The sequence below is a fragment of the Carassius carassius genome, chromosome 22 (genome assembly GCF_963082965.1).
Source record: "Carassius carassius chromosome 22, fCarCar2.1, whole genome shotgun sequence".
NCBI classification, from domain to species: Eukaryota; Metazoa; Chordata; class Actinopteri; order Cypriniformes; family Cyprinidae; genus Carassius; species Carassius carassius.
Window position 1 is genome coordinate 24851497 of NC_081776.1, and position 288358 is coordinate 25139854.

The 288358-nt window shown below is 40.4% G+C and overlaps 3 protein-coding genes, 1 non-coding gene and 1 pseudogene across 8 annotated transcripts; 2 read left to right on the forward strand and 3 right to left on the reverse strand.

Moving 5' to 3' along the window:
• Window positions 1–9780: 9780 nt before the first annotated feature.
• Window positions 9781–23997, reverse strand: LOC132099133 (uncharacterized). Its single transcript, XM_059505592.1, has 5 exons — window positions 23918–23997; window positions 23208–23373; window positions 11225–11466; window positions 10653–11146; window positions 9781–10579 (listed from the first exon to the last, which is right to left on the reverse strand). Exons 2-5 carry the CDS (start codon window positions 23371–23373, stop codon window positions 9937–9939), a joined length of 1545 nt encoding a protein of 514 aa, XP_059361575.1. The 5' UTR covers window positions 23918–23997; the 3' UTR covers window positions 9781–9936.
• Window positions 23998–60162: 36165 nt separating this feature from the next.
• LOC132099253 (CD209 antigen-like protein C) lies at window positions 60163–63004 on the forward strand. The gene is made up of 5 exons (XM_059505691.1): window positions 60163–60460; window positions 60978–61205; window positions 62379–62506; window positions 62661–62776; window positions 62875–63004. Exons 1-5 carry the CDS (start codon window positions 60163–60165, stop codon window positions 63002–63004), a joined length of 900 nt encoding a protein of 299 aa, XP_059361674.1.
• A 27250-nt stretch (window positions 63005–90254) lies between these two features.
• Window positions 90255–241871, forward strand: LOC132099127 (NACHT, LRR and PYD domains-containing protein 3-like). Of its 5 annotated transcripts, none has more exons than XM_059505581.1 (9): window positions 90255–90318; window positions 135678–135823; window positions 158214–158330; window positions 189660–191531; window positions 202327–202500; window positions 223643–223816; window positions 224056–224229; window positions 240839–240885; window positions 240978–241871. In XM_059505581.1, the coding sequence occupies exons 2-9, from the start codon at window positions 135699–135701 to the stop codon at window positions 241499–241501; spliced, it is 3207 nt and encodes a 1068-aa protein (XP_059361564.1). In that variant the 5' UTR covers window positions 90255–90318; window positions 135678–135698; the 3' UTR covers window positions 241502–241871. The 5 variants fall into 5 exon arrangements, with proteins under 5 accessions (XP_059361564.1, XP_059361565.1, XP_059361566.1 ...); XM_059505582.1 differs by having other exon boundaries at window positions 158223–158330; XM_059505583.1 differs by lacking the exon at window positions 202327–202500.
• Window positions 171230–171301, reverse strand: trnae-cuc (transfer RNA glutamic acid (anticodon CUC)). Its single transcript has one exon. It is a non-coding gene; the product is annotated as a tRNA-Glu (tRNA).
• Window positions 241872–265827: 23956 nt separating the features above from the next.
• Window positions 265828–286559, reverse strand: LOC132099153 (NLR family CARD domain-containing protein 3-like; annotated as a pseudogene).
• Between the last annotated feature and the right edge of the window lie 1799 nt (window positions 286560–288358).

A 288358-nucleotide genomic window follows, 5' to 3' on the forward strand; every position in this document is an offset into this window, starting at 1 on the left:
ACCCCCACCCGGGAGATAAGACGAAACAGGGCATCCGCAACACTTTTAGCGGAAATGTTGCGGAGGGCCACCGCTTCCGGATATCGTGTTGCATAATCAACTATGACTAATGCAAAGCGATGTCCTCGTGCCGATCCCTCTAATGGCCCAATGAGGTCCATTCCAATTCTTTTGAAGGGGACCAGCATTAAGGGAAGAGGGCACAAAGGCACTTTTGGGGCGGCCGGTGGGTTCACCAACTGACATTCCGGACAAGATGCGCAGCACCTGCGCACGTTGTCATGAATGCCCGGCCAAAAGAAACGGGTCATGAGGCGATTTAATGTTGCGGCCTGTCCCAAATTGCCCGCCATAGGATTAGAATGAGCCGCATGGAAAAGCATTTCCCTGCGGCCCTTTGGAATTAACAACTGGGTTGTATTCACTTTTGTCTGAGCGTCTTGGGTCACTCGATACAACCGGTCTTTTAAAATGGCAAAATACGGATAGGAGAGCGGGAGGGCAGGTTGGAGAGACTGGCCATTGATGGCACGGACCTGTTGAAATGCATGTTTTAGTGTCTCATCCTGAGACTGCTCCAGAGGAAAGTCATCACGCTCCGAGAGAATCAGTCTCTCGGTTTCGTTCGGTTCCCCTGAAGCAGAACACAGCTGTCCTGGCTCAGTTTCCCCCACCTGTACCTGCGCGTTCTCCTTCCGTGCCTTATTTCCCCAATAGGCATCCGCACATAACGACCCCAATAAAACCGTAAACGCGGGCCAATTCGTTCCCAAAATTATCGGATGTCGAAGGTGGGGACTAACCGCCACCTCCACACTATGCTTTTTTCCACGGAATTTAATCATAATTGGGACGACCGGGTACTCCACCACATCCCCGTGCACGCAACGCACCTTAACCATGCGGCTTGTATCCAATGCCTGAATCAGGCTTTGATGGATTGAGGTTTGGTTGCATCCTGAATCCACCAAGGCCGGATATGTACCCCCCTTGATACTCACAGGTATTTGGTACCCGCCAGCCTGACCGGGGGTGACCTGTGGGACGTCCGAGACCCGGATCATCGTCCCCACCTCCATCACTGGACACCTGTCCACGAAATGATCCGGGCCAACAGGCCAGCCCAGACCTACCCGCCGCCCCAGTGGCAGGGAGTGGATTGGAGAATTGGCGTGGTGAAACGGAAGCACTGTCCCCTCCGGCAGGCACAGGCGGGGGCCTGGGACTCACGAAGCCTAAGGAGAGGGACCTAAGGAGAGGGACAAGGTGAGAGAGAGAGGGGGGAGAGAGAGAAGGAGAGAGAGAGTTAGTAGCTGGGGGTGCGCCGACCATGTGGTCTTCCGCCAGATGGATGGCACTGGACCCACTCGGCCGTCTTTTTGGGAAGCCGAGCGAAGAACTGCTTCAGCACCACCAGGTCGACGACATGCTCGACGTAGCTTCCCTCGGGTAGTAGCCACTTGCGGCAGGAGTCCCGGAGCTGTTGGGCCATCGCGAAGGGCCGACCGGCCTCGCCGAAGTCCAGGGACCGGAAGCGCTGGCGATGTTGCTGTGGCGACCGGCCGACCCGCTGGATGATGGCCCTCTTCAGGTCATTGAAGACCAGGAGGTTCGTCACCGGAAGTTGTTGGGCCTCGGCGCGAACCTCCCGATCAATCCAGCTCTAGAACCTCTCGCAGTCCTCCTGCTGGGCCTGAACGATGGCCTGGAATCGTCTCTCCTGATCGGTCCTCAGGTCCAGCAGGGCCTGGTGTTGTTCGCGGTGCAGGACCGCGAGGGAAGCGATGACGTCCGCAAGCGGCGTGGAGGACGGGCTTTGCATGGCGGCGGCGGTCCTTCTTCCTTCCCGGGTTTCGGCACAAGTGTAGTAAGTTCGTGTGGGCAAGGAAGAGGACAAAGGGGTCGGCTGGACTGCTGACGTATTTATTAAACAGAAAATAACTGAAACTTTGTAAACACCAAATGGTGAATTCTACTCTGACACGTTGTCACAGCACTTTCGATTTACTCCTTCCGGTTTCTGTTTCCGGCTCGCGTCAGCAGTCCGTCTCTCTCTCACTTGCTTCCGTCTCCCCTGGCGTTTTATACTCTCTCCACGCCAATTACTGGAACAAGAAACAGGTGATGATAATTTCTGCCCAAACCACTCACTTACCGCTCGTCTCCTGATTCTCTCTCCCGCTGCAGACTTCGCTAAACCACGCCCCCCCCGGCCACACACACACATTTTAATAAATCCAGATCAGTTGTTGTAACAAGTGAATACGTTCGTTGACTTACGACATAACACATATACACTCTTTTTTGCCACCTGCTGGCATATTTTGTGTAGTACGAAGAAATGATCACTGAACGAATCAGTGAACGATTCTGAACAAATCATTTTGGTGAACAAACTGAAAATGACTCTCTTGAAAGAATCATAATTTCCACCTCTAGTTCTGATTGCTTGTGCGCTAGTGATGTGTCGTTCGTGAACGAATCATTCTTTTTGAACAAATCTTTTAGGTGAACGAATCATTCTCGTTCACGTAATCCACTGACTCATATTTCTCGTTCACTGAAATTCCTCCCTCCACAGCAGCGCGGCGCTATAAGCAGCGCATGCGCAGCTTGGTGAACCGGGTATCTGTGAAATGTTTCCACTGTCTATGATCCAATGGGGTCGCGGTGTCCATTTCTTTTACTGTCTATGAATGTTTCATCCTGTCAAAGCATTACTCAACCTCGAGCCAATAGCCTGAAAATGAACGAATCTCTTGAAAGAATCATAATTTCCCCCACTATTATCTTTTGCAGGGGGGCGGGACTAACCTTTCACCTCACTACTCAACTTTAGTGATTTCCTTTTTTATAGATTTATAATATAATGTAAATTAACTTCAATCTGCATTTTCATATAAATACTAAAGATATATTAATAAAAATACAATATTTATTAATTACTACTGATCTTGTTAGTGACCTGGGTTACACTTTCATGATGTTCTTGGAATTAAATTAAACTGCTGTAAAAATGTATCAGATAAATATTTTTTCTATTTTTTTTCCGCATATATCTATTAATCAACCTCAGTCCTGATCAAAACTACCAAATGTTTAAAAAAATACAAGATTTTAACTCTTTAATTACCAAGTTCATAAATAATGTCACTGATTTGAGAAAAAAAACACACAAAATGACTTATTTTCAATATAAAAAGTGATTGTGGCTGGATATTTTTTTTTACCTTTTATCACAGTCTTGGGCATGTCAAAGATTAGTAACAACATTGGCTTTGATGCATGCGTTCGTTTTTCTCCTTCAGTTTTGTTCGTGGCTGTTTTTGCCCCATTGACTTCCATTATAACACCATTTTTTGATTGCAAAGTCATGACACAATATAATCATGCATTCTTGATTGTTTGTGGTTTTCCCTTTTGGGAAGAGGTAAGATTTTTATGGTTGATCACTAGGTGGGACCATTAACCCTTTAAATAGGCCTGTGCAAAAAAAGGCTTAGTTTCTGGCTTGTATATGGAGTTATATGGAGTATAACAGCAAATTATAGTGTTTGTGTGTGTGTGAGATTCTTGATTGTTGGTGGTTTTCCCTGTTGGGAAGAGGTAAAATTTGTTATTTTTTACAGTTGATCACTAGGTGGGACCATTAACCATTTAGATGAAAAAATAATTATATTGTATTGTATATGGCATTGTATATGGAGTTATATGGAGTATAACAGCAAATTATAGTGTGTGTGTGTGTGTGTGTGTGTAAGAGAGAGAGAGAGAGAGAGCGAGTGTGAGAGAGACCGTTGTGCACTTACCTTGATGTATTTGAAAAAATCTAAATAAGCACCTCATCTCTCAGAACTACATGGAGTAAACAATAAAAAGCAAGCAAGACACTTAACCCCTAGTTGCTCCAGAGGTGTGCGACCTCTGACATATGTGACAATTGTAAGTCGCTTTGGATAAAAGCGTCAGCTAAGTGAATAAATGTAATGTAAATGTAAAAAAAGAAGTGCGTTTATGGACATGCTGCCTTTTGAGGGTGAAAAGTACAGACCATAAGAAAAACAAGTGGATTTAAACACTTGCATGCCACCCTGCTGGTCATTTGATTGTGAGAAGAGTAGCAAGCAACATGAGCAAGGGCTTGATTTGTACCAAAGTTTTAGAAATGATAGCATGCGACAGCTGCTCACCATAACATGAAAACGCACCATAAACGTAGTCCATTATTTTGTGCATTTTATTCCAAGTTTTCAGAAGACGTACGATTCCATTATGTGAGAAAAATATTTGTTTTCCGTAATATAATCATTATACATTAAAATTGGCACTTCAACACAACGACAATGGTTTGGGGCAGTGAAGTCAAACCTCGCTCCTTATTGGCTGTCACTTGTGATTTGCGACCACCATAGATTGTTTGCGACATGCCAAATTGTGTTGAGTGAGATGCAGCGCGACACTTTGAAGGATGGAAATGCGGATCAGGAGAATGTTTGCAGCGATTAAACACAAATTTCATTCTGTAACTCACACAACATTTTTTTGCTGTCAGAACACTGGTAATGTAGCACACGCGTCGTTTTATCTGTTCTTTATACTGCTTTTTGTAATGTTTTAAATAAATTATTGTGACTAACGTACATTTATCTGCCTGTTACACTTTGTATATTGTAAAACTGGTTATGTTTAAGATTATAGGGTGGAGTAGGGAGATTAAAATGATCTTAGTAATGATTAACTAAGATAATAGTCACTGTCAATATATCTCTATATTGCGTTTTTATTTTTGTGAAGTGGCTAAAAAGTTGTGTATAAGGAGTGAGTTAGAGGCTCAAAGATATCTATATAATAGTAAAATATATTTGCATAAAACATATTTATAATTTAAATATCATTTGTATAGATTTGTATATCCTGTAACTGAAAGGTATATCAGAACCTTTGCATATGGCAAATACATGGTACATAATTTATAAAGATCTGCAAATGATATGTAACACATTTAGAAGTGATGAATAGTTTACACTTTAGATTATGGGATGCAGAAATCTTTGTAAATGATTTATTCATGCGTTTACACATCATCTGTGTTGAACACTATGTAGTGTTTACTAAGTACTGACTGGTGTGAGTATAGACAGCTGTCTTCTCTGACACACATGGAGTCTTTAACTCTGTGCACCTGATGTGAGCTTCAGTAGAAGGTAAAAGTGGTTGAGAGGTTCACTTCATCACTAGATCCCACACAGAACACAAGTCTGTGCTGATGAGTGAAAGGATTTAACACAAGCCTCTGGAATCACCTGACTAAGGCATTTATACATTTTATCCACTTCAAAACAAATGAGTTACTCTTCTAAAAAATAGTGCTTTAGCATACCTGCATGTTTGTGCTTTTGAACACAGACCAGCTAACAACTTCATCAATAAATCATATACTGATCATTTACTAATGATTTGTCCATCATTTGTTCATGATTAACAATTGTTTATTGAGATAATTATACAAAACGATTTTGACATAAATACTTAAGTTATTTATAAGTGATAAATAATTTTATCAACTAATAACTTATAAACCATCTACCAAAGATCAGTTTGATTTATTTCATGATTTCAACTTTTTTAAAGATAACTTACAACACATTTGTAAATCGTTAGCATATCACTTATTAATCAATAACTTATAAGTGACTTATAACTGATTTAATAAAACATTACTAAAATGTTAACTTATTACTTATTAATCATTTATGAAAGTATAGTCATGTTTTGTAAATGATTCATTCATCATTAACTAATAATTTTTAAATAACTTATAACAGAACGTTATTATAAAGAGTTACCGGCTAGTCTTTTTATTAAATTCGGATAAATCAAATATATTTAAAGGTGCTGGAAATATAATTAGAATATCATCAAGTTGATTTATTTCACTAAATCCATTCAAAAAGTGAAACTTGTTTATTATATTCATTCATTACACAGAGACTGATATATTTCAAATGTTTATTTCTTTTAATGTTGATGATTATAACTGACAACTAAGGAAAATCCCAAATTCAGTATCTCAGAAAATTAGAATATAACTTACGACCAATACAAACAAAGGATTTTTAGAAATCTTGGCCAACTAAAAAGTATGAACATTAAAAGTATTGAGCATGTACAGCACTCAATACTTTGTTGGGGCTCCTTTTGCCTGAATTACTGCAGCAATGCACCGCAAACCATCACTGACTGTGGAAACTTTAAACTGGACCTCAAGCATCGTGGATTGTGTGCCTCTCCTTTTTGAAGGGAGATGCTTCTGAGCTGTCTGTTGTTGAAGAGGGCCTTGAAACAATGAATGCGACAGCTGAAACCCATGTCTTGCATACGTCTGTGTGTAGTGGCATTATAGCTTTATAGCATTATAGCAGTCCACTCTTTGTGGATCTCCCCCACATTTTTGAATGGTTTTTGTTTCACAATCCTCTCCGGGGTGTGGTTATCCCTATTGCTTGTACACTTTTTTCTACCACATCTTTTCCTTCCCTTCCTCTCTCTATTAATGTGCTTGGACACAGAACTCTGTGAACAGCCAGCCTCTTTTGCAATGACCTTTTGTGTCTTACCCTCCTTGTGCAAGGTGTCAATGGTCTTCTTTTGGGCAACTGTCAAGTCAGCAGTCTTCCCCATGATTGTGTAGCCTACAGAAGTTGACTGAGAGACCATTTAAAGGCTTTGCAGGTGCTTTGAGTTAATTAGCTGATTAGAGTGTGGCACCACGTGTCTTCAATATTGAACCTTTTCACAATATTCTAATTTTCTGAGATACTGAATTTGGGATTTTCCTTAGTTGTCAGTTATAATCAAAATTAAAAGAAATAAACATTTGAAATATATCAGTCTGTGTGTAATGAATGAATATAATATGCAAAAGTTTCACTTTTTGAATGGCATTAGTGAAATCAACTTTTTGATGATATTCTAATTATATGATCAGCACGTGTATTATTGGATCAAAAACCTCTACACATTCTAGTTCTCAATGGATACAGTCACAGTTATGAACTTGTGTGTTGTATTGACACCTTTTGATTACCACTTTTGTGTTTACATTCATAGAAGTAAAACAGATTGAGATTTTTGTTTTTTATGTTAATCCCCTCTTGAAATTAATTGTGTCCTTTTAAATATACATATTGTTCCTTAAATCACTACTGTTGTGGTCTTGTGATGTGCTGGGGTGGAGAGAGAAGGGGCTAATCTCTTAGACTAACAGTGTCACTTCCACTTCATGTTGCCCCTGCCCAACCCTAGACTCAGAAAGACAAAACATTGACACTTTTTAAATTAGCTTATAGCTCCTCACTACTAATGCAACTTTTGATAATATTTTGAATACTAAAATCCAAATTAGATAATTTTTATGCCTCTCTTAAATAGTCTTCCTTGCACTTGTGAGGGACTCTGACTCCATCCTCTAATTTTCGGTTGGGTTGTTGAAAGTAACATGAATCATGATACAAGTAATTTCTTCTATAGGCCTACTTATTAACCATTAGCTGTGCAAGAATGTCCACATAAAGGGAAGACTCCACAATGTCAGATGTGCACTGTGGGGTTGTTTGCTTTATAACTAACAAGCATGATATACTATGTTTCTAATACTTGAAAGAGTAACACACAATGCATGAAATGGTGACCATGTTCATTTAATGTCAACTACTTTAATATAGGGAACAGAAAACTATAAAAACTGATATAAAAAAAAAACATGTAATGTTTGAGAAATTACAAATTATTTACATGTATAGTAAAACAATATTAACACATATTACCCAGAAATATTAAGTAAACAAACTCCCCTAAAACAAAACAAACAAAAAAATGACTGAGAATTATTATAATTACTTATGTACATTATTAGAACTGACATTGGATAGCTTTTTTTCAGTAATCTTTTAGAGTGTGGTACTGTTCGAAACATGGAGTAACACACAACGGAGCGTTGCATGGCACACACATGTACTTTGTGAGACGCCTCTCCTTTGTCTTCCGGGAGCTGGAGAGGCAGACCCTGCAGTGGCGCCTTGTCCTGCTGCCCTGGGCAGTTGTCTGTGGAACTTTAGCAGGGAAATGCCTCGCTGTTAACCGCAGAGAATTGTCCAAAGCAGGACGGCCCCCTTTTGGTAGACACCGAGTTGTACCATACTGCCCTCTCATCAGGTTTCTTCTGAACTCAAGGGAAGTGATGACCTGTCCTGTTGATAGTAAATTACATTTGTGGGGAGTTACAAAGAACGTAGAGTCTAAGGGTATTTTCAGACCTGGTTAGGAACAACATTTTGTGAGAACAATCAATTGGAAATCAAATGCCGTGTTTCCACCGAAATTATCCGTAACATTTGTACCAGGAACTTTTTTTCCCAGGAACTTTTTTCCCCCCAGACCTGTTACCTTCTGCGTTTCCACCGCGGTGTAAAGTACCGGGAAGATTAGGCAAATAGACTGGTGACATAGCTCTGCGCGCGTTTCTCAATACGAAGTATGCTGATTTTGGATGTGCATCTTCCTCGGTAGTTCAGACTTTGTGCATTCGACTCGGGAGTGTGATGTACGCGACGAGCAAGTCCGGTAAATCTGTAAACAGCAGCGTACTTGATAAGATCAGTCAGCTCGCCTTGGCTACTGCAATTTTCCTCTCTGCATATTTACAATAAAAAGAAATAGGATATCAAATACCACTGCCTCCTTTCGTTTTCATTTAAGCATAATAACAGCTGCAGAAATGTACTTAGTTCAGGGATATGTGTATATATACAGCCATTACAATGAAACAAAATATTATATAGATTCGCCTTTTTTATTTTCATTTTAACATATAGATAAATTGAATACAGACCAAAGATAACCTGTTAGATTTACCCAAAACTAATTATATTTTGTTTAACCACTAAAGAGACATCAGAGCCAGCGGCACACATCAGAAGGTCTAGCCGAGGTGAGGCTGTTCTCGGCAGATAGATGATCACTGAGCTCCCGCTGATCGCGTCGAGCTCACCGTCTCTGACATCGGCGAAACACATTTTTAAATAGGCGCCATCTTTATAAATAAACTATAGATTTGAGTTTTAAACAACTACATTCTGGCCTGAAATACTTTTAAAATTACATTTCATGACACAATAACAGTAATATTTTGAAAATGTTGATCCGAATAAATGGTGGTTGAACTCAACCAATGCTGCGTGAACTCAACCAATCAGGATGTTTAGCGCCCAAGTCCCGCCCCCAAAAGTTCCGGAACTTTGAAAAAGTACCACCTCGCCAGCAGGGACTTTCTGAGGGGAATTTTTTTACCCGGAACTTTATTTAGTTCCTGGTTCCTGCGGTGGAAACACACCGAGTACCAGGCCAAAGTCCCTAGTTCCTGGGTAAAGTTCCTGCGGTGGAAACGGGGCAAAAATGATCAATACTCAGAGCTGAATTCTTAAATCACACCAAAAATGTATGTAAAAAAAACTAATGTTACAGGCTGACTAACTAATCCAACTTGCATGAAATTCATCGTCAATTGTCTAGCACGTGAAGAACATTTAGTTACCTATTAAATATCATTATATTGATTGAGATCTATTACTTTGTGTATATTATTTTTCAAAGAGCATATTATATGTTTGTTTATGGTTAAATAAAATGAATAAAATGTTTCTTCAAAGATGTGTTTTTTGTGTGTGTGTGGGATATGATTTGATTGATATGATTTATCAGATTTAATTTACCTGATCAAAAGACACTTCAAATGTAAAATGTTTTATTAAAATGAATACCACATATTGAAATAAGTACACACACATGTACATTGTATATATGTGTAGAGAGAGAGAGGACAATAGGAAAGAGTGGGTCCATGTTATATATACAAAATGCATACAAGAAAGATATTATTTATTGAGGAAGTGGAGTTTGGCATTTATTTTGCCTGCGCTGTTCTGCCAACCAGTCATCTAAAGATTTGCCATTTGAGGCATGCAAGCAAAATGTGGCGTTACCATATCGGCTGTGGCCAAACTCTTTAGTTTTGGGCTGCCCACATTTGCTGCACATGTTAAAAGTAACCCCTCGCACATACTTCCTCTTATAGACTCCACTTTCCCTCTCCAGGGCCCGCCGGCGCCTGTTCCTCTGTGTGTAACGGGACACAGGAGCAGCAGATGCTGGAGCAGGCGGAACTGGGCCTGCATTGAATCTTGAAGCACCAAAAGATGGAATAACCATTGATACAGTCATGTCTGGGTTAAGGACTAGTGTGCCTAACAATGACCCAGGTGCTGAAATGGGCTGCAAAACTCCTGATGCTGTTAGGGCAGGTGCGATAGCAGTGGGCTGTCGACCTGGTCGCAGAAGAGGAGCCTGCCATTCTCGATTTGTCGGAAGGATAAATTGATGTTTTGGGCCTGATGTCGATGAAGTTTCATCAATTTTTTCCCTTGACGGAGGAAGCTGCATATCAGCCACATCAATTAGTTCAGGTAGATTAAGTACCTGAGTGAGGACACTCATTTCCTGATTCTTCTGCCGCTGTTGAAACCTGAAAATAAATTACTTGTATATAAATTTGGAATTATTCAGTTAAATTGAAGCAAATAATTTGCCTAGCTTACCACTGAATGAGTGTCCTCTGATTTAGCTCAAACAGCTGGAGCGTTGTTTCATCCATCAACCTGCGACTGTTAAGCACCAGCTCTCGGTTGTGGAGGTAATCCGAGAGGATTTTAGACCACCTGGGGGTGCAAACTCCAGCCTTCTTGGTCGGCGACTTGTGTAAAGCACACAGCTTCATACAAATGGCCTCAACCAAGCGGATGGTGCTTTGCAACAGTGCTGGACTCCCAGGATGTCCAATCAGACACCGTTTCACACTCTCTACACCCGGTGTGACTCCGGACGGCTTGGGTGCCTTTAAGTTCCCATGTGTCAGCCGAGGCTGATAGTTTACCTGCTCTTTATCAATATGAGGGAGAGCGGTCCAGAGCTGGATGGCCTCTGTCACCTGCAGGTCAGTGAGGTAGGGAGCCTCACGAAGACCCACCAGGTAACCAGCCAGATCCTGGACCATGTCCCACCAAGCAATGTTATCAGGTCCAATGACTGCTCCCTAGTAAATGCAGATGAATGTTAATACATGTGGAATAAAACAAGATTTAAATATAAATAAGTCCTTTAAGAGTCTTACCTGAGCCTCATTGGAGAGACTGCTTCCAGTGTCAAATGGCTGTGACAGCACTGAAGGGGCAGGTGCAAGATGCTGTCCTTGTCCACCACCTTGTCCTTGACACCCTTCCTTAAACCCCTCATCTTGCAGGTCCTGGTCATCAACTTCCTCCACCAGCCTGTCTTCCTCCTCTGGTTTCTGAGGTACTGGAGTCAGATTTTTGCCAATCTGGCTGTAAAGGTACTCTATTCCCAGCAATTCACCTACAAGAATAAAGTGGAGAAAGAAAGTAGATTTTTAAAATATTTTGTCTAATACATTAAAAGCTACAGATAACTTAGATAACTCTGAGTGAACATTAACAAAAACAATATAATGATGGCTGTTGCATTTTACATGAATTTTAAGTATTAATAAGTACTATGATTAAATTTGGGGAGGGTGGATGAGGGTTTCTCCGATGATATCACTAGTATCATTTGTATGTTTAGACATAGGACCCAGAAACCATGACTATGCACACAATACACACATCATTGTTGACAGCAATATAGCTTATTATTATAAATTAGCGGATAACCAATGATTTTAACTAATCTGATCAGTAGTGACATGTTTTTTCTGCATTTACCATGGGAAAAGTTACAGGTTCACAGGTACTTAACAAAACATGTTATACAGGTGCTGGTCATATAATTAGAATATCATCAAAAAGTTGATTTCACTAATTTCATTAAAGGCCAAAATCTCAGAAAATTTGAATATTACTTAAGACCAATACTGCTCAGGTGTTATGAGAGCCCAGGTTGCTCTGATAGTGGCCTTCAGCTCTTCTGCATTGTTGGGTCTGGCATATATCGCATCTTCCTCTTCACAATACCCCATAGATTTTCTATGGGGTTAAGGTCAGGCGAGTTTGCTGCCCAATTAAGAACAGGGATACCATGGTCCTTGAACCAGGTACTGGTAGCTTTGGCACTCTGTGCAGGTGCCAAGTCCTGTTGGAAAATGAAATCTGCATCTCCATAAAGTTGGTCAGCAGCAGGAAGCATGAAGTGCTCTAAAACTTCCTGGTATACGGCTGTGTTGACCTTTGACCTCAGAAAACACAGTGTACCAACACCAGCAGATGACATGGCACCCCAAACCATCACGGACTGTGGAAACTTTACACTGGACCTCAAGAAACGTGGAAACCTCTCCTCTCTTTCTCCAGACCCTGGGACCCTGATTTCCAAAGGAAATGCAAAATTTACTTTCATCAGAGAACATAACTGTGGAATACTCGGCAGCAGTCCAGTCCTTTTTGTCTTTAGCCCAGACGAGAGGCTTCTGACGCTGTCTGTTGTTCAAGAGTGGCTTTACACAAGGAATGCGACAGCTGAACCCCATGTCTTGCATACGTCTATGCGTAGTGATTCTTGAAGCACTGACTCCAGCTGCAGTCCACTCTTTGTGGATCTCCCCCACATTTTTGAATGTTTTTTGTTTCACAGTCCTCTCCAGGGTGCAGTTATCCCTATTGCTTGTACACTTTTTTTCTACCACATCGTTTTCTTTTCTTCACCTCTCTATTAATGTGCTTGGACACAGAGCTCTGTGAACAGCCAGCCTCTTTTGCAATGATTTTTGTGTCTTACCCTCCTTGTGAAAGGTGTCAACGGTTGTCTTTTGGACAACTGTCAAGTCAGCAGTCTTCCCCATTATTGTGTAGCATACAGAACTAGACTGAGAGACCGTTTAAAAGGCCTTTGCAGGTGTTTTGAGTAAATTAGCTGATTAGAGTGTGGCACCAGGAGTCTTCAATATTGAACCTTTTCACAATATTCTAATTTTCTGATACTGAATTTAGGATTTTGGGACAGTTAAAAGAAATAAACATTTGAAATATATCAGTCTGTGTGTTATGAAACAATATAATATGCAAGTTTCACTTTTTGAATGTAATTAAACTTTTTGGTGATATTCTAATTATATGACCAGCACCTTTAAATGCTAGCTAGCTATATTGGCATGTTTTATTTTCCAAAAATACACAATGTATATGAACAAATAATAACCTATATTCAATAATGAAGTAAACCATAGCCTTACCTATTGCAAAGATGACAATAATAGCAGCCGGTGATTGATCAAAAGTAAGCCACAGAAGAAAAATGTGATTGGTCAAAAGTAAGCCACAGGAGAGAAATGGGATTGGTCAAAAGTAAGCCACAGGAGAGAAATGTGATTGGCTCATGTGGGCTTACTCTGGCTCAGTCGGTGGGAAGCAGTAGATGCAGTTGCCCTTCTACATGCCTGTCCAGCTCTCCTCGTATAATGGCCTGTTTCCAGGTATCTCCTCCAAGCTCTTGAAACTTTGCTGGAGACACACCTAACTTCCTTTTGATGCAACCTGACTGGGTTGCAGGTACTGCCTCATGCTACAGACATTGACAATGACCCTAACAAAACTAAAGACAAATCAGTCAGGGAAAATAAGGAGAGGACAATTATCTATGGCCACCACCCGAAAAATCATTCCCTTTTTGGGGGTTCTCTTGCTGTTGCCTCTTCAGTGCACCTTTTGTCACTTTCATTTGCACCACAACAGGTGAAACTGATTCTTATGCTTCCTAATTGGACAGATTGATATCTCTTAAGTTTAACTGACTTGGTGTTATACTGTGATTAGGGATGTCGATATTCAATCATTTCCATGATCGATCGTTGTTAAAATTAACAATCGATTAATCGTTAACCTTAATGCTGCTAAATACGTATATTGCAGCAGCACACAGTCACTGGTATGACAGGATGTGCAAAACCCACTCAAAAAAAAGAGAGATGCTTTCTCACCCAAATTAAATGGGGTTTGGTTTGAATAAAATGCTAGTAGCAGGATTATAAAATGAATAGATATCCATTTGAGAACATTTTCTTTGCTGACTGTGTTCCAGCATAGAGACTGGTCTTTAAATGGTTTTGTGGTGCTCGATGTCGTATTTTAATAAAACAATAGCAATGTTTTCAACTGACATTATGGCATTTTAAATAAAATTATCTCAAACGTAAGTGGCGTGTGTGGCTGTGCTGCGCAGTCAGAGAACCACTTCCACCAACACTGTTACGTTTAGATAGATAAAACACACTGTTGCTCACATCAAACATTTTTATGTGAGTATTATAAGCAGTACTTAGTTTGATCCTGCTGGATCCTTTTCCAAGAAAATATCAGATTTGTAATTTTTACGTCGCATGTAGGCCTATTTGTTTTTAAAAATCTGGCATACAGTGCATTATATCCTGACAGTGCATGTGTGCATGCATACGATACGGAGCCAGCGTGGGTTTGGCAGGATTTATTTGGAGGTTATTACTCACATCTCACATGGCACAAATCAAAATGTTTCCATATTTGCAATGTATTTGAATGTTAAACTTATTAATAATGTAAACTACTAGGCTTGACTTTACAATCTTTCGCAAACAGATGGAAAAGATCATCCTTTTCACATGATCAAAAACATCCTTGGCATAACAGCAGAGTGGATGTTCTAAAGTTCTATTTAAACTGACCAGTGTAACCTTTTATAAATCCATGGAGAAAATAGATCATAGCAATACAAAGATCAAACTACTTTCCATTAATTACTTAAAAACACTTACAGCAAGTTAAAAGTAGGGCTGGGTATCGATTCAGATGTTCCAGATCGATTCGATTTCGATTCACAAGCTCTCAAATCGATTCGATTTCGATTCTTGATTTGATTTTCTATACTCGATTCTCGATTCAACTCAATCAATATAGATTTATATTGCAATATAGATTTATATAATGCAAGATGAAAAATGTATGCTGGAAAAAGTCAGAACAGTCGCATTCCTTGATCAAACAGGATCAAGTTATTTCATTTTTAACATAAAATAATCATACAATTGTACAAAATTTGCTGTAACATTGATGCTACAAGCCTATGAACAATGTAGGACAAATAATACTGGCTTATTGGTGATAGTTCACCCAAAAATAAAAAAAATGTCATCATTTATATATGTATTATTCATTATGTATAATAATTTCTTCTGCTTAAAAAAAAAAAAAAAAAAAAAAAGATGTAAAATGAATTCACCTCTGCATTACAAATCACCCAAACAGCTTTGTTCTTTTCCACAACACTATCGTCGTCGTCTTTCGAAATCTAAAATGCTTCCATACCTCTGACTTTTTATGTGAAGGCGGCATCAACATCGACAAAGCACCCGAAACCGCCATTTTAAGCTCTGAATGAATGAATGACAAGTTCGCCTCTCACTCCTTGGTAACATCGTGTAAGGAAAATAAGAGGGTGACATCTAGTGTTGAAGACTAGTAATTAGATTAATGTTAATCTTGCGTTTAATGTTTGCGGAAATAAATATGAAAAAAAAATCGATTAGTGGCCTTTGAGAATCGATTTTGAATCGGCCACATTTTAAAAAACAATTAATCGAAAAATCTATTTTTTTTTTTTACCCAGCCCTAGTGTATCTCTCTATATATATATGCATCTATCTAAACGTACTATATAGCCTTTAATTGGTTAACTTAATTTAGTATCTCAATATTGTTTCTTAATCACCACATTTAAGAGGCACTATTAAGAGCATAAAACACATCAAAACTCTACAAAGCACAAGTGTATTAATTAGATGCATATGTGTTTTCTCTTTAAAAAAATTTTTTATCTAAACATTTGACTGCACATCACATTTTGACATTATCGGTACTGCTTGCAATCATACTGCAATAGACAAGTCTCTACAGAAGTGCTCACTCAAAAGAAAGCAAGAGCACCCTCAGCTGAAGCTGTAATAATAGCATATTGGTGAAACAGATTTGGTAAACGATCCAATGCATATTTGTGTTTGCGCTCTGGAGAGCGTCAAAGGTTTCTATTTTCAACATGTTTCTATAGCGTTGAGCATTGTAGGCAGACTGTTAATTTCTCTTATCTGAACTCCTTCCCAAATTTTTAACATAGAAATAAAAACAGTATGTATGAATACACAGGCATTCACGAGAGTATCACAATGCATGTGTATCTTCAGAAATCTGAAAGTGCACCGTGTATAAACGTATTGTCTTGTGGTGTCAATGAAATGAGTTATTGTTAAAATGAATTCCAAGCCATTTCATGTTGACATCAACATGAAACATTAGCAGTTTGCCCGCCCACTTGTCGGTCTTTTCGCATTGGTCCGAATGAAAATGAGACCAATCACCACAGATTAGCGTCATGCAAAGGAGGGGTTTGGAAAAATTTTTTGTTAAGTGAATCGTTTGGGGAGACTACATATCTGTATGCTGGAAGGTTAAGTCAGCTGGTATAGTTAGGGCTGGGAATCGATTCCAAAAAGAATCGATTCCGAGGCGTTGGGAATCGAGAGTTGATTCCAAAGATTGGAATCGATTCCATCAAGGTGAATCGACTCCTCATTCAGAGTATTTTTCAGTTCAACAAAGCTTATCTATGGGAGTTCTCTAACAGAAGGCTTCATCCGACAAAGGCTGCACACATTTAAATTCACGAAAATAAACAGAAAGAAAACGAGCCGGCACTTATCATTTGAATTTTAGGATGTAGCCTTTCGTTTCAGAAGCACAATTCACCTAAGACATAATTACAACAGTTGTGAGATAATTATTTTCTATTTTTTTTAAATATATATATATATATAAACGATTCAGAGGTTATTTTATGGTGAAACTGGCTTGTCCACAAATTTGAGCGCTGCATGAACGAATAGATCTTGACGTCACTGAGTGTCTTGATCTTATTACCATCTAAAATATTTTTTTTTTTAACATTTCTATCAGACAATGATAATTATAAATAATACGTCACGAGCATAGATCAGTGGACGAGAGCCATCTGATTGACAGAGCTCTATCAGTCATTAATGTTCTGGTTATTTTGTTTCAGTGCACGGTTTGTTAATGTGCAAAGTATACAAAGTAAACTTCATCATTCAGCTGAACTGTGCACAGTTATTTTAGACACTTCATGTCTTATTAATTCATGCGATAAACGCATGTCCCTGCTGAGCTGGGCTATGACTAATTTCACGGGTAAAGCTGAAAAAACTAAAATTTTCATATCGTCAATTTATTTTTATTCAGCTTCATATCCCGCTTAAATGATAAAAGTACTTGTGCTGTAAAAACTATTAAGACTGTGTCTGTTCCCCGAATAGTGAGGTCAAAATATAATGTAGGATCTAGAAAAAATCTTATCGTAATTAAACCAGAAAAATGTAAAGTAAATGAACAAAAACAATTTTTAAAGTTTGGGCTCATAAATATTAGATCACTCACACCCAAAGCAGTTATTGTAAATGAAATGATCACAGAAAATAGTTTTGATGTACTCTGCTTGACTGAAACCTGGCTAAAACCAAATGGTTATTTTGGTCTAAATGAGTCTACTCCACCAAACTACTGTTATAAGCATGAGCCCCGTCAGACTGGTCGTGGCGGAGGTGTTGCAACAATATATAGTGATATTCTCAATGTTACCCAGAAAACAGGATACAGGTTTAACTCTTTTGAAATACTTCTGCTAAATGTTACACTGTCAGACATGCAAAAGAAGTCTAATGTATCTCTTGCTCTGGCTACTGTGTATAGACCACCAGGGCCGTATACAGAATTCCTAAAAGAATTTGCAGATTTCCTCTCAGACCTTCTAGTTACAGTTGATAAGGCGCTAATCATGGGAGATTTTAATATTCACGTTGATAATGCAAATGATACATTAGGACTTGCGTTTACTGACCTAATAAACTCCTTTGGAGTCAAGCAAAATGTCACCGGGCCCACTCATCGTTTTAATCATACACTAGATTTAATTATATCGCATGGAATCGATCTTACTGCTATAGATATTGTACCCCAATGTGATGATATTACAGACCATTTCCTTGTATCGTGCATGCTGCGTATAACTGATATTAACTATATGTCTCAGCGATACCGTCTGGGCAGAACTATTGTTCCAGCCACCAAAGACAGATTCGCAAATAACCTGCCTGATCTATCTCAACTGCTATTTGTACCCAAAAATATACACATGAATTAGACGAAATTACTGACAACATGGGCACTATTTTCTCTACATGAGAAGCTGTTGCCCCCATCAAATTGAAAAAGGTTAGAGAAAAACTTACTGTGCCATGGTATAACAGTAATACTCACTCTCTCAAGAAAGTAACTCGTAGTCTTGAACGCAAATGGAGAAAAACTAACTTGGAAGTTTTTAGAATTGCATGGAAAAACAGTATGTCCAGCTATAGACAGGCTCTAAAAACTGCTAGGGCAGAGCATATCCACAAACTCATTGAAAATAACCAAAACAATCCAAGGTTTTTATTTAGCACAGTGGCTAAATTAACAAATTTTAGCAGACGCCACCTGATTCAAATATTCCACCAACGTTAAATAGTAATGACTTTATGAATTTCTTCACTGATAAAATAGATAACATTAGAAATACAATAGCGAATGTAGATTCTACAGCGTCTAACACTTCAGTTTCATCCATCGCACCCAAAGATAAACTGCAGTGCTTTACAAATATAGGACAGGAAGAGCTAAATAAACTTATCACTGTATCTAAACCAACAACATGTTTATTAGATCCTGTACCCACTAAATTACTAAAAGAGCTGTTACCTGTAGCCGAAGAACCGCTTCTCAATATCATTAACTCGTCGTTATCTTTAGGTCACGTCCCAAAACCATTCAAGCTGGCGGTTATCAAGCCTCTTATTAAGAAACCAAAACTAGATCCTAGTGTACTGGCAAATTATAGGCCTATTTCAAATCTTCCATTTATGTCTAAAATTTTAGAAAAAGTTGTGTCTGCTCAATTGAGCACCTTCCTTCATAAAAATGATCTGTATGAAGAATTTCAGTCAGGTTTTAGGCCCCACCATAGCACAGAAACTGCACTTGTTAAAATTACAAATGACCTGCTTCTTGCGTCAGATCAAGGCTGCATCTCATTTCTAGTCTTACTTGATCTTAGTGCTGCGTTCGACACCATAGATCATGACATATTCATAGATCGATTACAAAACTATACAGGTATTCAAGGGCAGGCTCTAAGATGGTTTAGATCCTACCTGTCCGATCGCTACCATTTTGTTTACTTAAATGGGGTGTCATCTCATTTATCATCAGTAAAATATGGAGTGCCACAAGGATCCGTCCTAGGTCCCCTTCTATTTTCAATATACATGTTGCCCCTTGGTAATATTATTAGAAAATACGGAATTAGCTTCCACTGTTATGCTGATGATACTCAGCTATATATTTCAACGAGACCAGATGAAACTTCCCAATTATCTAAGCTAACAGAGTGTGTTAAAAATGTAAAAGATTGGATGACAAATAATTTTCTCCAATTAAATTCGGATAAGACAGAGATATTAATTATTGGACCAAAAAAGACCACACAGAATCTTGTAGATTACAATCTGCAACTAGACGGATGTACTGTTACTTCCTCTACAGTCAGAAATCTGGGTGTTATATTGGACAGCAATTTGTCTTTTGAAAATCATATTTCCAATGTTACAAAAACCGCATTCTTCCATCTTAGAAACATTGCCAAGCTACGAAACATGTTATCTGTTTCTGATGCAGAAAAGCTAGTTCATGCTTTCATGACCTCTAGACTGGACTATTGTAATGGACTTCTAGGTGGTTGTCCTGCTTCGTCAATAAACAAGCTACAGGTAGTCCAAAATGCAGCAGCTAGAGTCCTTACCAGGTCAAGAAAATATGATCATATTACCCCAATTTTACAGTCTCTGCACTGGCTACCTATTAAGTTCCGTATCAGTTACAAATTATCATTACTTACCTATAAGGCCCTAAATGGTTTAGCTCCTGCGTACCTAACTAGCCTTCTACCACGCTACAACCCATCACGCACTCTAAGGTCACAAAACGCTGGACTTTTGGTAGTTCCTAGGATAGCAAAGTCCACTAAAGGAGGTAGAGCTTTTTCACATTTGGCTCTCAAACTCTGGAATAGCCTTCCTGATAATGTTCGGGGTTCAGACACACTCTCTCTGTTTAAATCTAGATTAAAAACGCATCTCTTTCGCCAAGCATTCGAATAATGTATCTCTTAAATTGTGAGTGTAGTTGCATCTGCATTTTTATTCTTTAGCTTGGGTTAAACTAATTTTACTTTGTTGGATCAGCAGCTATGCTAATGATGTCTCTATTTTGTTTCTATGTTTTGCCACGGGATTTACATCCCGTGGTAACTAGGATTTACACAAGCTCCAGTCTGGATCCAGAACACCTGAGAAGAGATGATGCTGACCCTCAGAGGACCCCAGATGATGCTAACCTTGAATCAACAAACAGAACTAACAAATATTGCTACATGTGTGACTGCATCATATAATTACTATTAATTAATAATATTGATAGTTCATCATCTAGCTGACTACGTCTTGTATTATTATTATTATTTTTCTAAAATCCTGTGAAACGTGCACAAACTACTAGCTACTACTAAATATTGTAGAAACATAATTTTCAGTAAAGTTGCTTTGTAACAATTTGTATTGTAAAAAGCGCTATACAAATAAACTTGAATTGAATTGAATATTATAGGAAGGAAACATTATACGACCTATCCTGCAGTCATCATGGTGAGATTAGGTTCCTTTTAATCTATAAAAAAAAAAAGAAAGAAAAAAAAAAAAAGAATCGAAAACAATAGTGAGGAATCGATTCTTGGAATCGATTCCAGGACCAGAAATTGGAATCAATTCCAAAAATTGTGGAATCGAACAGACCTAGGTATAGTGGTCTGCTGATATCTCCATGTGGTCCCAGTTTGGTATTACAGCTTGACTTGACATAAATTGTGAATTATGAAAATGGAAAACATCATCATTCCCCTTCTCAAATGTCTGGAAGTTGGATGGTGATGATATGTTTTAGGGATGTAACGAGTCACTCAACTCATGATTCAATCCGATTCACAATTTTGATTTCACGATTCGATTCACAATTTTAACAAACTAAGATTTAAGACAAATTATAAATAAAATGTCCTTTAATGCTGCACGTTTCTTTGTGAAATTGAAATATAACACTAATAATAATGACAAAATGTTCATTTTGGGATGGAGTAACCTTTTAACAACTGTCTTTGGTAACAACAGTATGTGAGGGTGTACTCACACTAGCCAGTTTGAACCGTGCCCGAGTGCGTTTGACCACCAAAGCGCGGTTCGTTTGACTAGTGTGAGTGCTCCGTACCGTGCCCGGGCGCGGCTCGATTGGCCGGCCCTGGCCCGCTTGGAAGAGGTGGGCCAGAGCACGGTTCAGTTGAACTCGGGCGCGGTTCGCATGCAGTGTGAGCGCTAACCGTGCTGGAGCACGGAACAGGACGCGTGGCGTCACGGTTTTGCGACGCTCCAAAAGTGCAGCTGCAAAGTCCTTGCTGCACTTCAGCTGGTACCTTGCAAACCTTCTCATACGAGCAGCACGATTAAGGTACGTGAAAATTTTCGCGCCACTAAGGCGACACATCTGTTTAACAACAGGCTGTGAGAGGGCTGTGGACCAAACGACACAAAATTATCCACAAAGAAAACAGAGCGATGGACTCCATTGTGTTCAGAGAGCGCTGCTCTTCCTGTTTATCCCGAAACCGTCGCGCACCATAATGACGTAAGCGTGCTCCGGCACGAATGCTGAAACCCTATGTGAGTGCAGGCCAGAGGGGGAGTGGGGACAATCATACTCGGGCCCGGTTCATGGCAACCGTGCCTAGTGTGAGTACACCCTGAGAAAGTTTTTTGTTAAATTGTGTAAGTTTCGTGATTTTAATTTAATAGGAAAACTTTCTGATTAATAAAACTACATTTTACAATTAAAACCGTGTCTGGAAAAATTAAAACCAGAAAGAAATTAATTTGGGAAAAAATTAAACTGATTTCACAGGGCCCTAGATATAATCATATGAGTTGATTAAATACATGATCAAGTGGCTGAGATCGAGCTATATTGTTTATTATTTTATCTGGCAGATATATCAGTGCCACTTGATTATTAAAAACTGCAAAAGAAAAGTCACTTTGGTCCCTTACTGTTGTTTCCAAGCAAAAGGAAAAATATATCAATGTCTGCTTCAGCCAAAATAGAAGTTAAATATTAAAGTTTAAAAATACTTGCATATTGGATATTGTCAAAATCCAATATTGTGCATCCCTACAATATTTGCCTTGCATGTGGATTTAAGATGTGCTTCTACATTTTTTGCTTGTTCTCCTAAAATTTTCAGTAAGGGAGTAAAGTGCTCCTTGTAAAAAAAGGTAGTCTGGAGCCCTGATGTTAGTATGACAATATTTTGCTCGTAAGTGTTTTTGAGGCTTTGGACATATTGCTAGCTTCTATGCATCGCACAAAACATTGAAGAACATAAAACAGCATTAACTGACACACTGAAGCATTTATAGACATGTTTTCAGTCTGTCTGGAAACTAAAGTTGTGTTTACAAGACCGGTTTGGTACAAAGCATTTCTGAGAAAGAAAAACATCTTGTAGATGAGAATGTAAAGTTGATAAGTCACGTATAAAGATTAGCTTTTTATTATTTTATATATTATATATATATTTATATTTTATATATTATATATATTAGTTGCACATTTAAGTGAAATGAATGAATTTAAGCATGTTCAGTTTAGAAGCAGATTTTGGGTTTAATGTTCCACAAAATACATATTTTTAGCTTAGTCTACTTTTGTATTATTTTTTTCTAATTTTGTGTGTCTTAACAGTCGGATCTTCTCATGTGATCTCAACCAGCTCCACGTCTAATAAAACAGCTTTAAATCACAACAATCTTATATGACGTACATACTTCAAAAATTTCATTCATTTCTGTAGAGCTGGACATTTTAATAAGAATCAAATGAGTGGGTTTAGCTTTGAGAATAAAAACCAACCTGTTTGTTCCTCAGTATCTTCATGTTTGAATGTTTCTTCAATCTTAATTTCTTCACTCTCTTCTTTAATAAACACCATTTCTATTTGTTCTTCAGTATCTTCTTGTTTTACTTTGAAAGTGTCTTCGATCTGCATTTCTTCACTCTCCTCTTTAATGAACGCCATCTTTAAAATAGTAAGTTTAAGATGAGAATAATTAACAGAAAACAAAATAAATTCAAACTAAATCCCTAGCTCAGTCAAGTGGACTTAAATCACCAGATTAAAGAAAAACAATAAACACCAGCAGTATCAATGAATAAAATAACACAAGTTATACATAAACGCCATTTAGGCGTTTAAATTATTAATATACTTGGTAAATTCAATGATTTGTAGATTAAACCGTTTTGATCGGCATGTGACGTCAGAGCGCGGCGAATCAAGCGCTTCGAATCACTGAATCATTTTCCGAAAAATTTGATTCAATACGGATTTTCGACTCTAAACTCCGTTTCTCTCACCACTGCTCTACAGTGGCCGAACTCATGTTTATGATACACTGAATCACGATACAGGGAGCGAAGTGAGACGCACCTTTTATAATTAATGTTAGATAAAGGTTTACAATGTTGAATTTCATTATACATAGTTTGTAAAAACTACAAACTTGCCCGAACGGGTTGTATGGAATTAAACATTTTAGTTGCCTAAAACACAAAACACAAACCTTTTCTTCAGCCGAATCTCAGACGCAGGAGCGCGGCGCAGCCTTATGACGTCACATCGCGAAACCAAAATAAAAGTCCCGTTCACACACTTGTGTCTGAAATGACAAAAGTGCAAAAATAAAATTAAATCGATTAAGAATTACTAGTGGAAGAGTATTAGACTAAAAACAAAAGGAAACCGGCTAAATGGTAATGTTTGGGTGAAGAGACCATTTAATACCAGATATAGATTAAAATGGAAATTGCAACACAAATGTGTCAAAAAGAGTGCATAAACTCATATAAAGCAGATGTGAGTTATTGTGTTTATATTAAGTGGACATAATAAAATCATACAACAAATACCGTTAGGTACAGTGCACAGCATAAAAGAGCAGATGGATGATCACTAATACAATTTCTGAAACGTTTTTTTTCTTTAATACAGAGTATTAAAGGTGCTCTTAGTGATGTCACACATTTTTAGTGCACGGATGAGGAGGAGGGAGGGTCTAGCTAGCCTCCGTTTTGTTCGACAACAATTCGAACGTCAACAAGAGATTACGACTCCCGGCATCGCTTAGAGCACCTTTAATACGGAGTGTTGCTCAACTTGTCTCTACAGAGTCCCCCACAGGTGCTCAAGTTTGAGTGAAATGCATATCCACTGAAGGTTTTTTACATTGGGAGAAAGAAATATGATATCATTTTCATACTGAAAACATGCCCAACTATGCGAGAAAGAAGGAGAGGTTTTTATTTCACATCACACAGTGCTGTGTGTATTCATAACACAAATTTACTGGATACATTAGTACAAAGCACCTTGTGAAATTGTAAGATTTTTGTTGTAGCCAATTTTGATGTTATGTTTTTTGTTGGTGGTAAGTTGCATTGGGGTGACGTTCTTCCACCTGCACACTAGGGGGCATAGGCATGGCATTATGCTAGTTGTGGTGGCTATAAGAGTAAGACACAGGTGAACCAGCCAGGAGGGGGAATTACGATCAGGAGAAGCCACATAGTTTTTCAACCGTGCATGCGTGCAGGTGTGGTTTGGTCATGTTCAGCTATTAGCACCATGTTTAATGTTGCATACGTATGAGCTCAATTGACATCAGTAATGCAAGCAGCAGTTTTTGTAAGTAATTATAATTCTTCATAAAATAAAGTGTTAATCGAGTGCCATGGGAGACCTGATTTCTTGCACCATTACGCGTTGGAGACGACTTCAAATTCCCTCAAGTTTTTTTGTTGTGGTACGATCGCCACTACATTAAGTTGAAATACTGCGCTTCAATGGACGGATCGCGCGGATGTTGGAGGGCAGAAGCACAGCGCTCCAGCTGATTCTAATGATTGAACGCCGACAGGTGAAATTGGACGCTGAGAAATGAAAGTGGGCTAAAGCAACGCTGGAGAATAACGGTAGGATTGTTTTGGAATTGTTAAAAGTTGTGTGGAAGAGATTGGACTTCTCACAATCAGGATATAGGTCAATTCTGTCTCAATTCTAAAATAAAGCCTTTGGCAGCTTGTCTAATCATCACAATGAGTAACGTGGACTTGAATGCACCTGTCAATCAAGGTGAAACGGAGAATGAACTTGGTAAAAGGCCAGTTAAACTCACGGTTAAAGCTTTGGAAGAAAAAATAATATCACATCAAAAGGAAAGGAACCATAAGATAAAAAAACTGTATAAACTAAGAAAGGAAGTTGAGCAATGGATGCTTTCAAAAACCAATGTGTCCGAGGTGCAGATGACATATGATACCTTTTTAAAATTGAGTGTGGAAACAACAGAGTTGCATGAATCATTGAAACCTTTGTTACCAAATGAGGAAATGTCAAAACAAAATAAATGGTTTGAAATCGAAATGAACAGTAATACAGAAATGATAAAAAGAATAAAAGAGTGGTTGTTTGACATTAAGGAGCAATGCAAGGGTGATGAAAATGATGGTGGTGATGATGTTGTTGATAGTGAGGTTGATAACGCTGTGCAACATACAACTGTGATCACTGATGAGATCGGTCCAAATGACAGTATTTCTAATGTTAATGAAAAAAGGTGTACATCAGCTTCTTGCTCCAGCCATAGGTCTTTAAGGTTATCAACCTCCTCTGCATACCTTAAAGCAGAGGCTGAAAGAGCTGCTCTTATTGCTAGGCCAGCTACCCTAAAAGAAAAGCATGAACTGGAGGTACAGGAGGAACAAATTAGACAAAAGAAGGAGGTGCTTGAATTGCAAAGTCAAATTGCTGCTCACACAGCGAAGGTTACGGTGCTTAAGTACAGAGGTTCTGATGTGCAAAGCTCCAGTGCACATTCTGATGGAATTAATTCATATCTGAAAAGGTCAGAGTACAAGTCCTCTCTTAGATCCTCTGCTATGGAATTTGTTCCACAAAGTTTAAGCCATCATTTCAATCATCCATCCAAAGGAGGCAGTAAAGCCTCAGTGTCAATGGAAACATGTCTCAAGGATTCAAGCCATCAGTTCAATCATCCACCAAAAGGAGGCAGTAAAGCCACAGTGTCAATGGAAACATGTCTCAAGGATTCAAGCCATCAGTTCAATCATCCACCAAAAGGAGGCAGTAAAGCCACAGTGTCAATGGAAACATGTCTCAAGGATTCAAGCCATCAGTTCAATCATCCACCGAAAGGAGGCAGTAAAGCCACAGTGTCAATGGAAACATGTCTCAAGGATTCAAGCCATCAGTTCAATCATCCACCAAAAGGAGGCAGTAAAGCTACAGTGTCAACTGAGGCACGACCTAAAGAAAACAGTTTTCAACAAGGCGGAACACAGGTTCATGCTCCGCTTCATAAACCTCAACAAACCAATCACACCACATATCATACACCGGAAACGGCTATGCTTTCCACGCAGGAGTCCATACAGCATGATGGTTTAGTGCAAACCAACGTGGAACAACAAAATTTTCTCACCATTATGCAAAGGCAAAACGACATAACTGCTTTGCTAGTACAGCAGCAGTCTTCACTATCATTACCCCCAAGGGATATACCAACCTTTGATGGAGACCCTCTCGAGTACAGAACATTCATTAGAGCATTTGAAAATGGAGTAGAAGGAAAGGCTGCTAGCAATCAAGATTGCTTGTACTTTTTAGAGCAGTACACCAAAGGACAACCTAAGGAGCTGGTCAAGGGCTGTCAACACATGCCACCTGAAAGGGGGTATCAAAGAGCTAAGACACTTCTTCAGAAATGCTTTGGAAATGAACAAAGAATTGCCACAGCTTACATGGAGAAAGCTCTGGGATGGTCACCAGTGAAAGCAGAAGATGTCAAGGGCTTGCAAGCCTTTGTTTTGTTTTTACGAGTTTGTTGTAATGCAATGGAGGACATTAGCTACATGACAGAGATGAATATGCCATCCAATATGCGTGCTATAATTTTGAAGCTACCATATAAACTGAGGGAAAGGTGGAGAAACACTGCTTATGATTTGCAGGAGAGGCACTGTCGTCAAGCAGGTTTCAGTGACATTGTCAGTTTTCTTGAGAGGCAAGTATCCATTGCCTCTGATCCACTCTTTGGAAATATTCAGGATGCATCCATCTTACCATCAAAATATCATGTTGGCCATAAAGTCTCACAGGTTCGCTTCAAGGGAAGGGGAAGCAGTTTTGCTACTTCTGTGGAAGCTGTTACTACTGGAAACACACATCAAGTGCTAAAAGAGAAAAATGTAACCGATAAATCAACAAAGGTGACGTGTCTGCTGTGTGAGGAGGGTCACAGATTGGAGTGCTGCCCCAGACTAGAGAAGAAGCTGCACAGAGAGAAAATCGATTTTCTAAAGGTGAAAGGTGTTTGTTTTGGGTGTTTGACTGTTGGACACATGAGCAAAGACTGTCATAGACGTCTATCTTGCAAGTTGTGTAACCTGAAACATCCTACCTGCCTCCATATTCATTCAAAGGAAAAGGAAATCAAATTAGAGGACACACACCAAGAAACGAGTCATGTAGTTTCTCCTAAGACTTGTGGCCATATAGGGGCCGGTGTGCAAGACTGTGTTTTGCCAATTGTGCCTGTACAAATCAAGGCTGTAAAAGGTAGTAAGGTGCTGAAAACCTATGCGTTTTTAGATCCCGGCAACACAGCCACCTTCTGCTCGGAGCGACTCATGAGGGAACTAAAGGTGAGAGGAAAAAATGCCAAGATCCTGTTGAGAACCATGAGTCAAGAAAAGTTTGTAGACAGTCATGTCATCTCAGGACTGGAAGTATCTGCACTCAATAGTAATACTTTCTTTGAATTGCCGGATGTATTTACACAATATGTGATGCCTGTGACTCGTGATAACATTCCACGACAAGAAGAGCTAAGTGCCTGGCCACATCTACACTCTGTGGAAATTCCTGTCATCAATGCTGATGTGGAGCTATTGATTGGAACCAACGTTTCAAAAGTAATGGAACCATGGCAAGTGGTAAACAGCAAGGATGGAGGACCTTATTAGAGATGTTCCGATACCATTTTTTTCCCTCCCGATACCGATTCCGATACTCGTGCTAAGGGTATCTGCCGATACCGAGTACCGATACCATTGTGTTAAAAAAAAAAAGAAAAAGATCATACTACCTGCATGACTTTGATATGATTATCATTCTGGTAAGGCCTGGCTCAGGTTAAACCCTTTGTAAAACATGAATGAATACAGCAAATGGAAGCCATTTATTTTTAAATAGAACAGTATAAAACAGTAGTGTAACAGCAACTTAAATAAATATAGGAATAATTATTTAAAAAAAGAAATAAAGTGCACCCACAATATTGTAAAATAAAGGCATTTAAATTTTTAAATACAACAGTATAAAACAGTAGTGCAACAACAACTTAACTAAATATAGGAATAATTTTATAAATAAAAACAAATTTTAAAGTGCAGCCACAATATTTTAAAATAAAAGGCATTTAAATTTTTAAATAGAACAGTATAAAACAGTATTGCAACAGTAACTTTAAAGATTCCTTTAAAAAACAAAACAACTTAAAGTGCAGCCATTATGTACTAAAATAAAAAGGCATTTAAATCTTTAAAAAATGCAGTATTTCACAATTAGTGCAACACCAACCTATAAAGTAAACATAAAAAAAATACAAATCAAAAGAGCAGCAGCTACACAGTAAACAAAAAAATACTTTAAAACAAGTAGGCTACACATTGCAGTATTTTAGCAATTTAGTATTGCTCATAATTTCAAGAGCAAAGGCAGATTCTTCTTCAAGAAGATAAGCATTTCTGCCCTCTCTCCTCCTAGCCTGTTCCTTCTTGCATCAACAATGTTGGATGCTGTACTGAACAGTCTCTCGCTGTCAACACTGGTACAAGGAGCACAGAGAAACTTTGCAGCTGTGGAAGCCAGGGTGGGAAACCGAATTTGGTTGACTCCCCAGTACTGGAATGGGCTGTCTGAGCGTGGGACTGTTTGCTCTGTCAAATATGTCTGTATTTGATTTTGAACTTGTGTGCTTGTGCTACTTGCCCCACGTTCCTCATCATGCTCCTGCAGGATTTCCTCAAACAGGCCTTTCAAGCTGCTCTTTCTGCTGCTGCTGCTGTCTGGCTGTGCTTCCATACGTGGAGCTTTATGGGGGTTTTCTGGCACTGTCTCTGCTCCCTCAGGTGTGGTCCTGCTCAGTAACGCCTCCATCTTCTCCACCTCTTGGGTCAGAGCATCCTTGGCTTGCTTGATGCTGTCTGCTCCTGTGAAGTATCTAAAAAAAATGAAAAAATAAAAAATAAATAAATGTCTTTATGTGTAAAATAAACAAATAAACAACCTCCTCCATAGTAGCTTTTAGTGGTAACATTATTAATGCAATAGTAAATCAATAATAATGCAATATCTAGTTATCCAAAACACCATTTAAAAATTTTGTTTATAATATAGATACTTAATAAAAATATTAGACATACCTGTCTTTGAATCGTGGGTCTAAAAGAGTGGCAACTGCATACAAGGGCTCATTCTCAGTGGTTCTGAATCTTTTCTGGACAGCCTCAAGAAGGGTTGTTTTCATGGTTTTTATACCCGTGTCCCCCTCGTTCTCCCGAGCAAGCAGGCGTTTCAGCACTGTAACTGAGGGGATGACTTCAGCTGCAGAAGAGGTAGAGGAGCTAATCTGTCTGGTCAGTTCTTTAAATGGTGCCAGAACAATGATTATTTTCTCCAGTAAAGCCCACTGGTTAGCTGTAAGGGTCACTGGCAGGTCGTGGTCAGCTCCATATGCTGAAATTGACCGCTTCTGCTCCAGTAAACTCTCAACCATATAGTAGGTACTGTTCCACCTCGTTGCTATGTCTTGGTGCAGACGTTTGGTGGGCATTTGGAGATCTTTTTGAATATCTTCCAGGCGTGTAGTAGCCAGTGGCGAGTGTTTGAAATGCCCTACTAACTTCCTACCATTCGCCAGTGCATCACTCACACTTCTCTGTGACAGTAACCCTTCATGCACCACTAGCTGGAGAGTGTGGGCGAAGCATCCCAAACTCGGTACATCCATCTCGTCCATGGCTTTCTTCATGTTGCTAGCGTTGTCGCGCAAAAAACATGAACTTTGGACTTGGGAATTTTCCACTTTACTAGCATCCCCTCAATTGCTTCGGCAATTAATGTGCCAGTATGTGACCCTCGGAACTCGTTGGCGTGCAGCACCGCACTTCGAGGGGTAAATGTTGACTCTCTGTCCACCCAGTGTGATGTTAAACTAATCAAAGACATGGGGCACACGTCGGAGCTCCAAATGTCCGTGGTAAAGCTGATTGCATGCACGTCTTTCAGCATACACGAAATGTGTTCCCTAACTGTCTCATATAATTTGGGTAGCGCAGTTTCTGAGATATATTTACGACCAGGCAAACAGTACCTTGGCTCCAAATGCTCCATTAAGCGGCGAAATCCCACTTTTTCGACGACAGACAGGGGTTGGTCATCCAGGACAATAAACTCCAAAATTTTGTCTGTTATCTTTGTTGCTTTTTGGCTGTCTTTGGGGAATTTATCTCGTCGCTGGAAGGCAGCTTCCAGAGTTTGCTTCTGCAGTTCGTCCTTCTTTTTCCCCTTAGCTTTAAATTCGTCGTGCTCTTTAGCGTGACGCGTCTTCAAATGTTTAATTAAGTTGCTGGTGTTGAAATTTGCAACATTTGTGCCACCCCTCGAAATTGATTCCTTGCATATGTTGCATGTCGCCGTCTTACTGTTGGGAGCATCCACTGTAAAATACTGCCAAACCGCCGACATGATGCGCTAATGTTAGCTTCTTTTAAGGAGGTGTCATGTGATCAATTCTTCTTCGCCCCTCTAAAACAGCAGCTGCCGGTGGCTGCACGGCGCAACTGTTTTAAGAGCGGCGAAGAAGAACTGCGTTAGAGCTAACGGAGCTAACCAGTAAATAGATTCCTATTTCTAATAAATTGCGTGGTATCGGATCGGTGCCTGGACTCCAGTACTCGCCGATACCGATGCCAGCATTTTCGGCAGTATCGGACGCATTTCCGATACTGGTATCGGAATCGGAACAACTCTAGACCTTATGCTGTCAGAACCCTATTGGGATGGGTTATTAATGGCCCACTAAGAGGAGGTAATGAGACTGGAAGCAGCTACCCTATTAGTACAGTCAACCGAATATCTATTGCTAACATAGAAGAACTGTTGGTGAAGCAATATAACCATGACTTTAATGAGAAATTAACAGAGGAAAAGCCAGAAATGTCTAGAGAAAATCTCAAGTTTATGGAGATCATGAACAGTTCAGTTGAACTCTGCAATGGTCATTACTGCATGAGATTACCTTTCAGGGAGGAAAACGTTATCATGCCCAACAACCGTGATGTTGCTGAACAAAGGGCCCTCTGTTTGAAAAGGAAATTAATGAAAAATGCTACCTTTAAAGAAGAATATACTCACTTTCTCAGTGATGTCACAAATAAAGGATATGCAGAAAAGGTGCCAGAAAATCAAAGGAAAGGAAAAGAAGGAAAAGTCTGGTACATCCCACATCATGGCGTGTACCATGCAAAAAAGGGAACCTTGCGGGTAGTATTTGACTGTGGTGCAAGCTTTAAGGGGATGTCGCTCAACAGTCAGCTACTTCAGGGACCTGATTTGACAAATTCATTGCTTGGAGTTCTGATAAGGTTTCGTCAAGAAGTTGTAGCAGTGATGGCTGATATTCAGACGATGTATCATCAAGTTAAAGTGACAAAACAGGATGTTGATTTTCTTCGCTTCCTGTGGTGGCCAACTGGCGAATTAACACAACATCTTACTGAATATAGAATGATTGTTCATCTGTTCGGTGCAATATCATCACCCAGCTGTGCCAGTTTTGCCCTAAGAAAAACTGCTGAGGACAATAGGGCAAACTTTCCAGTACACGTGACGGACACGATCAAGTACAATTTCTATGTGGATGACTGCTTGAAGTCCCTGCCTTCAGAAGCAGAGGCCATAGCCCTGGTGAGAGATCTGACAACTGTATGCCAGATGGGGGGGTTTCGTCTGGTGAAATGGATTAGCAACAGCAGGTCAGTGTTGGAATCTATTGATGTGGAAAAAAGAGCTAAAGAAGTGAAACAATTGAATCTCGACAGAGATAATCTCCCTGTCGAGAGAACACTTGGACTGCAATGGTGTGCAGAAACTGACACCTTTAGGTTCAAAATGGCAGTTCAGGAAAGACCACTGACAAGACGAGGTATCTTGTCTGTAATAAGCTCAGTGTATGATCCCATTGGATTTTTAGCACCCTTTGCTTTACCTGCCAAGTTGATGCTGCAAAATCTCTGTAGGTTGAACTGTGGTTGGGATGATCACATTTCCCCAAACTACCAACTACAGTGGGTGAGGTGGCTAGAAGATTTAAGAAAGCTCAGCACATTTAGCATACCAAGATGCATCAAGCCCAAAGATTTTGGACAGCTTACCAGTGCCCAATTACATCACTTCTCTGATGCCAGCGAGGACGGATATGGTACAGTATCGTACCTGAGGATGCAGAATGACAAGAAGAAAATTCATCTTGCCTTTATTCTAGGAAAAGCAAGAGTTGCTCCATTAAAGAAAGTGACAACCCCAAGGATGGAACTAACTGCTGCTGTGCTTGCAGTTCGAATTGATAGGATGTTGAAAACAGAATTGCAGCTGGAGTTGGAGAATTCTACCTTTTGGAGTGACAGCACAACTGTGCTAAAGTACATTAGGAATGAAACAAAGCATTTTCATACCTTTGTGGCCAATAGGATCTCAACAATAAGAGAAACCACTGCTGTCTCACAGTGGAGGTATGTTGATACAAAGCAGAATCCTGCTGATGAGGCTTCACGTGGGGTGAAAATTGAGTACCTGCTCACAGGAAGCAGATGGATCCATGGCCCAGATTTTCTTCTAAAGAATGAAAGGGAATGGCCTGTTAACATTGTGGATTCTGTCTCTATCAGCAGTGATGACCCAGAGGTCAAAAGAGAGGCTACAGTAAATGCTGTAGTCATTAAAGATGTCGTAAATGTAACAAACATTGTCAACATAGATGCACAGAATTCAACAAATCAGTTGATAAATTACTTCTCTTCATGGAAAAGGCTAAAGATTTCAGTTGCTTGTTTTCTACAGGTGAGAAAGATGTTGCTGCTGTTAAGTCAGAAGAGAAGAGAAATACAAGCTTCTGTGTCCAGCAGTGGACTTGATATAATTCAACAAAAGAACAACGTGGAAAAGGAGATGCAAAGATTCAGAACCACACTGACTGGTCAAATCATTTCCCCTGAAGATCTTGAAACCTCTGAAAATGCCATCATTCGATACTGTCAATTAGACCGGTTTAATGAGGAAATAACTGTTTTGAAAGAGGGAACATCTGGAGTCAAGAAAAGCAGTCATATTTACAAACTTGATCCAGTGTTAGAAAAGGGCCTCTTGAGAGTGGGTGGAAGGCTCAGTAGAGCGGCAATGCCTGAGGGCATGAAACATCCAGTCATTTTAGCTAAAGACCAACATATCTCCACTCTCATTCTTCGCGACATTCATGAGCAGTTAGGACATTGTGGAAGAAATCACCTGCTTTCTCGACTTCGTCAGCGCTATTGGATTACCAGCGCAAATGCTGCTGCTAGAAAGATTCTTTCATCTTGCGTCATTTGTAGACATTTTAGAGGGAGGCTGGGTGAACAAAAGATGGCAGATTTGCCAAAAGACAGACTTCAACCTGACCTCCCACCATTCACAAGTGCGGGTGTTGACTACTTGGGCCTTTTGAAGTGAAGAGAGGCCGCAGCTTTATAAAGCGCTATGGTGTTATCTTTACCTGCATGGCCAGTAGGGCAGTGCATTTGGAAATGGCATATTCATTGGATACCAGTTCTTGCATCAATGCACTGCGCAGATTCATATCTAGAAGAGGCCAGGTATCGCACATCAGATAACGGAACTAATTTTGTTGGAACAGAACGTGAGCTGAGAGAGGCTCTGTCTGCTCTGAATCACCAAAAAATTCAAAAGGCATTACTTCAGTCAGGAGTGAAATGGAGCTTCAACACTCCTACTACATCACATCATGGTGGAACATGGGAACGAATCATTCGTATGGTCAGACAGGTGCTGAACTCAGTCCTTCATCAGCAAAGTATGGATGATGAGGGATTACAGACTTTTTTATGTGAGGTCGAAGCCATATTGAATGACCGTCCAATCACTAAATTGTCGAATGATCCTAATGATCTGGAACCCTTGACCCCAAATCACATCCTCTTGTTGAAAGGCAAACCTGCACTCCCACCTGGGCTTTTTGAGAAGAGTGATTTATACACAAAACGACGTTGGAGGCAAGTTCAGTTCTTATCGGATCTTTTTTGGCACAGATGGATCCGGGAGTACTTACCTTTGTTACAGGAACGACAACGGTGGTCTAAGGACAAGAGAAGCTTCAGCATTGGAGACATAGTCATTGTGGCCGACTCTACTGCTCCTCGTGGATCCTGGATGTTAGGGAAAGTACTGCAGACCTTTCCTGACCCACAAGGACTTGTGCGGTCTGTTAAAGTCCAGACCAAATGCAACATTCTGGAGAGACCAGTCACAAAGATTTGTCTTCTGCAAGAAGCTGGATAAAGACTGATGTATACATGGACATTGTGAACTAAAAGCCCATATGTGCATGATGGATATTTTATTGGCTCCATTGTTTGTATGGTGTTTAATTGTTACATTATTATAGAGTAACAATCAGGGGCCGGTGTGTTGTAGCCAATTTTGATGTTATGTTTTTTGTTGGTGGTAAGTTGCATGGGGGTGACGTTCTTCCACCTGCACACTAGGGGGCATAGGCATGGCATTATGCTAGTTGTGGTGGCTATAAGAGTAAGACACAGGTGAACCAGCCAGGAGGGGGAATTACGATCAGGAGAAGCCACATAGTTTTTCAACCGTGCATGGGTGCAGGTGTGGTTTGGTCATGTTCAGCTATTAGCACCATGTTTAATGTTGCATACGTATGAGCTCAATTGACATCAGTAATGCAAGCAGCAGTTTTTGTAAGTAATTATAATTCTTCATAAAATAAAGTGTTAATCGAGTGCCATGGGAGACCTGATTTCTTGCACCATTACGCGTTGGAGACGACTTCAAATTCCCTCAAGTGTTTTTTGTTGTGGTACGATCGCCACTACAATTTTAATGAGAAAACATCACCACACATCTTAATCTTAAGTCTAAATCTTAAGTCTAAATCTTAAGTATCACTGAACATTCTTACAATGCAAACACCCTAGGCATGTAAATGGTCATTTTTTTCCACTACTTATTAAACAGCTACGTTCATTAAAATAGCAAACATCATAAACATGATCAACATCAGACGGACACGACCTCAATATATATTTATATATACAGGAGCATCTCAATAAATTAGAATGTCATGGAAAAGTTCATTTATTTCAGTAATTCAACTCAAATTGTGTAACTTGTGTAACAGTCCAGTTCTTCTTCTCCTTAGCCCAGGTAAGAAGCCTCTAAAGCCTGGTTCACACGGCAGGATAATTAGGCCGATTTTAGCCCCGATTGACACCTTCCGACAATCTTAAGGATGCTCCGATTATCGTAAAATAATCTGATCAGATATTCCTGCCGTGTGTTGTGTGTTAAGACTGTGCTCCTCTGCTCAGAAGGACGTCGGGACCGCTCCGATCACAAATCGGGGATATCCAACATGTTGGATTTATTTGGCCCGATTTCTTCTCGTGTGTGGTGTCCTCCGAGGACAAACGATCACGCAGCCTGTGGACTGTGGCGTGTAGCCAATCAGAAAGCGAGGTGACGAGGCGGCGAGGAAGTACCGGGAAACAAAATCAAAACAGCCGGCGGCTTTGCGCACCAGAAAAGTCCGGTGGACGTCGGAGATGGAGGACTTTGTCTCCACTTCTTTGACCATCGCCTTTTCTTGTTTTTCTTATGTTTTTTTTTTCGGTTACAAACAAAGCACAAACTATGGCCACTGCATCCTCTTCGTCCGCCATGATTGTTTACTCTGAAGTCACGTTTGATCTCGAGGGATTTTGCGAGATTTCCCGTCTGACCTGGGAATGCTCAGGAGTCAAATCGGTTCGTGTGTGATGTGTTGATTTTGCCGTGTGGCTGCACACTACACACTGTATGACCAAAACTGTTAGACCCGTGATTTTTTATCGCCGTGTGTGGGGTCTCTCAGGTTTGGAAAATCGGCCGACAATTTTAAAATCGTCCCGTGTGAACCAGGCTTTACGTTGTCTGTGGTTCAGCACTCTGTGAACAGCCAGCTTCTTTGGCAATGAATGTTTGTGGATTACCCTCCTTGTGAAGGGTGTCAATGATTGTCTTCTGGACAACTGTCAGATCAGCAGTCTTCCCCATGATTGTGTAGCCTATTGCACCAAACTGAGAGTTTTTGTTAAATGTGAGCCAAAATCATCACAAACAGAACCAAAGACTAAAACTACTTCAGTATGTGCGCATTTAATTTATTTAATACACAAGTTTCACAATTTGAGTTGAATTACTGAAATAAATGAACTATTCCACGACATTTTAATTTATTGAGAAGCACCTGTACAGTAGAAAATGCAGGCATGTGATCAGCTAGAGACAAAAAGAAGGAAAAAGTTTGGAAACATTACATGTACTAATGATGAATTTATTTGAACAAAATAAAATAAAATAAAAACTGAGTGTGAAATATTATTACTAATACAAAGCAGATTTTTCTTCATCATTACTCCAGTTTTCAGTGTCACATACATGATAATGGACTTTATTTTTCAGGATTTTCTGATAAATATAAAGTTCAATAAACAACATTTATTTGAATTTATCAAATATATTAATGAAATTTGTTAATGCGACTGTCGTGAAATGCAGTTATTGCAGTGGGTTTGCTGCTGTCTGGTTGATCACACCCCCTAGGTAATTAGTTGTTGTGGCATCCTAGTTAGTAGAGTGTATATAAAGGCACCCATACTCAGAATTTGTGCTCTGCATTTAACCCATCTAGAGTGCACACACACAGCAGTGAACACACACACAAACTGTGAACACACACCCGGAGCAGTGGGCAGCCATTTATGCTGCGGGGAGCAGTTGGGGGTTCCTCAGTCGTGGTATTGCCAGCCCGAGACTCGAACCCACAACCCTAGGGTTAGGAGTCAAACTCTCTAACCACTAGGTCACGACTTCCCAAACGTTGTTGGTGTTGTAGACTTTAATAGTGATTATAACTGTTTATTGTTTGTTGTTACTAGTAATCCTTGTGAAGCTGGTGCTTGTTCGGGCACAAGTTGCACCAATATTTGGGTGAATGCCGGTCCTTCGCTGTAGTGTTTCTCTGCATTTGAATGATTACTGCTGACTGTATGCGATCTATTAAATGATTGGTCCAAATTATCTGGTATGTATATGTACAGCTACTCTTGTCTCTCTAGCCTGCATAAAGGCATATTAGGGTGGGTCATAACTTTTTCTGTGTCCTAGGTAGAGGTTCGACCGATAGTGGATTTTGCCAATACCAATAGCTAGGTTGGACTACACTGGACGATATTGAATCATTTAACCGATAGTTTTTAAAAATGGATACTGAACAAAAAACTAAAATAGTTCTTTATTTAAAAAAGAAAAAAAGAACAAAAACAGTATTGATTCATACTACTAGTAGTAATAATAGTAAAAGTAATAATAGTAAATGATAAAATTACCACACTGAAATAGGGCCAATATGAAATCCATTTTATTTTTTTCTAAATTCTGTTATTTCTGTTAAAATTTTTCTGGATTCTGTTTTTTTCTGTTCAAATTAATCTCCACTCCTTTTTAATAGTTAAATTAAAGTTTATTAAGTCTAATTAATTTAAAACATGAAACATACACTTTTATATCAATTTAATAAAAGTTTAGCAAAGATTAAGTTTCAGGCCCTATGAAATGTTTTATTTTTTCTCACCATATTTGTTACCAAATTCTGTGTTTTATCATGTCTAATTATTTAACTGCATAAAACAACTTTCTTTTCTCTAACAACGTTTTTTTTTTTTTTTTTAAAGTGACTAGCGACAAATGTAGAGAGTTCTTGGACCAACCTTAGCGAGTCTCTGTGACTCACTGTTACTGCCGCATGAGCGAAAGCTTTCCCAATAGAAACAGTCAAATATATTATTTAAAAAACAGCTTTATTGAGAATTTAGATAAATGAAAATACAGTTTGTGACCACAGAGAGACAAAAAAGTAAAAGCCAATACGACGCGATGACATACCAAATATGCTAATTAGCGTATGACGTCATCTAGCGACATTTTTGGCGACTTTTCAAACTGGTTTTAGCAACTTTCCATTGAAAGAAGTTAGTAACACTGAAAAATAGACTTCAAATCAAAACAGACTTTTATTTTGATGGTTTGCCGTAAATACCTTTACAGTTCTGTGTATGTGATATGATGCTAGTTTTACTCAAATCAAACGATCAAATGCTCATTAAGTGATCTTAGAGCAGTTCTGAAGATGATGTCCTCCATTTAGTAAGACGGCTGATGCTGAAATCACAACAAGCATCACACACTTCAGTAACATTATGGCCCGGTTTCACAAACAGGGCTTAGACTAAGCCAGGATTAAGCCATATTTCAATAAGGACATTAAAGTAATTTTCATTAATATGCCTTAGAAAAAAACAGTACTTGTGTGCATCTTAAGACAAAACAAAGGCACTGATATATTTCAAGATCAGTCAGTGCAGGATTCTTTCAGTAAAACAGCTCAGATTTACACTTTAGTCTGGGACTAGGCTTAAGCCTCGTCTGTGAAACTGGGGGCATGTGTATAAAAATTAAGCCTCGAGTCTGCACCATTCATTAACGTAGAACATGCAGGATTCATATTTAAATCAACTTTTGTGGCTTAATAGTTACAGATTCTAGTCCATATCGTGATTTGATTAAAATGTAATGACCTACTTTTAATAAAAAATTTGATATTTTAACAATATTCCATGACATTCCACTTTAACTGGTTCTGTTCATGAACACTTAATGATTATATAATCAAAATAAAAGAGCAGCGCTGAGTCTAGGAGAACTGGGACAACCGGTATCACACACACTCCGGACACATTGTGTTCAACTCGAGCAGTAATCTAAAACTGTTTATTTAATTACCAAACAGACCAAAGTTTACTTCAAGATTGAACAATAACGCATAGAAAGTTTGAAGTTCAGTATTTAAAAAAAACAGTGTAAACGGAAAGAGCGATCTATATTATAGCTTTTCCGTTTGCACCATTTTTTTAAACACTGAACTTCAAACTTTATATGCCTTATTGTTCAGACTTTAATATTTTTTTTTCCCAGCGAACACGTTAGGTAAAAAATGTTAGCCTGAATGCACTGTAAGTAGCTGTATACTATACACACCAAACGTGAATAGAGCGTCAAATTCACGTCTACCGTGTCTACTTTGCCGCTTGAACATTTTGAATGCATTCGCGCGTCTAGAGCGAAATCCACTTCTTGTGGGAGGGGCAAGTGCTAGGCTGTTGTCTGTTTGCAAGATGGCTGATGTTGATCGAGCACTCAGGTCTTTTCTACTTTTTCCTGCACATGTCCTCTGAATAAACTCATTATCTTGTTAGCGAAAAGTAGCTGTAGGCTATATTAGGGGGAAAATAGTTGTAAAAAACAGCGGGAAGGCAGCGGGTCGATAAACGTGTACGTGACTTAAAAGTGTATTTACAACACACTCTTCTAAGCAAGGTCCATTTCATTCCTGAAATATGAACTTGTGTGTGATACTTGTGTCATTAAGCTCCGGTTGACTGCTCACTGACAACATCAGTCGTTCCTCCATGTTGAATGAGTGACTCCTGAGCAGGCTCCTGATTGGTTAAAGTGGCGTGAATTGATGCCAAAGTTAAACATTTTCAACTCGGGCGGCAGACGCGAATTCGCGTCAAACACATAAATGCACAAAAGCACCATTTGCGCATATCGCGCCAGATGCTCAATTTGCGCGAACTAGACGAATTGCGTCTTCCGTGTCGCGCTAAAGGCCTCATTCGCGCCGCGAGACCTCCAGACGCGCGTAAACGCACCTTTGCATTGACTACATTGACGCGTTTGGTGTGAATACAGTATTAGATAAAAGCGTCTGCAAAGTGTCTTAATTTAATTTATTAGAGCAACAGAAAGACAAACATTTTGATGAAAATGCTCGATATACAATTCATTATGTACAATAACGATGATTCGGGGTGAATATGATGTAATTTTAATGGAAAACTATGTGAATGGCGCTCTGTGGGGCGGCAGGATTTTCTGTCAGCTGCATTGAAATCCAGGTCTGAAGTTTCTCGCTGTGTTTTGTGCGCAGCATCACGTGTCTAAACAAACAGCTCATGTTGTCAGTGATTTCAGTGACTAGAGACTGCTCTCGCACTATATAATGAAAACAAACCCTTTTCAGTTGTTCCAGCAACAGACGCAACCCAGAAAACTAGCGGCATGGATTTTTGCAAATAACCGATTGTTCCAGCAATCAACTATCAATGCCGATTAATTGGCAAAACCGATACATCGGTCGACTTTTAGTCCTAGGTGTTTAAATCATTCTGTAAGTGTGCTGCTTTTGTGCTCCCGGCTCTGCATGTCTTATAGCAGGGACTACAGCATGGCTTGCAATTTCAGCTGCTGTTTTGCTTTTACATGTGTAATTCATTTTTGCTTTAATGTTGTATCTAATATATCTTGCATAGAGTTTTTTTTAGTTACATTTGTTGAATTATTTGTGCTTGTTTTGCTGTTAAAAAATCTGTTTGTATTTTTTTTTTTTTGTGGCAAGAAGTTTGCTGGTGTTATTTGTGGTTTGATTGTCCATTTTATTTCTTTATGTTTGTCTTTTGTGGGATCTGGGGCCTGGAGAAAGCAGACTGGCTGTTCCTGTGCAGAAATGTCTCTTTTCACCAAAGTGGTGTGGGTTCGCAGTGAATTTCATGGGTTGTGTAAGTGTGGTTTTGTACACGTGCAGGGGCGGATCTACCGGGATGGCAAAAGAAAGCCTTGCCACCCCAGTTGGCAGCAACGAATTAAAAGTTTTGGCCAATTTGAAAATGTATGAGCACGAATGACCTATGTCAGTGAATGCAGCCAGCACGAAAGGATACCCAAGCGGCAAGAGACTGAGTGCTCGCAAAGCGAGGGAACCATGAGACACAGGAGGAAAGAGGTAAAAATGGATTATCTATCTATCATGAAATGAAGCTATAATGTAAGCACAGAATTTGACATGATAAATAACTAACGTTACAGTGGTCTAGTCTACTATGTGATACGTTACCCACTTTTAAAAAGCGTGAGGATACGTAACAACTTCATTCATAAATTCACCTGTCTGTGTTTGCAAAGCAACAGGGATTGAATTGCGGAATTCATTCACAAATGGAATTTGCTGTATAAAGCAGAACGTCACGGAATTCGCCCATTTTTTAATGAATAAATCAAAAGTAGGGCTGTACATTTAATCAAATCTCGATATGGACTAGTGAATATTAAAAGTCTTGTTCTACACATCTCTGGGAATGAGCGCTCAATGTACTCTACTACACACACACACACACACACACACACTGAAGCACGTGTGCCCCGTGGTGTTTTCAGCTCTTCACTATATTGACATATGATGTAGGCTAAACATGAGAGTATTTTACTATGAGAGTATTTTACCATTTCATTCGATAGAATTATAGTCATTCATTCGTATCGTATACACAGTCAGAAACTGCAATGTCTTTACGACCTGTCAAAATAACATTTCCGTATAACTTGAAGAAATTCAAACAGAAATGTAGTACTATTGCACTGTAGAGTATGCTATACTTCAAGTAGGCCTAATAGCTAATAATCAGGGTGCGATTTGTGAGAAAAACAGAGGGGGGGATGTTTTGAAACATTTTAAATCATAAAAATAAATAATGAGAACATGAACTAGATGACGTCATGCGCTAATTAGCATATGTATGACGTAAGTGCGTCGTATTGTATTGCCTCCCTATGCTCACATACTGCAATTTAATTTAGCCATTTAATTTAATTCTCAATAATCCTGTTTTTATTACTATATTTTAATGTTTCTGTCGTCAGACAACGTGAATATTATAATGACTGAAACGCAGTCCACTAAGCTCTCAAACATTAATCTGCACAAATGAAATCAATCATACGATAAAGTCAGTGGTTGTGCTGTGACTGATGTCGGCTGTATTTGCTTGTGAAATAGAGTTAGAAGCAACAGAATATCTTTTTTTTTTTAACTGAAAGTGCTGTTCCTCTCTGCGCTCGCTGAACACAGCAGATGCAGAGAGAGGCTTGCGCTGGGAAAGAGAGACCTCGCGCTCGTGCGGCAGCACCAGAGAGTCTCAGAGACTAAATAATGATTGCCCAAAAAGTCGCTAGATTTGTCACATTTTTGGAAAAAAGTTGCTAAATCTAGCGACAAAGACTCCAAGTTAGCAACTCTGCCCAGCGGACCGGAATTGTACTACCCACTGTTTTAATGGAAGGTAGGAAAATCTGATGGCATAGGACAGAACACTGGCTTCAACCATCTCGCAAATGTTGATAGGCTATTACTTGTGAGGTGTAACCAATCAGATAGCGCCGTGGGCGGGACATTGAGCAAGTCTGAATACAGAGAGGCTGCGTGGAAGCTATATCTGAGCCATCCAAAGTAGCGCATTTTAAAATAAAATTTACTTTAATCAAACCATGTAAATCGTGATAAGTTTTGTGAGCCGTCTCACCACTAGTGTAGTAGCACTGATCACTTTGAGGGGGGGATACATTTAAATAATTAAGCAGAGGCAGGGATACATTAATCAGAAAGGGGGAAATCCCACGCACCCCCCCCCCCCCCGCAAATCGCACCCTGCTAATAATAATAATATATTAAAAAACACAGAAACTCTGTCTACAACCCACCAAAATAAAAGTTTGGTCTAACTCAAAGAAATTGCACGGTAAAACATATTTCGAGAACGAGTCAATCTTTCGTTCGTTATCTGGCTCGGCTCGGTGTTCATCTTCAGTTCTCTCTTCACATCAGTTCAGTCAGTGTACTGTTTGAGTAAATGAATTACTCCGGGATATTGGTTTGTTTGAACTCAGAAGGAGTGTCAGCCACATTCAAAAAGTTAACCGCTTAAGTCATTTGTGGATTAATGCGTATTGGAGAAGTGAACCGTTTAAAACGATTCAGTTTGATTTGGTGAACTGGTTCAAAAAGATGCGGTTACATCTAATGATTCGTTCGCGAACCGGATATCACAAACTGCTTTGTTTTGAACTCTCTCACAACAGACACGGATGAGAAGACAATGCTGAAGACAATGGAGGGACTCAATGGAGAGCCTCGGACTAAATCTAAAATATCTTAAACTGTGTTCCGAAGATAAACGGAGGTCTTACGGATTTGGAACGACATGTGAGTTATTTATTAACTCACTTACTTCTATCACACTTCTGTCTCTTATTAAGTGAGATCACATTGTATGGTCACTTATTCCTTATTTGAACTGTTTCAAATTCAAGACATTGATTGCATGAGATTCAGTTTGTTAATGGCAACCTGTGCCCTTTTGTAGTGTGTACATGTACTATTTATCATCAAACTGTGATGACTGACTAAATTCAGTATATATACGCAGGGCTTAATTTGTGCTGGAACAAGCCGGATCCACAAGGGGGATCCGCCCAAAATGAGGTGCCGGATCCGATTTCGGAGGTGCTGGATCCGGCATCTCATTTTGGGCGGATACCCCTCCTCCAGGGGTGGCGTTTCCGTATGGCAGACAGATACGTATGTACCAAGAAAAATTAACCAAATTTATTTTATCTATTATAATTCGTTATTATTATTTTAAATCAGATGGTTTTACAAATATTTAACCAATGATAAGTATTTAAAAGAGCTTGTCAGTAAAACTTCATTACGCCATTGGATCCTAAAGCTCTGAAAGCTCGTCACTTCCCCCGCCTTCACTCAGATTGACGCGCGCACAGCCTGGAGGAGATAGATCTATGCTTATTCGCAAAGCAAGGGCAAACAAATAACTGTTTGAATAGCAGCTACAGCATTTTCTTTACTCAAACACTATGTCAGTAAAGGCTAATGTCTTTGTGTGATTGAAGACTGTAGAAGTAAGTTTTTTGCCATCCAATATACGTTTGTGCGTTTTGAATATCATGTGCATAAGCGCTTTTCATTTATATCATAAGACATTGGCCAAGTTTACTAAACAACAAGAAAAACTAAGCGCCCATATAGCAACAATAAACGTTATATAGCCTGTAAAAGGCGATGATAGTATAAAATGCGCTGCACTTGCCTCAGATGCGGACAAAACACAGATCTCCTCATTCGCCGGCCAATTACCTTGTTAACTCCATTTGAGCTTGTTTTTCATATAGCCTGATGTTAATTGCACGTGTCTGATACAACACCAACACTGACGACGCAGTGTTGTTTAATTATAGATTTTAGTAGAGTGTGCCATGAAACGGTTTTATTTGTCAACAACCATCAGACATATTGTGTGTATTTGGTAGCTTAAACTCAACAAACTACGAAAATAACTCTTATATAATACTCGCAAGCCTTGGATGTGACTGCAAGGGCACATAGCCTAATACAGCATGTGGAGCGCCCGAGTACCAAATGGCTTAAAATACTTAAAAGGTGTGCAAATTATACATTTTTGTGACAATGCAACAATTTACCCGATTAGTCAAGTCAAGTGACAGTTCTGTCAGCTGTCCCGATCGAAATTCGAGTGCGTCTTGTATCGCATCTTGCAGCAAGTTGCTGAAGTGCAGACAAGATGCGCTGATGTGAAGCGCGCTCCGAGAGAGTTTATGGTTTCAAATGACTGATTGAATCTTTTTTTTGTGTTTGTGTGGATTTATTTTATTATTCAAACCTACAAGCTATGTTGAATAAATGCAGGGATTTACCTCATAATAAACTTGAAAGCTGCGAGAATTATTTAAACTACAGTGTAGGACCTGATTAAATATAACTATTACACACAGATTTGAAAAATAAAATTCCACAACTTTTTCAAAACGTTTTTAGGCCTGGAAATTGTTGTTTTAAAATCGCATGGCATTTCCATGACCTTACAGACCCTAAATGCAACTGATGCACGCCTCCCTATTGCAAAGTCCCTGATATTTTGTTGTGGTGTTTTGTATTTATTTCATGGCAGCTTGTTGCAGTTGATGTGCATAAGCATCTTTTCATTTCAGAAAGATTCCTTTTAATTGAGAAATTGTTTAATAAAGATTTGTTACTTTTTTATATAAGGCATTCACATCTCTGGGTCATTTTGTGGGAAGGCAAACCTGTGGATCTTTCCCAGACGTTAATCCCCGGGTGGTGTAGTCATGATTGTATGAACTAGTAGAATACTTTTCAACTTGTGTAAATTCTTTAACCCTTTATAATATTGCCACTTGTCACACATTTATTAAATAGAAATCATTTTAAATGTCTTCACTCACTTTTGTCACTTCATGCATGATGAAGAAAATTAAATTTCTCTCTCTTTTAAAAAAATAATCTTATACCAATGTTTGAGTGGTATCATTGTTTCCAAAAAAATATTAAGCAGCAAAACTATTTCTAACATTTACAGTTCAGCTCATAGGACTTGATGTTAATATCCCTAGTAATCAGCACTTCCTAATTTTAAGTGGGGAGAGGGGTAAGAACATCATCAGGGTCTTCAGGTGGGCACCCTCCTTCACCGGTGTTTCGTTGATAGGCCCACGACACCTCCAGAGGGCTCAACGGCAACACCTGGTGTCCCAGGTGAGCCCCCTTCTGCTTTTACCCCTCCTTATTGTTTTTTCAGCCCAGTTGGGGTCCTTCCTCTTTATCCAGATACACCTGCTGCTTCGCTCTGCTGCCTTCGACAGTGATCTAATGGCTTTCCTGAAGGCCTGTCCCCGAACTTCCACCCCATTCAGGAGCCTGACTATGAATGTGGCCACGAATCTTCTGCAGCCAACCTCTACCGGAAGTACCTGTGTACGCCAACCTAGTTGTTTTGCCTCAAAAGCTATATCAGTGTACTTCAGCTTTTTCCATTCATACGCTTCTCCCACTGCAGCCTCCCATGGTACAGTTAGTTCCACGATGAACAGGGACTTCTGTGAAGTTGACCACAGAACAATATCCAGCCTGAGATTGGTGTTTAAAATCTCAGGTGGAAACTTGAGTTGCTGATCTAGGTCCACTTGCATTTTCCAGTCCTGTGCGGCGTCCAAGAGGGTGCTATCCACTTTTGCGGCTGGTTTTGCTGGGCACTGCCCTGCTCTCACGAAGGGGATAGTGGGTGAGTGTCCGGATGTTGGGTGAGGGAGGGCATTGATGAAGGATTGCCTTCCTTCCAGAATGACTGCCAATTGGCATAGGACTTGGTTATGCCTCCAGGTGTAACGGCCTTGGGACAGACTACAGTATAATAATGAGAAATGTTTTCTTGAGCAGCAAATCAGCATTAGATTTATTTCTGAAGTATTCTGTGACACTGAAACATCTTTGTAAATAACAACAGATTCTGTTTCTAATGATGTTGTAGTGTGTCACACTACAGCCTATAATATAATTACAGCACAACCGTTGTGAATTTTAGGTTGGTAGGTTGGTTACTGCATGATGATTGAAATCACGCACAGAAAAATCACATCCATGATACTGTTTACTAACCAAAAGACAAAAACTATAATGAATACACTTGAAATGGACATTCAAGCCAGGACAGTAATTACCGCTCTCTCAATCAGACAGTCACACAACAAATATTCTATAAATCTAATGGTACCATCAGGACCATGCCCTATTTTTCATTTAATTCTGCCAAGCTACAGATGATACTGTTATGCTCATAAGTTTACATACCCCTAGCACAGAGATGATCAAACTCAGTCCTGGAGGGCCACTGTCTTGCAGAGTTCTGCTCCAACCCCGATCAAACTCACCTGACTGTTGCCTTATAGTAATCCTGAAGACCTTGATTAGCTTCAGGTCTATTTAATTAGGGTTGGAGCGAAACTCTGCAGGACAGTAGCCCTCCAGGACTGAGTTTTCCCCTCTGTACCCTAGCAGGATATACAATCATATTAACAAAATTATAATAATGTATAGTATTTTTATATAGTACTGTCATGAATAAGCAATTTTACATAATATTTACATTTACTGATTTTATAAAAATAAAAATGTATAATTTATTTTGTAACAGTGGTGGTGGCTGCCCTAAACTTAAATTATTATTTTTTTAACGACAAATTCGGGCGCCAGACAGTTTTCTAAAACTGACAAAAATCAAACAACCCAGGATAGCAAAAGAAAACCACTGATTACATACAAAAACAAGTATTTCAAAACAAGTTGGAATTTATTGCATAATGTCCATAAACATTATAAAAAAAAATATACTTATTTCGAAAAAAACAACCAAACAAACAGTAAATAAAGAAATAGATAGATATAGTTCTTAACGTAACAGTTAAATTTCTCAGTTCCAAATCAGTGTTCACACAATCACAAACGCTATAAAGGAAATCCCAGGTCATACTGGTCACACTCTAGCTGGGCGTCAACACTGGCAGATTCGTGTGTCCATATTCACGCCAAACTTTACATATAACCAAAAGAGAAAGAGGAAAAAACATTTTGAATTCACATTTCGTGGTTGAATACTCAAACAAAATGCAAAACTTTAAAGATCAACGATAAGGCATTCAACTTAATCAAAAAGCACGAATAAGCAATAAAACAAATGTGCGGATCTGAATGGAATGTGTGTGTGTCTGATAGCGTGTGAATGAGTGTAGTGTGAGATTGCGCGTCGGGCACACTGACCAATTTTGGCGGACAGAATCGCAAACTGGAGAGTGTAGTTGGACCTCGTCTGGCTCCAGGAAGGAAGTTTAACGCCTTGGACTCGTTTGAGAGTGAACCGCTCACCAACAACAGCCGATCTTTAAGGTGCGTCGCTATGGAATCGCCAGACTCCACGTCGCATCAGACAGCGTGCGCGGGAAGCCTCAGTTCAAACAAACGCCGCCTTCCACTCCACATGGTAACCATTTACTTCACTCTCCTTCTCACGAATCGAAACATACCCCGATGACGTGTCCTCCTTCCACCTGACTAAATAGGCCTCACCTCCATTTCCCTTTCCGCCATTAATTACTCACTCCACCCTTTCCGTTAAAAGTGAAAGTGAAAGTAAACGTAAACATGGCTGTATAGTTTACTGCACTGTCACAATTTTAAAAAAGTTTAAATACACTGGATGATCCACAGCTGTTTTTGTTTTGGGATAGTTTTTCATGAGTCCAGAGCAGTTTAACTGCCTGCTGTTCTTCAGAAAAATCCTCCAAGTCCCGCAAATTTCTTGGTTTTCCAGCATCTTCTGCATATTTGGCCCCTGTCCAACAATGACTAATAATTTTGAGATCCATCTCTTCACTCTGAGGGAAAATGAAGGACTCACACAATACACAACCATTATAAAAGGTGAAAACATTGTTCACTGATGCTCCAGAAAGAAACACAATGCATTAAGAGCTGGGGGTGTACATTTTGAACGATGAGAACATTTTTCATTTTGTTTAAGTAGGTTCTCTTATGAGAGTTCTGCGTCTTTTAACTAAGACGCTACGGGAAAAGTCTATTTTCACGAAATACTGAAGCAAAAAATTATCCTTAATTTTGAATGATTGTAAAGCGCATTTGCAGCAGCACACAGCCATAGGCGAGATGGCTCGCTCGCTCATTGGCTGCTCTGCGGCAACTGCACAGCCTATCGAGTGCCGGTTGATGCAACATCAGACCAATAAGGGCTTCGCGCCCTTCATGCCACTTCCCGCCGAAACGGGTGTGGCCCAACCCTATAAAAGGAGGTCGAAAAGGCTGACTCACCAGATTTTTCATCTCTTCAGCGAAGCTCATGCATCGTTGGATCACGAAGAAGCAAGCGCCGTCAGATAGCATCTCAGCGGGACGAGCTATTCCTGAAGCCGCTGGCCAACGCCGCCTTCCACTGCCGTTCCTGCTGCGCGTTCCGGCGCACATATCCTTTCAATTCTGTTAAATACCAACTGTTCTTTATGCGTGTGTGTGTTTGCCCTGCGACACACACTCGTAAAAGAGCTTGCGTCTTTTTTAAGATGCCTTCCTGCGGCTCGTCAGAGCCCCACTCAGCGAGGGAGACCGGTACGTCATCTGTGTCTCCTGCCTGGGTGAAGATCATGCAGCGCTCGCGCTCGCTGACGGCGGATGCCCTCACTGCGAGCTGTTGCCATGGTGACTCTGAGGACTCGCTTGGCCTTTTTCTCTGAGCCTGCATTCTCCGCTGCGCTGAGGCCCTAAAAGCGCCGCTTCCAGCGGATTCCGGAACCGTCTTCAGCTCAACCGAGCTCACCGGTTCGCCCTGCTTCACCGGCCTCCCCTGCATCGCTTCCCGATGGGCAGCGCCCGCTGTTTGCCGGCGCGTCGTCCGAGGAAGTCGATCTCAGGGCCGCGTCGGGGGAAGAGGACATGTGCTCTCTGCTAGCTTCGGGCAGTGAGAGCTGGGCGAGCTCCGGGGATCTCGCGCCTTCTGCTCAGAAGCCCAGCAAACGAGCAGACATCCAGAAGGAGCCGAGGCGAGTGCTCACGCTGGCCGCGACGAGTCTCGGCCTCGAGTGGTCTGCACCAGCGCCCCCCCCCCCTCTCGTTCCCGGCTGGATGGTAGTTTCCTTTCGGATGAGCGTACTTCTCAAAGCCCGCCTCATTTCTTCCTGAGCTTCACGAAGAGGTGGCAAAGGCTTGGAACGCTCCATATTCAGCGCGAAATCGTTCGTCTGTCTCATTAGCATTCTCCACACTGGATGATGCTAAAAACAGGAACTACCAGTCACTTCCGCCGGTGGAACAGGCGATAGCGACGCACGTTTGTCGCACGCCCTCTGCTGGACGGCGGACGAAAGCGGTGTTGCCATCTAAAGCCTGCCGCATGACGTCACCTCTGCTCGCTCGAATCTTTTCTGCTGCTGAGCAGGCTGCGTCTGCACTACACACGATGGCTGCAGATATTCCAGGGTGATCTCCTCTGTAAACTGGACGAGATGGGACCTGAGGCTATCTGTCTCGCGGATTTTAGGAGTGCTTCGCTACTAAATCCGCTGCACAAGCCATGGGACGAGTTATGGCTTCCACTACGGTGGCTAAGAGGCATCTAGGGCTGACGCTCTCAGACATGGCAAGCGCTCCGGTTTTGCAGCGAGTCGTGCTAGACCGGCCTCGCAAAGCTCTCAGCCACACCCCCCGCCTCCTGCTGCTTCATCGAAGCGCCGGTGTACGAGTTCCGCTGTGGCCGAGCTCTCACCCAAGTGCGCCGCTGTTTCAGTTCCAGGAATTGTGACTGTCTCAGCGTTTTCTGCAACGCGCAAGCCTGCACAGTTGCCCGCTTGCCTGCACACAAAACCCGTTATCACAACAGCTTCAGCAACGCAGCTCGAGACCCCGTTCTCGCTCTACCGGCCGTCGCCCCGCGCCACGCGGACCACGGCAGAGGATTACGGTGAGGCCGGAAGCCCCGAAGCCATCCTAGGAAAGCGCCGGTGTACGAGTCGCCGCGGCCGAACTCTCACCTAAGCGCTCTGCTGTTTCAGTTCCAGGGATTGTGACTGTTTCAGCATCTTTTGCAATGCGCAAGCCTGTACGGTTGCCCGCTTGACTGCACACAAAAACCGTTATCACGGCTACCCAGATATTTCCCGAAAAAGGTGTAATTTCTGGTGTCCCGGCCACGGCCGATGGTGCTATAAATGTAGTGACGATGCCCACTGCTCAGTGCCCATCTCCACATATAAGCACAGCCCTTCACACAGGGCTTGCGCCCATAAAAGCGACTCAAGTCGATCGCGCGCACTGCATAGTAAACGTGCCCACTCCTCAGTGCCCACAAACACTATGTCACACGCGTCATGTGGTGTCTGCCCAGGCAGACAGCGAGTCTAAAGCAGTAAATGTGCACGCTTACAGCCCACAATTACTCACAGACAGCACGAGTCCCACGGGACCCGCTCAGCCCTCCCTCACTTGGTTAAGCACCGTGGGGGGGTCGAGGACGAGCGATCTGCCCGCTGTGATCAGCGCGCTCCCCGCCTCAAATGTCACATGCTTAACGCCCATGTTAGAGCACATCGAAGCGCTGCCGTTGCCCAGCCAACAGAGCGCGCTTCGCATCCAACCCCTAGCCATTCATGCAGACGCATGGTCAGCGCTTCCAGGGGTTTCGGATTGGGTGCTAGGCATTATAAAGGGAGGCTACTCGCTACAGTTTTTCCACGCCCTCCGCGCTTTTTAGCGCGCGTCGAAACTACGGTCAAAACAGAAGTAGCACACCTACTTCGAGCCGAAATATCAAAACTGTTGAGCAGAGGGGCTGTGGAGCCTGTATCTCAAGCTCAAAGCGAGGGGGGGCTGTACAGCAGATACTTTCTAGTGCCCAAGAAAGACGGGGGTCTCAGACCCAAACTGGATCTAAGACAGCTGAGCAAAGCATTGGCGAAACGCAGTTTCAAAATGCTTACAACCAGGAAACTCCTCGCGCATATTCGCAGAGGAGACTGGTTCATGTCAATAGATCTGAAGGACACGTATTTTCAAATACAGATAGCGCCACGTCACAGGCGATACTTGAGATTCGCCTTCGAGGGCCAGGCATGCCAGTTTACGGTCCTGCCGTTCGGCTTGTCCGTGGCTCCTCGTACGTTTACGAGATGCGTGGACGCAGCGCTCGCTCCTCTCAGACTCAGAGGCATGCGAGTGCTGAACTATTTGGACGACTGGCTGATTCTGGCTCAATCACGAGCGGAGCTCGTGGAACACGGGGCCATTTTACTCGATCACCTCGAGAAACTCGGTCTCAGTGTTAACCGGACGAAGAGTTCGCTGAACCCCAGTCAGACGACACTGTTTTTGGGTATAGCTCTGGACTCACGTTCCATGACGGCGTGGCTGTCACCACAGCACGCGTTGGGCATTCAGCGCGCAGCGAATTCTCTTCGCTGCGGCTCGACCGTTTTGCTCAGAGAATTTCAGAAGATGCTGGGTCTCATGGCCTCAGCATCTCCAGTTCTTCGGTTGGGCCTGCTCCGCATGCGCCCCCTGCAGTTCTGGCTGAGAGCGCGGGTATCTGGTCGGCTGCGTCTCAGGGTCAATCAGAGCTGCGTTACAGCCCTGAAACCCTGGACAGCGAACGACTGGTACCAATCAGGTGTAAGCCTGGGGACTTCCTCGAAAGTGAAGATGGTGTCGACGGACGCCTCCACTTCGGGATGGGGAGCGCTGCTCGAGGGCAGACCGTCCTTTGGCCTGTGGTCAGAACGGGAAAAGCTCCAACATATCAACTGTCTGGAAATGTTGGCAGTGGAGAACGCGCTTTTGTCCCCGAATCAAGGGACACCACGTCTTAGTCCATTTGGACGACATGTCTGTGGTGTCCTACATAAAGAGTATTGTTGGCTCTCGCTTCAGTGAAGCATGTGGGTGACCTGCACGCGCTCTCGGTGAGCCAGTCGTGCTTGGAGTTTGGGCCTGATGACTCAAGGGTCATACTCAAACCTAGGCACGGTTATGTGCTGAAATCCCTCAACGCACCGTTTCGGGCTCAGGTTATTGCCCTGTCTGCCCTGTCGGTGTCAGGAGAGGATGGAGACTCGAGTCTTCTTTGCCCTGTTAGGGCTTTAAGAGCTTATGTGTCTTGCTCCGCTGTCTTTAGACAGATTGAGCAGCTGTTTGTCTCGTTCAGTGGACGTTCCAAGGGAATGTCTGTTTCGAGACAGACTCTATCCAGATGGATAGTTGACGCCATAGCGTTAGCTTACACTTCCAGGGGCCTTCAGTGCCCACTGGGCGTCAGAGCACACTCCACAAGGGGCGTCGCCTCGTCGTGGGCATGGTCTACGGGGATCTCCTTGCAGGATATATGTATGGCGGCAGGTTGGGCCTCGCCGTCTACATTTATCAGGTTCTATAACCTGGAGGTTCCCGCCTTGCAAGCAAGGCTGCTGTCGGTATAGTCGAATCAGGGCCCTGATTGGAACTCTGAGATCGCGAGCGTTATGCGCTGCCGACTGTTATATGGGCAGTATTGCGTAAGACCCGCATTGCCACATTGGTCAGGCCTTGCCTCGCCTGTGTGATGTCATATTGCCGCATCTACGGGTGCTGCTAGATATGGGACGGAGGGTCCCCCCCCCCCTCCTGTCCTGGACTCTCTGTGAGTCCCTCGGGTGACTGTGCACTGTAAATCCTGGGCGTTGCTTCCAGGTTTATTGGTGTGTGATCCCTCCGCGCATGGCGCTTTACATGGGGTTCCCGTAGCGTCTTAGTTAAAAGACGCAGTATGAGAGAACTCTCGTAAGAGAACGTACTCGGTTACTAACGTAACCTCGGTTCTCTCTAGAAGAGGGAACAAGTACTGCGTTCTCTGCCGTGTGTACGATTCACTCTGGTTCGCTTCGGCGATGAAATAAATCAGGTGAGTCAGCCTTTTTGAGCTCCTTTTATAGGGTTGGGCCACACCCGTTTCGGCGGGAAGTGGCATGAAGGGCGCGAAGCCCTTATTGGTCTGATGTTGCATCAACCTGCGCTCGATAGGCTGTGCAGTTGCCGCAGAGCAGCCAATGAGCGAGCGAGCCGTCTCCCCTATGGCTGTGTGCTGCTGCAAATGCGCTTTACAATAATTCAAAATTAAGGATAATTTTTTGCTTCAGTATTTCGTGAAAATACTTTTCCTGTAGCATCTTAGTTAAAAGAAGCAGTACTCGTTCCCTCTTCTAGAGAGAACCGTGGTTTCGTTAGTAACCGAGTACGTTATATGTCCTTTAATACTGCAGAGAGAGGCATTACCAGATAAAAACTGCTGAAAAAATAGCCTGTGTACTGAGCACATACTAAAGGGAAATAATTGGATAAACAGCTTGGACAAAAATAAATAAAACACTAATGCAAAAATAGGAAAAACTAGTATTTATTGTGATGTGGAAATCATTGTACAGAAAATACTCAGGAATGAAGCCTGGTAGATGGGAACTTCATTTTATCTTCCTTTAAAATGGCATACTTGATCAATACATCTCTTTGTCGTCTCTTCTCTTTTGCCTCCACTTGTTGTCTCCTCTGTTTACATGGCATAGCATCCATATGAGACAGAAGAATGGCATCTTGTTTGACGTCGTCCTTGGTGATGTAGAGCTGTTATTTGATGTATAATCAGATTCCTTCAAAATCAAGTCAAGTCAAGTCTGCTTTATTGTCAATTCTTCCACATGTACAGTACATACGTGGCCAGGCGGCTCACCTCACTCCTGTAGTTGGTCTCATCTTTGTTGCTAATGAGACCCACCACAGTCGTGTCATCTGCAAACATAATAAAGAGGTTGGAGTTGTGTGATGGTATGCAGTCATGGGTCAGCAGAGTGAAGAGGAGAGGGCTCAGCACACATCCTTGGGGGGCCCCAGTGTTCAGTGTGATGGTGCTGGATGTGTTGCTGCCGACCCGTACTGCCTGAGGTCTTCCAGTCAGAAAGTCCAACAGCCAGTGGCACAGCGAAGTGTTGAGACCCAGCTGGATCAGTTTGTAAATGAGCTGTTGAGGGATGATTGTGTTGAATGCTGAACTGAAGTCTATGAACAGCATTCTGACATATGAGACCTTTTTGTCCAGATGTGTGAGTGCTGAGTGGACGGCAGTGGTGATGGCATCATCGGTCGACCTGTTGGACCGATATGCAAACTAGAAGGGGTCCAGGGAGGGGGGAGGGCAGACTTGATGTGGTGCATGACTAGCCTTTCAAAGCACTTCATGAGGATGGGTGTAAGTGCAACAGGACAGTAGTCATTGAAGCAGGGTGGAGATGGCTTCTTCGGAACTGGAATGATGGTGGTGGTTTTAAAACATGTGAGAACAACAGCCTGACTAAGTGAGATGTTGAAAATGTCTGTGAAGACATCAGTGAGTTCTGCTGCACAGTCTCTCAGTACATGCCCAGGGATGTTGTCAGGACCCGGAGCTTTGCATGCATTGGTCCTGCTGAAGGATCTCCTCATGCTGTCTGGGGTCAGCATCATCACCTGGTCGCCGGGAGGAGGTGGAGTGTTCTGTGCAGTGGTGCTGTTTTGTTGCTCAAAGCGAGCGAATAAGGTGTTCAGCTCATTCAGTAAAGAGATGTGTTTTGTCACAGGTCCGTGGTGGGGGCTTGTAGTCCGTAATGGTCTGTATTCCCTGCCACAGGCTCCTAGTGTATCTGCTGTCGCTGAATTGATGGGCTATCCTCCTGGAGTGATGTCTCTTAGCCTCTCTGATGCCACGGTACAGGTTGGCCCGGGCTGTTCTCAGGCCCTCCTCATCTCCAGCTCTGAAGCCAGCGTTCCGTGTAAATAACAGCACTACATGAAGAACTGTTATTAAGGCATTCTGCACTTGCCTTGCACACATGTGCATGCACACATTTCCATTTCACATTTCCATTTCCACTGTATATATTTTCTTTTGCCTTGTAACAGGCAGAGTTTTGGGGTAAATTATTTTTTCTTTTGCCATTTACTGTCAGTAGGACAGGCTCATCCATTTCAACGTACTCTATCTTAAAATCTTAAAAATATAAATCTGAATCGAAAAAAAAAAATATCTTCACAAAATAAGCCAGCTTCTCAGCACGCAGCTATATTGAAAAATCATATGATTCAATTTGAGCCTTCTGATTGGTTCACGGAACATATCAGCTTTTACTGCCAGGGGAAAGTGGTGTCTTAGAGGCTTTTGCCAACAGATATTTCTGAATGGGCTGAGGCTGGGATTTAGAGGATTTGAAGCAAAAATATTTGTTGAATGTGTACTATGTGTGCATAAAGCTTTAGCTCAATGTTATTACCTCATTTTTGATGGAGGTGGAGGTGTTTTGATGGTTCTGATCTAAATTATCTACACTGCCTAGTGGAGGGGCTGGAGTCTCATTTTGACCATTCATTCTCTAATTTCTGCCCCAGCTGAATGGTGTTTGAGATTTAAATAAATTTGAGTTGAACCTGCAAATTAAATCCGTGTGTTTCCCTGACAAAGAGTAATTCATCATTCATAACTGTAAAGGGTCTACTTTTATCAAAATGTGTTTTTATAAAATAAAAAAAACTAACATGATGCGCTTTTTGCCGTCTGGTCTTGAACAGGAGAATTTCACAAAAATGAAAAAAATAACTCAGTGAAAACATGCCTAACAGACATGGTAAATATATCTATAGAAAGCTTTAAATTAGTTCCTAGTAATCAAATAAAAACTCTTTCAAAATGCAGCTTTTCCCGAAGCATTGCAAACTTTTAATAACTACCCATGCTCCAACTTCTCCCTGATGCTCTGCATAATAAACTGTCACCTTTATGCTAATGTGTGTGTATATGCGTTGTGTATTGCGTTGGTGATGTATAATATTTATAATAGCTTATAATAATTATAACAGTATTTTATACAGCAGCTCGAGCCTGATCTGTAAAAAAAAAAAAAAAAAAACCTAGATGGATATCTATTGTATGTATTGTGTGTGTACCAGGTGATGTTGGAGCATTGGAGTCTGCTCCAAATTTCCCTACTAGGGACAATAAAGTATATTTCATTTCATTCATACTTCATGACCCTGCTCTTTTCCTCTTATTCTTCTGCTTCAGCTTCAGCTTCTGGTTGCTGCTTGCGTGGGGCTCACTAAGGCCTCGTTTACACTGCCAGTTAAATGTGACCCAATTTCGATTTTTTTCTCATATGTGACACAGATCGGATCTGTTCTATGACAGTGTAAACAGGAAAAAAAACACATGCATTTGGATATTTCGAGATCGGTTTTAGGCCTCATTCATATGTGGAAATCAGATATGTGCCAATGTGACTGTCATGTAAACAGGCAGATAACATTTTCTGAGGCATTTGCATTCTATTTGTCATTAAAACAGCGACATTACATTTGGTACTTCTCCACGGTTTAACGACATCATATGACATATCATATGACACCCTTTCTGGCAAAATGAGTGTAAATTTACACAGGCTATTTTGGACAACAAAAAAACAAACGTCTTTATTTGTACATTTTCTCTGCTCTCTTCTCGCGCTGACTGTCATCCGAGGTGCGTGCATATAACAGCGCAATCTAACTTTTTTTTTATTGCTCATTTTGACTTGTTTTGACAGCACAAGTCACATTATTATCATGAGGAAGCACATGTGGAGGCAGTTAATGACATGAACGCATGCAAGATGTTTCAGGCGATATGGCAAGTGTAAACACATGAATCCGATATGGGTCACAATTGAAAGAATGTGTAAACGGACATCCCAAAAAATCAGATATTGGCAACAAATCAGATTTGGGCATCCAGACCAGCAGTGTAAACAAGGCATAAGGCTATGTTTATACTAGTGTGTTTTAATTTTAAAACACACAGCTTTTGCTATGGTTGTTACACTACTCTGGAGTTCCTGAGACCCTTGAAAATGTAGTTCTCTGGAAACAATGCAGTACCCCATTTTTAATTAGTAAATTCCAGGGTGTTTCAGTGTAGATAGACCAAAATGGGGACTTTTGAAAACGAAGGCATGGCTGTCTACATTCGCTTCATGATTGGGTCTTCTGGTTCAACAGCATCCATCAGGGCTTTTAGTGCAAATGTGCCCACATTTGGAGAAATACTGATATCTTTACATGTTTACTTTATATTACTTTAGACAGAATTATAATTTATATTCATTTTCCACTGATATACATGATCTGATGAGCATTAGCTGTTCGCAGCACTATCTGATTGTGATTTCTCTACCGAGATCACTATTTTGACTCATAAAGCTCATTCATTGTTCATGGAGAAGAAACTGAATATAATAATTTTCATATATGATAAATTACTTGTGCATCAGAGAAAGCAGACAGAAATACTTTGACAACAGGCTTTGGCAGGTCATTTAAGAATGACAATAACATTTTAGATGCTGTGCAATAAGATCTGTCCGCTGGTTAATCAGGCTATGCAGTCCCATTGCCCATAGTCACTTTTTTGATGTGGATAGAAGAATTTATTCACAAAATGCATTTCCATCTCCCATTATTCGCTTTTTCGCACAAGTCAAAAACCACCTCAAGCTCAAAATGTGGCATTTCCATCCCTTTTCTGATGCAATGCTTTAAAATGTGCAAAAAAATGGGGTGATGGAAACAGCTATTCGTCTTATGGGAAGATAAACGGTTGCTTCTCTGAAAACAATAAGGTGAAGACTGAATTAGGGCTTTGAGAAAGTTAATAATAATAATTGTTCAGTATACCACACTAGCAGGGGCACACTACCCTGGCAAAATAAGTTTTTTAATTCCATTAAATAAGCACCTGTAAGTCTCCAAAATGGATTTACATAAACATTACATATACATCTTAAAATATAAACAGAAGTTATAATCAATTCCTGCTACACACGTCCAAATCCTGTGAGAATTAGTACACCACCAAGGCATACTCTTTTATGAATGCTTAGGATTCTGACATGAAATTTGTTTGCCTACTGTTTTGTGCATACTATATCACAGGGAAGTATGCGGTTTTGGACGTAGCCTCTGTGTGCGTGTGTTTGTATAGAATATCATTTGCATATGAAGATGCATTTCCAAAGCTATTAAAATTTTTCATCTAGAAAAGAGACTTTTTTTAGTTAATGTACATTTTTTACAAGTTTTCTTAACTTACCATTACATTACAACGAGTTTAGCTGCTGCATGTAATAGAAAGGCTGAGGGAGTAACAGTAAATCTGACACTTTTCACTCTTAAATATCGTATAATATTAGATAATCTCTTGTTATAAATCTTTTTTTTTTTTTTTTTTGGAAAGTCATTAAAAACTACCACTATAATATTATTTTCTTTCTTTTGCTACTGTGGTAAATGAGAACACAAAAAATATATTTGTTGTAGTTTCCATTCACCACTATATAATTTCACCCAACTATGACGACTTCTACTTCTGAGAACGCTGGAAATGTGAAGAGGATCTACACACAAACAAAAAACAATCATGTCACTGGGTCATTCAGTGACTAAATTTGTAGATTATTTTCATTGATAAAATGCCTCTCCTTTTCAGTTTTTTAATTGGCAAAATAAATGACAACTTCCAAAACCATCAACCATAAACTGAACTCCTGACTGGACTTTTGATGAAACAGCAACAATCTAAACATTTCCAGAAAGTTGCCAACACCACCTGTTCAAATGAATGTGTGCATTTAAACCTAATTTAAATAAACACAATACACATTGCAGCTAGTTGAAGTTCCTTTTTACATAAATACCTGAAGTATTTCCACAAAAACAGTTCTTTTCTGCATATATACCACAAACACAGATGCGGAACATAACACAGTCCACTACATGAGAGAAACCAGGGTAAGAGGTACACTCTGAAAAAGAGATCAGATACAAATCATCTGAATTTATTTGCAGGTAACGGAGATTAATCATGAATATATTTCAGTATATAATTCAATGTATTTTTTTTTTTTTACCACATTAAAATTGTGTTTCATAGATAAATGAGTGTAACCATTTCAACTGCACTAAAAATGTCTGGAATTGTGAATGATGGTATGGATAAAGGTTCAATAATGGACTCAGAAGACCGAACAGAAAGTATTGTTGATATCTACGCCAGTGCAGAGGCTGTAAGAGACATGAAACATAAGAAAGAGACAGAAGACTTCAACACAGAAGAACCCCGAACACCTCGACACAGAGAAGACTTCAACACAGAAGAATGCCAAACACCTCGACACAGAGAAGACTTCAACACAGAGGAACCCCGAACACCTCGACACACAGAAGACTTCAACACAGAAGAATGCCAAACACCTCAACACACAGGTAGTAACTGAGATTAGAGGAACAGTTCAGCCAAAAAATTACATTTTCTGATAATTTACTCACTTCCAGGTCATCCAGTAAGATGTAGTTTGCACATGTTCCACTTGTAAATATAATGAAAATTACTTTTTCTCTAGAGAAGACCATTATGTTTGTATTGTCATGTGGATTAAATCCTGGAATGTTTTCCTTCCAGAAATTAATTTCTCTTCGGCTGAGGAAAGAAAGTCATAAACGGTGAATCTCAGATGAGTAAATAATCAGGAAAAAAATTTTTTTGGCTGAACTGTTCCTCTGCATGTACTCACAAGACATAAGAACAAAAAGTACTCTAGTAAACATCTCCAAAGGGTTAATGTCAGTCCACAGTTGGCAGGTTTTCGGAAGATGTGAGTCGTATGAAATGAGGAAGTGAAGTGACTAACATTATATCTATCATCAGGAAGTGATGGTGTGACGATCTCCAGAGCAGCTGGTGTGTGTTTGGGGCTGATGTGTGTTCTTCTGATGACTGCAGTCATAGTGTTGTGTGTCCTCATCTATACAAAGAGCACAAACTACGCTCAAGAGAGACAACAGCTGCAGACTAAGATCAACAACCTTACAGAGGAAAGAAAACAGCTACTAACCAACAATATGAACCTCACTCAAGAGAGACAACAGCTGCAGACTAAGATCACCAACCTCACAGAAGAGAGAGACCAGTTGAAATCAGAAAGAAAAGATCTTCTGAAGAAGTTTGCAGGTTAGTTTCTTCAGTCTTAACTTGATCTAAAGCAGACTTTAAAGTGGACTGTCCTGGATCTGTTGTGTAGCTAATGCTTGTAATTGACCTTTCTTTAGCTCTTTATGTTTATAATGATTATTGATAATTTAGGGATGTCAGCTGAGTATAAATAATCATTTAAGACATATCATTGTAGCAGATGAGTAAATAGTTAAATAGGAAAAATTGCCTTTATAAGTTTGTATTCATTTAATTGTGCATAAGCATTTCATTACAGTTTTTCTTGATTGCTAACACAATTCATTAAACAAAATTCACCATTTTCTCACAACTATAAACACAATCTCAAAACTACACACCAACTTGAACAAACTTGAGACTTCCAAGTTAAAATAAAATATTTAAGTCAAAGATGTTCTCTTCTGTCAGAATCAATCTTTGGCCTCAGATGAGACACAGACCTGTGAAATACCAGACCGTTCTCATCCCCAGGCGTCATATAATGACCCTCTTGACATTTCGTCAACATCCTACGCACATGGAACCCTCGAGCATCAATATTAGACGCAGATAAATATGGGCCAGAAGGCGCCAACTAGCGGTCTAACTCTAACCCTAACCCTAACCCATAATCTGTGTCTCATATTGACGCTAGAGGGTGCCATATGCGTAGGATGTTGACGAAATGTCACAAGGGTCAGTATATGACGCCTTGGGATGAGAATGCGTTAGAAATACATAGAGTACTTCAGTGTCTAGAAAACACTAATGAGATCAGTTTAAAACACTGTTACAGAAAAGCCTAAAGTGTGTTTAAATGTCACTGTTGATGAAGATTGTATGATCTTTAGATAATATTTAATGTCTTTAATGCAAGATATTTCAAGTGTACCTGAAGTATAATTGCTATAGTCCCACTTTAACACAATCAAATAAACTTCAGTGTATCTTTAGTTGCACTTCAGCACTACTTCTGCACAATTCAAATGAATAAAGTACAGAGTTAGTAGTTCCAGTTTGGCAGACTTTGAGTTTACCAGTTTAATATACCAAAAGTTCAATTGCAGTGTATTTTATTAAGTACATAAATATGTAAATGTATTTGTAGTATACTTATCATGACATAAATGTATTTCAAATGAATTTTAGTGTATTTATATTTCACTAGGGATGTCTTATCTGTGTTTATAGATGGATGGAAGTGCCATCAATCCAGTCTTTACTTCATTTCCTCTGAGACGAAAAACTGGAATGAGAGCAGAAGATACTGTAGAGAGAGAGAAACAGATCTGATCATCATCAACAACACAGAGGAACAAGTGAGAGAGAGTGTGTGTGTGTGTGTGTGTGTCTGTGTGTGTGCGCGCTTGATTGTGTGTGTGTGTGTGTGGTGTTTCATTTTTAAATTAAGAAGAATGTGCTGAAATATGTCTTTGCTCGTGTTATAAATCATGTTATTGTTTGACTTCTCAGGATTTTGTGGGGAACATTTCTGGGGGTTCTGGTCATTTCTGGATTGGTTTGACTGATATTGAAGAGGAGGGCAGATGGAAATGGGTTGATGGCAGCAACAGCAGCATCACCTCTGGGTGAGAAACTGATTATTATATAATAAATTATTGTCTCAGTCAGTATCAAATCACACAGAAAGCAGCTCTGAAGATCTAATGCTGGTCTGTTGAAGCAGGTTCTGGGCATCTGGAGAGCCAAACAGCAAAGGAAATGAGGACTGTGCTCTGAATTATTCACCAGGATGGGCTGATTTTCCATGTGATTATATGTTTAAATGGATCTGTGAGAAGAACATTTTTAAATGACTCATTATAATAAAAATGTACATACCGTAGTTTTCGGACTATAAGTCGCACCTGACTATAAGTCGCATCAGTCCAAAAATATGTCATGATGAGGAAAAAAACATATAAGTCGCACTGGACTATAAGTCTCATTTATTTAGAACCAAGAACCAAGAGAAAACATTACCGTCTCCAGCCGCGAGAGGGCGCTCTATGCTGCTCAGTGCTCCTGTAGTCTACACTGAAGACATAGAGCGCCCTCTCGCCAAAGTTCATTTCTCTTGGTTCATTTCAAATTAATTTTGATAAATAAGTCGCACCTGACTATAGGTCGCAGGACCAGCCAAACTATGAAAAAAAGTGCGACTTTTAGTCCGGAAAATACGGTATATGCATTATGAACATCTAAATATGTCTGTAAAAACAGCTTGTGCTCAGTAATTTTACCTGTTTTTATTTTAATGCTACTTTAATTAGTTTATAATGTATAAAAAAAAGAGAAAAAAAACATTACCATTTTCATACGAAACATTTTTTTAATTCCATTTGTTTTGAATGTTCAAAGTTTGTCACATCTGAAGATCTAAACTAAAATCTGAATGTAAAAAAAAAAAAACAACAGCAATGTTTCTACTGACTGAAATAATATCAGTAAAACACTGATATGATAGAAATATTCATACAAGCACTGTTCCAATACTCCAAAATGATCATGGTTTTTGTTTTATTATTCGGGACATCAGTAAAGTTTATTTGAAATGTGATTCTCTAGCAGCTTTTTTGTAGTCAACTACAGCAGTAAAACTACTTGACAATGATTTACTTGTTTTCAATAACTAACCGGCATATTTCCTGAACCATGTGAACATGAATATAAATGGAAAGTTGCAGTAGCAAATCACATAAACAGCTACTAGCCTAATGTTTTACTCAGAATATGAACAATAGTCTGACTGTGGAGATCAGGATATGGTCTAATAAGTATGTTTTCTTTATAAACATATGCTGCTGAAGCACTTTCTATAATCAGTATGATTGGTACATCAACAAAATAAAAGGAGAGTCATTCATTAACACTATATGAAACAATTACATGTTATTTAATTAATTTTTTTAATGAATGTTTGTTTTATGCTAGTGAAACCAACAATTGCTTACACAGCAAGCCCAGATTTTACCCCAAATGACTGACAGTTCCTTTAAAGTCCAGCCTCTTACAGTCAGTGAATAATGGACTGAAGGAAGAGCATCAGATGCAGTCGCTGCTAAAAACTGTTCAGCCGTCTGAACTTCTGATGTAATGACCTGAAGCTGATCAAACATCGAAGGGTTTCAACACCAGATGAACAAGTCCCTGACGTCTTTACACATAAACAGACAAACTGTGCTAAACTGTGTTTTTTTCAAGTTTATTAATGGTTATTGTGTTTTTTTGAGGGAATGTTTTAGTACACTCAAAAAAGTAAACTAGCCACTTGTTTGATTTGCAAAATACAAATATGTCTGATTAATAAGAATATATCGAGTTTACATCGGTTAAATGATTCATTCTTGTTATTTGTAACTAAATTAAGAAACAATCAAATGAATTAGATCAGATCTTGTTGATTCAATGAGACGGAGGCGCTTCATTTCAACAACTCTCTCTGGTGAGTCACTGCGCATGCTCAGCACTGCGGCGGTAAGTTCGTGAACACGTCATCACGCAGTGGTTTGAACTGCTGCAGCTAATCATTGATATATTAACTACATAACCTACATTAAAACTAAACTCTACATTACCCCAACAATGGGAGGGAAAAATTGGAGAGTTCAAAACAAAGCAGTTTGTGATATACGGTTTGCGAACGAATCATTCGATGTAACTGGATCTTTTTGAACCAGTTCACAAATCGAACTGAATCGTTTTAAATGGTTCACGTCTCCAATACGCATTAATCCACAAATGACTTAACTTGTTAACTTTTTTAATGTGGCTGACACTCCTTCTGAGTTCAAACAAACCAATATCCCGGAGTAATTCATTTACTCAAACAGTACACTGACTGAACTGCTGTGAAGAGAGAACTGAAGATGAACACCGAGCAGAGCCAGATAATGACTCGTTTATTTTTGGGTGAACTATCGCTTTAATGTAGCAAACATTAGTGGTAACCCAGGGTAACGTTACATTTACGTAACTTGGCCTATTGGTTAACGTTATATCCAGAGACTATATTAAAACAGGTTATATCCGAAACACCGTTATTAGCTAAATTAAATGACATTGGCTTGGCCCTTGTGTTTATATGTGTATATCAGAAAAAAATTACTTTAAACGTTCGATAACTAGATATTTCTGTCTTTTCAAACAGTTTAAAAATGCCACATAATTCTACCCAGCTTATTGAATACATTATGCAAAAATTGTCAAGTAAATTCTATGATGCACATGCAGCCTTAGCATACACATTAAGGTAAATTTTTTGCAGTTTTTCAGGTTAACTCCTATACATTTCTTTTTCACAGTGGAAATGTTTCTTACAAAAAAAAGAAAGAAAAGGGCTACATCACAATATAAATCTGTCCCCAATGCTCTTCTGCTGTGAACCTCAAATGTATTACATGGTTAGTATTTTTTCTTAACATTCACATACAGTAATGTATAACTAACAATCCTTGATTACTGAACTTTTCTTTTTCTTTCTCTTTTAGTAATTTATATGTGGCAGTGTATTGCAAAGGAGAGTTGAAGGTACAAATTACTACTATCATTATAAACTAAACCATTGATTTGGAAAGGCAATTATTATGTTTGTGCATATTTAAATTGTCCATGCACATTTAAGACATGAGCAGGACTGAAAACTCACGTCAGCTCTTATACTTTTAATTTAAAAAAAAACTGAGTAGACCATATTTAGATGGTGGTGTATATCATGTCTTAACTCTCTCATTGCTGATAGAAAATGTTAAAACGGCTTTTTGTATTTTCATCTTTGTGTTATGAGTATAAGAGTTAACAGATACATTGTTAATTTTTTTTTACAGGGGAGTTCTTGCAGATTCCTACTGTACCACATTCTTCGCTGAGCTTGACTGGTACTGAACATGATAGGTGGAGATCTTCAGTAGAAAAGGCGGGCAATCAGGAAAAAAGAATCACACCGATCATTGTTGCCTATCCATAGTCATACTCCTCGCAGGTGGAAAGACCAATGTAGTTTGGCATTTTTTTCCTTAACAGTACTCCTAAGCTGTGCCACCACTGAAGTTTGAGTTAATTTTGTCCCCACCCCACAGGATGACACTATACATACCAGAAGGGCCTGTGTGATCAAGTCTCTGTGCACCTACTTGAATGAAGAACCTGAAAAACTAGGGAAGGCATGTTTGGTGAGTTGATGAGAAAATGCAAATTTAAAAAGCCATATTCTGTACTTGGCCATGTTTCTTCCTATTTGCCACAACTTTGTAAAATAACTGAGCTGGACAAATTGTTCATTTATAGGAAACTGATGGTACATTATGACAAACTACAGTACTTATGTGAATTGATGAACTAAACCATTTGAGCTCTTTGGGGGCCTAATTTGCAAAAACCCATATAAATAAACCCATACTAAAGATTTAAATTTATCCGAAAGGCAGAAGAGGCAAGCCACACTTTTTTTTTTTTTTTAATAAACGGCATCAGAAAACTGTACATGCATGCTTTTGTTTTATTGCAGTGCATTATGTTTTTTGCCACCATATTCATTTTAAAAATGGTGGCCAAATAAAATATAATATAATGCACTGCAATAATACTCCAGCACTCACTGTGACCTCAGTAATTAATAATCCTGTATTGAATTGAAGTTTGTTACAGATGTTTGTGGGCGTCTCCGTTAATTGTCATCAGCAGCAGCTGTCACTCATTACACTCTCCCTATATATTGGCTTGTCTCACGTCTTGTGTTTGTGAGAACGTTGTTTGATGTCGGTAACCCTGTCTTTTGCTTCTGTGTCGTTCGTGTTTGGATGTACGTGTCTTTCCCCGGAACCTCATCCACTCTCCGCACTTTCACTCAGCATCAGAGTTACCTTCGGCTCTATTCCACGCAGTTCCTGTGCCATCCTCTCCTGCTGCCTTCTCACCATCATTATCTGGATTACGCACCGTCTCCCCACCATCTTGGATTGTCTCCTTCCCAGCATTACCGTTGTACTCTTGTTTGTTTGTCTGATTCTCATTAAATTGTTAACTCGCACTTGTTTCCAGCTCCTCCTTCACCCAGTCGTCACACAAACATACTTAACAATAAAGCTCTTTCTGACTTGGATTTGCGTGTGTGTAATAGGCCTACTACAGTACAAATGGAAATGGTTACTTTTCAATTAAAGATAACTTAAAATGGTAAATTCTTTAATGGCAAAAAACTCTTTAAGTTAAAATGGTAACTTAAAGAGTTAATAGACTGCTTTGGGTGCTTGACACCTCATTGGTCATTTTGTGTTTTAAAATGATATTGATTATGTCTTCCCTCAGGTAAAAAGCATGTTTTCTTGCATGGCTGGATGTTGGAATCACGTTGTTTGCATTCTCCCAAACTGATTAGCTGAAGTCGAAACGCGGATATTAAAAAAACTTGGTTAGCGCGAGTCCAGCCAAAACTGTGATACATGTATCAGATACAGCAAGCCAAAACATAAGCCTGTAGTGGGTTTGCCTATGGCATCAGCCTATAATGAGACTGTGGCTATGGACTTACATGAGCTTGAGCCGGGAGTATGGTATTTGCACGCTATTGACCACTTCACACGCTTCAGTACAGGGAGTATTGTCACCACAAAGAACCCAAAAGAGATAGTGAAGCACTTTATTCACTGCTGGATAAGTGTTCATGGTCCTCCCTGCAGACTGTTTAATGATAACGGAGGTGAATTTAACAATGATGAAATGAAGGACATGGCTGAAAAGTTTAACATTGAAGTTAAAACAACTGCAGCATACAGTCCATGGAGCAATGGCCTTTTAGAAAGACACAATCAGACCCTCACTGAAATTTTGCTGAAAGTGAAGAGGGACAACAACTCTGACTGGAAGACAGCTCTAGATATTAGATCTGGGTATTAATGGCAAAGAACTCTCCACACAATGTCCATGGTTATAGTCCCTACCAGTTAGTGTTTGGGCAGAACCCAAATCTACCCTCAGTCCTCACTGATAAGCCCCCTGCTATGGAAACAAGTAAGAGTACTTGGATAGCTAAAAAAATCACAACACTACATGCTATGAGAAAAGCATTCACAGAAGCTGAATGCTCAGAGAGAATCAGAAGAGCGCTTCGTAAGCAACTGCGGACCATTCATGACAAATATGAAACAGGGGAGAACATGTATTATAAGCGAGTAGATTGCAATGAGTGGAAAGGTCCAGGTGTGGAAATAGGCCAAGATGGTGTGGTGGAATTTGTCAGGCGCGGCAGAACCTATGTTAGGGTGCAGCAGTCTAGACTAAGAAAGGTGGATGATCCGCAAACAAAACTGGAGAAGACAGAAAGAGAACAAATGAAAACATATGAAAATCCTACAGTAACACAAGCAGCAGATCCAGTGACACTGAAAGTGAAAATGAGGAAGTGACACCAGCAAATGACGGACCTACTAATGCTGAAGATGACAGTAAACCTCATTCATCAATGCTGCCAGTTTTTTGTAGTTCAGTTCAGTCTTGTTTACGGAGCTGGTGCAGTTGAACGTGTTTGAGCAGTAAAGAGTGTTATTGCTAAAAACAGTCGTGGTTATTGAGTCAACAAACACACATGCAGCCTATGTATTTTCAAAATATATTTCAATATATTTATCAGTGCTTCACATATATGTGAATATATTACCTTTCCGTATGGGAAGGCAGAATTTTGTTGAATTGAAGTGCTTTACTGACATGAAATGAATAAGAGTACATTTGATTAGACTAACACAATACACACATTTTGATTCAATTAGTTGCAAAGAAGTTACATTGACCCATCCCAATCATGTTTAATCTACAAATGTATATTGTGTTCATATAACACGTTCAAAGCAGTCCAAGTTTACTTGATTTGATTAGATACATAATGGGTGCTACAATTAAATCACGTTCATTCAACAAATAATTTTTTTGAGTGTACAATACCTGAGGGAAAAAGTGATTTTGTGATATATACAGTACAGACCAAAAGTTTGGACACACCTTCTCATTCAAAGAGTTTTCTTTATTTTCATGACTATGAAAATTGTAGAGTCACACTGAAGGCATCAAGGGCTATTTGACCAAGAAGGAGAGTGATGGGGTGCTGCGGCAGATGACCTGGCCTCCACAGTCACCGGACCTGAACCCAATCGAGATGGTTTAGGGGTGAGCTGGACCGCAGACAGAAGGCAAAATAGCCAACAAGTGCTAAGCATCTCTCTGGGAACTCCTTCAAGACTGTTGGAAGACCATTTCAGGTGACTACCTCTTGAAGCTCATCAAGAGAATGCCAAGAGTGTGCAAAGCAGTAATCAAAGCAAAAGGTGGCTATTTGAAGAACCTACGTACAATGTGATATATTTTCAGTTGTTTCACACTCTTTTGTTATGTTTATAATTCCATATGTGGCAAGGCGGGCTGGATTCCGCCCTGTGATTTGTGTTGAGTGACGGGGGTGACAGCCTATCGGCAGCCACCCCTGACTTACTTAAGGCGGAGTTCAGGCCACCTGGGTATACGTCATCGTCACGGACGTTGTTGTGGGTGCGTGCGCAGTACCGTGGGAGGTATGTACCTAGCTGTTTGGCTAATGTTGTTGCTAATGCATTCCCACGTTAATAGTGAATGTGTACATGTTTTAGCCAGGTTACTGTTCGAATCAATGCGACGTTGCTTTTGGGTGCAGGCTGTCCTTATCCGAGGTATGTTTATTCTGACAGACTAACGTTTGTTTTGATGTGATCTCCGGTAAACCCATGTTTCCATCATAGCGCGGCTAATGTGTTTGAGCAGATGCAACATCTCTGTACACTTGCAGGTTGCCTATTGTGAATGAGACTGCGTTTGAGTAACTGAATCTTCTGTGGGTCTAGCGATCTACCATTGGGTAGGTAAATCTAACCACTTGAATAACCTGAGGTGGGTGTTTTTTTTAAATCATTTATTAATTGTTTTAATTTTTTTTAGTGCATTAAACCACTTGTGAGTGGTTCATCACTGTGGACTGGGGGCAAAATGCTCCATTGACAACGTCGCTAAGACGGCACTGTTCTGTTCTGCTGCCATTTAATATCACTGTGACCATCGTGATTCATTATTTGTTTCCGTTAGTTTATATTGCATCTGCATATGGTTGTAAACGCTGGTGGTACGAGTGTGTGGCTAGTTTTCGAGCTGTCTGTCCATGCATGACGTAGCTACATGTGATGGTATAATTTAGCCCCACTTAATGTATATCACCAAAAGCCGTTTGGTTATCCTTGAGCTCTTCGCCCTGTGCGTTCCTCAAAGACTGTGAAGGGAGCAACATTTTTTTGTTGTAATCCTGGATTCGATTTCTGTGATTTAATGTTTAATTGTATTTTTTTGTGGTTCATTTCACTCTTGTTCATAGCCTTTGGCTGCTGTAACGTGGCCATATTGTGAACCTTCTAGGTCACCACCAGCCAGGTTAACTACTGTGCCCAGTAATTTGCAGAGTGTTGATTTCTTTGTTGAATTTGTTTTATTATAATTTCATACGTTTGCAGCCAATTGTGAAAGTATATAATATTGTTTTTTTGCTTCTTTCAGGAGCTGAAGGCCTGCCCCATGCAGGGAAGCTAGCTGTTTGTCCTCTTTTGGTGGTGGTTCCTTCACAGAGCGTTTTGCCGTTGGCACCTGTGTGTCTTTCACCTAGTGAGTGTTATGTGGAGTGGAATTTGATGAGTGGTGTGATCTTAGGACACTCACTGTCCAGCTAGCTCCCTGCTGGCAAGCCTCAGCCCAAAAGTGTTTTTGTGTTCTTTATTTATTTATTTTTATTTCTGGCCTGGTGCACACTTAACAGTGCAAAACTTTTGTTCACCTCAAAGTTTTTATATATTAAATTATTGTTGATAAAATAAAAAAAATATTCTTTTGTATTCTGATCCACATCTCTTGTCGTCTGTGGTCACGAACCAGCGTGTCTTGTATAAATTTCTCCGTTTAGTGAAACGGGGTGGTGTAGTCTGCTCTTCATTTTGTAATCGTAATTTACCCGATCCTTCACCTCGCCACACATATATAATTCCACATGTGTTAATTCATAGTTTTGCTGCCTTCAGTGTGAATCTACAATATTCATAGTCATGAAAATAAAGAAAACTCTTTGAATGAGAAGGTGTGTCCAAACTTTTGGTCTGTCCTGTACATTTGAACCTTATTGAACCTTATTTACCACACAAAGCTTTGTTGAAGATCAAGTTCCTTTCTGCATAAATACTAACCACACAAACAAAGATGAGGAGCACAATAGTCCACTCCAGGAGAGAAACTAGCGTTCTTGACACACCGAAATTAGAGGAAATTACAGCCTGCAAAATGTACAGAGAAAATGGAAAAAGGGTTTTGAAAATATTGACGTTATTGTAACACTTGCATTTATTTTTTATTGATTGTGTTTTAGTTGTCGTTTGACCTCAGTCTGTTTAGTTACTCATTCTGTTCACCCGTTATTCAGTTCATTATCTCAGTTTCAGTGTACTGTACTGTATTTATGACCTTCAGGTTTTGTGTATGTAAGTGTGTGTGTGTGTGTGTGTTTGTGTGAAGGGGGGATTTTCAACCTCCTATTTTTTTCTTTCTCCATCCCCTTTTTTTTTGAGCAGGATAATTAAAAATAAAATTAAAGAAAAATAGAAAATGATAAGGCAAATGCAGCATTGTACAATATATTAAACACTTTTTTTAATTATAGATTTTACTGTTACAAATTACGAATTTCCCTGCAAGCTACTATTACTTCCACTGCATACCTTGTATACAGAATTAAACTATATTTGTATTAAAGGGTTGGTGATTTGGTTCAAAACCATTTTTTATGCTGGTTGAAAATCTCTTCACATCTCGACAGCAATCACTAAGTTAAGGCTCTAAACGTATTTATGTCAACCATAAAATGTTTGTCCAATCATATCCCCGGGTCTGAGAACTTTGACTGTTTGCATATGAAACATCATAAGCGCATTATTGCAGACAGAGAAGAAACCAAGCGTGCAGTAAATGTCTGGGTGTAAATGTGCTACTGAACGATCAGTGTCAGATTCCAGCAGATGTTTGAGTTCTTCTGAGGGAATTATTCCTGTTATATGTTCTTATTATGAAATACATAGCTGATGGGAGCCAGTGAGACAGAAATACATTTTTAATATTTATTTACTCAACATAAGGGACTTGAAGGGCTCGGCTAGGTCTGCCCAGAAACAGACCATTAGGCAGGTCTTCTCCATAGCTGACAACTGAGCTGCCTCCACGAAGTCCCTGGCGTAATCCTCAATGCTCTGATCTGCCTGGTGGACATCAAGAAACTTCCCTGCTGGACACATGTGTGCTGGCTGAATTCTGTCACGGCACGGTAAGAGAGCAACACCGAGGAAATAATCAGGCTATGGGTCCAAGTGCAGAAAAGACTTCTTTAATAAACAAAATGCCAACAAGGCAAAACAAAACAGGTTAAAACTTGGGTACACTCGACAACATCAAATCCATAACTAGAAATACACTTAGCACTCAAAATAAAAAAAAAACACAATTAATTCAGCCAGGCAGAGTGGCAGGAGAATATAATGTCTATAATATAAGCTGCGTGTGTGAGTATGTGAACAAGTGTGTAGAGTTAAGGTAAAGGAGTTTGGGGAAATTGGTGTAATGAGTGTACAGATGTATGGAGCCAGAGAGATGGCGACCTCTGGTGGAGAGAGAAACACGCTCGACATAATGGCGTCAAGTCTATCAAACATTCATATATATATATATATAAGTCAGTAATCATAACTTTAGTCAGTTAAAAACCTCATAATCATGAAAAGTTTACAATTAAGTTTTGCAACAATGCACCCAAATACAGTAACAGCAATAATGTGCATACGAGGACTTAAGTCTTGAAGATATAAAGTAAATAAATTAGGTGTCATTAGCGCAGAAACCATGATCCACTTTGTGACGAGTGGGGTGGGGCCGAGGGATGTGGGAACACGAGTGAGGCCGGTGGAGTGATTGGGAAATCCGCTACACCTGCGACCCACCACCGGTCTTGAGTCCCACAGAGGAGATGGAAGGATATAAAACTGGAGCGACGACAGTGAAGGACGAGAGAGGACCAGGCCTGGGCTTTTAGTTGTGTTTTGGTTTTTATTTTATGCGCATTGTTTTGTGTTTTGTGCACACATGTTTTGTGTTTATTTTTATTATTAAAGTTTCATTTGATTGTCCGCCTGTTCCCGCCTCCTTCTTCCGGATGAATATGAAAGGTTTTATCATTACACACTTACTATACATAATCCATTGCAATGTTTCTGTTATTAAATGAACTTACGTTTCACCAGATTGACCTTCATTCAAGCCTTCCGTTTACCCGCGCTCATAACATTAGCACAGAAACAATTCAGAATCAATCACCAAAAGAATCAGTTTGGTTCAGACCGAGCTGCAACCTCCCGCTCTCTCTTGTGAAGCCAACAAGGAAGTGACTAAAACTGCATTTCATCGAATGGCCGCTTGAGGCTGGCTGCAACAGGGAGTCAGTCCATTAGACTCCCCATGTTAAAATGCCCAACTTTACAGCAGAAAAACATTTTTACAGCCTGGTTCAATTTTTTTTTTTTGGTCTATATAGCTAATTTTGCCCTTCATGACAACTGTGATGGTGGTAAATTTTTTTATAACTCATCCTTTTAAGTTATATTAAGCCTTAAAGTTCTGCATGGTTAAGGGCGTGGCCACTTTAGTGACAGGTGCATTGCCGCTATGGACACTGCCTTCAAACTAGGTGGGTCTGTTTTCAGCAACCAGCTCCAGCCTTTTTGCCCATAATCGATCGTCTGGAATAGTCGCGTGATGACGCATTGCCAAGATGGTGACGGCCCGCTCTACGCACTTTGAGCTTCAAAAATGCTTTTCAGGAGTCTACGGGTGACGTCACTATGTCCATGTTTTTATACAGTGTATGGTTCAGATGCTCTGTATGTCAGTCTGCTTCACACTGAATCATGCATGCGCAGTATCATCAGCTCCTCGGTTCTCAAATCGGACATGTCTGAAGTGTACTGGTGATCTGAAAACTGATGCAACCGGTGCACTGCAGTTCAGTATCATCAGCTGCTCTATTCGTGTTCATGCTTTATTTACTACAAACTCAATTTGTGAATGTGTCATCGTTAACTATAAATACAGTACAGATATTTTATAAATCATCCCTTATTCCTATTAAACAGAGTGTTTAGAGTCTTATTGTCCAACTTTTCTGAAAACCGCTTTAATCTACAATTTAACTAAATACACAGATTAGATATATTCATCTTTAAAAAAAATTTTTTTCAATATACAGTCATGGCCAAAAGTTTTGTGAATTACATAAATATTGGAAATTGAAAAAATTGCTGCTTAAGTTTTTATAATAGCAATTTGCATATTCTCCAGAATGTTATGAAGAGTGATCAGATGATTTGCATAGTTCTTCTTTGCCATGAAAATTAACTTAATCCCAAAAAAAACCTTTCCACTGCATTTAATTGCTGTCATTAAAGGACCTGCTGAGATCATTTCAGTAATCGTCTTGTTAACTCAGGTGAGAATGTTGACGAGCACAAGGCTGGAGATCATAATGTCAGGCTGATTGGGTTAGAATGGCAGACTTGACATGTTAAAAGGAGGGTGATGCTTGAAATCATTGTTCTTCCATTGTTAACCATGGTGACCTGCAAAGAAACGCGTGCAGCCATCATTGCGTTGCATAAAAATGGCTTCACAGGCAAGGATATTGTGGCTACTAAGATTGCACCTAAATCAACAATTTATAGGATCATCAAGAACTTCAAGGAAAGAGGTTCAATTCTTGTAAAGAAGGCTTTAGGGCGTCCAAGAAAGTCCAGCAAGCGCCAGGATCGTCTCCAAAAGAGGATTCAGCTGCAGGATCGGAGTGCCACCAGTGCAGAGCTTGCTCAGGAATGGCAGCTGGCAGATGTGTGACTTTTGGAAGATGGCCTGGTGTCAAGAAGGGCAGCAAAGAAGCCACTTCTCTCCAAAAACAACATCAGGGACAGATTGATCTTCTGCAGAAAGTATAGTGAATGGACTGCTGAGGACTGGGGCAAAGTCATATTCTCCGATGAAGCCCCTTTCCGATTGTTTGGGGCATCTGGAAAAAGGCTTGTCTGGAGAAGAAAAGGTGAGCGCTACCATCAGTCCTGTGTCATGCCAACAGTAAAGCATCCTGACACCATTCATGTGTGGGGTTGCTTCTCATCCAAGGGAGTGGGCTCACTCACAATTCTGCCCAAAAACACAGCCATGAATAAAGAATGGTACCAAAACACCCTCCAACAGCAACTTCTTCCAACAATCCAACAACAGTTTGGTGAAGAACAATGCATTTTCCAGCACGATGGAGCACCGTGCCATAAGGCAAAAGTGATAACTAAGTGGCTCGGGGACCAGAATGTTGAAATTTTGGGTCCATGGCCTGGAAACTCCCCAGATCTTAATCCCATTGAGAACTTGTGGTCAATCCTCAAGAGGCGGGTGGACAAACAAAAACCCACTAATTCTGACAAACTCCAAGAAGTGATTATGACAGAATGGGTTGCTATCAGTCAGGATTTGGCCCAGAAGTTGATTGAGAGCATGCCCAGTCGAATAGCAAAGGTCCTGAAAAAGAAGGGCCAAAACTGTGGGGCGGCAGTGGCTCAGTGGTTCATGTAGGTTGTCTACAAACCGGAAGGTTGGTGGTTCGATCACCTGACCAAGTGTCGAGGTGTCCTTGAGCAAGACACCTAACCCCAGCTGCTCCCGACGAGCTGGATGGCGCCTTGAATGGCTGACACCGCAGTCGGTGTGTGAATGAGTGTGTGAATGGGTGAATGTGAGGCAAATTGTAAAGCGCTTTGGATGGCCATGTGGTCTGTTGAAAGCGCTATATAAATGAAGTCCATTTACCATTTACCAACACTGCAAATACTGACTCTTTGCATAAATGTCATGTAATTGTCGATAAAAGCCTTTGAAACGTATGAAGTGCTTGTAATTATATTTCAGTACATCACAAAAACAACTGAAACAAAGATCTAAAAGCAGTTAAGCAGCAAACTTATTGAAAACTAATATTTATGTAATTCTCCAAACTTTTGGCCACGACTGTAGTTATTTTATCACACTTTCTGATGTTTAACAAAATACTTTGATATGCGTTCTGTCCTCTTGAAAAATTACATGCATGAGCAGTATCATCAGCTCATCGGTTCTCAAATTGGACCAGTCCGACAGAAACTGTTCTCGGTTCAGTGTACTGGTGATCCGAAAACAGATGCAAGCGGTTCTTGACTCGAGAACGAGTCAATCTTTCATTCGTTATCTGGCTCGGCTGGGTGTTCATCTTCAGTTCTCTCTTCACAGCAGTTCAGTCAGTGAACTGTTTGAGTACATGCATTACTCCGGGATATTGGTTTGTTTGAAGGGAGGGAGTGTCAGACACATTAAGAAAGTTAACAGCTTAAGTCATTTGTGGATTAATGCTTATTGGAGACGCGAACCGTTTAAAACGATTCAGTTCGATTTGGTGAATTGGTTCAAAAAGATCCGGTTACTTTGAATGATTCGTTTCGCAAAGCGGATATCACAAACTGCTTTGTTTTGAACTCTCTCACAACAGACACGAGAGAGAAGTCAATGCTGAATAAAGTCGTAGTTTTTGCTATTTTTGGACCAAAATGTATTTTCGATGCTTCAAAATATTCTAACTGACCCTCTGATGTCACATGGACTACTTTGATGATGTTTTTCTTACCTTTCTGGACATGGACAGTATACCGTATACACAGCTTCAATGGAGGGACTGAGAGCTCTCGGACTAAATCTAAAATATCTTAAACTGTGTTCTGAAGATAAACGAAGGTTTCACTGGTTTGGAACGACATGAGGGTGAGTCATAAATGAGATAATTTAGATTTTTGGGTGAACTAACCCTTTAATAAAGGTCATATAAATAGGCCTATAAAATAAAAAAAAAAAAAAAAAAAAAATAGAACATTTAACATGAGTAATAGAACAACTAGCTAGCTCTTATGCCTATCCAGGTGAGCATGTTCAGTAAAAATTGTTTAGGTCAAGGTGAAAATGAAATGAGCAGTAGGCTTAAAACTAAAGCACAACAATAATACAGAATAATGGGATTCAAAATCAGTAGTATATGTAGGTGACCTCAATTTTTAGTTGTTGATGAATTATGCTGTCTTTGGGATGGAGTCAGGAACAGCAGTATCCTCTCCTCACTTCAGGGTGCCTTCTGGAGCCCTGGCATGGAGGGATGACAGATTAAACACAAGCAGCACCATATTCAGTAAATGGCAAGAAATCCTGTTGTCTGCCTTCTCTGTGACATAATTTTACTAAATATGTAGCAAAAACACTTTACAATACATTTCATTAGTTAACTACATTAGCTAACATTAACTAATAATGAACTGCACTTACAAATGTAACAAATGTATTGCGCATTGTTAGTTCATGTTAGTTAATAAATTAACTAATGTTTAATAAATGAACCTTATTGTAAAGTGTTACCGAGCCTTCATTTTCATATTTTTAGCAATTAAACTCAGTAATTGTTAAAATCGTTGTGCTTACCATATCAATGTGAACTGTGTGCTTGCTTCTGGTTGGTGAGAAGTTCAATGTCTGGTTGCAGACTAGTGGTAGCCAGTCTCAAGTTCTGATGCAAGTGTTTATCTGTGAGTCTGTTCCTTGTTGGATTCTTGGTTTGCTTCATGCGGGAAAAAGTTTACTCACAGATGTAGGTGCTGCCAAAAACTATGGACATCTTCACTGCATGCTGTTTGATGTTTGGGTAGGGTTTCTCTGGGAGCGCAGCATAGAACTCAATGAGACTGTCAGGCTTGAACGCATGTTTAAGGATATCACAATTCTGCAACTCGGCTAGTTCAAACTGAAGAGAGGGAAGGGCATCATTTATGTCGTCAGCAAATGGGTTCTGGAACAAGCGTATTCCTTTACCGTTGACATGAAGCTCATGGAACCGCACACTGAACTCTCCCTGCAGCATTTCCAGTGCATCCTTGCACTTTTCGACTGGAAACGGGACAGATGGCTACGCAGTAGCTTTGGGTGGCAGGAAGGTGCGTGAAGTCCAGCTTTTGGACCTGTCGCACAAGCAGCACTAGTTTGACCTTTAACACTTTGATGTGGGAATACATGTCACTGATTAGCTTCCCTTTGCCTTGGATCTGCACGTTTCACCTATAGACTGCAGGAAGTTGTTGATTTTGGGTAGCAGGTCAAAGAAACAGCGCAACACTCTGCCTCGGGTTTAACCATGTACTTCTGTGTAGTACAGCACATCCTCGTAGGCAGACTCAAGCTCGGAGAGAAAGGCCTGGAACTGTCTGTGTTTCAGCCCAGGTTTTCAGATGTAATTAACACAGTGCACAACCATCTTCATGACAGACACCCACTTCAAAACTTTGCAGCATAGTGCTTGAAAGTGAATCACAGTGGACTTGTAATGGGGGGGGGGGGGGGGGGGTTGTGAGACCTCGTTCCTCGAATTCAATGTTCAAGTGCCCTACTAGCCACCTCATTGTGCCAACCATAGTAGGTGTGCCATCCGTAGTGATGATGGCCATTTTGTGTATGGTCAAAGTGTAGATCCAATCTTCCATTGTTTTGCACACTTGGACAAAAATATCTTCTCCTGTCGTAGTACCTTTGAGACTTTTTAGAGCTGCCAGCTCCTCAGACACTTCAATGCTTGCGCTAACTCCACGAATAAAAAGCAGTTGTGCTGTGTCCTACACGTCATTGCTCTCATCCATGGCCAAAGCAAAAAAACATGAATTCTGACGCTTTCTTATGTAGCTGGTCATACACGTTGTCCCCCAAATCTTCGATTCACCTGGTCATAGTAGTTGTGGAGAGACTCACTGCATTTAGCGCATCCTTCTTGTTGGAACACACCTCCTCGGCCACAGCAAGTGTGCATTCTTTAATATAGTCCCCATCAGTAAATGGCCTTCCATGGATAGCTATAGTAGGTGAGCTTCTTTATAGCTAGCTCGGACAGCAGCCTGGTTGACCTGAGTTTGGTGAAGGAATACATTCTGTTTTGCTGCCAGTCCGCCTTTCATCCTCCGAATCCTGTCTTCTCTTGCTTGCTTGCTTTGAAAACTCGACACTCTCTATCAACTTTTCGTTTTAACGCTAGCCATTTTTCTGTCCTGAACATTGACAGTTGTACACTGTCTGTCACTTCTTGATTTTAAGCATGTCGGGTGACAAAAATTCTGCAAATATTAAAGTTTATTTTATAACTAAATTAAATTTTTTAACTGAAAATTTAAACAAAATACCAGATATAAACATGTTATTATTTTTCAAAAAGCTATACAAAAAAAAAATTGCCATGCTGACTTTTGGGGATTGCCTCATAGGGCCGGTTCAAGTAGTGGGGACCATAGGGGCTGGGGGGCCGGTCAAAGGGGGGTGGCAGGCCTGAGTTGGCCCGCGGGCCTTAGTTTGGTGACCCATGCTCTTAAGAGTGGAGGCTTTAGCATGATGAATCTCTAGATCAAGAGGAGGACTGAAAACACTCAGCGCTAAAGACAGTTAGCAAGGCTCACAAAAAAGGAGCCTACAAGCCAATAGTGCTGTCTAAGCAGAGCTATGAAGAGCAGAGGACTCAGGTTTCCTATCGTTTAAGAGAGGTATCCTGCTATCAACACCCAACCTAGTTGAGGAGCTCTTAAAGGTGGAGGAAACTGAAACTGCTGCGAATACTTCACATTAAGCTTGTTCAACTCACTCGTGCAAACACTGGCAAAAGCTATAGTACCGACCTCTGCTCTAGTAGTACCACGAATGCAACAGTGAGTGCATCCTTCTCTCGTGACTCATGTGTGTCGTACACAAGGTCTCTTGAAGACAAAAAAAGAGGATGATGTGTTCTACTGTACAGGTACCCTTTTATATACACAGTTGCTTATATACAAGTAATCTTCCTGTTGTATCCCAATTCCTTAGCATATCCAAAACCTCAGAACAACTTGATGATATAACAAAAACTATGGACTCTTTCTTTTCTAGCATTTTAAAATACAGTTGCTCCTTTACGCTTAAGGAAGGTTAAGGAAAACAGTCGGACACCATGGTATAATGAGCATACTCGCACCCTAAAGAGAGCAGCCCGAAAAATGGAGCACAGCTGGAGGGAAACAAAACTAGAGGTATTTCGTATTGCTTGGCGGGAAAGTAACCTATCCTACAGAAAAGCATTAAAAACTGCTAGATCTGATTACTTTTTGTCTCTTTTAGAAGAAAACAAATATAACCCCAGGTATTTATTCAATACAGTGGCTAAATTAACGAAAAATAAAGCATCAACAAGTGTTGACATTTCCCAACATCACAGCAGTAATGACTTTATGAATGACTTTACTTTAAGATCGATAATATTAGAGATAAAATTTGTAGCATGCAGCCGTCAGCTACAGTATCGTATCAGACAGTGCACTATAGACCCCCTGAGGAACAGTTCCACTCATTCTCTACTATAGGAGAGGAAGAATTGTATAAACTTGTTAAATCATCTAAACCAACAACATGTATGTTAGACCCTATACCATCTAAGCTCCTAAAAGAGGTGCTTCCAGAAGTCATAATTCCTCTTCTGCCTATTATTAATTCCTCATTGTCATTAGGATATGTCCCCAAAACCTTCAAATTGACTGTTATTAAGCCTCTCGTAAAATTTTTTAAAAAATGCCACTTGACCCCAAAGAACTAGTTAATTATAGACTGATCTCCCTTTTCTGTCCAAGACACTATCCTCACAATTATATTCCTTCTTGAAAAAAAATGGTATCTGTGAGGATTTCCAGTCAGGATTTAGGCACAATCCCAATTCTACCCCTTAGCCCTTCCCCTTTAGGGGTGTCTCGATTCTCTTTTGGTTGGAGGGGTAGGGGAAGGGGAACGGGCCAGATAGCCTTTCAAATTAAGATTTTTCGGGAATACACTTAAAATAAAGGGGTATGAATTATCTCTGGAACATGGCTGCTACAGCGAACAAAAAGACACATAAATGTAAGCTTTTGTGGCATAAATAAAGATTTTAACAAAAAGTAATTATTTGTTTTATGTTACATTCATTTGTGAGTTCATATTGTTACTCAAAGAAATGTTTGCAAAAAATGGCTAATATTTGCTAACGTCATATCATTACAGACTGCATGATAGTGCCACAGCATATGTCTGATGAAGGCGTTAACTGCTGTAGACATTGATGGGGGCTAATCCCCCCAATAATTAGAAATCGCAGAACCATTTTCTCAAATATTGCCTATTCAAGAGAGAAATTGAGAGAGAGAGAGAGAAAGAGAAATGGAAGTTGCTTGTATTTGCATCTGTGCATTTATCTTTTTAGAGTGAGTTTACTTAAAAACAGCAATTGTATCCTCTCGTCGCTGGAAAATATAATGTAGTGAATAAAAGTCATGGGGCAGCATTTACAAGTTTATTTTTTCCTGGATGTGTGAGCTGCTTGGTTTCCAATATGTGTGTGTGTCAGTAAGCAGCTCATTAATACAGAACGATAATTAAAGGCTCTAATGCACACCAGTATATGTTTTTTGGGGCCTAAGAGTAAATAGAAAGTAATGAGCACTAATAGTACGCAGTAGCTCACTGTTCTCTGCCATCTTGTCAATTATGTCATCTTTATCAAGTTCCATAAGAATCTCCTTCTCTGTTGCCATCAAAAGGAATGCTTCAATGTTCTCTTGACTGAGGGAGGTTCTTAGAGGGTTCTTCACTAACTTCAGGGTGGAGAAGGTCCTCTCACAGGCAACCTGAGTAATAGATCGGATAGGAGATAGGAGGAACTTGTAGCCCAAACCAATGATGTGATAAGCATCAGTAAGCAGATTATACTGAGACAAGAGGAGATAGCAGCATATTGGACAGTTTTGCATGTGGAACAACATCTGCTCACAAACTCCACACTTTCATCAGGAACCTCAAGAGCCTTCCCCTGCTTCATCATTAATGTTGCAGTTCTCCATTAGTAATTGTTTCAGTCTTTCCCAGTGCCGTGCAAGGCTGATCAGTTCAGCTTGCAATGTCTCAACACTGGCACGTTCATAAAATTGCTGTAGGCACTTGCTGCGCTCCTTCATGGCTTTCCCTGGAAGTTCCTAGGATCCATGTGGAAGGTATCAATGTGAGGTATTTAAATCCCTTTGAATAAGCGCTGACAGTCGCAGTTCACTTTCACTGTCGATTTCGTGATCGCGCGTGCACTGTGTGAAGGGATCACATCTATATTTGTCAATGAGCCCAGAATCTGTTGAGGAGCAAATTCAATTCAATTTGGTTGAAATGCTTGCACTGAAACATTTTGCAATCTACCTTCTAAAACTGTGCTAAATGTTTTGGGCCACACTAGTAGGAAGCATTTAAGCTGTGTTTATGCTCAATGTGCATTACAGTGACTGTAAATTTATGTATTTTAGGGATGGAAATGGCTTTTATATTTGGGACATGGTAATTGTGCTACTTTGGGCTGTTTTTAACTGCCATGGGATTGGGATGCACAGTAAAAATGATGTAATAGTTGTGATCATTATTTTACCTTCCATGATCACTCATGATCACACGATCAGGTGCAGTATTACTGACACTCTGTCAAGTCTGCATCAAATCAAGCACTCTGTAATCACAGCTTAACTGTCTGATCAGTCGGGTGTTTGTCATGAGAAGAGCTCCACAAAACAGCGGTGGTTTGCAGACAGTTATAAGACTTGATGTTACAAATACATCTGTCAAATATACTGTTTGAACTCATGGCCCAGTTAGCACGGAGAGCTTGTTTCTTGGGTTGCATTGGTTTGTCACTCAATTCATTATCTTGTGCTTCATTCTCTCCTTTTGAATTATACTGATAAGGAGTTATCACAGAGTAGATCTGTTTAGTCATGCTATCTTACAATCAAAATATAGTAAATGCAAGTTTAAATGTAGCCGATGTAACCGGATAAAACTAGAAGTGGCGGGGTCTTAAAATGTATGGAAAGAGTCTTAAAAGGTATTAAATTTAACTCCATGATTCCTGTTTATACCCTGATATATATTTTTCTTTTAAAAAGGTTTTTATATTACAATCTTTGATACTATATAATTTTCATAATTCTTGTCATCAAGGTCAATATCAAACTAATACAAGCCTAAAAAGAGAAAGTTTTTCTTCTACCGGTTTATTGGATCGAACTGTCCGAAAGAACTACTGGTGATCCGAAAACCGATGACTCAATCTTTCGTTCGTTATCTGGCTGGGCTCGGTGTTCATCTTCAGTTCTCTCTTCACATCAGTTCAGTCAGTGTACTGTTTGAGTGCATGAATTACTCCGGGATATTGGTTTGTTTTTACTCAGAGGGAGTGTCAGCCACATTAAAAAAGTTAACAGCTTAAGTCATTTGTGGATTAATGCGTATTGGAGACACGAACTGTTAAAAAAGATTCAATTTGATTTGATGAACTGGTTCAAGAAGATCTGGTTACATCGAATGATTCGTTCTCGAACCAGAAATCACAAACTGCTTTGTTTTGAACTGTCTCACAACAGACACGGAAGAGAAGACAATGCTGAATAAAGTCGTAGTTTTAGCTATTTTTGGACCAAAATTTCTTTTCGATGCTTCAAAAAATTCTAACTGAACTTCTGATGTCACATGGACAACTTTGATGATGTTTTTCTTACCTTTCTGGACATGGAGAGTAGACCATACACACAGCTTCAATGGAGGGACTTAGAGCTCTCGGACTAAATCTAAAATATCTTAAACTGTGTTCAGAAGATAAACGGAGGTCTCACAGGTTTGGAACAACATGAGGGTGAGGTAATTTTCTTTTTTGGGTGAACTAACCCTTTAACTCCATGATTCTTGTTTATACCCTGATATACATTTTTCTTTTAAAAAGGTTTTTATATTACAATCTTTGATATTATATAATTTTCATAATTCTTGTCATCAATGTCAATAATTAATCAACAAATTGCCTGAAAAATCACCTCATGTGAGTGTACAATTTTTTTGCGATGTTTGGGTGTTTTTGCTAAATTGACGTGTTTCCATTTAGCATATTTTCAGTTCGCAATTTAAATTTGTGCTATTTGAATGGTTACGGACGGCTAGTGTCCCTTTGGAAAAGTGAGCTTGGATAAAATCATTAGCTAAATGAGTTAATGACTATAAAATTACTGCATGTAAGCCTTCATTCAAATAACATGTAATGTATGCCTGAGTCATTACTGATTAAAGGTTTAGTTCATCCAAATATGAAAATTCTGTCATTAATTACTCACCGTCACATTGTTTTAAACCTGTAAGACCTTCGTTCTTCTTCAGAACACAAATTAAGATTTTTTTTTGTCTGTGTCTGCTCCAATTCACGATCACAGAATCTTTTGATGTGTTTAAAAAGAAGCTGTAAAGAGTTAATAATAATAATAATAATAATAATAATAAAAATACATTTTATTTATAATGTGCTTTTCTTTCACTCAAAGCATGAAGTGTATAAGTGTCTTATTCTTTGTCTGTTTTTTTCTTTTTAAGCATTTATTTCACAAAAACTGTCACTCTATCATGGATGGAGCCTGTTGTAACTTATAGGGAAAACTGGAATATTGCATAAAGATTTGCAAATAAAGCACTGTTTCCAGCCGATGTGTTTAAGAGAACAAAAAAGTCACTTCCTGGGTATCAATAATAAAAAATTAAGTTAGTGCAACTGGGGAATCTACTGTGGCTTTTTTCTCTTAGATAACAAATGACTTGCACCTCAGAGTGTGATAAGATATGAAAAAAAAACCCAGCCTTGTGTATATTCTTTACATGTCCATTGTTTGGCACATTTTCATACTTGATGTTGTGTTCTTTTTTATTGGAAACAAATATTGCTTGATGTCTTCTGAAAGACCTTTTCAATTATATATGTCATAAGACTGTATTATGTATGATTACAACACCTCTTTTTGTGGCTGTTTAAGTAAGGGGGCTGCTGTAGACATCCTGTCAGACAACATCCTTTCAGAATGACATTGGCTTCCTGTGTTTGTGCTTAGATAAACATAAAAAAAAAGACATGTCAGTTTTGAATTGGGAAAAATGAAAAGCTCAATATGGCAGCTCAATCGCAGGAAGCCCCACCTTCTGAATGGAGCCAATCGCTAATCGGTAAAGTCACGCATCACTGACCGACTATTTTGTTTCTATGTTTTGCCACGGGATTTACATCCCGTGGTAACTAGGATTTACACAAGCTCCAGTCTGGATCCAGAACACCTGAGAAGAGATGATGCTGACCCTCAGAGGACCCCAGATGATGCTAACCTTGAATCAACAAACAGAACTAACAAATATTACTACATGTGTGACTGCATCATATAATAACTATTAATTAATAATACTAATAGTTCATCGTCTAGCTGACTACGTCTTTATTATTATTTTTTATTTTTTTCTAAAATCCTGTCAAACGTGCACAAATTACTAGCTACTACTAAATATTGTAGAAACATAATTTTCTGTAAAGTTGCTTTGTAACGATTTGTATTGTAAAAAGCGCTATACAAATAAACTTGAATCACTGCAGCTGCCGTAAGAAGCGTCCCGGTTGCTATAGAAACAGTCAGCATTCTGAGACATGCAAAAATAACATCAAAGCTGTCTAGGTAAGAAACATCTGCCTAGTTGAGGTGATTGACACTGGCAAAAGTGAGAGAAAAATTATAAATTATAGGTAGGCCTGTTGATATTAATAATAATATTAATAATAATTGTGTGTAGCACTTAAAGGGTTAGTTCACCCAAAAATCTAAATTATGTAATTAATAACTCACCCTCATGTCGTTCCAAACCCGTGAGACCTCCATTTATCTTCTGAACACAGTTTAAGATATTTTAGATTTAGTCCGAGAGCTCTCAGTCCCTCCATTGAAGCTGTGTGTACGGTCTACTGTCCATGTCCAGAAAGGTAAGAAAAACATCATCAAAGTAGTCCATGTGACATCAGAGGGTCAGTTACAATATTTTGAAGCATCGAAAATACATTTTTGTCCAAAAATAGCAAAAACTATGACTTTATTCATCATTGTCTTCTCTTCCTTGTCTGTTGTGAGAGAGAGAGTTCAAAACAAAGCAGTTTGTCATATCCGGTTCATGAACGAATCATTCGATGTAACCGGATCTTTTTGAACCAGTTCACCAAATCGAACTTAATCGTTTTAAACGGTTCGCGTCTCCAATTCGCATTAATCCACAAATGACTTAAGCTGTTAACTTTTTTAATGTGGCTGACACTCCCTCTGAGTAAAAACAAACCAATATCCCGGAGTAATTCATGCACTCAAACAGTACACTGACTGAACTAGTGTGAAGAGAGAGATGAACACTGAGCCGAGCCAGATAATGACTCGTTCACGAGTCAAGAACCGGTTGCATCGGTTTTCGGATCACCAGTAGTTCTTTCGGACAGTTCAATTCAATAAACCAGTTGAAGAAAACGGTTTACCGGTTCTTTTGCGCTCAATGTAATGACATCGTTGTTGATGATTGCCCTTGATTCAAGCCTTCGGTTTACCCGCGCTCATAACATTAGCACAGAATCAGTTCAGAATCAATCACCAAAAGAATCAGTTCAGTTCAGACGCCCTTTGTGTTGGTCTGCTTCACGCTGAATCACACATGCGCAGTATCATCAGCTCTTCGGTTCTCGAATTGGACACGTCTGACAGAAACGGTTCTTGACTCTTGAATGAGTCATTGTTTTGTTCGTTATCTGGCTCGGCTCGGTGTTCATCTTCAGTTCTCTCTTCACAGCAGTTCAGTCAGTGTACTGTTTGAGTACATGAATTACTCCGGGATATTGGTTTGTTTTAACTCAGGGGGAGTGTCAGCCACATTAAAGAGTAACTAAACCCTAAACCAACTTTTTTTAGTTAATGATCTATAAGAATGAGGCTTTATTAGTGCTGTTCATTGATTCGAGTAACTTTTTTGACATTTGAGTATAAAGTGTTTTAATTCTACTATATATGGTGTAAAAACGTCTGAGTGCTGCCCTCTTCAGGTTGAACGGTGGCTACTGCAGTTGATTTTTCCTATTGGATGTTGCGGTGGCAAGTGACGTAAGCAGTTTCCAGCTCACCACGCCCCTTGCTACGAGCTACCACGCCCTTGGCAGTATAAAACCATCTTTTTCTGTCAAAATCACTGTAGTGAGTCGGGAGTTGGAATTGCAATTATTGAAAACGACCAGGATAGACTATTATAGCATCTATTTAGCATAGCAATTAAATAGTTATTTAGATTATTTTGTGTAGCCTATGTAGTTAATTAGCATAGTTTTTAGTGTAATATTAGTATTGTTAGAAGCACAGTTAGTTAGTAGCATAGTATTGCATCAGTTAGGATAGCTTCAAGTTGGCGTAGATTTATATGTGGTCAGGATGGTACGTATGTGTACTGTTGCGTGCACTTGGCCTGGAAGACCGGGAGTTCCCGCCTAGAGCTGGAGTGTGTAAAATGCATTTTATGCGGGATTGCTTCTCCAACACAATGGAGGTGGAAGTGGGCTTCTCCACACAGCTCGCGCTGAAAAGCGACGCGGTGCGGGAGTTAAGACCACATTTTGAGCTAGCGGCTCGAATTGGTATGGACAGACACCACGACATCCTCCACTTCAGGTGAAGGTGGGGGAGAAAAGTCCTCTACTTCAAATGATCGCTCTGTTTCAAAGCTACTTGCGTCATTACAGTCACTCTCCATTTTAGTGACTCTGACAGCAGCTGTCAATCAATCCGTCACTGCGGGTCTCAGGTTTACGGCGCACTCACTCAGCCCCGCCCTAGGTTCGTCCCCTCTATCTCCGCTGTGCTGTGCCCACTTTTCAGCATTTTTCAAATATTGCCAGTGGGTGGAATCAGGCCTTGACCAGGGGTTTAGTTACCCTTTAAAAAAGTTAACAGCTTAAGTCATTTGTGGATTAATGCGCATTGGAGACGCGAACCGTTTTAAACGATTCAGTTTGATTTGATGAATTGGTTCAAAAAGATCCGGTTACATCGAATGATTCACTCGCGAACCGGATATCACTAACTGCTGTGTTTTGAACTCTCTCACAACAGACACAAGAGAGAAGACAATGATGAATAAAGTCTAAATCTAAAATATCTTAAACTGTTTTCTGAAGATAAACGGAGGTCTCAATGGTTTGGAACGACATGAGGGTGAGTCATAAATGAGATAATTTTCTTTTTTAGGTGAACTAACCCTTTAACTCCATTATTCTTGTTTATACCCATATATATTTTTCTTTTAAAAAGGTTTTTATATTACAATCTTTGATACTATATAATTTTCATAATTCTTGTCATCAATGTTAATATCAAACTAATACAAGCCTAAAAAGAGACAACAAAAGCTCACTTAAGATAAATACAGTTAGAGATTAAATAAGGATAAGAAACTAATTGCAAAGCAATAGGACAAAAAACAATAAATATGAAATGCTACATACATTGTGTAAATTACTTAATCTCCACTGTGTTAATTCTATCTATCTATCTATCTATCTATCTATCTATCTATCTATCTATCTATCTATCTATCTATATCACTCACAGCAAACAGAATACACTCAAATACATCTGTACAGCTTTAAGAGAATAAACATCATGATTGTGTTTTTCTGAGGATAATAAAGTACCTTATCATTGCTGCTCCGTCACAGAATCAGTGTTGAAGTGAGAATTGAGTTCTGAGCAGTAGAGTATGAAACGACTAAAGCGGTTATTAATTTATACTCCGAGCTGGACTTCATCTGAGGATATCAAATGGACTGAGGAGGGCAGCAATGCGCCTTTAACGTTACAGGAGAATAATCCAGAAGACGGCGATAAAGCAACACTCTTGGTCACCGTTAACCCTCAAAGAAGAAGACCAAGAAGTCCTTGACCATTTATGTCTATTAGTGATGGGATTTATGGCTCTTTGAGGGGATCCGGATCTTCGCGATCCGTTCCTTTCAAAGAGCCGTTCTAAAGAACGGCTCTTTTGGCTCTTTTAAATATTTAGTCAGTTTTAAGAAGCCAGCTCGGGGGCATCTCAGTTTATCCTGGAAATAATCACTGGGAGGAATGATGAGGTGAGATTTGTAGCCAAATAATTAAAACTCAGATATCACACACCAATATCTGAGTTTGAATTATTCTGAAATATTGATTATTACCTCATTTGTCATGTGTGGACTATATTCCATAGGGTTGCACAAATCCCTCTGCTTAGACAGTGACATCACTATTTTGGATTTACCTTTAGTACAAAGTGTGTGTGTGTGTGTGTGTGTGTGTGTGTGTGTGTGTGTAAAGCTACGTTGACTTATGTTATTCATACAATACCTACTCAAATAAACATCAAAAACAAAGCCGGCTGCAATGAATTTCTGTGCAAAACAGCTTTTACTACAAACACTTTCACACAAGAACATTGTTATCACACAAGAACATTTTGATAGAAAACAAAAAATATTTAAAGTAGATAAAATTAGAATAAATAAAATGGAAATGTCTACATACTACATACTATTACTACTGTAAACTTTGCAAATAGGACATCAGCCCCTTCAAGTCAATGAACAATAACAAAGTGGGCTGCAATGAACATGCACAACTAATAACTAATATCATCACGCTATAAAGGGTTGGCCTGCGCTGGGGGCGCCCCTCCCCCTATAACTGTTCTGTCTCGCGGAGGAGCTCATTTGTGTGCATCTGTGTGAAACACGCATAGGAAAAAAGAACGACAGAAAGAACGGCTCCCCTCCAGCCGCGACTCGGCTCCCATCGTTCATGTTTATGAGCCGTTCAAAAGAATCGGTTCGTTCGCGAACGTCACAACTCTAATGTCTATGCAGCAATGCGCCTTTGACGCGTCTGTTTTGCTGCAGCTCACATGAGAAGAGGAGATTTTCTGCGCATGCGCGAATGAGGAACTCGACGGGAACATGAGAAAGTTTTGAAAACTTGTATGTAATAAACATCACATTAAGGTACGTTCATTTCTCCGTTTCTGATACAGTTCATAATATTGCAGTTTTTCTCTTTCGATTGTTAAATCCGATCTTTAACACATTTAGTGATTTATGTCGCTTGTAGTTTATCTTTAGGATTATAATGATCTCGAGCTCTAGATTCTGCTTTTAGTTGAGGTTTATTTACGGATTATTTACAGTCGGAAATAAATAGTAATGGAGATAAGCTTCACTGAGAGTTTGATCCTGAATTACAAATGTATTTCTGCTGTTAAAACTCTTTAAAGTGTCTGGTTTGTTTTGTTTGAGTGATGACGTTGAAAATAAAATAAAAGTAAAAATAAAAGACTTTCAATAACATGTTTGCACAAGGGAGCAGAAAGTAACTTTTTCTAATATTAAATATCGCTCAGTGTCCAGTTATGATTAGGGGTGCACAATTGGCAGATGATTAATGCGCATCTCAGTAAAGCCCGTTATCTACTCAGTGGTAAATACCATCAGGTGCGTGATAGGGCTTTTGAAATGGCTGAAAAACTAAATTCAAATTTTGTACTTGTATACATAAAACTTTGAATTATATTCGAATTTAAAATGCATATTTTCAGATAGGGTGAAGAAAAGCTTTTGGCTTCTCTCCTGAGGCCACAAGAGGGCGCATCGAGCAAAAATAATGCATGTTTATTCAAACAATTAGAAACATGTCTGTGAAGTGAATAATATTTAAAATAATGTTTATAAATCAACTATAATTAAGTTGCTTAACTATAAACAAAACAGCATCATGTATGCATGCCTAGTTTAATACAAAGGGTGTGAAAGCCAATCACACAGAGTACATTTTTCATTTAAACACATGAGAGGCAGTGGGATGGGGAAAAACCCACCATAAATTCTCAAGATATGTTTTTAAAAAGTTGAACTTATATTAATTTTACATGGTTTTCTAAACATGCGGCTCTCTTGTGCAAGACACGAGTGCAATGGGGATAGAAGATATCCCTCTAGAAAATGCACGAAATATGCATTCTGTGTGATCTGCTTGGTTTCAGTTTTGATGTAAACTGATCTTCTCCACATTAGTGCTGGGCGGTATACCGGTTCATACCAAAAACCGGTGTATATTTTCGTTACGATATTAATTTTTAATATCCCTCCATACCGATGTATCTAATTACTCAACGTTCGGAATGAATGTTATGCCGCGCGACACTGTTTCTGACGGACCCTTTACAGTGTTACACTTCTAAGCAGCTACTGCAAGGCGTGGTGAGGGTAAACACAGTAGTGCTCTGGTGTTAAGTTATAATGCCTGTTTCACACATACTCCGTCTGCAGTCCGTATTGCGTATTTTTTTACGCACCCATGTTAACGGATTCCAGAGTTCACACTGCACGAGGTTGCGGTCCGTCAGTGCGTTCCAGGAGCGGTGCGTCTGCAGTAGAGCCCTGCACGGGCCTCAAATCTAGGCCCGAGCCCGGCCCGAGACGCTCAGGCCCTAGCCCGACCCATGTCCGACAGCTCATCAGAATTATCAGCCCGAGTCCGACACGAGCCCGTGTTTTTATTTATTTATTTATTTTATTACACAGCGGAAGCCTGCCCTATTTGCAACAATTAAAAAAGGGGTCAGTTTTGTGTTATGTTTATTTTCATTTCTTTATCAAGTTGATTTAGAAAAATGTTTGGAGCATTTTTTTTTTAAATGACAATTAACGTTAATCAGCCGAGCCGACAGCGAGTAGCCTAAAACATATTTAATCAATTAAGCCTCTCAAATTAACGCTAATACTTTACTTGGCTACAATAAAATCCATAGATATAAAACACTTCAATCATATCACACAGACAGTTAGATTAATATAGGTTTATTTATTAAACCACAGTGCGTAAAATAACAAAAAATTGAAATACTGAGGCAGGCTCGCAACAGCGCTCGCAAACGAAATGAGAAATAGCCTACAATCTAAACAAATTAAATTAATTAAAAACAAACTTGCAGGTTATCTTACCTCAAAAATGCACCACAGAACATGTCCATTCTTTTTCCATTAGTTTCCAACAGTTAAACGAAAATAAAGTCCAGTCAAATGAAAAGTTAGAACAGTCTCTTACAGAGCATCGTGGAGAAAAAGAATAGCATCCAGAGTGGAAGGTTTTAACCCAGTCCTCCTCTCTTCTATCACTCTTCCCGCTGCGCTGAAGACACGTTCGCTGCTGCTGCTGGCGGGACACTAAACCCAGAGCGAGCCAGTCTTGACAGTTGCGGTAGCAGGGTCTCGTGCTGTTTCCACCGTAGCAGCACATCTCGTCCATCACCTTCCATGTTGTGATTGAGGCGCATGTATTGCTGTACTTCATCGTCGTCATCCTCGTCCTGCTCCACAATGTTTTCAGACTCGGCCAGTGCTCTCTTCTTTCCTGCGTGGCCCGCAACAACAGGTGCAGACACAGAAATGCTCGCCGCTAATTTAGAGGCCTATAATAGCTACTACAATAAGTGGATATAAGTGAAGTATAATCGTGGGTCGCGCTGACGGAAAAGCGTGCGTGTCAGTGTAATTATAACTGGTTGAATTATCAGATTCTGAAAGTTGTGAGGGTATGAAATGTCTGTTTGTTTTTCTATCGTCGACGTCAACTTCTCATTTTTTTTTTTTATTAATGTCTAAAAATATAAATAGAAGGATAACCCAAAAAAGGCCCGAGGCCCGGCCCGCATGTGAGCTATAACATGAAAATTGGCCCGAAGCCCGGCCCTAGGGGCATAAATAAGTCGGGGCCCGTCGGGCTCGGGCTGAAATGCAGGGCTTTAGTCTGCAGCAGTGCAGTGATTGTTTACATACCGAGTCTATTTTTGCTGTGCTGCAGGCGCTGAATTAAAGTGATAGCACATTGTTCGCGGGAAAAATGTACATGGATTGAGACGGAAATGCAGTCATTTCACAATAAATGTTTACTAATTGAAGCTGTTTCACACGCAACACATGGGTTTTTGACTAGGTTTAAAACAAGAAAAAGTGCACTTTTAGATAAACAAGGAAAACAATATATATATTCACTTTTATGGAGGCAGAAAAACAAAGTTCATTAAAGGCCATCCTTCAATTTAATTGTATAACTTAATTTATACAGAATCTTGAATTAAAATGTTAATTTAAAAAGACATACATAAGAATACATGTTTTACCACACCCACGGACAGAAATTAAGAAAAAAATGTACCTATTCTAAGCTACGCTCCAAAAAAACGCCTTTTCCCAGAGAACGCGTCATATGACGCAACGACAGGCAAACACAGGCGCTGCCGCCCTGGTTCTTCTTCTTCTTCTTCTTTTTATATGGCGGTTGGCAACCAGCTTTCGGTGCATTACCGCCACCATCTGGACTGGAGTGTGGATCAAGGGTCGACCTGCACTTAGTTAAATTCTATTTAATAATCCAGTAATCTTCAAAAAAGTAAACGAAAAAGAAAAAAAAAATTCACCAGATCCTCTTTGCAATATATCATGCAAATTTAATGTCATCTGATTCTCACCAAGTTGTGAAATTAATCTTTGTCTGGCTTGATGATATTTAGGACAATACATAATTACATGCTCTATAGTCTCTTGACTATTGCAATATTCACATATTCCATCTACATGTTTTTTCATTATAAATAATGTTCTATTTAATCCTGTATGACCTAGCCTCATTCTAGATACCACATCTTCTTCACGCTTACTTCTACATGTGTTCCTGTTCTTTCCCACTTTTCCTTGAATGTATACAAATGTCTTCCAGACTTTTCATTGTCCCATAAACACTGCCATTTTCCATTAATTTTTGCTTTAATTATACTTTTAATTTCAGCTTTACTGTATTTAATATTTACCTCTACTTCAGACTTCTCTGCTGCTTTTTTCGCACATTTGTCAGCCAATTCATTACCTCCTACACCTATATGAGCTGGTACCCATATAAATGTAGTACTAATACCAGACTTAATCAGATTGTTTGCTAATTGCATTATTTCGAACACTATGTCCTGTCTAGACTCAGAGTGAAGATGCTTTAGGCTTATCAAAGCTGAACTAGAGTCTGAAGCTATCACAGCTTGTTTAGGTCTATTGCATAGACTGTAAAAAATATGGACAAAGCGTCTGTGACGTCACCCATAGACTTTCTGAAGAATGGGTTTGAAGCCGTTTATGGGGGGTATGGGCTGCGCCATCTTGGAAAATCTTGGGAAATCCTAACTCCGCCCACCTTCTGACGCAGCGCGCTTCACTCAGCTCGCTCTGCAAATTCGGTCATCTCTGTGTATATTTTAGGCAACGAAATATGTTATAAAACACCATACTAACTATTTTCGTTTTCATTAAAAGAAATCTTAAACATTATAGCCACACAAATGTGGTTCAGGCAACGCATATTGATTATATTCAACTACACATAACGTTTGCCTATTTATGAAAAAACAAAATATAAAACACAAACCTGCCTCTTTTCATTTTAAATATAATATAAAATATTAAACATTTTATGGTCCAGGCAATATGTGCATTTGTACTAAACAACAGATTTTGCAGTAAACAACATTACAGATCATCTTTGTTATATTAAAATTTAAAATGACAACTCAACCCAGTCTCTTTTTGTTAAATTTCAGTTTTATCAATATTAGCCATTATAAAAGTATAAGTAAAAGGTATAAGAAGCTATACAAATAAAGCAAACAATTTCAATTAAACATACAAAGTCAGCGCTCTAGTCTAACCATACATCGGTAAAGTTAAATAGCTTATAAAGTTATGAAACTTCCCCTCAGCCAAAACGATTGCCCAAGGAAAAAATTATAGATTTACGAGACCAAAAATCGCCCATTAGATATACACAAGATGAATTATATCTCATGTTTAACCACTACAGGGACGCCAGAGTCCGCGGCATTGGCGGCAAACTTTAGAAGGTCTAGCCGAGAAAAGACTGCTTCATGAACGCCGAGCGCCCGGTCATCGCTGGATCAACTGGATCAAATTTTCATAAATCTTTAAATAAACCACAGATTTGAGCTTTAAACAACTACATTCTCGCCTGAAAACCTCTTAAAACTACATTTCATGATACAGAAACAGTAGTATTATATGTCAACTGAATTAAAAAATGGCGCTTCTTGTTGTCATTCTCCGTGACGCTGCCTTGTCAGCTGTCAATCAAGCTGTCAATCAAAGTTAACCACGCCCTTATTGTCATATATTTTATATCTAAATACGATCTAAACTAACGAGTTATAAAAAAATTCACAGCCCTCACAGTTGTCAGGCACTCGGAAGCTATCTAAGAATACAATAAAAGTCCATGGGACCAACCTGTAAAAGCATGAATTCATGCTGTGAAAACGGACATTTTAACATGGGGGCTATGGATATTTGCTCCCTTTTGGGACCTTCCCCTGGCGGATTTTCGATGTATTGCAGTTTTTCGCACTTCCGGCTAGGCTTCATTTTTCAGATCAGAATGTTGCCGCTTGGTCTATTGCTCTCTACCCACATCACTGCCATCCATATTGCTATCAATTCTGCTGTATATACAGCTAAATCATCATTAATTCTTTTAGCAAATTCAATGTTTAATTGAGGGATAACATAAGCAATTCCCATTTTCTTATCAGTCCGTTTAGACGCATCAGTATACAATATAATTCCTTCTTTATATTTGCTTGTTATATACTTGTGAGCCCTGTAATGATCTATTCCATTAACCTCCTTTTCCTCCAATAAGCCTAAATCGACTGGAACTTCTGACAATATCCAAGGAGGTACCACTGGATATATTACCGAAGGGCTTATTTCCAGATCACTGTTGCCGCCCTGGTTCTCAGTGTGGGTTTAGGTCATGGGTGCCCAACCCTGCTCCTGGCGATCGACTGTCCTGCAAAGTTTAGCTCCAATCCTAATCAAACACACCTGGCTTTAATTTTTAAGTGAGCCTGAAGACCTTAATTAGTTGCTTCAGGTGTGTTTGATTAGGATTGGAGCTGAACTTTGCAGGACAGTCAATCGCCAGGAGTAGTGTTGAGCACCCCGGGTTTACGCAGTCTGAGAGGTGGTAACAGAAAAGAGAGTTTGTCATTATCATTATTATAGTAGGAGAGAGGATCCTGGGCTGCTTGTGTCAATAAATTTGATTGATGAGGGTCATAAAAGCCATCTGTTCTGGACACCTGTTTGTACACCCCCCCTCCCCTCCCTGTACAGCCAGTGACCTTAATATGAACTTATGAACCAAAGGAGGAATTTCGGAGGGGGGAGAAGTTGTGGGAAGCTATGTGCTTTTTTTAAACTTTGAAAAGGGCGAAATCATGAAAATGGTGTAAGGGAGGATTTTATTAAGGTTTTAAATACACAATGCATTTCAAGAAAAAGGTTATAAACACATAGCAGCAATGGAAACAATGTAATGATCGTTTTCGTAGTTGGAAAGTGTAAAAACGTTGTTAAAGTTGTTACAAATGAAATAAAACTAGGTTACTGGTTATTTATCTGAAACAACCAACCAAACTAGGTAATAGAGTTTTAGCATTTGTACCTTACCTCAAACTGAAAAAAAGAAACGAACGTAAAGCAGCGATACAAACCAGAAAAGTAGGAGTTTTGTCACGATGTTAGAAAAGGTTAAAACAAAAGAAAAAGAGGTAGGCATTACGCGGATCTAAAATAAAATACACCAGACAAGATACTTGTCAAATCTATGCAGTACTTTACCACTAACTACAATTTTAAAAAGCGAGACCCTCTTACTGACAAGAGTTGCGAAGCGTCCGTAAAACAACCTCACAGCACGAAGACACACTCAGAATGAGGTTCGGAATGCTCCGGGAAAAAAAACCACGCCTCCAGCGCTAGAGAGGGTCGGGCAGGAGGCGTGATAGAAGCATCAATTTGGCTGTAACAAGTGTATAAAAAGAGGGTTTTATTGAAGCTAATTTTTCCGTACCTAGTTGTAACGGTGTTTTTGTGAATTGGAAAAATTGGAGAGCTATTCTGTAACAATGGCCACGACATCATCACCTAAAACTCCTGAAAAGAGTGTTGAGTTAGCTATGGAACAGCTAATGCTGGCCCCGAGGAAGATAAAACATGGGCCGTGTCTGGCCAATTTCCTCCACGAACCTTTGGACACTGTTAAGCGTGAGTTTCATCTATCCGGTAATCGTATTTGCAGTTACGATTTTGACAAGTGCAACCGCGAGGTCAGACTGAGCACCGTGGACAGTGATGAAAGGGTCACGTATGACACAGCCGAGGATCCTGATCTGTTTTTCACAGTAAAAGATTGGTGTTTATTTTACAATTATGTCTGGCGTGATCTAAAAGATGGAGGCGACGATCCTCTATTCATAGGCGAATGGAACGGTATCACTCCAGGAATGCGTTACAGAGTGCTTGGGGATCACATTAACAAGTATGCTGATGATTATATATATATTCTTTGCAGTGACCGTCTCCTGGATTTACCTGAAAGCGCATGGCCCATATCTGAAGAGGACCATCTTAAATACTATAAGATAAAATTTTTGTTTCAGTCGAAAGACGTGCCTGCGTTAGAGGAGATATTTGGAAAGATAGACAAAATGTTTAAGTGGTGCGAGGCGTTTGACAAATACAACAAAATAAAAGTGAAGCTGTTTCACCCTGAATGGTGTGTGGCCAGCCGGAGAGGGGTTCATGTGGCCCCGCCTACCATCTATAATCATTAAATACGCACGTCAGGGGCCTTTGTGCAAATAGACTTCAAGCGACATCACCAACACCAACATGACTCAAGAAAATACCTCGCCAGCTCCACAGTTTGTATGCGATGACAACGCATCCGCAGCGTGGTCAGCGACGGACAATGACGCCTGGCTGAACAAATTCTGTACAGAGCTCGGATACCATAACCTCGCCTTCCTCGCAAAGTACAATCCGCCACCACCTCCCCAACGCTGGTCCATCTGACACAACAAATTCTGAAAACGTCTCGGACACTGTCGACGGTTGCATCGGGGTGATCGGACATAAGATCATTAAAGCTGTTGTTGCCATAATTCTGGAACATCTTTTCTGGTTGACAAGCAGCTGAAGAAAGATTGTTACGGATGTCAGGTCGATCATCCTTCGCAAACACAACATTCATGTCTCTATGAGGCACCTGCGTACTATTTTCTGGGATGTTTTGAACAACTCTCGCATAAATTGTGTAAACCTGATCTGAAACTCATTCTGGCACAAACCTTGAAACTGTTTGGTTTAACACCGCATCAGCAAAGAATTCAGGGGGTTGTCGATGGTGTTCTGTGTGACCTCAGAGATGAGATGTACATAGTGGAAGGTCTGGCAGAACTCCGGACGAAACTTGCGGATGAAACTTGCGAGCAGGCCATTTACGACGCTGTTGACAGCTGGAAGAAGAGTACACCTGCTGATTCTGATTAACCGTGGGGACATGGGTAACCTCTGCAGCCCAAACTGTCTGGGAAAACTCATATTTAAACAAAGAATTAAGAGTGAAATAACTTTTTTATTGTATAAGATTATAGATGATGAGAGTGAATGTTATGTGGACAATAAACGTTTAATGAAATTAAAAAAAACAAATGTTAGTTGTGAGGGGGTTGTCGGAGGAGTGGTGTGTTATGACAACTCAGTGCCTCACAAACACGTATAACCCATGCACGACTGTTAAAAATATTCTTGAACTTATGCCTGAATGTGAAGAAAGTCTTAAAATAGGTAACAATTTATGTCTTTGTACTTATGTAACCGATGTGTGTGTAATGTTGTTGTCAAGAAATGATCCGATAGACGTATATACAATTATTGACATGCTAGTTGAGCGTATGATAGAGAAAAATGTTTTAATGTGTGTGAAATTCCTTCAATATCTAGATGATGTATAATTAGATAATGTATGACCAATCAAATTGAACTCGTATGTGTCTTCTGCAACGATTGCTAATAAAAAGCTTTTGATCCTAATAACTCTGTCATTGTTTTGTGTAAACAGTAGTGGTGGTAAGATGTCTGAATTAATGAAAAAAGTGTACTGCAACCCAGCGCACCCTGGTTCTTTGGGAGGTAAAGAACCATTAAAACGCAGTGTACTACAGGAATATGGGGTAACTCTGAAGGATAAAGAAATATCAGATTGGCTAGCATCTCAGGACACTTATACATTACACAAGACAGCACCTATCAAATACAAACGGAATAGAGTGATAGTGTACGGAAAAGATGGACAGTTTCAAGCAGATCTTGTTGACATGTCTGCTTTTTCGAAAGAAAACAACGGTATCAAATTTTTACTGACATGTATAGATGTTTTTAGCAAGTATGCTTGGGTACGTCCGCTGAAGAATAAAACAGGTGTAGAGGTTACGAAAGCATTCGACTCCATACTCAAAGAAAACCATATGCCTCAAAAATTACAGACCGATAAAGGTACAGAAATTTTCAACAAACATTTCCAACAACTGATGAAAAAGTATAACATACATCATTTTGCTACAGCAAGTGATGTAAAATCGTCTTGTGTGGAGCGATTTAATCTCACTTTTAAATCGAAAATGGCTCGGTTTTTAACGGCTATCAATTCAAAGCGTTACTACAATATCTTACAAGATCTTATAGAAGGATATAATGCCAGTTATCACAAAAGTATTAAAATGTGACCGTTGGACGTCCATAAAGAAAATGAGACAGATGTGTTCAATAATCTGTATGGAAAGTTACGTAAAGGAACACCTGTCTTCAAGTATAAAATAGGGGATGTAGTTAGAGTTTCAAAAGTTAGAGGTGTATTTTCGAAGGGTTATGAACAGAATTACACCGAGGAATATTTCACTATAGCCGCTCGTATACCACGAAACCCTCCAGTGAACAGACTACAAGATTATGACGGTGATGTTATCGACGGTTGCTTTTATGAAAAAGAATTACAAAAAATCATTGTGAACCAAGACAAATCGTTTAAAATAGAAAAGATTTTAGATCGAAAAAAAAGCGGCCGCCAAGTGCTTTGTCTTGTCAAGTGGCTGGGTTGGCCTACTAAGTTTTCCTCATGGTTACCAGAAAAGGAGATCGTGGACATACAGAATCCATTAAAGTAACAACCGGAGGTGTCATAAGTAGCATTTGTGAAAAACTACACCATGAGTGAGGGCGGCTTTTATATCATGCTACCTTGTAATGCATCTATGGATGTTTACCCTGACAATCGTATCTCAAATTACAAAACGAGACTAGCAAGAAGTATGAGTCTCAAAGGTCAATGGGAAGTCGGTTTAATCAAGTTTTATTACCCTATTTCCTGGTATACATTTAATGAGGAGGATGCCGCCTTTATTATTAACACCGACCCTAATATACTGGGATATGATGAGACGCATTACGAAGAGGACAGTGATGTGATTATCTATATTAAAGAAAAAAATCTACAAAATGTATCTAAAGTGTGCAATACGTTAAAACCGGGTTATTATGAAGATGTACTATTTCTGGTTAGAGAAATCAACGCCAACCTTCCCCCGAAAGTCACACTTGGTTACGATCACATCAAAAACAGGATATTTCTAAAAGCACTGACAAACACATCTTTGATATTTTATGGGAAGTTGGCTATTATTCTAGGATCTGTCGTCACATACGCACCGCATCAAGCTGACATAAGAGGTGCATTTTATAGCATGTACATATACAGTGATATGATCGAATATCAATCAGTAGGTGATTCGTACGTACCGCTACTGAGAACTGTACATATAGACGGTACATCTTATGACAGCGTCAGTGTTAGATTCGACAAGCCGCATTACGTACCTGTGAATAAATCTAATATTACAGATATCTGCATTGAAGTTAAAGACGATCAGAACAAACACGTGCGTTTCACGTATGGTAAAGTTGTGGCTAAACTTCACTTCAGACCGGTGAAATAAGTTTTAGTTTTAGCAAACTATTACGCAACTATGGATCCCGAGCGATATGTTACATACTACCTGAACCAGGCAGGTAACGGGTTACCAGGTTACGCGGGCGGTCCTGTTATGTACGGAGCAGGCATAGGTGGCATCTTCAAATCTCTTTTTAGGACGGCGCTACCGCTGTTGAAAAGAGGTTTTAGTATAGTAAAACCACATCTAAAAACTGCTGCTAGAAATATAGCTAGCGATGTTGTGACCAGCGCTCTCTCAAGATCGTATAACGACAATAATAATAATAATGGACAAAATGGCAACGGGTTAATGGTGATGTCACGAGGTTCTTTTAAACCACCGGGTGAGCGTCTACGTAGGGGGAGTGGCCGTGTGAAGAAAGCTAAACGTCGCGCGACCCCAAAACGTAACCGGCGTCCCCGCACTAAACGTGTAAAGAAAACCGTCCGTACCAAAAGATTTCTGAACACTATTTTCTAAACATGGCTCTATTCCATCAAATGTCAGAGGAGTGTATTAAATCAGAGTTAGATTTATTCACGATCCCCATGACACAGACGTCCATTGAAAAAAATACTTACGTCGAAATACCGCCTCTATCCGCAATAACCGATTCATCACCATTAGAATTTTTTATCGCTGGCACGGGAGAGGATTATTTGGATCTTAATAACACTCTTTTATACACTAGACTCAAAATAACCGAACCCGACGGTTCTAATATACCAGACGGATCGCCTGTTGGTTTAATAAACTATCCAGCATGTATATTCTCACAGGTGGATGTCTCTCTGGGGGATCGTCTCATAACCCAGAGTTCCAGTACCTACCCCTACAGATGTTTGATTGAAGCTCTGATTAATTTTGGAAAAGATACACTCGAAAGTGTCTTTTCAGCCGGTTTGTTCTACAAAGATACACCGGGTCACATGGATGCTACTGACCCTGCTGGAGAAAATACGAGGTTAATGAAGAGAGCTGCATTTACCAATGCTAGTAATGTGATAGAATTACTAGCCACCATTCACAGCGACATTTTCTTTCAAGAAAAATTAATGTTGAATGGTGTAGATATAAAAATAAGGATGACAAGAGCTAAAGATGAGTTCTGCCTAATGCGAGATGACGCTGCTGGTTATAAACTCAATATTGTGTCAGCATCTCTTTTTGTCAAAAAAGTTACTGTTTCACCAGGAGTCTGGTTGGGGCATGCTCAGGCGCTTCTAGGCACTACTGCTAAATACCCCATAGACCGTGTGTGTGTGAAGAATTTTTCTATCCCAGCCGGTTCTCGCGTATCTAATCAAGAAAATCTTTTTCTCGGTACACTACCAAAATCAATAATTTTTGCAATGACCGAAAATTCAGCCTTTTCAGGAGCGTATGATAAAAACCCCTTTGCTTTTAAACATTTTAACCTGGAGTTTTTGGCTTTATATCAAGACGGCGTCCAAATTCCATCCAAACCGTTTCAACCGGAATATGAAAGTGGATCAGCCGTTAGAGACTTTTATCAACTCGTGACGGCTACCGGAAGACATCTTAAAAATCAACCTCTTGTAATAGATCGTCAGGATTTTCTAAACGGCTACACGCTCTATGCCTTTAATTTGTCCCCTGATGAAGATTGTTCGAATCATGTTTCACTAATTAAATCGGGAAATATTAGACTAGAAGCACGATTCAGACAACCTCTCAGACAATCCATAACCATTATCGTATATGCGATTTTTGATTCAATTGTTGAAATATCCAATCGAAGACAGGTGTTAGTGGATTATTACTGAGGAGGAGGGAAAATGAATACGGTTCAACTAACGTCTGTTATGGATAAAATTGATCACAATACAAGTTTTTTTAGGAGTGCTTCCCAGCGATTATCTACCCAAAGTGACCGTAAAGAATACCCCGTCTATGCTTATTTTTAACTCGGACCCCTCCACAAAACCGGGGTTGCATTGGTTAGCAATTTACATAACCAAGGATGGCGTGAGCTGCTTTTTTGATACCTTTGGAGGATCTCCAAAAGACCCCCGTTTTCCAAAGACCATACAAACCTTTTTAAAAAACAATTCTATCTGTGTACAATACTCTAACAAACAGGTTCAAGACTTCACATCAGATACTTGCGGACAACATTGTGTGTTTTTTTTTGTATCACATGTCAAAGGGTTATGATTATGAAAATGTTGTTAAAATGTATCATGATGATCTGATTAAAAATGATAATATGGTTGCACGATTTGTAAAGAGACTGAAACCTTCTCTCTGTGATACATTTAATTGTATTAAGTGTGTACAAAATTGTAAAAGGTGTCTGTAGTACGCCTAGAACTGTGCTATTGTTTTATGTTTAATAAAAAATAAAATGCTATGTAATCTTGAATGTATTAACAATATGGTTGTACTGTATAAATAAAGACAATGTATAGACAGATCTCTTTTTCCATCTTTTTTATTAACATCAAAAACTTAATACATAACACAACACATAAAACATATTTACACAAAAAAATAAAAACATAACCAGGCAGTAGTATCGAGTGAGGGTGAATTAAACAACTGTCTATCAGTGGCAGTAGATCGTGGCATAGTCTTTGACGCATGCTTTTTACGAATCCCTTTTTTCATGGGGTTAGGCGATTTCCTTTTAAGGGCTTCAACCATGCGTTTAACCTGCGGATTCGTGATAGTGGAAAATGGTATATTTAAAGTTGCAAAAGCATCCAGAAATTCATCCCAACCACGCGGTCTGTATTCATCACGGAGCGTGTGAGGCGCCATTATACTTTTAACCAAATCCAACATGTGTGAACCTACGATTACATTCCCTTTAAATACAAACTCGCCAGAAGTTGCCCATGAAGACACTTGTTTGGCATTAGACATTTTATTCAGAATGAGTTTGATGTTTTTTAAACTTCTTTGCGGCACGTTGTTTAAGATTTCATTGACAATCTGATCCTCGCTTTCATCATGCAACGGTGCAGCGGCAGGTGCACTAACAGGTGCGTTGGCAGGTGCAGTAGCAGGTGTATTAGCAGGTTCATCGGCGTGAATAGCGTCCGTTTTCGGTAGTGAAAGAGTTAAAGTACTACTCTCCAAATCACTTTGTTTTACTATAGTTAAAAACCTCTGTAAGACGCTGGAATAAAGTTTAGCCTTCCCATGCGAATCTAAATCACTCCTCTGCAATACGTTTCTTATAGCTGTATCTAAATCGTTCTCCACAGTTTGTTGAATTGTCTCACGAACACCGGCAGTTCTTAATTTATTCATCTGATTCTGAGGGATTAGGTAAAGTTTTTCGGCATATTCCATTCCTAATGCTGTCTGGAGGTTATTAAACTAGTGATAAAGGGTATTGCCACACTTAACAGAGGTACAAGAAAACCGCCTCGTTGATTAATCAACCGCTTTTTTCTTTGGATGTTAACCTTTTTACTAGCGGCGTATTTGATCTCCTGTTTTTTCTTTTTTAACCTCCGGAACTGGTTGGTGTTTAGAGGTATGTTACCGTGAAGTACATTAAGAGCTATCTCACACAGGGATAGAATCAGCTGATCTGACGCTGACTGTAAAATAACACAGCGTTGTCTCGGTGAAGCCTTTATATAATAGTTTTAAAAGAGGTAGGTTTTTACAGAGCCTATCACTCATTTTCAACAACAGTATTTACCGTAGTCTTTTCTGTACATACACCACCTGTTGATCTGAAAACAATTCTGATCTGAGACGAAAACGCTCTGGGGTTTTAGCTTTAAAGTCAATCAAAAGGAATCCGTAAGGTTGATTGGTAGCATCCTTATAACACTCCATAAAGAACTTTGTATTTCCTGGGTAAATCTGACGTCCTAAAGTCATTATTTGCATCGAGTCTCTCGGACTCTTGTACAAAATAAGATAGTGAGTATTGAGAGCGATAGTCCTACTGGTTTTACCGTGAAAAAACAGATTCTGGGTTATCGGTATGATAGAAAATGGTATATGATGAACATATTGTGTGAAAGCTCGCGAGAGTTCATCGTTTGAAAATGCCTCAGACATTAGGTCATCACAGATAATAAACACATTGACATTAGGCTTTATTAAAGTTTCATCAGTTAAAGAGTTTGGAATGCCTTCAATAAATTTTATATCATACAATGACAACAGTTCATCATACAAAGGTTGCCAACAACTGTATAAAAATACAATACTGTCAATTTTTACATTGATCAACTTGAGTGCATTACACAATAAATTCTTTACAAAAACAGTCTTTCCGCTCCCGGATGGCCCAGAGACTAAGGCTGAGAAAGGATATTGGAAACGAAAGTCAAAATCCTCTTCAACATACACATTTTGTATGCTAGAAATACCATTAATACCCATAAGGAAGTGTGGTGTAATCAGGAAGTAGCACGCGTTTGTCATATACCACTTTGAATCTTTTCAAAACTGCACTATTATGCAGAGTGAACTTCTTTTTATTCCACACAATAGTCTCTGTGCGCGTGAGCAGGTGACTAGTGTCACGTGATGTTACATATCCCTGTATCAGGCATATCATGCTTTCTAGAGTTACAATTTTCGCATTAGCAGAATGCAGCGTGATCCCTTTAGCTTTAAGAGTTACTTTATTTTTTGTGGTTTTAAAAGCATATGTTTTCGGTCCCATTGACGCAAAAGTACTTATGAAATCTCCATCATCAAGTTCATCCGTCAATTCACCAAGATATGCACCTGTTTTAGGTACCCAATCTCCATCTTTCGATACAAAGATAACGCTGTCTGTATCTACGTAAAAAACACGGGGCCCTAACTGATCCATGAGATCATATAACTCCAAACGCCCGTAAGCCGTGGTAAATGCTGCGATGAACACATTAACATCTCTCGCGGGGGTGGGGTCTTCATCGGCATAGCACCATTGAACTAAAGCCACAGTGTCCGACACCAACGAGAAGTGTTTAATGACCCGTCCGTTTCCAAAGATATAGCGGGCGAAATCTTCAGGGTCTGTTAAAAGCTCCGCTGTAGCTTGATTACACCTAAGTCCAAATCTACCCCAAAGCGAATTCAATAAATATTTATTTATAGATCTACGTGCGGGGTTGAGTGCTATTTTGTCAAGGTCGAGCTGAACTCGCTCCTTCTCAAAATAATCTCTGACGTAAGACTCCTTTTCAGCATCTGTCACTACATGTGATGGAAAACCTGAAGCCTCTTGTTTGAATTTGAGAAACGTCTTAACATAACCGCTGAATAAAGTGTCTGATGTCTGTGGAAAATGCCAGACTTCCTCAATTCTGACTACCGAATAACCTTTATCAATAGCTCTGGAGAGCTCGACAGAGGTCCAAACTCCTGAAATGACCCTTTCGTCATCACTGTGCTGACACTGACCCTGATACTGTGCCTCAGCACAGGTGCGACACAGCGCAAATAGTAGTTTCCCCTGAGAGGATTTGACAGGCAATATTGGATGCAGTAGTTTACGTGGGGGCAGTACACTGCATTTAATGAGGCCGAAATAAGATTTGACCGGTTCAAAATCTTTTAAAATGATCTCAGGATGCCCAATAGGGTAGGTTTTACACGACTGTACATACGGATATAGAGATGTGAAATCCAGATATGACACGCGCTCGCCCTCACCGGTCTCGTGGTACAAGCGGAGTGCATTCGTGCGACCTCCGTAAAGTGCTTCTCTAGGATTCAGTCTCGCTGGTGCATTATAATTACTCATAAATGCAACGACACAGGGATCGTTTTGTTTAGCAGACTCCCACTGACATTCCCAAATCTTGTGCACTTTGAGATTATAGGTATCACGCAAAACTTTCAGCTTATTGTCAGATTGTCTTCTGAGCAGGCCAAAAGGTGTTTTTGACACCGGATTCAAATCGTTAGGATTAAAACGACAACAATGTCCGTGCCAGAAACACCCCAAAAACTCCAAAGCTATTTTATCGCCATTATCAGTTTCATAATAGCCATCCACATGATACGGTCCAAATTTGACTTCGCCATAATTTAAAGTGTGATGAACATCGACATTTCTGTGTGCTTTAATGTATTCCAACCATTGTATGGAAGAATTTGAATAAGATTTGTACTGATTGATGTAGGCATTTTTGTGCGTTAAGGCAATTGTGTCTTTGGTTAAAAAAAGCGTTTTGAACACTTTCATAGCACATCCAGCGAATGTTATACATCCGAAAGGATCCATGTTTGTACATTCTATAAACTCTTTTCGGAATTTCATACATCCTTCACGTAGCAATACAACGTCATTCTTGCAGTATAAGGCTAATTGCTTTTTGAAGTCAAACACCTCTCCTGCTACGCCCTCGTACCACGAATCAAATTTCACACGTTCAGCGTCAGACATTGTCTGGTATCCATAATAATCTTTTGACGGATACGGACCGATATAGTTTGCATTCTGCAAGCGATTAAAATTATGTGGAAAGAACCCTTTTTCGCTGGTGTTTAGGTTTAAAGCAGAGGTCATTTTTGACAATTTCATGGGCAAGAAGCTATAGCTGTCGATGTATCTCTGTTTAAAGGCTTGGTCGTACATGTAAACAAGTCTACAACCTTGGAGTATGATTTTTGGAGTTAGTCCCTGACTAGTAAAATACTCGAGCAGTATAAAAGAGTCAAAACCCGAAGAATTGTGTGCGATAAATGTGTAACCCTCAAATTTCGGTCATCTGAAATGCTTGATCATGCGATCTACACAATCTAACCCTTCCGCCGAAAATTCATCCCCAGCTTGCGTTGATGCACAAACATAATTTGCCTTATGCCGCCCGTCTTCATACATCGTCTCAAAGTCAAATTAAATATAGTTTTGGCTATGTTCTCTAGGCTTGGCTGGTTGAATATAGCAACAGTGCTGGTCTTCATCCATGAGAACTTCGGCGCAATGCGCACATCTGGATGGTGCACATTTGTGCGTAAATAGCTTATCACCGGCCCATTTTGTTCTGTACTGTCTGTAACATTTATCACAGTATTTTATGCTATCACACTGAGACTTTGAACCATCACTTTGTGCTTGTTTATGCATTTCATAACAGAAATCAGATCTACAGTATCTCAAACAATCATCGCACTGGAACGATTTCTTGGGATGCGTGTAGCAAGACATGTTCGTGCACACATTACATGTAAATTTGCAATAATGTACACTACGATCCCTAAACCCTTGATAGCAGTACTCACAAACATACGAGTAACCTAAGAAACCTTTCAGATTTTTTATCCCATAAAAATGATCTTCATGCAGGTACAAATGCAACGTCTTGTGATGCGGCTCATCCGTATTTTTATACACTTCCAATTTACCTGAATCAGATCTGTGAAAGATAACTATTTTCAGGTCTAGAAATTTCAAATTTAGAAACATCATGCAACGCAATTTTATCTTGTGGATCGTAACCCAGATCGGTATGTATATTTCTGGCCGATGTCATCAATTCTGCGTCGGTACACTGTGGATTTAGAAAGTGAGCTATGCACATGCTAAAACACATATTGTCTGTGAAATTTTTTGGGGCAAACAAATGCATTCTATTTTTCTGTATGACCTGATTATGAGCCAGGTCTGCCAACTTCCTACGCGCGCCACCACCTTGTTTGTTTCGCGCTACAGAGACACATAACTCTAAAGCGGTATCAAAACCCACATCCGTATTGCTTTGAACGGTTCGTTCGATTTGATCTACAAATACATTAACGTCGTGATTGTTATCAGGCGTTAGAACGGCATTAATATCTGTGGGGAGACTTGCACCTTGCAGAGAGATGTTAAAAAAAAACCTCACCAGCTAATAATCTGGAAAGCGTAACAATTTCGTTCAAAATCCCGTGTAAAAATATATTATAAGCGGCAAAATCATCTGTTGCTATTTCGCGAAAATTTAAAGTTCTGCGAATTTCTAATCCATTAAATCGAGGTCTTGGGACAATCGTAAAATCACCCACACTACCTCCTTCTCTCACCAGTCTATCTATGTAAGACCGACTGAGACCCATATCTGGAGCTGTCGGATCATATCCTGAGGGACCGTTATTAGAATGACCTGCACCGACCTGATCATCGCTGTCTATAGCGGCACCCAACCATTCGTGTTCGTCTAAAATCTCGTGTAATCTATCTATCATGTTAAGAGGATTAGGCGGTAACATCTGTAAATGATTGTTAATAATTTCATGTAACTGTTGTGTATTGTTTTGAAAATCATATCTGGGTCTTAATGGTCTCTGATCATCTTCTGAAGTGTGGGTATGTAAATCATCGTGAAATCTTTTACTACTCATTTTGAAATATTATTTTTTATTTATTTTAAATCGAAAAACACACTTTTTTTTAAATTTAAAGACAAGCGTGCACACTCCTGAAAACACCGACACCGATTCACAATGCGATATAATCAGATGAAAAACAGAAACATACAGCAGGTATAAATTCAAAACACCTTTTCTCCGTAAGTAAAACAACACCTAATATGGAGACAATAACATGCAATAGCTAAGGTATAAATCAATGCCAACAACAAACAATATTAATAAATGAAAGAAACTAATGATAATTCACTACCAAGAACAAAACAATACTACATGTAAGAAATAACAAACAATAATGCAAGAAATATTTGGCGGTAATAACGAATCAAAGCCAAAAAATAAATATATAATAATTAAAAAAATAAATAATAATAATAAAAAACAACGATATAATACATATCAAGGGTGATCACGCCGGTACAAATCTGATAACATTCTTTTCATTAGATTTAAACGTTCTGTGATCAGAGTAAGAGCATTAACAGATAGATTTTGTTCCACTTGTACCTGATGGATTTCTCCCGGTACCCCGCTCATGCGCTGTTGAAACTGTTGAAATTCTCCATATACCAGTTTGTGGCAACTTCTCCAAAATTCAGCCGCGTGACGCAAGGAATCGTTGAGCTGTTGTTGACACTCTATGATGTTCCTTAAAATTGCCACCACATCACTTTGTGCATTACCAACGATCTCTTCTGCACCCCGATAGGACAATGCTTGACCGCTCAAATCGAAAAGTGTCTCAAACCGTCGATTAACACGGCGAAGCATATCATAATCAAGCCTTCTATTTAAATCACGTTCACGGAACAGCTCTTGAGGATTTTCGTGAAGTAAGTCTTCCGTCTCCTCCTCGCTTGCCGATTCGTTAAAAGACGCCCGATCCCATGCGCTCACCATCGAATCGGTCCAGGCTGTTAGTCCACCTTCGTCATATCCTTGCTCTGTAAATGTTGATAAAACTTGTATTATTATTTTGTTGAATAAAACGCAAAACATAAAACGAAATAACAAGTTTTTCTGCCTTAATACATACCGTTATTCTCCGAAGTCCTTAAACGACTGGTGGTTGGAATATCGTCCGTTTCCCGCTCCGGTAGCCTCAAACGTTTTACCCCCTGACCCTCCGAGTGGCGCGGTCTACACGTAACGCTAACTTCAGTGCGAACGCTTGAGAAATCTGGGGGATTGTGAGAAGCTCCTTCGTAAGCCAGAGCGTCGGCGGGGGCGGGATTCGTGACGTGTCCTAGATCACGCGGTGATTCGGTACTAATCACAACCTCTTGTGCAACGTTTTCTGGCGGAATTATCACAGCTTGATTGTCGCCAACAGCTTGCTCGTCTGTCAAAAAAAAATAAACAAATAAACAGAAAAAAAACATATCTCATTATTATTATTATTTATCTGGTAGCCTAATCATGTTATGTGAACATTAATTTTTAACTTATTGAGAAAAAGGCTTACCGTTATTAACAGCTCCGGGTCCATCACAGGCAAACAACACGGCCTCATCAACTGTAAGAATGATAGCAAAAGTTATTGATGTGATTATTAGACATTGAGTTAATAAAATAAAATTGGAAAATACTCACATAACTCTTCAAGGATCTGGTCTAAGCCTTCATCGAAATCCTGATTCTCAAAACCGAGATCATCCACGAGACATTAAACAAATATTCACTTTAAAATATATTTAAATCATTTATATATATATATATATATATATATATATATATATATATATATATATAAAAACTCACCCTGGTAGTTTTGCCATTGTTTTCGTTTATTGTTGGTTTTGTAACGTAGCACGGCATGAAGATAATTTGCAGGTAATGAGCATGACACAACTTTTAGTTTTTAAAGGTTGGATAGCCCTGTGGGCGTCTCTTGAGAACACCTCTAAAAAATAATAAACTTCAGTAGAGCAGACCCTAATAACATAAATCTTTAATAGGCTACCCATACACGTTGATTTATGTATATTATTTTTACAACTTGACTGAATGTATTTGTTACCGGCATGATCTACGCCAGACACCGTCTGACCTTTATCTTATATCCTTCTGCGTAAAGACGGTCTTTCATCTCGACGGAGTAGATACGGCATTAACTTCGATTGTTTGAAATGCATTGGTTTTTTTAACAATTCCAAAATCAATCAGTGATATCTGTTAAGCGTTTCTCCCCACAAAGTATTGTGTATCGTTTGCGTTTAAAAGTTATTCCGTCTCACATTGGAAATCAAAGATCTTAATAGTATGAATAGTAGGGTAATTATTTTGTTTAAATGTTTTACTGCTTGCTTGAGCAGCTTATTATACAAACCTAGAAGTAAAATGCATAAATAATGCATTGTTTATATTTGAGTTTAAACTAATGGCTATAACTATGAAAGATTGTTCCTGTTCTGTGATAAAAGACTCACAATGCTGAAAAAAAAAATAATTTTTTTTACATGATGATAAGTCAAAACAATGAACAAATGTTGGTTTGTGGACTAAACAGCCGCGGATCAGTAGCGGACTTCAAACGCGTCCTGTGTGAAAGCACAATGAGTCCATGCTGCGGACTGCATATGCACAGCAGACGGAGTATGTGTGAAACAGGAGTTAAAGCCAAAAAGGAGCCTGGTCTGTTGTTAGGAGGGTTTTTGGTTTCCAAAAATCCGACGTCGACCAAACAACCATTTTATGCAAGTGCTGTTGGGCTAAAAGCACGTCTTGGAATGTCAACTAGCAGAAAGTGCATTGTACACCTGATTATGCATATAAAAAAAAAAAAAACACGTTATAAACTGGGAAACCGGCATAATTTAGAAAAAAAAAGTGATATAAATTTTTGTTCAAACCGCCCAGCACTAATATACATTGATGTTCTCTTTTTTTCACAATATTTTGAAAGCACATCGTTGCAGCACTGCATCTAGTGGCTTCAACTGGATAGGCTAACAAAAAAATTATAATGCAATGACATTTACATTGTCATTGCATCTCGTGCACCACTGATAAAGGCCAAAATATACTTCGGCCGTCCATGTCCACGCACCATCTGCATCATGTTATTTTCGTCATCAAGATGGCTCGTGGACAGCCGTGTCCCCCGCCCATGTGCAGGCAATTTTTGAGACCGCGTGGATGGTACACGTACAACAGCGCACGCACGAGGTAAATGATGAGACAGAAGTGGTATTGCGTGTCGAACTCATCCGCCTTTTGAAAGCTACCTCCTTAATGCACACCTAACATTCAAATGCAACATCTTTGTATTCGAATGTGGATTTTTATTTTAAATTCAAATTTTTTTTTTGATAGCCCTAGGCCCCGTTTACACGATCGGAAAACGCAGACATTTCCCTGCGTTTTGGCCTGTCATTTACACGAAAACGCAGTTTTTATCCCTGAAAACGACTATTTCTAAAAACTCCGGCCAAAGTGGAGATTTCTGAAAACGCCGGTTATGTGTTGCTGTGTCAACTGGGAGAAACAGGGTTTTAGGTTCTCAAACGTCACATTATGCGCCAGAAAATGCTTAATGTCATGTGAGCTCACTATGTTGAGTATGTATGAGTTTGTTTGGGTAACGTTACTGTTTGATCATGGATGCTGTTAAGGTGGTACTCATTTTTACGTTTGTGCAAACGCTTTTGGTCTGTTTGCATTTGCAAACACAACTGCTGTATTATATCGAGGAGCAGAGGCCATGTCTGTGTTGTTTTGAAAGGAACAGGAAGTTGCTCGATTTTGAGGATTCTGATTGGCTTGCATGGCTTTATCCTTCTTCCTACACTGCCGCCCATAGGTTTGGCATAGTTATGATGGCGCCCGACGGCGTATTTATGCGGGTTGATGTAAACGACAACTTTTTTGAAAACGATGTTGTGTGCACGATGTTATTTTTGAAAACGGGGGGGGGGGAATATTCGTTTCTCTAAATACCCGGCTATGTGTAAATGTGGCACTAGTGCGTGATTTCACATAGACCAGCTGTTAATTCACAGAGCTGTTGATAACTGACAAGCTGCGCAAATCCAAGCTGATAATGAACATGGATTTGCGCAGCAGTTAAAAACGGCTCCGTGTAGTAACAGCTGCTCTATGTGAAATCACGCACCTGATTGGATTTTACTGCTGATTAGAGAACTGGTGTCCTGACATTGTATCCTACCCGTCAGATTTTCCTACCCGGGTTTACTGCGCATGTACACATCAATATTGCGTCCTTTTTCTCATGATAAACAGCGATATTTAATGTATCTGCCTTACTTTAAGGGTAGATTTAGGGTTGGGGTAGGTGTAGACTTTAATAAAAATGCAATCTAATTGGTAGAAAATAATCTTTTTTGTTGGTTTCCTGTAGCTGTATCCCTTCTAGCTACAACTGCGAATATAACACATAATTACTGTATTTGCAGGACTGTCAGGGTAGGATTAGGGTTGTGGTAGGTGTAGACGTTAATGAAACATTAACTTTACAGTAGCATTTTTCGTTGTCGAACTGTACTACCCCGTTTTAGTGGGAGGTAGGAAAATCTGACAGTGTAGGACAAATCGACAGAACACCGTCTTTACTGACGAGATGCACATTAATTATCGGACGATATATAACGTTCACCCCTAGTTATAATACTGTGTGATATCTCAAGAATTATGGTCGCTTAAACTTGTTGTCAGCGCTGCCACGTGGCTTTTATTAATTTATACTTAATTGCCGCATTATATTTCTCAGCAATGAGAAATCAATGTTTTTTAAGCATCTAAACTTAGCCTCATTGTTTGTAGAGTGAGACCGATGCAGACAATTTACACATCTCTTACTCTCATCTCTTACATCTCTCATCTCTTAATGGCCATATTTGAGAAAATTTCATTGCATCACTGGATATAGCTGTCGGTCATTTAACATTTCTATCATAAGACGTATCGTTAAAAGTTGATCCGCGCGCATCCGTAGACTAGCGCAAGCTTATTCTCACACTTTAATAGTATTTATTGCAGTAGGCTGTTTGACTATGAGAAGTTATTACCTCAAAATGTACATCAGTATGCAGACTTCCCTAATACTCTTGTGCCAGCAATTATTCCTCTGTATGTTAGCATGCGTGCTGTAGGTGTCACAGTGTCTGGGTTGTGTTCCCTGGGTTTTTGGATTTGCCCCTCAATAAAACATCATACCTGCACTTGGATTTCTCCTTGTTTCCTGTATCACCGAACGTGACAGAAGGACTCCGTCACCTTGAGATCCAGCGGTATGTCGATTAACGCTTCTTCCCCAGCCACCGAGTGGGAGAGAAGCAATCGGTTTGAGGGAACCCGCCTGGTCGTGTTTCGCGGGACCAGGGGAGGTCGCCGAGGAGGAGGTGGGCGAGAGGAAGCTCAGCATCGCTCTCCACCATGGCCCCCCTTCGACTCGGGGCTCACGTGGGAGGGACCAGAGCCGCCGTCTCACCAGGGCAGAAGGAGAAAGCCAGCGACACTGCCCATGATGGCCGCAGGTCCAGCACCACAGCACAAGATGGCCGCTAACCCAGCGCCGCTGCGGAGCATGGCCACCAACCACGCACCACGAGGCAAGATAGAAGCCAGCTCAGCGCCAACGCCCAAGATGGCCGCTGAAACCTTTCTCGATTACTTCGGGATGTTATCAAGGATCCTAGAGATTCCCAAGACGGTTCACGTCATGGCTGCTGAGCCAGCGCCTCAGCACAAGATGGCCGCCAGCCCAGCGCCACAGCACAAGATGGCCGCCAGCCCAGCGCCACAGCACAAGATGGCCGCCAGCTTAGAGCCACAGCACAAGATGGCCGCCAGCCCAGCGCCACAGCACAAGATGGCCAACTCAACGCCTAAGTCTCCAGACAAGGTGCCACCGACTCGCCATCATAGAGGGCATCTACCGTTCCTCAAAGCCCGGAGAATGTTCCCGAGCGGGCCGCTGCCGTCCAGGAGGACGTTCTCGAGCGGGCCGCTTCCGTCCAGGAGTACGTTCCCGAGTGGGCCGCTGCCGTCCAGGAGGACATTCCCGAGGCGGTGCCCAAGGCCGTTCCGGAGGCCGAGGCAGTGCCCGAGGCCGTTCCCGATGCGGTGTCCGATGCCGCTCCCGATGCTGTTCCGGAGGCCGAGGCGGTGCCCGAGGCCATTCCCGAGGTAGTGTCCGTTGCTGTTCTGGAGGCCGAGGCGGTGCCCGATGCTGTTCCGGAGGCCGAGGCGGTGCCCGAGGCCGTTCCGGAGTCAAGTCAGATTCCTGTTGACCTTCCCAAGTCAAGTCAGGTGCCCGTTGACTTTCCAGAGTTGAGTCAGTTCCCGGTTGACCCTCTAGAGTCGAGTCAGGTGTTCATGGACCCTCCAGATTCAGGGTTAGTCACCGTCGACCTTCCAGAGTCAGGGCTAGTTCCTGTTGACCCTCCAGAGTCGAGTCAGGTTCCAGTTGACCCTCCAGAGTCGATTCAGGTTCCAGTTGACCCTCCAGAGTCGATTCAGGTTCCAGTTGACCCTCCAGAGTCGAGTCAGGTTCCAGTTGACCCTCCAGAGTCGAGTCAGGTTCCAGTGAACTCTCCAGAGTTGAGTCAGTTTCCAGTTGACCCTCCAGAGTCGAGTCAGGTTACAGTGAACTCTTCAGAGTCGAGTCAGGTGTTCGTGGACCCTTCAGAGTCAGGGCTAGTCACCGCTGACCTTCCAGAGTCAGGGCTAGTCACCGATGACCTTCCAGAGTCAGGGCTAGTCACTGATGACCTTCCAGAGTCAGGGCTAGTCACCGATGACCCTCCAGAGTCAGGGCTAGTCACCGATGACCTCCCAGAGTCAGGGCTAGTCACTGAGGACCTTCCAGAGCCAGGGCTAGGTACCATGGACTTTCCATAGACAAGGCTGGTCACCGTTGACCTTTCAGAGTCAAGTCACCGGTGATCTTCAAGGACTGTGTCAAGTCACTGGTGATTTTCAAGGACTGAGTCAAGTCACCGGTGATCTTCATGAACAAGTGCCAGTCACCAATGATCTTCGCGAGCAGAGTGGGCCAGCACCGATCTTCTGGAGTCCAGTAAAAACACCAGGGGATTACCAGAGCTTCGTCGTCCCGTTGGTCTGGCCGCACGGAGGTCTGCTCCGCCCTGGGGGGCTCTCGCCCAGACTACACCGTTGTGGTGGTCTTCCGCTCCGCCCTGGGGGACTCCGACGTCGACCACAAGGATGTGGTGGTCCTCCGCTCCGCCCTGGGGGACTCTGGCATTGACCACGAGGACGTGGTGGTCTTCTGCTCCGCCCTGGGGGACTCTGGCATCGACCACGAGGACGTGGTGGTCTTCTGCTCCGTCCTGGGGGGGCTTCATGTCATTGTTTGTTTTTTGTTTTGTGTTCACTTCTGTCCCTGTTCCCCTCTGTTAGTCTGGCCCTCCATCCCTCCCCCTGAACCTCCTCCGGTCCTCCTCCCTCCTGGTCTTTCTGTTTTGTGTTTACATTCTGGTGCCTGTTCGCCATGTTTTTCTTTTCTGGCCCTCCGTCCCTCCCCCTGAGCCTCCACCTGTCCGCCTCCCTCCAGGTCTCTGTTTTGTGTCTGTCTTGGAGTGTCTGGAAGCCGCTCCGTAGAGGGGGGGTACTGTCACAGTGTCTGGGTTGTGTTCCCTGGGTTTCCACTAGGTGTCCTCCTTTTCCACGGTGTCTGTCACCTTATCACTTCCTGTTCCCTTATTTGGTCACCTTCCTCCTTGTTTGAGTTAATTGATTGTTCCCCACCTGTCTCCAGTTCCCTCATCATCCTTCTGTCTATTTATACCCGGTCTGTCTGAGTCTGTGTCACGGAGTCCTTGTCTAATGTTTGATGATATCCGTAGTCTTGCCATTCCCGTGTGTTCTGTTCTGTTTCATGTTGTTTGGATACTCTGGTTTTGACCCTGCCTGGACTGTTTACCCTTTTGGATTTGCCCCTCAATAAAACATCATACCTGCACTTGGATGTCTCCTTGTTTCCTGTATCACCGAACGTGACAGTAGGTTGCCGACCCTTGATCTACACACTGATAAATATAATATACAAATAAGAGGCACTGGCACCTTTTTCACAAAGAAAATAATAATAATAATAATAATAATAAATATATAAAATGTACTAATGATATGACAAATAAAATAACAGAGTGTCTATTTAAGTGTAAATAGCCTGCCTTGTTGGCTGAATCTATTTGCACCAACTATGTCCACCAATGTGTGATCGTCTAGTTAACACTGCAAAAGACGACCAACAATCGTCAGCTCCAGTGAAGCAGAGGTGCCGTATTAATTTTGATGTGATCGACCTGAGTTCGAGTATGCCTTTTGGCAAACTTTTTTTTCTCCCTTTTTAAATTTCAAATTACATCAGAAAAGCATTTATTTTCAATAAAAATGAAAAATATAATAAAAAAGTTGAAAATAAAGTATCTGGTAGGGTTAGAATAGGTGTAGGGAGGGCTTTACCCTTGCAAAAAATACTAATACTGCAGTTTTTGTTACTTTTAGAAAAATGCTGCATTATGGCCGCTTTACTGCAATACATCTGAAGTACTATTAATAAACAATTGCAGTAGAGCTATAGTATTACTAAAAACAACTGCAATAGATCTGCAGTATTACTGCAATACAGCTGAAGTAGTACTACAGTTATACTGCAATAAACCTGCAGTAGTACTGTAATATTTAATACAACTGAAATACAATTCAATAACTGAAATGCAATAGTAATAAAATGACACTGAAATGCAACCAGAATAAGTTTTATTTGCACACAACTGCAATATGATGAATCAAGGATACAAAACAACAGTGAATGCCTCAAACAACAATGCAACAATAAATTATTTTTCTCCTGATCCGCGTGATAACGGCCACCACTACTTTTCATTAATGTAAATGTTAAAATAAGTGACGTTTAACAAACGAATTTCGGGAGGAGTGTGCACGGATAATTAACACGGCCAGTTCATCATCATCAGCAATTACACTGTTTACCATTCAGCTCGAGAAAACGCCTATAAATAATCAAGTACATCCTACCTTCGTTATCTCTCGACTTTCAGAATTCAGTTCGCGCAGTTTGCCATCTCATCACAGACCCAATTTTCCATCCAACGAAGAGATCTAACGTTAGACCGGGGATTTTTCAGATCTGCTGCAATTTGCCGGCCCCATGATCACTCCTATCCCGCCTAACACAGCCGCCTCGCATCAAGCGTTATCGCGACACCTGCTCTTCTCAAACAGCCACACGCTGTGGCCAACAGACCGTGCAAAGCCTCGAGCTCGCCTCGCTCGACACCACCAGAGAAGTAATGGGGCCGCGCCCCAGATCTCCCGAAGCAAAGCCTCACTCACTTCTTGCCGCGGCTCAGCCCTTCACCGCGGCCTTTCCGGCCGCAACGCAGTTCGAGGCTGCCTCCACTAGTAGCGCAGACCGTGTGTTGCAAATTAATATTTTCAGGTGAAGCTGCTAAAATGCAGATTTCGCTGCTAAAGTTTGTTAAACGATGTTATGACGTAATTCTGTCCGATGTCGATGCCATTTTTATTCATGAAGCCAACAAGGCATTTTTTTCAGAGTTGTTATCCACACCGAAATGTCTGAACCCATTAACGTTACACCTGCCTTACTGTGCATGTCCAAACCTCACTCAGATGATACAGACACAAGTTTCAGTAAATTTTCTGGCAGGATCAATTTATTTTTGGAAATATTTCACCATTTACAGGCGCGATCACTCAGAATTGATCTAAAACGCAACTGCCCTCGTGTTTTCCGCAGGACAGCAATCGTGAGTAAATTTTCTGTTGTCTTTTAGGACTGTAATATGAAAAGCATGCAAAATAATTTTTAGAAACCATGTGAAAGTGAATAGCACATAACTGCAAGTTAACTGCTATAAACATGTCTATTGGTAGAATGTGTTACAAGACTAAACATGCTTCGTTTTCAAAGCCTCTGTTTCTACAGTCCATACTACAACGTGAAAACAGCATCTTCAAATTTATCCACTCTGGAGAGCGTTCAAAGGCTGGAAGGCCAAAACGAGAGGGAAATATGTTTTTCAACAGTAACATATTATGTGGACAAGGCTCGAGGAATTGTCTAATGTTACTAACTCCTCTACTTTCCCGCAGCCAACATCTACAGCAGCCGAAGCAAGCATAAGCTGCTTTTACTGGCAACACTGGCCTGCACATCCCAGTATTTGCATCCTGTTACTTCTAACCCCCCCTTTTTTCTTTTTTAGTGTCCTCCAGCTCAATTAGCAGACATTAGCATAAGGCTGCCTCTGCTAGCAGTGCAGACTACTCAGGTTCAAGACATCACACACCCCAACCCATTCACATGGCCTACAGCTACAGCATCTGAAGCAAACGTGAGGCTGCCTCCATTTGTAAAAATGCCCACAACTCTTCCGCTCCCTCATGCTATTAATAAACCATTTTCTTCTCAGCGGCCTCCAGTTTCCGTAGTAAACACTAGCGTAAGGCTGCCTCCGGTAGTAGTGCAGGTTGCACATAGGTTCTTCAGGATTCCCTTCCTGTGACCAACAACACGTGAAGCAAGTGTGAAGCTGCTTCCACTTGCAACCCAGACCCTTACTTTCTTCCTGCTGCTACTTACCTCCTTTTTCCTTTTCAGTGGCCTCCAGCTCCCGTAACAGACGCTAACGCGAGCATGCCTTCGATAGCGGTGCAGACCCATCCACAACCCCTTTTTCGACAAACCTCTCCCCTACTCATGGCCTGCAGCCCCACAGTCTAACTCCAGTGTGATATTGCCTCTCATATTGGCGCAGGCCCCTATACCCGCCATTCACCTCCTCTTTCCCCCTCTTTTCATCCACTTCTAAGGCCGTCCCAAGCGTGAGCACGTCTCCGCAGGCGGCTCCAGCAGCTATCTTTCCTCCTCCTCTCTTGCTCCCCCTTCCTTCTCTATGTTCCGCCCTAACCATCCCTCCGAACACCCTTGGCTCAGGCCCCGTTGTACGCCATTCCCCTCCTTTCCCCTCTCTCTTCCACTCCCATAGCTGTCCCAAGTGTGAGCATTCCTCCGCTAATGGCGCAGGCCCCAATGCCCGCCATTTACCCTCTCTTTATTCCACTACCAGAACCGTCCCAAGTGTAAGCACATCTCCGCATGCGGCTCCAGCAGCTATCTTTCCTCCTCCTCTCATGCTCCTCATTACTTCTCTGTTCCGCCATACCCTAATGTCTCCATATAAAAGAAGATCACCGAACCCTCATCAGCCAACCCCCTTAACACCAGTCCATCCCTGTTCACTCAAACTCGTGACCCACCATAACTAACCCTCTTTAAACATCCTCTTATCCATCCATAATAGCCCATCCTCACTCCAGCATCCCAGCAGTGCCTGCTCCTGCAGGAGCCTCTATCTGTTTCTCTCCACTGCCACAGCAGTGTCTGCTCCAGCAGGAGCGTCCATCTGTATTTCCCCGCTGCAGCAGCAGTGCCCGCTCCCGCAGGATCCTTTTTCCCTATTTCCTCAGTGCCGCAGCAGTTCTCGCTCCCACTAGAGTTGGGCGATATGGTCATTTTTCAAACCATCATATCGTCAGCCTGTAAGATCAACAATGCACGATATTATCATGCATGGGTGGAGCTAAACCCTTTGTTCTTGACAAATCATAACTATTGGATGTTTTAAACCGCGCAGGTGCGCGAGAGAGAGCCTATGGAATCACCAATAATCAAAAGCCGCCGCCCCCTCCATCGGTTTCGGAGGATTTCACCAAAATCACTGGTCCGCTTCTACATGGCCCTCCCAGCCGTTAGATTTTCCCCAGCCATTAATATCCTCACCCCTTTTTCGAGCTATATCATCTTGTCCTGGCAGCCTTTCTAAGGGAAAAGAATGGTCCAGCATCGTTATTCACTGCGATAACGAGGCTACTGTACATTGAATTAATAATGGCCGTTCTCATTCACCCACCTTAATGCCCTTTCAAAGACGTTTAATCTGGATCTCCGCTAACGATCAGTTCATCATAACCTCAAAACACATTCCTGAGGCAAGTTTTGCCTTTCAGAAATTCAGGCTGTTGGCACCGCAGGCGGAACCACTCCCAACCCCAGTACCTCCTTATTCAGAACTAATATTCCTCTGAATCATCCTCTGAGACCCCTTCTCGAAACTTCAAGAGATTCTATTCTCCAAGCCATTTCCTCAAGTACCCTGCAATCATACTTAACAGCATGGAAATGTTTTAAAGCATTCCATTCTGCCTATAATCTGCTGTTCCCCGATTCTTCCCGACTCTCTATCACTTCATTTATTTCGCACCTCAACGCTAACAACTCATATTCGGTTCATCCTCACCCCTAATAGCCAATTCACAGACCTCCCTTCTCATCAAAGGCATTCAAAGAGCCCACCCCACGGCCCAGACACCAGGCAGCCCATAACCTTTGAAATCCTGACTAAATGCATTTCCACGCTCCGCAAAGGTTACCGTTCCGTCCACACCGCTTGTACGCTAGATGCCATGTTTATCCTAGCCTTCTTCGGCTTTCTCAGACGCTAAGAGCTCACTACCACTTCCAGCTTTAAACCGAACATCCACCCCACCATTTCTGATCCAGCAGTCCTGGATGATGAAGCCATGTCATTTCATATAAAGCAAAGTAAGACAGACCAGTCAATGAAGGGCCACTTTATTAATATTTTTCACCTATTCTCCAATACCAAACTCTCCTAGCCTTCCTTCAGCTCAGGAAATCCCAAGCTAAATCCCTTTCCGACCATCTTTTTCACAGATGACTCCAGCCGCCCTGTCTCCCGTTTTTTGGTTCTAAAAACGCCTAAAGTCTATCTTATGTCTTTCTGCTATCTCAGCTGATGATTTCTCCAGCCATTCCCTCAGAATAGGTGCAGCCATCTCAGTGGTTAAAAATGGCCTTTCCCAACATCAGATCCAAACACTCGGTCGCTGGTCATCAGAAGTTTTTAAGAGCTACATCCGATCAGACCGCTTTAATCTCAAGAAAGCCCACCAAACCCTCATCAGTCACCCGTTTTTCCCTAGCCATCTCCATTTCTCATTCCAACGGCACCCCGCTCCCGCAGGAGCCTTTCCGCATTCCCTCACTACAACAGCAATGTATGCTCTCGCAGGAGCCTTTCCGTATTTTTTCACTGCCGCAGCAGTGTCAGCTCCCACAATAGCCTTTCTGTATTTCCTCACTGCTACAGTCATGTATGCTCCTGCAGGAGCCTTTCAGTATTCCCTCACCGCCGCAGCAGTGCCAGCTCCCGCAGGAGCCTTTCCATATTCCCTCACTGCCGCAGCAGTGTGTGCTCCTGCAGGAGCTTTTCCGTATACCCCAATGCCACAGCAGTGTCAGCTCCCGCAAGAGCCTTTTCCATATTATCCTCACGGCCGCAGCAGTGTTTGCTCCCGCAGGAGCCTCTCCATATATTTTCTCACTGCCGCAGCAGTGTATGCTCCTGCAGGTGCCTCTCCATATTTTCTCACTGCCGCAGCTGTGTCAGCTCCCGCAGGTGCCATTCCGTATTTTTTCCACTGCCGCAGCAGTGCCAGCTCCCGCAGGAGCCTTCCCATATTCCCTTACTGCCGCAGCAGTGTCAGCTCCCGCAGGAGCCATTCCGTATTTTTTCCACTGCCGCAGCAGTGCCAGCTCCCGCAGGAGCCTTTCCATATTCCCTTACTGCCGCAGCAGTGTATGCTCCCGCAGGAGCCTCTCCATATTTTCTCACTGCCGCAGCAGTGTCAGCTCCCGCAGGAGCCATTCCGTTTTTTCCACTGCCGCAGCAGTGTATGCTCCTGCAGGAGCCTCTCCATATTCCCTTACTGCCGCAGCAGTGTTTGCTCCCGCAGGAGCTTTTCCGTTTCCCCCAATGCCGCAGCAGTGTATGCTCCCGCAGGAGCCTCTCCATATTCCCTTACTGCCGCAGCAGTGTCTGCTCCCGCAGGAGCTTTTCCGTATCCGTATCCCCCAATGCCGCAGCAGTGTATCCTCCCGCAGGAGCCTCTCCATATTTTCTCACTGCCGCAGCAGTGTATGCTCCCGCAGGAGCCTTTTCGCATTTCTACACTGCCGCAGCAGTATCAACTCCCGCAGGAGCCTTTCCGTATCCCCCAAGAGGATACGGAGCCCTGGGCTCGGGAGTCTTGCCGGGCTCGGAGCTCTCCCCCCGGACAGCATGCCAAATACGCATAACCTTTATTTAATTATAAGTAAATACGAACTCGTGAAATGTACTTGGTGTTTATTTATAAATCACACAATCATGCACATTTCTTCCCTCATTATTCAGGCAGATTTCATTTTCTGAAGAGCTTATCCTAATTTTTCCGCAGGGGTCTTGTGACTTTATCTCAGATGTGGAAACTGTTGGATGTAGTCTGAAAAAACAAACAAACAAAAACTCAGAAATTCTCAAGTTTCATTTACACTTTTCACTACAGGTATATTAAATATGCATAAAATAAATCTTGAATTGTGATGTCACCAATGTTTGTGAAAAGTATTCATGTTTCTCCCAGTTTGTTTCTTATGGTATATTGGTCAGCATTAATAATGACTACATTTACATGGACATCAGTAATCTAATTATTTACCTTATTCTAAATGAGACAATATTATGATTAAAGGGTTTACATGAGTTGCTTTTAGAATATATCTTTCATATTCCTGATTTATATGTTAAAGGCTTGTTCATTGTTCGATTAATGGCACACGTCATTAGGTCCCCATGCAACCATACGACGTTTAGGGTTGGTTATCATTGTAATTTGAGCAATGCAGATTCCAATTCTGCTTATCGAATCCGGTTCTTATCGATTCTCGGTTCCGATTCTGAATTTTTTTTGGAGAAAAAAAAAAGCCAATAATACTTTATGAATAATGCTTTTACATTTTATTCTTGCCACATTTAGGCTATAACCAGTAGTCTGTAACTGTTAACTGTGACAATTCATCAAATAATGAAATAAATAACATTTAAAAGGAATGCATGAAGAAATTACAAACCAAAATTATTTAGGTCTAACACCATCCATCCATCATCTTCCGCTTATCCGGGGCCGGGTCGCGGAGGCAACAGTCTAAGCAGAGACACTCAGACTTCCCTCTCCCTAGTCACTTCCTCCAGCTCTTCCGGGGGAACCCCGAGGCGTTCCCAGGCCAGCCGGGAGACATAGTCCCTCCAGCATGTCCTAGGTCTTCACCGGGGCCTCCTCCCGGTGGGACATGCCTGAAACACCTCCCTGGGAAAGGCGTCCAGGAGGCATCCGAAATAGATGCCGGAGCCACCTCAGCTGGCTCCTCTCGATGTGGAGGAGCAGCGGCTCTACTCTGAGCTCCTCCTGAGTGACCGAGCTTCTCACCCTATCTCTAAGGGAGCGCCCAGCCACCCTACGGAGAAAGCTCATTTTGGCCGCCTGTATCCGGGATCTTGTTCTTTCGGACATGACCCACAGCTCATGACCATAGGTGAGAGTAGGAACATAGATTGATCGGTAAATCGAGAGCTTTGCCTTACAGCTCAGCTCCTTCTTCACCACGACAGACCAGTACAGTGACCGCATTACTGCAGAAGCTGCACCGATCAGTCTGTCAATCTCCCGTCTAACACAAAATACAATATAAAATATATAACTGGCAGTTACTATTGGAGACAGTAACATAAGCGAGATTAAAAAGCAAAGTCAGCAGTTCTTTTGAAGAAAGATCAGCATGTCTGCCTTCTCTGAAAGGATGCGTGATCTCTCTGGGCTAACTGTATCCCCCGCAGTAGAAAAGACCCTTTCGCTGGGGGTAGAGGAGGCCTGTGCACAAGAGTATGAGAGGGCTCATGAATATTCAAAATTAATATTTTTAAATAAACAAGAACATGTTATCTTGTAGTTGCCTGAATGTATTTAAGGGATATCACTATTTAAAATAAATCAAGTAAACACAACTGATTGTCAGTTTATCCAGAATTATGCGGTTCAAATTCATCTGTGTTTTGTACCTGAGTGTGAGACGCTGCTATTGCTAATATTAGCTGGATCTTGTGCGCTGTCGCAGGACTAGTGGCTGGGAGAGTTACACACGGTGCGTTCCTTCAGATTAATGCCATGTTGAAGCAAATGTTTCATCATATCAGTAGTACTTCCTCCTTTGCACGGAATATCTTTGCCACATGTATTGCATTTGGCAATGCTATCATATTTTTTCACAAAGTTTAACCAAACTTTTGAACGTTTGCTGTGGTCAGTCAGTGTCGATTGTAATGAACTGCGCATGTGCGTAAAGTGACAAGGCCCTTGTCGCAGGTCCTGGCAGATAGATACACCTGTTAAATGCACACTACCATTCGCTGTGCGAGAATGACTGAAAAAGTCAGGAATCGATAAACGGAATCGAAATGTGCACATTTTATTGAATACATACAGATCGTTGGTCTGGGAACGGCCCGGGAACGCCCCGTCACATGATGTGAATTTAGCCTGTGGGGGAAAACATTGCCTTGGCACCAATTGAAATACAGGGGACAATCATTCCGAAGAGTTGCTGTGTCGTTTTCTGTACAGCCAATAAACTAACAAATTATGATTTGTTCTGCATCCTTCCTAATAAACATACAGAACCGGAAAGGAGGACAAAATGGCTACAAACAATAAATTGTGAGGATGATCAAGGGAAGTTGTGGAATCCCAAGACTAAGTATGTGTATGTGTGCAGTTGGCATTTCATCACAGGCAACATTGTGTTCATTATTAACGTTATCAAAACTGTGTATGGTTGTTTCAGAAAGTGGCATGCATATATAATTAGCCTTATCATTTACCTGAAGCAAAATTATGTAACGTTAGCCTAGTGTCGAACATAAACTCATGAAAACGCGTCTGCTAAGAGGTGTAGTCTACATGATACCACTAGAAAAGGCCATGGATTTCCGTATACCCACTTTAAAAAGCGTGAGGATACATAACAACTTAGTTTTGTGTCAGAACTTGCATTCTTAAATACACCTCGTCTGTGTTTGCGAAGCGACACGGATAGAATTGCGGAATCCAGTCACAAATGGAACTTGCTGTATAAAGCAGAACATAACGGAATTTGGCTACAATGAATCAAATATCGATATGGACTAGTGTATATGAATATTAAAATTAAAAGAGACTACAGTTGTTCTACTCAATATGTGCATTTTTGTCATACAAATACACACGATGTTCGCTGTGTTTTCCCCCACGCCGACTCCACCCTCGTCACGACAAACCACGCCCCCAAATATGACTAGATGCCGACTGTATGTATACCCGGTTCTTTGATAATTGAAGCTGGTTCTAAAATTGAACTGGTTCTCGATACCCAACCCTACCGACGTTCCATCCAGAATTTCACATTTAAACATACATTTTTCGTGATGATGTCATGTACAGTTTTGGGTGTTTAATTTTTAATTTTATGAAAGCTTCAGTTGTATTTGTATTGCATACAGATGATGGCGGTGTTGAAGCTCTTTTGTTTGCCGTTAAATGGTTGACCACTGTGTGTGTGTCCTATCGTAAAGTACGGTGAAATGTACTACATGATGGTAATAATGTGATTACATATCTATACTTAGTAATGCAACTAAAAATAAAAAACTCCATGTCTTAATAGCTGTTTACTTCAAATATGACTTAAGCTGGATTAAGTTAATCAAAAATCTCTGATACATGGTACTGTTGATCCTTAATCAGAGTATTGTCTCAATAGTGTTAAAGTGACGGATGATTGTTGTCCATGTAAAGGTACTCAATGTCTTTGAACACTCCAGGTAAAAGAAGTTAAAAGGTTGGTTCCCCCAAATCTGTCATCAATTACTCACCATCATGTTGTTCCAAACAATAGTCTTTCAGTCATCTTCAGAACACAAATGAAGATCTTTAAAATGAAATCTTTGTTCGTCACTGATAGTCCATGCCACTACCACTTGCACAATAACATGCATTTAAAAAAAAAAGCATAGATACAATAATGTTTAAATACTGTAAAGAGTGCTCCACAATTATTTGCCCTCTTTATCATTTTGGTTTTTCATTCATAATTCTAACTTCAAGTTAAAAAAAACAATAATAATAATAATTGAAAAATATGTGTGCTCCACAGTTATTGTGCAGCATTAATTTAATACTTTGTGTAACCTATAACCCCCTTCACACAAAAGGGCTAATCCATGGCTAGGTGTGCATTACATGATTTTAGTGCATGAGGTGGAGGAAAAATACCACCTAACGTGAAACTGGTTGACTCCGTTGAAGTCAATTAAAATTGTATATCACACAACTGTTAAAGCTAGGTTAAAAAGTTAAGTTAGAGCTTGTGTGTTTTCACACCCGTAAGACCTTTATTCCTCTTAGGAACACAAACAAAGATATTTTTAAGAAAATCAGAGAGCTTTCTGACCCTGCAGACCCAACTTACACATTCAAGTTCAAGACTGGTAGGAAGGACATCGTTAAAGTAATTTATGTGACTACAGTTGTTTTTACTCAGTTTCATGAAGCGACACGAGTGTTTGTGCCCTCCACACAAAAAAAGTAATCTACCACTTATTTACAAAAACATTGATCTGTAATGTGCATTCACGAGATTATCACAACGCATGAGTGTTGTGTTCATGTGACGGAAGACAAAACTGAGGTTGAACCACTGAAGTCACATGGTTATTTTCATAATGTCTTTCCTACTGTTTTGGAACTTAAATGTGTAAGTTGTGTTGCTGCCTATAGAAAATCTTTTAGATTTCATCAAAAATATTTTCATTTGTGTTTTGAAGATGAACAAAGCTACAGGTGCTGGTCATATAATTAGAATATCATCAAAAAGTTGATTTATTTAACTAATTCCGTTCAAAAAGTAAAACTTGTATATTATATTCATTCATTACACACAGAGTGATATATTTCAAATGTTTATTTCTTTTTATTTTGATGTTTATAACTGCCAACTAAGGAAAATCCCAAATTCAGTATCTCAGAAAATTTGAATATTGTGAAAAGATATTGAAGACACCTGGTGCCACACTCCAATCAGCTAATTAACTCAAAACACCTGCAAAGGCCTTTAAATGGTCTCCAGTCTAGTTCTGTAGGCTACACAATCAAGGGGAAGACTGCTGACTTGACAGTTGTCCAAAAGACAACCATTGACACCTTGCACAAGGAGGGCAAGACAGCGATCGTTGGCGCGAAGGAAGAGCTCACGTGCGGGGTAATAATCTATGTGGTTGAAATATTCCATAGGTTCCATAGGTTTAATGAGGAGGACCCAGAGACATTCTTTTCCTTGTTTGAGCATTTAGCAGAGGCTCGAGGTTGGTCTGACTCGACGCGTATGTTAATGTTACAGTGTGTATTAACAGGAATTGCACAACAGGCAAAATTACTGTTCTAAAAGCTTATGAACTTGTCCCAGTAGCATACCAACTGCGTTTTCGAGGTTGGAGACGTGGAGACAAGTCACATCTAGAGTTTATGCGTGATTTGGCTATGCATTTTGACTATTGGTGCTCCGCGGCCGGGGTTGACTCTTTTGAAAGCCTGTGTGAGTTAATTATTTTTGAGCAGTTTAAAAACTCTGTACCGGAGTGCATTGCCACTTATATTGGTGAGCGTGGAGTTAAGTCTGTTGGGGAAGCTGCTGCACTGGCTGACGATTATTTCTTGATTCATACTTCAAGAGGTGGTGTTGGCCATTATGAAACAAGGGCAAATAGACCGTTCGAAGATAAGAGAAGTCATGGTCCCGGGGACCATGCAAGAGACCAAGCAAGAGTTTCCTAGGACAAATCCTTTGATGTGTTCTGCATCCATCACTGACAATGAGTTAACTGGAATCACTGGAGAAGGGCGATCTGGAGTTGAAATTGTATTTGCCTTTTATTACGGAGGGATTTGTTTCATTAATGGGAAGCAAAGAGCAAGTGCGCATAAAAATTTTGCGTGACACTGGTGTGTTTGACTCGTTTATTATAGCTGCAACATTGCCATTTTCAAATGACACCTTTATGGGCTCTGACATTCCTGTAGTGGGAATGAGTTTAAATGTTTTGAAAGTACCACAGCACAAAATGATGCTGAAAAAAAAAACTTGGCTTAGGGGAGGTGGAGGATTTAGCAGAGCCTGATGAGGTCATGATGTCTGGTCGGCTGAAAAATAAGGAAGCTTTGGATAAATTGGAAAGCGTTTTGGGTCATCTAGAGTCATGTCAGCAGACACAGTTGGTTAGGCTGATAAGAAGTTTTCCTTACCTATTTGGAGATACGGCATCACGTACAACGCTATTAAAGCATGATATAGATGTGGGGGAGGCAAAGCCAATTAGGCAAAGATTTTATCGTGTTTACCCAGAGAAGTGTAAAAACTTGGAGGCTGATATTAAGTACATGATTCAGAATAAGATCGCAGTTCCCTCTGACTCTAGTTGGGCGTCACCCTGTCTCTTGGTCCCAAAGTCAGACACTACTCTGTCATAGAAAAAGAAACGCTTGCGCTTATTTGGGCGTTGCAGCATTTTAAGTGTGACGCATTGTCCCGGTCACCAGTGTGTTAGGTAAGATATGCCTACCCTAGAAAATTGTATCATTAGATACTGGTAGCTCGAGGGTACCTTTATGGGTCCCTGTCTTGTTAGGGGGGGGGGGGGTGCGTTACGGCCCTTGGCCTGTTTTTGCTTGTTCTCTTGCTCCTCCTCTATTTCAGACTTGATTGCTGTCACCTGAGAATGGTGTTTAAATGGGAGATTCACTGCTGAATTCGGGGCTCTCTTCCTGCTCTGTTCCGGTGGCTCAAAGCTTAAACGCTGCTCTGTTGACCTGTTCAGGTCCATGCCTCGCTCTGGATGCCAGCATTCTTCACTGATGCACATTTGAGTTTAAGTTTTTGCCTTTTGTTACACTCAACACTTGCACTCATACACATCATACATCCATGCATTTGCCTTACACTACTGATATTGACATCCACACACCCCATATTTGGATTTTGTTGTTTAAACTGTGTTGGATACACAAATTTATGTTTTGTACCGTTTGTTTGTGGCATGGTCTCCTATCGCTTGTTATGAGTTATGAGGCTCTGAGTTAGTCGTAACAAACTCAATTCTTGTGACCTGAGTGCTCTGTTAGGTTATTATTCAGTGAGCATATCCGCAATATATTTCGGTCATAGGTCATTTAGTGACTTCTATAAAAGTAAAAGTTATTCTTGCAATGTTTTTTAAATGATAGTATGCTGATTTAGTTACTGCTTTGACATGACTACTGACACTAAGGTCTGTCTCCAGAATCACACCAAGATTCCTGACTTGATTTTTAGTTGTTTGGTCCCTAGAGTCAAGGTATGCATTCACCTTGAACACTTCATCTTTGTTTCCAAATGCAATGACTTTTTCCTTGTTTAACTGAAGAAAGTTCTGGCACATCCAACTATTAACTTTATCAATGCATTGGCAGAGGGAGTCAATGGGGCTGTAGTCATTTGGAGATAAGGCTAGGTAAATCTGGGTATCATCAGCATAGCTGTGATAGGCAATTTGGTAATATCTCATTATTTGACTTAGTGGGAGCATATACAGGCTAAACAAGAGCGGTGCAAGAATTGACCCTTGTGGGACTCTGCATGTCATGGACGTCCACTTAGACTTATGCTCTCCTAGTCTCACATAATAGCCTCTCCCTTCTAAGTATGACCTGAACCATTTGAGTACCATCCCAGACAGCCCGACCCAGTTTTACAGTCTCTCTAGTAGTATGTTATGATCGACAGTGTCAAATGCAGCATTGAGATCTAGCAATACCAGCACCGATATTTTGCCAGAGTCAAAATTTAAGCGAATATCATTTATTATCTTAATGAGTGCTGTCTCTGTGCTGTGATGCGGTCGAAAACCAGTTTGAAAATTGTCCAGGTATCCATTTGAGTTTAAGTATTTGTTCAGCTGATTAAAAATGACCTTTTCTATAATTTTGTCTATAAAAGGAAGATTAGATATTGGTCTAAAATTGCTGAAAATGCTGTTATCAAGATTGCTCTTTTTCAGGAGGGGCTTAACAACTGCAGTTTTTAAGGAGTTTGGAAATGTCCCAGAAAGAAGTGAGATGTTCACCACTTCTAAAAGATCTGCTTCTAAGCAGTAAAAAGATGCGGGAAGTGTGTCAAGGTGACAATTTTAGGTGCTACACTATGTCTTCCAGAATTTTGCTATCAATTGCTTCAAAAATAGACATAGTATCTTTTTGATAATGTGGCCTAATCTGTCTGACCTCTGCATTACTTGAGGATGTGTTAATCGCCTTCCTGATATTGATGATCTCAGAAAAGAAGGATGCAAACTCATTGCATTTGCTGTCTGAGAGCATTTCACTGGGAATCTGACTTGGGGGGGTTTGTCAGTCTCTCAACAGTGGCAAAAAGAGTACGAGTGTTATTTAAGTTACGGTTTATAAGGTTTGAGAAGAAATTCTGTCTAGTTGTGGCTAGTTTCACATTAAAAGCATGAAGGCTGTCTTTATAGATGCTATAGTGAATTTCAAGTTTTGTTTTCCGTCACATCCGCTCGGCTTTTCTGCATTGTCTTTTCATAGTCTGACCTGCTGTTGATCTTCTCCAAACTGATTTCTGTCTGTTTGTTTTCTTACTGAATATTATTGGAGCAATATTATCAATAACATTGCTCCATTCTTAACTTTTGAGTTGAAGGGATCAAGGAGAATATCAACAGAGTCTGCAGAAATGCTTGGTGTTAAAGATATAGCCTCCATAAATAGTACACTTGTGTTCTCGTTTATGCATCTCTCTTCAAGAAATCTCAACAGTGTCTCTACTTCCTCCGCAAACTGAGGAGAGCCAGAGCCCTGGCCCCCATCATGTACACCTTCTACAGAGGCACCATCGAGAGCATCCTGTCGAGCTGCATCACTGTGTGGTACGGCGCCTGCAACACGTCCTGCCAAAAGACTCTGCAACGCATAGTGAGAGCAGCTGAGAAGATCATTGGTGTCTCTCTCCGCTCCCTCCAGGACATTTATGGAACACGTCTCACCCGCAAAGCCCTCTGCATCGCAGGTGATCCCACTCACCCATCACACAGCTTCTTCAGCCTGCTGCCATCAGGGAGGAGACTGCAGAGTCTCCAGGCCAGGACCAGCAGACTGAAGGACAGCTTCATCCATCAGGCTGTCAGGAAGCTGAACTCCCTCCCGAACTTGCCCCCCCTCCCCTCTTCTTCCCCAGGCACCACTGAACTATGAACCCCCCCCCCCCCCCCCCACACACACACACACACTTATTATATGATGGCATGCACAAGTCACTTTGTGCAGCATTGGCCTGCTCACTACCTCATTCGGCATGAAACTGACGTCATTCCACTACCTCATCAGTCAGTTAAATAAAATAACTGCTCTTGAGCCCTTTGTCACTTTGCTCAGACTTAATAAGGTATTTTTTAATAAGTGATTTTTTTGCACTAAAAATCTTTTATCTGCACTGTTGTTCACTTCATTGATTTGCACTGTATATGTCATTTGCCTTGCGCTGCTTTATTTAACTTTATTTTTAATTTTATTATATACCTTTTTGTTTTTACATTCCCTTATTGTTTAGTTGTATCTACATTTTATATTTGATCTAGATTTTTTTAGGCTTTAATGTTAATGTTATCTGTATGCACCTTGGTCTGAGAGGAACGCAATTTCGATTCTCTGTATGTATGTACTGTACATGTGGAAATTGACAAAGCAGACTTGAACTTGAACATCTGACAGAGACCGATCTAGATTCAGTTGTAGCACCGATCAAAATATCAAAGAAAATACAGAAATGATCAGATAGTGTTACGTCCTTAATAACAATGGATTAAATGTTTAGACCCCTACTGATGATTAAGTCTAGAGTGTGTCCACCTTTGTGTGTGGGTCCATGCACATGCTGAATCAGGTCAAAAGTGTTTAGAACCGTTATCATTTCTTTTGAAGTTTTGTTTTCTGCATTATGTGAATATTAAAATCCCCTGCAATAGCAAAACAGTCAAACTCTGAGGAAATCATTGATAACATTTCTGTGACCTCTTCAACAAAGGCTGGAGAGTATTTTGGAGGCCTGTAAATAATAATAAACAGAATGCGTGGAGAACCTGACCAAAGGACACTTGCTTGCATTGATAGACATCTTTAAATAGAGCAGCTACACCCCCAGCTCTCCTAACAGTCCTGCAGACACTCATGTAAGTGAAGTTAGGAGGGGCTGCTTCATTGAGGATTGTTGCACTGCAGCTGTCTTCTAGCCATGTTTTATTTAGAAACATAAAATCCAGATTGTTTGTGGTTATAAAGTCATTGATTAGAAATGATTTATTTTTTAGTGAGCGAATGTTTAAAAGTGCTAACTTGATGGCAGTGCTTTGTGTCTTTACATCAATCTTAGTTTGATGCAGAATAGGCTGCAGATTAGATGAGTTTGCCCTTCAGCTTGAGAAGGCCGTAGACTTTCTATCACGTGATAAAACTGAAATAGAGAAAGCTACAGGCACACTGGGTTCCCGCTTGTTCTGTAGGCATTTGTATTTGTGAATGTTGCTGTTATTATAGCGAGGACTCGACACATCACTGAGTGCTGCTATCAGTTGTTTTTGGTTCACCTTCAGCAGATAGAGGGTTTGGGCCCTGGCATTGTGGCAGTGGTCGGAGAGCTCTCACAGGAGCAGGGCCCACAGGCTTTGGTGGTTGAAGGGCTCGCCATTTTTGTTGATATGGCTTGACGCACGCACACAACCTGCGTCGATTCACGCCTGGCTCCGCGTTTAAAAAGAATGTAAATTCAGTCTAACTGCTTGCTAATTTTCCTTGGATGAAATGAAACATTCAGCACATTTTCCACTTTTTCTTAAAATACCAAGTACAACGTAACATATAATCCTTTAATAATTGACTAAAGAAATACAGTTCTTTATATAAAAATTATAAATCTTTCCAGTGAAATTCAGTAATAAATTTAATTCTGTAAAATTAGCTATAACATTCTAATCTTGTCTGCTGAATATATATATATATATATATATATATATATTCCCTCCCAAAACACACTTGAAATTTGAATGGATTTCAGGGTTATAATGGGAATTGTATTGGTTTTAATGTAAACCATAATGGTGTCTATTTGATGGATTCTATTGGTGGAAAGGAATTTTGTAATGGTTTAATGGAAACTGTCATTTCTGCTTTTTTTCAGCAGGGTAATATACTGTGCTGCACATTATTGACAATATTGAGCTGAAACAAATTCTAAAATCGTAAATAAAATCGCAATTTGATATGTTCCCCATATCGCACAGCCCTAGTATATACTTAATTATACTGCAAATTTACAGTTCTACTTTTATACTATGTACAGATATACTACATTGTACTGCAGTTTTACTGCAGTTTTACTTTAATGTTCTGCAGTTATTTTTTGTAAGGTTATTGTCCCAATAAGGCAGCATTCATTTAATAATTTTAATTAAAATTACAATTTACACTCAATACGTTAATACTGTGTACCATTTTACAATGTACTACAATACTGAGGTGCAGATAATTGCCATTATTTGCAATATGAAGTAAAAAGTTAACAGTGTAAATAAAAATATATAGCTCTCATAAAATCTCCTATGATTTGAGGGGTTTTCAGTAGCACTTCAACAATGAAACCTCAGCAATGAAAATAGATGTCATCAGATGTCATGATCAGTTAGTTGATTTGTGTCAGAGACGTCACGTTAAAGCAGCAGAAACACAACAAGCTCTGAATAAGATTCATGCTGAAGTCAAATATGTTCACAAAAGAGCATGAGCGAGCTCAGATACTGACGATGCTCATGAGGATCTCTCTTCAGATCTTCTTCACTGCAGTCAGTAAAGTATCGCTTTATGGATTCAGAAGAAAATGATCCTTCACAAACTGCTGCAGCTGCTGTATCTGAAGCACCACATTTTCTTCAGTCTCATTGTGACTAGCGTTAAGATTTGTTTTCACTGAATTGTAATCGCAATATTTGTGTCATTTGTTTCCATATACAGGACTGAAGTCAGTTTCCCATTATGGGGAGCACAGAGAGCAGTGAGAGATCTTCATCTCCTGATCCCAGCTGTGTGTCACTGAAGAGTGACAGATCAATGCCTCTTCCTCCTAAATTCAGTGATGATCCAGTGACCTCTGACCCCAGGTGAGATATAATCCATTGTTATGGTCAATTCACGCTGCACTGATAAACACTGACCAGTGTGAACTATCACCGGATCAGAGGACATCATTTCCCAGATGCTCCACGAGCCGACAAATGCTGCTTCAACGTGTTCAATCAGAGAAAACACACACTGAGTGACAGCAGCAGACGCAGACAGGAGTCACACACTGATCCACAAACCAGACCAAGAGTCTGTTTCCACTGTTAGTGAACCACACACTGACTTACAATTACAGCTGCAGCTAACCATCATTTTACTGATTCATCTGCTGATTTTTCTTTTTATTCATCAGATGAAAAAAAAAAAGGAGTTGAATTTGAATGATTATTTAAAAAAATATATTCTTTCTCATCCTGCCCAATATGGAAGCATATAGGTAGCAAAATTCATTTTTAAATGTAATATGCAAAATGACAATTTATTTCTGTATTTAAATGTACATTTTCCCATACATATGTGTTACATTTAGTGCAAAATGACAATCATATTTTCCATTTCCTACACTAGTTTTAATATGGAAATTAAAAACCTAGAATAAATTAATGCTTTATAAGTTGCAAAAGTCAAAGGACATTGTATTACCAAAAATTGATTAGATATGTTTAACATTATCATTTAAATGCCATTTTTCCTAAATGCATTTAGACTTATGGGAAGGGTTATCATGACAGTAAGGAAATTTTCCCACCGGTTAAAGTGAGTTAATTTCAATACGTAGGATAGTCTTAGGCTACAGTTGCAACGGTCTACTCAGAAATTTAAAGAAAGACCTTTACACAAAGGCTCTTATGCATGCTATTGTCATTATTTATTTATATATATATATATATGGATTAAGAGCTAAATGTTTTCATTTCAGTTCATTCTTGGTTAAAAAAATAATTGTCAGGTTTCATTTGCAAAGCAAAATTAGAACGGTACAGCATTTACAAATAAATCTTATTTAACTGATTTTTCAAACTGCTTACATTATTCATTTTTGAATTATGCCTTTACTGTGTGACCAAAAATTGTAATTTGTTACTTTGATCGCGCTGATGCCTCACACGCACATATTCTTTGGAGACAACAGCCATTCTCTGGCATATTTTTTCTCATGATTTTTTTCTTTTACGTCAATACTGAAACACGTGTGAAATCCGAAGCCTAATTTACCTAATGAATAATAGTTTATCTTCAAATGGGCAACATCACGAATATGGAAACATTTCGATTTGTCCCGAGTGAGAGCGATAAGCCCAACCTTACCTTATGTATCATTTAAATTATTTTTATTTATTTATTTATTTATTTTTGTTTATAAGCCTATATTATTATATACTGCAATAATACTTATCCATTAGAATTACATATTTTTAATTCTTTGTCTATTCTGATTATTTGTGAAACGGACGCAAACAGTTCTGTCGCTGAAGAACTGAAACGTAAACAAAGGAATTATGATCCATATTACAACGTTATTGCTTCGTTGGACTAAACGTGCTTCATGAGATGTCATTCAGTGGACCCTTACCTTTCTAACTAAACCGGGATTTACAGCTGTGGATGTGTTTATGACTCGTTATTACGACGGATCTGGTATGTACTGCGTTTCCATTGCTCATGTTTGTATGTGTACTGCTTACACAAATGTAGCAAATACAGTCTTTATAAGCTTTCCATTGAAAAACAGCGATCTGTCGTCGATGCTTGAGGCTTAGATCTTTATAATGATACATAGTTTGTCAAGATTAAATTTGTCCTGTTTCATTTAATCTATTCATAAACACTGACACGTGCGAGTTGAGAGGCTTTGAGGACGAGGGCGTCGGGGTGCAGGCTAAAAGGTTAAAGAATAAAGTTAAAGTTAACAAAACATTAGTAATTCTGACCTTGCACCGATGGTTTTGATTAGAATACATCACATCCGGTCGGGCGTTTGCATATGGTCTAGTCGCATAAATTCAAATATTTGAACGCATTCGAGGCTCAAATCGGATCTGAAATTTCTGCATACGTATGTGATCGGAACTCCACACAGCTCCCGCACTACTTTCTAGCCGCGAAACCTGTATTTAGCGATTTCACCTGAAAATTTATTGATTTACGACGCGCGGTCTGCGCCGCTAGAGGAGGCAGCCTCAAACTGTGCCTCGGCCGGAAAAGCCGCGGTGAAAGGCTGAGCCACGGCGGAAAGTGAGAGAGGCTTGCTGTGGTAAGAACTGGGGTGTGGCCCATGCTGGTTGAATGCCTGCTGCTTCTGCGATACAGCGCTCGAGGAGAGCCCGGTTTTGAGCGGATTGATCGTGGTGTTGAGCGAGGCGAGCTCGGGCTTTGCACGGTCCATTGGCCACGACGTGTGGCTTGGCGAGAAGAGCAGCTGTCGCGATGACGTTTGATGGTGCTCAACGGCCGTGTTTGATGAGTTAGGAATGATCATGGGTATCGGCAAAAGTAGCAGATCTGAAAAATCCCTGGTTTGGATCTCCTCGCTGGAAAGAAAATTGTGATAAGATAACAGACAGAGCAAACCGGGATGCTGATAAACCGTCAATGGAGACAGGTAAGCTAATTCAGCTGTATTTATACCCTAAGGTTGATTATCTTAAGTGGCTCCACCTCTGCTAATTAGGCTAAGTATCTGACGTGCTCCTCCCGAACCTTGTTATGAAACTACATTTATTACCGGCTTTAGACCTCGGGATCAAAGGTCCAGCGATGTCCAAAGAACATTCCTGGTTAACTCTGTCTGGTATAATAGCTCCAAAATCACTTCATATTGTTTTATTATAGCCTTTACGCATGCACTGTTCTCAATTTAACATTATGTTTCTATATTTCTGTCTCCAGTTAGAAATATGTATTTTATTATCTGTCAAAACTTTGCCTACTAAATTTACACTTGAGTGCATAATTTGGTCATGTATTTTCTGTACTATGTTTCCTTTTGCTTCTTTATTAACTACTGTTCGTCTCATGCGCACTAATTTATCAACTTCATTATTTCCTTTGGCTAATGCACTGTCTGCCTTGGAATGTCCTGGCTGATGTATCACTGTAATGTCAAAATCACCTATTATTTTTTTGTATCTCTTGCCATAATGTTGCGTGTTCAATTTGCTTACCTTTTGACTTGGTGTAACCGTTCTCATTCCAGATTTGCAAATTGTCATTAATTCCTGTTGCAACTGTTATCCGTCACTATTATGGCCTGTAAAATTCCAAGTTTTTGGAGTGTTTTCAAAGCCTGGAACACTGCCATGAGCTCTGCGTACTGTCCTGTGCCTTGCGCTACTCCCTCTTTTGAAGCTATGACCTTGTTGCTCTGTTTCAGACTGAATGCCCAGTGCTTCCTCATCTGCGGCCGTTTTTGAGCCATCTGTGAAAACAACTGTATTTTTATAAAGATTTAATTTATTTTTCTGACATTTAAGTTCCTTTTGTCTGATTTTCAGATCTGGATCTAGAAGCATACTTTACCATCTCTGCCATCGGCTATTAAGCGCATGGTCATCCTTTACATTGTTTTTGGAGAGATGAGCTAATACTGCTGTTTTCGTGTTAATAAATATTTTCTGGCCCCATGCCAGGCCTTTCAACTCGGAATATCGTTTGCTAAGTGCTGCCAGCTGCTTCTCCACGCCAGTAAATTTAAGTTCTGGGATCTCCCAGCTTCCAGTCATAATTCTAACAGGTATGTTACTTTTCTCATTTCTTACTATTAATTGGTAACATGTTTCGTCCGTTTCCAAGTCAGCTTCTAAATTTTTTCTCATCATTTCTTCCTTCCAGCTGTCCTGTGTTTAATATAGCTGTTTTAATTTCTATCAACGCTTCTTTAGCTTTTTCGGTCCATTTCAAGTGTCCCCCTCTGATAGTCTCATATATATAGGTTTAGACATTTGGCTAAAGCGAGGGATTAAGTCTCTAACATAACCCAGTAACCCCATTGTTTGCTGGACCTGTCAAATTGTTTTTTGGGTCTCAAGTTGATTTACTCCGACTTTCATGGACTAAGTAACCCATCTGTTACCTGCTGAAATCCAAAATTCGACTATATCAGTCATTAATTGTGTCTTTTTTTTTTATATTTATTTTCAAACCTGCCTCCGCAAGCCGTTTCAACAATTCTGTTACAAGGTTTACTTGTTCTCGTTCTCCATTTGACACAATGTCGTCTATATAAAGTTCAACGTCTAAATCTTTCAGAATTTTACGCTTTACTGATTGAAAAGTTACAGGCGAGTTTATCACCCATCAACAAATGACGGTAAACATAATGTTTGCTGTTTACAGTAAAAGCAGTCTTTTCCTGACTTTCTTGGGCTAGAGGAATCGAGTAGAATCCACTGGCCAAATCAATTTTCGAATAAAACTGTCCATCTCGTATTTTGTTCAACTGTATCTCACGAGTTAATTACATAACATTTATCCGGTCTTGTTAAACGATTCAAAGCCTCAAAGTTTGTCTCTCAAAATGTCCCGTCCGGTTTCACAGCGAACTAGATCGGCGAGTTAGTAATAGTTCCCTGTTCTTCGAGCTCTTGTATGGTTAAAGTTAGTTCTGCCATTCCGTTTTTATTAATTGGGTATTGCCTTTTGTGGTTTATGAATTCCAACCTCAATAACGTGTGCAAACCTATCATCTACTTTGCCGCAGTCATTTTGCTCTGTACATATGAAGTTTTACTTAGCTCTGACATTAACTGGTCCTTAGCCCTATCGTGAACGTTTAATTTCATTTTTGATTCTTCTTCATTCTTGCTCATAATTAACCGGCTTTAATCTCAAAACCTTTTTCAGATCTTTTGCTGCTAATACATTTTTAAAACTTTCAATCATATTAATTCACATCGTTCACCTGTTTTTTCCGGTTTTAACTTATGTCCGTCATATGTTTGTAACTATTTAACAGTAACCTTTTGCCCTTTCTGGGCTATTTAACAATAACCTTTTGCCCTTTCTGGGCTATTTAACAATAACCTTTTGCCCTTTCTGGGATATCTTCATAACATCAATATTGTACCCTTTCTGGGCTATATTCATAACATTAACGTTTTACCTTTTCTGGGCTGTATTTGCAAATACTGGTCCACCCTTTCTGGGTGTTTGATTAATAGTCTATTTCTGGGCTTTCTCACCGCTTAGTCGTCTTTTATGTTGTATTTTATATATTACCTCAGCTATTTAACTGTAAGCCTAACTACGCTTACTCTACTAGGCAAGCGCTCAATTGTCTAATTCTGGCCAGTAATTAGACAATTAAAGCACGTTGGGCGCCATGTTTTATGGTGTCTCCTTTTTCTATACACCTTTTACCGGTTTATTTATTATTCTCAGGTAGGTAAGGAAAGTCGACTCTGGACAAAACTATAACCTTTTCAAAAATACTTACAATTTGCTCAGAAGACTTCCCTGTGGTCAGTTCTTGCTTACGACTCTTAAATTACTACTCTTGCAGACCATAACTTGTCAATAATAAAATACAAGTTTTATTAAAGTTAACAAAAGTTATATCAAAGTGCAATAGTAAAGTTACAAAATCAAGGTATAATCAGCTGGTATCAGGCGTCGAGGGATACTGCGCTTGTTCAGTACCCGTCTGTTGAGTCTCTCTCTAAGTCTTTTATACACTGACGTTGAACGCTGGTTCTTCTGATGTCATCACCTGGTGTGCTGCCAACTCCTCTGCCGAGGCTTTCAGTTGTTTACTTCGCATTGCTTTAGCCCTTTTCCTCTTCTTTTTCCTCTTAACCGTCTGTGAAATACACCTTAACTACTATATTGTCCATTTATCATAAAAACTATTTCAAATACATAAGTGTTTCTACTCTAAATCATTCACTACATACATTTCATGCAAGTAAGCAGTTTTCTTAACCCTCTGGGGACGGATTGGGCGGTACCGCCCAAAATGGCATACTTTTACAAATGTGTAGTTATCTCAAAAACTATTAATGCTAGAGAGATGCGGTTTTTTTTGCCGTCTTCCTCAGATTCCACTGAAAACAGCGGTATTCAGTTTGTATATTAAACACGCTTCCCTTATTGCGCAATACCACTGCGTAAACAGGCCAATGAAAACTATTATGTTAGGCAGATTCAACACGCAACAACCAATGTAAAAACCGCTGGGAGGAATATTTTTCTAACCCAATCAGAGGAAGGTTACCATGATTTATTCTAGCCATTCAGAGGACTCTGTAGCTCTGCTGTAGCCTTGTAAAAGCTGGGCTGGACTATAGTAAAACGACCTCCAGCCAGGTGTAATCAATAACCGATCGGAGAATCAGCATGAGGTGGAGAAAGCAGAAAGCGATCGGAGTGTTACAGAGAACGATCGGAGTATTAGCGAGCACAAAGAGATAAATTCGAGAGAGATATAGCATTATTACAGAATTGTTTTATCAAAATTGCAAGCAGTAAAAGATTTAGGGCAGAACAAGCTCTGGAACAATTACTGGAAAGTGACGAGGGGAAATCTGGAGCAGACAGCTTTTACACAGATGACGAAGTATTTTACCAGGATGGGGAAGATCCATTTGAGGACTGGTATGTAACTTCAAATAACCTCTTTATCATTATAATTTATTATATCATACATCTTGAGTATGTATATGTTTTGGATTTTTAGTCAGATAGCGATTGAGGCATGAAATATTTGTTTTAGTGTACCATACTACTCTTTCCCTGTAAACTCAGTTCAAGAGTGGTGTGCAATTTGTTTCAATAGACTGACTTACTCAACTAAGTAAACTGCTCAGGTCAAGAGAGGTGAAATGTGTTTTTAGTGTACAGTGGAGTTTCATAGGGTTACATGAGTTTATAGGAGTTATTTTTTCTACATTGAATTTTGACACAAAAAAAGCTTCCAGTTTGATTGTGTATTTGCTCTGATGCAGGATGCAGACAGGACAAATCGCCGCACACCCCTACCCATTGTCCCTTGGACCCAGCAAACCCTGCACACAAGCCTGCAGATGTCAGAAAGTACTGTGAGCACTGCAAGGCAAGCAAAGTGTACAACAAGACCTCCTGGCCTTGCTTTGCTCACTGGCATGCCTAGGACTGTTTGTAAAAAAAGTTAATTATTTAATTGTTCTTTACACATTTGATTAAACAATAACACATTTCTGTCAAGCAAAGAGTTTGAAGAAATTTTTTTTTTTCAAAAACTGTTCTATATTGTGTGTTTTTCAGTAATAAATGACAAAAAAAAAATCTCATTTTCGTTTTTGAAATTCTCTAGTTTATTGTACAATTTTTCACTCATACTTCCTTTATAAACATATTGCATGCATGCTTATGGTAGCTTAGGGTCTTCTGAATCCATCGATACCAAATACATGGTGGTCCATCATCATTACATATGGTTTATAAGCCGAAATGTAAAAATAGAGAAAACAGACCAAAAAGGGCTTAGTCCCAAAAATAAAAAAAAAACGCCTAGGACTGTTTGTAAATAAAGTTAATTATTGAATTGTTCTTTACACATTTGATTGAATATTAACCCATTTCTGTCAAGCAAAGGGTTTGAAAAATATATTTTTGGGTCAAAAACTTTTCACTTTTGTTGTGTGAGGTAGGATTTTCAGTAATAAATGACAAAAATCTTATTTTCGTTTTTGAAATTCTCTAGTTTATTGTACAATTTTTCACTCATACTTCCTTCATAAACATATTGCATGCATGCTTATGGTAGCTTAGGGTCTTCTGAATCCATCGATACCAAATACATGGTGGTCCATCATCATTACATATGGTTTATAAGCCGAAATGTAAAAATAGAGAAAACAGACCAAAAAGGGCTAAGTCCCAAAAATGAAAAAACGCCTAGGACTGTTTGTAAATAAAGTTAATTATTGAATTGTTCTTTACACATTTGATTGAACATTAACCCATTTCTGTCAAGCAAAGGGTTTGAAAAATATATTTTTGGGTCAAAAACTTTTCACTTTTGTTGTGTGAGGTAGGATTTTCAGTAATAAATGACAATCTCATTTTTGTTTTGAAATTCTCTAGTTTATTGTACAATTTTTCACTCATACTTCCTTCATAAACATATTGCATGCATGCTTATGGTAGCTTAGGGTCTTCTGAATCCATCGATACCAAATACATGGTGGTCCATCATCATTACATATGGTTTATAAGCCGAAATGTAAAAATAGAGAAAACAGACCAAAAAGGGCTAAGTCCCAAAAATGAAAAAACGCCTAGGACTGTTTGTAAATAAAGTTAATTATTGAATTGTTCTTTACACATTTGATTGAACATTAACCCATTTCTGTCAAGCAAAGGGTTTGAAAAATATATTTTTGGGTCAAAAACTTTTCACTTTTGTTGTGTGAGGTAGGATTTTCAGTAATAAATGACAAAAATCTCATTTTTGTTTTGAAATTCTCTAGTTTATTGTACAATTTTTCACTCATACTTCCTTTATAAACATATTGCATGCATGCTTATGGTAGCTTAGGGTCTTCTGAATCCATCGATACCAAATACATGGTGGTCCATCATCATTACATATGGTTTATAAGCCGAAATGTAAAAATAGAGAAAACGGACCAAAAAGGGCTTAGTACCCTAAGGGTTAATGTTAGTGAAGTTACACAATACATTTTCCATATAGCAATAATCACAAGGTTACATATTTGTACTTAAGCAAAAGCATTATTACTACTTAGGTTATAGTACCTCTGTTTATAGCAATTTAAGCATTAATCAAGACAGTACAATTGCAAAATCCTCATCTCCATTAACAATTGGTTCCTGGGACTTTAGAGAACTGGAGCTTGTAGCCTAGAATGTTTCTTTCTAAATTATGTGAAAATCATCTTGTTTACTCACTTACAATATATTGATTTAAATTTTCTAAGACACTTTTTGTTGGTAAAAGTCATATGCGAGTAGGCGTCAACTATCATGAATATCATTGTGATTTACACCTGAGAAGACAAAGGCCCGCATAATGAGCTGCATAATGAGCCGTTCTGTCTACTGTGTGTCTGAGAGGGAGGCATTACAAGAAAGAATGTGAGGACAAAATAAATGTATATAATTTTAGGTTTGTAGTTTTAGACTATTTAGTTATCCCACAACATAATTTAATATCCGCTTGCAAGTGCACTTAAACAGTTTATTAGGAAAAATCAAAGCTAACTTTCAAAGCAGAACTCCAGTCACACAATCCTTCATAAATCCTTTTAACAATGTTTTTCTAAAAAAAACTAAACAAAAAAAAATTATTAAAAAATTATTATAAATGTTAAAAAAGAGAATATTTTTTCAGGTGATAAATTGAAAGAACAGCATTGTTTGTTACATTTGTTACAGTTACATTTATGTTACATTTATATTTACATCAAGCTTTTGAATGGTATAGTAATGTATATTGTTATTTAAATTATTGTTTCACTTGACTTAAATTATTGTTCCTTTTCAGGAACTCGAGCTATGTCAAGCGCTTTGGGGAACGTCCCTGACGAGACCGACTCTGAATATCGTGTGCAATCTGTCCATCGGAAGGGCGTGACGTCACGGGCGGGGTGACGTAGCGACCAGGAAGCTATAAAAGCACGTGCCTGTCACAGTGTCTGGGTTGTGTTCCCTGGGTTTCCACTAGATGCCGTGACACATACTAAGACAGACCGGGTTATATACACAAGGAGAGACAAATGCTAATGGGAAACTGACAGGGTGTGATGATAGGTAATTAGTGACAGCTGGGTGCAATAATTAAGCAGGGACGTGAGGAATGTGATTAATGAAGTGAAAGACACCGTGGGAAAAGAGGACATCTAGTGGACACCCAGGGAACACAACCCAGACACTGTGACAGTGCCGTGCAGCTGGCTTCAGCTTCGCGTCTGTCAGCAAGCGCTCTGTGTGTGCATGTCAAAAGTCTGTCCCGTTGGTCCTATTTATTGTTGTCTGTCCCTTAGCCGTTAAAAGATCGCTAAAACAGCTCAATATGCCAAAAGTAAAAGCAAAGACCAAACATGTTAAGGGCGATTCCAAGCCACGTTATAGATTGTGTGTTCCTGCCTGCCCTCGCTACATTACGAGTGGGGATACACACAGTTTGTGCGTGGCTTGTCTGGGATCGAAGCATGCTGAGTCGGCTCTCGAGGAGGCCGACTGCCCGCATTGTGAATGATTGCCAATGCGGACGCTTCGATCCCATAGGGCTCTCTTCGAGGAGGGAGCCTTCACCAGCGTTCCCCACGGTACTGGCCCCGCTTCTGCCGAGGCAGAACAGCTGCTGCACTCGTGGGGTTCGCAGGTGGATCTGTCAGAGGGAATGGAGATCTGCCAGATCCGGCGCCCAAACCCTGGGTTCGGAAGCACGCTCGTCGGTTTCTTCCCCTCAGGCTGAGGGATCAACTCTTCACCTCTCTTCCTCCGAGGAGGTCGATGTGGAGACGGTATCCCCAGTATGAGGAGATTTTGGAGGTGGTTACACGTGCAGTAGATAAATTAAAAATTGAATGGCCTGCTGAAAAACATTCTGAGCCGCAGAGAAGCAAACTAGATGAACGCTTTCTGCGGCCGAGGCAACCACCTCCACGTCGGAGCCTACCTTATTTTCCCGATCTCCACAATGAGATCTCGAGATCGTGGAATCACCCATATTTGACCCGCCTCTTTGGCCCTGATTCACTATATTATGGCAACGTGATGGGGCTGGGAGAGCGGGGTTATAGATCGATGCCACGGGTTGAACAGACGCTCGCGGGCTATCTGTCACCCGGATCGGCATCGTCTCTAAAGGCTCCGACATTGCCCACTAAGCCTCTTAGAGTTACATCATCGCTGGTGGGCAAAGGTTATGTGGCAGCAGGTCAGGCTGGGGCTTGCCTTCATACTATGGCAGTCCTTCAAGCTTAACAAGCTGACCTGCTGGGAGATATCGATGAGGGAGAGAGGATTTAGTCTGAAGATGTCGAAGAACCTAGAAAGATCGTTGATCTCTCCCTCCGCGCCACTAAAGAGACCGCTCGCGCAATTGGGCGGTCTATGGCAGCATTTGTGGCTGACCCTGTCAGAGATAAAAGAACAAGACAGGGTCTGCCTCCTGGACGCCCCGCTTCAGCCTTCTGGCCTGTTTGGCAACACAGTCAATACTGTCGTCGACAGGTTCCAGGAGGCACGCAAACAGGCGGCGGCCTTCCAGAATTTCCTCCCTCGTCGCTCTCGTGGTGCATCTTGGCGGGAGATGACCATGCCACATACTGGCTCCTCATACCGGGAAGCACAGAGACAGAGTGTCGCCTCTCGTGCTCCCCCACGACGGGACCGAGGGCCTCAGCGACGCTCTGAGTCGGGGGCTTCCAGGGCTAAGCCCGATTTAAGATCTGTTATCGAAGCCCGGAAGTCCTCGACGAAAAGATCCTGACGCCAGGATCCAGAGGGTAGCCCCTACTGGGCTAGAGCGCGGTCCACCTCATTAAACGGTGCCCGCCTCACCTCGGTGCCCTCAGGAGATCGGTCTGCCAACCCTGCCAGAGTTTCAGGGCACAGCGGCCTCCAGCGAGCGCTACTCCCAGTTATTTCCACCCACGAGCGTAGCGGAGCTGGGATGCTCGCCGCCCCTTCGGGGTCCTCTTATACCAGAGGTCAGTCTCGAGAGACTGATTCCCTTAGTAGATTATTTAGCAGCGTGGAAACTACTGCCAAATGTATCTCATTGGGTCCTGCGTACAATAGAAAAAGGCTACTGCATTCAGTTCGGTCATCCACCACCGAAGTTCAACGGGGTTACACCGACAGTAGTCGGCCCCCGGCAGGCTCTGGTTATGGAACAAGAAGTGAATACCCTATTAAGGAAGGAGGCCATCGAGGTGATCCCTCCTCTAGACAGGGAATCCGGTATTTCATAGTTCCAAAGAAGGATGGGGGGTTGTGTCCGATCTTAGACTTAGTTCACCTGAACCGCTCAGTTATGCAACTGAAGTTCAAAATGCTCACTGTCAAGCAGGTTGTAGCTCAAATCAGATCCGAGGACTGGTTTGTCACAATAGATCTCAAAGACGCATACTTCCACATATCCATCCTTCCACAACACAGGAAGTTTCTGAGGTTCGCTTTCGGGGGCAAAGCTTATCAATATCAAGTACTTCCCTTTGGCCTCACACTCTCACCCCGCATGTTCACGAAATGTGTAGATGCGGCTCTGGTATCCCTCTGTATGCAGGGCATCCGCATTCTAAATTATAACGACGATTGGTTGATTCTAGCTCAATCAGAGCAGATGTCGGTTCAACTTCGAGATGTCGTTCTCGCACATATGGGGGAGCTGGATTTGAGACTAAACGCCAAGAAGAGTGTACTTTCTCCAGTTCAGAGAACCACCTATCTAGGCATAGTGTGGGATTCGACCACGATGCAGGCATGTCTGTCTCCTGCTCGGATCGAGTTGATCCTCACATCAGTCGAGAGAGTCAAAGAAGGCCAGTCACTCACTGTCAAACAATTCCAGAGATTGTTAGGTCTGATGGCAGCTGCGTCTAATGTGATACCTTTTGGCCTGCTGTACATGAGACCCCTACAGTGGTGGCTCAAGTCCAAGGGCTTTTCCCCGAGGGGAAATCCACTTCGAGTTATCAAGGTCACGCGGCGATGCCTTCGTGCCTTAGACATGTGGAAGAAACCTTGGTTCTTGAATCAGGGCCTGGTGCTGGGAGCTCCTTGTCGCCGTGTAACGCTAGCGACAGACGCGTCCCTCACCGGTTGGGGTGCGGTCATGAGTGGCCACCCTGCCCGCGGTCTGTGGAGTGGTCGCCATCTGACATGGCACATCAATTGCCTAGAGATGCTAGCAGTCTATCGAGCATTGAAACATTTCCTCCCAGACCTGAGAGGTCACCATGTGTTGGTGCGCACCGACAACACATCAGTGGTGTCTTATATCAATCACCAGGGGGGTCTGCGTTCATGCCCCTTGTACAAGCTGGCACACCAGATCCTTCTGTGGTCCCAGGGCAAACTCTTCTCGCTCAGAGTAGTGTATATTCCTGGGAGATTGAATATGGGAGCAGACATACTGTCGAGGCAGGGGCCGAGGCCCGGGGAATGGAAACTTCACCCCGAGGTGGTGAAGCAGATATGGAGAGTGTTTGGAACAGCCCAGGTGGACCTCTTTGCGACTCGGGAGACATCGCAATGTCCCCTCTGGTTCTCTCTAGTTCATCCAGCACATCTGGGACTGGACGCTATGGTAGAGACCTGGCAGGGCTTCGTATGTACACATTTCCCCCTATTGCTCTGCTACCGGGAGTTCTGGCGAGAGTACGCCGGGACGGGGTCCGTCTGTTATTAGTAGCCCCGTTCTGGCCGGGCCAAGTATGGTTCGCAGATCTAGTCTCCCTCCTCGACGGCTCTCCGTGGGAGATACCGATCAAGACAGACCTACTCTCACAGGCGCAGGGTACGATAATTCTCCCTTGCCCGGAGCTGTGGAAACTGTGGGTGTGGCCCCTGAGGGGGCACAGCTCATAGAATCCGGTCTCTCAACCGAGGTTGTCGAGACCCTCCTTCAATCCAGAGCTCCCTCTACAAGGAAACTGTACGCCCTGAAGTGGAAACTCTTCACTTCGTGGTGCAGAGACCGCCAGCTTGACCCTGTTAACTGCCCAGTTGGTACAGTTCTGGAGTTTCTACAAGCTAGGCTCTCTGCGGGGTTAACCCACTCCACCTTAAAGGTGTACGTGGCGGCCATAGCTGCTTACCATGTCCCTTTCAATGGTCAGTCAGTGGATAGACACCCCACCTAGTTACACGTTTCCTCCGCGTTGAGCTGAGGCTGAGACCTCCAGTATGATCCCATGTTCCCCCCTGGGATTTGGTTGTGGTTTTAGAGGCTCTTTGTAAAGCTCCATTCCAGCCAATACAAGATATCTCAGATAGACATCTGACACTTAAAACTGCCCTGTTATTGGCAATCACCTCACTAAAGAGAGTTGGAGATCTCCAGGCCCTTTCGGTGGCCCCTACTTACCTAGACTTTGCCCCTGGTATGGCCAAAGCATTTTTATATGTTCCGAAGGTTCCCTCTGTTATACCACAACCTATCGTACTGCAGGCCTTTTGTCGTCCTCCCTTTCGGAAGTCAGACCAGGAAAAGCTAAATTGTATGTGTCCAGTGCGAGCACTGGACCCATACGTCCACAGAGCTGCCCTGTGGAGAAAATCCAACCAATTGCTTGTTTGCCACGGTCCTCCTAAAAAGGGTTCTCCTGCCTCCAAGCAGACCCTAAGTCGTTGGATATTCGAGGCTATCAACGTCTCCTATGAGTCCTCTGGTCTTCCCCCTCCTTTGGGAGCCAAGGCTCACTCTACTCGGGGTATGGCGGCCTCTAAGGCCTTCTCAGCAGGTGTGTCCCTCTTGGACATCTGCAACGCTGCGGGGTGGTCCACGCCCTCTACATTTGTCAGATTTTATGACCTTGACATGCGAGCCACTCCGGGCTCTTCTGTTCTCTCGCCTTAGCTGTGCTCTTCGGATACACACTAGGCAGGGATTTGGAAGTCTGGCAGCGTGGACACATCGTTCCCCAAAGCGCTTGATGCAGCTCGAGTTCCTGAAAAGGAACGTCTCAAGGTTACGTATGTAACCATGGTTCCTTGAAGGAACGAGACGCTGCGTTGCAGAGCCATACTCCCGGCACCCCTGCTGGCGCTTGATTCCCTACTCTAAGCTGAAGCCAGCTGCACGGCACGTGCTTTTATAGCTTCCTGGTCGCTACGTCACCCCGCCCGTGACGTCACGCCCTTCCGATGGACAGATTGCACACGATATTCAGAGTCGGTCTCGTAAGGGACGTCCCCCAAAGCGCTTAATGCAGCGTGCCATACTCCCGGCACCCCTGCTGGCGCTTGATTCCCTACTCGAAGCTGAAGCCAGCTGCACGGCACGTGCTTTTATAGCTTCCTGGTCGCTACGTCACCCCGCCCGTGACGTCACGCCCTTCCGATGGACAGATTGCACACGATATTCAGAGTCGGTCTCGTAAGGGACGTCCCCCAAAGCGCTTAATGCAGCGTCTCGTTCCTTCAAGGAACCAGGGTTACATACGTAACCTTGAGACGTTTCACTTGATTATACATTTAGTCAGGAATTATAGTTTGGAAAAAGTCTAACTAGTAAAATGTTTACACGTTACGTGAAAACTAGTATACGTATATAAATAAATAAAAAGAAACTCATGTTTATGATCTCTGCTGAATAAAGGTCCAAATCACATCTTTTTGGGGTGAATTACGTCTTATTCCTCTCATCGCGAAGCAAACAGTAAAATAGAACTTGTGTGCATGCTTCAGTGAAACATTATAATCTGAATAGCACGTTCAGCTCGGGGGCATGGTCACATTAGAAGATAATGAAGGGAGACGTGAAAAACGGACATCGCGTTGTTTTCATATGGATTACTTTATCACAGAATATTTGTCCTCGGCAACAAGTGAAAGTAGACATGTCAAGCTTTCTATAGATATATCTTTCATGTTTCTTCGTTGAGTATTCAGTGAGTTACAGTTCATTTTAATGACGTGTTTGTAAATGAAGATCAGCGCAGACAAAGGCTGCAGACAGCACACCTTGTTTGTTATCTTTATTTTATAAATGCACAAAGTTTTGTTGTTTTGTCTGTAAACAAAAAAGTTGACCCTTTACAGATTCGATTGATGTATTGCTCTTATCTGTACGATCAAAACTGAAAGAGTAATTTAAGTTCTTTTCGGGGTTATCAGGAGAAAATGCCTCAAAATGCATATACGCGTTAATCGACTCCAGAGGGTTAACCTATAGCCTATAGGGTTAGGGTTAGGGTTAGCCCATCGATTCGATACCGCATGGAATTCGATACCGCAGTTAGGTCTGTAACGCTGTTTTCGAGTATAAAAAGCAAATAATTTACTATTCTCACCCCACAATGAAAAATCTATGTTAAGGCATCTCTCCATAACGGACTGTTCTGAAAGAAGAATGTATGCAAACATGTATAAAATGCTTGAAAAACTTTAACAGAGATGTCTAGTTGGTATTTAATAGGTCTGCCTCCCACGTAAGATTTTTCTTGTTACTAGTCGTTCATTATTTGTTGCATTATTCAACTAATCGCAGGATTATATTAAATTTACATCTATAATCCATAATGAGCCTTAATATATTTCACGCTCAAGCACATGCATTAAGTTTGCCAAAAAGCACAGGCAGAAGTAGCCTAATGTGAAAAAGGAGACATTTTGATTATGTATTAATAAATTATTACGTAAATTATTACGTATTACAATTATTACATGCAATTATCCTAAATATAACCAAATAAGATTTGTAATGAAGATAAAACAAATAATAAATGCTTCACATCCAGCATCAAATCCGACTAAAATTCATGCCAACAGCCCATAATATTCAGCATGAATTCACGTTAAATTAAATTATTCAATTGTTATTCATATTACTGGGTTGAAACTCTTCTCTTGAAACTGAACTCTTTTTATTCATTACTTTCTTGCAGCCCATATTATTATTTTCACAAGACCATAATAATAATAACAAATTATCAATTGATAATTAATCATTATTTTACGAAAATCATTGTTATTTATGAACATAGCGTTTTCGGAAGGCTTTAAGACCAAGTGGAATCCTCCTCGAGCTGCTCCCGCCTCACAGCGCGCGACTCGCGCAAACTGACCCAACATTTAGCAAGACAGGAAAACATTCAGTCTGCCTGAAGGAAGACGTATTTCATTGTAAGTTAATGCTGTTAAATAGAGAGAGAGAGAGAGAGAGAGAGAGAGAGAGAGAGAAATTCGTCTAGGGCTATTCTTAAACTTGGAACTCATTATATTGAAGTACAAATCCAAACACCAGAAGCAACCTACACTCTGTGTTCTTTCATTGAAAAGTATGCGTTTTATGTATTCACAGGCTATATGGTTGAAATAATATTTTAGTTCAAAACTTTAAGTTCCATTTGTTTAAAAAAATGCTTTACTGGATAACGTTTCATAGACCTTCAGTTTTTATGCTCTAAAATCCAATGCCATTTGTAATTTCACAGTATTGTCACCTCCTAAATCACTAACCTTTAAAGTCACAATTCTATAATGGTCAAATTTACTCAGGCCGATGGCATTTTTAATGACTTTTTATTATTATTATTATTATTTATTTTTTTATAATTGTAGCCTACATAAATATGTGAAGGAAAACAAATATTTGGATCGTCCCTTATTTTTTCCCTTAATTTCTTAAAGAACACTTATTTTCTATAAGAATGAACATGATAACATATTATTAATTCATAGAAGTAATTTAAGCAATTAAAACCTTTTCATTTTTAAAAACTGGAATTTAAATACTATTAAATTGTCTTTAAAATCTCAAGGAGTTTATAAGTTAAAAAGGGTAAAATGTCACAGTGCAAGTTAAAAAGCATTTGTTAAAATAAATAAGAATAATAATTTAAAGCGAAACATAAGGTAAGGTTGGGCTCTCTCATTCTCTCACTCGGAAGAAATCCAAACGTTTTCATATTCGTGATGTTGCCCATTTTTTTGAAGCGTATTATTCATGAGGTAAAATATGCTTTGTAGTTCAAGCGTGTTTCAGTATCGAGTGAACCGCTGCTCGCGCGGGATGGCTCTGCGATCGGCTGCTGTTTTTAATAAGGGTGTAACGGTACGTGTATTCGTACCGGACCGTTTCGGGCTTTCGGTACGGTGCACGTGTGTACCGAATGACCGAATGCAATATTTTGTGTGCGGAACATATACATTTTCGTGTTTCCAAACGAATATATTAAGTGGCGGAAGTCTCCGCGTTCAGCGCAAATCCCGCCCTGCAGCTGATTCTAAGGCCGGCGACACACTGGATGCATGGCGCAAGCGTCTCAGCTGTGTGGCATGTCCGTTTTTAATTCGGCTTCCATGTTAACAGGTTAGAGCTTGCAGACTGCCTGCGTGAGACGCGCATCTCAGGCACGGCTTGAGCCGCGCGGAAAACGTGTGCATGCTAAAAAAATAGAATCAAAGCCTATTTTTCACGCGACACGCATGTTGGAAGTGTTTCCAGGCAAAATATAATAGGAAAATATGTTTATATGTAATTTTGTACACAAATACATATTAATTCATGACATTTTGATGTTTGAAAGTCTATAGGTTGACATAAATTCAGATATAAATGTAATTAAAAAATAAAAATAATCATCGATTTTCAAATATTGCACCTGTCAAACATAGTCTATTTTGCCGTCAATACTGTTGACGGTGTCCTTTATCAGTAGGTGTAGGTGTGTAAAAAAAAAAGTTGATATTGTTGTCATGAAGACAAGAGCCTGGTCTGTCGGCGGCCTCCCTCTGTCACCTACAGCAATGTGTTGACAGTGTCCTTTATCAGTAGGCTTTATATTTATGCTCAACATGAAGTATAGATAGTGTTGTCGTGGTACTGGATATGTCGGCTGTTACAGCATATTAATTCCATGGATAGAATGTGCGCTGCAGCATAATACAACGATATTTCTTCAAAAGCAGATTGTGGAGACATTTTTATTGTCCACGATCAAAAATATTAATTTTGCACACCCCTTCCCTCGGAAGAAATCGTCGAACGAGGGCAGACCGGACCACAAGAGCACTTTAACTCTCATATTCATACGACGATAACTGTCTACTAATGTTATCACATGAAAGGCAGCACGCTTAACTGGATGTCACAGCAAGGGAAATGCTAATATTCAAGCATTTAGGCAATGGTTTGAGCTAGATTTTCCCGTGGTTTGTGTTGGATAGGTATGGGACATAGGTATTGGATCATATTTTTTTCTCCCCTCCGATCTCCGATCTAGCGTTCTGCACCAGTATCTGCACGATACCGATGTCGTGGATCGGATTGGGACATGCCATAAGCAAAACGAGTAAGAAAGCTTGGAGGCACGGCATACACCTTTATGTCAAAAAAAAAAAAATGACACAGTTTAAATGAAGTAAAAATCAGCAAACAGTGTGGAACCAAAAATGTTTAAAACACTTCCAAAATCACCTTAGATAAATGGAAAAAGTCAACAGTATTTTCAAAGTCCAAAATATTGCCAGACAGGCGTTTTTGCATTTAGTTGTGAAACAAAATCATCCGATATCACTTTGTCTGTCTCACCTCACTCTTCTTGTCAATCAACTCTCCTCACTGGAGAAATTAAATCTGATCTGTGAGCATCATTGAGCAGCCACGTTCAGTTTTTAATTGTAGTGTCTGTTCCTTTACTCAACTACAATGATTTTTATTACTTAACACTGGTGGACACTTGTTTATATAAAATTAATTACATTTATTTATAGAAAAATAAAATGCATTACATTTTAAAATTAATTTTGCTACCCATATGCTTCCATAGCACAGTGCGGTTCTCTAAACAATGTGCAATACAAAAACAAATATAGAGATTAAATCTGTGTATGATATGCTATTCATTATGTGCAACCAAAAAAAATTTGTGACGCGTGTCCCGAGGCCTCATCAGCGTCGCCCTGGAAACGCACGAGGAGCACCTGGAAACCTCATCACCGGCCGATCGGTCACGGCTGCCGACAATCAAGTAGCCGCCGCCACTGATACACAAGTGAGTGATCACTCCAGAAGACTGGATGCTAATGCTGTTCTCCGTGTTCCCTTGCAGAGAGCTCGTGAACGATCAGCACCCCCTACGCACGGACACGCCGCACCTGGGACACCACCACGATCAGCGCACCAGCACTTCCCACTCCCGAACACTGAACTATCTCAAATAAATCCACCCTCCGGGGCCTTACCTTGCACTCCTTGTTGTCGTGTGATTCTTCACCCCGTGACACTGGTGGAGAATCCTGACAGAAGTGTGAAGAGTAACCAACAGCCGCCTCAATTAAAAAATAAATAAATAAATGAATAAATTATTATTTTGTTACCTCACCGCTGCTTCTTCTCTCCCTTTCCCCATGCAGGCGGACGCTCCTCCCCTCATCATGGAAGAACTTATTAAACACCTCACCGAGGTCAGCATCCGCCAGCAACAAATTGCTGAACACCTTGCCAGCCGTCAACGCGACGGAACGCGAGCTCGCCGCCCTCCAGGCAGGCCGACACGCCCCGCCGCCTGATCCCCGTGTCCAGGCCGCGCAGCTGATACCCAAAATGACCGCCCATGATGACGTAGAGATGTTCCTACAGATGTTTGAGAAAGTCGCCATCCGAGAGCGTTGGGAACGCCCGGGCTGGGCACGGCTGCTCGCACCCCTCCTGACCGGCGAAGCACAGCGCGCCTACACAGCTCCCTCCCAGCCGAGGCCAGCGAGAACTATGAGGAACTGAAGTGGGAAATCCTGGCTCGGGTGGGATTGTCACCGATTGCAGCGGTCCAACTGTTCTTTGACTGGGAATACAACGCACGATCCCCAGCCCGGGCCCAAGCGGCAGAATTCGCCACCGCTAGCCAGGTGGCAGAGCGCGTGGTCGTCGACCAGTTTTTGCACGCACTACCCCGGCCCCATCGTCAAGCGGCAGGAATGCGGAATCCCACTACTCTCGGCGAGCTGGTGGAAGCCGTCGAACTGGCGGATGTGGCCCAATGTGGGGAGGCTGGGGAGCGAGCGCCGCCATTTCCCCGGAGGGTGGTCCAGGAGCGACGCACGCCGGAGGGCACCTCGCGACCAGTGAGCAGGTCGGTGGCTCCCACTCCCCAGGACGAGCCCATGCCCACCGAACCACCCCGCCCTTCCATGCGGACGTGCCGTGCAGGCTGTATCTTCCACCCCGCCCGGGGGGCCCCACGAGCCAAGGTGAAGGTAAATGGCCACCCATTGGAAGCTGTCCTGGACTCCGGGAGTGCGGTCAGCCTCGTCCACCCCACTGTCTTGGCCCCCCGTCCGGAGTCTAAAGCCCGACTGGCCATCACGTGTGTCCACGGGGACACCCAAGAGGTGGCGGCACGGCGGGTCACCATTTCGGCCGCCCCAGGATCTTGGCCGCTTGAGGTGGGGATCGTCACGGACCTCCCAGTGCCGATGCTCCTAGGAAGGGATTGGCCCAGATTTGACCGCCTCCTCCTCGCCGCCACCCAGCCTGCCAGCCCCTGTGGGAGCCCATGGCCGGCCACCGCGGGGTCCAGAATACCATCCAACGGATTCGGGATCGCTTCCACTGGCCCGGCCTGGATGCCGAGGTGAAGAGGTTCTGCCAGGCATGCCCGACCTGCCAGCGGACGTCGCCACGGACCCCTCCCCCCAGCCCGCTGATTCCACTACCCATAATTGAGGTACCCTTCGAGCGGTATTACCGTTGCTTCATGCCTAACTTCTCCTCCTTAGCAGCCCCCCTGACAGACTTGACCAGAAAGGGGCAGCCGGAGAAGCCATCCGGGGGCCCTGAGGAGGAAGAGGCATTCCGTCAGATCAAGACAGCCCTCACGTCAGAGCCAGTCCTGCGGGCCCCGGACTTTAACTGTCCCTTTCTGTTGCAGACAGATGCCTCAGTGGATGGCCAGGGCGAAAGACACCAACGCCCGGGTAACGCGGTGGTTCCTGTCGCTCCAGGACTTCCACTTCAGCGTACAACACCGAGCCGGGACGGCCAACGCCAATGCCGACGGACTCTCCAGGATTTGGTCAGCTTTCGCAAGTCTGTCAGGGCACACTCCCCACCCACCCCCAATCTCCCCGTTGTACAAGAGGACCAGGACAACGCTTAGGGGGGGGGAGTGTGACGCGTGTCCCGAGGCCTCATCAGCGTCGCCCTGGAAACGCACGAGGAGCACCTGGAAACCTCATCACAGGCCGATCGTTCACGGCTGCCGACAATCAAGCTACATAAGCTGCCGCCACTAATTCACAAGTGAGTGATCACTCCAGAAGACTGGATGCTAACGCTGTTCTCCGTGTTCCCTTGCAGAAAGCTTGTGACCGATCAGCACCCCCTACGCACGGACACGCCGCACCTGGGACACCACCACGATCAGCGCACCAGCACTTCCCACTCCCGAACACTGAACTCTCTCAAATAAATCCACCCTCCGGGGCCTTACCTTGCACTCCTTGCTGTCGTGTGATTCTTCACCCCGTGACAATATTAAAATATAAACCTTACATATAAATTTTGCTTGTTACACAGAATTTTAAATCTAAATTTAATTTCTAACAAGAAGCATTTTAGTCAGAACTATTGTGCTCCTTTGCTGCGAGCTACTGGTTTGACATGCATGTTTTCACCATCACTCCTTCATTAACGTCTGTGAAGTTTAATGGAGATTGTCACTAAATGCAAAATTGAAATAAAACACTTAAAATACTTAAAATAAATGAAACAGCAGACAAAACTAAAGGAAGAATGATTTCTGTTTCTATCAGGATCTTCAGGAGGAAGAGATCTTCATCTCTTGATCCCAGCTGTGTGTCTCTGAAGAGTGACAGATCAATGCCTCTTCCTCCTAAATTCAGTGATGATCCAGTGACCTCTGACCCCAGGTGAGATATAATCCATTGTTAAGGTCAATTCACGCTGCACTGATAAACACTGACCAATGTGAACAATCACCGGATCAGAGGACATCATTTCTCAGACTCTCCACGAGCCGACAAGTGCTGCTTCAACATGTTCAATCAGAGAAAACACACACTGAGTGACAGCAGCAGACGCAGACAGGAGTCACACACTGATCCACAAACCAGACCAAGAGTCTGTTTCCACTGTTAGTGAACCACACACTGACTTACAATTACAGCTGCAGCTAACCATAATTTTACTGATTCATCTGCTGATTATATCTTTAATTCATCAGATGAAAAAAAAGTAATTCATTTTAATGATTATTTAAAAAATTTATATTCTTTTTCATCCTGCCCAATATTGGAAGCAAATGGGTAGCAAAATTCATTTTGAAATTTAATATGCATAATGACAGTGTATTTAAATTTATATTTCCCCGTACATATGTGCTACATTTAGTGCAAAATGAAAATTTAATTATCAGGGTTTCTGCAGGTTTCACCAAGTCAAATTCAAGACTTAAATTTAATTCTTAATGGTCTTAAAATTGTCTTAAGACCTATATCACAACATCAACAACAGACACACACAAAAGGAAAATGCAGATTCACAAAATTACTAGCAAAGTAAATTTATTCAAATGGAACAGTACTGAAGACAGGTTAAATGTGTCAAATGCGTAAATTCGTCAAACATCAGCACGAACGGTCACGTCACTTTCGAAATTAGGTCTCTCTTGAAAAAAATCTGCTAGTCTAAAGCACACGATGTAAGCAGTTTTATCTTTCCCGCACCTGAATGATTTATCAATGTCAGAGTCAGGACATCGACAGAAACAATTCACCGTTTTCCTCATTTGCATTATAGGACTGGTCTATAGTCATGGTGTGGAGGACTCAGAGCACCTCCGTACTTAGTGTTGGCTCTGATCCAAAAGCAACACAGAGGTCGCTCAACGCGATTGTGGAGCTGCAGTGTGTGGTTCTCGCCTAGGCAGTGTGGAGCCATCAGATACTTGGTAGAACTGGCTGATGACTTTCGTTTGCTGGAGACCCTTTACAACAGTTAGATTTTTCTCACTTTTTGCTTGAGACTCCAGCGCCTGTATACCCAACGTTCCCAGTTTAATCGCTTTCTTGCATAAGCAGTAGGCTTCAAATACATTGTTAGCAACTAGCCTTAACCAAGCCCTAAATTCCAAGTATCGCTAAACTTGCACTTCTCCATAGCTGAAAAGTAAAATCTGTTTTACATCTGTGGTGCAATCAAAAAGAAACTCGTGCCAATAACAGAAAGCTGATTGGCTGATGCATGTTGGTCTCATTTGTGAGACAGTGAACTATATTTGAACTAACGAACGAAAGAACCATAGACAGTAAAAGAAAAGGACACAGCGACCCCATTGGATTCAACGGAGACAAATGAAGTCTATTAGAAGCACGCACTTCCTGGGGGTCAAACGTACTTTGCAGACTCAAACTGAGTTTGATGACGTAGATGTCATGTGATCAACCTGTCTAACTATTGTAAGTCTACTAATCGCTGTGCCAAGAGAAATCTGAATCACGCACTGAATCTTGCAGACGTTGTTGAACAATTTTGTCCCGTTGCTTTTATGGACTCTTTATGGGCTTCTCCCTTGACTTCATGCCTCCACGTCCCCCCGATAGCCTCATAGACAGTAAAAGATTGCCTGCGAGCTTCTCCTCCTGTCCATATGGTAATTTCTCTACTGTGCGACAGAGAGTCGCAGGTTATGACGCAATCATTAGCCTATTTTTACAAAAACTGCTTCTACGGGGCCACAACGTAAGATACAAGGTAATGGGGCCTTTTAAACATTTTCGTGTTTCTTTAGAAATAATGAATGGACGAATGGAGTCTTTAAAGGCCTCAGATGTAAAGTTATTCGCTGTCAAAGTGACGCCAAAATGAATGGGAGTCAATGGAATGCTAACAGCAGGTGGGGGTCCGTTAGCCAATGGCGGCTCCCAGGGATGCGTCAATAAAATATGAAACCCTGCCCCCCTGGAAAGAACTACAACACCATGTTGGGTGGGGGGGAGCATTCTAAAGTGCTGCATGATCATTGAAATAAGCATTAGAGGTAGCGCTACATGGACATTGAAAGATTAAGACATAATTAAAATGATTTAAGACCTGCAACAGCAAACAGCATTTAGATATTTTTAATTTTAGACTTCTTAACATTTACATTTACATTTAATCATTTAGCAGATGCTTTTATCCAAAGCGACTTACAAATGAGAACAATAAAAGCAGTCAGGTCAACAAGAGAACAACAAGAGTATACAAGCGCCATGACAAGTCTCAGTTAGTCTAGTATAGAACGCATAGCCAAGTTTTTTTTTTAATGAAAAGACAAGAAAAGGAAAAGTGCTAGTAGTAGTTGGTTAAGTGCAGGCGAAAAAGTCTTTAGATGTTTCTTGAAAATGAGTAAAGACTCAGCTGTACGAATTGAGATTGGGAGGTCGTTCCACCAGCTGGCCACAGTCCAGGAAAAGGTCCGTGAGAGTGATTTTGAACTTCTTTGGGATGGCACCACAAGGCGTTGTTCACTTGCAGAGCACAAACTTTTGGAGGACACATAAGATTTAACCAGTGAGTTTAGGTATGTTGGTGCCGTGCCAGTGGTCGTCTTGTAGGCAAGCATCAGTACCTTGAATTTGATGCGAGCGGTTACTGGTAGCCAGTGTAACCTGATGAGGAGAGGAGTAACGTGAGCTTTTTTTGGCTCACTGAAGACAACCCTCACTGCTGCATTCTGAATCAATTGCAGAGGCTTGACAGTACATGCAGGAAGGCTCGCTAGGAGAGCATTACAATAGTCCAGTCTGGAGAGAACAAGAGCTTGGATAAGAAGTTGGGTGGCTTGTTCTGACAGGAAGGGTCATTGTAGCAATGTGGTCTGTGAAGCTTAACTGATGATCCATCACAACTCCTAGGTTTCTGGCTGTCCTCAAAGGAGTAATGGTTGATGAATCCAGCTGTATAGAGAAGTTGTGATGAAGCAATGGGTTAGCTGGAATCACCAGGAGTTCTGTCTTCGTAAGGTTAAGCTGAAGGTGATGGTCATTCATCCAGCTAGAAATGTCACTCAGACAGGCTGAAATGTGAGCAACTACCGTCAGGTCATCTGGCTGGAATGAGATGTGGAGTTGGGTGTCATCAGCGTAGCAGTGATAAGAAAAGCCATGCTTCTGAATGACAGATCCTAATGACGTCATGTTGATGGAGAAGAGAAGTGGTCCAAGTACTGAACCTTGAGGAACCCCAGTAGCAAGGTGTTGTGACTTTGAAACATCACCCCTCCAAGACACACTGAAGGATCTGTCAGAGAGGTAGGACTTAACCCACAGGAGTGTGGTTCCAGAGATGCCCATCTTTCTGAGGGTGGACAGGAGAATCTGGTGATTAACAGTGTCAAAAGCAGCAGACAGGTCCAGTAAGATGAGTACTGAGGATTTTGAAGCTGCTCTTGCTAGTCGCAGGGCTTCAGTAACCGAGAGCAGAGCAGTCTCAGTTGAGTGGCCACTTTTGAAGCCAGATTTGTTGCTGTCCAGGAGGTTGTTCTGTACAAGGAACATAGAAAGCTGGTTGAACACAGCTCGCTCAAGTGTCTTTGCAATGAATGGAAGAAGGGATACCTGTCTGTAGTTTTCAAGAAGCGCTGGATTTAGAGATGGTTTCTTGAGCAGTGGGCTTACCCGAGCCTGCTTGAATGCTGAGGGAAATGTTCCAGAGTGAAGAGAGGAGTTGATAATGTGAGTAAGCGGAGGTATGACTGAAGAAGAGGTGAGTGGGGATCAGATCAAGTGGACAAGTAGTAGGATGATTGGACAGGAGACGTTTGGAAACGTCCATCTCTGAGAGTGGGGCGAAGGAGGAGAAACAGTGTGCGTCGGTCATTGTGAAGTTGTCCTCAGTCTGCGGTGTGGAGAATTGGTCACTGATGGTTCTTATCTTAAAACTGCAAAGTCGTCCGCTGTAAGTCGATGGTGGAGGTGATGGTGGCGGATTGAGAAGAGAAAGTCTTGAAGAGTGTCCGAGCGTCACAACAGCTGTTAGTTTTGTTGTGCTAGTAGGATGTTTTAGCGTGAAGACATTTGCAGAGAAGGAAGCGAGGAGAGACTGATACACACTGATGTCGGTAGAGTTTCTTGATTTCTGCCATTTCCTCTCTGCAGCTCTGAGTTTAGAGCGATGTTTACGGAGAACCTCGGACAGCCAGGGGGCAGATGGGGCGGTGCATGCTGGTCTAGACAACAGTGGGCAAAAGCTGTCCAAGCAAGATGTTAAAAGTGGAGCAAAGAGTTTCCGTAGCGCTGCTCGTGTCCAGAGCTGAAACTGAGAGAGTGCAGGAAATGAGCATGAAACCACAGAAGATAGGCGTGATGGAGAGAGTGAGCGTAGGTTTCGTCAAAAGGTGACCTGCGTTGGAATGTGAGGCACTTCAGGAGTAAGTGCTAGGTTAGCAGTAATGAGGAAGTGGTCTGAGGTGTGCAGTGGAGCAACTGAAGAGTTGTCCACAGAGCAACAGCGCGTGTAGATGAGGTCCAGTTGGTTGCCTGATTTGTGAGTCGCTGTAGTAGACACTAGCTTTAGATCAAATGAGGTGAGCAGAGTTTTGAAGTCAGCAGCCTGGGGTTTATCTAGGTGGATAATAAGTGTTGAAGTTGAAGTTACAATTGTAAGAAATATTTGAGAACAAGTTATACAAAAAGTAAAGAAAGCAATACTCAAGTGCCCTGTCGGTGTCCTTGCTAGGTGGAGTCGCGCAGGTAGAGTCGATTGTCTTTACAATCGTCGGTCTTCACACGAGGAGGGATCACACGAGGGCTACCGCGGTGAAACCTACCGCTTTGGTATTTGCCTGATTACCTGTGATTGAAGTCAGCTGGCCACGCCTCACTATTTAGCAGATCGAAACTGGGCAGTTTTAATTTTAATTTATATTTGCCATTTCCTACACTAGTTTTAATATGGAAATAAAAAAAAAATATATATATATATATTAATGCTTTATAAGTTGCAAAATTCAAAGGAAATTGTATTACCCAAAACTTATTTTATATGTTTTGTTCAAGCAAAAATTGTAGCAAAATTATAATTTAAATGCCATTTTTCCTAAATACATTTAGACTTACGGCTAGGGTTGTGACCTTGAGGAATTTTTCCCACCGGGTAATCGACGTGTGACAACACTGGTAATACCGGTATCCTTGCTTTTCAAATAGTGGCAATTTGGTGTAAAGAAATTGTTCGTTTTTAGTTCGCTTTAATTATCCCTCTTTTCCTTTCTTTTCCCTTCCTTTGCTTTTAAATAGCTTAAAAGAACCATGAGCATTTTACTTTCACTTTTGAATTAGCAGCACTTTGGCGTCAATTGCTTGAATGTAACAACAAAATAGGCAAGGCAAGTTTATTTATATAGCACATTTCATACACAATGGTAATTCAAAGTGCTTTACATAAAATAAAGTAAAATAATAACAAAAATAAAACAAGCAATTTTAAAACTTTTAAAATAATTAAAACATTTACTTATTTAAAATGATTTTAAAACAGTTAGAAAATGATTTTACATAAAACTCACCTAATTAGCTGTGCATTTATTGAATGAGCGTTGAGCAATGTCCGAACTGATTGCAGTATATTTTCTGTTTTTTTTTTTAAAGTCTAGATTTAAATGAGACTAGTGTTTTAGCACAGCTGATCTCTTCTGAAAGCTGATTCTAACTGCGGGCGGCATTGTAACTAAAGGCGGACTCCCCTTGTTTTGTGTGAACCCTTGGTATTTCTAACTGACTCAATCCTAGTGATCTGAGTGGTCTGTTAGGTTTATATTCATTGAGCATATCTGCAATATATTTCGGTCCTAGGTCATTTAGTGACTTATATACAAGTAAAAGTACTTTAAAATCAATCCTAAATGTAACTGGAATCCAGTGTAAGGACCTGAGGACTGGGGTGATATGCTCAGATTTTCTGGTTCTAGTCAGAATCCTGGCAGCAGCGTTCTGGATGAGCTGCAGCTGTCTAATTGTCTTTTTGGGAAGGCCAGTGAGGAGCCCATTACAATAGTCCACCCTGCTGGTGATGAAGGCATGAACAAGTTTCTCCAAGTCTCGGCTGGAAACAAAACATCTAATTCTTGAAATGTTTTTTAAATGATAGTATGCTGATTTAGTTTGCTTTGACATGACTACTAAAAATAAGGTATGTCTCCAGAATCACACCAAGATTTCTGACTTGATTTTTAGTTGTTTGACCCCTAGAGTCAAGGTATACATTCACCTTGAAAACTTCATCTTTGTTTCCAAGTGCAATGACTTCAGTTTTTTTCCTTGTTTAACTGAAGAAAGTTCTGGCACATCCAACTATTACTTTCATCAATGCATTGGCAGAGGGAGTCAATGGGCTGTAGTCATTTGGAGATAAGGCTAGGTAAATCTTGACTTAGTGGGAGCATATACATGCTAAACAAGAGCGGTGCAAGAATTGACCCTTGTGGGACTCCGCATGTCATGGACGTCCACTTAGACTTATGCTCTCCTAGACACACATAATAGCCTCTCCCTTCTAAGTATGAGTGCTGTCTCTGTGCTGTGATGCGGTCGAAAACCAGATTGAAAATTGTCCAGGGATCCATTTGAGTTTAAGTATTTGTTCAGCTGATTAAAAACTATCTTTTCTATAATTTTGCCTATTAAAGAAAGATTAGATATTGGTCTAAAATTGCTCAAAATGATGTTATCAAGATTGCCCTTTTTCAGGAGGGGCTTAACAACTGCAGTTTTTTAAGGGGTTTGGAAATGTCCCAGAAAGAAGTGAGGCGTTCACCACTTCTAAAAGATCTGCTTCTAAGCAGTTAAGCACACTTTTGAAAAAAGATGTGGGAAGTGTGTCAAGATAGCAGGTTGACAATTTTAGGTGCTGCACTATGTCTTCCAGAATTTTGCTATCAATTGCTTCAAAAATAGACATAGTATCTTTTTGATATTGTGGCCTAATCTGTCTGACCTCTGCATTACTTGAGGATGTGCTAATCGCCTTCCTGATATTGATGATCTTCTCAGAAAAGAAGAATGCAAACTCATTGCATTTGCTGTCTGAGAGCATTTCACTGGGAATCTGACTTGGGGGTTTGTCAGTCTCTCAACAGTGGCAAAAAGAGTACGAGTGTTATTTAAGTTACAGTTTATAAGGTTTGAGAAGAAATTCTGTCTAGCTGTGGCTAGTTTCACATTAAAAGCATGAAGGCTGTCTTTATAGATGCTATAGTGAATTTCAAGTTTTGTTTTCCGTTACATCCGCTCTGCTTTTCTGCATTGTCTTTTCATAGACCTGCTGTTGATCTTCTCCAAACTGATTTCTGTCTGTTTTCTTACTGACTATTATTGGAGCAATATCATCAATAACATTCTTAACTTTTCAGTTGAAGGAATCAAGGAGAAAATCAACAGAGTCTGCAGAAATGCTTGGTGTTAAAGATATAGCCTCCATAAATAGTACACTTGTGTTCTCGTTTATGCATCTCCTTCTGAAAGGGACCGATCTAGATTCAGTTGTAGCAGAGATCAAAATATCAACTACGTCCTTAATAACAGTGGATGAAATGTTTAGACCCCTACTGATGATTAAGTCTAGCGTGTCCACCTTTGTGTGTGGGTCCATGCACATGCTATGTCAAGTCAAAAGTGTTTAGAACCAATATTTCTTTTGTAGTTTTGTTTTCTGCATTATCTATGTGAATATTAAAATCACCTGCAATAGCAAAACAGTCAAACTCTGAGGAAATCATTGATAACATTTCTGTGACCTCTTCAACAAAGGCTGGAGAGTATTTTGGAGGCCTGTAAATAATAATAAACATGATGCGTGGAGAACCTTTCAGCACAATCCCTAGATATTCAAAAGACGAGTACTGACCAAAGGACACTTTGCTTGCATTGATAGACATCTTTAAATAGAGCAGCTACACCTCCACCTCTCCTAACAGTCCTGCATACACTCATGTAAGTGAAGTTAGGAGGGGCTGCTTCATTGAGGACTGTTGCACTGCAGCTGTCTTCTAGCCATGTTTTGTTTAGAAACATAAAATCCAGATTGTTTTTGGTTATAAAGTCATTGATTAGAAATTATTTATTTTTTACTGAGCAAATGTTTAACCCTCTGGAGTCAATTAACGAGGATACGCGTTATGAGTCATTTTCTCCTGATAACGCCGAAAAGAACTTAAATTACACTTTCAGTTTTAATCGTACAGATAAGAGCAATATATCAATCAAATCTGTAAAGGGTCTACTTTTTTTTGGATACAGACATAAAAACAACAAAACTTTGTGCACTTATAAAATAAAGATAACAAACAAGGTGTGCTGTCTGCAGCCTTTGTCTGCGCTGATCTTCATTTACAAACACGTCATTAAAATGAACTGTAACTCCGTGAATACTCAACGAAGAGATATGAGAGAGATATCTATAGAAAGCTTGACATGTCTACTTTTAAACTAAACAAGTGCCGCCGAAAACAGATATTCTGTGATAAAGTAATCCATATGAAAACAACACAATGTTTGTTTTTCATGTATCCCTTCATTATATCTAATGTGACCACGCCCCCGCGCCGAACGCGCTATTCAGATTCAAACTGAAGCGCGCGGCTTGAATACGCCCACACAGAAGAAAAAGCAGCGAGACTGTTCTTCAAGTTTTTATTTTACTGTTTGCTTCGCGATGAGAGGAATAAGACATAAATCACCCCAAAAAGATGTGATGTGGTTGAGGATTTGAGAAATGGATTTCCTCAGAAAAAAAAGAATGAAGCACTTTATTCAGCAGAGATCATAAACATGAGTAAGTCTCTTTTTATTTATTTATATATTTGTACTAGTTTTCACATAATGTGTAACTAGTTAGACTTTTTCCAAACTATAATTCCTGACTAAATGTATAATCAAGTGAAATATTATGAAGTTTCAATAACAATATACAATACTATACCATTCAAAAGCTTGATGTTAATAATATAAATATAACAAATAAATTTAACTGTAACAAATGTAACAAAAAATGGTGTTCTTTTAATTTATCCCCCCTAAACAAACTGAAAAATATTCTCAGCTCTTTTCAACATTATTAATAATAATAAAAATAATAATAATGGTAATAATAATAATAATTATTATTATTATATTAATAACAATAAATGTTTTTTTTTTGGTAGAAAATGAGATTGTTAAAAGGATTTCTGAAGGATTGTGTTACTTGAGTAATGGTGCAAAAATTAGAATGAAAGTCAGCTTTGATTGTTCCTAATAAACTGTTTAACTGCTCCCCCAAGTGGATATTAAATTATGCTGTGGGATAATTAAATATATTCTAAATAAACTACAAACATAAAATTATATAGATTTATTTTGTCCTCGCATTCTTTCTTGTAACTCCTTCCTCTGTGGCACTCAGCTCATTATGCAGGTCTTTGTCTTCTCAGGTGTAAATCACAATGATATTCATGATAGTTGACGCCTACTCGCATATGACTTTTACCCAAAAAAGTGTCTTTGAAAATGTAAATCAATATATTGTTTTCTGTAAGTGAGTAAATAAGATGATTTTCACATAATTTAGAAAGAAAAATTCTAGTCTACAAGCTCCAATTCTCAAAAATCCTGGGAACCATTGTTCTTTGTGTTTTTTTTTGCCTTATTCAAGCGTTTTAACATTTTTAGTTTTTCACTAACCACGCATAACATTTTTTTCCCAAAAACACAATCATGTACATACATGCTGCTCACATACTATTATAGCCCAGTTTGTGCTGATTACAGTGAGATTAGGCTTTACCCATTTGGATATTTATAAGAAACTGAAAAAAGCACAAATGTCAGGGCATGACTAAACTTCTCCAGGCCCCAAAAATACCCTTAGACTCCAAAGGGTTAAGTTCCTCCTGCACTTCTACGAACAAAAACAAATTGCAGTTTAAACAAACAGAAAAGGATGTGTAAGAGCCCACTTCAGCACCGTGGTGTGCTGGTGTTCAGGGCTCACGCAGATAGAGGCGTCTCAAAACACTTGAACACCGAATTTGTCTGTTTTTGCTCTTGTACCGACAAATACATAAAAAATATGTGAAAATACCCGTCTTGGGTAGTATGTTCGAAAAAACTGTCAGTTACGTCTTAAGTTAAAATAAACAGTTGAGAAAAAATCGTATGTGTATTATATTGGATGCATTCATTATCTCTTAAAGTCAGAGGCGGACAGAGTACAGTTTCATTACTTGAGTAAAAGTACAGATACCCCTTGCAAAATTTTACTCAAGTACAAGTAAAAGTACTACAGTCAGATGTGTACTTAAGTAAAAGTACTGAAGTCCTTTTTTTTTTAAGTACTTGAGTATCAAGAGTACAAGAGTACATTTTTTAAATATTGCATTACTACTGCCACAGTGCTTACATTTATGTACAGAAACGTCCTACATGGAGTTATGGAAAATTGTAATGTTAATTAATACCTTGGAGAATGTAAAAGGAATTGAAAGTAAAATCAAGTCATTTTCTCTTTTTACCATGTTGCTTTATTTAGCATTTCTCACTTGCCCACAAGGCAATAGAACAATGACAATGCTCTGACAAACCTCTGCTAGAGTTTTAATGGATTTTTTGCACCCACATTTGAACCTGACTGTGTTAAACACACCGCATCCTCAAGAACATCAAAGAAAATGCTCAGCTTACATTAATGTGTAATATCAGAAAAGAAAATTCAGCTAACAATTGTGTGCATGTGAGTTTCTGTTTTTTCATCAATCAAATCAATAAACCTAAACCAGCAAAGAAAGCAATATAGCAATGTTCTGGCACACCTCTGAACCTGACCGTGTTATACACGCAGGATAGAAGAGAAAATAATAATGATTAATGAAAATCAGCTGTGTTTAGGTCAGCGTACAAAGAAGGAAACATAAAATTCAGCTCCTTTGAGTGACCATATTAAGCACCTTCCTCTCACATTGACATACAGGCAAAGACAGGAGAAAATACTTTCAGCTGAATAACACCATTCTCACACACACAATCTATGTGTGTCAACTCTGTACTACTGTGTGTACAACACTGTGTATTGTACTTCAATTCAATCAAATGTCATGAAGTCTTTGGTGGAAAGCTGAAGGTGATTGCTGATATGCTTTCCCAACCAGCATACACCAATTCCTCCATTTTCTGTGAGAAACACAGAAGTGGAGATATTGGAGAGAAGGATAATATGTCCGTTGAGCGGGGCTGTGTCTCTGGTGTTTCCGGTGGCTGTGATATGTTGTCTTGACTTCCCTGGCTGTTTTCCAGAAAGTCGTCCTTGGGTGCTGAATCTTGTAGCTGTTTTGATACATCACAGTCTGTCTGTGAGGAGCTCTGTGGGCTCTGCATGGAGTTATCAGTGTCCTTGTGGGATATGTCAACCACATGGATGACACTGGTGTGTGTGTGCTGAATGGATTGACACACTCTGCTGAAGGATGACTGAGGGAAAAGTAGATATTGTCCTTAAACACTCTAGCACCAAGTTTGTTTGGGTGGAGGCAATCCGGTTTAAACAATTGTCTATGGCCCCAGATAAGATTAAAGTAGTCGATGAAATTCACTCCTTTTATATTACAAGATCTTTGTATCCATGTGTTCAGCCCAAGCAACCGTGAAAACATATTTGTTCCCCTTGCTGGGAGTGGTCCACTGATGAACGGCTGAACTTTTAGTCTTCGAAGTGTTTCAAAGAGTTCACTGAAGTCCTTCTTAAGGAGTTCTGACTGCTCTTTCCGAATATCATTCTTCCCCACATGGATGATGATTCGATTTGCAGTCTTGTGCTTCATCAGAATGTTCTGAAGTTCCTTGTTCACACCAGAGACCGTTGCTTGAAGAAGGCAGCTTGTTGTTATAGTTCTGCTACTGATGTTTCTGATAATAGAGTCACCCACTATCAGTGGGTCCTGGGCTCAGCTGTGCTCTGAGCTGAATGCCACTGTCTGCTCGTCCTTGAGTGCCTGTTAGTAGCGGTGTTAGCTGCTGGCTGATCCGATCCATGTTTAATCACATTTGGGGATTCCTCACCCACATTCATTAATGCTTCAGATCTGTTCTCAAGATGTATAGGGGGTGGTAGAATACCAGTATTTACAAGCCTTGTCATAGTCGCATATGGGGTAGAGGAAGCTACAGTAGCAATATGAGAAACTCGTGACAATCTGATGTCTCGTGTTCCTTTGGGTCTCGCTCCGTTTGTGCCATCGATTAGTGTGGCGATCAGTTTCAGCTTGTTCCTGTACACTTGGTATACACTGTTGAGATTCAGAAGATTCATGGGACTCACCCGCTGTATGCTGAGAGGGTCCATGACAACGGTATGCTAAGTGTAGAAGTTTGCGGCATTTCAATCAACAAGTAGATCCAACAGGAGGCATTTTCTCTCTCTTCTGTTTGAATGTAGGCAGTTGTTATCCCGTCTCCGGAATGAAAGTGAAAAAGTGAAAGTGACGTGACATTCAGCCAAGTATGGTGACCCATACTCAGAATTCGTGCTCTGCAAGTGCACACACACAGAGCAGTGAACACACATACACACTGTGAACACACACCCGGAGCAGTGGGCAGCCATTTGCGGCGCCCGGGGAGCAGTTGGGGGTTCGATGCCTTGCTCAAGGGCACCTAAGTCGTGGTATTGAGGGTGGAGAGAGCTCTTTACATGTACTCCCCCCACCTACAATTCCTGCCGGCCCGAGACTCGAACTCACAACCTTTCAATTGCGAGTCCGACTCTCTAACCATTAGGCCATGACTTCCCCTTAAGAGCTTTCCCTGACCGGGAATCGAACCTGGGCCGCGGCGGTGAGAGCGCCGAATCCTAACCACTAGACCACCAGGGAATGTAAGCTGCTAGCAGTGGAAGGCAAAGTTTTCTTTTTGTAGTATAATTCCAGTCCCAAAGAGTTTTTAGTTTTAGCATTTTTGCCAAAAATCTGTTGTTTGAGCTCTGTGTTGATCTGCCGAAGTAAAAATCTTAGAAAAGAGAAAAGTATAGAAATAAGAAGCAAAGCGCAGAGCATTAAGCTAGAACGTCCAAACGGTAGCAAAGCCGGAAACTCTCTTTAGCCTTTTTATGAAACAGAAATTTTATTAACAAAACAAATAAAAATACACAATGCTGTAGGGCAGGCTATGCCAAATATTTAAAAAAACTAATTGCTTAAAGTTTAAATAGGTAAACAAATTGGCTAAGTAAATGTGTATAATAGCTATATAACCAAATCAATAAAAAACGTAATGTTTATTAGCAAAATGGGTAAGAAAGCTTGGAGGCACGGCATACACCTGTCAAATAAAATAAATAAATGACACAAAGTTAAAACCAGCAAACAGTGTGGAACCTATAATGCTTAAAAACACTTTCAAAATCACCTTAGATAAATGGCAAAAGTCAACAGGCTTTTCAAAATCTAAAATATTGTCAAACAGGTGCTTTAGCATTTCATTTCGAAACCAAATCATCCGCCATCATTTTGTCTGTCTCACCTCACTCTTCTTGTCAATCAGCTCTCCTCACTGGAGAAATAAAATCTGATCTGTGAGCATCATTGAGCAGCCACGTTCAGTTTTTAATTGTAGTGTCTGTTCTTTTACTCAACTATAATGATTTTATTACTTAACACCAGTATCAAGACTACATACGGGTAGGAAACTTTTTTTTCTTAAATGCATTGACACTTACACTTAAGACATTTCAATTGCATTTTCAATAAATACCCTACGATCAGTGTAGACTAGTGACAGGTCAGTGCCTCTTCCTCCTAAATGATCCAGTGACCTCTGACCTCAGATGAAATATTATCCATGTTTTAAGGTCAATACATTCTGCACTGATAAACACTGACCAGAAAAATAAAACATTACATTACAAAATTAATTTTGCTACCCATATGCTTCCATAGCACAATGCTGTTCTCTAAACAATGTGCAATACAAAGTCTATGAAAACAAATACAGAGATTAAAACTGTATGATATGCTATTCATTATGTGAAACAAACAAAAAAAAGATTTAAAACTTAACATATAAACTTTACAAAAATTACCATTACTTGTTACATACAGAATTTTAAATCTAAATTTAATTTCTAGCACTCCTTCATTAACGTCTGTGAAGTTTAATGGAGATTGTCATGTTATGGAAATTTAAATAAATCACTTTTTATCAGGATCTTCAGGAGGAAGAGATCTTCATCTCTTGATCCCAGCAGTGTGTCTCTGAAGAGTGACAGATCAAGGCCTCTTCCTCCTAAATTCAGTTATGATCCAGTGACCTCTGACCTCTGAGATATAATCCATTGTTAAGGTCAATTCACGCTGCACTGATAAACACTGACCAATGTGAACAATCACCGGATCAGAGGACATCATTTCTCAGACTCTCCACGAGCCGACAAGTGCTGCTTCAACATGTTCAATCAGAGAAAACACACACTGAGTGAATGCAGCAGACGCAGACAGGAGTCACACACTGATCCACAAACCAGACCAAGACTCTGTTTCCACTGTTAGTGAACCACACACTGACTTATTACACTGACAATTACAGCTGCAGCTAACCATCATTTTACTGATTAATCGGCTGATTATTTCTTAAATTCATTGGATGAAAAAAAAAGAATTCATTTGAATGATTATTTTAAAAAATATATTCTTTCTTATCCTGCCCAATATGGAAGCAAATAGGTAGCAAAATTCATTTTGAAATGTAATATGCAAAATGACAATTTATTTCTGTATTTAAATTTACATATTCCCATACACATTTGCTACATTTAGTGAAAAATGAAAATTAAATTATATCATTTATATTTGCCATGTCCTACACTAGTTTTAATATGTAAATACAAAAATTAAAAAACATATTAATGCTTTATAAGTTGCAAAATTCAAAGGAAATTGTATTACTTATAATTTATTAGGTATGTTTATCATGTTCAAGCCAAAACAGTAGCAAAATTATTGTTTAAATGCCATTTTTCCTAAATGCATTTATACTTACGGGTAGGGTTGTGACGGTGAGGAAATTTTCCAACCGGTTAATTGGCGTGTGACAACACCAGTAATACCAGTATCACCGTTGGGGTGTCCCTCTGTTCCACGCTTTTCAAAGTGGAAATTCGGCATAAAGCAATTGTTCGTTTTTATTTTAATTTTTTCTCTTTTCCTTTCTTTCCTTTGCTTTTAAATAGCTTAAAAGCACCGTGTGCATTTTATTTTCACTTTTGAATTAGCTGCAGTTTGGCATCAATTGCTTGAATGCAACAACAAAATACAACATCAAACTCTCTTTAGCCTTTTAATAAAACAGAACCTTTATTAACAAAATGAAAAAAAATACACAATGCTATAGGGGAGGCTATTCCTAATATAATAAAACAAATACATTGCATAAAGTTTAAGTGGGTGAACAAATTGGCTAAGTACAGTAAACATGTATAATAGCTATATAACCAAATCAATAAGAAACGTTTATTATCAAAACGGGTAAGAAAGCTTTGAGTCATGGCATACACCTTTATGTCAAATAAAATAAATAAAACCCCAGAATTTCCAGAAACGAGACCCAGGCCATGGGGGAATATATTGAAGAGGCCTTAAGTTCTGGGTTCATTCTGCCCTCTACGTCACCAGCTGCAGCAGGGTTCTTCTTTGTGGAGAAAAAGGATGGAGGACTGAGGCCATGTATTGATTATTGAGGACTGAATAATGTCACCGTAAAGTTCCGACACCCCCTGCCACTGGTTCCCCAGCCCAAGAACAGCTCTGTGAGGGTACGATATACACCAAACTCGACCCACGGAGTGAATATAACCTGATCCGAATTAACCAGGGCGACGAATGGAAAACGGCCTTCCTCACCACTATCAGAATATCAGGTCATGCCGTATGGACTTGCCAACGCTCCAACTGTCATCCAGTCATTCATTAGCGATATTTTCCGAGACCCCCTGAACCAGTACATAATAGCCTACATTGACATCTTGATCTACTCAAATTTAGAAGAACATATCAACCATGTCAGGACTGTTCTCACTCAACTCCTAGAGAATCAACTGTATATCATGGCAGAGAAGTGTGAGTTTCATGTTAGACCGACGTCATTCCTGAGTTACCATATCAGTCACCAAGGAGTAAAGATGGACAAAGCCAAGGTCAAGGCTGTCACAGAATGGCAGCAGCCATTCACAATAAAGGAGCTACAAAGATTTCTGGGGTTTGCAAATTTTTACAGACAATTCATTAGAAATTACAGTATGGTTGCTATCCCCTTGACATCTTTCCTAAAAGGCAAGCCTTCAAAACTGAGGTTGACTGAGGAGGCCAACCAAGCATTCAGTGCCCTAAAGGTCAGGTTTACCACAGCCCCCATCCTTAAACATCCTGACCTTCCATTTGTGGTAGAGGTGGATGCTTCCGACTGTGGAATCGGGGCAGTGCTCTCCCAACACTATGGCCAACCTGGTAAACTGTATCCCTGTGCATTCTTCTCAAGGATGTTATCTGCAGCAGAAAGTAACTATGATGTTGGAACTATTGTATAAATGTATAATATAAATGTATAATATATAAAGAACTATTGTCGATGAAAGCAGCCACAGAACAATGGAGACACTGGTTAGAGGGAGTAGTCCATCATTTCCAGGTGATAACTGACCACAAGAACCTGGAATACATCAAAGGTGCTAAAAGACTCAATCCCACCAAGCTCACTGGTCTCTCTTCACCTGATTCCAGTTCACTGTGACCTATCACCCTGGCATCCAGAACAGTAAGGCAAATGCTCTCTCCACGCAGTATGATCTTCCCCTCAACAGCCATACCCCAGAATGCATACTCACCTTGTCTGTAGTCATCGCCCCGATTACCTTGTATATCATGTAACAAATACAACACGAACAGCTTCTAGAACCAGCCCCTGCCAACTTCAGTGTGTTACAAACATAATTTTTGTGTATTGGGAAGAAGACCCTTTGGGCTTTACTTTTTATCAAACAGATTTGATAATGCTCAAAAATATTAAAAGTTATAGACACTGAAGTGCCTTGAATTTTTTTTTTTTACCACACTTAAATATTTTTTATTTGATATAAAAATACATGAAATGAGCCCTGGAGCAATCTAGAAAAGTAACGGGTTGAAAGTCACATGTCTCATGAGTTTCTATTTCAAATCTGAATAAGATATCATGAAAAATGAGACCCCTGCAAATATTTTTATGAGACTATGTCGACACCCATCACCCACCCAAATATAAAAATATTTACCAACTGTATTGAAGGCTTCTACAAACTATTTAGTCATTAACAATACCACTGCATAGTTTTTTCAATTATAAAACACTAGACAGAAACTTAGACATCATATAAGTGATTTATTTGAGCACTAGAAAAATACAATAAGAATAATTTCAGTAAGAAAAATAAGAATAACAAGAAAAATAAAAAAAAGATTGAACTTTGTTTGCCAGTTACAGAAAATCCTGAGATTGCTTGAAATGCAGCATTTACAATGAATTACGATGCAAATAAGTGCTGATGTGCTGATGGCCACTTATACAGATGGTAATAACACAAGTGTGCCATAAAGTAAATTACCCACTCTCTCTATTCATATAGACGCGTTCACATTGATAGCCATGATCATTCAGTAATAATGAGCTGATTTGGGCTGATTTGCACTCAAACAGATGGTAATCATGCAGATACATTCACATTCAACATAAAACACACTCTCACATATATAAAAACTGTTGAAAAATAAAACAAACTAAAAGGCGATCGCTAGAAGTTCCGCCTCCATCAGCTGACAGGTGTTTCAGAGCGCGTCATGAGCCGTCACGAGAGAGCGGCAAAATTCAAATAAACTATCTTTCGCCTATCTTTCATTCATTCTTTTTTCCTTTGGATCATCTCATTCTGTTTGTGACACTGTACGCTGAAAAACCATGCTGTTTTTTACTACCAAGACGCAGTTTCCGACCGGGAGTTATTCCATAACGGACACAAACAATTCTGTCGCTGAAGAACTGAAACGTGAACAAAGGAACAAAGGTACAGTTCCTGTACTCTCACAGCTTGTTGAAGATGTGTGCACTGTCCCACACCCTCTAACTACAACGAATCCAGTAGTCCATGGCAGGGACTGATGAGGGTTCGCCAGACCATGGGAACATAAGGGGTTGATAACTAAGGACGCACTGGAAGGGAGTCAGACCCGTGGATGAGTGAGTCAGGGAATTTTGTGCATATTCTGCCCATGGAAGGAACTCAGACCATAGATGCTGTTCTAGGTCGCAGTAGGATTGTAGCTATCTGCCCAACTCTTGATTTAGTTGTTCAACTTGTCCGTTTGCTTGTGGATGGTAACCTGATGTGAGGCTGACATTAATATCAAGATGCTTGAAGAATGCTCTCCAAACTTGGGACGTAAACTGGGTTCCTCTGACACTGACAATATCCTCCGGGATGCCATAATTTCTGAAGACATAATTTCTGAAGTCCTTTTAATGTGTTAGCCTGCACTGTAACCCCAATGCGGGCATCCTCAACGCCCCTCAACTCGCACGTGTCAGTGTTTACGAATAGATTAAATAAAATGGGACAAATTTAATCTTGACAAACTATATATCATTATAAAGATCTAAGCCTTAAGCATCGATGACAGATCCCTTTTTTTCAATGGAAAGCTTATAAAGACTGTATTTGCTACATTTGTGTAAGCAGTACACATAAAAACATGAATAATGGAAAAGCAGTACATACCAGATTCGTCGTAATAACGAGTCATAAATACATCCACAGCTGTAAATCCCGGTTTAGTTAGAAAGGTAAGGTACTGACTCTCTGCCTGGTTTATCATGGTTTATCATGCCCTGGCATTTGTGCTTTTTTCAGTTTCTTATAAATATCTAAATGGGTAAAGTCTAATCTCACTGTAATCAGCACAAACTGGGCTGTAATAATATGTGAAATGCATGTATGTACATGATTGTGTTTTTGAGAAAAAAAATATTCTACGTGGTTAGTGAAAAACTAAAAATGTTAAAACACTTGAATAAGGCAAAAAACACATAAAGAACAATGATTCCCGGGATTTTTGAGAACTGGAGCTTGTAGCCTAGAATTTTTCTTTCTAAATGATGTGAAAATTATCTTGTTTACTCACTCACAGAAAACAATATATTGATTTAAATTTTCTAAGACACTTTTAGTTGGTAAAAGTCATATGCGAGTAGGCGTCAACTATCATGAATATCATTGTGTTTTACACCTGAGAAGACAAAGGCCCGCATAATGAGCTGCATAATGAGCCATTCAATCATCTGTGCCACTGTGAGGAAGGAGTTACAAGAAAGAATGTGAAGACAAAATAAATCTATATAATTTTATGTTTGTAGTTTATTAAGAATATATTTAATTATCCCACAACATACTTTAATATCCACTCGGGGGAGCAGTTAAACAGTTTATAAGGAAAAATCAAAGCTGACTTTCAAATTGTTTGTCATCATTACTCCAGTCACACAATCCTTCAGAATCCTTTTAACAATCTTATTTTCTACAAAAAAAAACATTTATTGTTATTATTATTATCATTATTATTAATGTTGAAAAGAGCTGAGAATATTTTTCTGGGTTTTTAATGTTTCACTTGATTATACATTTAGTCAGGAATTATAGTTTGGAAAAAGTATTTGGAAAAAGTCTAACTAGTAAAATGTTTACACTATATGTGAAAACTAGTACAAGTATATAAATAAATAAAAAGAGACTTACACATGTTTATGATCTCTGCTGAATAAAGTGCTTCATTCTTTTTTTCTGAGGAAATCCAAATCTCAAATCCTCAACCACATCACATCTTTTTGGGGTGAATTATGTCTTATTCCTCTCATCGCGAAGCAAACAGTAAAATAAAAACTTGAAGAACAGTCTCGCTGCTTTTTCTTCTGTGTGGGCGTATTCAAGCCGCGCGCTTCAGTTTGAATCTGAATAGCGCGTTCGGCGCGGGGGCGTGGTCACATTAGATATAATGAAGGGAGACGTGAAAAACAGACATCGCGTTGTTTTCATATGGATTACTTTATCACAGAATATCTGTTTTCGGCAGCACTTGTTTAGTTTAAAAATAGACATGTCAAGCTTTCTATAGATATATCTCTCATGTCTCTTCGTTGAGTATTCACGGAGTTACAGTTCATTTTAATGACGTGTTTGTAAATGAAGATCAGCGCAGACAAAGGCTGCAGACAGCGCACCTTGTTTGTTATCTTTATTTTATAAGTGCACAAAGTTTTGTTGTTATTATGTCTGTATCCAAAAAAAAGTAGACCCTTTACAGATTCGATTGATGTATTGCTCTTATCAGTACGTTTAAAACTGAAAGTGTAATTTAAGTTCTTTTCGGGGTTATCAGGAGAAAATGACTCAAAATGCGTATCCGCGTTAATCGACTCGAGAGGGTTAAGGACAGACAGAAGAGGCGAGAGAAAAGTGAAGTGAAGTGAAGTGACATTCGGCCAAGTATGGTGACCCATACTCAGAATTTGTGCTCTGCATTTAACCCATCCGAAATGCACACACACAGAGCAGTGAACACACACACACACTGTGAGCACACACCCGGAGCAGTGGGCAGCCATTTATGCTGCGGCGCCCGGGGAGCAGTTGGGGGTTCAATGCCTTGCTCAAGGGCACCTAAGTCGTGGTATTGAAGGTGGAGAGAGAACTGTACATGCACTCCCCCCACCCACAATTCCTGCCGGCCCGGGACTCGAACCCACAACCCTTCGATTGGGAGTCCGATTCTCTAACCACCAGGCCACGACTTCCCCTCTAAAAGGAGATGGAAGGATGAGGAGAGAGATGAGAAAGGGGAGAGAGGAGAAAAATAAATAAATAAATTGTTCCAGTTCCCAGACACACTGCCGCTCGGCCCTTCACCAGCTGTGTGAACTCTTCTGCGGTGCCTGGCGCCAGCACTGGATGGCCCTCTTTTGTATCCATCCAATCTCCTCCGTGGGACTCAAGACCGGTGAGTGGAGCAGGTGTCCCTCATTTCACAATCACTCCACCGGCCTCGCTCCATTCCCACGGCTCTCAGGCCCCGCCCCACTCATCACACAGATGATTGTGCTCCTTTTCTGCTGCAAACAACGTGTTTGACATGCATGTGTTCACCAGCACTCCTTCATTAACGTCTGTGAAGTTTAATGGAGATTGTCATGTTATGGAAATTGAAATAAAACACTTATAATACTAGTAATAAATGAAATGGCAAACAGGACTAAATGAACTTTCCGTTGTTTACCATGATCTTCAGGAGGAAGAGATCTTCATCTCCTGATCCCAGCTGTGTGTCTCTGAAGAGTAACAGATCAATGCCTCTTCCTCCTAAATTCAGTGATGATCCAGTGACCTCTGACCCCAGGTGAGATATACATTAGGTTACATTTACATTTAATCATTTAGCAGACGCTTTTATCCAAAGCGACTTACAAATGGGAACAATAGAAGCAGTCAGATCAACAAGAGAACAACAGTATACAAGTGCCATGACAAGTCTCAGTTAGTCTAGAGTATAGAACGCATAGCCAAGTTTTGTTTTGTTTTTTTTAATAAATGAAAAGACAAGAAAAGAAGGAAAAGTTCTAGTATTAGTTGGTTAAGTGCAGGCGAAAAAGTCTTTAGATGTTTCTTGAAAATGAGTAAAGACTCAGCTGTACGAATTGAGATTGGGAGGTCGTTCCACCAGCTGGGCACAGTCCAGGAAAAGGTCAGTGAGAGTGATTTTGAACTTCTTTGGGATGGCACCACAAGGCGTCGTTCACTTGCAGAGCACAAACTTCTGGAGGGCACATAAGATTTAACCAGTGAGTTTAGGTATGTTGGTGCCGTGGCTATTGGTAGCCAGTGTAACCTGATGAGGAGAGGAGTAACGTGAGCTTTTTTTGGCTCATTGAAGACAACCCTCGCTGCTGCATAATCCAGTGTTAAGGTCAATTCACGCTGCACTGATGAACACTGACCAGTGTGAACAATCACCAGATCAGAGGACATAATTTCTCACTGTGTAAAAAAATCGCTCTTGCCACTCTGCTCATGACGCTGCAGAAAGATTTGTTAGCGCTCAGACGCTCTGACGTAGATCGAATGCTTATTTTGTATTTAAAGCGGCCTCAAAGCAAACAAGCTTGTTGATCTCGTGCAGACTAACCACAAGGAGGGTAATGTTATAAGTTAACCTCATTAAATATTGTTGTAGACGAAGTATTAAGATCCTTTACCTAATAATGCATAAAGCACTGTAAAAATTGTCTGATGTAAGTAAAAGTCTTGCATTGAAAATGCTACTTAAGTAAATAAAATAAAGTATAAACATTACTTAATGTAAGTATAATCAGGGAAATTTGTTTAAAAGTAAACTGGGACTACAGTACTATTATTTATTATATCATTAGATTATCAGGAAAATGAACAATCTCAGACACCTTGGTCCACGTATCACTTTTAATGTATTTTTTATGTCCCTGTGCGCAAACAGGGACACATCATAGATTATTGCAAACGTGAAATGGCAATAATCAACCTTTCCTCCATTGTGCTTGGGAACTAATGTGGTTGGAGTTGCGTTCTCTGGAATCCTCTCAAGCAGTGGACTTCTACCTTCTGATTGGTTGCTGCCCAACCGTGTCATAGCTCATTACCATAAAGTTGCCTTGATTTCAACTATCCTCGACGCTCTCAATGGCCAAGTCGCTCCGCTCCTCGACATCGGCTCACATTGAAGATGAATGACTTCCGGCAACTTTGACGCTCTCGACGCCGGCGGTATGAACGCACAGTCAGACTCTCCACGAGCCGACAAGTGCTGCTTCAACCTTTTCAATCAGAGAAAACACACACTGAGTGATAGCTGCAGACGCAGACAGGAGTCACACACTGATCCACAAACCAGACCAAGAGTCTGTTTCCACTGTTAGTGAACCACACACTGACTGACAATTACAGCTGCAGCTAACCATCAATTTACTGATTCATCTGCTGATTATTTCTTTAAATAAACAGATGAAAAAAAGTAATTAATTTTAATGATTCTTAATATCAGGGGTGTGATTCTTCCGAAAAAATCCGTAAATCCGGCTTTTCCGACCTGAAAATGATGTTCTCGTAAATCATGCAAAAAAAAAAAAAAAAGGGGTGTAGGCGGTTGCGATGGGTCGGGTATTGGTAAACATAATGATCGCTCACCGCTGTCAACGTTTTTTGTGCCTTTGAATCATGTCGTCATGTCACTCCTCAAGTAGTCCAATAATTTGTCACGATTGAAGTTCAAAGTGTACGCGCACCGTTCTGAATGCCACACACTAGAGGTCTTCACAGTGCACCCGAGACCCGTCGACCCGGGACCCGACCCGGGACCCGTAAGGGTTCGGGTCTATATTTTAAATGATCAGCCGGGTCCGGGTCGGGTTCGAGTCTATTACCTCGGGTCCCGGGTCTGTTTAACATTGTGTGTAATACCCGTGCGATCGGAGTCATCGGACTCGGAGAACACCCGGCCGTGATCAAACACTGCTTGTGTTTTTTGTAACTTGCACCTTGTAAAATTAGGAAAAGAAAAGAGTGAGCCAAAAAAAGCTCTCTCTCTCGCTCGCTCGATCTCGCTCTGGCTTGCTTAGTTGGGGTCACTTCATCTACAGTGATATCGTTGACTTGATTGCAAATAAATGCACAGACACTATTTAACTTAACAGAGATGACATAACTAAATCCAATGATGAACTGACTTTAACTATCATTTTTGAATTATTGTCACTGAATGTTGTTCAGTTGCTTTGACGCAATGTATTTTGTTTAAAGCGCTATATAAATAAAGGTGACTTTGATTTTGGCTCTCTCTCTCTCTCTCTCTGCCCTTAGAATCAGAGCGCACAGACTCAGAGTTAATGCAAGTGCACGCACGGTATTAATGCTTGCAGACTTGACACACTAATATTTAATATAGTTCAAATCAGCAACACAATCTGAGGTGAACTGTCACATTAATGTTTTCTATGATGCTCAAATTGCGTTAAAGCATATTTTAGGTTGATACAGCTAGCACGCATGTGCAGTCTCGATCGCGTTTCATGTTTCTATGGCAACCAGTGAGGGACACTTTGACCGCCAAACCGCGCTTTACATTTTCTTCCATTTTTATAATAATATAAATGAACCGTTTAATCTTAAAGTTTTATTGGTCAGATTCAGACTCGACGCAGAGCAGAGAGCACAGAGATGTTAGCTGTTAAATAACATCACCGGCCATGGCATTGAACGAGCTATCGTTATTATAGTTCAAAAGGGCAAACAGTTGAGGTTATCATGCGAGTTAACTCGAGTCAGAATGTACATGTGCACAGTTGCATTTGTCATCCGTCACCGTGACATCAAGAGGATTTTTGAAGCTGAAATAATGAGTGGATTAAGCTTGGACTTGGAATAACCAGAGGAATAATATGAATAACTTTCTTGTCGGAGGATTGTAATGCATCACAGGCAGTCAGGTAGAGAGACTACGGCTCCTTAAATTAGGTTAGACAAAAAGCTGTATTTTTCGCAACAGGTTTATTGACTTGTAATAGCAATTTAAGGTGGAATATGTGACAATCGGGTCCAATCGGGTCTGTGTCTTCCCGGTGGGTTCGGGTCCAGCTTTCAAATAATAGACGGGTCTGGGTCGGGTCCGGGTAGGCATTTCTCGGATCTTCACGGGTCCGGGTCCAGCTTTTGAAATATTAGATGGGTCCGGGTCGGTGTAGTACATTATGGGTCTCTTTCGGGTTCGGGCATGAATTTTTGGACCCGTGAAGATCTCTACCACACACCCAACCATCCACTCTCGTGAACAGCTTCAGTTGACTGACGAAGGCCGTGAACACGGGTGATTCATGTAAGCAAATCCAATATATTGTATTTCATTTTTATATGCAGGTCTAGTAAAATTTAACCAATCAATTGATCACTTTTGTCATGATTCCATAACATTAATGTTAAACGATTCTGGTCTAACTTTGCAAAGTAGGCTAAGCTAGAAAGTTTAGCAGCTTCTACAAGGCTCGAAATTGCCAACATTTTTGACGCATAAGCTCCTGAAATTTAATCTGTGCGACCTAAAAATATATTTGGGAGTAACGTTATATGCGCGGAGCTTATGAGCATATCTGTCCACTAATGACTCGTCCGATTTGCGAACTAATGACTCCTTTGAACCGATTCACTTTAATGAATGCTTAAATCTGATCTGGGTCGAGTTTCCCGATAACGATGTATCTTAGCTCTGAAGAGCGCTCTCAACGTGCAAGGTTATAAACGCTCGCCACAATTCCACGCGCTTTTCCCAAAAACTTTACTTGACATGAACGCGTTCCTGTCTCCATTTGTGAAATTCATGCTGAAATATAACCTATGGAATCGTATTCTGAACGTTCAACCCAATAATTGTCTTCTGTTGTGAAGTAGCAATCATAGAAGTCTATAATAAAGCACTGACGAAATGGCTGAACAAAAACACAAGAAAAGATACCTTTCAAAAATATAGAGGCAAATAAAGATGTTATTTTTAATAGATGTAAGGTAATAAGGAAAAACAAAACATCTGGGAGGACAAGAAATGCCCAATAAATGGCTAGTTTTCGTGCACGTAAGCAGCAAGTTATTGACAGATTTTTTGGATTTCATCCCTATTTTGCCCAGTCTTTGAAGCATATTTCCCACATTACTCCTTTTATTATTATTTTTTGTTCAATCATTTAAATTAGATGTGTATTAAAATTTTTCTTCCCTTTTTTAATTATTTAATTTATAAATTAATTTAAACAAAAAACAAGTACAATATTTTTTATTAATTTATTATTATACTATATAAATTGTCACTGTGTGCAGGTGGTGGGGGTAAGTGGACCGTATAGTTTCCTGCTTTTTTGTCTTTTGTCGATCACACCTATGAATATATATATATATATATATATATATATATATATTATTTCTCATCCTGCTCAATATAGAAGCATATGGGTAGGAAATTCATTTTGTAATGTAATATGCAAAATGACAATGTATTTCTGTATTTAAATTTACATTTTCTCATACATATGTACTACATTTAGTGCAAAATGAAAATGATAATTCAATTATATAATTTATATTTGCGATTTCCTACACTAGTTTTAAAATGGAATTAAACAATAGAAAACATATTAATGCTTTATAAGTTGCAAAATTCAAATGAAATTGTATTACCCAAAATTATTTAGATATGTTTCACATTCAAGCCAAAACTGTAGCAAAAATTATTATTTAAATGCCATTTTTCCTAAATGCATTTAGACTTACGGGTAGGGTTGTGACCTTAAGGGAATTTTCTCACCGGTTAATCGATATGTGACATCTGGTAATACCAGTATCACCGTGGGGTAGTCACTCTTTTCCTTGCTTTTCAAATAGCGGCAATTCGGCATAAAGCAATTGTTCGAATTTTGTTTGTTTGAATCTTCCCTCTTTTCCTTTCTTTCCTTCGCTTTTACCATAGTTTAAAGCACCATGAGCATCTTACTTTCACTTTTGAATTAGCGGCAGTTTGGCATCAATTGCTTGAATGCAACCACAAAATACAACGTCAAACTCTCTTTAGCCTTTTTATAAAACAGAAATTTTATTAACTAAACAAATAACCTACACAATGCTATAGGGCAGGCTATAACAAATAAATTGCATAAAGTTTGAATAGCTAAACAAATTGGCTAAGGAAACATGTATAATAGCTATTAAACCAAATAAATAAGAAACGTATAATGTTTGTTAGCAAAACGGGTAAGAAAGCTTGGAGGCAAAATAGAGTCAAATAAAATAAATAAATTACACAAAGTTTAAATAAAGTAAAAATCAGCAAACAGTGTGGAACCAAAAATGTTTAAAAACACTTCCAAAATCCCCTAAAATAAATGGCAAAAGTCAACAGGCTTTTCAAAATCCAAAATATTGCCAAACAGGCGCTTTTGCATTTTGTTTCGAAACTAAATCATCCGCCATCGTTTTTGCTGCGTTTCCACCGAAATTACCCGGAACATTTGTACCAGGAACTTTTTTCCCCAGGAACTTTTTTCCCCCGAGACCTGTTGCTTTCTGCGTTTCCACCGCGGTGTAAAGTACTGGGAAGATTAGGCAAATAGACTGGTAGGTCTGCGCGCGTTTCTCAATACACAGTACACTGATTTTGGATGTGCATCCTCGGTAGTTCAGACTTTGACTCATTTGACTCGGGAGTGTGATGTCCGCGACGACGCAAATCCAGTTATTCTGCAAACAGCAGCGTACTTGATAACTTCAGTCAGCTGACCTTGGCTACTGCACTTTTCCTCATTGTATATTTACAATAAAATGAAATAGGATATCAAATACCATCGCCTCCTTTCGTTTTCATTTAAACATAATAACAACTGCAGAAATGTACTTAGTTCAGGGATATGTGTATATATACAGCCATTACAGTGAAACAAAAAAATTATATAAATTTGCCTTTTTTATTTTCATTTTAAACGTATAGATAAATTGAATACGGACCAAAGATAACCTGTTAGATTTACCCAAAACAAATTATATTTTATTTTTAAGCACTAAAGATACATCAGAGCCAGCGGCACATATCAAAAGGTCTAGCCGAGGTGAGACTGCTCTCGGCGGGTACATGATTACCATCTCAGAGAGCGGCGAAACACATTTTTACAAATTTTTAAATAGGCGCTGTCTTTATAAATAAACCACAGATTTGAGTTTTAAACAACTACATTTGCCTGAAATACATTTAAAATTACATTTCATGACACAATAACAGTAATATTTTGAAAATGATCCGAATAAATTGAACTCAATGCTGAGTGAACTCAACCAATCAAGTCCCGTCCCCGAAAGTAATAAATAAAATCTGATCTGTGAGCATCATTGAGCAGCCGCGTTCAGTTTTTAATTGTAGTGTCTGTTCTTTTACTCAACTATAATGATTTTTATTACTTAACACTGGTATCACCATCTATCCTGGCAAGACTACATACGGGTAGGACACTTATTTTTCTTAAATGAATTGACACTTACACTTAAGACATTTCAATAGCATTTTCATTAAATGCCCTGCGATCAGTGTAGACTAGTGACAGATCAATGCCTCTTCCTCCTAAATTAAGTGGTGATCCAGTGACCTCTGACCTCAGATTAGATATTATCCAGTGTTAAGGTTAATTCATTCTGCACTGATAAACACTGACCAGAAAAATAAAACATTACATTACAAAATTAATTTTGCTACCAATTAGCTTCCATAGCACAATGCTGTTCTCTAAACAATGTGCAATACAAAGTCTATGAAAACGAATATAGTGATTAAATCTGTCTATGATATTCTATTTATTATGTGCAACAAAAAAAGATTAAAATATAAACTTATAAACTTTATAAAAATTACCATTACATGTTAAACACAGAATTTTAAGTCTAAATGTAATTTCTAACAAGAAGATTTCTAACAATTTCAGTCGGAATTATTGTGCAACTTTTCTGCTGCAAGCTACGTGTTTGACATGCATGTGTTCACCAGCACTCCATTAATGTCTTTGAAGTTTAATAGAGATTGTCATGTTATGCAAAAGGGAAATAATACACTTATAATACTTATAATAAATGAAACAGCAGACAGAACTAAAGCAAGAATGACTTCTGTGTGTTTATCAGGATCTTTAGGGGGAAGAGATCTTCATCTGATCCCAGCTGTGTGTCTCTGAAGAGTGACTGGTCAGTGCCTCTTCCTCCTAAATTCAGTGATGATCCAGTGACCTCTGACCCCAGGTGAGGATAAACGTGTAGTCAAGTCAAGGAACCAAAAGAAAAAACCTCGGGAGAAACCAGGCTCAGTCGGGGGGCCTGTTCTCCTCTGACCAGACGAAACCAGCAGTTCAGTTCCAGGCTGCAGCAAAGTCAGATTATGCAGTAGAATCTAGTTCTTTGGGGTCTAGTTGTGTTTTTTTTTAATGAGAGGCGTAATGACAGCAAGTTTGAAGGTTTTAGAGACATATGTTTATGACAATGAGGAATTAATAATAGTCAGAAGATGATCTATGACTTCTGGTTACAATTTTATCTCTAATAGTATCGATCTTAGAAGTTAAGTCGTTCATAAAGTCATTACTGCTGTGATGTTGGAAAATGTCAATGATTGCTGATGCTTTATTTTTCGTTAATTTTGCCACTATTAAATAAATACCTGGGGTTATGTTTGTTTTCATCTAAAATAGACGAAAAGTGATCAGATCTAGCCGTTTTTAATGTTTTTCTGTAGGATAAGTTACTTTCCCGCCATGCAATACGAAATACCTCTAGTTTTGTTTTCCTCCAGTTGCACTCCATTTTCTGGGCTGCTCTCTTTAGGGTGCGAGTGTGCTTATTATACCACAGTGTCAGATTGTTTTCCTCAACACTAGAACCGCCACAGGGTTAATTTTACCTGTGGCTGTTTTTCAAATGTACATAGCAGATTTTAAATAAAACATTCAAGTCTCCCAGTCATTGACTTTTACTAAAATTGTTACTTACAATTCAATGTTGTTCATCAAATTATTTAGATAAAACCAGATCAAAAAACAAGGCATTTATACCTATAAGCGACAGTGGGTCAAATTTACCCGTTATTGAATGCACATATTTTTACGTTGTCATTGACTTTCCGCTTATGTTTTAACATTGTACATTTCTAGGCAACTCCTTTCACTCACTGATTTAGCAGTTATCAGTTTCATAAATTAAGTAAAAATAACAAAAAAAGGCCATTTATGGAAGGTAGGTATTAGAAATACTAAATGCCATGAGTGATGCAGTGTCTGATAGTTGCGTCCTGGTTCAGCTTAGCATCTGACTGCTCATCTGACAGTGATCCAGATATCATATTTACTATCATATTTCATGTTTTAGTTTAACATTACTCTAAATGGTCAACTTTGGTTTAATTATTACATGTTTGTCTTGCCATATGGTTTATTGTTCTCTCTGTGTTGATATTCTAGTCTGGCCGTTTGCTGAATAAATAAATAAATAAAAAATCCGATGTATATGATGTAATGAATAAAACTTTTTTTTATTACCTAAGATTAATTGTGTTGTTCTCTTATTGAAACTATAAATTATATAACTAAACAAATTAATAAATATTTCGCTGAGTGGTTGAATTTTTCATCGCATCATCCTATGCAGTGTGGTGAATTATTATTGCTCAATATTGTCTAATATTTAGGCTATTACATTCTATTTTCCAGTGTCAGTGCAGGCCTTTTTTTTTTTACCTTAGGCTACTGACCATTATGGATTCGTGTAGCCTGTGTTAAAAAGTCTTGAACATAAAACAACAGGATAAAAATATGACTAGACATAATCATTTCATGACTCTAAAAATTGTGGAGACAGTGGCATAATATAGTGAAATATTTTCTTTAGCAAGATAAATATAGTTGTAATGTACGTGGGTAAAATTTACCCGCTGGCGGCTTAAGGTATACAATACAGCGACCTCTGGCAGTGCTAATGTTAATCTTCCTTAAGACACCTCCCCCTTTACCTATATGACGCGGCTCATGTTTATAATAATATTGGGGAGGGTAGACTCATTTAAAATAATATAATCATCAGGTTTTGGCCAGGTTTCTATCAAACAGAGCACATCTAGATTATGATCAGTGATCATGTCATTTTAAAAAAGTGCTTTCGAGGGACCAATAAGCCAAGCTTTATCATTTGTATATCTGTAGTGACGATTGAACTGATTTACGGGATTCAAAAACACACTCAGTACACACAGACAGGACTTGACACAATGAGCACATCTGCTCCTACATGTCCATATATTATATTATATATAATAGATATTACTTCACTGGCCAATGGAGTGAACCAACCCCGTGATGTCAAATGCTGTAGTATTGCAAGATGGTGGCATCCTTGCTTCAAAAGCTATAACAAAACATCCTTTTTTATTAAAATAATTGTTACATTAACCGTGTTTGTTATATATTTGTAATTAGTGAAAATTAAGACTGACATTTCTATTTATTTAGATGTTAATTTACCTTTATTTTATATATATATATTTTTAATCTGTTCTTCTTGTGATATTTCAGCAGATCAGATCAAGAGCGAAGCATGTCTCGTGAAGTCTTCGGTCTGAATACCACGAGTGTTACAGCATCTCTGAAAAAACATGATCAGCCAGTGAATGATGATCTGCAGAGAGCCAAAGTCCAGCTCAAAACCAGCATGAAGAACAAATATGAGAGATTATTTGAGGGACTGAAACCCTGGGAGAATGAAAGCCTCCTGAACAGCATCTACACACAGCTCTTCATCATAGAGGGAGAGAGAGAAGGAGTGAATGAAGAACATGAGGTTTTACAGATGGAGAAAACAGCCAGAACACAACACTCAAAAGACACTCCAATCTGCTACAATGACATCTTTAAAGCCTCACCTGGATTAGGATGTGAAGAGAAAGAGCAGATCAAGACTGTTCTTACTAAAGGCATCGCTGGAATCGGAAAAACCGTCTCTGTGAAGAAGTTCATTCTGGACTGGGCCGAGGGAAAAGCCAATCAAGATGTAGATTTCATGTTTGTGCTTCAATTTCGAGAGTTGAACTTGGTTCGAGATCATCAATACAGTCTTCACAGACTTCTGCTGGACTTTCATCCTGAACTTCAAGATCTGGACTCACAGATTTATGGGAAGTGTAAAGTTGTGTTCATCTTTGATGGTCTGGATGAAAGTAGAATCACATTGATGTTTTCAGACACTCAGAAAGTTTCTGATGAAACAGACACTTCATCAGTGGGTGTGTTGATGTCAAAGCTCATGAAAGGAGAGCTGCTTCCCTCTGCTCTCATCTGGATCACATCCAGACCAGCAGCAGCCAATCAGATCCCCTCCAAATACATCAACCGTCTGACAGAAATACAGGGATTCAATGAGCCTCAGAAGGAGGAGTATTTCAGGAAGAGAATCGGTGATGAGCATCAAGCCAGAAAAATCATCTCACACATCAGAAGAGCAAGAAGCCTCCACATCATGTGCCACATCCCCATCTTCTGCTGGATCTCAGCCACTGTGTTTCAGAAGCTCCTGGAAGAAGATCTGAGTGCAGAAATCCCTCAAACTCTGACTGAAATGTACATCCACTTCCTACTCACTCAGATCGACATGAGGAAGCAGAAATATAAAGAGAGAGATCCAGAGAAATTCCTGCAGTCCAACAGAGAAGTGATTGTGAAACTTGCTGAAGTTGCTTTCAGTCAGCTGATGAAGGGCAATGTGATGTTCTATGAGGAGGACCTGATTGAGAGCGGCATAGACCTCACTGACGCCTCAGTCTATTCTGGGATTTGCACTGAAATCTTTAAGGAAGAATCTGTGATATATCAGAGGAAAGTCTACAGCTTCATTCATCTGAGCGTTCAGGAGTTTCTCGCTGCTTTCTATTTGTTTTACATTTATGTAATGAAAAATGTTGACACCCCAAAGTTTTTGGATGTCGTTCATAGTCTCCATAGAGAAGCAATAGATAAAGCCATTGAGAATGAGAATGGACATCTGGATCTGTTCCTGCGATTCTTGCTGGGCATCTCACTGGAGTCCAATCAGAGACTCTTACAGGATTTACTGGCACACACAGAGAAGAGCTCAGAGAGCATCAGGAGAACCACACAGTACATTAAAAAGATCATCAAAGATGGACAGGAAGTCTCCACTGAAAGATCCATCAATCTGTTCCTCTGTCTGTTGGAAGTGAAAGACCAGACTCTGTCCAGAAAGATTCAGGAGTTTGTGAAATCAGACAAACTCTCAGAGAAGAAACTCTCTCCTGCTCACTGCTCAACAATATCCTACATGCTTCAGATGTCAGAAGAGCCATTGGAAGAGCTGGACCTCAAGAAATACAACACATCAGCTGAGGGGAGAAGACGACTGATACCAGCTGTGATCAACTGCAGAAAAGCTCTGTAAGTGTTTAGTCATGAACTAAAGTATCATATTTAATCATGAATCTGACACCTTTAAAATAAATATTACTGAATGATAAATTTTCTCCTAAATAACAGGCCAGAATCTTAATGGAGTCATGACATGCCTTTTTAATACTGTAGATAGTAGAGCGAAATAACTGTAAGCGCGGCGGTTAACACAATCCAGTCACATGAGAAACTCTTTCATTAAATCAGCAGCTGCAGCAGCAAAGGGATGGTTGACACCATTGGTCGGTAAAGCTACAACAGGCTAGTTAACGCTTTTTTTGTCTTCTGCCAGTTTTCTACACAGGGTGACCAGTGGCTGCGAAATTCTGAATGACAAATCATTTTCTGCTATAAATGTGCACACACGTGTTTTTTAATCGCAGACATGGTCAGTCATAGACAACGGTGTGTCAGCTAATAGTTGCTCCCGGCTAGAGACCTGCACTCCCGCGGGAGTACCGCGGGACCCAGCGCCACCGAGTGCGGCGCGGGACAATATTATTTGATGGGTGAATGCGGACGCGGGCGGCTAGATATTATTGTGTGCGGGTTGCGGGAAAATAAAATTATTTGCGGGACTCCCGCAAAGTGTAAATATCTAACAAAATAAAAGAACTAGAAACAAATAGACCTTTATATATAATAAAATAAAATAGACTTTGCGGAATGGGAGGATGCGGATGATACCATAGACAGCGACGTGTAATTCTATTCCGAAATAGCGATATATTTAAATGTCAAATTGGATGGATTAGAAGCACACAGACCGGATGATGTCCTCCAGTGGTGGAAAAGACGAATTTCCGAGATTAAGCAAACACGCCATGTACTTTGTATTCCAGCTAGCGCACCATCGGAGAGGGCTTTCAGTATTTGCGGTCGCATACTGGAGCAGAGACGGATTAAACTGAAGCCCTCAACAGAGAACGACATGATATTCCTGCATGGGCACATTAAGTAGTCGTACAGTTTTTTTTTGTTAATTCAGTTTATTTTTATTTATTTATTTAGCTTAATATTTAAAATTGGTCTATTTTGTTATTGAGGAATAAGGATATTTTTTGTTAAATGTTTGAATGAATTGTTCAGGTCTGTAACCTACTTTTCCTTTGAAACTGAAATAAATCCAGGTATTATATAATTTATTAGGCTATATAGCCTAATTATTATAGGTATATATTTTTTATTTACATTTCTTACTTTTTTACTGTATTTATATATGTTCTAAGTTCCTTGTTCATGTTCATTCTTTTAATTAAATGCAAATAAAACGAAACATTTGTTTATTTTCCGTTTCTTTTTAAATTTATATTCAACAGGGGAAATCCCTCCCGCGCAGGTCTCTACTCCTGGCAACATCGTGGTAAGTTTGAGTGCACGGGCAGCGGCTCACCGGAGTCTGGTGCTGCGTTCCAGGCAGGTTTTAGCTCGCAAGTCACTATTTCAAACCACGACTAACGACTTTGTACCATTCCAGGCAAGTCACGCCAAACTTTCTGAGCGCAAGGAAATTTAGCTAGATTATTAATTTTATTGCAACGTTACATTTTCCTAAAATCTATTTTTCAACGTGTACCACTTGCATAAACACTGCATCCGTAGGCAGTATTATCCGTAGGCGCTGTTGTTTTGCGTGCTGTGTGACGTCAGAACTCGGAGTACATCGATCTAGTACGAGTTCACAGGTGGGAAGTCACGGGTTTGACTGTCGTTCCGGTGCACTTTCACAGGTTTAGGGTTGGAAAAACACGGGTTACGGGTTGCCTGGAACGCGACATAAATCATAACGAGCAAGCACTTTCTTACCGCTGCTGGCATACAGTAGCTTCCTCGAGCAAATCATGCAGAAACAAGCCCCGGGCTCTCTCAGTTTCTTGCACCAACTGCCAAATAGAGCCATTTATTTTTGAGTCTTTTATCTATTGCTAGGAGTCTAGGACATCATCCCCAGGCTTCATAAACTTGCGCTCCATTTTTGTTTTCTCCGACAACGCTAACTTGACATTGACGTGTGGGCGTCAATCATCCTGTGTTGCAAGGACACGCCCTTCTCTGCTTCTGATAGGCTTGTAACGTTAGTTAAAGCTGCTTTCCTCTCATATGATTGGTATAAGAAATAAATTGCCTCGAAAATATTAAACTGCATGCACAGGCTCTCAAATATTATTATTATTTTTTTTCCTCACGGCCACACGCCGGAGATCCGGCACGGTGCCGGAATACTTTAAGCCCTGCGAATTGTTCGATTTAACCAGTTCTTCTTAGTGATCCGGTTTAACCAGTTCACCAAATCGAACTGAATCATTTGAAACGGTTTGCATCTCCAGTAAGGATTAATCCACAAATTACTTAAGCTGTTTACTTTTTTAACTAGTCAAAATAAACCAATATCCCGGAGTAAGTTAATTCATTTACTCAGTACACAGTAAACACTGACTGTGTTCATCTTCAGTTCTGTCTTGACAGCAGTTCAGAGCAGAGCCAGATAACGAACGTACACAGCCACTGCTGGAGCGGTTCTCGTTCTCGAGTCAAGAACTGGCTGCATTGGTTTTCGGGATCACCAGTACACCGAACCGAGAACCGTTTCTGTTTGACGTGTCCGATTTGAGAACCGATGACCTGATGATACTGCGCATGCATGTAATTTTTCAAGAGGACAAAATGCATATCGAAGAATTTTGTTAAACATCTGAAAGTGTGATAAAATAACTGTTTTATTTTGCTTTTTTTAAGATGAATGTATCTAATCTGTGAAGTTTGTTAAATTTTACATTGTTAGATTATAGACCAAAGTTGGACACTAATTAAGACTCTAAGGACTATGTTTAATAAGAATAAGGGATGATTTATGAAATACCTATATTATACTATATTATATAACTATATTTATAGTTAACGATGACACATTCACAAATTGAGTTTGTAGTTAATAGAACATGAACATTAGTAGAGCAGCTAATGATACTGAACTGCAGTGTGTTGGTTACAACGGTTCTCGTTCTTGAGTCAAGATCCGGTTGCATTGGTTTTCGGATCAGCAGTACACTGAACCTAGAACCGCTTCTGTTGGAACCGAAGAGCTGATGATACTGCGCATGCATGATTCAGCATGAAGCAGACTGAAACAAAGCACGTCTGAACCAAACTGGTTCTTTTGGTGATTGATTCTGAACTGATTCTAGGCTAGTAAGTGGCTCATGGTTTCTGCACTGTTGACACCTATTTTATTTACTTTATATCTTCAAGACCGAAATCCTTGTATGCACATTATTGCTGTTACTGAATTTGGGTGCGTTGTTGCAAAACTTAATTGTAAACTTTTAATGATTATGAGGTTTTTAACTGACTAAAGCTATGATTACTGACTTAATATATTTGAGTGTTTGATAGTCTTGACGACATTACTTCATCACCAATGACATCATTACGTTGAGCGTAAAAGAACTGGTGAACCTTTTTTTTTTCAACCGGTTTATTGAATCGAACTGTTCGAAAGAACGAGTTCGCGGAAAAGAACCGAACTTTCCATCACTAACGTGCACCTCTCCAAAAATCTAACAGTGCGTTAATTCTACTTGGACAGCAAGCGCTGTGATTGGTCTGCAAGAATCCCTCCTTCCATATGTACTTGAGTTTTGTGTGTGTTTATGTGCACTTTAATATGTTTTAATGTTACACATTCTTATATAAAATAAAAGAAAGCAAAGAACAAGTGTCTTATCAGGACAGGAAAATACATCAAACTATGTCTAAATATGCCATGTATTGTACATCGTGATTTCAAAATAAAATTTTCTGCATTTGGCCAAATATTTACATTTTATGGATTTAAACTCAATCAGCTCCCTTGTTAAGTAGGGCACTGATCAGGGAGTCAGCCATTTTTACACTCAATCGCGAATCCTTCCAGTGCACTGAAACGTTCGCTCCCTGGAAAATCCCACAAAATGCACTGCAAAAACTAGAGAGCATCGGCGCTCACTATGCTCCCTTACTGAAAATAACGTCACATTTATTAAGCTTGAATCATAAATCACATGTGCCAACTCGATATATATAATGATACGCAATAGAAGATTTGAAAAGACAAACTGAGTCAGGGATTAAAGACATCTAATTAACATTTATAAATAATATTTGGCTGAAATGTTGTAAGAACTTGTAACAGAACTGTTTAAAGAAAATGAAAAATAAATATAAAAATAGATCTGTCCTGTCTGCTGTTTATTAATTCCAGTGATGTTGTCCGTTGATGTTCTATGAATGACGTCTTACCAGTGCTTGAATTCGTGTACATGATATACTGATTCGTGTACACAATAGACTAAAGCTAGGGAGCTGATTGAGACACACCCATAGTTTAATCACACTGTAAAGTGAACGTTATCAGACCTTTGGTGACCTCTGCAGGTATTTGTTTTAATACAAAATGTTCTTAAGTTGGTTATGTTCATATTACGTATAGGCATATTATGTATTTTAACATTGTTGTTCAGTAAAATCATGTAATTTTTTGGTTTTTATATTTTAAGCTAATTATTATTGCCTCAGCTTTAGTTTATGTATAAATAGTTATACTACATACTGGTTTTAACTTAGGTCTCTTTGTATTACAAAAAAAATATCAGATTATTCATTTTTTTAAATAATCAGTAGGTTACTTGATTACCAAAATTATCATTAGTTACTGCCCTAGATTAGTTAAAATATTTCCAAATACAACTGCATTCTTTTACTTTTTGCAATTTAAAAGACAAATGTTTTGTCATTGAAAATTTCTGAAAAAAGAAAATATTAAATATTGTGTGTTAAATATTATCACGTTCTAGTGAACCAAGGATCTGTATTTTGTTTAAAATCTTGAGCTAAGTATATTACCACACCCCTAGTGTCAATAAGCGGTAATATAGCTCATTATTTTCCAAGTGTATGACACAGCTTTCATTCTTTAAGTCAACCATATATTCATGAAAAAGAAAATCAGTTTGAATAAAGAAAGCAATAACTTTGCCATAGTATTCTTTCAAATGTTAAAGTTGCTACAGTCATTGCATACTACACTGTTCCCTGAAAAAATGTCAGTTTTTTTAACCCGTTAATGTCACAAATAAAGGATTAAAACTTATTTGATTACATTTCAACAGGTCAAATGCACATTAATTAATTATATCCATTTACATGTCAGTCTTTTGTAAAAACAAAAAACACAGATGTGACGCATTTTTGTGAATGATTTAAGAGAACAAGCCATGATTCACAACATTAGTTTCCAAACATAGAAAAAATTAAAAGAATTATCAACGTTTTCAGTGTTTTCCTCATCAAAATGAACACTTGCAGTTATAAAAACTACATCAATATATGAGATCAGGATTTGAAGACTATAATAAACACAAATCCAGCACCTTAGCGTCATATCTCACAGTCAGCACAGAACTTTCAGCACAATACTGTCTCAGGTTACTAATGTAACGATAGTTACATAGGGGAGCATCACCTGAGGCAGCATATACAAGACGACTTCTGTAACTGCCACCTCCATTTCCCGCTAAATGCGACAGCACCCCTAAGGTGCGTAACCACCAGCAATTTAATACACAAGTATATACAGAGAGGGTTACATTTACTCACCCACCCTCCTGCGCTGGAGCCCCGCTCAAGGGGCGCCTCCTTTTAGTCTGGACCATCAGTAGGGTGGTTGCTATGAACATAGAACCATAAAAAACATTATAGGTCCAGCATAAGAGACTGTTATGCGAGAGGTTTCCACCTAACCTTGATCAGGTGGAGAGCTGGTGGTTACAGGGGAATTAGGGAGGGGAGGATAAAACCAGAAGTTAACCCTCTGAAGTCGATTAACGCATATACGCGTTATGAGGCTATTTTCTCCTGATAACCTCTTAGACTCCAGAGGGTTAAAAATCCACAAAGGGAACGAGCAGATACCTCGGTATCACTCTTACCATCCCTTAGGTTCTGCTTACCTCCTCGTGACCCACGATTCCTCTAACCCCTGCCCGCAGTTGGGGGAGGAGCGCGAGTTGCGACACTAGCCTTCTGTGCTCATCTTTGATCCTCAGATCGAGACAGGTCATGACCCCTATGTTGTTCGGGATCAGACCTGGACCTTCGTGGAATGAAGGATCTGAAAACAGCAGAGCGCGCCTTCGTCTCAACGGAAATACGGAAAATTTCAAAAGGTGAAACATGAGCATCGAGAAGAAAGCCTCCCCATGTCTGCCAGGTTCATCCACAGATGTCTCTCCGCTGCCACCATGGCCGCCATAGTCCCGCCCATGGCGGAGGCGGCCTGCTTGGTAGCACGGAGAGAGATCCGTGGTGCGGCGCAGCTCAGCTACCTGATCAGAAAAAAGGCCCCTGCCTCTATCCAGGTCTCTTAGCAGATCAGTCTGATATGCTTGAAGCACCAGCATCGTGTGTAATAAAGCCACAGCCTGACCTGCTACTGCGTATGCCTTGCCATTTAAGCGAGATGATTTTCTGAAGGGGCTTAGATTGCAAGGAGGGTGATAAAGAGAGGATGTTTCCCCTGCAGAAAGCATTTTTTTTTTTTTGCTCTTTCTACAGGGGGCATCCCCTCATAGCCGCTTTCACGCATCATCCCTGTGTTGGCAGATTCCTTTCATGCCGAAACCGATGGATACGAGAAGAAAACGGCATCTTTCATTTCTCTTTGATCTCTTTATGGAGATCAAGCAGAAATGGAAGGCTCATCTGAGCTGGAGGGCTATGATCAAAAAGCTAGATAACCTCCAACAGCTCTACATACGCAGGGCAGGAGAATTGAGAAGGCTCAGCCTCAGCTTCTTCACCATCCTCAAATATTTATCTCCTGCTTTTCCTGGGTAAAAACCCAGCAGAGCACTAACCTCAGTATCAGAAAGTGTTAAAGATATAACATCATCCTCGCGAGGCTCTCTCTCGTCCGCCGCCATTATGAGCCTGAAAGGAAAAATCCCTCTTTAAACCATTCAGACAGATCCACCTGTATTCTCACGAGCTCATTCTCCTCCGTGCCTCAGCAGCAACAGGTCCTGAACCACGGGAAGCAGATGGCTGCCTTTTTTTTTTCAGAAGAGAGACGAACGAGAGCGGAGCTTTCTCTATTGAAAAAACGCTCACAATGCATGCAGATTGCCTCCTCAAAGACATCGCGTGCGTGCTCTTCACCCAAACAAATGACACAAAGTTCGCGTGTGTCATTGGGTGTCAAATAACGCCAACACGGATGCACACATTGTCTAAACTCTTGCCAGTTGTCGCCATGATAAACAGAGAAAGATCGCTTTTACCGGTTCTTTCAGATGCACGCTTCAAACAAAACAGTCAGTGAAGACGAAGATGAATGACGTGCACTCCCGGTGCTTGTTTATAGTTGCGCCGGTAGTGACGTCGGAGGCTGTTGCCTTTATGATTGTGAAGTGAGCGGAATGAAGAGCATTTCAACAAAATGTAATCAGTAGTCTAATGCTCAAGCGCTGGTCAACAATATCAGTGACACGGGTTCAAATCCCCAACAAATTTGATTGTTCTACACATTTACATTTTTATTTATTGATTTAATGCAGAAATTTGTGTGAGATCAGCCATCCTGAAACACACTGATAGAAATTTCACCTTAATTGTTCTTTAAAGTAGAGCATGTCCATTTCACACTGAGCAACAGATATTCTCCAGCAGTGTAAAATGTACATTTGATGTATGATAAACATTGGACAATAATAATAAGCATTTAGTCAGTAAAGCTGGTTCTGTAATCAGCGGTAAATCTCTACACATGCGTGGTTTCAAGTAAAGCAGCATTTACTACACAGAGCCGTTGTTCACTGACCAGCTTTACTGACGAGATGTGCATTAAATAACATGCTGATATTTATTGGCATCTCCTATACATTTGTTTGATTCCAGTCAGACGGTTTGGGGATCAGGGCAGTTCAGTCACCATAAAACATAAGCATATGCATTCAGTCTTGAGTTTTACTCTGCTGCTTGTTTGTTCTGGAAAATACTAAAATACTATGAAAATACATTTAAACATGCCTGAATCAAGATAAATTAAATTGACGTGTTTTCTAAAAAAAGTATCAAAGGTTTGTTAGTTTTTGCTTAAAGAAAATATATCTGCCAGATAATTAAGATCCAGCCCCAGACTACTAGACGACAGAGCTGTTGATACCCAAAACCTGTTAACAGAAAGTCTTGTCTGGTACCGAAAAATACCCAAAACAAGTGTTTAATAGTCTTCTATCAGCTAAGAAGTTACCCGAGAAAAAACAGAGAAGAGCAGAAGCAGGAGATGAAGTGATGATGGTAAAACAGGAGCATACAGTAGTTTAATGTAAAGTCTTAGTTGCGTATGTCTCAATGCTTAGGCTGTGTCTGATAAACACAAACTCAATAAGTTAATGCTATATTCAATTCAGTTCAATTCAAGTTTATTTGTATAGTGCTTATTACGATACAAATCATTGCAAAGCAACTTTACAGAAAATTTATTTTCTACAATATTTAAGAGTAGCTTATCAGTGATGACTGCAAGTTTATGTGCATATGGCGGAAATGTATAGAAAAATCTATTAAATATACAATCAAATAGACGATGAACACTATTAGCAGTTATTAATATATTATGCAATCAAACTTATAGCAAAATTTGGTAGTTCTGTATGTTGTTTCAGGGTTGGCATCATCTCTTCTCAGGTGTTCTGGATCCAGATTGAAGTTTGTGTAAATCCTAGTTACCACTGAATGCAGGGGCGAAAATCTCATCTAAATGTTGGGGGGTACAATAAACATAATATTTCTCACAAGCAAGTTTTGAAGGGGACACCAATAAAACAGGCAAAATTGTACTTAAGAATATGTGTACAGAGAGGAAAGCCTTACTACTATTGCATGGAGACTATTCCATTATCCTTCTTCTCAAAGTTTCTTTCTGGTTCAATGAAAAAGCTGACTAAATTGACCAAAACATTCTTCAAAACAAATTTTTTTTGCAATGTTTTTGAAGTTGTTTACACAATCAAGCCACCAAAATACAATGGAAATTTGAACTTAACTTCAACTTTTATTTATTTATATAGCACATTTAATAGCAATGTTGTTGCTTCAGTTATAATTAAAACATGCATATATAAAAACATTTGCCATGCCTAGCAAAATGAAGGCATACACACTCTTAAACATACACCCTCACACAACTGTATAGTGAGATCGGTATAGACGTGAAAGACAGGGGAAAAAACAATCGTCAATGACTGATTTGTTCAATAAGTGGATTCATTCAGTTAGGAAACACCTCCTCAGTGTGTTTCCCAAAGACGCAATTAGTGCTGTTACTGCTTTAGTTTAGTTTTCAACTTTTTTCGTTGGTGAAAGAGCTAAAACAGGCAATATGGTGCCTAAAATGCACTTAATATTAACTTCTTGTTTATTCAATTTTTATAAAAATCTAAATTACATTTGTTATGCTAATATCTGGAGAACAACTGCACTCTTAGTATGATGTTATATTAGATTAACTATATTAAATGAAATAAACCGACCAGTGGCGGCTTGTAAATTTTAAAATAGAGGAGGCAAACTAATTGTATTGGTCTGGGGATCCCTGCCAATTGTTATTATTATTATTATTATTTTTTATTAACCACTTTAAAATGGCTTGTTTGCAGCTTTTAGTCAGAAACCGTAAAGAAAATATATTCAATATCGCTACTCATTATAAATACTTGGTAAATTATCAGCCCAGCTGATAATACATATACTGTATAAAACAGGTTCAAACTAATAGCACGTAATTTACGTCTCTATAATGGTTGGTTGATATTCCAGAAAGGAGGCTAGCCTCCTCTATGATGTTACTTTTCTCAGCACTCCTCAGTGTTGAAAGTGAACACTCGATGCTGATTGGTTGCCCTGCCCCCCCCCCTTCTCTTTCAGTTAGCGGTTGTAATTACATCAGCAGATTCAGCACATTCGCGATAGAAAAGCGGAGCTTTCATGTAATGGTATTACAATTGTGAAATTACAAACAAAATTATATACATTCTGAGACATGAACTGAAATGAATAGTGAATTTTATTAACATTAAATCTACCTCATTTTCACCTCAAAATTTGGGGGAAACTGTGTCTCCCATGACGAGCCGCCACTGAAACCAACTAAATCACAGTGAACGCGGGAAAATCTAAAAGCTAGGTAAACGCCTGTTATAATCGCTTACAGCGATTACATTAGTTTAACTATATATCATTATATTATTTACAATACACATATTTCAATTATATTTCAGGGGGGGGGCAACCCTCAGACAGGGGGGGTCCGGACCCCCCCGACCACCCCCCCCACCCCCTGTGGCAGAAACAGAAAACAAATAAGAGATATAATTAGCATAGCTGCTGTTCCAACCAAGTAAAATTATTATTATTTTTAACCCAAGATAAAGAATAATAATGTGTATTTGATCAAATATAACTGCAGTCCAAGATTATGATATGCATTATTTGAATGCTTGGCCAAAGAGAGTCTTTAATCTAGATTTAAACTGACAAGAGTGTGTCTAAACCCTGAATGTTATCAGGAAGGCTATTCCAGAGTTATATTAAATGATTCACAACAACATTCCATAAACCTTGGATTTCCATAAACATTCCCTCTTATCTCTTATTCATACAGACAAAACAGTTGTTTAAACTGGCAACCCTCCGTACATGTCTTTATTCATTTGTTATTTCTTACATTTTATTTAATGTCTTCTAGATTTTCTGGCTGTGATCTCTCAGATCAGCATTGTGAAACTGTGTCATCATCTCTAAAATCCTCAAACTGTGTCCTAAGAGAGCTGGATCTGAATAACAATGACCTGCAGGACTCTGGTCTAAAGTTTATTTCTGATGGACTGAAGATGCCAAACTGTCAGCTGGAGATACTGAGGTATTTAGAACATATAAGAGATCCTTTACAGTCAGCTGCTCACAATGTTGACGTGTGTCTGTAGATGATCTGACTGTGTGTGTGTGTGTGTGTGTTTGTTTGTTTTTATTACAAAGTGGGTACCTCAACATGTTAGCACACTCCAAATCCCCGGTCCCCACAATGTTTTGCTTGTAATAGGCTCATGAACAAAAACTGGATATCTATGTGTGTGTGGCAGCGCTGCTCTACAACGCCCCTATAGTCTGACCATGGAACTACACACACCGACCGACACGACACACACACACACTTTACCTACTGCTCATACACGAATCACCTGACCAAACCAAAGTTAATCACCGTTAATCAATCTTCATCGACGGATTCATCAATCGGTACAGGTAATTAGACAGTTTCTTTCATATTATTTTGATAAATCAATAATCAAAAAAAGACATCGCCGTTTAATCCTTCATGAAAAATCAAATAATTTAGTTTTTGAATGTTTTTAGGATATGTCTATGTGTTTAATTGATGTATTTTTCCAAAAAATATGGCGAAAACACTGATAAACTTAAACTGTCGGCAAAGAATTTAACGTGTTTACACGTTAGGGAAAAGATTATGTTAACGTGCTAATTTTCTTGCACCGCGTGGCGTGTGATTAAGAGGCCAGATTGAGGTTTGTGATTCCCTGGGAGACGCTGAATTGAGCGCCGGTGACGCGACCTGCTCACGGGGAAGAGGCGGAGCAAACCAGGAAAAAAGGTGGAGGAGCATGGTATCACGCTGCCCACGAGACTAAACAAAACCGAATATAAAGGTAGGCTACCATAAATTTACTATGATATTTTAGTAAATTCACAGTTACCAAAGATTATTTTACATTCATTTAACTATTTTTAAAAACATTATATTTTCAAATGATAATCAATTTACCATGTTTTTTTATTCATATTACAGTAATACCATGGTTGTTTTTCATAAGAGTGCATTCCAAGGTCATATAAATCTTAAATAAATAAATAAATAAATTATCAGGGTATAATTTAAAGTTCTGATTCTTAGAATTGTTTGAGAATCATAAACTGTAACTAAATATAAATTAAACCCAACACATACCTTAAAGGCGATCATACATATTCTTTTTTAGTTATCCTAAGCTCTTAACCGTTTTAGCAGTTACACAATTTTATTTGTGAAAGTAGTATTTATAAATGACTTTTATATTATATGTACTTGTATATGACTTTTAAAAATCTATATGCAGTAATCATGAAGAACTTGTCATGATGATTCATTGGTTATCATAAGTTGTAGGTTAAAGGCCGTGTTGCAGGGTACATTTTTTTACGAATTTGTGCAATTTGCTTGTTGGTAATAAACATTTAAACTGTTATCCATTGTATTTTATGTTGTTGGGTATCACAAAACGGAATATAATACGAAAAAGTAGGTACTATCTTACAGTGGTCTCCTTTCCCCCACAATGCATTGCATCACGTCACGTTGGGGAGAGAATTTACCAAAGCCGCCTTGAGAGCATTGAGAGTGACTAGAGAGAGACGAGTAGTAGACGAGAGTATTCAGATAGCGCAGATTATAGATAAATACATAGATATAGATAGATAGACTACATATATAGATAGATAGATAGATAGACAGACAGACAGACAGACAGATAGATATCGACCAACAGCGACCCAAACGCACTCACTTCCCTACAGCACAAGCTTTTCAGCGCAGTTTCCATGGGACAGCACCCACACAAGCACCTGCTACGTTTGCAACAACATTTTTACCGGAGGAAGAGATAAACGCTTAGAAAAGTCCATATAGCTAGCATGATGCCTTCTATTTCTAGATGACAAAGACAACGTTTACCAGTTCTACGACACTATGACAAAGGTTACCGGTACTTATCTGAACTAACGTCATGATCACTGCCATTAGATATAAAGAAAACGTTGATTTTTCACTCGGTGCTACTCAATGACAGTAAATAAAAAATAATAATAATAATATATTATATATATATATATATATATATATATATGTGTGTGTGTGTGTCGTTATTGTGCACTGCTGCTTGTAGACTAGCTCCAGTGCTCATTGCTGCGATGCTAAACGATAGCAACTCACCAGGACACTTCAACTCTCCACTCAACCATTCTCCTCGGACCATGCATTTAATAGGCTTTGACGGACATCGGTTCTTGGCAATTTCTAATTTGCCCTCTCAGGTCTGGCAGGTTCGAAATTACACAGCTGCAGGTCATCATACATGTTGGCTCTTGCCACCTCTTCCTCATCCCAGTCGCTATAACGTTAGTTCTGATACTAGACTGAGGCTACCTTTCCTCGACTTCTCCCCAACGTGACGTCATCGCCGAGTTGCATAAAAAAAACCGTTAATACCAAAACCTTAAAAAATAGGTCTTTAAGACCTTTGTTGGACCTTTGGTGGATATTTTTGAGACATTTTAAAAATGATATACATATCTTGAGTGATTTATGTACCCATTAATCGAAAGTGGTGGTTAACCTGCAACATGGCCTTTAAACGAATTTAAAATGCTATATACAGTCGTGGCCAAAAGTTTTGAAAATTACATAAATATTAGTTTTCAAAAAGTTTGCTGCTAAACTGCTTTTAGATCTTTGTTTCAGTTGTTTCTGTGATATACTGAAATATAATTACAAGTACTTCATACGTTTCAAAGGCTTTTATCGACAATTACATGACATTTATGCAAAGAGTCAGTATTTGCAGTGTTGGTCCTTCTTTTTCAGGACCTCTGCAGTTCGACTGGGCATGCTCTCAATCAACTTCTGGGCCAAATCCTGAGTGATAGCAACCCATTGTTTCATAATCACTTCTTGGAGTTTGTCAGAATTAGTGGGTTTTTGTTTCTCCACCCGCCTCTTGAGGATTGACCACAAGTTCTCAATGGGATTAAGATCTGGGGAGTTTCCAGGCCATGGACCCAAAATTTCAACATTCTGGTCCCCGAGCCACTTAGTTCTCACTTTTGCCATATGGCACGGTGCTCCATCGTGCTGGAAAATGCATTGTTCTTCACCAAACTGTTGTTGGATTGTTGGATGAAGTTGCTGTTGGAGGGTGTTTTGGTACCATTCTTTACTCATGGCTGTGTTTTTGGGCAGAATTGTGAGTGAGCCCACTCCCTTGGATGAGAAGCAACCCCACACATGAATGGTGTCAGGATGCTTTACTGATGGCATGACACAGGACTGATGGTAGCGCTCACCTTTTCTTCTCCGGACAAGCCTTTTTCCAGATGCCCCAAACAATTGGAAAGGGGCTTCATCGGAGAATATGACTTTGCCCCAGTCCTCAGCAGTCCATTCACTATACTTTCTGCAGAAGATCAATCTGTCCCTGATGTTTTTTTTGGAGAGAAGTTGCTTCTTTGCTGCCCTTCTTGACACCAGGCCATCTTCCAAAAGTCTTCGCCTCACTGTGCGTGCAGATGCGATCACACCTGCCTGCTGCCGTTCCTGAGCAAGCTCTGCACTGTTGGCACTCCAATCCCGCAGCTGAATCCTCTTTAGGAGACGATCCTGGCGCTTGCTAGACTTTCTTGGACGCCCTGAAGCCTTCTTTACAAGAATTGAACCTCTTTCCTTGAAGTTCTTGATGATCCTATAAATTGTTGATTTAGGTGCAATCTTAGCAGCCACAATATCCTTGCCTGTGAAGCCATTTTTATGCAATGCAATGATGGCTGCACGCGTTTCTTTGCAGGTCACCATGGTTAACAATGGAAGAACAATGATTTCAAGCATCACCCTCCTTTTAACATGTCAAGTCTGCCATTCTAACCCAATCGGCCTGACTTAATGATCTCCAGCCTTGTGCTCGTCAACATTCTCACCTGAGTTAACAAGACGATTACTGAAATGATCTCAGCAGGTCCTTTAATGACAGCAATGAAATGCAGTGGGATTTTTTGGGATTGAGTTAATTTTCATGGCAAAGAAGGACTATGCAATTCATCTGATCACTCTTCATAACATTCTTGAGTATATGCAAATTGCTATTATAAAAACTTAAGCAGCAACTTTTCCAATTTCCAATATTTATGTAATTCTCAAAACTTTTGGCCACGACTGTATATATATACTAGTGTTGTCAAAAGACCCGGTACTTCGGTACCAAGTCGGTACTAAAAAAATGAAAATGTCACAATACCCGGTTTCAACCCGGTTCTTGACGCATACAGCGCTGTGATTTCTGCAAAGCAGAAAACGTGGACGGAATCTCAAAATCCGGTCATGAAAATGAAACCTACATTTTATGCTGCGTTCCAGGCAACCCGTAACCCGTGTTTTTCCAACCTTAAACCCGTGAAAGTGCACTGGAACAGCAGTCAAAGCCGTGACTTGTACTAGATCGATGTACTCTGAGTTCTGACGTCACATATTATGCGAAAACAACAATGGCAGCCCCTACGGATAATATTTCCTATGGATGCAGTGTTTATGCAAGTGGTACACGTTGAAAAAAACGATTTTAAACAATAAAACGTTGAAATAAAATTAATAATCTACCTACAATTTCTTGCGCTCAGGAAGTTTGGCGTGACTTGCCTGGAACGTTACGAAGTCGTGACTTACAGGCTCAAAAACCAGCCTGGAACGCAGCATTAATATGGACAGACACGGAATTTGTCAAATTTAGCATAAATTAATCAAATCAAATCTCCATATTGACCAGTATCTGTAAATGTTAAGCCTCAAAAGTTGGTTGAAATATGAATCCTGCATGTTCTGCACGTCTCTGTGTGAATGAATGAATGGCAGAGACGTGCGGGTTTGTTTACTACATAGACTGAATCGTGTGATGCTTGGTGTAATTTCAGCATCTGCCGTCTCAATGAGGACATAAATAAATAAACAACATCACCAGAACTGTTCTGAGTCACTTCACAAACATTTTACTGTTTCGTTTGAGTAAAACCAGTGTCAATTTAAAGGTCTTCATGGTAACCTGTCAAAATAAAAGTTAATTTTTACATAAAGGCATTGTGTTAGAAATATTACTATTATTTAGTAGAATACTGCTACTACTGTTGAAAAAATTAATAAAACTTTATTTTTTAAAGAAATAAATCACACAATATTTCATCCATTTTAATTTTAATAGAAAATCCCCTTTATTTACCAAAAAATAAAATGTTTAAATTTAATTAAAATACTAATTAAATTGGGGTGAAACTTGTTTAATGTTTTTCATAATTATATTACTTGTAGAAAAACTTTAAACACCATTGGAAATAAGTATAAAGAATTGCATTGGTTTTATTTTTAGTGTTAAAAAGGTTTTTTTTTATAATATTTTTATTTTTTAAATTATCATATTTTTGTGTTTTGCTTTTGTACCGAAATTGGTACCGAGAACCATGGATTTTCACTGGTATCGGTACTGAATACTGAAATTTTGGTATCGTGACAACACTAATATATACACATAAATATATTTGGTCTAATTATAATTGTTTATAAAAGTTGTAATTTTATTTAAAAAAAAAAAAATTTTTTAATATAGAGGAGTAATTACAGATTTATTGAAGCAGAACAGAAGAGACATCTATCAAAATACAGTGTTAAAATAAAATACTCTTGCTCTTTCTAATAATTTAGTTACTGCATTTGAATGCTATCAATGACTCAAGCCTCCGTTACCAGCTTTAAAACAACGTTTTGGTACTAGCAAAAGAGGCATTGGATGAGATGCGGAAGAAATAGTCCTACTCACAGTAGTGATTTAAGTACAAAAACTGGACGAATCCCTTTAAATAAATCATCGGATCGATGTCGTGAGGTGTGGTAACCGTAGTATAAGTGGAATAATTGACTCTGGATCGTTGAACTATTAGAAAAATAATGCACACCCAAGGTGTAACACACCCAAGGTGTAACAGAGTGGCCGTTACACCTCAGGTGTTTTATTTATTTATTTATTTGATAGGGACAATGCACATTAATGAACATCTGCATTGGAACAACAAAAACAGAAGTAAACATGCCAGATTATAGCCACAGTTTTTTTTACAACATTTCTATTACATGCATATTTTGTTTTTGAAATTGAATTACTCATGTATACAAGAGAAAATAATGGGTGAGGGCAGTTTAGCTCCTAGCTTTCTTAATACTACGAAAATCAGATCGAGAAATCGTGATTCGATTTAAAAATTATTCAAAAATAATTCAAAAATAATTTTGAATCAAATTTCAATTAATTTTTGTGACGCTAACAATGGAGGACAGGAGGCAGATGCAAGTAAAGGTAGTTTATTGACAGGAGTAGTGATGGGTGAATGCTGGTGAGTGACGCAGGAACCACGATGGCAGCACAGACAGGTGGGTAGGTGATTTGAGTGCGTTGGTAGCGATGGCGCTGATGGTAGATCGGTGATCGGCGGTGATAATCCGTGAGTGACTGTGAATATCCAATGAAGACTGAAGCAGGACACTGAGCAAGGACAGGAACACAGGAGCACGAACAGACATCGACACGAGGACCTCAAACAACGATCTGACAAACAGGAGACGAAAGACAGGGCGTTAAATAGGCGGTTGGAATGAGATGCACCTGCCGCTGATCAGGCGATCAGTGGCAACACCCACATGAACCAATCAACATGACATAACATGACTACAGCTGGAGACGGTGCATTCACGAACCGTGACAGTACCCCTCCTCCTAAGGACGCCTCCTGGCGTCCCCAGAATCTCTTACCTTTCGATTGTAATCATCGATAAGGGAGTGATCCAGGATGTCCCTAGCAGGTACCCAACTTCTCTCCTCCGGACCGTAACCCTCCCAGTCCACCAAGTACTGAAATCCGCGTCCCCTCCTTCTAGAGTCCAGAATAAGATTTACCAAATAGGTGGTCTCCCCATCTACGAGACGCGGCGGGGGAGGGACCGGGGTAGGCGGATTAATGGGAGAATGAAATACGGGCTTGATTTTGGACACATAAAAGGCGGGATGAATTCTCCTGTACGTAGGAGGGAGTTTAAGGCGGACTGCCACCGGACTAATGATCTTGGTGACAGTAAACGGGCCAATAAATTTGGGAGCCAATTTATTAGATACGGACCGGAGAGGAATATTCTTGGTTGAAAGCCACACCTTTTGACCCACGACGTATACGGGAGGCCTAGACCGGTGGCAATCGGCCTTGGCCTTGGTGCGCGCCCCAACTTGGAGTAGAGTCTCACGGGCTCTGGTCCAAGTGCGGTGGCACCTCTGGACGAACGCGTGAGCGGAGGGGACCGCAACTTCGGATTCCATACTGGGAAAAATAGGTGGCTGGTAACCTACACTACACTCAAAAGGAGATAGGCCCGTAGCTGATACTGGTAAGGTATTGTGGGCGTACTCCACCGTAGACAATTGTTGGCTCCAGGAGGAAGGATTCTTGGAGACCAAACATCGCAACACCCTTTCCAAATCTTGGTTGGCTCTCTCGGTTTGACCATTGCTCTGGGGGTGAAACCCTGAGGACAGACTTACAGTCGCTCCCAGTAGTCTACAGAATTCTTGCCAAAATTTAGCCACAAATTGGGGTCTCCTGTCGGAAACCACATCTATCGGGAGGCCATGTAAACGAAAGACGTGGTCTACGACGGTCAACGCTGTCTCCTTGGCTGAGGGTAATTTGGGCAAGGGAATAAAGTGGGCCGCCTTCGAGAACCGGTCCACCACGGTTAAAACTACCGTGTTGCCCTGGGAGGGCGGGAGGGCGGTAATAAAATCTAGAGCGATGTGGGACCAGGGTCTCGAAGGAACCGGCAGCGGTTGGAGTAACCCATCAGGGGGCCGATTGGAAGTCTTACCAGTGGCACAAACCGAGCAAGCCAAAACAAAACTGTGAATGTCGCGAGCCATAAGTGGCCACCAGATTCGTTGCTTGACTAAAAATCTAGTACGGTTAACCCCTGGATGGCAAGCTACATTCGAGCAATGTCCCCACTGGATAACGTTGGACCTTAATCCCTCCGGCACAAATAAACGGTTCGGTGGGCACCCGGGCGGAGGCGTTACCCCTTCTAAGGCCGTTCTGACCTTCGATTCGATCTCCCATGTGAGAGTGGAGACCACTAATGTCTCAGGAAAAATACACTCGGGAGTGGACGGGCGTTCGGAATGGTCAAAAATACGCGACAAAAAATCGGGTTTGATATTCTTGGAACCCGGGCGGTACGAGATAGTAAAGTCAAAACGTCCGAAAAAAAGTGCCCACCGAGCCTGCCTGGAGTTCAACCTCTTGGCGGTGCTAATGTACTCTAAATTCTTGTGGTCAGTCCATACTATAAAAGGAACCCCCGATCCCTCTAACCAGTGTCGCCATTCCTCCAATGTCATCTTAACTGCCAACAATTCTCGGTTACCAATATCGTAATTTCGTTCTGCCGGAGATAAACGATATGAAAAATACGCGCAAGGGTGGACCTTGTCGTCTAAGGGAGAACGTTGAGATAACACCGCTCCTACCCCCACCTCTGATGCATCGACCTCCACCACGAACTGACGTGTAGGGTCAGGGGTAATCAGAATAGGGGCTGAAATGAAACAGCTCTTCAGTTTGGCAAACACAGCCTCAGCTGTGTCCGACCACCTGAATGCAATCTTGGCGGAGGTCAGGGCGGTCAGAGGTGCGGCTGGTTGGCTGAAGTTGCGAATAAAACGCCGGTAGAAGTTAGCGAACCCCAGAAACCTCTGTAGGGCCTTACGGGAATCTGGGCTTGGCCATTCTACCACAGCCTTAACCTTCTCGGGATCCATGCGTATTCCCTCAGTCGACACGATATACCCCAAAAATGGAATTGACTGTGCATGAAATTCGCATTTCTCCGCCTTGACAAAAAGCCCATTCTCTAGCAACCTCTGAAGCACTCGTTGGACGTGCTGCACATGTTCCTGGAGAGAAGAAGAAAAAATCAATATGTCGTCCAGGTAGACATAAATGAACTGATCGATCATATCTCGCAGCACGTCGTTGACGAGTGCCTGGAAGACCGCTGGGGAGTTGAAGAGCCCAAAGGGCATAACCAAGTATTCAAAGTGCCCTCTGGGGGTGTTAAAAGCAGTCTTCCATTCATCCCCCTCCCTGATCCGAACCAAATGATACGCATTGCGTAAGTCCAGTTTTGTGAAAATTGACGCTCCCTGCAACCTCTCGAAGGCCGAAGACATCAACGGCAAAGGATAAGTATTCTTTACCGTGATGTTGTTCAGTCCCCGGTAATCAATACAAGGTCGCAGAGATCCGTCCTTCTTTCCCACAAAAAAGAACCCCGCCCCCGCAGGAGAAGAGGAAGGGCGGATGAATTTGAAAGCTAGAGAATCAGAAATATATTTCTCCATAGCCTCCCTCTCTGGAACAGAAAGTGAATAGAGTTTGCCCTTAGGCGGAGACTTACCTGATAGTAAATCTATGGCACAGTCGTAAGGACGATGCGGAGGAAGAGAAGCAGCCCGAGACTTACTGAACACTTCCTTCAGATGGAGGTACTCAGCGGGCACGTTAGACAAATCCACCGCCTCCTCCTGCAACACAGACACAGACACAGACGGACAGGCAGACACTAGACAAGACTCATGACACCTTTTACACCAAGACAAAACGGAGTTAGAGAGCCAGTCAATGCTAGGGTTGTGGAGGAGGAGCCAAGGGTGTCCGTGGACAATGGGTGCCAGGGGAGAGTCAAGGATGTGACAAGAGATGGTTTCGGAGTGATTGCCAGAGGTGATGAGTGTAATGTCTTCAGTGATGTATGATATGGTGGGAAGTTGCTGACCAGTGAGGGCGTGAACCGTGATGTGGTGCGGAAGAGGTCTGAGGGGAATGTGGAGCTTGTGGGCTAATGTGCTGTCCATGAGGTTACCTTCCGCCCCGGAATCCAGTAGTGCCTGACAGTGATGTGTCTGTGCTGACCACCGCAGCCATACCGGGAGGAGCGTAGAAGATGATGGTGATGATGATGATGATGATGAGGTCTTCTCGGCGGAGATCCCACCCGATAGTAGCCTCATACGTACTACCGGGCCTGGCCTTTTACCGGACAGGCGTGGGCTTGATGTCCGGCTCCCCCGCAGTAAAGGCAAGGGCCCAGGGACCTCCACCTCTCCTTCTCCTCCCGGGAAAGCCGAGCTCGCCCTACCTGCATAGGCTCGTGATCATAGACGGGGCTGGCCACGTCCCCGCTGCTGAACCGCACGTCTGCCGGTCCCCTGGATGGGGTGTTGAGTAGCCCCCTCCTCTCCATCCGTGCCAGACGTGCGTCGACCCGAAGGGCCAGCTCAATAAGTCCATTGAATGACGGGGGAAGGTCCAGGGCGTAGATCTCCCTCTGGACGCGGTCAGCCAGCCCATGCAGGAACATGTCCCACTGCGCCTCCTCGTTCCAATGGCACTCCGCCGCCAGGGTCCGGAACTCGATGGAATAGTCCGAGACGGATCTCTCGTGCTGGCGTAACTCCGCCAGCCTCCTGGCCGCCTCCCGTCCTGCGGCGGCCCGATCAAAGACCCGTCTCATCTCGGCGGAGAGCGCCTGGAACGAGGCGCAGCATGGGTCCTGGTTCTCCCACACCGCTGTTCCCCGCAATGCCGCCCTGCCAGAGAGCAGGGTCAGGACGAAGGCCACCTTGGCCCTCTCACTGGCGAACGTTCTAGGCTGGAGGGCAAAATGCATATCACAACGGTTAAGGAAAGCTCTACAATAGTCGGGTTCACCTGAGTACGCTTCCGGAATCGGGAGGAGTGGTTCCGGCTGGGAGGGGGCCTCCGATGGTGCTGGTGGAACAGGCGGTGTGAGTGGCGCAGTGGGAGCTCGTAATAGCTGGAACTGTTGGGTGAGCTCGGACACCTGCGTCACTAAAGCCTGAACCGCGCGACCAGTGTCGTTAAGAGTCCGCTCCTGGGAGTCCATCCTCCGAACACTGGCGCTGAGGAAAACTTCGAGGGAGGAAGGTTGATTACTCGCTGCCTCCATGTTGGTCAGATCGTTCTGTGACGCTAACAATGGAGGACAGGAGGCAGATGCAAGTAAAGGTAGTTTATTGACAGGAGTAGTGATGGGTGAATGCTGGTGAGTGACGCAGGAACCACGATGGCAGCACAGACAGGTGGGTAGGTGATTTGAGTGCGTTGGTAGCGATGGCGGTGATGGTAGATCGGTGATCGGCGGTGATAATCCGTGAGTGACTGTGAATATCCAATGAAGACTGAAGCAGGACACTGAGCAAGGACAGGAACACAGGAGCACGAACAGACATCGACACGAGGACCTCAAACAACGATCTGACAAACAGGAGACGAAAGACAGGGCGTTAAATAGGCGGTTGGAATGAGATGCACCTGCCGCTGATCAGGCGATCAGTGGCAACACCCACATGAACCAATCAACATGACATAACATGACTACAGCTGGAGACGGTGCATTCACGAACCGTGACAATTTTATGATTAGATTTTATTCTAGTTTACTGTTTTGTGATACTTTTCCTATTTGACTACAGTGGGGCTGTGACGGTGGCAGATTTTTACAACTGCGGTGATAATGGGACTAACTAACGCTGGTGATGCATAAATATATATATATATATATATATGCAGCACACGCTCTAGGGCTCTGTACAAACTCAATGGAGGCAAGAGAGACACAGGCCCTTGCTGAAACTTTACCAGCTGCTGTATCTGTTGGACAGTGTGACTTCAGGAAAACAAGCAGTTTTTATCTTATGATCCTTTGACAGCAACCAAGATGGTATTGCCTTAAATCTGCAGTCAGTAACTTTTGGCACTCATATCTGGTGGAAGAACATTGTGTGACGGATAAATACAACAAAATAAAATGATACAACTGGCATAAAAAACTGTGACAGAGAATCCAGCCTTTTTTTAATAAAAGATCATTATGGATCAGCGCACTTCTACCGGTGTTTTTTTTTGTGTTGCAAAAATCCACAGCTCCCGGCTCTTTCTGGTCCAATCAGCGCAGGGCTGTGCCAGAGAGTTGTTTTGTGTTGAAAATGTGAAAAAATATATATAATGAGCGAGTACATCATGAATCCATTTTCCAAACTGTGTTTTTGTCTTATCCTGAATCACTATGGTACCCCTATAATAAGTGTTTATATTCAGACTATTTTAGTCTGTTTGGGGTCGGCAACAATGCAGAGTATCACAGAATCTTTGTGACTCGCCATAGATGTAAACAAAGAGAAGTAGCTCTGGCTACAATGTTCTTCCGCCAAACGCGAGCACCAAAAGTAACCGACTGCAGCTTTAAATGTTGCATTTGAACAAATAATGCAAAATGACAGTACAGTTCTGTAGCTGTAAATCTGCTGCTTGTGGTCGTTTTGAAATGGCAAGATATGTGCTTGATTTATTTATTTTTTACAGGTCCAATTAAGAAGATGCCATGGAGGAAACAGGAAATACATGCTGAACCAGAAACTGCATGAGGTGTATAGAGACTGGACCACTAGCTCTTAAAAATAGAAGAGTGCACAGCTTTTGTTTTACATTAAAAATGAGGGCCTGGTCTCCTTGTTAAGCCTCGTCTCTGAAACCGGGGGTATATCTCTCCTCTGCTAATAAAGTGATAATGTTAACACCAACCATGTTCTTATGTTTAGGCCACATGGTTCAAAGCGTCTTTATAAATTTGTGAATTCAGTTATATTTTATTATATGTTGTCTTACATGTTTCAAATGAACCTTAATGATGTAATGATTTGTTAGTAGTTTGTTGGGGTAAGCGATTTCAAGTTCAACATTTATTTATCCATTTCAACATTACAGTTGACAGGAATTTGTCTTGGTATGCTCACACATACAACTTAATACAAACACTGACAATACACTGACATAACAACATATTCCAAAACATATACCTCACATATACCCCCAAAACAACCAATACACAGACATGAACAACACATATTGCACATTAAGTGTGTCAGCGGGTTATGAACCAGTCCATAAGTGCTTGGTGCAAAAGACACAATGCAAATATATTAATAAAGCATAGAAGTTGAGATGGGGTAATCAAAAGTGACTGGTGGTGTGGAAAACATCCAACTAGTTCATGAACTTAATTTAATATAAGCATTCAATGTTCTAACCATGACCATGTTTAAATAACTTATGACTTGGGGGTAGGTACTATCTCTGAAACGTGATGTTCTACTAATGATGCTTCTGTACCTCTTCCCTGAGGGCAGTAAAATGAACAAGAAATGTGCTGGGTGATAGGGGTCAGTGATGATGTTTCTCGCTGCCTTAATGATTTTTGGAGTCATAGTGCGAGGCAGGGTTGCGTCTAGAGCATTTTCAGTGGGGGGGCCATGCTGGGGCACTGCCTCCAAATGGGGTGGCCGCTAGTGTCCAAAAAAAAAAAAAAAAGCTAAATTCTACAGTATATTACGTAAATCCTATTGATTTTATAATTTTTTTAACTTGAATAAAGTTGTTTGTAAACAAATGCAGTATAAAGCACATTTGATTAATTTAGTTTTTTGTCATCCCTGTATACTGTATATCCATTAAGTTAAATTTGAGAATAAATTATTCTTTTATTTTTTTATTTGAAAGAAACTCCCTATATCTTTACTTCGTTCATGGCATGGCACTGCTCTCTTCCCTGCCTTTAAAAAAACACTTATGTGTGTCTGTTATTCTCAATCTAAAAAAAAATTAAAAATTCAAATTGTGAATGAAATGCACAGAATGCATCCATGTCATTTCACGTGTAAATGACTAAGTTAGGCCTGACAATTTAACTGACTATATAACTGACTTACTCTCATGCATTAACAAGTAACGTGTCACCAGACAATTATTATTATGGAACATTCTGTGCATATTGTCATTTGGTGCAATCTTGCTATGTGGTCACTGTCACAAAATAAACTGATACAAAATATGCAAATCACCATGACTGTTTATTGTTTGATAGCGCCCAGCGTATTTTACTTTTATTGTGTTTTATTAAACGTTGACTGAACATTCGATTGAAATCAACCATGACCAACTGTCACGCTGTCTAGTCTCTGTTTCCCTGGGTGTCCTCTAGTGGGCTCACCTCCCCTTAGGCACTTCACCGTAGGCACTAGAATTCCTCTAGTCTGGTCCTGTCTTCACAATAATTGCACTTCTGTTAATTGCACCAGGCGCAGTCACTTTATTGTCATTAGCCTACCTATAAATACCAGTCTTTCCCTGTTGTTTGTATGGAGTCCTTACCCTTCATGTATCCAGCATTCTCGTTCCCCGAGATTCTTCCCAGTCTGCTCGTCCTCCGAGTCCCCTTTCCTGTTCCTTCCCTTTGTTTGTTTATTTTTGGACTGTTTTTTTTTGGTTTTGACCTTGGCTTGTTCGACCACGATTTGGATTATCCAAATAAAGACATCTGCAATTGGATCTCTCGCTCTCCCTGTGTCTCTCTGGGTACACAATCGTCACAGAAGGACTCCATCCAAAAGAGATCCAGCGGTATGTCTATTCATATTTCCTCCCCAGTCACCGAGCGGGTGAGGAATGGTTTCGAGGGTACTCGCCTGGTCGTGTTTCGTGGGACCAGGGGAGGTCGCTCAGGAGTGAGTGGTCGAGAGGAGGTCCGGCATCACTCTCCAATATGGCCCCCCGTCGACCCTGAGTTCGGATGGGAGCCGCCGTCTCACCATTGTGGATGGAGAGGGGAAAGGAGGCGCAAGTCTGCCAAGCCAGCGCCGCTGCACAAGATGGCCGCCAGTCCAGTGCCGCTGCACAAGATGCCCGCTGCACAGAATGGCCGCCAACCCAGCACCACAAGGCAAGATGGAAGCCAGCCCGACACCACAGCACAAGATGGCCGCCAGCTCAGCGCCACGAGGCAAGATGGACGCCAGCCCAGCGCCACAGCACAAGATGGCCGCCAGCCCAGAGCCACTGCGCAGAATTGCCGCCGGCCCAGCACCACTGCCCAGGATGGCCGCAGGTCCAGCGACACTGCACAAGATGGCCGTCAGCCCAGCGCCATGGTGCAAGATGGCCGCCAGCTCAGCGCCAACGCCAAAGATGGCTGCTGAGACGTTTTTGTATTATTTCTCCATGCTGTCAAAGATCCTAGAGATTCTCAGGAGTGTTCACGTCACGTCTGCTGATCCAGAGACTGTTCACGTCACGTCTGCTGAGCCAGCACCACAGTACAAGATGGCCACCAACCCAGCGCCACTGCACAAGGTGGCCGCCAGCCCGGAGCCACTGCAGAGGATGGCAGCTACAGTGGGCTTTCCTGAGTTGAGTCAGGTTCCGGTTGACCCTCCAGAGTCGAGTCATATTCCCGTTGACCCTCCAGAGTTGAATCAGGTTCCAGTTGACCCTCCAGAGTTGAGTCAGGTTCCAGTTGACTATCCAGAGTCGAGTCAGGTTCCTGTTGACCATCCAGAGTCGAGTCACGTTCCAGTTGATTCTCCAGAATCAAGTCAGATTCCTGTTGACCTTCCAAAGTCGAGTCAGGTGCCCGTTGACTTTCCAGAGTTGAGTCAGGTTCCGGTTAACCCTCCAGAGTCAGGGTTAGTCACCGTTGACCTTCCAGAGTCAGGGCTAGTTCCTGTTGATCTTCCAGAGTCGAGTCAGGTGCTCGTGGACCCTCCAGAGTCGAGTCAGGGGCTCGTGGACCCTCCAGAGTCAGGGTTAGTCACCATTGACCTTCCAGAGTCAGGGCTAGTCACCATCGACTTTCCAGAGTCAGGGTCAGTCACTGTTGTGGTGGTATTCTGCTCCGCCCTGGGGGGCTTCCGCCTCGATCACACAGTTGTGGTGATCTTCTGCTCCGCCCTGGTGGCCGTCACTTGATGTCCTTCTTGGACTTGTGTTTTTTGTGTTTATTTTTTTTGTTCTTTTGTCTGTGTCTTTCTTTCTGTTTGCTCCTATGGACCTGGCCCTCCATCCCTCCCCCTGATCCTCCGCCGGTCCATCTCCCTCCTGGGTTTCTTGTCTGTGTCTTTCATTCTGTTTCCCTCTAAGGACCTGGCCCTCCGTCCTTCCCCCTGATCCTTCGCCGGTCCACCACCCTCCTGGACTCCTTGTTTTGTGTTGCACTTCTCTTGTCTCTGTTTTCCCATTTTACCTGGTCGTCTTGTCTCTGTTTCCCCATTCTACCTGGTCCTCTTGTCTCTGTTTTCCCCATTTTACCTGGCCCTCCGTCCCTCCCCCTAGTCCTCCGCCGCTCCACCTCCCTCCTGGTATCTTTGTGTTTTTGGTTTTCCCTTGGGTTCGGGTGGAGCATCTGGCAGCTGCTCCGTGGAGAAGGGGGTAATGTCACGCTGTCTAGTCTGTTTCCCTGGGTGTCCACTAGTGGGCTCACTTCCCCTTAGGCACTTCACCGTAGGCACTAGAATTCCTCTAGTCTGGTCCTGTCTTCACAGTAATTGCACTCCTGTTAATTGCATCAGGTGCAGTCACTTTATTGTCATTAGCCTCCCTATAAATACCAGTCTTTCCCTGCTGTTTGTATGGAGTCCTTACCCTTCATGTATCCAGCATTCTCGTTCCCCGAGATTCTTCCCAGTCTGCTCGTCCTCCGAGTCCCCTTTCCTGTTCCTTCCCTTTGTTTGTTTATTTTTGGACTGTCTTTTTTGGTTTTGACCTTGGCTTGTTCGACCACAATTTGGATTATCCCAATAAAGACATCTGCAATTGGATCTCTCGCTCTCCCTGTGTTCCCCGAGGATTCTTCCCAGTCTGCTCGTCCTCCGAAAGGTTACCTACCAGCTCTTTTTTTGGTGTCTTGTGATGTGTCGTTCTTGAACAATTCATTCATTTAGAACTAATCTTTAATGTGACTCGGGAAGAACGAGTCACTACTTTCTCTAGCTGTTGCTTACCCTGACTGGTTGCATTACCGTACCAGGACAGGATAGAAAAGGTCAGCATACCTTATATGGTGGCTCGGTAGAAATAATCATGCCTTTCTGACTAAACCCAAATTTCCTCAACTGACAGAGAAAATAAAGTCTCTGGTGGGCATTGCTTACAATGAGACTGATATTCAGGAAACAGAAGGAAGAGATCCTCTCAACAACCTGATCATTGATGGAGAGGGGAGGTGCCGAACTGCCTTCTTCCTAAAGTCCACTATCATCTCTTTAAAGTTTTAGATGTATTGAGGATTAAGTTATTAATCTGACACCACTTCACCAGCTGTTCAACTTCACCCCGATAACCAGATTCATCCCCACCAGAGATAAGACCTATTACAGTGGTATCATCTGTGATCATACTGATGTTAAATTGGAAGTAGAGTTATTGGTATAAAGAGAAAATATAAGAGGAGACAGGACACAATCTTGTGGTGCACCAGTGTTAAGAACCCTGGTTGATGACACGTAATTATTAATTTTAACATATTGTTTCCTGCAAGACAAAACTTAAAGATCCATTGACACAGTACAGTATTAATACCTATGGCTAATAGTGAATTATACAGCCTGACAGGGATAATAGTGTTAAAGTCTGAACTAAAATCAAGGAATAAGATACGGGCATATGTGTTCTTACACTCGAGATGTTGAAGAATAAAATGTGTGCCTAAAGACACTGCATCATCCACTCCCCTATTCGCCCTGTAAGCAAACTGATGATTATCCAGTGTAATATGCGCTAGGTTCCTACAGACTAAGTGCTCATACACCTTCATAACAACAGACATGAGTGCAATTGGCCTGTAATCATTAAGGCAGGTGATGTTATTCTTCTTAGGCACTGGAATAATCATAGCCGAACAAGTGGGTACTATTGAAGAGATGATAGACCAGTTGAAAATGTGTGTGAGTATGGGAGTAAGCTGGTCTGCAAAGCTCCTCAGTGTAGCTGGTGCAATACCATCAAGCCCCTCTGCTTTCCTGATGTTTTGATGGTGTAGCAACCTTCTGACATCATGCTCTGAGATTGAAAAGAGAGGGTGAACAATCAGACCCAGATGGGGGTGACTGAGAGAGTCTGTCTGAGCTTCACTGGACTCAAATCTGCAGTAGAAATCATTAAGCGTCTCAGGGAGGGAGGGGTCACAATCTAAAACATGATGCTTGATCTTATAAGTAGTGATTGTCTGCAGACCCTGCCAGACACCCTTAATGTCATGGACTTGCAGCTTATTTTCAAGTTTTACTCTATAAATGGCTTTAGCTGTTTTAATAACCTTTTGAAGTTTATATTTAAGGAGTCTGTATTGCGCTTTATCACCACATCTAAATGCAGCATTTTTCTCCCTGTATAAACGCCAAGGCTTGTTGTTACTATAACTTTTGATGTTAAAAGTTTTGATGGGGATACACACAAAATCACAAAAATGTATATAAGACACTACAGAGTCATTGAAAATGTTGATATCATCATGCTCAAAAACACTCCAGTCATATCAAAACAGTCTTGTAACATGTCTATGGCTGGGGGAGAGTACCATCTGACCCTCTTTGTCATTGGTTTAAATGTTTTGAGTTTCTGGCGGTATTTAGGAACGAAAAGTGTAGTGTTGTGATCAGACTCAACAATCGGGGCTCTAAATAGAGCTTGATACGCCTCCAGAATGGCAGAGTAACACTGGTCCAATGTTTTATCCAGCCTTGTGGGAATATGAATCTGAGGCTTGTATCTAGGAAGAGCTTTCTTCATAAATACGTTGTTAAAATCTCCCAACACCAGGATTGCAGAGTCCGGGTTGGAGTTTTCCATGACGAAGATGTGATCGGCCAATTTCTGTGTTGCTGACATCATCGCAGCATTCGTTGGAAGGTAAACTACACACAGAATGATGGAGGAGATTTCTCTTGGTAAGTAAAAGGGGATACATCTAACTGTGAGAAATTCCAAGTCTGTCGAGCAGTTGTGTGTCAGGGTTTTGGTGTTCGCACACCAATTCTGGTTGGTGTAGACGCAAACACCGCCGCCGTGTTGCTTAAGGGATTCACCGGGGCGATCCACCCAATGAAGGGTGAACCCTTCCAGTTGTAGCGCAGAATCAGGGATATGCTCATGTAACCAAGTTTCTGTGAGGCAGATGGCAGAGCAATCCCAAAAATCCCACTGGGAAAAAATGAAGGCAGTAAGTTCGTCCTTTTTGTTTGAAAACGAGCGAATGTTTGAGAGTGTAAGGCTCGGGAGGGCTAGCCGGTGCCCCCGGTGTCTTAACCGAACCAATGCTCCTCGTCGCTTACCTCTCTTCTTCGGACAATGTTTTGGGTATCTCCCAGGGAAATCAGGGTGTGGGTCCAGCACAAATAACTGTGAAACCAGAAAATTGTCTCGAATGTGTATGAGTAACGATTGAGTCCATCGCAGGATTTCAAGAACAAACAAAACAACAAGTAGACCAAACAAACAGAGCAAAACCGAGTTGCCATAGTGTGGCGCTATCTTAGATCTTCTCAGGGTATTGTTTTATATTGTATTCTGATAGCCAATGTTGATTCTTCAAGTCCCAAAAACAAACACACTCCTGCCCCAAAGTGTCTAGCTCCACCCCACACATACGTACGCAACCCAGGCAATGATTAGTTCTGTGAAACAAAGCAAAACCAATGTTACACCGTGTCTATGCCGGACGCATGGCAGTGGCATGGCGCAACAAAATATAATCAGTGATGCTGTGTACACTATAGATATATATAGATATCTAAGGTCTACAGTGGATGTGGTGCGACATGACACGACAAATCCCTAACAGAAACCTGCTGCTGCATTTTATTTATGACGTATTGACACAAATTTAAAATGATTTTCAACGCTTTTTTTATTGTGTCCAGTGTACTAGTCAGACTTTAGCTTGTGCTTTGCAGACATGCTGTTACTCACCTATCGAGAAGAAACAAAGCAACCTCGGCGACCAATCACAGGCCTTCCCCTCCTTGAGTTCTCTCCAGCGCTGGAAAGCTGACATCTACATGGGTCCTACTTTTTGCCTTAACCCTTTCTTTTGTTACACAGACATTTTACTCTTTTGTTTTTTATCTACCATCTCTATCTTTCTGTCTCTCAGCTAGCTAAAGTCTGTCATGTTCACTGAACACTGAACACACATGTTCTCTCCTCCACATCATGAGTAGACATGCCCTTACTGCAGATTGGCTGCAAGTTTGTTTTGCTACTCGGCCTGAATCAGTTTTCTAAAGCGTTTTTGAAAAAAATTGCTTACCCCACCTTTTAAACATGAACTGTATCGCTGACATTAGGTTGCTAATTTTCAGAGACAAATTATTGGTGAGACTGTGTTTCCCTCCCTCAGTTATTTCATTTAACTAAATGTTTACACAGACATTCAAAAGTCAAACAAAAGTTGTTTAATGTACTTATTGGTGCTAAGTTTTAAGAAACTGTTTAGAATGTGTCATGAAGGATATATGAATTTTACTTTGTCCTTTTGCACACATAAGGTTTATCTTTGAACACAGGCATGAAAGAGTTTATGCAATAGTTAATTGACTTGCTGACCTACTAATGACCTACTAATGTATTGAGTTTTAAAAACTATTCAGATAAAAGATCACTTGTTTGTCAAATGTTAAACATCTGTATTAAATAGAACACATAAAACAATAGCATTTTTTTATTTGGAGCTCCTATTCACAGTATATTATCTCTTTACAAACTGCTTTTAAAACTACACATTTAAAATGTGTTGAGGTCTGTTTACTTCTTTGTGATAACTTTATACAATTGAAAAGTGAGTGAGTTCAGTCCCCACAATGACCAAAAACTGGTGTTTGGTGTGTTTAGATTGATCACCACAATGACCAAAAACTGGTGTTAAGTGTGAGTTCAGTCCCCATAATGACCAAAAACTGGTGTTTGGTGTGTTTAGATTCAATTCTCAAAAAAGCCAAAAACGGGTTGTGTGTTTGCCGGACCCCAGGTATACACAATACCTGATATGTCCCCACAAGTGGCCACTGTGACAGGTTTATAATTATGTAGTGAAATATTTGTAATCTGAAGTGATACTTTTTTTAAGGTCTGTTGGATCATAGGAAAGGGTGGTCCCCACTATGTAGCAGTTCTGATATGTGGCCCCCACAATACATAAATGTGTGTGTGGATGCTTTGACTGGTGATATGTGTGATCTTTTTTCTTACAGTCTTGCTGTCTGTAATCTCACTGCTCAGTGTTGTGAGAGTTTGTCATCAGCTCTACAATCCTCAAACTCTGTCCTGAGAGAGCTGGATCTGAGTAACAATGACCTGCAGGATTCAGGAGTGAAGTTTCTGTCTGATGGACTAAAGAATCTAAATTGTCAGCTGGAGATACTAAGGTATTTGGAATATATAAGAGATCATTTACAGTCAACAGATAACAATGTTGATGTGTGTCTGTAGATGATCTGACTGTGTGTCTGTAGATGATCTGTCTTTGTGTATGTAGATTATCTGTGTGCTTCTAGATGATGTTTCTGTAGTTGATCTGACTGTCTGTAGATGATCTGTCTGTGTTACTGTAGATGATCATCTGACTGTGTTTGTCTGTAGATGATCTGACTGTGTGTGTCTGTAGGTTGTCTGGCTGTATCGTCACAGAGGAAGGCTGTGGTTACTTGTCTTCAGCTCTGAGTTCAAACCCCTCACACCTGAGAGAGCTGGATCTGAGCTACAATCACCCAGGGCAATCAGGAGTCCAGCTGCTCAAACACAAACTGGAGGATCCAAACTATAAACTGCAGATACTAAAGTATGTCAAACACTAATACTGATATACTGAATGTGTGTGTGAATAATGCAGATCTAAATTAAATTATGTTTTATTAACAAAGTTTGAGAGGAGCTTATTCAGATAATCAGCAAGTTTTGCACAGGTGGAGCTCATTCTGATAATTAAATTAGCATGATAATTCATATATATATATATATATATATATAGTTATACTAGGGGTGTCCCCGACTAAGGATTTTCATAGTCGAATCGTAATTTTCGAATCTTGCTGATATTTGACAAATAGTCGAATCATGTGTTTGGGGGCGGGGCAAAATACATTAACAAGAGTCAAGTCAGACATTAGACTAACATAATTACTGATGTTAACACACATGGAAAATATGTAATGAACACCTTGCAGATATAAAAGGGGTAAATAATGTTTTATGTTTTGATTAACAGATAGAAGGGCTGCAGTGTTAACTGCAAGTCAGGCGTGTGTTAAAATCATTCCCGAAACTACCTCAAGATGACGCAAAGGGATGGATTGCGAAATGAATGTAATTGTAAAATGTTGGTTTGTTAAAGGAGATGAAAGGAGGAAGTAAAACAACAACAACATTATAACATTGTAACATCCTTAACAACCATTAGAAAATGCACAGTGAGTTAATTTCAAAATGTGAGGCTACAGTCTACGCATGAAAGATTTTAAGACCTTTACACAAAGAGCTCTTATGCATTCTATAGTTATTAAACAGTCATTACATAATAGGCGCATATACATATATACAGATTAAAGCTAAATGTTTTCATTTCGGTTAATTCGTTGTAAAAAAAAAAAAGGTCCAGCATTTACAAATAACTCTCATTAACTCTGTTATTATTCTTGATTTTTTCAAACTGCTAACACTTTGCATTTTAGAATTATGCCTTTATTTTGTGACCAAAAATTTAGTATTTTCTGTTTTAGCTGTCTATATTATTATATACTGCAATTATATTTATCCATTAGAATTATATATTTTTAATTCTTGTTCTGATAAATTAGTTAAATTTAAAGGATTTGTTGTAAAGTGAAGGGAACTAAGAATATCCTGTTGATACATTATAACATTATTAGGCCTGCCGTTGTTATTTCGGAATGTAATAAAATGCAACCTATGCATGCCTCATATTATTTTTTTGTGTGTTTTTAAAAAAGCATGCAGTAAACAAAAATAGATGATTAATTGGTTAAAATTTGTTACTGTGCTTTAATAAATTTACAATATATACTTAGAAACAGAGTCTGGGCCTAATCTAGGCTATGTTGTTAACTATTTACACGTTTTGTGTATGTTTTTATCCAGTTTTTTTCATTGCATCTGAAAATGACTTTGTAAATGCACATTCACTTCACACGCTCTGCGCAGAACATGCCTCCCATGTTGCTCAGCTGTGGACGATTTTAAAATGTTTTATATAAAGGTTGCTGTCCCATTTTATACAGGAATTGTTCATTTAAAAAAAATCTAATTATATTGTTAGTTTTATGCTAAAATGCTTTTAAGGTCTTTGGATACTATAAGATACAAGTTCATTTAGGCTAACAAGTACTGTGACATTTTACCATTTCAACTTATAAACTTATTTTTAAATTCAGAGATTTTAAATTCAGATTAATAGTACTGAAATTCAAGTTGAATCTAGTACAAAAAAAGGTTTTAAGTTCAAGTTCAAGTCTGCTTTATTGTCAATTTCCACATGTACAGTACATACATACAGAGAATCGAAATAGCGTTACTCTCAGACCCCGGTGCATACAGATAACATTAACATTAAAGCCTAAAAAAATCTAGATCAAATATAAAATGTAGATACAACTATACAATAAGGGAATGTAAAAACAAAAAGGCATATAATAAAATTAAAAATAAAGTTAAATAAAGCAGCGCAAGGCAAATGACAGATATAGTGCAAATCAATGAAGTGAAAAGTGTCATAGTTCAGTGGTGCCTGGGGAAGAAGAGGGAAGGGGGGGCAAGTTCGGGAGGGAGTTCAACTTCCTGACAGCCTGATGGATGAAGCATAGGTGTGATCGACAAAGGACAAAAAAGCAGGAAACTATACGGTGTACTTACACCCCCCCACCACCACACGCACACAGTGACATAATTTATATAGTATAATGATAAATTGATAAAAAATATTGTACTTGTTTTTTGTTTAAATGAATTTATAATTAAATAATTAAAAAAGGCAAGAAAAATTTAAATACACATCTAATTTAAATGATTGAACAAAAAAAATCATAAAATGAGTAATGTGGGAAATATGCTTCAAAGACTGGGCAAAATAGGGATGAAATCCAAAAAATCTGTCAATAACTTGCCATTTATTGGGCATTTCTTGTCTTCCCAGATGTTTTGTTTTCCTTATTACTATGGTGTCCTTTACATCAGCACGAATTTCGCGAATGGACAGCGACTTCCTAAGTAGCACGTAGAACGCGTTCATGTCAAGTAAAGTTTTTGGGAAAAGCACGTGGAATTGCGGCGAGCGTTTATAACCTTGCACGTTGAGAGCGCTCTTCAGAGCTAAGATACATTGTTATTGGGTAACTCGACCCAGATCAGATTTAAGCATTCATTAAAGTGAATCGGTTCAAAGGAGTCATTAGTTCGCAAATCGGACGAGTCATTAGTGGACAGATATGCTCATATGCTCCTCGCATATAACGTTACTCCCAAATATATTTTTAGGTCGCACAGATTAAATTTCAGGAGCATATGCGACAAAAATGTTGGCAATTTCGAGCCTTGTAGAAGCTGCCAAACTTTCTAGCTAGAAGTAAGCAATAACCAACATGCCGTTACTTTGCTAAGTTAGCCCAGAATCGTTTAACATTAATGTTATGGAATCATGACAAAAGTGATCAATTGATTGGTTAAATTTTACTAGACCTGCATATAAAAATGAAAGACAATATATTGGATTTGCTTACATTGAATCACCCGTGTTCACGGTCTTCGTCAGTCAACTGAAGCTGTTCACGTGAGTAGATGGTTGGGTGTGTGCGCATTCAGAACGGTGCGCGTACACTTTGAACTTCAATCGTGACAAATTATTGGACTACTTGCGGAGTGACATGACGACATGATTCAAAGGCACAAAAAACGTTGACAGCGATGAGCAATCATTATGTTTACCAATACCCGACCCATCGCAACCGCCTACACCCCATCGCAACAGCCGGATTTCCGGATTTTTCCGGAAGAATCACACCCCTGATGAAGCTGTCCTTCAGTCTGCTGGTCTTGGCCTGGAGACTCCACAGTCTCCTCCCTGATGGCAGCAGGCTGAAGAAGCTGTGTGATTGGTGAGTGGGATCACCTGTGATGCAGAGGGCTTTGCGGGTAATAATAATAATAATACATTTTATTTGTAATGCGCTTTTCTTAGACCCAAAGCGCTACAGTAATAAAGTAATAAATAAAGTAAAACAAAACACCAAAAGCAATACAACAATTCATTATAGAAAGACAGTCTTGAATAAATGTGACTTAATCAACTTTTTAAAATCATCCAACGTTGGTGCATTTCTGACGTGCAGAGGAAGTACATTCCATAGCTTAGGGGCTTTATATGAAAAGGCTCTTTCCCCCATGGTCTTTAGCTTGCATGATGGCTGGTTAAGTGAAAGAGAGTTAGTAGAGCGAAGAGAGCGTGATGGAATATAAGGGCTGATGAGTTCACAAAGATAGGTGCAGTCCCATGAAGTGCCTTGTATGTTAAAGTAAGAATTTTAAAATCAATTCTCGCATTTACGGGAAGCCAGTGTAATTGTGAAAGAACCGGTGTAATGTGTTCACGAGGAGAAGTACAAGTGAGCACACGAGCGGCAGAATTTTGTATATACTGAAGCTTGCTCAACGATTTAGCTGGAAGGCCAGAGAACAAGGCATAACAATAATCTAACCTAGTTGTTATGAAGGCATGTATAAGCCTTTCTGTGTCTGCAAAAGAGAGAAAAGGTCTAAGTCGAGCTATGTTTTATCAGGTGGAAAAATGCAGTTTTAGAGATGTGTTTTATGTGTGCTTCAAATGATAATTGTGAATCAAAAATGACACCAAGATTTCGCACCTGTGAAGTGGGGATTACCGTGCAGGAATCAACAATCAAACTGATCTGCTCGGCCTTACGTGTGGCTGCCACTGTACCAATCCGCATCAGTTCAGTTTTGGAGCCATTCAGCTTCAGGAAGTTGTTATGCATCCAGTTACTGATCTCTGCTAAACAACCACGTAAAGCTATTAATGAGCAATGGACATCAGGACTAGTGGTGATGTAAATCTGCGTATCATCCGCATAGCAGTGATACCCAAGACCATGTTTCCTAATGATCTGCCCAAGTGGAAGCATATAAATATTAAATAATATTGGACCCAGTACTGAACCCTGAGGAACTCCCTGTCGAACAGGCACGGTATCTGATTTATAGTTACCCAAGCCAACAAACTGGGCACGTTTAGTTAAATAAGACCGAAACCAATTGAGGACAGCTCCAGAAAGACCCAACCAATTTTCCAGCCTGTCAAGCAGAAGAGAGTGACATATAGTGTCAAAAGCAGCACTGAGGTCTAACAAGACCAAAATACTGTATGCACCTGAATCCGCTGTGATAAGAAGATCATTTATGACCCTAATTAAAGCGGTTTCAGTACTATGCCCTCTTCTGAACCCAGATTGAAAAGGTTCAAAGAGACTGTTAAGAGCTAGGTGATTATTTAACTGAACAGTCACAACACGCTCAAGAACTTTAGCCAAGAATGGGAGGTTAGAAATCGGCCTGTAATTGGATAAATCAGATACATCACAACCATTCTTCTTAGGGACTGGTGTAATGGCAGCTATTTTTAGTTCTGGAGGAACAATTCCAGAGGTCAATGACAAGTTCACAATTGAAGTCATAAAAGGGCAGATTGATGCAAGGCAGTTCATGATGACCGAGCAGGGAACCGGATCTAAAATACTGGTTGTAGAGTTCATGGACTTCACTGTACTTATAATAAAATCATCTCCGACCATTTCAAAGTTTGAAAAGGTAGTAGTTGGGAAGTTTGAAGGCTGGATATTAACTAGCTCAAGAGGAGTGATGGTATTTAAAGTGCTATATATCCTCAACCTTACCAGTGAAATAATGAAGAAACTTATTGCACTGTTCAACAGAAGAATGAACAACGGCCTTAGTCGGTTTGAGAAGATTGTCAACAGTCTTAAACAGCGATTTAGTATTTGTTGCAGCGTTACCAATAATGCTTGAATAGTAGCTCTTACGTGCAGTATTCAAAGCAGAATGGTAAGCAGACTGTTGTTCAGTGTAAAGAAGCCTGTGCACCGTCAGGCCAGATTTTTTGTACTGCTGTTCTAATTGTCTTCCGGCAGCTTTCATTAAACGTAAATCCGGGGTAACCATGGACAGGGTTTCCTAAAAGTAACAAGCCGTTCTCGCACAGGTGCGAACTCATCTAAAAGTGAGGAAAGCATGGAATTATAGTGCTCCACGGAGTTAGTAGTGGGAAGCCCAGAGACAAAAGTCGAAAAAAGAGTGAAGTCCATGTGCTTGATGTTACGGAATTTGATAGTGCGCTCAGAAATAGATCGTGAAGACATAACATTTATGTCAAAAGTAATAAGTCTATGATCACTTATACTCATGTCGATACTATCCAGAGATTGGATACCAACACCAGCAGAACATACCACATCCAATATATGGCCCAGCCTATGGGTCTGAAAAGTAACATGCTGTTTAAAGTCAAAACCATCCAAAATGTCCAAAAAGGTAGCAGTTTTGACACAGTTTGGATTATCAATATGGAAATTGACATCGCCAGTCAAGACCATAGACGGACAGAGTGGACTAAGAAGTGTCAGCAACTCAGTAAACTCAGAAAAAAATAAAGGATTAGGTTTTGGTGGACGATAAATTAGCAGCACAAGAACAGGTGAAGCACCATTGACTTTAAAAACCAGACATTCAAATGATGAAACAGTAGGAGCATCAATAACATCAATTGATATATTAGATACAAATATTGCAGCCAAGCCACCACCCTTACCCGAAGCTCGAGGCACGTCAATATATTTATATCCAGATGGGGCACACATGTTCAAATTAAGATAGTCATTGTCTTTATGCCAAGTTTCACTGAGACAGAGAATATCAATTTTCCTGTCAAGGATAGTGTCAGTGATAAGTGCCGTTTTATTATTTATTGACCTCGTGTTGGCCGGCGGAGGAGCTGCATGGAACGCAAAGTTTGTATGACGCTGATATCTGGACGGTAATGGTGTCCCAGGGACAAAAGATCAGAGAGAGAGTACCTCAGCATGGTGAAGTCCAGAAGTACGGTCCACTGCTTTACGCTGGTTCCTGATAAAATCAGATCGCAAATAATCCAGGTGATCATATGAAGTCGCATGATAACATCCAAGAGTTGTTACACAGCCATTGCACACGGAGAACTTGACGCAACTCCAGTGACTCGTTTGATCTCACACGGAGACAGCAGCAACAGGCAGAGACAGTGCAGGTGAATCACGGCAACCAGATGTGAGCAGCAGCAGATAGACCAGGGGGAAACACTTTAAAACGCTGGCTCAGTAAAGGTAAATATATGGAAATCCAGCAGCAGGTTAAGACTCAGAAGAGTTTAAAATTATTTAGAAGAGTTTAAAATTAATTAAAATAATAAACAACTAAAAATACGGCAGGAGAAGTGGCAGCCAAACGTGCGCCAACGTCCTCTCCGAAACCGGAAGCCAATCCAATGATTTGAAATGAAATGAAATCTACCCAGAAGTCTAGTGTATGAAGTGGGTGAGACATGTTCCATAAATGTCCTGGAGGGAGGGGAGAGAGACACCAATGATCTTCTCAGCTGCTCTCACTATGCATTGCAGAGTCTTTCTAGGAAGTAGAGACGCTGTTGAGATTTCTTGGCCAGTGCTGCGGTCTTTTCAGTCCAGGAGAGGTCCTCTGTGATGTTCACACCCAGGAACTTGGTGCTGCTCACTCTCTCCACAGTCGCACCATTGATGGTCAGAGGAACGTGCTGAGTGTGCGCTCTCCTGAAGTCTACAACAATCTCCTTTGTCTTCTCCACGTTCAGAGACAGATTGTTGTCACTGCACCACTTGGCCAGGCGGCTCACCTTACTCCTGTATTTTGTCTCATCTTTGTTGCTAATGAGACCCACCACAGTTGTGTCATCTGCAAACTTAATAAAGAGGTTGGAGTTGTTAATTTAAGAGTTAATTGCTTAAATTATTTCTATGAATTACTAATATGTTAGCATGACTTTTTCATCATATATAAACATATACAATGCACAAACCAGAAGAATCTGCAGAGAAAAGTTGGCCATTTTATTTCAGTTTTCGTTTTTCGTGGTTCAAAGGAAAAATCAGTGTTAAGGCGTCTCTCATTACGAACCGATTTGAAAGCAGAAATTATGCAAAAATCGTGTATAAAACGCTTAAAAAACTTTAACAGAGATGTCTAGAGGGTATTTAATAGGTCTGCCCCCACATAAGATTTTTCTAGTTAGGATAATAGTCGTTCCCCTGGCTCTTAATGCATAATTTTTTCATCAGTGAACTTTTGAACCTTCTGTAATAGATGCCTATGAGTGCCTCAGTTCTCCTCAGTGTGTAAAGATGGATCTCAAAATCATACAACGATTGTTGCATCGGTTCAAATACACAAAAATGCTGAAACTGAAAAACCAAATAATATGTGGAACCTGAAGTTTAAGTGTTCAGGACAAACAACGGACAAGGGAAAAACAACAGTTCTCAGTTTAACTGTTCAGAACAATCAAGGGACTCATGAACAACTATCACAAAACCCCCCCCAGCTGTGGATCATCCAGCTAACAACCAAGCAGCAACCTCCCAATCTCTCTTGTGACGCTCTAACAGAAGTGACTTCAAATGTAATTAGTCAACTGGCCGCTAGAGGATGGCTGCAAAAGGGAGTCAGTCTCATAGACTCTCCATGTTAAAATGCCCAACTTTACAGCAGAAAAAAAACATGTTTATAGCCTGGATCAAAAAATTGGTCTATATAGTTAATTTTGCCCTTAATGAAAACTGGGATGAATTTTTTCATAATGTCTGTTTAAATTATATTAAGCCTTAAAGTGCTGCATAATTAAGGGCACGCCCACATGATTAACCAGCTCCCGCCTTTTTGCCCATTTTCAATTATCTGGGAGTGACGCACTGCCAAGATGGCAACAGCTGGCTCCTCCTACTTTTGGCTTCAAAAACGCTCTTCGGAAACCTATGGGTGACGTCACAGACACTATCCATGTATCAGAAAACAATATGCATTAAGACCTGGGGGAGAAAACCTTCGGAATTTGAAGATCAAGGTAAATTGTACTTATTTTGGTGTTTCGGTAAACATACAATTATCTTCTGTTGCTTACGAAGGGCAGATCTAAATGAAGAAAGAAAATCTATATTTGAAAAAAAAGGGAAAATTTGGACATCTTTATCGTGTTCAAAAGTTTTCACCCCTTAACTCTTAATGCATCTTATTTCCTTCTGGAGCATCAGTGAACATTTTAACCTTTTTTAACCCTTTCGCACGTGAGTTTAAAATATTTTAGCTAAGACCCCAGCGTGAATTTTTTTAGACAACCGTTATTTTAAAATGTATCGCCATATTGTTTCCATAGCGATGCGTCATGCTTGTCGCTTTTTTGTTTTTCCTGTGTTATTACTAAAATATAGTAATAAATAATCACTATATTATGAAATATCTGATATTCCGATTCTGAAATATATGCAAGAAAACGTATTTGATAGTTTAAACACTTTTTTATCGACCTTGTTAGTTGATCTATGCCGGGTGATGGGCGCCACCATGTTAGTTCACGCTGAATCCAAGCTGTGGGATTTACAACATGCAAATTCATCCTCTCCTCCCGAAAACACATAAAAGTACACTGGGACAAGAACAGAGTAAACTTTAGTTACCTACACAATCTGTATATGGTATCAATAAAAACATGTCGTCAGATTATATTTGTAAGGATCATTATTGCCGTTTCCACAGACATCAGTGTATATTTTACAAACTGTAAATGTATGTTTTTGCTAGTACACATGTGTATTTAAATGTCTGAGACTTTAAATAAGCATTAAATGGTTGAAAGTAGTGAATATGTGTGATAATATGACAAGCGCTCAGCGCCTCGGATCTGGCATTTGGCTCTGTGCCAGCCAAAGCGCGAAAGCGGATTTAAATTTAGCAGTTGATGACGTGACTCACTGAAAGTTCTAATCACACCGGTGTGATCGTACGCTTCAGGGACCAGCCAAGACTGATCACACCGGTGGGATTATATGCGTCAAAGGGTTAATAGTTGTGTTCCGAGTGCCTCAGTTGTCCTCAGTGTGAAAAGATGCATCTCAAAATCATACAGTCACTGCTGGAAAGGGTTCAAATATGCAAAGATGCTGGAAAACTGAAGAATCTGCAGGACCTTAAAGATTTTTCTGAAGAACAGATCTCAGTTTAACTGTTCAGAACAATCAAGGGACTCATGCACAACCATCACAAAACAGAAAGACAGTCGTGGATCAGCCAGGTAACCACACACAGTATTAAGAACCAAGGGTTCCCAAACTTTTAAATGGGATTATTTTAATATTTTTAGCAATTTCTTGTGTTGTGGACAAAATTTTAAGGTCCCGTTTTTCATGCTTTTTTGAAGCTTTGATTGTGTTTACAATGTGCAATATAACGTGTTCATGGTTCGCGTGTAAAAAAACACAGTATTTTTCACACAATTTACAATTCATCTGTATACCGCAGTTTTCACTGTCATAAAAACGGGCTGATGACTTCCTTGTTCTATGAAATCCCTCCTTCAAAAATACGTGAAGAGTTCTGATTGTGCCAGCGGTTCCTGTGTTGCGATTCGAAAGCAGCTTAAAGCACGCTGCACTCCTGGAAACGCGATTGGGCTAGTTTTGAGAAGGAAGTGGGTAGGATTTGTTTTGAAAACCTGGCAATCCTGATCTGAACCATAGACAGTAAAAGAACGCACGTGCTGGAGATGTACTTCTAATCACATGAGTGTTTTTACTGACGAGATGCGCATGAAAATCGCATTTGATTTTTTTTGCACATCCCTAACATCTAGTTAACAAAGGTAAACAGCGTTGCCCTTTGTGTGATAAATTAAAGAAACTGTTAAACGCACCAACTTAAATAATAAAATACACTTACTGGTTGTGGTCCGTAAACAACGCCTTCTCCAGACAAAGAGGGAACTGCTCCATCTTTCAAGAATAATCTTTATGCAAATCCGGCATTAAACTGATTGAGATTGAGGAAGTTGTCCTCAGCAAGCTGTCCTCAGCAAAATGTGCTGCACATAGTTTTACATGTGGATTATAATTTTTGGGAACCAAGTTAAACATAAATTGTAACCATTAATCTCCAAGTATAGCGCCCTTGGGAAGCCCAAACAAAGGTGATTGGACTCCGAGATGAAAATGAAAGCGTTTAGACGACATGGCGACAAACACAAACGTAGCTCATTCTCTTTACCGTCGGAGCGCAACAAGACCACACCCCCTTTTTTGTGTATTCATGTGGGTGTAGGTTAGTCAAAAGAATTGTTTTAGTGACGTTTACTGCAGGAACTAGAGGGATGTAGTCCAAACGGGTCGTTTTTTGTAGGCGAATTCTGTTAAATAAAATATCTCGCTTGGCATTAGCTTTAGAATTTTACAGATATTATTTATACTCTAACAACAACATTACACACTAACTAAAGTTTAAAACATGGGATCACGAGGAACGGGACTTTTAAACATCTTTTATGTACAATAACTTACTCAGGACAGTACTATATAAAAATTAACATGCATTTAGTATGATCTCTCTTATTTTGTTAAATTTATAAATAGAGGAGCTCTTTTCCAAAACGCTATAAATCCATTTTAATCGTTTTCATGAAAATTACTTTTTATTTACCTAGACATTTTGTTAATATTTATTTCATCCTGTTAAAAAGGTATATTGGCTCAGTCTGAACATGTTAAAAAATGATTGCTAAATGAAATGACAATATTGTTGATTTATGAATTCAAGTTTTTTTTTTTACGCTACAAATCCCAAATTTTTTCCAAAATGGTACAAATCCATTTTTTGTTGTTGTTGGTTTTATGTCTTTTTTTATATAAAAAACAACAACAAAAGAGCATGCAACATATGACAACAGGGACTCATGCTATAAATTATTATAAATCAAATAAATGCAAATTCATGAAATAAATAGCAGCCAAATAAAATAAATAGTAACAAACTAAATAGTAAAATAAAATAAATATTTAAAATTTCATGTTTCAATATTGTCCACCACATAAAACAAATAATTAAAAAATAACACCCATACATATACTACTAATTAAATAAACCTACAACAATGTTAACATTACATTCAAATTATTTAGTAAGACATTTAGGTTAATAGTCATTCAGTGCCGAACCTGTAAAAGTAATGATAGTAATGATAACAGTAGTCAATAGGAAAGTTATTTAGTAATACATTCAGTCTTTTTTAGTAAAGTGTCAAACCTGTAACAAGTAGAACAATTTGTCCACTACATATGCATGAAAAAATAATAATGATAACAATATTCATAGGCAAGTCATTCAGTAATACATTACAATTTAGTAAAGTGTCAAACTCGTAAACAGTAGGACCATTGTCGCTATACATAAAACTAACCACATAGTATGTGAAATGTACTTTGAGTGTGTGAGAGGACAGCGAGAGAGTGTGTGTGTGTGTGTGTGTCTGTATAAAAGAGAGTCAGTGAGTGAGTATAGATCACTCTGGGTCTTCATCACTATGGCCTGCATTGTCAGCCACATGATACAGTGCATCATCATAAAAAGCCCTCACTACATCAGACACACCTATTGCTCCTAATAGTGCCAGCACATTGCGCTTCTTTGCTGCCTTCAGAGAGGTTTGCTTTGGAAGTAACTCAGGTTTAAGGTCAGCCCACCACTTGCCCGCTTTAATACACTATTAAAACAATACTCCCCATTGTAAGCAGTCTTTATACCAACCTTGTTTGTACTCAAGTCAAGCATGCATGCTTCACTGATTTTAAAACTCTTCTAAGCCTTAACACACTCTTTTGTGGCAGACCTATAATCAAATGCCTCCCAGTCTGTGCCGATAACGTGAACGTGGCCAAATTGCTGGAGGATGTCATGGTATTCCGGTGGTAGCAGAATTGTGTCAATTTTCCTGATGTTCTGCTCAATTCTGCCAAAGACTCTGTCTGCTGGGAGAAAACTATGACCCCTTACTGGAAAGGTATGCTCTATGCCAAGGTTGGGAAAAAGCTGACGAAGTTCCATGAGCATGGACACCATGTTTGCCCAAAACAAGAGTCGCCGAACAGCTGAAGTCCCCTGGATCTGCTGAATTTGTCCTGAAGTCGAACCAGCGCAGAAGCAATCATATTGCTGTCTTTGCAACCTGCCCTCCAACCAATACACTCGTACAGGTCGTTTGTCCAAATCCCTGAAATAAGACACATCAGAGCGTATACAGGTCATTTGTCCAAATCCCTGAAATACGACCCATCAGAGAGTATACTACAATTGCATGTTGCATTTCATCTCCATGTTGGTATCCATATTGCGGTTAATAGTCTCAGTCTCAATGCTGACCGCTCTGCCCACTGCTTCGATCATGACGGGCAGCCTTGTAAGCGTTTGACAGCTGTCACCGTTTTCTGAATTCCTCGATAAACCAGGGCAATGCCTAATCCAATCAGCAGAATACCTGTTATCATGGTTCCGAATAGGTAGATATAATGTCCTCCACGGAAAGTGCCACCAGACACATGACCTGCCACCTCTCCCACGTGTCCATCGTGTAGCCAGCTGCGAAACGTTCTGGCAGGGCAGTCAGGTTCCCCCGAACCCAAAAGATGGTGTCAATTGCTTTGAGAGACCAGTTATCAAATCCATGATTTTTAAATGGAGAGCAGTGCAGAGAGAGTCTCTCAGAGTATACGAGACAAGAGGAGCAAAGCAGGGAAGGTAAGGGAGAGGAGAAGGAGAGAAAATGCGACCGCCTTCATTGAGAGCCAGAGAGAATATATATAATGTATTTGCTAAATAAATCATAATTTAGCATGATTTCTGTGAGGGTAAGGTTTAGGGGTGGGGTTAGGTGTGGTCATTCGAACAAATAGGCCACCTAGTAAAATATGTAGGAAATACTGTGAGATTGGTGTAAAAAGCCCATACATTGCATTTAAATTAACGTGCGTTTTGATTGGTATCATGACGACAGACGCAACGCGATATTGTTATTATTTTTAAGCCCGCTAGAGGGCGCTTAACTTTAAAACATAAATATAGGTCGTAATAAGGTGCTTGCACAAACAATCTATATGGTCGTTTTTTTGTTGAAGGACAGGCTCTGTCTTTGCTATTCTCATTCTCGGCACCAAGTGCTGAGGGGGCACCAAAAATAGCCTAATGAATTTTCTTTTTTTTTAAATGCCAGTATTATTTCATTAGCCTATAGAAATATTAGCCACATTTTAGCCATGTATATGTAACAAAAAAGGGGGAACAAGAAAGATATTTAATAATTGCACTAGTCTAGTCTAGAAAGTACCGCCAATGTTAGTGTCTGTACTTCAGTTAGGAAGAAAAATTTATTTTAAAAGTAATTAAACTAGATTCTCACTGATATGTGATAATGAATTTCTCTGAATTGTTATGAATTCAGTTCCACTTAGTGAAATTCCAATTCAAATTCAATTCAACATCCTGTAAGGTGAAGTCCATTCAAATTCATTAATGGAGCTGAATTAAATTCTAAAATTCTGAATTTTGCACAGCCCTGGCAGGGGTCAGGAACAAAAGATTGTACTTGACAGATATGTTTCCAGTCTTTTCGTTTGTTAACGTCCAGGACTTTCAGACGCTGCCTTTTCACATAGGTTATGTCCAGGAGATTAAGAATGGTCCTGTCCTGGTCAACCTTGTTTGGTCTTTCATAAAACATATTGAAATTGATCAACAGGTCGTCCGGTGACAGCTTCTCTGCATGACAGATACCGGTCACATCAGCCTTGTGTTGACATCCCGCAGTTGGTATTAACCCGCCACCTGAGTGGCGAAGCTTCTTTTTTTGTTGTTTTTTGTGATTATTTTTTCTAATCTGCATTTTCTGCATATGTATACACACACACACACACACACACAAACAGTGGGTGTAGAAAAAAATCAGCCCCCTTTAAGCGCCAAAGTCACAAAATTGTGAGATGTCGTCATACTTAAATTCAGACATGTAGTACTTCGGTTCGGTTCATGTTATTTGCCGATTCTGACTCTAAAGGGTAATATTTGCCTTTTGCAAATGACGATCGATCGTCTAATAATCGTGCTTATCCCGGTACATCTTTGCAGTGCAATGGTACCACTGTGCAAGGCAAGGGTGTTCACGAAGAACAAACAAGTGATCATTTCGACACTTTGCCTAATGGGGATGGCAGGGGTGAACTTGGTCGTACTGTCCATAGGAGAGCTGTTCCTAGAAGTTTTACTACTATATAGTATAGTAATAAAGTAATAACTTAGTACTTTCTCCTGTTTTATTGTTGGTTTCCTCTTTTCTGATAATTTGGAATGAGGATAAAAAGACAAAAAAAAAAAAACCATTCAAGTAAGTTCAAACATTAATTCAATATCTACTATTTCCTGAATAATATGAAATTCAAGATTGCCGCCCCGATGATGTCATAATATGCACATTAGATGAGTATATTTACACCCCAAATAAACTTTGTCATGCCTAACATTTTTCTATACTGAAAAAAATTATAAACGCAACACTTGTTTTTGCCTCCATTTTTCATGAGCTGAACTCAAAGATCTAAGCATTTTTCTATGTACACAAAAGGTGTATTTCTCTCAAATATTGTTCACAAATCTGTCTAAATCTGTGTTAGTGAGCACTTCTCCTCTGCCGAGATAATCCATCCACATAACAGGTGTGGCATATAAAGATGCTGATTAGACAGCATGATTACTGCACAGTTGTGCCTTAGACTGGCCACAATAAAAGGCCACTCTAAAATGTGCAATTATACTGTATTTTGCGGTGGTCCGGGGGTCCAAAAACCAGTCAGTATCTGGTGTGACCATCATTTGCCTCATGCAGTGCAACACATCTCCTTCGCATAGAGTTGATCAAGTTGTTGATTGTGGCCTGTGAAATGTTGGTCCACTCCTCTTCAATGGCTGTGCGAAGTTGCTGGATATTGTCAGGAACTGGAACACGATGCCGTATTCACAGATCCAGAGCATCCCAAACATACTCAATGGTTGACATGTCTGGTGAATGCTGGCAATGTAAAAACTGGGATGTTTTCAGCTTCCAGGAATTGTGTACAGACCCTTGCAACATGGGGCTGTGCATTATCATGCTGCAACATGAGGTGATGGTCGCGGATGAATGGCACAACAATGGGCCTCAGGATCTCGTCACAGTATCTATGTGCATTCAAAATGCCATCAATAAAATGCACCTGTGTTTGTTGTCCATAACATACGCCTGCACATACCATATCCACACCACCACCATGGGCCACTAAATCCACAACGTTGACATCAGCAAACCTCACACTACTCCATACATGCTGTCTGCCATCTGCCATGTACAGTGAAAACCGGAATTCATCCGTGAAGAGAACACATCTCCAGAGTACCAGATGCCATCAAATGTGTGCATTTGCCCACTCAAGACGGTTACGACAATGAACTGCAGTAAGGTCGAGACTCTGATGAAGGCTACAAACATGTAGATGAGCTTCCCTGAGACGGTTTCTGACAGTTTATACAGAAATTATTTGGTTATCCAAACCGATTGTTGCAGCAGCTGTCTGGGTGACTGACCTCAGATAATCTTGGAGGTGAAGATGCTGGATGTGGAGGTTCTGGGCTGGTGTGGTTACACGTGGTCTGTGGTTGTGAGACCAGCTGGATGTACTGCCAAATTCTCTGAAACACCTTTGAAGACGGCTTAAGGTAGAGAAATTAGCATTCAGTTCATGGGCAACAGCTCTGGTGCACATTCCTGCAGTCAGCATGCCAATTGCATGCTCCCTCAAAACTTGCGACATCTGTGGCAATGTGCTGTGTGATAAAACTGCACATTTTAGAGCAGCATTTTATTGTGGCCAGCCTAAGACACACTTGTGCAATAATCATGCTGTCTAATCAGCATCTTGATATGCCACACTTGTGAGGTGGATGGATTATCTCGGCAAAGGAAAAGAGCTTACTAACACAGATTTGTGAATGATATTTGAGAGAAATAGGCCTTTCTGTCCATATAGAAAAAGTCTTAGATCTTTGAGTTCAGCTCATAAAAAATGGGGGAAAAAATGTTCATGTCCCAGCGTGGGATATGGGAGGTTCTATGGCTGTATTCTGAGCTCGGAGCCTCCCCTCGGACAGCACACCAAATATACATACTATTTATTGATTATATGTGAGTGTGAACTTATGAACGTGTTTCTGTGTGTTTATAGTGTGGATTATGGAGATGAGATCAGGATGAGAGCAGGACCACAAAAGTGTAGGTCTACAAACACACACACACACACACACACACACACACATAGCTATAGTGATTTTTGTTGTTATTAATGTCTCTGTTCTTGTGTTCAGATGCCTGTTTTCTCACACTGGATCCAAACACAGCATACACTAAACTCAGTCTGTCTGAGGAGAACAGAAAGGTGACACATGTGGGAGAGAAACAACCATATCCTGATCATCCAGACAGATTTGATGTGTGTTCTCAGGTGTTGTGTAGAGAGAGTGTGTGTGGACGCTGTTACTGGGAAATTGAGTGGAGTGGAGGTGTGTGTATATCAGTGTCATATAAGAGCATCAACAGGAAGGGATCAAGTAATGAGTCTGTTTTTGGATCTAATGATCAGTCTTGGAGTTTGTTCTGCTCTCCTGACATGTACTCATTCATACATAATAACAAACACACTGATCTCCCTGTGAAGCCCATCATCAGGAGGATAGGAGTGTTTGTGGATCACAGTGCAGGAACTCTGTCCTTCTACAGCGTCTCTGAAAACACAATGAACCTCATCCACACAGTCCAGACCACATTCACTCAGCCACTCTATCCTGGGTTTTGGGTTTATTATTCTGGATCATCAGCGAAACTGTGTTGATGAATCAGATGAGACAGAAGAGAGATTCTACCCATAATGCTTTGAGCTGCATGATAAATCGGCAACAGTGAAATGTTATAGAGTCTCTTCATGACATTAATACTGCAGCTGAACTTCTGTCACAGAGATAACAGAATAAATGTGTCATAAATCCTCATATAAAGTAGACCGTAAGATCAGTGTGTGTGTTTGTGTGTGTGTGTGTGTTTACTTACATTCGTGTTTTTATTGTAGTCACATCAATTATTTGTATTATTACTATCAAATTATGTTTCATGAATTATGTTTGTGAAAAGTATGTCATAAATTTTTCTCTTTTGTTTTTGTGCATAAATAATAAAACATGATGAGAAATAAACCTGAGATCAGATTTGAATTGATGTTTGTATCATGAATAAAATCGATTCCTCACAAGACTGATATGAGCTTCAGGAGAGTTTCTGCAGGGTAAAAAAACTTGTGTAGTTGAAATAACTTGCATTAAATTAAGCCGATGTACTGTATCAATTAATGAGCATTTACATTTTTTGGTTAAATCAACTAAAAAACATATTGGTTTAACTTTTTTTAACGATTTAATTCAGTGTCAGTGTCTTTGGGCAGATCAGCTACACATGTAAGGAAATCATGGATGTCTTCATCTTCATATTGAAGGTCAAAAGGGTCTTTCAGCTGGAGCCTGCTTTTAAGTTCAAGCTTGAGGCAAAGTCAGGCAGTCCACTGGTGTGCCCTACAGACAAAAACATTCCCTCAGAGTACTTGGTCCACTAGATGCTTGTGTAACCCCTCTCTCCTGGGTCCTCATCGCCATACCTCGCACTCGCTCCGAGTGGGCCTCTAACCCAGGTCTCTGGGATGGGAGGCGGACGCACTAACAAGGAGGCTAAATGACTGCAACTACTAGTGTCTGTCGCTAATGCGTCTCTTGAGTGAGGTTTACCTGCACAGCACCTGTTCAATGTTTATATTGCCAGCAACATCATTATAATATTCTATGTATCACCCAGCCATAAGAAATAAAAAAAAATTAAATGTTAAATTAATATTTTTATATATAACATTAATATGTGTACTCAGCTGGAGTTTCTATTTGTAGGATCAGTACAGTCCAAGCAGAGCGGAAGCACAACTCTGTATAGATGAGGTGGTGTTTCAAGATTTGCAGATTTTCCTCGCCCAACCAGTGTACCCTAATTACACACAAGTCACTGACCACTCCCATGCATCTATAAAGAATGTGTATACACATTTAGGAGTGAACTATCTCTGAAGAAGAATATAACTCATAGTCAGTGACCATAGTCAGTGTATTCAAGCCTCCTTAAAATTTGCTTAAAGCAACATCAAATATGAACTGGAACCTATGTCATTTTTTAGAGGCTTGCAGTGTTTTGCAGTATATTGCACATCTTATAACACACATTAAAAAGAATGAGCCAGTTGGTGCCCTTTTCAAGACTGTATTTCCCAGACCATAATGTACAGCGCTTTCCGTGCTCATAAAAACTAAGAATCATCGCCAAAGCACTTTTAAAGATTTTAGAACAGACTTGTATCAAACTTGCATTCCTATTGATTCAAACCTTGTAAGTGCAGACTTTGAAACCTACTCATTCTGTCCAGGTTGCTCAACAATAGATAGTTGCATAGATGTCTAAGACCTACAGAATTTGATTAAACACAAAGTATAGCATCATTTTTACTCACATGCAAACAACTCTACATGTCTCAAAGGCCACCACACAGGGAATTGTAGATTAGCTTTGCAGTGTTTATTCAATTGTCAAGAGTTAACTCCAAGAATAACTGAAAGTGCATTGGTTAATCACAATTTTGTATTAAACAAAAAAGAGTGTCGTCAAGACAGCCTTTTGACGGTCGAATGTCGGTGTCACAGCACATCAACGGGGGTTGCCAGTCCTCCTCCTGGAACATGACTATTGCGATGTTGTGATCACGGCTCCTCTTTGTCAAACAAGGACCCTCTGGAGTCGATCCCCGCGTATACGCGAGATGAGGCATTTTCTCCTAATATCCCTGAAAATAACTTAAATTACACTTTCAGTTTTAATCGTACAGATAAGAGCGATACATCAATCAAATCTGTAAAGGGTCTACTTTTATTTGTTTACAGACATAACAACAAAACTTTGTGCATTTATGAAAGAAAGATAACAAACAAGGTGTGCTGTCTGCAGCTTTGTTCTGTGGTAATCTTCATTTAGAAACTCGTCATTAAAATGAACTGTAACTCATTGAATTCTCAACAAATGAAAGATATATCAATAGAATGCTTGACATGTCTGCGTTTTAACTAAACAAGTGCCTTTGAAAACGAATATGTGAAAAGTAATCCATATGAAAACAGCGCGATGTCTGTCTTTATTATAACTATAACCTTTATTATATCTAATGCGACCACGCCCACATGCTATTGAGATTACAATGTTTCACGTGAAGCTTGCAGCTTATAAACGCCCTTACAGAAAAAAAACAAGGAGTCTGTTCTTCCATTTTTTTATTTATTTTACTGTTTGCTTCACACTGAGAGGAATGAGACATAATTCACCCCAAGAAGATGTGATGAGGATTACCCCAGGATTTGAGTTTTGGATTTCCTCAGAAAAAAAAATGATCCGCTTTATTCAGCAGAGATCATAAACATGAGTAAGTCTCTTTATATTTATCTATATATATGTATTAGGTTTCACATAATGTGTAAACATTTTACTAGATAGACTTTTTCCAAACTATAATTCCTGACTAAGGAGATGTTATGTTCTGTCGCCACAGTTACTGTACTATCGCTGTACGGCTGATGCACATCGTCTCAGCAAAAAACTGAATGTGTGACCACGCGCTCGCCTTATGTACCTGCACTGTAGGGCGGGGTGCACAATGCAAATCTTGCACTCAAACATTCATTGGGTTGTTTTGTTAACACTCAAAGGTGATTCGTCTCTCTAGCGAGATCCCAATTCATCAGTCACTGATAAATGAATAAATAAATATTTAATACAAATATAATTTAAAAGAAAGTAAACACTGTAACTAACAGTGCACTCGGTATTCTGGGAAGTTTGTGTGCATTAGGATTCACAATTTTCAAATAAAGCCAGGGTAACGCTCATTTTATATACAGCAGCCAGTGAAAATGACATGAATATGACAGTGGCCAAATGCATAAAGCACAGCATAATTTTAAATCACAAATTTAAAGTTTAAAGCATTCTATTTTTACGGAATGACCGTTGCATGTTCAAGTTCATTTATTTATATAGCACATTTAAACAGCCGCTAGACAGACCAAAGTGCTTTACAGAACAAGCATATAAAAATAAAAGCAGCAAAACACACATAAGCACATAGAGAACAACTAAGCTAAGATTAATTATAAAATCAAGAAGCAAATGTAAAATAATAAGAACAGTCTAAGATAAGTAATCAATATGCTAACGAGAATAGATAAGTTTTGACCAGAGACTTAAAAAACAGAGAGGTTGGGAGCCGTTCTGATCTCCAGAGGCATGGTGTTCCACAGACGAGGCCCTGCCACCGCAAGTCTGCCAAGTCATGCCAAGTCTGACACGAGGGACTACCAGCAGCGCCTGGTCGTGGGATCTGAGACTTCTGGATGGGATGTACAGATGAATAAGTTCAGAGAGATAAACCGGTGCTAGGTTGTGTAAAGATTTGAAGACAAAGAGAAGAATTTTGAAATATACAGTATTCTCTGCCGGACTGGTAACCAATGTAAAGATCTGAGGATGGGAGAGATATGATCATATTTGCGACAATTATGGATGAGTCTGGCTGCAGCATTTTGGACTAACTGAAGACGGGAGATTTTAGAATCTGATATACCGCAATATAGTGAGTTGCAATAATCCAGTCGACACGTGATGAAAGCATGAACTGCCATTTCCAGAGTTATTGGAGTGAGAAAGCCTTTGATTTTAGAAAGTAAGCGAACTTGGTAGAAACCAGAACTGACTACAGATGAGATGTGTTTATCAAACTTTAAAGACTGGTCAACAAGAACACCTAAGTTCTGCACTCCTGTAGATTTAAAGGGAGATAGATTCCCCAAGTCTGGGCATGTGCACTGGGACCTTTCACTCGGGCTGAAAACAATGACCTCGGTCTTATCATCATTAAGGGATAGGAAATTTTGAGCTAGCCATGCCTTCACCTCCTCTAAGCATAGATGAAGAGAGTTTAATGCTGCAGGATTATTGCGCTTGATTGGAATGTAAATTTGGGTGTCATCTGCATAAAAGTGAAAAGATACACAGTGTTTCCTAAAAATTGTGCCCAGGAAAATAGAGAGGGAGCCAAAATAGAGCCCTGTGGAACACCACATCTCAGGGATGCCATGGAGCTGGAAAAGTTTCCCATCTTTACTAAAAACTTTCTGTCAGTAAGGTAAGACTGGAACCATGACAGGACAGAGCCTTTTATGCCCACCCACTTCTCCAGTCTAGCTAACAGAGTAGGATGGTCAACGGTGTCAAAAGCCGCCGACAGATATAGGAGAACTTGAACAACAGTGTCTCCAGAGTCAGTGGAGAGATAAATGCCATTAAGCACTCGCAGGAGAGTGCTGCTGTGGACTCAGTGCTGTGGGCAGTCCTAAACCCAGATTGAAAGACCTCATAAAAATGCACACTTCACAGCTGGATACAACTGAGTTTGCAAGGTTTTTGAAATGAAATGTTCATTAGTCATTCATAGATTTGTTTAAATTATATAAATGTGTATTTGCTTAATGCTGATGGCAAACAAGAAGGTATTATAATGCATTTTGCCTTTCTTTTACTAATAGGCCTAATATAAAAGCAATCGTTATAATCCTTTCTGTATACATTATTTCCTTTGTTTAACGATTCTATCTGATTATTAAACCAGCTTCTATCCATATTAGACAAAATTGAGAGAGAGAGTGTGAGACGCTGTTGCACTCAGCACCATCAAAATAAAAGTAGGCATAGGCATACATAGGCAAAGCAGAAAAACGTATCTGCTGATGCCGATATTTGAAAAATGACAAATATCATCCGATATATCGGTACTGGAAATGTATCGGTTGACCACTAGTTGTAACTAAACTCAGCAGGAAAGAGTGTCCACAGGAGCAGGACTGAAGATAGTGTTGTAATATAGGAGAGTTTTCCAACAACTCGAATCCAACAACTCCTAATGAAAACACACAATTGTAACTAGTGTAATTAAGATTTTGAGTCAGGGTTTTAAAGTTTCTTTTGTTATAGTAATAAAATAAACTACAATTCTGTTACACATTCTTAATTACATTTTCGTTTGATAATCTAGAATTGGTTATTATATAGTATAAACCAGGGGCATAGCCATCTTTTCAGAAGTGAGGGAGACAGAAAGCACACACACACACACACACACACAAACAAACACACACATATATATAAATGTATATATATATATATATACTATAATCTATATAACCTAATAGTCAACAGTTTTTAACAGTAAGATTTTTAATGTTTTGAAAGAAGTCTCTTCTACTCACCAAGCCTGCCTTTATTTGATCCAAAGTACAGCAAAAGCAGCAATATTGTGAAATATTTATACTATTTAAAATAACTGTTTTCTATCTTAGTATATTTTAAATGTAATGTATTCCTGTGATCAAAGGTGGATTTTCAGCATCATTCCTCCAGTCTTCAGTGTCACATTAATCAGAAATCCTTCTAATTTGCTGATTATCAATATTTTAAACAGATGAGTACATTTTCTTCAGCATTCTTTGATGAACAGAAGGATCCGGAGATCAGCATTTATGTGAAATAAAAAGCTTTCGCAACATTATACACCATATCATTCAAAAGCTTAGTCAGTATATATATATACTGATTTTTATTTCAGATAAATGCTGTTCTTCTGAACTGTCTATTCATCAAAGAAACCTGAAAAAATTCTACTCAGCTGTTTTCAACATTATCATAATACATTTTTTTTCTTTCTTTTTTTTAGCAGCAAATCAGAACATCAGAATTATTTCCGAAGGATCGTGTGACTAGAGTAATGATGCAAAAAAGTAAATATATTTAAAAATTTCACTGATTTGCAGTACTTGGTCAAATAAATGCAGACTTGGAGAACAGAAGAGAATTTAAAAACATTAACAAGCTTACTGTTCAAAAACTTTTGACTGGTAGTGCATACTAAAGGCAACTAATTTTTATCTAATTTCTAGCTTTTCTTTGCTTTTTTCCTTTTTTTTGGCTTAGAAATCTATAACTGCTGGACAATAACAAATAATAATGATTTGATTATATACTACAAACAATTGTTATCACATAATAAGGCAGAATAGTTTCTATACTGTAATAAATGCTATGTCAATTACCACTGCATTGTTCTTATACTTTATTTATCACCTGCTGGAGATTTTTTGGGACTTGAAAAAAACAAAACCGAAAACAAACTGTTTTCTTACAGCCATAGCTGGATGCTTTTGTCCATATTAGGAATTTCCTGTTATGACCTTCTGCGCGAGAGCGCCCTCCGCCTTCGAGCATGAATGAAACACACACTGCAGGAGAGTTTAGCGCTCCGTGATGTTCATTTCGCCTTCTCGTTCCAAAAAAAACATCAGGTCATGCGCAGACTATCATGTCTCTTTGAGTTTAAATTTATATTTATTCACACCAGCTCTTGAAAACCTCTATATGAACACACTTGCCCGAAAAAGTGCGGGGGACGAATTTCCGTGATACTAAAAGTGGGGGGGACACGTCCCCCGCGTAATCTACGCCCCTGGTATAGACACTTCTATCACTGGGCTGAACGAACAGCTTGTCACAAATTTGTTTTTCTTTCAGAATTTGCAATGTCAGAAGATGTTAATTCTTTTTGAAGAAACTAACATGACGGATTCAGAAAGAAAAAATATGGAAAAAGAAGCACATCGCTTCACATTGGTACAAAAATTATTAATCGTGTTCCTACTTCGAGTTTGATAATAAAGGAAAACCTAGCATTGTTTGATTTTATGTATTTTTTATGTTCTTTGTGACCAGTTTTATACATTACTTTTGTTTTACTTTACACTTTTGATACACCTTAAGTCAGTACGTCACAAAATGAATTACAACTAATGTTTGGTTGACAATTGGGTATGTTTTTCACCCTTCATTCCTGCTTTTCGTGGGCCCATCAGAGGGATATTTCCCAGGTTTACTTGCATAAGGTAAGAATTAATTAATGTAAATTGTTACCTGCGACAGGTGTTGCATACTCTTAATTTTTACTTTTTTTTCTTAAATCTAGGTCAGAGGATGGTGGGTGGGAGGTGGTTTTCACTTTCAAGACATTGTTTTGTAAAATGACTGTAATACTGCCTGAACAAGTGTCGAAAGTGAAAGAACTCTGGTCAGGTCTGGTGTTTCATGAGACGCAGCTACCAATCTCTACTCATCTCAAGTATTTGACTGAATTAGAAGAACCAAAGCAAATTCTTCAGTGTGGAGATGCCAGATGTGTGAAGGCAATTTAAATGTTGAGCGTTTCTTAAAAAAAAAAATATATATATATATGTTAGGGGTGTAACGGTACGTGTATTCGTACCGGACCGTTTCGGTACAGGGCTTTCGGTACGGTGCACGTGTGTCCTGAATAACCGAATGCAATATTTTGTTTGCAGAACATATACATTTTCGTGCTTCCAAACGTGTTTCATGTTCTCCGCGTTCAGCGCAAATCCCACCCTGCAGCTGATTCTAAGGCCGGTAAGACACTGGCTGCGTGGCGTGAGCGTGGCGCTGCTGCTACTGTAGGTGACATAGAGGGAGGGCGCCGACAGACCAGGATCTTGTCTTCACGACAACAATATCTGTACTTCATGTTGAGCATAAATATAAATATATATAAATATAATAAAGGACACCGTCAACAGTATTGACGGCAAAATAGACTGTTTGACAGGTGCAATATGCCAGTGTGTAACCGGCCTAAGGTTTTCGAAAAGCATCACGCGAGTGTGAACATCACTACAACTAGGAAAAAAACTATTGTAATTCAAACGCAACTCCCATTGGCATTTAAACAGACCTTTGCTCTTAATTCCGATCGGTCCAATGCAATAACGAAATCTGAGCAGGTCTAAAAACTGAAACTGTTGATGCTTCACTTCACACTTTGGAAAAGTTATATATATATTTTAAATATGAGCAGGCCTACAAGCTGGGATTGGTAATGCTGCACTGTAATCATAGTTATTTATTTATATTTTTCATTATATTTTATTATATGATATTGGTTTGAGACTGAAAGTATTTTATTTAGTGGAGAACTTTGCAGCAGTATTTTATTTCTTATTATTTTTTTATATTATATATATTTTATTAAAAAGGATTAAAAAAAACAAACAAATTGTAAACAAATTGTTAAAAAAAGTTTATAGTAATAAACAACCTGCAGTTTAATGTTTGCATTTCTTTCCCTTACTGTACCGAAAATGAACCGAACCGTGACTTTAAAACCGAGGTACCGTGATTTTTGCGTACCGTTACACCCCTAAAATATATATATATATATATATATATATATATATATATATATATATATATATATATATATATACTTGTTTATAATTTATTAATAAGTTTTTCATTCAACACACATCTACCAGGTGACTGTTGTTTTGAAGGTTTTCTAGCAGGTTTTCTATCAAACATTGATAGCATATTATAACCTATCAATGTTTTGTGCAAATATGTCCCTGACACTCTTTTAGGTCGGCCGTTTTGCTGTTGTGGGAGGAGCATCAGTTAAGGCATGTGGGTTTTTAGGCTGCTTTAACCAATGAGACGCCTCTCAGATGAACTTGGCAGCAGGAGACTGAAAGATGAGCCTGAACAAAAAAACTCCATTTAGAGGCACCAGGTGTGCATGTTTGGGAAGTCAGAGTCCACATGGGTCCTTTGATTCTAAATTCAGTTTGATCAAATTTAAGTCCATAAAAAGTCTTAGGTATCTTAAATTGGATGAGGAAAGCCTTAATTATCTTTTCAAGAGGTCTTAACTTTGTGTGCAAAAAAGATAAAGTGCAAAATGGCTTAACATGATTATTAAATGATAGTTCACCCAGAAATTAAAAATGGTCATTTACACACCTGCATTTTGTTCCAAATCTGTATGAGTTTCTTTCTTTTGTTGAATACAAAAGAAGATATGTTAAAGAATGTTATATATAACTTATAAACAATATAAAATGAGCCATTTAAATGATGTTTTATTATTACAATTCCATGAGGCGCGCGTCAGATACTTACCCTAATCAACACAGGTGGACCATAATTAAGTAATCAATCCCATAGTATAAATATCGCTAACTTCCCTCTATCCATTGACGGTTTATCAGCATCCCTCCTCCACCCCATCTCCTTACTTTGAGTTCACTTTATAAATAGACGGGGGGGGGGTACTCTAGGTTCGGGCCATTCCCGAGCTCGGAGCCCTTCCCCGGACAGCACGCCAAATACGCATACCATACCTCAGCTAATTATATGTAAGCATGAACTCGTGAAATCATTATACAGTAGTTTGATATTACAAGCACAAAAATAGAGGACACAGAGTGAGCTGCTGTATGGAAAGTGCATAATCTAATTTGTCCCAAACATTAAACATGCTTTATATTAAGTGTTTTAAAAGAATATATAATGATTGTGTGTATTGAAAAACACAGAAAAATGCATTTTTGTGTTCTCAGATGCATTGTGAACTAACAGCACATGCTGAGAAAAGCAATTCTCTCATGAGCTGATTGTGTGAGCAAAGTCTGCACTTCACATTGAATCACTCCTTGAATATCTTCTTGTTTGTTTTAATACTTTACATGCCTTACAACAATAACAATGTGAAAGCTGAGAAAGAGGAGTCCTCAGAGATCATCTTTGCTGAGTAAGGACATCCTTTTTGAATCAGAAAAGTATCTTCAAGTCCTGAACAGCAAAACTGTGATAATGTGTCAGTCTGTTGTACTTTGGTGTTTCTGCCTTCGTTGGGGAGTTTCCATTTGAATTTATACTTCAATTTGACAGATGCAGTTTGTGTGTTATATATCGTCAGTTGCATCATATCTTCTCCTGGCATTTGCTTAAATTCAGAATTAATTATTACATGTAATTCAGTCACTTTGACATCCATTTTATCATATTATGTGCCTATGTTGTATTTTAACCTCTGTCTTCCGGTTTCACAAACAAGGCTTAAGAACCAGTCCCAGACTAAAATGCATGTTTGAGCTGTCTTAACTGATAATAACTTGCTCTGACAGATCATAAAATATGTCAGTGTCATTGTTTTATCTCAAGATACATACCAGTAATGTGTTTTTCCTAAGACAATTATTTCTTTATGATAATTTTTATAATATTTTTTATAAAAAAAACTTTAAATATCCTATAAAGCCCCATCCTTTATTAAAAGCAAATTTCTTTATTTGAATCATTGCCTATATGTTTTGAGGGCACCACAAAGTTTGTTTGTTTTAGTTTTGTTTTAAATAAAAGAATCACTTGTTTTAGTTAAAGGGATACTCCACCTCAAAATGAGACTACAATTGTTCTACGTGTCTCTGGGAATGAGTGCTCAATATGTGCATTTTTGTCATTCAAATACACACGATGTTCGCTGTGTTTTCCCCCACCCCGACTCCACCCTCGCCACGCCAGACCACACCCCCAACTATGACTAGATGCCGACTGTATGTATACCATTCACAGTGCACTTTGAACTGAATATGTATGCTCCCTTCGGAATGGAATCTCACTTAAATTGGCAGAATACCATGTGAAGTCTACTTCGCAGTCCACTTACTGTTGAATGGAACGCACCTTGAGTTTTTTTTTAAAGGTGACTGTTATTTTAGAATGTTGTCCCTTACTATTTCCATGGAGACATATCATGCTTGTCAGGTGACACACTGCGACCAGAATAAAACTGTATGAGAGATGGATCTATTTTATTTTGTTTATCCTTTTTTATTTAAACCATTACAAACTTGGCCATGCTATGTCCGATTCACAAATGTGTGAAAAACTCAGAACTCAGTTTTCCCCTCAGAAAGAAAAAAAAATCCTAAATAAAAGATGGAATGTTTCTAAATAAAAGAAAAAAATGTTTATAAATAAATATTTGATAAAATGTATAGGTTTTATGTATATATTTAAATGTTTTATATGTGTATTTTAAATTTTAAATATATACACTTTTTGGGAAAACATACCCATATGAACATAACATAAAATATGAACATAGACCAGTGAGGAACCATATGGTAACTTCATTGACCTTGATTTGCAAAAAATGTAAAGTCACAAAAGCTCAGAAGTATTTTAATAATCTCCAATGACATTCCAGCGTTGAAATTTTGAATTTCTTATTATTTCAATGAATGCCCTATAAAGGGTCAGATTTAAAATGTTTTTACAGCATTATTTTAAAATAGTGAAACACAACTTGCCTTTGTGATCACATCTTCCCTCAGATTCCATGTTTTCTTGCATGGCTGGATGTACAATAATGACTTTATTTGCATTCGCCAAATCTAATTTGCCAAAATAAAAACAAAGACATTAAATTGCAATTTCCATTAGCACGAGTGATACTTCCCACATAGCAAATGTCTTCTGGCCCAGATCCGGGCCACACAATGACTTTTCCCTCGGCCCAAGTACCGCAAAGAATGATGGCCCAGAAGTGGCCCAGAACTGGATCAAAGACTCGGGCCACACATGGGCCATAACCGGCCCGAATCTCAGCCAGTTAATCAGCCTTAGCTGGCTCTGATCTGGGCCAAAACAGGTTTTATTATTGGTGCCAATTCTCAGCCTTAATAAACCAGAATCCCCAAATCTGAGCCACACCTGAGACTTATATAGCCCAGACCCAACCAAGACAGCAAGCAGTGTCGGCCCAGACCAAGCCCGAATGGATTTCACACGGGCCAGATCTGGGCCAACACTATATTGCTGTCTGAGAATGTTAATATTTCATATTATTACCTTTTATATTACTATGATTGCAATTATTCATTTTGTGACATGCTTTAATGTAGACACAAACTATGCCAATAAAGCACATTAAATTGGCATTTAGGGGAAGTCGTGGCCTAATGGTTAGAGAGTCGGACTCCCAATCGAAAGGTTGTGAGTTTGAGTCCCGGGCCGGCAGGAATTGTGGGTGGGGGGAGTGCATGTACAGTTCTCTCTCCACCCTCAATACCACGACTTAGGTGCCCTTGAGCAAGGCATCGAACCCCCAACTGCTCCCCGGGCGCCGCAGCATAAATGGCTGCCCACTGCTCCGGGTGTGTGCTCACAGTGTGTGTGTGTGTGTTCACTGCTCTGTGTGTGTGCATTTCGGATGGGTTAAATGCAGAGCACAAATTCTGAGTATGGGTTACCATACTTGGCTGAATGTCACTTCACTTCACTAAACTGAATAGAAAATCTGACTTAAAACCCACACATCATGTAACTGTGCAATAAAAAAAGTATTGCATTGGATTTCTATTTATTTTTATAAAAAACAAATCCAATAAAGAGTGAGTGTATAAAGTATACAGTCCATAAGAGAAACTTAACAAATAGACACATGTAACTTAATCATAATAATTTATTACAGATTTTAAAAAGAGCAGTACCACAGTAGTCCAAATGATGATGCATTGCAGTTGCAGTCCACTCTGGCAGAATATAATAGTAGTGCGAGAAGCAGGGCATAACTGAAGTTGTTAATCGCTGAAAATACTATGCCGATCCACTCCCTAAAGGCACGTGTTCAAAACACGCATTACCGGAAACAAGGCATGTCGCAATCTCTGATGAAACCGACGAGAACCAATGAGCGTTTGATATTGCTGCCGTAAAACTTGGTAAAAAACTGCACATTCTTAAATAGTTACTATAGCTACAGATTTCAAGATTCAAGATTTTTATTCGTCACATACAAAATTATATATAGCATATATAACCAGCAGTGAAATGTGAGTCAGGTCCGCTCCATGGACAGTGGAGTGGCATCATTAAAGAAAACAACACAGATGAAAATATACATAAATATAGCTATGTAAGAATGAAATAAAAGTAAACAATAAAAATATAAGCATAAAATATAAAAAAGATGTATATTGTAGAATTAAATATAGAACGCAAAATAATATGCATGAAAGTAAACTGTAGTCTTAAATATTACGATATACAGGGATGTACAATGTGCATTATACTGTAGTCTTAAATATTAAGATACACAGGAATGTACAAGAAGCAAATGTGCAAACAGGGCGAAACTGTCAATGTGTCTATGTGAGGTAGTCAATGATGAATATCTTACTGATACATTAAGTGTACATTAAGTGGGGGCATGAGGATGTTAAGAGCCTGGTTTTGAGTTTAGGAGTCTGATGGCCTGGGGGAAGAAACTCCTCCTGAGTCTCTCGGTTTTTGCTCACTGAGATACACTGAGTCAGTACACTTTCTATAGCCCCAGAATAGAAAGTTTTCAGGATTGCTGGTGAGACCCTGAATTTCCTCAGCTGTCGCAGATGGTACAGTCTTCGCCTGGCTTTATTAACCTGTGTTTGAATGTGAGTAGTCCAAGTCAGGTCCTCTGAGATGTTTACACCAAGGTACTTGAAGCTGCTCACCCTCTCCACAGGGGTCCCGCTGATCATAAGAGGAGTATAGTGCTGCTGCTGTCTATTCCTGAAGTCCACAATCAGTTCTTTAGTTTTGCTCACATTCAGAGAGAGACAGTTGTCCTGGCACCATGATGTTAATTTCTCTACCTCATCCAAGTATGCGGTCTCATTATTGTTGTGAATGAGGCCCAGAACCACAGTATCATCAGCAAATTTGATTATAGATGTGGAGCTGTGCGAAGACACGCGGTCATGTGTGTAGAGAGAGTAGAGCAGGGGACTCAGGACACAGCCCTGTGGGGCTCCTACGTTCAGGGTGATGGAGCTGGAGGTGAACTGGCCTAGTTTCACCACTTGAGGTCTTCCAGTGAGGAAATCAAGAATCCAGTTGCAGAGTGAAGAATTCAGGCCGAGGTTAGAAGCTAGCTTTAAGGGGACTATAGTATTAAAAGCTGAGCTATAGTCAATAAATAGCAGCCTTACATACAGCGAATCGAAATTGCGTTACTCTCAGACGCCGGTGCATACAGATAACATTAACATTAAAGCCTAAAAATCTAGATCAAATATAAAATGTTGATACAACTATACAATAAAGGAATGTAAAAAAAATGGCATATAATAAAATTAAAAATAAGGTTAAATAAAGCAGCGCAAGGCAAATGACAGATATAGTGCAAATCAATGAAGAGAACAACAGTGCAGAAAAAAGATTTTTAGTGCAAAAAAATCCCTTATTAAAAATAGCTTATTAATCTGATTAAAGTGACAAGTGACAAAGGGCTCAAGAGCAGTTATTTTATTTAATTGACTGATGAGGTAGTGCAACGACGTCAGTTCCATGCTGAATGAGGTAGTGTGTCAATGTCTGTCCAATGTGTGTGAGAGAAGAGTGCAGGATGTGACAGATGGCATCATCAGTGGATCTGTTTGGGCGATAGGCAAACTGAAGAGGGTCCAAAGTATCCGGTATGGAGGAGCAGATGACGTTTTTAACCAGTCCCTCAAAGACCTTCATGACTATTGATGTGAGGGCAACTGGACGATAGCCATTCAGACAAGAGGGTTTATTGTTCTTAGGCACAGGGATGATGACAGATTTTTTGAATGAGGTGGGAACCACCGATGTAGCAAGAGACTCATTAAAAATGGATGTAAACAAACCAGTGAGCTGATTAGCGCAGGACTGCAGAAGACGGCCAGAAATCCCATCAGGTCCAGCTGCTTTCCTTACATTCACTCGCTTTAGTGCCCTCCGAACCTCGTCCTCCGACACGGGGATCGCATGATGATCGCTGATCTGACTGCTGCTTCCTGACGTGCTGATCGGCAGACTCACACTACTTAGATTGCTTTCAAAAGAGGTGTAGAAAGTGTTTCGCTCGTCAGCCAGCGACGGATCTGCTCTCACCTCTGCAGAGGATTTATGTCCAAAGGCACAGATGGTCCTTAGTCCCTGCCACATGCGTCGGGAGTCATTTAGCTGGAAATGAGACTCTATTCATTCCCTGTATCTGTGTTTGGTGGCTCTTACTGCGCGTCGGAGAGCATAGCACGATGCTTTGTACACGCTCATGTTTCCTGACAAAAGACCGGCGTTGTAAGCAGCAGTGCGTTTGTTTACTGCTGCACGGATTGATCTGTCCACCCACGGTTTCTGAATTGAGAATGTCCTTATAGTTATTGTATCCGTAGTTTGTTCGGCTAGCATGTTTACAAAGCTTAATGCTACATCCGTGAACTCGCTGAAGTCAGATGAACTTGCGCGAAACATGTCCCAGTCTACGTCATCAAGAGCGTTGCTTCTGATAGGGCGGACCATCGCATCACCACCCTCTGCACCGGGGGATCTTGAACGAGCCGTTGTTTATATTACGGTGTGAGGAAAATGGCGGCATGGTCCGATTGGCCAAAAGCCAGTAGTGAGCAAGCTTTGTAGGCATTTTTAAACTGAGAGTAGCAATGATCCAGTGTATTCGGTCCTCAGGTTGGACAGGATACATGTTGATAAAAATTAGGCATAACTTGCCTGAGTTTGGCTTTATTAAAGTCCCCAGCGATGGTAATAGCAGCGTCAGGATGTTTGTTGATGTTGCCGCTGAGCGCATCGTGAAGCTGAGACAAAGCCAAAACGGTGTCTGCTTGCAGTGGGATGTAAACAGCAGTTATGATGATCGATCAAAACTCCCGAGGCAGATAGAATGGGTGGCAAATAATGGATAAATGTTCCAGATGAGGCGCGCAGGAGCACCATTTCTTGTTAATCATGAAACACACTCCTCCGCCTTTGGATTTGCCGGCCTCGGCTGTCCTGTCCATCCGTAAAACAGAGAGGTTTTCAGACGGCATTACAGCAGTGTCCGGGACCAAGGGCGTGAGCCACGTTTCAGACAAACAAAGGATGTTACAGTCCCTAATGTCCCATTGGAAACTTATCCTGGCTCTAAGATCATCCATCTTATTCTCCAGAGACTGGACATTGGCGAGCAGAATGCTCAGTAAAGGAGGGCTGTGTGCTCTTTTCCTCGGATCTTTTGCGAATCCCCGCACGCTTCCCACGGCCATTGTTCATCTAGGCGTTCCGGAGAATCTCAGATGGCCACGATGGGTTGGAGGATAAAGTGTCCTGAAACAGGTCAGTGAAGCGGTGTCCAATGTCCAAAAGTGTTTCTTTGTCGTATATGATCAGTGCATAGGTAATGTGTGTAAAAAGAGAAAGCAAAATTAGGTAAAAAAGTAAATAAAAACATAATCTAAGCGTAGCGACCTGGACGGCGAACGGACTCGGCGGCGCCATCTTGAAGAGTCTACAGAAGAAGGATATAGAATACATATCGCCAATGAATGCCGTTGAATGGATCAGTTCCTCACACCAAGCATCACACGGATACAGGATTTAAATAAAAATAAAATACTTTCATGATCATTTTATTTAATATTGTACATTTCTAGGCAACTCCTTTCACTCACTGATTTAGCAGTTATCAGTTTCATAAATTAAGTAAAAATTACAAAAAAGGCCATTTATGGAAGGTAGGTATTAGAAATAATAAATGGCATGAGTGATGGAGTGTCTGATAGTAATTTGTGTCCTAGTTCAGCTTAGCATCTGACTGCTCATCTGACAGTGATCCAGATATCATACTTACTATCATATTTCATCTTTTAGTTTAACATTACTCTAACTGGTCAACTTTGGTTTAATTATTCCATGGTGCATAAAAAGATTTATAGCGTTTTATTCAGATCTTTACACTTCTGAGCTTCCCTCATGTATTGACTGTGATGAATGGCCCTTGTACCTGTATAAGGTCACCTTTCCCAAGATTGATAGTACTATAGCTGGGACCCTTAGTGATCCAATATCAGTCTCTGAGGTGGTGGCAATTAAATTATGTTTCAAGAACAAGGTTCGGGAGGAGCGCATAAGATACTTAGCCTAATCAACACCAGTGGACCACAATCAAGTAATCAATACCATAGTATAAATACAGCTGACTTACCTCTATCCCAGGGATAGGCAACTTTGGTCCTGGAGGGCCATTGTCCTGCAGAGTTTAGCTCCAACCCTAATTAAACACACCTGAACAAGGCAATCAGTGTTTTCGGGATTACTAGATAAATACAGGCAGGTGAGTTTTTATGAGGGCTGAAGCTAAACTCTGCAGGATAGTGGCCCTCCAGGACCGGAGTTGCCTATCCCTGCTCTATCCATTGACGGTTTATCAGCATTCGGTTCGCTCCATCTGCCATCCTATCACAGACCCGATTTTCCATCCAACCAAGAGATCTATACCAGGGATTTTTTCAGTTTTGCCACAATTTACCGGCCCCATGATCACTCCTTCCATGCCTAACATGGCCGCCGAGCACCAAGCGTTATAGCGACAGCTGCTCTTCTCGACCAGTCACACGTTGTGGCCAAAAGACCGGGGTCAAAGCCCCGAGCTTGACTTACTCCACCACCATTGTCCCGCTCAAGACCCGGCTCTTGTCAAGCGCTGGATCGCAGCAGCAGGCAATCAACCAGCCCCAGCCGCACCCCATATCTCCCTGCAGCAAAGCCTCACTCGCTCAGCCTTTCACTGCAGCTTTTCCGGCCACAGCGCAGTTTGAGGACGCCTCCAGAACAGAACATGCTTTGTAAATCAATAGATTTTCAGGTGAAGACGCTAAATGCAGGTTACGCAACTATAATTCATTAAACGACGTTATGACGTAATTCTGTCGGATGACGGTGCCATTTTTAACCATGAAGCCAAGGCATTTTTTCCAGAGTCGTCATCTACACTGAAATATCTGAAGACATTATATTTGCCTTACTGTGCATGTTTAAACCTCATCGAAATGATACAGACATAAGTTTCATGCAATTCCTCTGGCAGGAATAATTTATTTAAGGAAATATTTCACCATTTACTTGTGTGATCATTCAGAATTTATATAAATGCAAACTGCCCTCGTGTTTTGCTGCAGGACAGCAACTGTGAGTAAGTTTTATGTTTTCTTTTTAGGATCGTAATATGAAAAGCATGCAAAGTAAATATCTTTAGAAACTGTGTGAAAGTTGAATAGCACATAACTGCAAATCAATGATACTGCTATAAACGTGTCTATTGGTACAATGTTTTACAAGACTAAACATGCTTCATCGTTTTCAAAGCCTCTGTTTCCACAGTCCATACTACAATATGATAACAGCATTCCAATTTATCTGCTCTAGAGAGCATGTAAAAGGCTGGAAGGCCAAAACCAGAGGAAAAGATGCTTTTCCAATAGGAACGTATAAATGTGGACAAGGCTAAAGGAATCATCAAATCAGGCAACCAATTCCTAAGCCGGCAACACAGTAGGCTACCCAGGCATTGTTAGCTTGCCCGTCAAATGTTACTAACCCTTTTACTTTCCCACAGCAGCCGAAGCAAAGTCTAACCCCAGTGCAAGGCTGCCTCCGATAATGATGCAGACTCCAATGCCCACCATTCACCCTCTCTTTCCCCCTCTTTCTTTCACTTCTGGAGCTGTCCGAAGTGTGAGCAAGCCTCCGCAAGCGTTGAGTACGTCTCCGCAAGTGGCTCAAGCAGCTATTCTTCCTCCTCCTCTCATGCTCCCCTTTTACTTCTCTATGTTCCGTCACACCCTAATCATCCTTCCGAACACCAACCACATAGCCAGCAACATCAGGGCACAGATTTTGTCAGAAGGCAGAGGGCTCCAAGACCTATTAGCTGTCAGACCGATTCCATATCAAAGAAGCTCACCTAAACCTCATCAGCCAACCCCTTAACACCAGTCCATCCCTGTTCATTCATACTCATGATCTACCATAGCTAACCCTCTTTAACATCCCCTTATCCATCTATAGCAGCCCATCCTCACTCCAGCCATCCCAGGAGTGCCCGCTCCCGCAGGAGCCTCTATCCGTATTTCCCCACAGCCACAGCAGCGTCTGTCCCCGCAGGAGACTATTCTGTATTTCCTCACTGCCACGGCAGTGTCTACTCCCGCAGGAGGCTCTATCTGTATTTTTCCACTGCCGCAGCAGTATCTGCTCCCGCTGGAACCTTTTCTGTCTTTCCCTACTGTCACAGCATTAGCCGCTCTTGCAGGAACATTTGCAGATGCATCAAGGTATTTCATCTCACTTATAACATTCCGTTCCCAGATTTTTCCCTACTCTCTATCACCTCTTTAATTTAGTTTCTCAATGGCACCAAGGGTCTTAAAGTCAGTTCTATCAAAGGCTACCTGAGCGGAGTGCAGTTTTTTTTTACAAACTGACGTTTGGTGCTCCCTCAACCGAAATAAACAATTCGCAAACCTCTCTCTTGATTAAAGGGATCCAGTGCTCCCAGCTCACCCATCCCGATGATAGACAACCCATAACGCTATACATCCTCACAAATGTATCTACACCCTCTGCACAAATTACCAACCCCACAGCATAACCCACACGCTCGATGCCATGTTCATCCTAGCTTTTTCGGTTTTCTTAGGTGCAATCAAACAAGCAAGACAGACCAAGTCAAGAAAGTTAATTTTATTTACGTTTTCAATCTCCCTGCTCCAATCCATCCTAGAATACCTACACTCCAGGAATTCTCAGGCAAAACCCCGCATGAACCACTACTCATCGACGACTCTCTAAAGAAAAAAAAAGTCACTCGGTTCTGGTTCCAGAAACACCTCATATGCATCCTGCAATTATCGGGTGTCTCTGCAAACAATTTCTCCACCCTTTCTTTTTGTATCCGGGCAGCAATCCAAATTCTTGGAAGTTGGTCTTCAGAAGCTTACCAAAGTTATATCAAACTAACCAGTTCCACATAAAGAAAGCCCACCAAACCCTCACCGGCCACCAAATTTTTTATATATATATATATATATATATATATATATATATATATATATATAAATAAATACAAAAGAAATTTTATCAGCGAGACATACCCAACAAATACCGCAAGCATTAAGCTCCCGTCAAACACTGGCGAGAGCTTCAACTAAACATCCTTACCTTTTCTACTCTATGTTCAGTGAAATGAGGCTTACCTATTCGATGCCAGGAGCCTGAGCTTCCGTCAATGCCAATGAGAGCCTCCTGAATAGACAACCTTACCTTTTCTATTCTACAGCCAGCAAGGCTTTCCTGTCCGTTGCCAGGAGCTTGAGCTCCCTTCGGATGTCGATGAGAGCCTCTTGGTTACCCTACATTACCTTTTCCGTCTTACGCCCTGAGAAGTTTACCTATTGAATGCATGGAGTTGGCGCTACCATCGGATGTAGGTGAGAACCTCTCGGCTAGACAACCCTACCTTTTCCGTCTTTCGGCCAGCGAGGCTTACCCGTTCGATGCCGGGAGCTAAGCTCCTATCGGACGTCGGTGAGAGCCTTCAGGCTAGACAACCTTTTCCGTCCTTCAGCCAGAGAAGCTTAGCCGTTCGATGCCGGGAGCTAAGCTCCTATCGGACGTCGGTGAGAGAATATTGGCTAGACAACCTTACCTTTTCCACCCTCCAGGCTTACCCGTTTAATGCGTGTGCTCCCATCGGACGCTGATAAGAGCCTCCTGGCCAGATAACTGTTACCTTTCCATGTTTTTTCGATCGCCAAACTGATCTACCCAATATGCACGTACCAAGCTCCCAAGGGAGGCTGGCAAATAGCCTCCTTTCCCAGTCTATGGTCGTCGAGGCTCACCCGCCCGATGCCGCAAGTATCAAGCCCCATCAGATATCGGCGAGAACCTCATGGCCACACAAACCCACATTTTCCATCCTACAGTCGTCCAGGCTTTCCCGTCTTATGCATTGAGTAGCGAGCTCCCATAAGATGACAGCAAGTGTCTCACGGCCACACAAACTTACCTTTTCCATTCTACGGCCTGCAAGGCTTACCCAGCTGATACAGTGAACAGGGAGTCCCTGTAGGAGGCTGGCAAGAGCCTCCTGGCCACACAACTTTATTTTTTCTGTCTTACATCCAGAGAGGCTTACCCGTTCGATGCGAGTACTCCCTTCAGACGTCTGGCGAGAGTCTCCTGGCCAGACAAACTTTACCTTTCCATTGTACGGTTGGCGAGACTTACCCGTCCAATGCATGTGCTCCCTTCGGACGTCTGGCGAGAGTCTCCCGGCCACGCAACTTACCTGTCCATTTGACGTTTGGCGAGGCTTAACCGTTCGACTCCACGAGTCTCAACCTCCCGTCAAATGCTGCCTAAAACCCTATCAACTACCCTCACACATTTTAACCCCGCCTGGCGAGGCTGATGCGTGTGCTCCCTTCAAACGTCGGCGAGAGTTCACCCAGTTGGGTTTTCATTTTCTCTCTCCCCATCGAGCGAGACTTTCCCATCTTATGCATGTGTGAGTAGTAATCTCCCGTTGGATATCCCAAGAGTCCTCCTTGTCAGTCAGCCCAAAGCTTTTTATTTGCCAAACCGAGAGGACCCAGACGTCCGTTGTCCTGAGTCTTAATCTCCAGTCCGAGGATATGCCCTTCGCCCACTGAATAGCAGGGGCTTATCAGCCAGTAGGGCCGGTATGCTGACACTGTGACCTATTCCAGTTGAGGCAACTCGGGCCCACCCGGTCGGGCTATACAACCACGCTGCTCCTCCTCATCGACCGGTAGGGCTCACCGTTCCAATGCTGTGAGCCCCCGTTGAGCATCAAGCCCTACCGACCGGGCGCCCCGTATCACGTAGTTCAGTGCCTGCAGCTGGTCGCTCCCACCGGAGTACGTAGGCGCTTCTGGCCTGCTAACCAGCTGACTTCACAGAAAAAAAAAAATCAGCCCCCGCCAGTACTCAATGCTTTTTTGGGGGGGGGGCGTTCTTAATTTGATGGCTGTCAGTTTATTCAATTGCTTTTTGGGAGTACTCTAGGTTCGGGCCATTCCCGAGCTCGGAGCCCTTCCCCGGAGAGCACACCAAATACGCATACCATACCTCAGCTAATTATATGTAAGCATGAACTCGTGAAACTTCTATGAAGTGGCAAGTCACCAGGTCCTGAAGGGTCACCACTGAGTTTCTATAAAGTGTTTTCTACATCATTAGCATCTGCACTACAGAATATGTTTAATGAGGCTTTTCCAATGGCTACTTACCTCCCACCTTATCATCAGAATCAATTACTTTGATTGCCAAGAAAGACAAAGACCCCCTTTATAATCTGATCCACAATATTAATTCAGACTCTGCAAATCAGGCCAGAGGTGCTTGGGAAGAGAGTTTGGGATCTTATCCTTTTAAAATGGAAGCACGTCTCACCATTCCTTTGATACATGGCTAAAAGAATTGTTTACTTGCATTAAATTTGAAAAAAAATTTAACTTTCACAAATTGGTCCTTAAAAGACCTTTGACAAGGTGTGGCGACAATTTTTATATTATCTGCTACAAAGCTGAGCATTATTATATAGACGTCATTTTTATTTATACTTTTTTTAAACATAAAAAAAACATATTTTATTATTATTTTTCTTACCTCTGTCCTTTTATTTTAATAAGACGATAATAACATGTTATAATTTAAATGATACTATTGTAATATAAAATGATATATTTATTATTACAAGTAGTAGTAGTACGTAGTAGTAGAATTAAAATATTGTGATTGTAATGTGATTAACATGATTATGATTGTTGTTTTATTTTATAACGTCAGAAACTCTCCTGAAGCTCATGTCAGTCTTGTGAGGAATCGATTCATGATACAAACATCAATTCAAATCTGATCTCAGGTTTATTTTTCATCATGTTTTATTATTTATGCACAAAAACAAAAGAAAAATAAAGGAAGTACTTTTCACAAACATGATTCATGAGAACTTTTCAGTTGAAAGAAAATTTTGATAGTAATTATACAAATGATTGATGTGACAAAATTTTTTAGATAAACACACACACTCACACAAAGACACACACACACACACACATAATGTACAAACCCGATTACAAAAAAGTTGGGACACTGTACAAATTGTGAATAAAAAAGAAAGCAAATGTGGAAGTTTCAAATTTCAATATTTTACTTAAAATACAACATAGATGACATATCAAATGTTTAAACTGAGAAAAATAAGTTGATTTTAAATTTCATGATCTCAATACATCTCCAAAAAGTTGGGACAAGGCCATGTTTACCACTGTGTGGCATCCCCTCTTCTTTTTATAACAGTCTGCAAACGTCTGGGGACTGAGGAGACAAGTTGCTCAAGTTTAGGAATAGGAATGTTGTCCCATTCTTGTCTAATACAGGCTTCTAGTTGCTCAACTGTCTTATGTCTTTGTCACATCTTCCTCTTTATGATCCGACAAATGTTTTCTGTGGGTGAAAAATCTGGACTGCAGGCTGGCCATTTCAGTACCCAGATCCTTCTTCTACACAGTCATGATGTTGTAATTGATGCAGTATGTGGTCTGGCATTGTCATGTTGGAAAATGCAAGGTCTTCCCTGAAAGAGATTATGTCTGGATGGGAGCAGATGTTGTTCTAGAACTTGGATATACCTTTCAGCATTGATGGTGCCTTTCCAGATGTGTAAGCTGCCCATGCCACATGCACTCATGCAACCCCATACCATCAGAGATGCAGGCTTCTGAACTGAGCGCTGATAACAACTTGGGTTGTCCTTGTCCTGTTTAGTCCAGATGACAAGGCTTGACCCTTACACACAGAGATAGTTCCAGATTCTCTGAATCTTTGGATGATATTATGCACTGTAGATGATGATAATAACTTCAAACTCTTTGCATTTTTTTCTCTGAGAAACTTTCTGATATTGCTCCACTATCTGCAGCATTGGGGGAATTGGTGATCCTCTGCCCATCTTGACTTCTGAGAGACACTGCCACTCTGAGAGGCTCTTTTTATACCCAATCATGTTGCCAGTTGACCTAATAAGTTGAAAATTGGTCCTCCAGCTGTTCCTTATGTGTACATTTAACTTTTCCAGCCTCTTATTGCTACCTGTCCCAACTTTTTTGAAATGTGTAGCTCTCTTGAAACTCAAAATTTCAAATGTCTCACTTTCAACATTTGATATGTTATATATATTATATTGTGAATAAAATATAAGTTTATGAGATTTGTAAATTATTCCATTACTTTTTTACTCACAATTTGTACAGTGTCCCAACTTTTTTGGAATTGGGTTTGTACACAGTCTCAAAATCTCTCACATACAAACACACACACTGATCTCACTGTCTATATGAGGATTTATGAGATATTTATTCTGACTTATTTCTGTGACAGAAGAAGAGACTCTATAACATCTCACTGTCACTGATTTATTATGCAGCTCAAAGCATTATTGGTAGAATCTCTCGTCAGTCTCTTTTGATTCATCAACACAGTTTTGCTGATGATCCATAATAATAAACCCAAAACCCAGGATAGAGGGGCTGAGTGAATGTGGTCTGGACTGTGTGGATGAGGTTCATAGTGTTTCTGGAGATGCTGTAGAAGGACAGAGTTCCAGCACTGTGATCCACAAACACTCCTATTCTCCTGATGATGGACTCTACAGGGAGATCAGTCTTTATGTTATTGTGTATGAATGAGTAACTGGAGGGAAAGCAGATTAAACCCCAGGACTGATCATTACGTCCAAACACAGACTCATTACTTGATCCCTTCCTGTTGATGCTCTTATATGACACTGATATACACACACCTCCACTCCACTCAATTTCCCAGTAACAGCATCCATACACACTCTCTCTACACAACACCTGAGAACACACATCAAATCTGTCTGGATGATCAGGATATGGCTGTTTCTCTCCCACATGTGTCACCTTTCTGTTCTTCTCGGACAGAATGAGTTCAGTGTGTGCTGTGTTTGGATCCAGTGTGAGAAAACAGGCATCTGAACACAAGAACATAATACATTGATAAAAACAACAATCACAAAAGATATGTGTGTGTGTGTTTGTAGACCTACATTTTCGTGGTCCTGCTCTCATCCTGATCTCTTCTCCATGATCCACACTATAAACACACAGACACTCGTTCATAAGTTCACACTCACATATAATCAGTAAATAGTATGTACAGTCGTGGCCAAACGTTTTGAGAATTACATAAATATTAGTTTTCAAAAAGTTTGCTGCCAAACTGCTTTTAGATCTTTGTTTCAGTTGTTTCTGTGATGTACTGAAATATAATTACAAGTACTTCATACGTTTCAAAGGCTTTTATCAACAATTACATGACATTTATGCAAAGAGTCAGTATTTGCAGTGTTGGCCCTTCTTTTTCAGGACCTCTGCAATTCGACTGGGCATGCTCTCAATCAACTTCTGGGCCAAATCCTGACTGATGGCAACCCATTCTTTCATAATCACTTCTCGGAGTTTGTCAGAATTAGTGGGTTTTTGTTTGTCCACCCGCCTCTTGAGGATTGACCACAAGTTCTCAATGGGATTAAGATCTGGGGAGTTTCCAGGCTATGGACCCAAAATTTCAACATTCTGGTCCCCGATTCACTTAGTTATCACTTTTGCCTTATGGCACGGTGCTCCATCGTGCTGGAAAATGCATTGTTCTTCACCAAACTGTTGTTGGATTGTTGGAAGAAGTTGCTGTTGGAGGGTGTTTTGGTACCATTCTTTATTCATGGCTGTGTTTTTGGGCAGAATTGTGAGTGAGCCCACTCCCTTGGATGAGAAGCAACCCCACATATGAATGGTGTCAGGATGCTTTACTGTTGGCATGACACAGGACTTATGGTAGTGCTCACCTTTTCTTCTCCGGACAAGCCTTTTTCCAGATGCCCCAAACAATCGGAAAGGGGCTTCATCAGAAAATATGACTTTGAAAACTGACCTTCTTTAAGTTTTTTTAAGTTTAAGTTAAGTTAAGTTAAGATTACGTTAATTTTCATGGCAAAGAAGGACTTTTCATGGCAAAGAAGGACTATGCAATTCATCTGATCACTCTTCATAACATTCTGGAGTATATGCAAATTGCTATTATAAAAACTTAAGCAGCAACTTTTCCAATTTCCAATATTTATGTAATTCTCAAAACTTTTGGCCACGACTGTATATTTGGTGTGCTGTCCAAAGGGGGAGGCTCCGAGCTTAAAATACAGCCATAGAACTATCCCATGCTGGGACATGAACAGTTAGTACTCATCAAGGTTTGATGGGATTTTAAATATGAAATCGACTGGTTCGACTGGCTTTTGCTGAGAGAGGCCCTTTTGAGCAGCTGTGGTTGCTGCCCCAAAATGAAAAGAATGGCTGGAAAGACTATTTGCTGGTTTACCTAATTGAACGAGAATCATTGTGAGATGATTTTGGAATCAAAGACGAGTGAAGCGGTGGTTAGAGTCATCTATAAATAAAAGGTCAAAAAGGGATTTAGCCTGAAAGTTCCTGAATTGGGGAAAAGATAATCTGATACAGTTGAACTGGAGATGTTAAAAATGTAGATAATAGAGGCCTCATTTTGCTTGATCTGTCTTACTTTGAGCTGGTCTCACTATCAAGAACAGATCAGTCAGATATTGTAGGATGGGCACATTTAAAGTTGTGCATACACTTTGCAGAATCTGCAAAATATTTATTTTAAGGTTATTGTTATGTTAATTATCTTACCATGTTGTTTTGTATTTACTAATGACCTGAATAAGACACTTCACATAAAAGATGTTAACATATAGTTAGGAAAATATTTCCAGTATTTCTCACAGGGCGGGCTTCAGGTATAACTAGTTTGAAGTAATGGTGCTTCATATGACATTATCCAAAGAAACAAGTGTTAATGATAAATCCCCTGTGATGTTTGTACTGGCTACTGTATACAGGCCACAAGGGCACCATACAGACTTTATTAAAAAGTTTGCTAATTTTATATCCGAGTTAGTGCTGGCTGCAGATAAAGTTTAAATTGTTGGTGATTTTTAATATCCATGTTGATAATGAAATAGATGCATTGGGATCAGCATTCATAGACATTTTTAACTCTATTGGGGTTAAACAACACAATATATACGATGTTGATAGTGTTGAAATTATGCAGCCAAGCGATACCACAGCTCACCAGCATTTAAGATATGGTTGCTCCTTTAAGGAAGATTAAGGTCTTATACCATGGTATAATGAGCACACTCGCACCCTAGAGAGAAGACTGGAAAATGGAGTGCATCTGGAGGAAAAAAAAATAGAGGTATTTCGTACTGCTTGGCAGGAAAGTACGCTATCCTACAGAAAAGCATTAAAAACTGCTGGATCTAATTATTTCCCAACAGCACAGCAGTAATTACTTTATGAACTACTTTACTTCCAAGATTGATACTATTAGGGGTAAAATTGTAACCATGCAGCCATCAGCTACAGTATCGCATCAGACAGTGCACTTTAGATAACCTGAGGAACAGTTCCACTCATTCTCTACCATAGGCAAGGAAGAATTGTACAAACTTGTTAAATCTTCTAAAGCAATAACATGTTTGTTTATACCCTATTCCATACAAGCTCCTAAAAGAGGTGCTTCCAAGTCATAGATCCTCTTCTGTCTATTATTAATTCGTCATTGTCATTAGGATATGTCCCCAAAACCTTCAAAACTGGATGTTATGTTAAAAAACCACAACTAGACCCTAAAGATCTAGTTAATTACAAACAGATCTTGAATCATCCTTTTCTGTCCAAGATACTAGAAAAGTAACTATACTCACAATTATATTCCTTCTTATAGAAAAATGGTATCTGTGAGGATTTCCAGTCAAGATTTAGACTGTATCATAGTACTGAATCTGCTCTACTTAGAGTTACAAATGACCTGTTCTTATCATCTGATCGTTGTTGTATCTCTGTATTAATGCTACTTGATCTTAGTGCTGCATCCGACACTATTGACCAGAACAATCTCTTGAATAGACTAGAAAACTTTGCAGGCAATAAAGGAGGTGCATTGGTATGGTTCAAATCATACTTATCTGACCGCCATCAATTAGTTGCAGTGAATGAAGAGGTATCATATCGATCACAAGTGCAGTATGGATTACCTCAAGGCTCAGTACTAGGACTTATACTTTTCATGCTTTACATTTTAACCTTTGGAGATATCACCAAGAAGCACAATGTTAGCTTTCACTGTTATGCTGATGATACTCAGCTCTATATTTATTTATGGCCCGGAGAAACACACCAATTTGAAAAATTAATGTAATGCATAGTCAATATAAAAACCTGGATGAGGAATAGTTTCTTACTGCTAAATTCTGAAAAAAATTAGGGGTGTTAATTATAGGACCTAAAAACTCTGCGTGTAATAACCTAGAACACTGTCTAAGACTTGATGGCTGCTCTGACATTCAGTTTAGAAACCTAGGTGTGCTACTTGATAGCAATATTTCCTTTGAAAGCAACATTTCTAGCATTTGTAAAACTGCATTTTTCCATCTCAAAAATATATCTAAATTAAGATCTATGCTGTCAATGTCAAATGCAGAAACGTTAATTCATTACTATAATTATATAAATAATACGATAATTGTTCATGAGTCCCTTGTTTGTCCTGAACAGTTAAACTTCAGGTTCCACAAATTCTTTGGTTTTTCAGCATTTTTGTGTATTTGAACCCTTTCCAACAATTGTATGATTTTGAGATCCATCTTTTCACACTGAGGGACTCATACGCAACTAATTAAAGAAGATTCAAATGTTCACTGATGGAAAAAACTATGCATTAAGAGCCAGGGGTGTACATTTCTGAACAGAAGGAAGGTGTGTACATTTTTTTTTCCATTATTATCATATATTTTTTTTCATTTATTACTGCCCCTCAGAAGCTACAGAACATACTTGCATGTTTACCAGAAGACAAAATATATTACATTTTACCAGATCTTCAAAAATCAAAAGGTTTTCTTTCAAAATGCATCGCTTTTAGAGTGAACTGAGAATTAGATTGAAGAACAGAATAGGAAGGGAGAGGAACCTAGATAGCGATTGTTTGCGGAGGTAGTATCATGCATGGATTGGGAGAGAGAGGTGGAAGAAGGGAATAAAGGAGGAGCAACGGCTTGTGCTGATGGTGGATAGCAAAATTATGTAATTTATAATTTACCCTCATGTTGTTTCAAACCCGTAAGACCTCCGTTTATCTTTGGAACACAGTTTAAGATATTTTAGATTTAGTCCGAGAGCTCTCAGTCCCTCCATTGAAACTGTGTGTACGGTATACTGTCCATGTCCAGAAAGGTAAAAAACATCATCAAAGTAGTCCATGTGACATCAGATGGTCAGTTAGAATTTTTTGAAGCATTGAAAATACATTTTGGTCCAAAAAAATAGCAAAAACTACGACTTTATTCAGCATTGTCTTCTCTTCCATGTCTGTTGTGTGAGAGAGTTAAAAACAAAGCAATTTGTGATATCCGGTTCGCGAACGAATCATTCAGTTCACCAAATCGAACTGAATCGTTTTAAACTGTTTGCATCTCTAATACGCATTAATCCACAAATAATTTAAGCTGTTAACTTTTTTTAATGTGGCTGACACTCCCTCTGAGTTCAAACAAACCAATATCCCGGAGTAATTCATGCACTCAAACAGTACACTGACTGAACTGCTGTGAAGAGAGAACTGAAGATGAACACCGAGCCGAGCCAGATAAGAAGAGCTGATGATACTGCACATGTGTGATTCAGTGTGAAGCAAACCATCCAGAGCGTCTGAGATGCGAACCGTTTAAAACGATTCAGTTCTATTTGGTGAACTGAATGATTCGTTCGCGAACTGGATATCCAGCTGCTTTGTTTTGAACTCTCTCTCACAACAGACACGGAAGAGAAGACAATGCTGAATAAAGTCGTCGTTTTTGCTATTTTTGGACCAAAATGTATTTTCAATGCTTCAAAAAATTCTAACTGCCCCTCTGATGTCACATGGACTACTTTGATGATGTTTTTCTTACCTTTCTGGACATGGACAGTATACCGTACACACAGCTTCAATTGAGGGACTGAGAGCTCTCGGAATAAATCTAAAATATCTTAAACTGTGTTCCAAAGATAAACTGAGGTCTTACGGAGGTCTTAAGGAGTTATTAATTACATAATTTTGCTATCTGGGTGAACTAACCCTTTAAAAGAGCTGCAGGGCATGGAAAGGTGTAAAGAGAGCTGGAGGTGGAGGGTTAAACAGGGGAGGGAGAAAAAGCTCAGGCTCACTGATGGCCTACTGCTGCATCTAGAACTTTGAGAAGGCCAAGATCTTAAGCTGGAAGAAGATGGGAAGGGACGTAAATATTTGGATCTGCAGGCTCTAATGACCATTTTGGAGGGGTTAGTACAAAAGTGTAAAGAAATTTGTTCTTTATCTGGGAAAACTGTACATCTGCATTAATCTGCGATAGTCTCGGCCACACCAACCATTCATTTTGGGGCTAAGACAAAAGAGGATGCTGGAGGGTGGAATAGATGTCTTTCTAGCAGAGGCAAGCAAAGTTATTAGCATCTTGGCGCGTGAGCATCCAAAGGCATAAGCCGACACCTGTGTGCTGAATCTTTGCTCTTATTGGATCTACCTGAATCAGAAAGGGAATCAAAAGTTGAATTATGTACATTGTAGGGGCCGGGCGAAAGCTGTCATATGATGTAGGTCAGCTGGCTGTATACATCTCAGAATTAACATGCTAATTTAATTATCTGAATGTGCTCCATCTGTGCTAAACTGGTGGATTATCTGAACAAGCTCTTCCCAAACTTTGTTAATAAAACATTATTTAATGTTTATCTGTATTATTCACACAAAGGTTTGGTATATCAGTATTAGTGTTTGACATACTTGAGTATCTGCAGTTTATAGTTTGGATCCTCCAGTTTGTGTTTGAGCAGCTGGACTCCTGATTGCCCTGGGTGATTGTAGCTCAGATCCAGCTCTCTCAAGTGTGAGGGGTTTGAACTCAGAGCTGAAGACAAATAACCACAGCCTTCCTCTGTCACGATACAGCCAGACAACCTACAGACACACACAGACAGTTCATCTACAGACAAACACAGTCAGATCATCTACAGACATACACAGTCAGATGATCATCTACAGTAACACAGACAGATTATCTACAGACACACACAGACATATCATGTACAGTCACACACAGACCAACTACAGACACACAGACATATCATCTACAGACACACACAGACCAACTACAGACACACAGACATATCATCTACAGACACACACAAATCATCTATAGACACTCAGTCAGATCATCTACAGACACCAGGGACGTCTTTAGCTGATGGTGGGCCCGGTGCGAGGTAGGGAGGTGATCCCCCTAATAGGGCTGCACGATTCTGGATAAATTGAGAATCTGAGATTTTTTTGGTCTCATATAGAGATCACGATTCTCCTACGATTCTGAACTAAATAAAACAATGTGTGACAAAATATTATTGCTGCAGTGACAAATATACACTACCAGTCCAAAAGTCTTTGAACGGTAAGATTTTAAAAAAATAATTCTCTTGTGCTCACCAAGCCTACATTTATTTTATGCAAAATACAGCAAAAGTAGTATGTTGTGATACATTTTTACAGTTTAAAAACTTTCTATTGGAATATATTTTAAAATGTCATTTATTTCTGTGGTCAAAGTTGTATTTTCAGCATCATTCCTCCAGTCTTCAGTGTCACATGATCCTTCAGAAATCATTCTGACATGCTGATTTTCTGCTTGAGAAATGTTTTTTTTTTTTATTATTATTAATTAGTATTATCATTATCACAAGTATATAAATTAATACTTTTATTTGCAAGGATTCTTTAAATTGATCAAGTGTGACAGACATTTGTAACAAAAGATTTTGTTCTTCTGAACTTTCTATCAAAGAAACCTGAAAAAATCTACTCAACATAATAATAATAATGTTTTTTGAACAGCAAATCAGAATATTAAAATAATTTCTGAAGATCATGTGACACTGAAGACTGGAGTAATGATCCTGAAAATTCAACTTTGCCTCACAAGAATAAATAACACTTTTAAATACATTCAAGTAGAAAGCAGTTATTTTAAATTGTAGAAATATTTCAAAATTCTACTGTTTTTGCTTTACTTTGGATCTAATAAATGCAGGTTTGCTGAGCAGAAGAGACTTCTTTAAAAAACATTACACATCTTCGGTACAAAAACTTTTGTCTTCTAGTGTATATGTAATATATTGAAACCCCCAATTTTTTATATTAGAATGATGAAAAAGTTGTTTAAATTACTGATTCAACGACTCACTCATAAACCTACTTCCCTTGTTTCATTACTGGATGAATCAGTGTTTTCGAACGATTCTCTTGAATGAATAATTCATTCATTGACAAATACATTTTAAGTTTCTTGTCATCACCTAGTGGCAAAACAATACAATCTAAACAAATGTTGTTTGAAGCGCAGTACTTTCAAAAGGAGATTTGCTCTATTTTGATCACTGCCAGATAGACATCAATGTTTATATCTGAACTATAAACTTTATCCCAGTATTTCTGTGATGATATAAATGACTGTAACACAGAAATAATCCTGTGTAGTTGAAAAGAAAGTTTGTGAAGATGTTTCTTAACCAAACATGGTAACTGCTCTCTCTGTGTCAGCGGCAGTGTGAACACAGACTTGAATGGTCCAGTGAGACTTTGTCAAAGGTTTGACAGACTCAGGGAATCGTTGTCTTTTAGAAATGAAATCGCGTGGGTGTCTGAATCACCGATCGCGATCTTTTAACGATTAATCGTGCAGCTCTACCCCCTAAATCCAGCTAACAAAAAAAGGTCCCCAGGACGTCCCCTTAATGGCCTCTGCGAACATCCCCCAGACGTCAACGTGTAGGGTCCACTTGACGTCGAGCGGATGTTCGCGAAGACTTCCCCCGGACATTCACTAGGACGTTCATAGGACGTGCAGCGGACAGTCGGGACGTTTAGGGGACTTTCGCTTTAAATCCTCTAAATGTCATTTTATTGTACTTGTAAGCTAATCAAAGACAACCAAAACGCTGTATGAAGCAAAATACGTTTATTTTAATTGAACAATCGTAAAGTTGCACGGCTATTTTCGCGTGTGTGTGTGAGTGTGTGTTTTGGTGGATGGTGTGTCGGCGTGTCTCTGGTTTTCAGCTGTGGTTAGTCGATGGCATTTCTTTCCATTGTCTTCTAACCTAAAACAACAAAATGAACACATTCAGTAGTGTTATGACTTTATACGTGGTATGAAATTTAGCGGACATATGCCTTTTTGCCGCATATAGGCGTCTCCGTGTGTATTTTTACTATATGGAAATTAAATGTTTAAGTTCAATATCTGCCAGTATTATATACGTTTAATCATTTCAGCTTTACAAGCTAACGTTAGCTTAGAAAGGGTTCACATAGCCTAACCTCAGCAGCCGCGCGGGACAACTTCAGCAAAGGTTTAAAAAGGTAAACTTCATCAAATGTAAGCATTAGGAGATAAACAGTAGTTACGGTAGCTATAATGTCTAATAATATAAAAGAATAAATATCTTTTTTGACCAAACAAAAGCGAAAACTCAAGACCGTGTCTGAGGAAATCACCGGATGACCGTTAAGTGTCACTAGCAGCTGAGCGTTGCCATGGATACATGCCGCGTGCCCTAAAGTGAGGTAATTCGGTCATGTGCTCATTAGATCGACAGCTGCTTGGATCCTATCTCCAGTGTGGCTATATTACTTGTTTATTAGAGCTCTATGTAGTATAGCAGTCTTAAATGCAATAACTTTTCTTGTAGGCTTACCAACAGTTTATACAATACAAGCTTATTTAAATAGCACAAATAAACAGTTGAATACCTAAATGAAAATAATTAATTTATTTGTCTTACCTGTGTTATTTTTCACTTTCTTTTCTTCATGTTTTCCTTGGCATTCACTCTATAACATTCTAGTAGAGCTCCTGGGATGCAAACATATTTTCTTCAATCATGCATAAACCTAATTGTAGCTATGTTCAATTATATTATTGAAAGGCATCAAGATTTTGATTTTAAATGCTGAAAACAGACTTCTGATTTAATGACATTTTTCATTACAGAAGTTACTCCTATTTTCTTTTTCCAGAAATTAAAATTATTAATTTAACATCAAAATATATATATATATTTTTTTGCATTTTTTTATAATTACAGTTTTTTTTTAAAGGATTTTGTTTTAGGCAAAAATACCCTTTAAAATCCAATATGAGTTTATATTAGTTTGATTTTGTCAACTCTCTTTGTCTTGAGTTGCAAGGTGTCAGGTCCAGTGTTGGGAAGGTTACTTTGGAAATGTTATAGGTTACAGATTACAAACTACCTTATTTAAAATGTAATATGTAGTGTCACTGTTTCAAGTGACTTTAAGTAATACAACTGATTACATTTGATTACTTTTTGATTACTTCTCTAAATTTCTATTGTTTTAAAATGTTGATTATTTTGAATCATTTAAAGCAGGCAGGGTGAATGTTACAGGGGTACTCAACACTGATTACTCTCAGACTTTCAGAATCCTTCTTCACTTGAATTAAGACTATAATGTAATTGTAAAGTAAAACCACCTCAAAAAAGGACTTTAGCAGCTCATTTTACTGTGCAATATTTTTTAGGTTAAATACAGATTTAAAATCATAAGATATAGTTTAATAGCTATGATACTGTTTTTGAAATCAAATCTTTGCATAGCTATGACAGGAAACACTGGCATCTAACAATGCCTTGGAAAAAAGGCAGTTAATCTAAAAAAATAAATAAATAAATAAATAAATAATCATTTACATAAACCAAAATAGGAAATAAAACAGTTATGGAATAAGCATGTGTCATATTCTGTGTCTTTAACTCCAGAAACATTGGTGTCTCATATTTTAAATATGTATATGTGTGAAAATACTCAAATGTAACTCCCTTTTTAATCATTAACAATATCATAATTAACTTTAATTTAATTACAGTTTACATTACATTAACAGATTACAGCTACATTTATTTTGCAATAAAATTATGTAATTTAGTTACATGTAACTACTGCCCAACACTGGTCAGGTCTGATGATAAAAGATAAAGGACTGAATTTTTCAAGTGCTGGAATGGAAATGGCAGATGAGGGACGAAACAGGGACGTTCACAAACTGTCTCAGACGAATGTCCTCCGAACGTCCGCCAGTGAACGTCAAAAAGCGGACCAAATCCGGACGTCCTCTGAACGTCCGCCGAACGTCTGCCAGTAAAGGCCAAAAGCGGACCAAGCCAGTGAACGTCAAAAGGCGGACCAAATCCAGACGTCCTCCGAACGTCTGCCGAACGTCCGCTAGTGAACGTCAAAAAGCGGACCAAATCTGGACGTCCGCTAGTGAACGTCAAAAAGCGGACCAAATCTGGACGTCTGCCAGTGAACGTCAAAAGGCGGACCAAATCCGGACGTCCTCCGAATGTCTGCTGAACGTCCGCCAGTGAACGTCAAAAGGCGGACCAAATCTGGACGTCCACCAGTGAACGTCAAAAGGCAGACCAAATCCGGACGTCCTCCAAACGTTATAATATATATAGGACGTCCCCTGTTTGCTGGGAGTCCATTTGCCGCGGGGCCCAGTGCGACAACACCAGTTGCACCCCGCTAAGGACGGCCCTGACAGACACACATAATCAGATCATCGACAGACACAAAGACAGATCATACACAGACACAAACAGTCAGATCATCTACAGACACACATAACCATTATGAGTAGCTGACTGGAAATTATCTCTTTTATGTTCTAAATACCTCAGTATCTCCAGGTGAAAGTTTGGCATCTTCAGTCCATCAGAAATAAATTTTACACCTGAGTCCTGCAGGTCATTGTTACTCAGATCCAGCTCTCTCAGGGCACAGTTTGAGGATTGTAGAGCTAATGACAAACTCTCACAACACTGAGCTGTGAGATTACAGACAGCAAGACTGTAAGAGAAAAGAAAACAAATATAAACAGTCAAATCATCTACACACACACACACAGTCAGATTGTCTACAGTCACACATCAACATTATGAACAGTTGACTGTAAAAGATCTCTTATATGTTATTAGTACCTCAGTATCTCCAGGTGACAGTTTGGACTCTTCAATCCATCAGAAATAAACTTTAGACCAGAGTCCTGCAGGTCATTGTTATTCAGATCCAGCTCTCTCAGGACACAGTTTGACGATTGTAGAGCTGAAGACACAATTTCACAATGCTGATCTGACAGATCACAGCCAGAAAATCTAAAAGACATCAAATAAAATTTAAGAAATAACAAAAAGACATGTACGGAGGGTTGCCAGTTTAAACAACTGTTTTGTCTGTATGAATAAGAGATAAGAGGGAATGTTTATGGAAATTCAAGGTTTATGGAGTGTTGTTGCGAATCATTTAATATAACATTAATATAACATTACTTGTGTTTGTGTTCATCCTTTTTTAACCATCATCACTTCATCTCCTGCTTCTGCTCTTCTTCGTTTTGTTTTTTCTCAGGTAACTTATTGGCTGATAGAAGACAATTAAACAGTTGTTTTGGGTATTTTTAGGTACCAGGTAAGACTTGCTGTTAACAGGTTTTGGGTATTAACAACTCTCTTAACAACTCTGCTGACTAGTAGTTCTGTTACCAGAAAAAAGCTGATATTTTCTGACAGAATTTGGAGTCCATGGCTGGATCTTAATTATCTGGAGTCTACTCTGAAGCAGAACAGCAGCAGTGAGCAATGAGGTTACAAGGAAAGAGATGCAATGACTTCAGCCAATCAAAACAGTGGGCACTTATCATAAACTGAGTGTTTCTGACAGACACTCAGAATGAGGCTGGAAATATAAAATGTTTTTAACATCATTGACTGTTTGTGCAAAAATATCTCAACATTCTGAAATCAAGACACATTTACTTGAGAAGCAATAACTTCTCAATTTTCTGGAAAACAAATGTTAGGATTGAGTTCTGTTGGATGTTTTGGTTTTTCTCTTTGGCAGGTGCGGTGATTGGAGAGTGACTGGGGCGCACCTGATTGTCATCATAGCTGTTATTTAAAACTAGTGCGAGAGTTTGTTGGGGCAGGTGCTCTTCTGTTGCTTGAGCAGTTTACAATTCTGTGGCCTTTTATTGTGTTTTACATCCACTCACTAGCGCTGACCACACTTCACTTTGTGCATTCATTCACCTGCATTTCATACTGATTGATATTACTGATGTCTACTGACTTTTATGGTTGTTTTTGGTTATAGTCTGTTCCAATAAATATTATGTTCTAAGTAATTCCGTAATGTCGTCTTCCTTTAATGTTACATCTTTGAGCCAGATGTATCACAAAGTAAACATTTAGTTAGTTTTTGACAAGACAAAATATCTGCCAATGGGCAAGAAAAATCTTGTTTTCCCTTTTGAATTTTTTTAACCTCATTGGCAGATTTAATTTTTAATTTAAGCAAAAACTAACAACACTTTTTTAAATCTTAAAACCTTTTCCCTCTCAGGTAAATTAATCTTAATTCAGGAATGTTTAGATGTATTTTGTCTTGTTTTCTTGACCAAACAAGCAGCAGAGTAAAACTCAAGACTGTATGCATGTGCTTACAGGTGTTAGCTTTCACTGTTATGCTGATGATACTCAGCTCTATATTTCTTTGTGGCCCAGAGAAACTTACCAATTTGAAAAATTTACGGAATGCATAGTCGATATAAAAACCTTGATGAGGAGTAATGTCTTACCGCTAAATTCTGAAAAAAAAAAAAACAATTATAGGAACTAAAGCTCTGTATGTAATAACCTAGAACGCTGTCTAAGACTTGATGGCTGCTCTGTCAATTCTTATTCATCCGTTAGGAAACCTAGGTGTGCTACTTGATAGCAATCTTTCCTTTTGAAAGCCACATTTCTAGCATTTGTAAAACTGCATATTTCATTGTCAAATGCAGAAATGTTCATGACCTCAAGGTTAGATTATTATGATGCTTTATTGGGTGGTTGTTCTTCACGTTTAATACACAAACTCCAGCTGATCCAAAATGCAGTTCTTACTAGAACCAGGAAGTATGACCATATTAGCCCGGTTCTGTCAACACTGCACTGGCTCCCTATCAAACATCATTTAGATTTTAAAATCTTGTTTGATTATAAAGCCCTGAATGGTTTACCTCCTTAGCATTTAAACTATAATCTATAGTCCTCCACATCTACTGCATTATGAAAACTCTGGAAATTAGACAATTCCTCGAATATCAAAATCATCTGCGGGCGGCAGATCCTTTTCCTACTTATCTTTCTATTCTAGTTTTGGTTCCTTGCTGCTGTCACCTCTGGCTTGCTTAATTTCTGGGACATTTAATTTCCAGCAATTTTGTCGACTTGATTGCACAGATACTATTTAAAATGAACTGAGCAGGATGATGTAATCACTGAATTCAATTATGAACTGCCTTTTTGCATTATTGACACAATATTCTCCTATTTAATGCTGTTCAGTTGCTTTTATACAATCTGTATTGTTAAAAGCACAATATAAATAAAGGTGACTTGAGCAACCCTTATTCTGACCCTTATTTTCCTATGAAGAATCAAAATTATCCCTTATTATCCTTTTTGACATCACTAGTTATATGTAGGTGCAGTTTAAATTCTGTAAATTTTTAACTACTTTTCCCTTTCAGTCGGTGACGTTCAACAATATGTCAGAAAGAGACTGACTTATGGGGTCTCGCCCTAACATCTTATTCAGGGCTCAGAAGGAAGACCAGATGTCGATTGCCACATCACAAGGCGGGCTTGAGTCCTCGGGAGATGAGGATTCGGCTGCGTTGCCTACCTCGGGAGGGCCAACGTTGTCCGGGTCTGATCACAAGCTGACGGCCGTGCTTTCGCGGGCAGCTGAGAGCATCTGGCTTCAGTGCTCGAAGCTGGAGGATTGGTTTCTGGGGGCTGCCCCCGGAGGTGCACCAGGAAGTGACCAGTTCATGGAAGGCACCTTTAACTGCCCGAAACTGTTCTGGTGCTTCCTCCACCTTCACTGCCCTCGATGGTGGAGCGGCCAAGGGGTATGCTGGGATTCCCCCAGTGGAGCATTCTGTTGCAATGCAATTGTGTCCTCTGAGCACCTCCGCATAGTGTGGTGGTCCAAAGCATACCTTCAAGGCCTGTAAGTTCTCATCCGTGCTTGTGGCCAAGGCTTACAGAGCTGTGGGTCAGGCCGCTTCTGCCCTGCATGCCATGGCCACCCTTTAGGTCTACCAGGCCAAGGTGCTCAAAGAGCTGCACAGGGGCAGTGCTGACCCAGGGGATTTGCAGGAGGTGTGCACTGCTACTGACCTCACTCTCTGGGCGACGTAGGTTACTGCGCGCTGCTTGGGTCAGGTGATGTTCACTTTGGTGGTCCAGGAGTGCCACCTGTGGCTAAACCTGGCAGACATGAGGGAGTCGGACTCAGCTCCTCAACTCCCCAGTCTCCCAGGATGGCCTATTCGGCGACATGGTGGAGAATTTTGCCTAGCAGTTCTCTGCCGTCTTCACACTGCTGCCGGCACAGCCACCTTAGCCTGCTCGTTGCCAAGGGCACCCCCCTGTGGTCTCCTCCACTCCCACTTGTGCCACAGCAGCAGCCTTCACCCCGGCCGCAGTGAGAAGACGGCCGAAGAAGGGGAGCACAGCCTGTCTCTAATCCTAAACCTGCCAAGCATCAGGCCAAGCGGCATTCCTGAGACAGGCAACACGGAGTTGGGGTTGTCAGCTCATCAGGAGATAGAAGCAGGACCACTCTTTCTGCCGGAGGAGGGCCGGGGGAGTATCCTTTGTTCTCATTTTCTTTCTGTTTGTACCCAAACCTTCATTAAAAGATCAGTTTACTCTAACTCCGAGTCCCAAGAGGCCGCGGACAACAATTGGTGACATGCTTCCTCGCCGCTCTCATTACCCTATTCAACTCATTTCCGTGCAGAGCTGGCTTGAGAACGCATTATCTTCCTGTGTCCTCTTTGCCACTCAGAATCAGACGAGTGCTCGCACTGTACCCCATTCCACCTCGCCGCCCCACTGTGGGTATGCCTGTAGATCCCTTGACCCGCTGTATCAGTTTCTGGGAGCCTGGCTACAGCTCTACAGCCCATCCTGCTGGTACATTCGAATGATCGGGCCTGGCTATGCGATTCAGTTCGCCCGGCGGCCCCCCAGGTTTCGGGGTGCTGGGCAAGGATGCTCCTGTCATGCATGCGGAGGTTTTGACCCTGCTGGCAAAGGGTGCGATAGAGCCGGTCCCTCCAGCCGACATGAAGTCAGGCTTTTACAGCCCCTACTTTGTAGAGGCAAAGAAAACAGGTGGGTTATGACCAATCCCGGACTTTTTTCCTTGAACCGAGCTCATCACAGACTTCTGTTCAAGTGCATTTACAAATGCATTCGTCCATTGGATTGGTTTGCAGCAATTGACCTGAAGGACGCATACTTTCATGTCTCCATTCTTCCTCGACACAAACCGTTTCTTCAGTTTGCTTTTGAGGAGCAGGCATATCAGTACAAGGTTCTTCAATTCGGGCTGGTCCTGTCTCCCACATCTTTACGAAAGTTGCGAAGGGAGCCCTGGCTCCTCTCAGGGAACGTGGTGTCCATATCCTTAACTACCTCTATGACTAGCTGATTCTAGCTCACTCTCGAGTGCGGTTGTGCGAGCATAGGGATCTGGTGCTCAGACACCTCGCCCATCTGGGTCTTTGGGTGAACTGGGAAAAGAGCAAACTCTCCCCTGTGCAGAGGCTCTCTTTTCTCGGTGTGGAAATAGATTCGGTCGCCATGTTTGCATAGCTTACGAACAAGTGTGCATAGTCACTGCTAAATTGCTTGAGTCAATTCAAGGGCAAGAGAGCTGTTCCACTGAAACTGTTTCAGAGGCTCCTGGGGGCATATGGCAGTGGCAATCATACCGCTCGGTTGCTTCATATGAGAACGCTTCAGCACTGGCTTCATGACTGAGTCCCGAGATGGGCATGACTACAGGGCACGCTCTGAGTGACAATCACTCCGGCCTGCCTCCGAAACCTCACCCCGTAGTTGGACCTCTCATTTCTATGGGCTGGCATTCCCCTAAAACCATGTTGTTCCCAGAACATGTACTCCTCATAACAGCCCCTCCTTGGTCAATCCCTCTGAGGAAGGACCTTCTATCTCAGAGACGGGGCACCCACTGGCACCTGCGTCCTGATCTTTGGAACCTATATTTGTGGGTTCTGGACGGGTCATGGAATGTTTAGGTACCTTGCCACTTCAGGTGGTAGCTACCATCACTTTTGTTAGAGCCTTGTCCACCAGACACACCTATGCTTTATAGTGGAACCTCTTCGTCATTTGGTGTTCTTCACGTCGTGAAGACCCCTGGAGATGCCTGATCGGAGCAGTGCTTTCCTTTCTTCAGGAAGGGTGGGAACAAAGGCTGTCCCCTTCCACCCTGAAGGTCTATGTGGCCGCCATTTTTGCTCACCATGACCCTGTTGATGGTAAGTCTCTTGGGAAGCATGATCTTTTCATCAGGTTCCTGAGAGGGGCCAGGAGGCTCAATCTGCCTTGCCCTCAAGTTCCCTCTTGGGACCTCCCAGTGGTTATATCTGCGCTGCAGAGGGTTCCCTTCGAACCCTTGCTCTCAGTAGAGCTAAAGTTTTTATCATTGAAAACTGTGCTCCTGATGACTTTGGCTTCGGTTAAGAGGGTCGGGGACCTGCAGGCATTTTCAGTTGACAAAGCGTGTCTGGAATTTGTGCCTTTCACGTTATCTTGAGACCCCAGCCTGTATATGTGCCTAAAGTTTCGACTACTCCTTTTAGAGATCAGGTTGTGAGGAGTGCCCCTCTGTGCCCCAGAGGAGGCAGACCCAGCCCTGGCACTGCTCTGTCCAGTATGTGCACTCCGCACTTACATAGACAGAATTGAAACTTCCACCCTGCGGGCTGGGTACCTCAGTTTCATGTGTATCACCATCACACGGTTGATACCTGCCTTTGTAAGTCCTCCTACGAGCAGGCAGCCTGCTAGCATACGTCCAGCTGGAATATGCTACATAGTGCATTTTGTGTCAGGTACCAGGTATAGGCCCTCACTCGTGCTGGCCTCATGACAGAGTGCTATTACTCACATTGGTCAATGGAAGACAGCCGTGTGGCATTTTGTAAGGGACTCCATTCGTCAGTCTCTTTCCGACATAAAGTCGAATGTGACCAACTGAAAGGGAATGTCTAGGTTACGTATGTAACCCTCATTCCCTGAAGGAGGGAACGGAGACATTACATCTCCTTGCCACATCGCGTTTCCACTGAACGGCTAGGTCACTGGGCTCGGCTCCTCAATGAAGACTTGAATGCGAGTTGCTTGCGCTGCTCCTTATATACCTACACAGCAGGGCTGAGCTCGCGATGCAAGTCCCACAGACCAAGGTACACTGTGTACCATAGGCTCATTTTGTCACCACTCGAAGGTGACTGGGCTCTCGGGTGAGACCCCATTTGTCTGTCTCTTCAACAGAGAAGTGATTATGAAACTCTGACATAACGTCTCCGTTCCCTCCTTCAGGGAACAAGGGTTACATATGAAACCTTGATATTTTAACTAGCCTACTTGGTCTATAATAATTGTCTTTTATATATATATATATATATATATATATATATATATATATATATATATATATATATATATATATATATATAGAAAATGAGCATAAGACAATCTTGAGCCTTACTACTGAGCAATTTTAACTTTCACAACATGCAAACATCAATCAAACTATTACAGTTATTAAAAACAATCAACGTGTAGTAAGAAACACAAAAAGAAAGGTGGATGAAGACATTTAGATTGTAGATACTGCACTTTGCTTTTGCAAATATGACTCCTTTCTGGCCTGTTATTTAGGAAAAATCTCTCTTTCAGTAATATTTATTTTAAAGGTGTCAGATTCATATTTAAATGTGATAATTTAGTTCATGACTAAACACTTACAGAGCTTTTCTGCAGTTGATCACAGCTGGTATCAGTCGTCTTCTCCCCTCAGCTGATGTGTTGTATTTCTTGAGGTCCAGCTCTTCCAATGGCTCTTCTGACATCTGAAGCATGTAGGATATTGTTGAGCAGTGAGCAGGAGAGAGTTTCTTCTCTGAGAGTTTGTCTGATTTCACAAACTCCTGAATCTCTCTGGACAGAGTCTGATCTTTCACTTCCAGCAGACAGAGGAACAGATTTATGGATCTTTCAGTGGAAAGTCCATGTCCATCTTTGATCATCTCTTTAATGTACTGTGTGGTTCTCCTGATGCTCTCTGAGCTCTTCTCTGTGTGTGCCAGTAAATCCTGTAAGAGTCTCTGATTGGACTCCAGTGAGATGCCCAGCAGTAGCTGCAGAAACAGATCCAGATGTCCATTCTCATTCTCAATGGCTTTATCTATTGCTTCTCTATGGAGACTATGAACAACATCCAAAAACTTTGGGGTGTCAACATTTTTCATTACATAAATGTAAAACAAATAGAAAGCAGCGAGAAACTCCTGAATGCTCAGATGAATGAAGCTGTAGACTTTCCTCTGATATATCACAGATTCTTCCTTAAAGATTTCAGTGCAAATCCCAGAATAGACTGAGGCGTCAGTGAGGTCTATGCCGCTCTCAATCAGGTCCTCCTCATAGAACATCACATTGCCCTTCATCAGCTGACTGAAAGCCACTTCAGCAAGTTTCATAATCACTTCTCTGTTGGACTGCAGGAATTTCTCTGGATTTCTCTCTTTATATTTCTGCTTCCTCATGTCGATCTGAGTGAGTAGGAAGTGGATGTACATTTCAGTTAGAGTTTGAGGGATTTCTGCACTCAGATCTTCTTCCAGGAGCTTCTGAAGCACAGTGGATGATATCCAGCAGAAGATGGGGATGTGGCACATGATGTGGAGGCTTCTTGCTCTTCTGATGTGTGAGATGATTCTGCTGGCTTGATGCTCATCACTGATTCTCTTCCTGAAATACTCCTCCTTCTGAGGCTCATTGAATCCCTGTATTTCTGTCAGACGGTTGATGTATTTGGAGGGGATCTGATTGGCTGCTGCTGGTCTGGATGTGATCCAGATGAGAGCAGAGGGAAGCAGCTCTCCTTTCATGAGCTTTGACATCAACACACCCACTGATGAAGTGTCTGTTTCATCAGAAACTTTCTGAGTGTCTGAAAACATCAATGTGATTCTACTTTCATCCAGACCATCAAAGATGAACACAACTTTACACTTCTCATAAATCTGTGAGTCCAGATCTTGAACTTCAGGATGAAAGTCCAGCAGAAGTCTGTGAAGACCGGACTGATGATCTTGGATCATGTTCAGCTCTCGAAATGGAAGCACAAACATGAAATCTACATCTTGATTGGCTTTTCCCTCGGCCCAGTCCAGAATGAACTTCTTCACAGAGACGGTTTTTCCGATTCCAGCGATGCCTTTAGTAAGAACAGTCTTGATCTGCTCTTTCTCTTCACATCCTAATCCAGGTGAGGCTTTAAAGATGTCATTGTAGCAGATTAGAGTGTCTTGTGAGTGTTGTGTTCTGGCTGTTTTCTCCATCTGTAAAACCTCATATTCTTCATTCACTCCTTCTCCCTTTCCCTCTATGATGAAGAGCTGTGTGTAGATGCTATTCAGGAGGCTTTCATTCCCTTGGGGTTTCAGTCCCTCAAATAATCTCTCATACTTGTTCTTCATACTGGTTTTGAGCTGGTCTTTGGCTCTCTGCAGTTCATCATTCACTGGTTGATCATGTTTATTCAGAGACGCTGTAACACTCGTGGTATTCAGACCGAAGGCTTCACGAGACATGCTTCGTTCTTGATCTGATCTGCTGAAATATCACAAGAAGAACAGATTAAAATATATGTATAAAATAAAGGATGTGTAAATTAACATCTAAATAAATAGAAATGTCAGTCTTGATTTTCACTAATTACAAATAAATAACAAACATGGTTAATGCAACCATTTTTAAGAAAAAGCATGTTTTGTTGTAGCTTTTGGGGCAAGGATGCCACCATCTTGAAATACTACAGCGTGTGACGTCATGTTGTTGGTTCACTCCATTGGCCAGTGAATTAATATGTATTATATATAATATAATATATGGACATGTAGGAGCAGATGTGCTCATTGTGTCAAGTCCTGTCCTGAGTGTTTTTAAATCCCATTAATCAGTTCCATCATCACTACTCTTTATCCTCACTTGTAGTAATATTTTTTTAGCAATAAATTATATATATTTTTTGTTTTTGTTTCATTTAAAGGGTTAGTTCACCCAAGTAGCAAATTTATGTAATTAATAACTTACCCTGATGTTGTTTCAAACCAGTGAGACCTGTTTATCTTCAGAACACAGTTTAAGATATTTTAGATTTAGTCCGAGAGCTCTCAGTCCCTCCATTGAAGCTGTGTGTACGGTCTACTGTCCATGTCCAGAAAGGTAAGAAAAGCATAATCAAAGTAGTCCATGTGACATCAGAGGGTCAGTTAGAATTTTTTGAAGCATCGAAAATACATTTTGGTCAAAAAATAGCAAAGACTACGACTTTATTCAGCATTGTCTTCTTTTCCGTGTCTGTTGTGAGAGAGAGTTCAAAAAGCAGTATGTGCTATCCGGTTCAACAAATCATTCGATGTAACCGGATCTTTTTGAACCAGTTCACCAAATCGAACTGAATCGTTTTAAACGGACGTGTCTCCAATATGCATTAATCCTCAAATGACTTAAGCTGTTAACTTTTTTAATGTGGCTGACACTCCCTCTGAGTTTAAACAAACCAATATCCCGGAGTAATTCATTTACTCAAACAGTACACTAGCACAGAATCAGTTCGGTTCAGAGGCTCTGTGTGTGTTTGTCTGCTTCACGCTGAATCACACATGCGCTTTACCATCAGCTCCTCGGTTCTCGAATCGGACGCGTCTGACAGAAACGGTTCTTGACTCAAGAATGAGTCAATCTTTCGTTCGTTATCTGGCTCGGCTCGGTGTTCATCTTCAGTTCTCTCTTCACATCAGTTCAGTCAGTGTACTGTTTGAGTACATTAATTACTCCGGGATATTGGTTTGTTTGAACTCAGAGGGAGAGTCAGCCACATTAAACAAGTTAACAGCTTAAGTAATTTGCGGATTAATGCTCATTGGAGACGTGAACCGTTTAAAACGATTCAGTTCAATTTGGTGAATTGGTTCAAAAAGATCCGGTTACATCGAATGATTCGTTCGCGAACCGGATATGACAAACTGCTTTGTTTTGAACTCTCTCTCACAACAGACACGGAAGAGAAGACAATGCTGAATAAAGTCGTCGTTTTTTCTATTTTTGGACCAAAATGTATTTTCGATGCTTCAAAAAATTCTAACTGACCCTCTGATGTCACATGGACTACTTTGATTATGTTTTTCTTACCTTTCTGGACATGGACAGTATACCGTACATACAGTTTCAATGGAGGGACTGAGAGCTCTCGGACTAAATCTAAAATATCTTAAACTGTGTTCCAGAGATAAGCGGAGGTCTCACAGGTTTAGAACGACATGAGGGTGAGTTATTAATAAAATCTTTTTGAAATCTTGCCAGGTATATGTAATAACTTTGCTCCTTGTCATGCCTCACATCACCCC

What these genes read in the sequence shown, in the direction of transcription:
- LOC132099133 (XM_059505592.1), bottom strand. Translation starts at nt 23,373, where the DNA reads ATGGCGTTCATTAAAGAGGAGAGTGAAGAAATGCAGATCGAAGACACT. An exon ending in AGATACTGAGGAACAAACAG is followed by an intron (nt 11,467 to 23,207) that starts GTTGGTTTTTAT and finishes TTATTCTTGTAG; the next exon opens with GTGAATTGCTGGGAATAGAG. An exon ending in GTCTCTCCAATGAGGCTCAG is followed by an intron (nt 11,147 to 11,224) that starts GTAAGACTCTTA and finishes TGCATTTACTAG; the next exon opens with GGAGCAGTCATTGGACCTGA.
- LOC132099127 (XM_059505581.1), top strand. Translation starts at nt 135,699, where the DNA reads ATGGGGAGCACAGAGAGCAGTGAGAGATCTTCATCTCCTGATCCCAGC. An exon ending in ATCAACTGCAGAAAAGCTCT is followed by an intron (nt 191,532 to 202,326) that starts GTAAGTGTTTAG and finishes AATGTCTTCTAG; the next exon opens with ATTTTCTGGCTGTGATCTCT. An exon ending in TGTCAGCTGGAGATACTGAG is followed by an intron (nt 202,501 to 223,642) that starts GTATTTAGAACA and finishes TTTTTCTTACAG; the next exon opens with TCTTGCTGTCTGTAATCTCA.
- LOC132099253 (XM_059505691.1), top strand. Translation starts at nt 60,163, where the DNA reads ATGTCTGGAATTGTGAATGATGGTATGGATAAAGGTTCAATAATGGAC. An exon ending in CCAAACACCTCAACACACAG is followed by an intron (nt 60,461 to 60,977) that starts GTAGTAACTGAG and finishes TGATGACTGCAG; the next exon opens with TCATAGTGTTGTGTGTCCTC. An exon ending in TCTTCTGAAGAAGTTTGCAG is followed by an intron (nt 61,206 to 62,378) that starts GTTAGTTTCTTC and finishes CTGTGTTTATAG; the next exon opens with ATGGATGGAAGTGCCATCAA.